We start from the raw sequence: 288,358 nt of genomic DNA, 5'->3' as shown, positions 1-288,358 counted from the left end.
TGCCAGTTAGTCCCATGCATTACCTAATTCAAAGCGATCCCTCAAAAATGTTTTTAACATGTTACTCAGTACCTAATCCTGATCATGTACATATAATTTCTGTGGCTGGCATTTATCATTGTAGGTGTAAGTGAAGTATTTTTCTACACCTTTTTTTTTGTGTGCTGGTAATATGTAGGAGCACCAAATTTATTAAATGGTGACAGAGCATTTGATAAATTTTGTGCAGGTCACATTTTCTGACATTTCTCTCTTCACATACACCAAGAAGCTAAGCTTAGTCTGGGCTGGTGTAGTTTTTTCATTGCTTTGCGCCTTTTTTGAGCCTTTTCACAAAAAGGCGCAGTTCATAAAACCCTTCCATATCATGTGTATTGCCAAAATCAGTGGATTGTAACTCAAAATCAGCAGAAATGTGTAAACCAAAAGGCGGAAAAAAGGCGCAAATAAACCCTGCTTGCGCCTTTTGTAGACACAAAAAACTGTCTAAAGACAATGATAAATGTCGGCTATGTCTCTAGCACCTTTATTTTTGTTTAAAAAAATCCTCTTTTCTTTAGCTCACTTGGTTTGAAATCCTCTCAAAAGGAGGAAGTGTGGCCTCACTGTGCATGCTTCCGCCTCCTCCCTGCAGCCAGACTTCTCCCGCTCACGTCCCCTAGCATAAGAAAAATTACAACTCCCAGCATGCCCTAAAAGTGAAGACAAGTGTGATGCTGCCAGAGGACTTGTTGGTATTATGGTAGGTATGGTGACCCCTAGTAGTGAGATTTTTAGGGGTCATTTTCTATATCATAAGAAAAAAATGTGATATGTCATATAGACATATTAAAAGTTTATTGGTCGGAGTACACTTTACATGACTGAATGAACAGTGTTATAATGGATGAACCAACAAGCAATGGAGAGCAGACTTAGTTCACAATGTTTTTGTGGTTATTTGCTTACTTTTTTTTTCTCTCTCCACTTTTTTTTTCAAATACTCTTTTCTTTATTACCCCCCTCCCCTTCCCTCTCCTACACACTTATTTATGCTCTGCCCATTGGAACGAGATGTACATCATTTTATCCGATGAACACATATCTTATCTTAAAGGGGTTATCCACCATAAGGTGTGTAACCCCTTTAAGATAAGATATGTGTTCATCTGATAAAATGATGTACATCTCGTTCCAATGGGCAGAGCATAAATAAGTGTGTAGGAGAGGGAAGGGGAGGGGGGTAATAAAGAAAAGGGTATTTGAAAAAAAAGTTCGCTTGCGGCATTCTGCTGACAGCAGCGCTCCGGTCTCTGACTCTGACCGCGAGCCCTGCTGAGTTCGTGCCGGCGGGGACGCGATCCGCGTGGCGGGTCATTTCAGCTCGCGGGTCGTGCCCCGTTCCACTCACCCTCCTCCTCCGGTGTTGGTCTTGTCCGGGCGCGTGCGGCCCCGCTCCCTAGGGCGCGCGCGCCGGCTTTCTAAGATTTAAAGGGCCAGTGCACCGCTAATTGGTGCCTGGCCCAATCAGTCTAATCACCTCCCTAACACATAAATACCCACTTCCCCTTCCTGTCCTTGCCGGATCTTATTGCCTTGTGCCCTGATAAAGCATTTAGTGTGTTCCCTTGCCTGTGTTTCCAGACCTTCTGCTGTTGCCCCTGACTACGAACCTTGCCGCCTGCCCTGACCTTCTGCTACGTCTGACCTTGCCTCTGTCTAGTCCTTGTGTACCGCGTCAGTCTCAGCTGCCAGAGAGGTCGAGTCGCTACTGGGGGAGACGACTTGGTAGTTACCGCCGCAGCAAGTCCATCCTGCTTTGCGGCGGGCTCTGGTGAACACCAGTAACTACTTAGAACCGATCCCCCAGTACGACCCGCGCCATCGCCTCTCTGGCACAGAGGATCCACCTCCTGTGTCCTCACTAGCCGCCAGTCCGGATCCTGACAAGGTGATTTTAGAACGTAGCTGGCAGACAGTAATGGACATGCTTAGAAAGGATCATTTCATATGCTGTTAAAAATGAACATCCAGAACAAAGATCACATAAGAATACTAGACCAGCCGTTAGAGACAGATACAGACACTATATTATGAACTACACTAACTTTACAGCCCCTGTAGCATAATCAAATAAAAGTGTTGCCCGTATTTACGTGGATTTATGTTTCAATTTGCTGGGTGCAACTCAGTTTGTTACCTATGCAAGCTTAAACAATTATTATTATTAATTTTTTTATTTATATGTTCATATAAATTTATATAACTAGTATACCATTCATTGAGCTAGTATAAACATGTTCTGTTTGCTCCCCCTAGTGGCAATATACAAGGCTGTTTATGCATGGAAACATTTTCTGTGAAAGACAAATGGTGATAGATTCCATGTATATCATGGTAGAGATTTATTAAAACCGGTGTGGATGAAAAGCAGTGCAGTTGTCCATATCAACCAGATTGACTTTCTAAAAAGGCCACTAAAAAATAAAAAAAGGCAATCTAATTGGCTTCTATGGGCAACTGCACCACTTTTTCTCTGCACAGGTCTTTATAAATTTCCCTATATGTGTAGAAAATCATTGTTACATAGCCTGAGATGAGAAATGGGATGGTAAACTACTGCCATGCTACTTTCCCCTTTTCCAGCACAGTGGCATTCTAGCCTTGAGCTAATCATCTTAGTCATATCTGCCAGTCTAGTTTTTATGCATAAAGTGTATAACATGCATATGTTTTTCCCAATAATGTTGCCAGGCAGCACATCACTGGCAACTGGTCTGTCTTATGTTACACACGTGTTTAGGGTTATTCCCATCTTAAGAAGTTATCCTCATGGGAGATTAGCTCCGTAGAGCCAGGCAAATAGTGGAAAATAGTAGTCAGAAACATTCAGGATATCAGGTGTAAATATACATGGGCTCCGACTGCTGATAGCAGCCGGGATCCGTAGTTAATGCCGAACAATGCAGATCAGGTCAATGTCCGACATTAATCCTTTGGACACCGCAATCATATTGATTACGGTGTCTAAAATTGATAGAAAAGCATTCCTGTCTAGCTCAGAGAGATTATCGGGACCACCGCAGGAAAATCAGGAGTCCCAATCAGCGGGTCCCCTGCGATCAGACATCTTATTCCCTATCCTTTGGATAGGGGATAAGATGTTTTTGCCCGGAATACCCCTTTAAACAGGGATTCTCCTATTTTTATTATTCAGCAAATAAAAATGCAGCCATATAAAATAAATTCCTGCTTCTCTAAAAGCTAACTATACAATAATCTTCTGTATCAATACAGGTTGCTTACTACAAGCCTCCCAACAAAACAGTCATCAAATAACTTATTCAATTATCAAAATGTTCATTTCAATTTTTAAGGCTGCAAATGTCAGGACTCCAACTCCCATAATAGGTACAGGTTCCTCACTGCCTCAGCCTGCAGAATTACACCTTGTTATAAAGCCCAGCTGTCTTCAGTACCTGTGCTGATTTTAGGCCACACAGAATATATGGATTGAATAGGAATAAAAGGCCCTACTACCAACATGCCTTTTATTCCATAAAAATCGGGGCCCATAAAACAGACTTTACCAAAGACCTCAGCAGTTATGGTGTGATTCAACTATTTCTAAATTTTTCATGTCTTTCAATGGATAAGATATGCGCTTCCTGAAAGCTGGTAGCCACATATGACAGGTACCTTGGTGAAATATACCAAACTCCCAACCATCATTTCGTTTGTGCCTGTCAGTGTACCGGCCGTTAGAAGATAGAGGGAGAAAAATCCTCAAAGATCCTCTTTGCTTGTTAAACTCCCGTTAGGCTCCGTTAAAATACAAGACGTTAATGGCACTAAAAGTGAAAAAAATTAAAAACAGCGTGAAAGAAGCTGTCTCACAAGCTGATCAGTGGAGTGGGTCTGACCTGTGGGGGACCCCCACCGATCAGAGGTGATGCAGAATCTGTTGGGGCTATATAAATAATTATTATTATAGGTGATATGTCTCCTTAAATAAACCAAATGCACTTATGCATAGCCAGTGCTCCATTCATTCTCTATGGAGCTTCTGAACATTGCAGAGTGCTTGGCAGTGCTTGAAAATGAATGGACCACTTACTGTACATGTGCAGTGTTCTCCATTTATACTGGGGACAATTTTCCAACAAGTTAAATTAGCATCGTATTTTAATAGTTTGGACATTTACGCACGTGGCAATACCACATAAGTTTATATATTTTTTTGATTACATAATTTTATTTTAACTGGTTGCTGTCTAAAAACTAGCCGGCTTGTCCTGAGACGGCAACTGTTGTATTACGCGGGCTCCCGACTCTAGCCCGCTCCATACTGGCCGGCCCCCAGCTGATTCCTGTAGCTGGGGGCCGGCAATAATAGCCGACACGCAGCGATTGCTGTGGCCGGCTATTAACCCTTTAGATCGCTGCTGTCCAAGTTGACAGCGGCATCTAGTCTAAAGGGACATTTAAAACATCCCTGGTGGTCCAGTGGGGTGGATAGCCCCTCTGCAGCACGATCGCGGGGCGGAGGGTGGGGGCATCGTCCACTGCTGAGGTAGCCGGAGGGCTTACCTCAAGTCCTGCGCTGGCTGCTGCGCTGTGAATGATAAAGCCTGGCAGGACCAGGCTTTATCAATCGAGTGCAGAGCACACAGATCAATGTGGTTCTATGAAACCACATTGATCTGTATGAAGAATCTAATGATTGTGAAAAAAAGTTGAATAAAAAGTAAAAAAAAAAACACTTTTCCCAAATTCCATATAAAAATATGTAACCATAATAAAAATAAACATATGTGGTATCACCGCGTGCGTAAATGTCCAAACTATAAAAATATATCATTAATTAAACCACATGGTCAATGGTATATGCGCAATAAAATTCCAAAGTGCATGTAGTTATGATTTTTTCCAGAAGACAAAATCAAACCTATAGAAGTAGGGTATCATTTTAATCGTATGGACATAAAGAATAAAGATAAGGTGTCATTTTTACCGAAAAATGGACTGCGTAGAAATGGAAGTCACCAAAAGTTACAAAATGGTGTTTTTTCTTCAATTTTGTCGCACAATGATTTTTTGGGGGGGGGGGTTTTGCCGTAGAATTTTGGGTAAAATGACTGATGTCATTACAAAGTAAAATTGATGGCACAAAAAATAAGCCATCATATGGATTTTTAGGTGCAAAATTGAGAGGGTTATGATTTTTAAAAGGTAAGGAGGAAAAAACGAAAGTGGAAAAATGCTCGGTCCTTAAGGGGTTACAAATGAGAAAAGGGGGTGATTCTAACTTTTAGAAGGGAAGAGGTTAAATCACATTAGTTAAATTTTTTAACACTTTTTTTTAACACTTTTTTAGTCCCCATAGGGGACTATTACATGCTGTCCTTGAATTGCACTGTTCAATGCTATGCCATAGCATAGCATTGATCAGTGTTATCGGTGCTCCATTGCTTCAGACTGCAATAGCTGGCTGCAGCATAGGAGTTCTGATCGGACCGCAGGGAAGGAGATAAGAGACTTCCCTCTGTCCGTACAGCTGATCGGGACATTGCGATTTCCCCGCGATGGTCCCGATCAACTCCACTGAGCTGCCGGGAACAGATTTCGGCACTTTTAGACGGCGTGATCAACTTTGATTGCGGCGTCTAAAGAGTTAATGCCAGACATCAGCCTGAATGGCGATGTTTGGCATTAGCCATGGGTCCTGGCTGCTGATAGCAGCCAGGACCGTGCAGGTATGATGCGGACTCAGCTCCTGCGCTCACTTCATACCCCTGCTGTGCTGCTGCCCCGTTTATAAACAGCGTTCTGTGGCAAGGAGTTAAAAACCATTACTTTAACATTTTTATCTACAGAATCATATAAGGCCTGTTTTTTTGTGGTGGAACCAATTATACTTTGTAACAACACCTTTTATTTTACCATAAAAGCACCATTTTGAAACTGGGGGTGCTTTAGTTTTATGCAGTGCACTTTACGCTATAACTGACAATGACAATCTTTATTCTGTAGGTGAGTACGATTATAGCGATACCCAATTTATGCTGAGTTTCCATTTGGTTTTTTTGGGGCAGAAAACGCCAAAAAAAAAATCAACAGTGGCCAAAAGTTGGGGAAATATAAAACAACAAACTCTCTTTGGGTTTGACCTTTTTATCTGCACTCGGCGTTATGCTGGTATTTGGGACACACTGGCAGTTTTTTTCAAATCATAGCATGCTGACACCATAGTTTCAGCATCCACGGAGTTAAGGAATGATGCAGAGCTTAAATTAATTAGGTTAGGGAGGGCAAATTAGGGCCGGTTCACACCACAATTTGGTAATAAGGGAACCAGATATGGCTGGGGGGAGCGAAAACCAGGCGCTCCTGTATCCCAGCCCGACCTGGCCCGTATATAATGCATTCCAATGAGCCGACCGGAGTCAAACACTGACTCCGGTCAGCTAATTTTTGCCCCTTATATGGTTCTCTTACCGCACCTAAAACCGTGGTGCACCATGATTTAAGGTCCGGGCAGAAAACTATATATGGGGTTAAAATGAGCCAACCAGAGTCAGCATTTGACCCCAGTGGGCTCTTTGAATTGAATGGGGTTCGGGCAAGATCCGGCTGGGATACAGGAGCGCCCGGTTTTCACTCTGCCCAGCCATATCTAGTTCCTGGTCATCCGCATACACATATCTGAAACTAGAAGAAAATAAAACCAGAAAAAACGGGTAGAGTGTCCATTAGGCTAAGTTTCTACTGTGGCCCAGAAAAAAAGCCACAGCATTTTCCTGTGTTTGGCGTTTTATTCTTGCGTTTTTTTCTGGCATTTTTTGCATTTGAGTGGAAATTGCATTTTTGGCCCCTTTGTGGGTTTTTTTGGTACCCAAAATTTGTAGGGTACCAAAAAAAAAGAAAAAAAAAAGGATGCAGTAGTGATGGAAAAAATTTATTTGACGAAATTTATATTTTTTATTACGGAATTTTAATTAATTTTTAATAGTGTGTGTGTGTGTTTCACTTTTTTTTCTCTATTTTTTACATTTTGAAGGTAGCGCTACTACTCCCAGCATGGAACACACTGTTTCATGATGGGAAAAGTAGTTCCTGTACTAATAGACAGATCGCCCCGGGTGTCAGTCGTGACACCCGATGCAATCGGCCATAATATAGCAGAAATGCGGAGCAGCTCAATACAGCGCTCGCATCTCTGCTCTGTACCCCTGCCAGTGATGTGAATAGAACATCACTCATTCATATTTTCCGCCCAGAGTGGGGATTGGCCGGATGGTTGCAACCAATCACAGCTCTCAGAGGGAAATATGAATGAGTGTTCTATTCACATCACTGGCCGGAGTATAGTGCAGAGATGCAGAGCACTGTATAGAGCTGCTCTACATCTCTGCAATAGACAGGACGATCGCATCGGGTGTCAGGAGTGACATCTGATGTGATCTGTTCTTAACTTCACGTACTACTACTCCCAACATGGAGCACACTCTGCTCAATGCTGGGAGCTGTAGTACCTGCATTAATAAACAGATTGCAGCAAGTGCAACTTCTGACACCTGTTGCGATCTGTCTATTCCTTTCAATAGTTTTTTATTGAAGTTTTTTTTTTTTTTTTTGTCAAAGCAAAAACATACAAACATTGGACCAAATGTGTCCAAAAATTATTAACAAGAAAACAGTGTCCTGGGGACAACAAATATGAATTTAGAAAGCATTAGTCCATCCTAATATAGCTTAGATTCCAAAATAAAGAAAAAGATATCTAATCTAGTACATAGTCTTACCCTATACTGATATTTCATCACAGTTAGCTGCATCCATAAGGAATATCAAGTGAAAAGGTCTCTGCACCACATGTTTGTAAGGGTAATTTCTAGGGAGAGGGGGGGTGGGGTGAGGGTGAGGTCAGAGGGGTAATATTATGGACTAAACATCTGAACAGTGTGGGGAGGTTATCCAATATTGCCATTTATGTATAAATGAGGAGTATTTGCCTGCTCCAGAAGCTATTATTTTTTCAAATGCATAAGTGGTATTTACTTTTTGTATTACTTGAGAGATGGATGGCACATTAGTAGTTTTCCAGTGACTAGTAAGTGAGGTTTTGGCTATGATACACATAATGCAGAATAAAGCACGCATAGAAGGAGGAATAAGATGTATATCTAGGAACAATAGTACCAGTTGTGCGGACCATAGTAGGGTGATATGGAAAACATCTTTTAGTAATGTATGGCATTCCCTCCAGAAAGATTGTATAATGGGGCATGTCCAGAGGACATGGTATAAGGTACCTCTCTGTCCACAGTCTCGCCAGCATTTGTCTGAAGAGTGTGGATAAGCTTTGGCAATTTTGTCTGGGGTAAAATACCAGCCAAGAATAGTTTTGAAGGCTGACTCTACATGGGAAGTGCATAATAACGATTTATTAATACATTTAAAGGCCATTTGCCAGTCAGGTGCATTATTGGATATGGCTAATTCCCGTTCCCATTTTCTCATAGGATATGAGCGGGAGCAGATATTTGATTGGGTATATAAGTTGTAAGGGAGTTTAAGACCAGGGGTTTTATTCTTTAGGTATCTAATGGTTGGTAAATCCGGCTTAAGTTTCGAGGCGGTAAGTGTTTGAACCAAATGGCGTACCTGGAGATATTTATAAAAATCCTCCCTTGGGATATGAAATGTTGAGCGTAGATGTTGGAATGTGACAAAAGAATGATCAATAAATAATTGTTTAACCTCAGTCAGCCCTGCAGACAGCCATGAATATATATTTAAATCAGGTATGGAGGCCTGAACAAAGGACATAGGGAGGTCAGTTACAGTCGCTACATTTGTAGATGCTATTTTGACTAAATATGTTTTCCAGATATGTAATGAGTTCATTATGAGTGGGTTATCTATTTTAGGTGTGGGAATGTTCCAGAATGGAAGATATAAAAGGTCTCTAGTAGTGTAGGGAGAAGAAAGACAATTTTCAATAATCGCCCAGGGAGCTTCCGAATCTGTATGCCACCAATGTTGGAGAGAGGATAACATTGTAGCAATATAATAGGCTTTTATATCAGGGGAACCCAAGCCTCCAGCCTGTTTAGATTTAGATAAAATAGAGGGGGAAAGTCGGGGTTTCCTCCCTGCCCATATGAAGTGTGTGAGAATACGTTGGGCGTTGGTGAAAAACGATTCTGGGAGATTGATCGGGAGTGTTCGGAAGTGGTATAATAGCTTGGGAAGTAAAAACATTTTGAATGTAGCAACTCGTCCAACCCAGGATATTTCATATTTTAAATAGTTTGAAGCATCTTGAGATAGGGATTTTAATAATGGTATATAATTGTTGGAGTATAAAGAATTCAGGGGATAGGATAGTGTAATGCCCAGATATTCTATGGTGGATGCCCTCCAATCAAAAGCATAGGTTGATTTAAAAGAAGTGAGTAAGGCATGTGGGAGATTCAATGGGAGGGCTTGGGTCTTAGTCTTATTGAGGGAGTAATAAGACAATGTGCCAAAATGGTCTATAATGTCCATCACTGTCGGTAAAGAGGTAGCCGGGTCAGACAGAGTCAAGATGACATCATCTGCATATAGGGAGATAATATGGGAGTGGTCACCAATGATTATGCCCGATGTCCTGGGATCTTGACGTATCGACTGTGCCAGGGGCTCAATTGATAAAATGTAGATCAGTGGGGATAATGGACAGCCTTGACGGGTGCCATTTGTGATCCCAAATGAGTCAGACAAGCATCCATTGGTCAGCACACGGGCCGAGGGTAGGGAATATAGGGCTGAGATAGCCTGAATTATGTTGCCCGTGAATCCCATAGCCCGTAGCGCCGAGAAGGCGTAGGACCAGCGTAGCCGGTCGAACGCCTTCTCGGCATCCAACGCCATAAACAAAGCAGGAATAGAGTGAGTGTCTATATGATGTAAAATATGTAATAATCGTCTTGTATTATCTGAAGTTTGTCTGCCGGGGACAAAACCGGATTGGTCTGCTTTAATGAGAGCTGGAAGCAGGGGGGCCAACCTATTAGCCAGCACTTTGGCATATATCTTGAGATCCTGGTTAAGGAGTGATATGGGGCGGAAGTGTTGTGGGGCATCAGAAGGTTTACCAGGTTTAGGGATAGTAGTTATCAATGCCTCTAAGTTTTCTTTGGGCAGTGATCCTTGAGTTACTGCGGAATTACAAAACGCCTGTAAATGAGGTGAGATAACGGGCAAGTACGTTTTAAAATATGCAGAAATAAAGCCGTCAGGACCAGGGGCTTTATTGCTGGGAAGAGATTGTATAACTTTTTGGACCTCTTCCAGGGTGATTGTTTTGTTTAAAATTTCCAGTTGGGGAGGGGAGATATGAGGAAGGGTGAGGGAGGACAGGTAAGTTTGGATTTTGGTGGCATGGTCTGGTGGTGTATGGACGGAGTTTTCCAAATTATATAGTTGGGAGTAAAATGCCTGGAAGCCATTAGCTATGTCCATAGGGGTATATAGTTTATCCCCAGTTAGTGGATGAATCAGTAGGGGTATGCGGGACTTTTGTTGTTGTGTTTTTAACCTATGGGCAAGTAGTTTCCCTGTTTTATTGTCTTGCGAATAATAAGTGGCACCAAGCTTCCTATGCGATTTCTCATAGGAAGACAGTAGGAGACATCTAAGGTCATTTCTCAGTGCAGCGACTGTTTGTGCTGTCTGTGTGGTAGGGGTTTGTTTGTTGTTATCTTCCGCTTTACGCAGTGAGGAAAGAACCTCCTGCAACTGCTTATCCCTATTTTTCTTAATGATAGAACTATATTTTATACATAGGCCACGTATGACCGCTTTGTGACAATTCCAAAGTACAATTGGGTCAGATACCGAGGGTGCATTTAGCGCAAAATATTCCTTAATATCCTCTCTTAGGCGTTGAGAATATTCCCGGTGTGACAGAAGAAATGGACTACATCTCCACATATGTGGGGAAGGTGAGGACACATCATCTATAAGAGATATAGTTATAGCTGCATGATCCGACCATTTTATCTCCTCTATGGAAGAGCTATTAATGCGGGTCAGCAGGGTTCTGTCCACCAAAAACATGTCAAGTCGTGAATATGAGTTATGGACTCCAGATAAAAATGTGAAGTCTCTCTCAGAGGGGTGATGTACCCGCCAAATATCATACATATCCTCAATATTGAGCCATTTTTCCAAGGTATTAGTAGAAAGACGGGTGCTAGAGGTAGTATCCATTTCACTATTAGCGACAACATTGAAGTCACCACACATAATGAGGGACCCCCAGGGGGACTTGCGTAATAGGCGCGTTATAGATTTCATAAACTTTAATTGACCATTGTTCGGGGCATACAAGGCGGCTATAGTCAATGGGATATTGTTTATGGTGCATTTGAGTAGGATATACCGGCCAGCAGAGTCAGAAGTGCAGCTGTGTAGGGAAAAGGCTACAGAATTACGTATGGCAATGGAAACCCCTCTAGATTTAGATGAATGAGTGGAATGAAATATGTGAGGGTATGCTGGGTGTTTAATCCGATGTGTATCACCAGAAAGGAGGTGTGTTTCCTGTATGCACAAAATATCACAATTCAAGGTTTTAGCCTCCTTCCATAGATAGGAGCGTCTATGTGGTGCATTGAGACCGTTAACATTAACACTTGCTAACTTAATAACCATAAGTTATAATTACATGAGATAGGAATAGTAGATAGAATAAAGAAGTAAGGGCGACCATGTGTGCCTCCCAGCCAGCACACACATAGTCTATTGGATTGGGTAAGACTTGAAGGTAGGATGGAGTAAAAGAGATAAAGCAGAGATAGCATTAAAACAGAAACAAAGCATAAAATTGCCGTAAAACAGAATAATGGAAAAGGCAGTAGACTCATCAGTTTAGAGCCGGTTGAATGGAGGGGGGGATAACTGTCCATCCTGAAGCCGAGGATCCAACCACACAGTCCGGGTCCATAACCTTAAAAAGAAAACTGGGTATGAGAAAGATAGCCGGAATAGTCCTTCATGCAGTGGACCAGTCCTTTCGGAGATGCTGAGGGGGGTGAGTATTCTTTGAGACACTAGGTGAGGGCATTGCAATGTTCCAGGCTTCTAGAAGCGATTGACCATCTTTCAGGGAGCGAACAACATGCATTTTATCTCCTTTGCGAATAAGCAGACGCGTCGGGAACCCCCAGCGATATGCAATTTTTGCAGTACGCAGAGCTTGTGTCACTGGCTGTAGTGCCCTGCGAGCTTGCATCGTGGCCACTGATAAGTCTGCATAAACAGAGATCCCATGGAAGGGTGCTGGGAGACCATTATTTTTGCGGGCAAATTCCATAAGACGCTCTTTCGTGGTAAAGAAATGCACTCTGGCTAACACATCTCTTGGCACAGTGTCAGATAGATGCTTAGGTAGTGGGAGACGGTGAGCTCTGTCAACTTCAATTTCAGTTGGTGAGCAGTCTGGCAAGGCTGCTTTTATCATGGAGCGCACATATTGTGGAATGTCTGCAGGAGGGATGGTTTCAGGAACTCCACGGAACTTTACATTATTGCGCCTGCTCCTGTCTTCAAGGTCAGCGACCTTTTCTCTCAAGGCTATGACCTCATCCTCTAAATCATGGTGAGAGTCTATAAGTAGATTATGTGAATCAGAGAATTCACCAAATTTTGTTTCAATATGATCAACTCTTTCTCCGAGATCATCTATATTCACTTGGATAGGAGATACTATAGCATGCATGTCTTTTAAGAAAGTCTTATGTAGCACCAGCAACATACTCTTCATAGCTGTGTCAGTCAAGTAGTCTCCAGAGACTGATAGCGCTCCCAAAGCATTATCACTGTTATCTAGCTTATTATCAGAGACTGTCCAGTCACTTGTGTCAGATATAGCGTTAACAGCATACCTGGGTCTCTGCTTGAGTGGGCTCTGAGAAGGAGACGCTGCAGGGGAGATGTTATCTGCGCCATGTGGAGGTGAAAGTTCTCTGTGCGAGCGCAGGTCCTCGTTGCTGTGAGAAGCTTCTGCAGCTACGGTCTCAGCTGCAGGAGGAGAGCCGTCAGGAGAGGTCTGATTCAGCGCTGGAACAGACAGTGACCGTCGGGTGAGTGTGGGAGATGAGCGCCGCTCAGTTCCCTCATCGGGTCCAGACAGTGGAGGAGAAGGCTTGCGTGCACGGTCGGCGCCATCTTGAGCCCTGCTCCCGCCGCGGGTAAAGCTGAATTTGGCAAGTGTTTCCTGCCGGGCAGGCTTCCTTCTGCGTGCCGGCATGATGTTCAGCTGTTCAGCCTCCTGTAGGGCCAGTGTAGGGTCAGAGATAACGGCTATCAAAGCTGTATTTAGTCGCTAGGTTAGGCAAAAGGCAGGAGCTCTCTTACAGTGCGGCCATTCACCTCGGCTGCCAGGCCACGCCCACCGCGATCTGTCTATTAATGCAGGTACTACAGCTCCCAGAATTGAGCAGAGAGTGCTCCATGTTTTAAGTAGTAGTACCTGCAGTTAAGGAAAGATCACAGCTAATGTCACTCCTGACACCCGCTGTGATCCTCCTGTATAATGTATAGATTCGGCCGGCCGCTCTTCTATGGTCCCCTGCACTGACGTATATATACACCTATTCATATTTCCCACAGAGAGTTGTGATTGACTGGTACCATCTGGCCAATCACAGCTCTCTGTGGGAAATATGTACAGTACTTTGAGGGGTGCAGGTTTTATAATGGGTTGATTTAGGGGGTATTTGTAGTATAAAAGCCCCTCAAATCCACTTCAAAACTGAACTGGTCCCTGAAAAATTCTGATTTTGAAACTTTTATTGGAAAATTGCTGAACTTTGAAGCCCTCTGATGTCTTCCAAAAGTGAAAACATGTCAACTTTATGATGCCAAACATAAAGTAGACATATTGTATATGTGAATCAATATATAATTTATTTGGAATATTCATTTTCCTTATAAGCAGAGAGCTTCAAAGTTAGAAAAATGCAAAATTTTCTAATTTTTCATGAATTTTTAAAAAAATTTTCACCAAGAAATGATGCACAAAAATTTACCACTATGTTAAAGTAGAATATGGCATGACAAAAATAATCTCGGAATCAAATTCATAAGTAAAAGCATCCCAGCTTTATTAACGCTTTAAGTGACAGTGGTCAGATGTGCAAAAAAATGTTCTGGTCCTTAAAGGGGTTCTCCGGTGCTTACACATTGTCACGATGCCGGCTGGCAGGTAGTGGATCCTCTGTGCCAGAGAGGGATTGGCGTGGACCGTGCTAGTGGATCGGTTCTAAGTCACTACTGGTTTTCACCAGAGCCCGCCGCAAAGCGGGATGGACTTGCTGCGGCGGTAGTGACCAGGTCGTATCCACTAGCAACGGCTCAACCTCTCTGGCTGCTGAAGATAGGCGCGGTACAAGGGAGTAGACAGAAGCAAGGTCGGACGTAGCAGAAGGTCGGGGGCAGGCGGCAAGGTTCGTAGTCAGGGTGGATAGCAGAAGTACTGGTACACAGGCTTAGGACACACAAAACGCTTTCACTGGCACAAGGCAACAAGATCCGGCAAGGGAGTGCATGGGAGGAGGTCAGATAAAGGCAGGGAGCAGATGGAAGCCAATTAAGCTAATTGGGCCAGGCACCAATCATTGGTGCACTGGCCCTTTAAGTCTCAGGGAGCTGGCGCGCGCGCGCCCTAGAGAGCGGAGCCGCGCGCGCCAGCACATGACAGCAGGGGACGGGAACGGGTAAGTGACCTGGGATGCGATTCGCGAGCGGGCGCGTCCCGCTGTGCGAATCGCATCCCCGACGGCCATGACAGTGCAGCGCTCCCGGTCAGCGGGACCGACCGGGGCGCTGCGGAGAGAGAGGCGCCGTATGCGCTCCGGGGAGGAGCGGGGACCCGGAGCGCTAGGCGTAACAGTACCCCCCCCCTTAGGTCTCCCCTTCTCTTTGTCCGGTAACTGCCTCCCCTGGGATGAGGACACCGGGAAAGGATGGAGGGATTCCTCAACGGCAGGCAGTACAGCAGGAGTGGGAATGGGGAGGGAGGGCAGAGGGCGAGGCCTGGCACGGGGCAGTGTGACACCAGGACGAGGGCCATGAGGAGGCACCGAGGCTTGCCTGACTGGACTGAGAGGGGGGGAGAGGCACTTCTTAAGGCGGGCAGAGTCCATAACGACCTTAGGGGGACCGGATACAGGAGGAACCACAGGGTCACGGCAGGGAGTACTGGTAACCGGTTTAAGGCAGTCCTTGAAGCAAGAGGTACCCCAGCTCTTGATCTCCTCTGTGGACCAATCCAGGGTTGGGGAATGGTGTAGAAGCCAGGGTAGTCCAAGGAGAACTTCGGAAGTGCAATTGGGGAGGACCAAAAATTCAATCTTCTCGTGATGAGGTCCGATGCACATTAGAAGGGGCTTCGTGCGGAAACGCACGGAGCAATCCAACCTGGCTCCGTTGACCGCGGAAATGTGGATAGGCTTGACAAGACGGGTCACTGGGATGCGGAATTTATTCACCAAGGACTCCCGAATAAAATTCCCAGAGGCACCAGAGTCCAGGCAGGCCACGGCTGAGAGGGAAGAGCTGGCTGAAGAAGAAATCCGTACAGGCACCGTGAGACGTGGAGAAGCCGACTTAGCATCAAGAGACGCCACACCCACGAGAGCTGGGTGCGAGCGTGCGTTTCCCAGACGTGGAGGACGGATGGGACAATCCACCAAAAAATGTTCGGTACTGGCACAGTACAGACAAAGATTCTCTTCCTTACGGCGATTCCTCTCTTCCAGGGTCAGGCGAGACCGATCCACTTGCATGGCCTCCTCGGCGGGAGGCCTAGGCGCAGATTGCAATGGAGACTGTGGGAGAGGTGTCCAGAGATCTAAGTCTTTTTCCTGGCGGAGCTCTTGATGCCTCTCAGAAAAATGCATGTCAATGCGAGTGGCTAGATGAATGAGTTCATGCAGGTTAGCAGGAGTCTCTCGTGCGGCCAGAACATCTTTAATGTTGCTGGATAGGCCTTTTTTAAAGGTCGCGCAGAGAGCCTCATTATTCCAGGATAGTTCAGAAGCAAGAGTACGGAATTGTATGGCGTACTCGCCAACGGAGGAATTACCCTGGACCAGGTTCAGCAGGGCAGTCTCAGCAGAAGAGGCTTGGGCAGGTTCCTCAAAGACACTTCGAATTTCCGAGAAGAAGGAGTGTACAGAGGCAGTGACGGGGTCATTGCGGTCCCAGAGCGGTGTGGCCCATGACAGGGCTTTTCCAGACAGAAGGCTGACTACGAAAGCCACCTTAGACCTTTCAGTAGGAAACTGATCCGACATCATCTCCAAATGCAGGGAACATTGCGAAAGAAAGCCACGGCAAAACTTAGAGTCCCCATTAAATTTGTCCGGCAAGGACAGGCGGAGGCTAGGAGTGGCCACTCGCTGCGGAAGAGGTGCAGGAGCTGGCGGAGGAGATGGTTGCTGCTGCTGTAGCTGAGACTGAATCTGCTGTAGCTGCGACTGGAGTTGCTGAGTCATGGTGGTCAAGTACGACAGCTGGTGATCTGTCGGGCTTGCTGGGCGACCAGTGTGGGGAGGTCGGCGACAACAGGCAGAGGAACTTCAGCGGGATCCATGGCCGGATCTACTGTCACGATGCCGGCTGGCAGGTAGTGGATCCTCTGTGCCAGAGAGGGATTGGCGTGGACCGTGCTAGTGGATCGGTTCTAAGTCACTACTGGTTTTCACCAGAGCCCGCCGCAAAGCGGGATGGACTTGCTGCGGCGGTAGTGACCAGGTCGTATCCACTAGCAACGGCTCAACCTCTCTGGCTGCTGAAGATAGGCGCGGTACAAGGGAGTAGACAGAAGCAAGGTCGGACGTAGCAGAAGGTCGGGGGCAGGCGGCAAGGTTCGTAGTCAGGGTGGATAGCAGAAGTACTGGTACACAGGCTTAGGACACACAAAACGCTTTCACTGGCACAAGGCAACAAGATCCGGCAAGGGAGTGCATGGGAGGAGGTCAGATAAAGGCAGGGAGCAGATGGAAGCCAATTAAGCTAATTGGGCCAGGCACCAATCATTGGTGCACTGGCCCTTTAAGTCTCAGGGAGCTGGCGCGCGCGCGCCCTAGAGAGCGGAGCCGCGCGCGCCAGCACATGACAGCAGGGGACGGGAACGGGTAAGTGACCTGGGATGCGATTCGCGAGCGGGCGCGTCCCGCTGTGCGAATCGCATCCCCGACGGCCATGACAGTGCAGCGCTCCCGGTCAGCGGGACCGACCGGGGCGCTGCGGAGAGAGAGGCGCCGTATGCGCTCCGGGGAGGAGCGGGGACCCGGAGCGCTAGGCGTAACACACATCTTATGCCCTATGTAAAGGATAGGGGATAAGATGCCTGATCGCGGGAGTCCCGCCGCTGGGGACCCCCGGGATCTTGCACACGGCACCCCGTTTGTAATCAGTCCCCGGAGTGTGTTCCCTCCGGGTCTGATTATGGACGACCACCGGGCCGGCGGCGTGTCCCGTCACGCCTCCGCCCCTGTTTGACGTCACGCTCCGCCCCTCAATGCAAGCCTACGGGATTGATATTCGGTGTGAATGAGCCCTTGATTATAAGGCTAAGCTTCTACCTGTTTTTTTGTGCTGCGTTTTCTGGTTTGAAAGAAAAAACGCAAGAAAAAACGCCTGATAAAACAGTGCAATTTCCTGCGTCTGGTGTTTTTTTTTTTTTTTTGCGATTTTTTTTATGTGTGTGTAAATTGCATTTTTGGCAATTTGGCAGGTTTTTTTTTGGTGCCCAAAATTTGTTGGTTACCAAAAAAAGTTACCAAAAAAAAAAAAAAAGGATGCAGTAGTGATGGAAAAAAATGCATTTAACAAAATTTCAATTTTTTATAACTAAATTTTAAATAATTTTTTATAAAGTGTGTGTGTTTCACTTCTTTTTCTCTCAATTTTTAGATATTTTTTTACATTTTTTTAGGTAGTACTACTACTCCCAACATGGAACGGACTGTTCCATGATGGGTAGTAGTACCTGTACTAATGGACATATTTCCCCATGTGTCAGTCGTGACACCCGATGCAATCGTCCATAATATAGCATATAGCAATATAGCATAATATAGTCCATAATATAGAGATGCGGAGCGGCTCTATACAGCGTTCACATCTCTGCTCCGTACTCCGGCCAGTGATGTGAATAGAACATCACTTATTCATATTTTCTGCCCAGAGTGAGGATTGGCCAGATGGTTGCAGCCAATCACAGCTCTCAGAGGGAAATATGAATGAGTGAGTGGCCGGCCGGAGTACAGTGCAGAGATGCGTGCGCTGTATAGAGCCGCTCCATCTCTGCAATAGACAGGACGATCGCATCGGGTGTCAGTGGTGATACCCACTGTGATCTGTTCTTAACTGCAGGTACTACTACTCCCAACATGGAGCACACTCTGCTCCATGCTGGGAGCTATAGTGCCTGCATTCATAGACAGATCGCAGCGAGTGTAACTTCTGACACCCGCTGCGATCTTTCTTTTAATGCAGGTACTACAGCTCCCAGCATGGAGCAGAGTGTGAACCAGGTTGGGAGCAGTAGTACCTGCAGTTAAGGAAAGATCACAGCGGATGTCACTCCTGACACCCGCTGTGATCCTCCTGTATAATGTATAGATGTGGCCGGCCTCTCTTCTATGGTCCCCTGCACTGCTGTATATATACACATATTCCTATTTCCCACAGAGAGTTGTGATTGGCTGGAACCATCTGGCCAATAACAGCTCTCTGCAGGAAATATGAATAGGTGTATATACGGCAGTGCAGGGGACCATAGAAGAGCGGCCGGCCACATCTATACATTATACAGGAAGATTGCAACGGCCGATCTGTCAATTAGTACAGGTACTACTACTCCCATCATGGAACAGTGTGCTCTATGCTAGGAGTAGTAGTACTACAAAAAAAATTGTAATTAAAAATAAATTAAAAACACACACACGCACTTCATTTTTATTATTGTCGGCCACATTTTTAGGTCCCTGCCTGCCCACATAAATTGATCCCTGTTTAAAAATTTATAAAAATTTTGTAATAAAAAAGATACATTTTGTTAAATACAATTTTTTCCATCACTACTGTATCTTTTTTATTATTATTTTTTTAAATGGTACCCTACGAAATTTTATAAAAAAATGTATCTCCATCCCTTTTTTGGATTGTTAAACTCCAAAAGAGAATAAAAACCGCCTGAAAAAACGCCAAAGTTAAAACCCACATGGCATTTTTCTTGGCGTTTTTTTTACTCCCATAGACTTAAATGGGAGAAAAACGCCACGATTTCAGGGGAAAAAAAAGCCAGTGGCTCAACATGCTGCAATTTTGCAAAACCGCCAAGGAGCTGAAAAACGCCAAAAATGAGTTAAAAAAAAAGACGCCAAAAGGATAAAAAAAACGCCAAACTGAAAAATGCCAAGTGGAAAAAGAATTTTGCGATCTCTCGTTGATTTACAGCTAACATCTGGCCGCAGCGTTTTTTGGCCAAAAAAACGGCCATGTGTCAGAATTGGCGTTTAAAAAAAAACAAACAAGTAGAAACTTAGCCTAATAGTGGTCTTCACCCTGTGACTCTTTTACAAAACTACAACGCCCATAGTACAGTGGTCCCTCAACAAACGATGGTAATCCGTTCCAAATGGACCATCGTTTGTTGAAACCATCTCATGTTAAGGGATCCGTGCAATGTAAAGTATAGGACAGTGATCTACAACCTGCGGACTTCCAGATGTTGCAAAACTACAACACCCAGCATGCCCGGACAGCCGTTGGCTGTCCTGGCATTCTGGGTGTTGTAGTTTTGCAACATCTGGAGGTCTGCAGGTTGTAGACCACTGTTAGAGGAAGTTGTAGTCAACTGTCCCCGCCGCTCTGGACCGTCACCGCTGCCCGGGATGTCGCCGTCCATCGCTGTCGCCCCGTCCCCGTGGTGTCCCCGACGCTCCGGCAAAGCCTCTGCTTCCCCGGCATCCTCGCTCTCCGTCGGCGCCATCACGTCGCTACGCACGCCACTCCTATTGGATGACGGGACGACGTGCGCAGCGACGTGATGATGACAATGGAGAGCGCCGACGATGCAGGGGATCCCGAAGAGGACGCGCCGGAGCCCCGAGGACAGGTGAGTGACCATCACCGGAGCTCACGGGGCACCGTAAACAGCTATCCGGTGGCAGCTGAAGCAGTCTGAGCTGCCGGATAGCAGTTTATGCGATGGTCCCGACATACAAAAGCATCGTATGTTGATGCTGCCTCTGAAAGGCCATCGCATGTTGAAATTATCGTATGTCGGGGCCATCGTAGGTCGGGGGGTCACTGTACTCTGATGGCTGGCTGGCAAGGAAAACATGGTGGGCAGGTCCCAATATTTGGGTGCTATGTGACAGTTCTTGCCCATATAGCTCAATGTTCATTTTAGCTCTGTAAAGCATCTGTAGACTATGAACTACATGTCCATCAAGCATAACTAGTGACATGCCATGGTGGAGCGGATGTGTGTGAGGTGGCACAGTGTGAAGGAACATTCTCATCCTGCCGTCACTCGCTATATTTACACTCAAACACCGGTTCCACATTCCTGCGCTGCGCCCACTGAAGGGGGAGGGGTGCGCGCTCCCGCCTCTTCTCCAGCACGCGCGTCCAGTGGAAGGGGCGTGTCCCGTGAGTGGGGGTGGCTGTAGTCCGTCAGTCAGTGGCTCCGGGCTGTGTAGCGCCGCTTAGTGTCGCTCAGCCCTACCCCCGGCTTTTGTGTCCCGGGACCGTAGCACTGTCGCTGTGAGCATCTCCACACGGAGTATTGGGCATCGCTCTTCAGAGCGGAAACGTGGGCCCGGGCCCTCGGCTCTCGCCATCATGTCTAAGCGGCTGAAGAGCCTGGAGGTCTGTGCAGACTGCAGCGTGCAGGGTAAGAGGACAGCTGTCATCTGACGGGTGATAGGGGGCTGCAGGGTCACCGCGCTTGGCATCTGTCTGGGACATCAAGGCCGGGTGGCGAGCAGAGGATCTCTAGCATCGAGGCTGCTGGGGGTGGAGATGGGGACATATTTGGAGATGATGTATTTCTGGGCTGTGCTGTGGAGGCCGGTGTGTGGCTCCATGTTGATGACACTGTTTGGGCTGCTTGTCTGGGTTTATCCTGCACTAGGAGGGCTGGGCTGACAATACTGTATGTGGGCACCCCTGCCAGGGAGGCTGCACTTTGTTGTGAATAAGTTTTCTGCTGCAATACAGCCCAGCTGTGCTTTGTTTACCAGGTCATCCCTGGCACAGTCTGATGCCCTGTGTGTCAGACCCCTACTATTAATATATGTGTTACAGATGAGATACTGCTCCATAACCAAGTCATCCCTGGCACAGTCTGATGCCCTGTGTGTCAGACCCCTACTATTTATATATGTGTTACAGATGAGATACTGCCCCATAACCAAGTCATCCCTGGCACAGTCTGATGCCCTGTGTGTCAGACCTCTACTATCTACATATGTGTTACAGATGAGATACTGCCCCATAACCAAGTCATCCCTGGCACAGTCTGATGCCCTGTGTGTCAGACCCCTTCTATTAATATATGTGTTACAGATGAGATACTGCTCCATCCCTGGCACAGTCTGATGCCCTGTGTGTCAGACCCCTACTATTTATATATGTGTTACAGATGAGATACTGCCCCATAACCAAGTCATCCCTGGCACAGTCTGATGCCCTGTGTGTCAGACCCCTTCTATTAATATATGTGTTACAGATGAGATACTGCCCCATAACCAAGTCATCTCTGGCACAGTCTGATGCCCTGTGTGTCAGACCCCTACTATCTACATATGTGTTACAGATGAGATACTGCCCCATAACCAAGTCATCCCTGGCACAGTCTGATGCCCTGGGTGTCAGACTCCTACTATCTACATATGTGTTACAGATGAGATACTGCCCCATAACCAAGTCATCCCTGGCACAGTCTGATGCCCTGTGTGTCAGACCCCTACTATCTACATATGTGTTACAGATGAGATACTGCCCCATAACCAAGTCACCCCTGGCACAGTCTGATGCCCTGGGTGTCAGACTCCTACTATCTACATATGTGTTACAGAGGAGATACTGCCCCATAACCAAGTCATCCCTGGCACAGTCTGATGCCCTGTGTGTCAGACCCCTACTATCTACATATGTGTTACAGATGAGATACTGCTCCATCCCTGGCACAGTCTGATGCCCTGTGTGTCAGACCCCTACTATCTACATATGTGTTACAGATGAGATACTGCCCCATAACCAAGTCATCCCTGGCACAGTCTGGTTCCCTGTGTGTCAGACCTCTACTATTTATATATGTGTTACAGATGAGATACTGCCCCATAACCAAGTCATCCCTGGCACAGTCTGATGCCCTGTGTGTCAGACCTCTACTATCTACATATGTGTTACAGATGAGATACTGCCCCATAACCAAGTCATCCCTGGCACAGGCTGGTGCCCTGTGTGTCAGACCTCTACTATCTACATATGTGTTACAGATGAGATACTGCCCCATAACCAAGTCATCCCTGGCACAGTCTGATGCCCTGTGTGTCAGACCTCTACTATTTATATATGTGTTACAGATGAGATACTGCCCCATAACCAAGTCATCCCTGGCACAGTCTGATGCCCTGTGTGTCAGACTCCTACTATTTACATATGTGTTACAGATGAGATACTGCCCCATAACCAAGTCATCCCTGGCACAGGCTGGTGCCCTGTGTGTCAGACCTCTACTATCTACATATGTGTTACAGATGAGATACTGCCCCATAACCAAGTCATCCCTGGCACAGTCTGATGCCCTGTGTGTCAGACCCCTACTATCTACATATGTGTTACAGATGAGATACTGCCCCATAACCAAGTCATCCCTGGCACAGTCTGATGCCCTGTGTGTCAGACTCCTACTATCTACATATGTGTTACAGATGAGATACTGCCCCATAACCAAGTCATCCCTGGCACAGTCTGATGCCCTGTGTGTCAGACCCCTACTATCTACATATGTGTTACAGAGGAGATACTGCCCCATAACCAAGTCATCCCTGGCACAGTCTGATGCCCTGTGTGTCAGACCCCTACTATCTACATATGTGTTACAGATGAGATACTGCCCCATAACCAAGTCATCCCTGGCACAGTCTGATGCCCTGTGTGTCAGACTCCTACTATCTACATATGTGTTACAGATGAGATACTGCCCCATAACCAAGTCATCCCTGGCACAGTCTGATGCCCTGTGTGTCAGACCCCTACTATCTACATATGTGTTACAGAGGAGATACTGCCCCATAACCAAGTCATCCCTGGCACAGTCTGATGCCCTGTGTGTCAGACCCCTTCTATTAATATATGTGTTACAGATGAGATACTGCCCCATAACCAAGTCATCTCTGGCACAGTCTGATGCCCTGTGTGTCAGACCCCTACTATCTACATATGTGTTACAGATGAGATACTGCCCCATAACCAAGTCATCCCTGGCACAGTCTGATGCCCTGGGTGTCAGACTCCTACTATCTACATATGTGTTACAGATGAGATACTGCCCCATAACCAAGTCATCCCTGGCACAGTCTGATGCCCTGTGTGTCAGACCCCTTCTATTAATATATGTGTTACAGATGAGATACTGCTCCATCCCTGGCACAGTCTGATGCCCTGTGTGTCAGACCCCTACTATTTATATATGTGTTACAGATGAGATACTGCCCCATAACCAAGTCATCCCTGGCACAGTCTGATGCCCTGTGTGTCAGACCTCTACTATCTACATATGTGTTACAGATGAGATACTGCCCCATAACCAAGTCATCCCTGGCACAGTCTGATGCCCTGTGTGTCAGACCCCTTCTATTAATATATGTGTTACAGATGAGATACTGCCCCATAACCAAGTCATCTCTGGCACAGTCTGATGCCCTGTGTGTCAGACCCCTACTATCTACATATGTGTTACAGATGAGATACTGCCCCATAACCAAGTCATCCCTGGCACAGTCTGATGCCCTGGGTGTCAGACTCCTACTATCTACATATGTGTTACAGATGAGATACTGCCCCATAACCAAGTCATCCCTGGCACAGTCTGATGCCCTGGGTGTCAGACCCCTAATATTAATATATGTGTTACAGATGAGATACTGCCCCATAACCAAGTCACCCCTGGCACAGTCTGATGCCCTGGGTGTCAGACTCCTACTATCTACATATGTGTTACAGAGGAGATACTGCCCCATAACCAAGTCATCCCTGGCACAGTCTGATGCCCTGTGTGTCAGACCCCTACTATCTACATATGTGTTACAGATGAGATACTGCTCCATCCCTGGCACAGTCTGATGCCCTGTGTGTCAGACCCCTACTATCTACATATGTGTTACAGATGAGATACTGCCCCATAACCAAGTCATCCCTGGCACAGTCTGATGCCCTGTGTGTCAGACCTCTACTATCTACATATGTGTTACAGATGAGATACTGCCCCATAACCAAGTCATCCCTGGCACAGTCTGGTTCCCTGTGTGTCAGACCTCTACTATTTATATATGTGTTACAGATGAGATACTGCCCCATAACCAAGTCATCCCTGGCACAGTCTGATGCCCTGTGTGTCAGACCTCTACTATCTACATATGTGTTACAGATGAGATACTGCCCCATAACCAAGTCATCCCTGGCACAGTCTGATGCCCTGTGTGTCAGACTCCTACTATTTACATATGTGTTACAGATGAGATACTGCCCCACAACCAAGTCATCCCTGGCACAGTCTGATGCCCTGTGTGTCAGGCCCCTACTATCTACATATGTGTTACAGAGGAGATACTGCCCCATAACCAAGTCATCCCTGGCACAGTCTGATGCCCTGTGTGTCAGACCCCTACTATCTACATATGTGTTACAGATGAGATACTGCCCCATAACCAAGTCATCCCTGGCACAGTCTGATGCCCTGTGTGTCAGATTCCTACTATCTACATATGTGTTACAGATGAGATACTGCCCCATAACCAAGTCATCCCTGGCACAGTCTGATGCCCTGTGTGTCAGACCCCTACTATCTACATATGTGTTACAGAGGAGATACTGCCCCATAACCAAGTCACCCCTGGCACAGTCTGATGCCCTGTGTGTCAGACCCCTACTATCTACATATGTGTTACAGAGGAGATACTGCTCCATCCCTGGCACAGTCTGATGCCCTGTGTGTCAGACCCCTACTATTTATATATGTGTTACAGATGAGATACTGCCCCATAACCAAGTCATCCCTGGCACAGTCTGATGCCCTGTGTGTCAGACCCCTACTATTTATATATGTGTTACAGATGAGATACTGACCCATAACCAAGTCATCCCTGGCACAGGCTGGTGCCCTGTGTGTCAGACCCCTACTATCTACATATGTGTTACAGAGGAGATACTGCCCCATAACCAAGTCATCCCTGGCACAGTCTGGTGCCCTGTGTGTCAGACCCCTACTATCTACATATGTGTTACAGATGAGATACTGCCCCATAACCAAGTCATCCCTGGCACAGTCTGATGCCCTGTGTGTCAGATTCCTACTATCTACATATGTGTTACAGATGAGATACTGCCCCATAACCAAGTCATCCCTGGCACAGTCTGATGCCCTGTGTGTCAGACCCCTACTATCTACATATGTGTTACAGAGGAGATACTGCCCCATAACCAAGTCATCCCTGGCACAGTCTGATGCCCTGTGTGTCAGACCCCTACTATCTACATATGTGTTACAGATGAGATACTGCCCCATAACCAAGTCACCCCTGGCACAGTCTGATGCCCTGTGTGTCAGACCCCTACTATTTACATATGTGTTACAGATGAGATACTGCCCCATAACCAAGTCATCCCTGGCACAGTCTGATGCCCTGTGTGTCAGACCCCTACTATTTATATATGTGTTACAGATGAGATACTGACCCATAACCAAGTCATCCCTGGCACAGGCTGGTGCCCTGTGTGTCAGACCCCTACTATCTACATATGTGTTACAGAGGAGATACTGCCCCATAACCAAGTCATCCCTGGCACAGTCTGGTGCCCTGTGTGTCAGACCCCTACTATCTACATATGTGTTACAGATGAGATACTGACCCATAACCAAGTCATCCCTGGCACAGGCTGGTGCCCTGTGTGTCAGACCCCTACTATCTACATATGTGTTACAGAGGAGATACTGCTCCATCCCTGGCACAGTCTGATGCCCTGTGTGTCAGACCCCTACTATCTACATATGTGTTACAGATGAGATACTGCTCCATCCCTGGCACAGTCTGATGCCCTGTGTGTCAGACTCCTACTATTTACATATGTGTTACAGATGAGATACTGCCCCATAACCAAGTCATCCCTGGCACAGGCTGGTGCCCTGTGTGTCAGACCTCTACTATCTACATATGTGTTACAGATGAGATACTGCCCCATAACCAAGTCATCCCTGGCACAGTCTGGTGCCCTGTGTGTCAGACCCCTACTATCTACATATGTGTTACAGATGAGATACTGACCCATAACCAAGTCATCCCTGGCACAGGCTGGTGCCCTGTGTGTCAGACCCCTACTATCTACATATGTGTTACAGATGAGATACTGCTCCATCCCTGGCACAGTCTGGTGCCCTGTGTGTCAGACTCCTACTATCTACAGATGTGTTACAGATGAGATACTGCCCCATAACCAAGTCATCCCTGGCACAGGCTGGTGCCCTGTGTGTCAGACTCCTACTATCTACATATGTGTTACAGATGAGATACTGCCCCATCCCTGGCACAGGCTGGTGCCCTGTGTGTCAGACTCCTACTATCTACATATGTGTTACAGATGAGATACTGTCCCATAACCAAGTCATCCCTGGCACAGGCTGGTGCCCTGTGTATCAGACCGGCACTGTGTACGTATGTGTAATAGCAGAGGCGCGTCTCCTTACTATGTTTTCTTCTCCTTGTCCCCCCTAGACTTGCCCAGAAATAATCCTCCAGTTATTAAAATTTCTCGGCACAGTGTTGGCTACAGAATAGACCACCGTAGGGTAAATCCTAAGCATCTTGATAGAAGAAATGTAATGTTTCACCTGGGTAGTGATGTTTTTCTTCTATCTTACAAGTAAAAAGTGCGGTGAGCTCATTCTTCTTACTTCACCTGTACGTAGGCATGTGCCCTTTAGCTGCCCATAAATCTTATAGTATTGACTGAAATGGGCAGAGTCCGGCCGGCAACTTTCTTGTAGTGATCAGTGGGGATGTCACCATTCACATCATCCAACGCTGGTTCACTGCAATAGTCACATTTTAACTTACTGGCCTTGATTTATCAATCAGCCTAAAACCCTTATTGTCTGTTTTTTCCCATAGCAGCCAATCACAGCTCAAATTTCATATCTTAACGAGCTCTTGAAAAGTGAAAGTTGAACTGTGATTGGTTACTGTGGGAAAGGCAGATAGATAAATCAGGGCCACTATAGGAAATCCCCTTAAAATAATAAAAACCACATCACCAGTGAGTGCCAATCTGTGAGCAGCCCTACCAACTTTTTATAATGTGTCTGTTTTTCCTTTTTTTTTTTTTTTTGGGAAGGCCCAGTGACCACCAATATGGCTACCACTACAGCTCATATAGGGTTGTCATCCAGGCTCCAGAACAATAACTTTGCATAGTTGTGCAAGGTTAGGATTTGCTGGCATTTCAGTTGTGCCCCCGACATTTCATATATATAACAGCAGCTTGCCGGAATGCAGTGCCAGCTTATATGTGGGCATACTGGCACAGGCCCATTGATTTTAATGGCCCTATCAAAGTCAACTGACCAAGTGACCAAGTTTAGGTCATTACATGTACCGTATTTTTCGTCCTATAGGACGCACCGGCGTATAAGACTCACCCAATTTTTAGGGGCAAAATCTAAAAAAAGTTAAGATTTTGAACCCAATAGTGGTCTTCAACCTGCGGACCTCCAGATGTTGCAAAACTACAACTCCCAGCATGCCCGGACAGCCAACGGCTGTCCGGGCATGCTGGGAGTTGTAGTTTTGCAACATCTGGAGGTCCGCAGATTGAAGACTACTGCAGGAGGAGGTAATACTCACGTGTCCCTGCCGCTCCAGACCTGTCACCGCTGCCCTGGATGTCGCTCCATCGCTGTCGCCGTGTCCCCGTCGCTGTGTCCCCGTCGCTCCAGAACGTCTCTGCTGCCGGCCGGGTATCCTCGCTTTCCGTCGCCGCCATCACGTCTTTACGCACGCCGACGCACGTACGCGACGACGTGATGACGAGGAAGGAGAGCGCCGGTCATACAGGGGATCCCTGAACGGAGAAGACACCGAGGAGGCAGGTAAGGTCCCCCCCGGTGTCCTGCAAGCACTAACCCGGCTGTTCAGTCGGGCTGTTCGGGACCGCTGCGGTGAAATTGCGGCGGTCCCGAACAGCCCGACTGAACAGCCAGGTTAGTTTCACTTTCCCTTCAGACGCGGCAGTCAGCTTTGATCGCCGCGTCTGAAGGGTTAATACAGGGCATCACCGCGATCGGTGATGTCCTGTATTAGCCGCGGGTCCTGGCCGTTGATGGCCGCACGGACCGTCGCGATAGGGGTGTATTCGCCGTATAAGACGCAATGACTTTTTCCCCCCAGTTTTGGGGAAGAAAAAGTGCGTCTTATACGGCGAAAAATACGGTAAATGTAAGTTGTAGCTGAAGTCTTCTCCAGCTCCTAACTGTGGAATTCTTTGTTAAAACGGCTTGTCCCTGCAGGTAGACAGAATATATATATATATATATATATATATATATATATATATATATATATATATATATATATATATATAATGTGTGTTATTTCACTATTACTGTGTTTGTATCTATCAACACTTATGAACATGAGAATAGTGGGCAACTAGTAAAGGACGTTTAGCCTGTAGCATTGTACGTGTAACCCCGCTCCCTGCTGAGAAAGGATGCATGTAAATGTCTGCACCAGAAACCTTGGTGAGATAACAACATCCTGTCTTCCTGTTGTAGTAAAGTGTCTTTTCTTCATGTTCTTAAAGCTCATGTCACAGGTATACCCTTTTTAGGTATGTCTTTTGTTCATAATGGAGCAGGGGCAAATTATTTGGTACGTTGGTTGGGAACAGAGTCGATAGTGCGGCTCCATTTAGCTCTGTTTGTCAGTTGCTTTGATAAGTTTCAGATAAAAGTGGCATATACAGCCCCATTGTTGCTCAAGACAGGAAGAAGATTGCAGAAGTCTTTACATATGAAGTTTTGCTGTTCACATATCCAATCCTGTTGCTCCATAAGCTTTTTGGGTAGTTTACTGTTCAAACACACATACACACATATATAGATATCTTTCATTTTTTTTTATATATTTATATTTTGCAAGAAAAAGTATATGAACCCTTTGGAATTAGATGGATTTCTGCACAAATGGGTCATAAAATGTGATCTTATCTTCATCTAAGTCACAACAATAGACAATCACACTAAATTTTGGTGGCTTTCGTTTCTATGCAGTACATTTTTCAGCAAAAATGACACCTTCTCTTTATTCTGTAGGTCCATACGATTAAAATGATACCCTACTTATATAGGTTTGATTTTGTATTGCGTATTTATACATTTAAAATTGTCCTCTTCTGACCCATATAACTTTTTTTTTTTTTTCCACGTATGGGGCGGTATGAGGGCTAATTTTTTGCTCCGTGATCTGAAGTTTTTAGCGGTACCATCTTTGTATTGATCTGACTTTTTGATCGCTTTTTATTCATTTTTTCATGATATAAAAAGTGACCAAAAATACACTATTTTGGACTTTGGAATTTTTTTGCGTGTACACCATTGACCGTGCAGTTTAATTAATTATATATTTTTATAATTTGGACATTTCCACACGCAGTGATACCACATACGTTTCTTTTTATTTACACTTTTTTTTTTTTTTTTTTATGGTAAAAGGGGGGTGATTAAAACTTTTATTAGGGAAGGGGTTAAATGATCTTTATTCACTTTTTTTTTTGCAATGTTATAGCTCCCATAGGGGGCTATAACACTGCACACACTGATCTTTTACATTGTTCAATGGTTTCTCATAGGGAACCATTGATCAAGGATTCTGCCGCTTGACTGCTAATGCCTGGATATCGGCAGTGAGCAGTCATTCGGCGATCGGACACCAGGAGGCAAGGTAAGCTGTGTCTCAGCTGTTCGGGATGCCACGGTGATCCCGAACAGCCCCCTGAGCTAAACTGCATTGTTTTACTTTCACTTTAGACGCACCATTCAACTTTGAACGCCGCTTCTAAAGGGTTAATAGCGCGCGGCACCGCGATCAGTGTCGCGCGCTATTAGCAATGGGTCCCGGACTTTGTTAGAGGCCGGGCCCGACCCGCTATGACGCGGGGCCATGCCGTGGCCCCCCTTATAGAACAGGAGCGGACTCATGACGTTCCGGTACGTCATGGGTCCTTAAGGGGTTAAGGTCATCTGTCCACCAGCTGAAGCTCAACAGAAGATGAATGTTGCAACTGGACAACAACCCAAAGCATAGAAGTAAATCAACAACAGAATGGCTTAAACAGAAGAAAATACGCAGTCTGGATATGGCACAGTCAGTCCTGACTTCAACTCGATTGAGATGCTGTGGCATGACCTCAAGAAAGCGATTCACACCAGACATTAGGGATCGACCGATATCTATATTTTAGGGCCGATACGATAATCTGTGGAGGTTAAGGCCGGTAGCCGATAACTTATACCGATATTCCGGTATAAGTTATCGGCTATTTCTCTCTCCCCCTGCCCTCACCCCGGCGATGTCGCTGCATATCATTGATTTTAAGCAGGGGCTTTAAATCAATTAACTGCAGCGGCTTTTGCGGTGCCAGAGACTGCCGCTGCCACCAGCTTCTCTCCCCCTGCCTGTCCTTAGTCCAACCACCGCCACTGCCCCATTGCCTCCCCCATCCCCGGTTTTATAATGATCTATCTGTTCCCGGGGCCCGTGCTACTTCTGGCTCCGGCGGCGTCTTGCACTGTCACTGTGGCGCTGTCACGTTGAGGACGTCACTCGGCATTGCGCAGCGGGACGCCGCTGGAGCCAGAAGTAGCGCATGACCCCGGGAACAGGTCATTATAAAACCGGGGAGGCGATGGGGCGGCGGCGGTCTCTGATCGGGGCAGTGAGTGATTTGTGGGGGGGCGATGCGGGGTTCAGGGGCATTGTTGGATTATCGGCAAGGTAATTGCCGATACCGATAACGTCCAAAATCGTGAATATCGGCCGATAATATCGGCCAAACCGATAATCGATCGATCCCTACCAGACATCCCAAGAATATTGCTGAACTGAAACTGTTCTGTAAAGAGAAATGGTCAAAAATTACAGTGCACGTCTGATCTGCAACTACAGGAAATGTTTGGTTGACGTTATTGCTGCCAAAGGAGGTTCAAGCAGTTATTAAATCCAAGGGTTCACATACTTTTTCCACCTGCACTGTGAATGTTTACCTGGTGTATTCAATAAAAACATGGTAACATTTAATTATTTGTGTGTTATTAGTTTAAGCAGACTGTGATTGTCTATTGTTGTGACTTAGATGAAGATCAGATCACATTTTATGACCAATTTGTGCAGAAATCCATATAATTCCAAAGGGTTCACATACTTTTTCTTGCAACTGTATATGCAGGCATGTGAAAAAAAATAAAAATAAATAAAATACTTCTCCAGGGACTAAAACGGGGGCACAATCTACTTGTTCCTCATGACAATCCACTTGTCCGGGCCAATTATCATTTTTGCACTTTCAGGGGTGTGGAAATTTAATGAAAAAAAAATAAATAAATACTTGTCCATGGGTCTAAAACGGAGCAAAATCTACTTGTCCCTCATGATGATCCACTTGTCCCGGCCAATTTTCGCTTTTACACAAATTTTTACCTCCTCGCCCTATAATAGCCATAACTTCCTACTATAATGATACCTTTTTAATTTTATTTTTCAATAACCTATTCTCCGAAGCTAAATTAAAAAATAAATAAATATATATATATATATATATATATATATATATATATATATATATATATACACACACGGTGAAGCGAAATTGAAATAGTAAAAGATAATTTTGCAGATTTGGTGGTTTTCTTTTCTACACCATTTACCTTGTGGTTGAGCTAACATGTTGTTTTGATACTTTAGGTCACCTGATTACAGCAGTACCAGATTTGTATAGTCAACGTCATGTTTTACTAATTTAAAAAAAATTCAGAACTTTAAAAAAAAAAATAAAAAAAAAAAAAAAATTTAATTGCTATATTTTTTACCCCTGTAGCTTTTTATTTTATTTTTCGTTCCGCATACCAGGCTGTATGAGGGCTCATTTTTTGCACCATGATCAATTTTGTGGGATATTATAAAAATTGCAATAATGTGGTTTGGTATTTTAATTTTTTTTTTTACATTTACGTCATTTACCATATGGGATACATAATGTTATATTTTAATAGTTCGTACAATTACGCACACAGCGATACCAAATATGTTTATTTTTATTATGTTTATATGTTTTATATAGGAAAAGTGGGTGATCTGAACTTTTAACATGGAAAGGGTTAATGTGTGTATTTTATTAAAAACTTTATGTATTTATTTTCCATTTTAGGAGGAATCATTAGATTCCTCATACAGATCTATAGAGAACTCCATTGATCTGTGTGCTCTGCGATAGAGCCTGGCTGGGCTAGGCTCTATCAACGAAGGAGCCACAGACACCAGGGAGCAGAGGTAGCTGGAGGGCTTACCTCTACAGTGGATCGCCACCCTGCGATCCACCCCACTAGCCCACCAGGGAGTATTCACATGTCCCATTAGACAGCAGCCGTGGCGATCGCTGCATGCTGGCTATTAGCGGCGGCCCCCGGCTACTGAGAACCGCCGGGGGCTGCAGAGTATGGAGATGAGCAGGAGTAAAGGAGCCACTCCATTCACCTGCCCGATGCCCAGAACTGCATGTCCCGTGCACCAGGCGATAGGAATGGGTTGGCCTGATTACAGCAATACCAAGTTTGTATAGTTTCTGTCACATTTTACAAATTTATTTATTTATTTTTATTGCTATTTTCTGACCCCTGTAACTTTATATTTTTTCGTATACCAGGCTGTATGAGGGCTCTTTTTTTTTTTTTGTGCCAAAATCTGATGTTTGTATCGGTGCCATTGTGGTATTGATCTGACTTTTTAATCGATTTTTACTTTTTTCTGGGATGTTATAAAAATTACAATTCTGGGGTTTGGTATTTGTTTCTTTTTCTATATTTACATCATTTACCGTACAGGATATATAATGTTATGGTTTATTAGTTTGGACAATTATGCACGCAGCGATACCAAATGTGTTTATTTCTATTATGCCTACATGTTTTATTTTTTAAATAGGAAAAGTGAGTGATTTCAACTTTTAATATGGAACTTCACTGATCTGTGTGCTCGGCACTTCATTGATAAAGCCTGGTCCAGCCACAGAGCCACGGACACCAGGGAACAAGAGGTAAACCCTCCGGCTACCTCCATAGTGGATCATTCCCCCCCCCCCCCCGTGATCGCGCTGCGGAGGGGGGTGGGTCCACCCCACTAGCACACCAGGGAGAATTTACAGGTCCCTTTAGATGCTGCTGTCAGCTTTGACAGCGGCGATCTAAAGGGTTAATAGCCAGCCACGACTGGCTGCATGCTGGCTACCAGCGTCAGGCCACAGCTACTGAAATCAGCTGGGGGCTGCCGGTTATGGAGCGGGTTCGAGTCAGGAGCGTGCTCCATACACCCTAAGCGCCGCCGTACTTGTCGGGGGCTTTCAAGTCTGGCCCTGCTTGCCTGAAGCATGGCTAGAGGCCTCCCATCATGGAACAGACTTGTTTCCATGATGGGAGTTATAGTTCCCCCGGCTGTTATTCTGCTTAATTCATTAATTCACCGCCGGTCCCCGACAGGTACGGGGATGAGCAGTGGGGAATAGACTGACATATCGGGAAGCGGCGGTGAATGAATGAATGAATCGGAATAACAGCGCACATTGGGGACATGTCCCTCCATTCCCAGCTGCTCATATCTGTCAGGTACGGAGATGAGCAGCGGGGAATGGACTGGCATGTCCCCGCTATGACTGTGATAGAAGATGACTGGGCAGCAGGAGAATCATTTATGAAATACATACATGGGGGAATAAAATAATTACACAAAAGTCGGCAGGGGGGGGGGGGGAATATGGTGATATTGGGGGAGATTTATCAAGACCTGTCCAGAGGAAATGTTGCTGAGTTGCCCATAGCAACCAATCAGATTGCTTGTTTCATTTTTTGAAAAGACCTATGAAAAAGGAAAGTGATCAGATTGGTTGCTAAGGGCAACTCCAACTTTTCCTCTGGACAGGTTTTGATAAATCTCCCTCGTTGTAATTAAGCACACTAGAAGTTTGAAAACCCTGAATGGCTCCTCGATGCCAGCCATCCAGGGCTCCTGGCAGGGTATTTAAAAATGAAAGTAAAAAACACAGTATCTACATCGCAGGGGAGCGGAGCATGCCGCCCGCTCCCCTGGTTTATAACTGCTGATCGCATCGGGTCTTAAAAGTGAGACCCGGTGCGATCAATCCCTCAGCCCCTGTACTACTACCCCAATCATGGGACAGACTCTGTTCCATGATGGGGGTAGTAGTACAAACACTAATTTAGCCTCCCTAGGTGCCGGCAGACTCATGCAGCCCGGGGAACTACTACTCACATCATGGAAACAAGTCTGTTCCATGATAGGAGTAGTAGTAGTTCCGGCTGTGGGAGTCTGTAGTCAGCTGACTTATCATACTAACGGATGAAAAACTGATGCAAAAGGATGCCACAGAATGGCAACCTTTTGCATAAGTTAGTAGTATAATCAGTTTAGGAGGCAGTGACGGGAGAAAAGCGGGACAGAAGACAACGACCGTGTAAACATAGCCTTACCCCTTCTTAGCAGAGGCACTTCCTACTTCTAATGGATAAATCCTCTTCCGCTACTGCAAAGTGGCTTGAAGAATGACAGCAGGTTCCAAATGTTCACTCTTCAAGCATGTGATGCTCCTTTTAAACTCACCTGGGGCAAGTAACAGGTGTGGGCAATATAAAAATCACACCTGAAAGCAGATAAAAAGGAGAGCAGTTCACTTAGTCTTTGCATTGTGTGTTTGTGTATGCCACACTAAGCATGGACAACAGAAAGAGGAGAAGAGAACTGTATGAGGACTTGAGAACCAAAATTGTGGAAAAATATCAACAATCTCAAGGTTACAAGTCCATCTCCAAAGATCTAGATTTGCCTTTGTCCACAGTGCGCAACATTATCAAGAAGTTTGCAACCCATGGCACTGTAGCTAATCTCCCTGGGTGTCGACAGAAGAGAAAAATTGATGAAAGGTGTCAATGCAGTATAGTCCGGATGGTGGATAAGCAGCCCCAAACAAGTTCCAAAGATATTCAAGCTTTCCTGCAGGCTCAGGGAGCATCAGTGTCAGCGCGAACTGTCAAATTATTATTTTTTTTATCAGAAATTTTTATTGATGACCTCAAACATACGTCAAAAAGCACCCAGAAATGGACGGCAACAAAGCGCTGGAGAGTTCTGAGAGTTCTCAGCAATGAGTCCAGATCTAAATCCCATTGAACAACTGTGGAGAGATCTTAAAATTGCTGTTGGGAAAAGGCGCCCTTCCAATAAGAGAATCCTGGAGCAGTTTGCTAAGGAGGAGTGGTCCAACATTCCGGCTGAGAGGTGTAAGAAGCTTATTGATGGTTATAGGAAGCGACTGATTTCAGTAATTTTTTCCAAAGGGTGTGCACTAAATATTTATTTAAGGGTGCCAATAGCTTTGTCCAGACCATTTTTGGAGTGACATTATGTCCATTTTGCTTTTTTTTTTTCTCCCCCTTTTGCTTCCCCCCCCCCCCCCCCCCCTTTTTGGTTTAGTTCCAATACACACAAAGGGAATAAACATGTATATATCAAAACCATGTGTTATTGCAATTCTTCGCTGTGAGAACTACATAATTTTCTTGACAAATTTCAGGGGTGCCAACATATATGGCCATGACACTAACTTATCTCTCTATCCAAAGGATAAGGGGATGTTTTAGATCGCGGGGGGTCCTGGACGGGGCGGTAGCAGTCTGCGGGAAGCGCAGTGTCGTCCCCAGCAGAAAGCCGTGGCAGACTCTATGGGGTACGTGGAGGGTGTGTGGCGGCCGCCGCATACTGTGGCGGCCCCGTCCTGGAGAGCGGACCACCGCGATGTAGAACTTTGCATAGGGGATAAGTTATATTACAATACAGATGTCCTTAAATGTATTGTCTGTTTGTCATCTGAAACACTAATACCCTAAACTAAATGCTTAAAGTGTACCTGTCATTAGCAAAAACTTTTGTAATATATATATTGGTTAAAAAATGTGTATATTTTTGTCCCTGCAGCTATTGCCTTCTGTGTGAAGACAAAATACAAGTGTTGGCAGACAAGCAGGGCTCTGTGTATTGAGGCTCTATGACATGCTCCTGGCTTACACAGCAGTATGATTGACAAGCCGGGAGCCTGCACAGAGCCCTGCTTTTCCCGCCCTCACTTTCTGTATTTAGTCTATGCACAGACACACACAGTCAATAACTGCAAGGACAGCATTTTTTTTCACGCAAAAATATACAAATTTTTTAACCAATGTATATTACAAATATACATATAATGGTATTATCTACATTTTATAAAAAGTTTTTGCTAACAGGTACACTTTAATCTTATTGTGGCGCTGGGTAAGTGGTTATGTAAGACATAATTGTGTATTTCGCCAGTGTACCTGTCGTGTGTAGCTACCAGGCTAAGGTAGTGTGGTGTACCACTGTTTTAGGTCCGGTGGGAAAACCGGATACGGGACAAAAATGAGTCAGCATTTCACTCCGGTCGGCTCATTGAAATACATTACATATGGGCCGCATACGGGCCGTAGCCGTATGTGGTCCCATATCGTGTAAAACGTGGTGTGAACCCAGCCTAAGTTAGATATGAAGAATTCAAGAAAAGTTGAATCCCTAGCAAATGATAGCTGCTGAAGACTTAGAAAAAGTCAACTTTCAGACCTGGATTTTTATGGAATGAACAGCAGGTTGTTTGGGGGGGCCTTCCATTCTCTTCTTGGCCAGCTTTTCAGTGTGGCCAAAACCACAGGTGCTAAAAACAGCTGGTTTATAGGCTTTAAGGCAATGTGCAAGTTGCTCTGCAAGTTAAAGGGGTACTCCACCCTAGACTTCTTATCTCCTATCTAATGGATCGGGGAAAAGATGTCTGATCGTGGGTTGTCCGGCAGCTGTGACCCCCCCCCCCCCCCACGATCTCCGGCCTGGCACCCCAGCATTCTAAACATTTATATTCAAAAGGCCGGTTTCAGACGGTCATGGTCTTGACGTCATGCCCTGCCCCCTCCATTTGTGTCTATGGGAGGGGACGTGACAGTTGTGGTCTGATTTGTTTGGTGGCTGGTAGTAAGCCACCTGTATAGATAAAGAAGATTATTGTATAAGTAGTACTTGGACAAGTAGGAATTTATTTTGGATTTTGTGTGAAGGTTGTATTTTTGTTTGCTAATTGATAAACATCAGAAACTCTACTTAAAGGGTACCTCTCATCAAAAAAACTTTTGATATATTATAGATTAATGTATGCAGAATAACTTTACAATTGCATGTTATTAAAAAATATGCTTCTTTCTATTTAATTTTCCATTTTGAAGAAATGACCACTAGGGGTCTCCCTACCAGTCCTGGCAGCAAGCATTTAAGACTTATGCTGGAGTCCTAAACACTACAAGCTGCCAGTCTGCTTTGTTCACAAAGGAGAACATTCAGAGCTGCCAGCCTGCTTTGTTCACAAAGCAGGCTGAGATTAATAATAGATTTATAGGGGTATCTACTAACCCGTATATGTGATCTCCCAAACTAAATATAGTAAAGAGGGGGGGGGGTGCCACTGCAAAGCGTGCCCCCATATGAGGAAAACAGAAAGCATTTCTATCAAAACTACAGGAAGAACCTTTAAGATCAAGGGGTTGATTAACTGTAGAACCAAGGCTGTCGTTTATGTGGCCATATGCTCCTGCTACCTACTCTATGTAGGAAAGACAATCAGAGAACTTCGCCGTAGGGTGCTGGAGCATTTGGGAGACATTCGCAACAAAAGAGACACTGCGATTGCCAAGCACATGAACGAAGTCCACGGGGGGGACCCATCACATATTCAGTTTTTTGGTCTTGAAAAAATGCGCCCGTCTCCAAGAGGGGGCAACCTTGACCAAATGCTCCTACAGCGGGAGACACGATGGATATACGTCTTAGATACAGTAGTCCCTAAGGGGCTTAACGAGCAGCTTATTTTTACCAGTTTTCTATAATGGATGGATACCGCTGGGGATACCCTTGGGGTGTAGGCTAGGTAGTCAGGGGGGGCTGTAGTCAGCCCACGAGTTAGTACACCCCCTAAATAGGGAGTAGAAGGGTTTATAGACTAGGTTCCAGTGCGGGACCGCCCTTATAAGGGCGGCCACCCCGCCTAGGTTTAGGGACTAGTGATAGGGCTTAATAGGGACAACATAGGCTCACTAGGCCCCTGCTATATTTCCCTCCTCTCCCATTAGAGTTGCGCCCCCTCTTCCCCGGCGGTATCCGTTACAATATGACTTAGACAGTGTGATCTTGTGAGTTGATTTCCCTTGATCGTATTGTTGTAGTCATATTTATACATTCATTAATATCTGGTTCTGTGTAGCCCCCATTAACTAACTAATATACTTTCCCGACCTCTGTTCCCAGGTCTGTGCCAGCTCTACGCTCCTGTCTTGGGTCCCTTTGGGTCTGGAGCAATAGGGGACCAAGTCCTGCTCTAGATGCCAATCAATTATATTTACTCAATATTTTGTTGTACAGAGTTAATCATGCGCACATCACTGCCCCATTAGTTCAGTCCCTAGGGTGCGATCCGGATTTAGTCAATAAAGCCATTATTACACTGTGGGTCAGATGTCCTTCTGACTCACAGCGTCTTTCCTTATCCACGGTGCGATTAGGGTTAATATTTCTCCGCTTACCTACTCGCTAGATTAGCGAGGCTGGGTTGACACCCTCCTACTTCGGCGTTGGTATGGAGATGGCGTCTGGGCGGAGTCTCCACCCACAGCCCCGGAAGCGGATAAGGCGTCAGACGCCGTCCGCTCAGGAGACGCGTGTGAGCAGCCGGCTAACAGTTCGGCTCCCCGCCACTGCGGGTAACACACGTCCCTGGAGCTTTCTATTCGCAATTAGGACGCCGCAACCGTGAGTGTTGTTCCTTTTGTTTACAGGTATGTGCACCGTGATTTAGGAGATAGCCAGAACAAATGGCATTTTCTTTCCTTTTCCTTCACAGGTGTCGTACTATGCCTCTGATAGAACCGTGAGTGCATGCATATATTTGTTACAGGCACCATACAGCCCGGACATGGTATACTGAACGGTATTTCTTTTTATGTGTTTATTTGCAGGTGGACCCGGTCTATTGGGTTAAGGAAGAACTCCATCTTCTGAGCCCCAATGTTTATGGGCTCAGATACTTTTATTGTCTACTATTATGAGATATGTACCACTTGTTTAGCCCCTGAGGAGGTCACATGTTACAGTGTGCTGAAACGCGTAGGGCATTGTGGTTTTTCCAAAACATAGAGAGGGACATTTATCAATGTTTGCTTATGTATTCTTTTTTTTAGTAATTTTTTCCTTACTTTTTTTTTGCTTATGTGCGACGTATTTATCAACTGCTTTCAGCCTGTTGATAATTTTCTTTCACGTAAGCAATTTTTCCTTTTTTACTTTGGTAGTAGCTTTTTCTGCTCCATGTTTGAGCTGGAGTAAATTTAGTCAATTTTTAACGCTGTTGCGACTTTTTTTTGCGCAGTTGCGACTGTCGCAGTTAATAAATACCTGACTACCCGTAGTCCATTTTAAAATTATTACTACATAGTAAATTTTAGGAAAACTTGCTTTTCTCGCTTTCCAGTCAAAATGTCGCACGAAAAATCGTGTAGTCGCAGTTGCGACAATTTTGCGACAATTATAGTAAAGAAAACCTGACTAAACCCGTTGATAAATGTCCATAAGAGAGCCTATTACGGGCATCTATGTACTGTTGTGTACATTATCCTAATATTGTGGGAGCCCTCTCCCCATCTGTTATATTTTAGCAGATTATATCAGGCGTCTATTTGGTTTGTGCACTTCTCATCTGAGTGCTACAAACAACAATACTGCATCACATGCATTATATTTCTTAATTACCATTATTAAAAGCTAAGTTTTATATGCACCTCCCCCCCCCCCCCCCCCCCCCCCTCTTTACTGAACAAAGCAGGCTGGCAGCTCTGAGTGTTTAGGACTCCAGCATGAGTCAGAAATGCTTGCTGACAGGACTGATCGGGAAAAATACAATAGAAAGAAGCATATTTTTCATTAACATGCTATTGGAAAGTTATTTAACATTCATACATCTAAAATATATCAAAAGTTTTTTTGATGAAAGGTACCCTTTAAACTTCTGTGTCCCTGACTTTACTTCTATTTTGCTTGATTCTACAGGACTAATCTCCCAAATTGCTATAAATCAAGTTAGTCTATGTCAATTCACATACTTAAAGGGTAGCTCCCACCATCACTTTTTTTCTTTTTTCTGTCCCTGCCTATTACCCATCTATCCCTAACCCCCTGCCTTTAATTTTTTTTTTTTACTTATTAAAAATGCCTTTTTGTCTGTGCCTGGTAGTGTGCTCACCACCAGGCAGACTTCCCCAGCAGGCACCACGTCACTGATGCCTGCTGGGGCCGACACTTACGCCCGTAGTTCACCTATACAGGGCGCCTCCAGCCGTTTCACCACTGCAACTCCCAGCTTGCCCTGACATCTATTGGCTGTCAGGGCATACTGGGAGTTGTAGTGGGGAAACAACTGGAGGCATACTGTATAGGTGAACACCGTGATGGCTGCACATCCCTCTCCCGCCGCGCAGCCCGCAACCCCCCTGGCCCCGCTGCGCCGCTAAACCCACTACCCCCCTCCCCTCCCCCAGCCAAAGCATAAGCATTTAGAACAGGAATTTTACCTGTTGCCGGGAGCCAGGGCCACCGTACGAGGCCAGGGAGCCTGCGCGCGTCCTCTTCCTTCAAAGCGCTCGCTCCCGCCTGTCTGATTGACAGGCGGGAGCGAGCACCGCAGTGAATGAATTCCGACTCGTTGCCAGGCTTCAACGAGTCGAAATTCATTAGTGACGTCACTGCCGAATGCATTTGGCCACTAGGAGGGCGACCCCTAGTGGCCGAATTTAAAAGTGATTTTAAACTGTTTTAAAATCACTTTTTTTAATTAAAGTATATTAGAGATATGTTGTAGTACTTAAGTACTACAACATATCAATTTTTAGATTTCATGACAGTGCCCATTTAAGGTTTTTCTGCCTCTATCCATAACTGCAAACTAACTTTGAAGAAGCTGTGATAAAAATCATATGGAATTGCTTAAATAGAAAAGCTTTTTAAGTTGCCTACCAGGGGCTTGGTTACTTATAATTGTGTCAATTTACTGTTACTAGAAGGGAATAGTGTTTGGGGTTGTAGATGAGGTTCCTGACCATTTTTCTTCCTAGCCTATCAACAAGATCTCAACAGACTGTCTTAAGAATGGGTCTCCATGGTGTATTTAGCTGTGACCGGGATTGTGAGTCCAACAATTGCTGTGTTGTACAGTGTGGATCGTGGTGCATTGTAAAGTAAGTAAATGGTGCGACCCTAAAATGGCAGCGACTGAAACCCAGCAATTGTGATAAATAAGTTCAAGATGGCTTTCCTGCCACTGTAGAGTCAAGCTTACTTTTGGGTTACAATTTAATATCCTTAGGTGCGATACAGTGTGAACCACACAGTTTGACATGGGATCTCTGGTTATGCGACCTCTGTCATGGCCAAAATTGCTATGTAACCCTAGTCTAAAGGGGTTATTAAGCATTGGAAAAATGTGTCTGCCTTCTTTTAAAACCAATGCCACACCTGTCTTCAGCTTGTGTGTGTGCACTGCTCCATTCACTTCAGTGGAACAGAGCTACAGTACTACACACAAACTAAGGACAAGAGTCTAACTGTTTCTGGAAGAAAGCAGCTATGATTTTTAACTCTGCATAACCCCATTAAAGGAGAACTCCAGCGAAAATCAACTTATCCCCAAGCCACAGGATAGGGAATAAGTAGCTGGTCTGACTCCTCGCGATCTTTGAGACGGGACCCCCGCCCTCTCAGTGAGGAGTGTGTGTCATCTACCAGCGGCATGTGCTCCATTCTTTTTTTATGGACGCACCAACAATGCCCGAGTGCTGTAGTCGGGTCTTTTCGACGCTTTTATAGAAATGAATGGAGTATGCGCTGCCTGCTGCACTCGCTCCTCACTTAGCGCTGGGGCCCGTTAAGGAGATCGTAGGAGGTCCCAGCGATCGGACCCCCTGCAATCAATTACTTATTCCCATCCTGTTTATAGGGGATACATTCATTTTCAATGGATATCTCCTTTAAGTTTGGATCCTAGTTGTAGAATATGTAATTTCATTAATAATCTGTAGTCTGTCTGAAATGTCAAAAGTTTTGCTAAAACCCTCACTGATCGCTAAGATCAGTAGGCAGAAGCACGAAGCGGAGTATTTTTGCCCCTTCGTCTTTGTGATTGGTTGGGGGTCTGGACTAAACTGATCAAAACTCTTGACATTTCTGTATACCTCCTTAAGATTTCTCTAAGTACTATTACTTTTTAAGTTATTAGTGTACCTCCTACTATAGCAAACTTCCCATGCGTCAAAGAAAAACATACTACAGCTATATCCGTTAAGTAGACTTTTTCTGATTTATAATGAAAACAGCAAACTAAGCTTCCTTTAGAAATGTATTGCTGTTCTTTTACTTTGGGTATTTGGACTTTATATCGTACGATTGGGCTTCATGGTTTAAATTTGTAGTTTCCAAAACTGAACCGATTTGATATCCCCATACTTAATGTATAAAGTTACTGTAATTTCTTTTCCCTATTGGTCAGAATGCATTATACATACTTCATAAGTACATGGAAAGACAGTAATGCGATGAGTACAAATTGACAACTTTTCAGGTGTGAACATTGCTGTTAGGAAAATAGTGTTTCTATCCTTCCTTACTATTACATGATTGACAGCTTGACTTTTACTGTCGGTGAGTTCACTTTCTATAGCCTAAAGTAGGAGGAAAAATATTTTAATATACGTGACAGAAAGCTCGACACTAAAATTTGCAGCTGATATAGCTTTACAATGGTGTGTTTTTGAGAACTGCATCTCTTAGCACATAGGGGGAGATTTATCAAAACCTGTGCAAAGGAAAAGTTGCCCAGTTGCCCATAGCAACCAATCAGATTGCTTCTTTCATTTTGCAGAGGCCTTGTTAACAATGAAAGGAGCAAGCTGATTGGTTTGCTATGGGCAACTGGGCAACTTTTCCTCTGGACAGGTTTTGATAAATCTCCCCCATAGACCCTACATCAGATGGCTATATATCTTGATCAAATTTACTCTGAAGAAAAGAGAAGACTGAAACCCCCTAAAAAAACTAAACTTTTGGCACGTATTACTAGGGTGCTGTAATATCCAAAAATAAGTAAATTGATAGCATTAGCAAAAATAGTCTCAAAAACTAACATTTTTAGTTTATGGTTGATAAAAACATCCCAAGAGTATATGTGCTACGTAGCACATACACTGCACTCTTGTGATGGTTTTTTATACCAAGAACTGAATAAAAATGTAAGTTCCTTTTTTCTTTTTTTTTCTTTTTTTTTTAGTTATTGACCAAAGTATATGATATCATTGGCTTGTTGACCTACATCTGATTACCCCAAGTTAAAGGGGTACTCTGCTTATATAAAACTGATCCCCCCCCCCCCCCCCACCCCGTGATCTCCAGAATGGTGCCCGTCTTTTACTTCATAGCGCTCTGACCCCCACCTTCTGAGATGAACTGATCTGCTAAGGCTGGTCATAACCATGTCCAGCCTTAGCCGATCCTTGTTAAGCAGGCTGTCGTTCCGAAGACAAATTTGTCTCAGACGATAATGTCCTGAGCGCTCCAAGGTAATAGACAGCCCTGTTCTGGAGACTGCGGGGGTACCAGAAGTCGGACCCCTTGCGATCATGCACTTATTCCCTATCCTGTAAATGGGTATTAGTTTTACATAACTGGTCAACCCCCTTTAACCCCTTAAGGACTCAGCCCATTTGGGCCTTAGGGACTCAGACAATTTTATTTTTACATTTTCGTTTTTTTCCTCCTTTCCTTCCAAAAAATCATACCGTATATACTCGAGTATAAGCCGAGTTTTTCAGCACGATTTTTCGTGCTGAAAACACCCCCCTCGGCTTATACTCGAGTGAACTCCCCCACCCGCAGTGGTCTTCAACCTGCGGACCTCCAGAGGTTTCAAAACTACAACTCCCAGCAAGCCCGGGCAGCCATCGGCTGTCCGGGCTTGCTGGGAGTTGTAGTTTTGAAACCTCCGGAGGTCCGCAGGTTGAAGACCACTGCGGCCTTCGACATCATCCAGTCCCCTCTCACCCCCCTTTTAGTTCTGTACAGTACTCACCTCCGCTCGGCGCTGGTCCGGTCCTGCAGGGCTGTCCGGAGAGGAGGTGGTCCGGTGGCATAGTGGTTCCGGGCTGCTATCTTCACCGGGGAGGCCTCTTCTAAGCGCTTCGGGCCCGGCCTCAGAATATTCACGTTGCCTTGACAACGACACAGAGGTGCGTTCATTGCCAACGTACTTCTGCGTCATTGTCAAGGCAACGCCTCTATTCCGGGCCGGAAGCGCGGAGAAGAGGCGCCCCCAGTGAAGATAGCAGCCCGGAACCACTATGCCACCGGACCACCTCCTCTCCGGACAGCCCTGCAGGACCGGACCAGCGCCGAGCGGAGGTGAGTACTCAAAACTAAAGGGGGTGAGAGGGGGCTGGATGATGTCGAAGGCCGCAGTGGTCTTCAACCTGCGGACCTCCGGAGGTTTCAAAACTACAACTCCCAGCAAGCCCGGACAGCCGATGGCTGCCCGGGCTTGCTGGGAGTTGTAGTTTTGAAACCTCTGGAGGTCCGCAGGTTGAAGACCACTGAGGGCGAATGATGAGAAGAGGATGATGAAGGGGGGGGGGGGGGGGGGTGTGGGATGATGACAAGAGGATGATGAAGGGGGGATGGTGGTATGATGAAGGGGGGATGTGTGGGATGATGACAAGGGGATGATGAAGGGGGGATGTGTGGGATGATGACAAGGGGATGATGAAGGGGGGATGTGTGGGATGATGACAAGGGGATGATGAAGGGGGGATGTGTGGGATAATAAGGGGATGATGAAGGGGGGATGTGTGGGATGATGAAAAGGGGATGATGATGAGGATGTTAATGACGGGTCTGGATGATGACAGGGGGGATGATGTATTTCCCACCCTAGGCTTATACTCGAGTCAATAACTTTTCCTGGGATTTTGGGTTGAAATTAGGGGTCTCGGCTTATACTCGGGTCGGCTTATACTCGAGTATATACGGTAACTCTTTTATATTTTCATCCACAGACTAGTATGAGCGCTTGTTTTTTGCGAGACCAGTTGTCTTTTGTAATGCCATCACTCATTTTACCATAAAATGTATGGCGCAACCAAAAAAATACTATTTGTGTGGGGAAATTACAAAGAAAACCGCAATTTTGCAAATTTTGGAAGGTTTCGTTTTCATGCTGTACACTTTACGGTAAAATAGACCTGTTTTCTTTATTCTGTGGGTCAATACGATTAAAATGATACCCATAATTACATAGTTTTTTATTATTATACCGCTTTAAAAAAATCACAAACTTTTTAACCAAATTAGTGCGTTTAAAATTCCTCTATTTTGCTGACCTATAACTCTTTCATTTTTCCGTATAAGCGGTGGTATGGGGGCTCATTTTTTTTGCTGTGATCTGTAATTTTTTTTCGATACCACATTTGCATATGTAAAACTTTAAATACATTTTTTATCAATTTTTTTAAAATAAAATCTTAAAAAAAAAAAGCAGCAATTTTGGACTTTAAAAAAAAGTTTTTTTTACGTTCACGCCGTTCACCATATGGGATAATTAACATTATATTTTAATAGTTTGGATATTTATGCACGCGGTGATACCCAATATGTTTATTTAAAAAAAAATGTTTTTGACTTTTTGGGGTAAAATGGGGAAAACTGACAATTTGCATTTTTTTTGGGGGGGGGGGGGGGGGGGGGGGTGGAGTCCGCAGGTTTGAGACCACTGCTGTACGCTGTATCCCTATGTCCGGGCTGCAAAACATAAAGAAAATTAACTTTAACTTACCTATGTCGGCCTCACACTGGGGACTGGAACGTCGGACAGCCGTCAGCCTATCACCGACCGGCTTCTTACAGGACAGTGGGCGCAGCCTATCACTGGCCGGGGCGGGGCATCGCTCCGGCCGGTGATAGGCTGACGGCTGTTCGACGTTCCAGTCCCCAGTGTGAGGCCGACATAGGTAAGTTAAAGTTTATTTTCTTTATCTTTTGCAGCCCGGGCATAGGGATACAGCGTACAGCAGTGGTCTCAAACCTGCGGACTTTCAGGTGTTGCAAAACAGCCGTTGGTTGTCGGGGCATGCTGGGAGTTGTAGTTTTGCTACATCTGGAGACCACTGGTGTACAGTGAGTTCCAGCTCCAGCGGCCCCCAACAAAGAGGAGGAGGGCAGTGTTTGACATATGTGAGTAGTACCCCGCTGGGCTGATAATTAATTGGGGGGAGCAGAACAGCGCTGGTGGGTCACATAATTTTTGGGGGGTGAAAGAAATACCGTGGAACCGCCATAAGTCACAAAAATACCGTGATACACATTTGGTCATACTCCTGACTATCATAACTGCACAGTAGTAAAGATGGTTGCTACAACCTCGCTGGAAATGACAAAAAAGACATGAGGAGCATGACATGGGAAGAAAATGTGAACGAATAAGAGTTCTCAGTACAGTATTGATATGCGAGTGCTTTAACCTCTTGTTGTCTTAGGGGAGGGCGGGAATGGTGGATCACGCATCCGTTGTCCTTGTCATTGTTTTTGTTGTCGACCTTGGACAGTCCAAAGCTATTATGTTTGTGTGTGTGTCTTACCTCATTGGCATCTTATATGTGACACTTTTCTGTCTGTCGGCCATATAGCATGAAACCACTCAATAAAATCCACTGGACCACTGTAATTTCCATCTTCCTATAGTCATTTTTATCTGTGTATATCTGATCATTAATATCAGGGCATGTCTGTGTGGAAAAACGGTCACATGGCAGGGTTACCACCGCAATAACTAGTACATTATTTATAGAGGTGCTAGACTTTATCAGCCCCAGTAGTGAAATAGTAGAACACGCTGAGATCTTGGTTTTCTAGAAATTCTAAACCTTATGTTTATGGCTTCCAATAGAGCTGGGCGGTATGACCAAATATTTGTATCACTTTTGTATATTTTTGTAACTTATGGCGGTTCCTCGGTATATAAGGGTATTTCTTTCACCCCCACCCAAAATCATGTGACCCGCCAGCGCCGTTCTGTTCCCCCCCCCCCAAATCATGTTACCCGCCAGCGCCGTTCTGTTCTCCCCAAATCATGTTACCCACCAGCGCTGTTCTGTTCACCCCTCCCCCAAATCATGTTGCCCGCCAGCGCCGTTCTGTTCCCCCCCCAAATCATGTTACCCACCAACGCTGTTCTGTTCCCCCCTCCCCCAAATCATGTTACCCGCCAGCACTGTTCTGCTCCCCCCCCCCCCCAATTAATGATCGGCCTAGTGGGGTACTACTCACATATGTCACCCACAAACACTACCCTCCTCCTCTTTGTTGGGGGCCGCTGGTGCTGGAACTCACTGTACGCCAGTGGTCTCCAACCTGCGGACCCCCAGATGTTGCAAAACTACAACTCCCAGCATGCCTGGACAGCCAACGGCTGGAGGTCTGCAGGTTGGAGACCACTGCTGTACGCTGTATTCAGATGCCCGGGCTGCAAAAGATAAAGAAAATAAACTTTAACTTACCTACGTCGGCCTCACGCTGGGGACTGGAACGTCGGACAGCCGTCAGCCTATCACCGGCCGCAGCGATGTCCCGCCCCAGCCAGTGATAGGCTGAGCCCACTGTCATGTAAGAAGCCGGCCAGAGCTCCTTACATGACGTGTAAGTGCTTGTAACCTATCAGTGTGTTTAACCTATCACTGGCCGGGGCGGGACATCGCTCCGGCCGGTGATAGGCTGACGGCTGTCCGACGTTCCAGTCCCCAGCGTGTGGCCGACGTAGGTAAGTTAAAGTTTATTTTCTTTATGTTTTGCAGCCCGGGCATAGGGATACAGCGTACAGCAATGGTCTCAAACCTGCGGACCTACAGCTGTTGCAAAACTACAACTCCCAGCATGCCCGGACAGCCGTTGGCTGTCCGGGCATGCTGGGAGTTGTAGTTTTGCAACAGCTGGAGGTCTGCAGGTTGGAGACCACTGGCGTACAGTGAGTTCCAGCGCCGGCGGCCCCCAACAAAGAGGAGGAGGGCAGTGTTTGCGGGTGACATATGTGAGTAGTATCCCGCTGGGCTGATCATTAATTGGGGTAGAGCAGAACAGCACTGGCGGGTCACATGATTTGGTGGGGGGAGTAGAACAGTGCTGGTCGGTCACGTATGATTAGTTCCCTGATGTGGGGAGAGCGCTGCGCTGGGCTGATAATTCATTCCCAAGGGGGAGGGGCCAAACCGTTATTGCGGTATGGGAAAAATTCATATCGTGCAGCCCAAAAATTTCGGTATTCGGTATGAACCGGTATACCGCCCAGCCCTAGCTTCCTATGTATACCTATGTTCCGCTGTGAAATTGATTTGTGAGCTTTGCATTGTGTAGTTCATGTTCAACTTTTATTTAATATCTCTATTTCTTCTTTTTCTTGGTTTTGTCTTTTTTTTTTTTTTTTTTTAGTGTCCTTGATTATGAACTTCCTCTTGTTCTTCACATCTTGCTACTTTATATTCTCAAGTATAAGGGGAAACACGTGCACACACAGTTGCTTATATGGGTTCATGATTTCCTGCTAGAAGCTATCTTGAAGGGATGTTTCACCTTATTTTTATCTTAAAACTGCAGAACTTTGGTTCAAGTTTTAAATATTGTAGCAAAGAAATGCATCTAAACTGTGCTGTGTGGCTGAACACTGGCTGCTCTGGAGCACAAGGAAATACAGCTTTGGAAGGCATTCAACATAAAATATCCATTGTGCCCTAAATTTCCTGTGTGTAGTGTACTTGGAAAAAATCTTTAGTATTTAAAGGGGTACTCCCCTGAAAAAAAAAAAAAAAAAAAAAAAAAATATATATATATATATATATATATATATATATATATATATATATATGATAAAATATATATATATATATATATATATATATATATATATATATATATATAAATATATAATATTTATTATTATTATTATTATTATTATTATTATATTATATTTATATTTTTTTTAATAAACTGGTGCCAGAAAGTTAAACAGATTTGTAAATGACTTCTAAAAAAAAAAATCTTAATCCTTCTAGTACTTATCAGCTGCTATATGTGCCACAGGAAGTTCTTTTCTTTTTGAATTTCCTTTCTGTCTGACCATAGTGCTATCTGCTGACACCTTTTTGTCCATTTTAGGAACTGTCCCGAGCAGGATAGGTTTGCTATGGGAATTTTCTCCTACTCTGGACAGTTTCTGAAATGGACAGAGGTGTCAGCAGAGAGCAGTGTGGTCAGACAGAAAGGAAATTCAAAAATAAAAGAACTTCCACTGGAACATACAGCAGCTGATAAGTACTGGAAGGATTACATTTTTTAATAGAAGTAGTTTACAAATCTGTTTAACTTTCTGGCACCAGTTGATTTAGAGTACCCCTTTAAAGGATTTTAAAGCGTTTATGAGTGGGTTTTGACATATCACTAGGATTTACTACCACTTTATGATTGGTGGGGGTACCAATTCTTTATGCAATGCCATATTCTACTAATATTTCATAACATTTTGATATGGAAAGCTTCATGTCACTACATGTTTTTATTTTTTCCTTTACAGATCCTCGCTGGGCATCTATTAATAGAGGTGTTCTGATATGTGATGAATGCTGTAGTGTACACCGGAGCCTGGGGCGTCATATCTCACAAGTGAGGCATCTTAAACACACACCGTGGCCTCCTACCCTGCTACAGGTAAAGGTTCAAGCTTTCTACGGAGTAGTGTTATGGTCTGGTCAGATAGGAGGAGATTTATAAAACCCTGTTCAAATAAATAGTGGAGCAGTTACCTATAGCAGCCTATCAGATACCAGCTTTCATTTGCAAATCTCCCTCAGTGCTTATGTGAGTGCTTAATAGTAAATGAGTGGCTGAAGTTCCCTATGGATAAGGGATACGTTTCGTTCCTCAGAGCACCCCTTTAGGCCATCTTCAAAAGACAGAATTTCCAAGTGGAATCTGCTCAGATATTCAGTTGCAACAGAGTCCTTTTACTTTCGGTGGGATTCTGCTGTACCGTGCATAAGATGGAAACATCTGCCATGGAAATCCTGACTCCGGCCTCCGCTGAAAGAATTAACATGTTAAATCTTTTGCCGGAATCCACTCTGAAATGCGTTGCTGTCTATGGAGACAAAGCATTTATGAGCAGTCTTAGCGCTACCATGTTCTACCCGCACCCACTGTTTGCGGAATGTCCACTCTTGTTTTTCGGGCGGACATTCTGCAAATATTCTACCGTGTGAGCATAGCCTTAAATGGAACCTATCAAGAGTTTCATTATGAGGGAACCATGGGCAGCTTAAAATTAGCAAATGCTTTCTTATAACAAGCATCTATAATTTTCAGAGAAATCATAGTCTGGGTAAGTTCACATGTGCATATTTTCTGCTGCAGATTTGCTGTAGCAGATTTTGCTACCCCTTGAAGTCAGTGAAGCAGATCTGCAGCAGAATGATGCACATGTGAACGTACCCTTTTTTCCCTACCCTGCCAGGCTTGATTTATAGATCTATCATTATCGCAAGGAATATTTCTAGTTCTACATTGCATGGTAGGTGATGTTTGATCCTTTCAAAGGAGTTGTCCAGCCCCAGAAATTTTCTTTTAAAACTGAATAAAAATAAAACAAAAACTAAAATGTATACTAACCTGATCCGTTTTCCTGCCTCTGCTGTTTAACCGCTTATGATCCCAGTGTGGTCATATAACAGGAGGGGACTGGGAGCTGTTGAATGACAGGTGAGTCAGTTAGTTTTTTGGGGGGCTGGACAACCCATTAAAGGTGTATTAATAATTTTTTCCTCTGTTTTGTAAAATTCTCAGTTTACATGCGAACAACCATCTGGGCTGGAGATTAGAGATGAGCGAACTTGCAGTAAATTTGATTCGTCGCGAACTTCTCAGCTCGGCGGTTGCTGACTTTTCCTGCATAAATGAGTTCAGCTTTCAGGTGCTCCCGTGGGCTGGAAAAGGTGGATACAGTCCTAGGAGACTCTTTCCTAGGACTGTATCCACTTTTTCCAGCCCACCGGAGCACCTGAAGGCTGAACTAATTTATGCAGGAAAAGCAGCAACCGCCGAGCTGAGAAGTTCGTGAGGAATTGAATTTACTGTAAGTTCGCTCATCTCTACTGGAGATCTTTGCCTTTATGTAATAACATGTTAGGAGCAAAGAAAATGAATATTTGGGTCTGCCTCAGGCCTGCTTGCTTTAGGAGTATAACCTTCACTGTGGAACTTACCATTCCTATGTACAAAGATTTATTTTTTATTGTGACTACAGCATTTGAGACAGACCCTTTTCAGGTTATAGGTGGCTATGTAGACCAGAAGATTTTTTTTGAGGATAAAGATGCCTTTCTATAAGGCAATAAGGCTGCATTGTATGAAGAAAGTGTTTGTTCCACTCCTGGTTCACAGCATATAGACACCTCAGAAGCTCAGTTGTGCCATCTCTGAGGCATATAAAGTAATTGTTTCTTTATCTCCAGCTACCAGGTTACCTCACAACTTATGTAACCCTAACAGTTCGCTGTAATAACAGGTAGTAGATATTCTACACCATAGGTTAGTTTCAATCACACAACTGCCTGTAGGGGGCAGTGAGTGATTAAAGAATAAAAAAAAAATCTATCAATCTTTTTATCTATAATACCAAGGTCCTGGGTGACCTACAAATCCAATAATGTGTTTACAAGAGTCACATTCTTCTGATTTGTTTAAAAAAAAAAGAAAATACAGTTAAATCCACTTTTAACAAAAGCAGTTCAACTGTTGTATTACATAAAAGTTAAACAGCAAAGTGATACAGCATAGATGTTACAATATAATGACCTTTATTTATTGAAAAATTCTAAAATCACAGAAAACAGACATAGAAAATGTACCCCACAAAGGATAAGTTCACACTGAGGAATTTGAGCGGAATTTCCATGCACGGAATTGCCTGTTGGAATTCCGCTGTGTGAACTCGCACCATTGGTGTGAATTGGTCTCCTGCTGACCCGTTCAGACTGCGGAATTCCACCGCTGAAATTCATCCGCCCAATGAATAAACCTGTTCATTCTTTGCACAGAATTCCGCGAGCACTGTATTGCTGCAGGGCTGCGCGGATTCCGACAGACTTTGTCGAAGGACTTTGGCAGCGGCCGCCAGATGGTATCTCTGCTCGCGAAATACCCCTAAAACTGAAACTATTTGGTACTAGTGTTGCACCCTTAGTCGTGACTATCTTCAAACAAACACACACTCTATTTTAGAACAAATGTTCTGAGGCATGTTTTTCCTATGGGTGTCAACATCTTAAAGCTGACTTGTTGCCACACCAAGGTAAGTATGCTTAATATGCAGAAGTTACAATAGTTTTGTCCCTTTAGAAAAGTTCTGAAGAAAGGCGCTGAGTGGGCAGTCTGTAAGGTTTTTCAGCATCTGAATGCAAACTAATATTAAAATGTTTGACATTGTCAACAGTAACCATTTAACACCTTAACCACCATGGACGTAAATGTACATCCTGGTGCGGAGGTATTTAGCGCACCAGGACCTACATTTACGTCCTGTGTATGACCGCTAGCATCGGAGCGGTGTTCGCGTCATACACTGCAGGTCCCGGCTGCTATCAGCAACCGGGGACCCACCGGAAATGGCTGACATCCGTGATCGTGCGTATGTCCGCCATTAACCTCTCGGATGCCGTGATCTATGTAGGTCACGGCATCTGTGGCAATGCGCATGTTAAAATAGATCATCGGATCGCCCGCAGCACTGCCGCGGGGGCCCGATCATATATAATGGCGGCTGGAGGTCCCCTCACCTGCCTCCGGCCATCTCTTCGGGTCTTCAAAAAAGTTGAAAAAGTAAAGAAAAAAAGTGAAAAATCCCCTCCCCAATAAAAAACGAAAATTGTCCCTTTTTCCCGTTTTACCCCCAAAAAGCGTAAAAAATTTTTTTAATAAACATATTTGGTATCACCGCATTCGTAAATGTCTGAATTATCAAAATATAATGTCAATGATCCCGTAAGGTGAAGGGCGTAAACGTAAAAAAGTCCAAAAATGCAGCTTTTGTCACATTTTATTCCCCCCCAAAAATGAATAAAAAGTGATCTAGAAGTGTTATATATGCAAATGTAGAATCAATAAAAAGTACAGATGACAGCGCAAAAAAGGAGCCCTCATACCACCCCATATACGGAAAAATGAAAAAGTTATAGGTGGTCAAAATAGGACAATTTTATATTACTGATTTTTTACAAAAAGTTTGATATTTTTTTTGAGCATTACAAAAATATAAAAGTATCTAGCCATGGGTATCATTTTATAGACCCACAGAATAAAGAACACATGTCATTTTTACCGTAAAGTGTAAAGTGTGAAAACGAAACCCTCCAAAATGTGCAAAATTTTGGTTTTTCATTTGTTTCCTTCCTAAAAAAATATTTTTTTGGGTTCGCTGTACATTTTTTGGTAAAATGAGGTTTTATTACAAAGTACAATTGGTCACGCAAAAAACAAGCCCTTATATGGGTCTGTAGTTGGAAATATAAAAGAGTTATGGATTTTAGAAGGCTTGGAGGAAAAAATGAAAACGCTAAAATAAAATTGGCCTGGTCCTTAAAGGGGTATTCCAGGCAAAAACTTTTTTTTATATATCCACTGGCTCCAGAAAGTTAAACAGATTTGTAAATTACTTCTATTAAAACATCTTAATCCTTCCAATAGTTATTAGCTTCTGAAGTTTTCTGTCTAACTGCTCAATGATGATGTCACGTCCTGGGAGCTGTGCATGATGGGAAAATATCCCCATAGGAGCTGCACAGCTCCCGGGACGTGAGTCATCAGAGAGCAGTTAGGCAGAAAACAACAACTCTACTTCAGAAGCGAATAACTATTGGAAGGATTAAGATTTTTTAATAGAAGTAATTTACAAATCGGCTTAACTTTCCGGAGCCAGTTGATATAAAAAACAGTTTTGGCCTGGAATACCCCTTTAGGGAAACATTCTCTCAGGAGCTGAGCTTTTTTTTGCCATTTTTTTTCTTTGAGATATATAGTGAATTAAGATGACAGGGTAATTTAAAGCTTTCTTCCTAGTATCTATCTTTAAGTTACATTATTTGTTTGTCCAGATCCAACAGCAATGTTATGTTGCACTAATGCAGTGTACTCTGTTGACGTTTAGATGGTGCAGACCTTATATAGCAACGGGGCAAATTCAATATGGGAACATTCTTTGCTGGACCCAGCATCCATAATGAGTGGAAAGCGAAAAGCCAATCCCCAGGATAAATTGCAGTAAGTCAAATCTATCTTCAGCTTTATTTTTGTTCCGCTCTCTTGTCTGCATTCTGTTACTCCCATGTCTTAATTTGTGTATCACTTGGTGATGAGCTCAGATATATGTTCGATTATTATTCCTAATTTTGCAAACAATTCAAATAGCTGAGGCTCTCTACATGGGCCACTGGATAGTTAAGGCCCCTATTGGGCCACTGGATTGCATTAAGCAGTTTCAGAAATCTGCTCCTGGTACCGGTGTCTGCCGCTTCAACTAAACATGTCTCTTTCAAGGGGTATTACAGGCATTCAAAATATTTTAGAGGGGGCCATGGGTGCATTCAGTATAAAAAAGGAACTATATAGGCACCTGTCCGTATTGCTCCATAGCTGCTGCTCTGATGGCTCCAGGTCCCCACTGCTTTTGGCTGCTTTGTGCTTTCTTTGATGTTTTGTTCCATAAAGAAGTGCCCACTCAGCGAATCACTGACTGCAGTGGTGACCTGCATCAACAGTAGTTAGCCAAGCAGTTGTTTCTTGCAGGAACTAAACTTCAGAGGAAGTAGGGAGCTGCAAGCCTGGGAGCCATTGGAACAGCTACTGCTGAGGATTGGGGGAGATGAGTATGGTTTTGTTTTTATTGTGACAACCCCCTTAGCCTACGTTAAAACATTTTGTATATCCATAATGCTCCAATTAATCATATATAGCTTTCCTTACTGTCATTTGAAAAAACTTTTGACATGTTCTTCTCTAACATAGTGGTAAATTTTTGTGGTAACTTGCATCCTTTCTTGGTGAAAAATCCCAAAATTTGATGAAAAAATTCTACATTTTTCACAAAATTTTCAAACTCGCTATTTTTCATGGACCAGTTGAGGTTTTAAGTGGATTTGAAGGGTCTTCATATTAGAAATGCCCCATAAATGACCCCATTATAAAAACTACACCCCCCAAAGTATTCAAAATGACATTTAGTAAGTGTTTTAACCCTTTAGGTGTTTCACAGGAAAAGCAGCACAGTGAAGGAGAAAATTCAAAATCTTCATTTTTTACACTTGCATGTTCTTGTAGACCCTATTTTTGAATTTGTACAAGGAGTAAAAGGATAAAATTTATACTTGAATTTGTAGCCCAATTTCTCTCGAGTAAGCACATACCTCATATGTCTATGTAAAGTGTTCGGCGGGCGCAGTAGAGGGCTCAGAAGCAAAGGAGCGACAAGGGGATTTTGGAGAGTACGTTTTTCTGAAATGGTTTTTGGGGGGCATGTTGCATTACAGGAAGCCCCTATGGTGCCAGGACAGCAAAAAAAAAAACCACATGGCATACCATTTTGGAAACTAGACCCCTTGAGGAATTTAACAAGGGATAAAGTGAACCTTAATACCCCACAGGTGTTTCACGACTTTTGCATATGTAAAAATAATTTTATTTATTTTTTTACCAAAAATGCTTGGTTTAGCAAACATTTTACATTTAAAAAAAAAGGTAATAGCAGAAAATTGCCCCCAAAATTTGAAGCCCAATTTCTCCTGATTCAGAAAAAAAGTGCTCTGCTGGCGCACTACAGGTCTCAGAAGAGAAGGAGTCACATTTGGCTTTTTGGAAGCAAATTTTGCTCTGGGGGCATGTCGCATTTAGGAAGCCCCTATGGTGCCAGGACAGCAAAAAAAAAAAACACATGGCATACAATTTTGGAAACTAGACCCCTTGGGGAACGTAGAAGTGAACCTTAATACCCCACAGGTGTTTCACGACTTTTGCATGTGTAAAAAAAAAAATATTTTTTTTTACACTAAAATGCTTGTTTTCCCCCAAATTTTACATTTAATAGCAGAAAATACCCCCCCAAAATTTGTAACCCCATCTCTTCTGAGTATGGAAATACCCCATAAGTGGACGTGAAGTGCACTTGGGGCAAACTACAATGCTCAGAACAGAAGGAGCATCATTGAGCTTTTGGAGAGAGAATTTGGCCATGTGCATTTCCAAAGCCCCCCGGTGGTGCCAGAACAGTGGATCCCCCCACATATGACCTCATTTTTAAAACTACACCCCTCACGGAATGTAATAAGGGGTGCAGTGAGAATTTACACCCCTCTGGCATTTGACGGATCTTTGGAACAGCGCACTGTGCAAATTTAAAACTTTATATTTCATTTTCATAGACCCCTGTTTCAAAGATTTGTCAGACACCTATGGGGTGTAAATGCTCACTATACTCCTTGTTACATTCCTTGAGGGGTGTAGTTTCCAAAATGGGGTCACATGTGGGTATTTATTGTTTTGCGCTTATGTCAGAACCGCTGTAAAATCAGCCACCCCTGTACAAATCAACAATTTAGACCTCAAATGTACATGGTGCACTCTCCCTTCTGAGCCTTGTTGTGCGCCCGCAGAGCACTTTGCACCCACATATGGGGTATCTCCGTACGCTGGAGAAATTGCGTTACAAATTTTTTTCTTTTACCACTTGTGAAAAGTATGGGGCAACACCAGTATGTTAGTGTACAAAAATGTTTTTTTTTAACACTAACATGCTGGTGTAGACCCCAGCTTTACCTTTTCACAAGGGGTAAAAGGAGAAAAAGCCCCCCAAAATTTGTTAGGCAATTTCTCCCGAGTACGGCGATACTCCATATGTGGCCCTAAACTGTTGCCTTGAAATAAGACAGGGCTCCAAAGTGAGAGCGCCATGCGCATTTGAGGCCTAAATTAGGGATTTGCATAGGGGTATTCTAAGCCAGTGATTCCCAAACAGGGTGCCTCCAGCTGTTGCAAAACTCCCAGCATGCTTGGACAGTCAATGGCTGTCCGGAAATGCTGGGAGTTTTTGTTTTGCAACAGCTGAAGGCTCAGTTTTGGAAACACTGCCGTAGGATACATTTTTCATTTTTATTGGGCGGAAGGGGGGGGGGCAGTGTATGTGTGTATATGTAGTGTTTTACTCTTTATTTTGTGTTAATGTAGTGTAGTGTAGTGTTTTTAGGCTACATTCACACTGGAGGCAGATTACACCGAGTCTCCCGCTAGGAGTTTGAGTTACGGCGGAAAATTTGTTGCAGCTCAAACTTGTAGCGGGGAACTCGCTGTAATCAGCCGCCAGTGTGAATGTAACCTGTACATTCACATGGGAGGGGGGGGGGGGGGGGCAAAACTACAACTCCCAGCATGCACTGACTGAACGTGCATGCTGGGAGTTGTAGTTTTGCAACAGCTGGAGGCACACTGGTTGGAAAATACTGAGTTAGGTAATAGAACCTATTACCTAACTTGGTATTTCCCAACCAGTGTGCCTCCAGCTGTTGCACAACTACAACTCTCGGCATGTACTGATTGCCAAAGGGAATGCTCGGAGATGTAGTTATGCAACAGCTGGAGGCAGGCAAGTACAACTCCCAGTATGCCGAGACAGCCTTTTGCGGTTCCTGAATGCTGGGAGTTGTAGTTTTGCAAGATTTAGAGGGGTTCAGGCTGGAGATCACTGACAGTGGTCTCTAAACTGTAGCCCTCCAGATGTTGCAAAACTACAAATCTCAGCATGCTAAGACAGCAAACTGCTGTCTGGGCATGCTAGGAGTTGTAGTTTTGTAACATCTGGAGGGCTACAGTTTAGAGACCACTGTCGGTGATCTCTAGCCTGAACCCCATCTTGCAAAACTACAAATCCCAGCATGCCAACACAGCAAACAGCTGTCAAGGCATGGTGGGAGTTGTAGTTTTGCAACATCTAGAGGGCCACCGTTTAGAGGCCACTCTCCAAACTGTCGCCCTGCAGATGTTGCTAGGCAACAGACTCCCAGACACGCCGCCGCCATACTCCCCTCCACCGCCACCATGATCACAGCCGCCGCCGTCATCTGGAGCTCCGCCGCCGGGTAAGTGACCGCCGCCGCTACTACACGGTTCCCCTCGCTGTGCTATTGGTCGGTCGCTCCGGCCGATCAATAGCAGGGATAGGAAGGGGTGGCACCCCTGCCACCCCACTCCTATCCCTTCAGGTGTTCGAGGGTGTCTTGGACACCCCCGATCCCCCTTATTTTATCGCGGCGCCGCCGTTGGTGGGCAGAGGGAGAGCTCTCCCCCTGCAAACACCATAGATGCCGTGATCAGAACGTGTAGTTCGCCTGGACGTATGCATACGTCCAATAGCGGGAAGGGGTTAAAGGCCGGCTTCACACAGGCGTATTACAGCTGCTTATACGTGTCTGTTTTATGGCCAGAAGTCCTGCCCTAACCTGGAGTCTGATGACCCAAACTGACAGGTGTTTGTTCTGATCTTCAGACTTGTGGTCAGGTGGGGAATTGTGGCCATAATACAGACACATATAAGCAGCTGTAAAATGCCCGTGTCAAGCCAAGCATAGTGTACTGAGTGTACAGGATTGTTGCAGCTGAAAGCAAGTAAGAATGTTAAATTGATGTATTACTGACACTGATCGGAGACCTGTTCCGGAGATACAGGGTGTATTAGCCTCTGCTGCCAATATGTAAATGTTGTCCTTTGTGCAGTGGAGACGGGACCTGATATATCCAGCATCCCTACCTCTGTCCCCTCTGCTCTGATATACCTGCCCACCTCATAAATATACATCTGATCCATTTGACCATGTGAATGCACGGTGGGTGGGCATATGGGAACGGAGAGGACAGAGGCATGGATTCTGAATATGCTGGGTCCCACCTCCGCAAAGGACGACATTTACATATTGCCAACAAAGGCTTATACACCTTGTTTTTCCGGAACGGTGGGCCGACCAGGGTGAGATAACCATCACTATAATTCTGTGTATTGGATCTACTGCGGGTAAACCAGCTGTCAGTTTTCCTTTACGGAGTTGAACTAGAAAGTATATTAGAAATCTTTAAAGGGGTACTCGGTGAAGAATTTTTTTTTTTTTTTTTTTATAAACTGGTGCCAGAAAGTTAAACAGATTTGTAAATTACTTCTATTTAAAAAATCTTAACCTTTCCAGTACTTATCAGCTGCTGTATGGTCCACAGGAAGTTCTTTTCTTTTTCAATTTTTTCTGTCAGACAGAGGTGTCAGCAGAGAGCACGGTGGTCAGACAGAAAAGCAATTTAAAAATAAAAGAACTTCCTGTGGAGCATATAACGGTTGATAAGTAGTGAACGGATTAAGATTTTTATACAGAAAAATTTACAAATCTGTTTAACTTTCTGGCACCAGTTGATTTAAACATTGTTTTTTTTTTTTCACCGGAATACCCCTTTTTAGGTTAATAACATTTATAAAAGACAAGCTTTCCAACTTTCTAATGATTTTGTTACAGTTTCTCACAATCTTCATGGTGTTAACTTAATGTCATTAAATGATAACACCATATTGTTTACAGGCTATATAAACCTAGTTTTGCTGTTAGCTGAGCGAAGATTCATTGTATCCAATCTCTGATGTAAATACACTGCTCTAAAAAATAAAGGGAACACTTAAACAACACAATGTAATTCCAAGTCAATCACACTTCTGTAAAATCACAATGTCCACTCAGGAAGCAACACTGATTGACAATCAATTTCACATGCTGTTGTGCAAATGGAACAGACAACAGGTGGAGATTATAGGCAATTAGCAAGACACCCCAATAAAGGAGTGGTTCTGCAGGTTGTGACCACAGACCACTGCTCAGTTCCTATGCTTCCTGGCAGATGTTTTGGTCACTTTTGAATGCTGGCAGTGCTTTCACTTTAGTGGTCGCATGATACGGAGTCTACAACCCACACAAGTGGCTCAGGTAGTGCAGCGCATCCAGGATGGCACATCAATGCGAGCTGTGGCAAGAGGAGGCGGAGAAGGAAAATATGACCCTTACAGAGGCGCTGCTAGTTCCAGAGTAATGTAGATGCCAACCAGAGGTATTGGTAAAAAAACACTGGAGTGGTTTATTAGAGCATAAGAGGACAATGAAGTACACAGATGACGCGTTTCGGGGGAGCAACCCCCTTCCTCAGATCAGTGTCCACTGATCTGAGGAAAGGGGTTGCTCCCCCGAAACGCGTCATCTGTGTACTTCATTGTCCTCTTATGCTCTAATAAACCACTCCGGTGTTTTTTTACAATACCTCTGGTTGGCATCTACATTACTCTGGAACCAGCAGCGCCTCTGTAAGGGTCATATTTTCCTTCTCCGCCTCCACTTCCATCAGGATCGGATCTCTTCCTTCCCTAGGACCCAGGCTCAGCAGCAGTTCCAGCCCTTCTGTCACCCACGGTGTGGGTTATATGCGAATACCTTATTCACATTCGCGGCCACTACCTAGGGGCAAGTGCTGCCCGTTCACTGTGACTTTGTTTTAATCTGTTATCCCTGTTTAGTGGTAACGCACAAGGCGCCTGTGTCGGTCTCTCCTTTTTTCTCTCCCACACTCAGCTGTGGCAAGAAGGTTTGCTGTGTCTGTCAGCTTAGTGTCCAGAGCATGGAGGTGCTACCAGGAGACAGGCCAGTAGATCAGGAGATGTGAGGGAGGGCAACAATACAGCAGCTACCTCTATCTTTGTACAAGGAGGAGCACTGCCAGAGCCCTGCAAAATGACCTCCAGCAGGCCACAAATGTGCATGTGAGGGCCCGACATCCACAGGTGGGGGTTGTGCTTACAGCCCAACACTGTGCAGGACGTTTGGCATTTGCCAGAGAACACAAAGATTGGCAAATTCGCCACTGGCGCCCTGTGCTCTTCACAGATGAAAGCAGGTTCACACTGAGCACATGTGACAGACGTGACAGAGTCTGGAGATGCCGTGGAGAACATTCTGCTGCCTGCTACATCGTCTAGCATGACCGGTTTGGCGGTGGGTCAGTAATGGTGTGGGGTGGCATTTCTTTGGGGGCCGCACAGCTCTCCATGTGCTTGTCAGATGTAGCCTGACTGCCATTAGGTATCGAGATGAGATCCTCAGACCCCTTGTGAGACGATAATGCAAGACAATGCTAGACCTCATGTGGCTGGAGTGTGTCTGCAGTTCCTGCAAGAGGAAGGCATTGATGCTATGGACTGGCCCGCCCGTTCCCCAGACCTGAATCCGATAGAGCACATCTGGGACATCATGTCTTGCTCCATCCACCAACACCACATTGCACCACAGACTGTCCAGGAGTTGGCGGTTGCTTTAGTCCAGGTCTGGGAGGACATCCCTCAGGAGATAATCTGCCACCTCATCAGGAGCATACCCAGGCGTTGTAGGGAGGTCATATGGGCACGTGGAGGCCACACACACTACTGAGCCTCATTTTGACTTGTTTTAAGGACGTTACATCAAAGTTGGATAAGCCTGTAGTGTGGTTTTCCACTTTGATTTTGAGTGTGACTCCATATCCAGACCTCCATGGGTTGATAAATTTGATTTCCATTGATAATTTTTGTGTGATTTTGTTGTCCGCACATTCAACTATGTAAAGATGAAAGTATTTCATACGATTAGTTAATTGAACAGTATTTTCAATATGCGAACACTATTTTCAATAACTTCCAGCTATTTATATTAGGAATATATACCTTGATAGTATCTAAAGAAAATGAGAGTAGATACTTGTTACATGCACTGGTTATTTAGTAGCTTTTGTGTTCAGTTTAATTTATTTTCTAGGCACATAGCTTATTGTAATTCCAGGAATGTATAGAAGTATTTGCCTTGGGGGTAATACAAGATATAAAGAAAAGCATTGAATGTGCATTAATACAGTTGCAGCAGTAGTCAGCGCAGCTCTAGTTCTTGCTGTTCTGTAATGCTGTAAACTATCTTTGCTGGATAAAAGAAGTCAACAATGTATTTCTTGTTTCAGGAAAAGTACCTAAACTTTTTTTTTTTTTTCTTTTTTAATTCTCCTTCTTACAGCCCAAATAAAGCTGAGTTTATAAGAGCGAAATATCAAATGCTGGCATTTGTTCACCGTTTACCATGTCGAGATGATGATAGTGTTACAGCCAAAGATCTTAGTAAGGTAAAACAGTTTCTCATAAATTACTGTCTTAAAAATCTGTTCTGTCTTGTTATAGCAAATATCGTGACTTCTGGGGCTCTGATCGGTAAAGAAGGAATATATTTAGTACAATATTGCTACATACCTGCTGCAGCTTCATGGCCTGAGCATATTCCGATTTTCCATAGGGCTGTGATTTCTTAGAGAAAAGTAAATTTTTGAACAGCAAGCCACACCATTCCACATTTTTAGAAACTTCAGAAATACTCTACATAACTATCTGAGAGTTCTGCCAGGCAGTTCATTGCAAAAGCTCAGCAGAGAGCTAAGGCCCTGCCTTTGTGCCTTGTTGGCAAACGTCCGTCAGGCACTTTTTTTTCTTTTTCTTTTTTTTGTGCCTTAACGGACATTCTTTTTTGATGGGACACAACTTAAACATTTACTATTAATGGGTCCATTGGGCTCCTTTGTTTTCTGACTAGAGTAACGGGAGGGAAAAAAGTTGCTTGATGTATTTCTCCTCCCGCTATTCTCCCTGGGTTCCCCAACTGACATCGCAACGACAGTGTGTAAGAAGCCTAAGTTGTCTGACAACAGAATGCAGTCAAACCTCTTTCTGTTTCCAAGTGCAACTTATAGAGTTGTCAGTCTCTATCAATCTGTCTTTTGAATTGTTGTCACAACCCTACAACAGCTGAAAAATTGCATTGCATTTATACAGTTAAAGGGGTATTCCAGTAAAAAAACATTTTTTTTTCATATCAATTTGCTCCAGAAAGTTAAACAGATTTGTAAATTATTTCTATTAAACATCTTAACCCTTCCAGTACTTATCAACTGCTTAAGTTGAGTTGTTCTTTTCTTTCTGACAACAGTGCTCTCTGCTGACACCTCCGTCTGTTTCAGGAACTGTCCAGAGTAGGTGCAAATCCTCATAGCAAACCTCTCCTGCTCTGGACGATTCCTGAGTCCAGACAGAGGTGTCAGCAGAGAGCACTGTGGTCAGACAGAAAAGAACAACTCAACTTCAGCAGCTGATGAGTACTGGGAGGATTAAGATTTTTAAATAAGTTATATACAAATCTGTTTAACTTTCTGGTACCAGATGATATATTGAGATATATATATATATATATATATAATATAATATAATATAATATAATATAATATAATATAATATTATTTTTTTTTTACTGAATATACCCCTTTAACACTTTTTAGAAATAGTGTTGCTGTTACAATACACTAGTCCACAAATTAACTGAGGTCATCTGAATTGTGGGGTATTTATTTGTGGTTGGAAACTTTTACTGGAAATTAGTCTTTTTATGTGATCACGTCCTTGCGACAATGGTAAGAACTGTGATTGTCAGAAAGAAAAAATGTTCAGATGAGATACATTATTCTCTGGACACATTCACATTATGAATACCATCCTTTTTCCCCTTAGATACAACTATTCCTGCTATGGACTTTATTTTACAAAAATATTAGCATAAGTCATTGTTTCACTCTACTTTCCAGGAGTAATCTTTTTATAATATACTATTTTTTTATTTGCTCTTGTCCTGATGTGGTAACCTAGTCGTGTCTATGTTGCACACTGCTCATAATAAAGAGGAGAAAATACAATGTTGGCTAATAGGCTTCCATATGCTCATGTGGGTCCTAGTGTATTAAATTTGTCACATCTGCATTGGCAGCGAGGCCCCATACTGCATAAGGGGTTACTCTGTTTCCTCTATTATTTGTGAATGCAGCATGGACATTGGTCATTATTTGCCTTATTAGAAGACAAATGCTAAGGAAATGCATTAAAATTGTGTGTAATTCCTAGATTTGTTAAGCCTAAACCCTTCAGGATAGTAACTTAAGGTATATGATTCAGTTTTGAGTGGAATATCATGGGCCAACTCCAAAAGTGTGTTGGTATTGGGTTGTGGTTTCTGGATGTCTTGCTCTAACACTTCTCTCTCCTGCCCTCCTTTTCTTTAGTTCTATGTGGTGAATTTACTTATGTTTTCAGGTTTGCTGTTACACACCATATTCTAAAAGAACATAATTTATGCAGTGATCATACAATTATTTATTGCAGTTGGTAGATTGGTATCTGAAGTCACTGGAGCAAAGCTCAGACCATAGCAGTTACTTCAGTGTCAGTCAGACTGCTGTCTCACTTTTAGGAGCAGAAGTTAAAGGGGTACTCCTGTGGAAAACTTTTTTTTTTTAAATCAACTGGTGCCAGAAAGTTAAACAGACTTGTAAATTACTTCTATTAAAAAATCTTTATCCTTCCAATACTTATTAGCTGCTGAATACTACAGAGGAAATTATTTTCTTTCTGGAACCCAGAGCTCTCTGAATTACGAGCACAGTGCTCTCTGCTGACATCTCTGTTCATTTTAAGAACTGTCCAGAGTAGGAGAAAATTCCCATAGTAAACATATGCTGCTCTGGTCAGTGCCTAAAATGGACAGAGATGTCAGCATAGAGCACTGTGCTCGTGATGTCAGCAGAGAGCTCTATGTTTCAAAAAGAAAATAATTTCCTCTGTAGTATTCAGCAGCTAATAAGTACTGGAAGGATTACAGAGGTAATTTACAAATCTGTCTAACTTTCTGGCATCAGTTGATTTAAAAAAATTTTAAATAAAATCAAGTTTTCCACCGGAGTACCCCTTTAACTGTGTTTAGAACAGATCATCATTGACTTAGAGATACCAGACTGCAGTGTGGGTCACCTGAGTGCGAATGACAGGTGATCATTCTACGGCATGCATGCTTTCTTTCTACTGCTTTTTTTTTACTTTTTAAGTGTTTTTCATCTGCAAGTTATGCACAAAAATCTAAAATAAAGAGTGGGTTGTTTATGTCAGTTATCCAAAAAGGAATACATCCAAAATCTAAAGTTTACTGTAGCTGAACAGCATAGCGTCTTATATTTCGAGTTTGACTGTCTACCTTGTCTACCACATTGATTGACTTTTCCTTTTCTTTTTTTTTCTTGGTATCTAGCAACTTCATTCAAGTGTTAGGACTGGTAATTTGGAGACTTGTTTGCGGCTGTTATCCCTAGGGGCACAAGCAAATTTTTTTAATCCGGTAAGTTGCTACTCATACATTATGGCCCATATTTATCAATCAGCCTGAAACCCTAATTGTTTTTTTCCAACAGCAACCAATCACAGCTCAACTTTCACTTTACCAGAGCTCTTAAAGATATGAAAGCTGAGCTGTGATTGGTTACTGTGGGAAAACCAGACAATTAGGGTTTCAGGCTGATTTATAAATCTGGGCATATGTGTTCAAGTCATTTGGACTGAAGCAAGTGCAAGCAGATAGGGTTTGAAGTTCTGGCATTGAATGCTTTAGTAATATGTGTGACAGATGTTAAAATGTTAAAGGGGTACTCCGGTGGACTTTTCCTCAGCAGCTGAAAGTAGAAGTCTTCTACTTTTAGCTGCTGAGGAAAAGTCCTACGGAGGACTTGAAACGCGTCCAGCTTTCCCTTCTAAGTGCCACTCCATACAGCCAAAATCCCAGAGGCAGAACCCTTCAATTTTCGGCGCATCAAACCTATGCGCAACGCTCCAGCCATGAGGATACGCCACACTGGGCTAATTATCAGAGCCATTACAAGGATCGGATCCTCTACAATTTGCTGTATCTTTTGAGACAAGCCGTGTCTTTAACAGCTGACCATCATCTGTACCAAGCCGGGACCACCAGCGTCACATCAGGTACTATGTATACAGCTATGCTGTACTTTTGAAGCGCTGCAGTCCCCTGTTTATTTGCCCACCAAAACCCACTGCATATTTTGAGACCGCAAAATCTCTAGCAGCAGGTGTTTCATTCAAGAGAACTAAACCCTTTACACAATTGTATGCATAAATAGTATCACTTGTCTAGCAACATTGTATCCTCCCTATAAGCTCACTTCAGACGTCGCTGTATATCGTTGAGACTGCCCAGTCTCTAGCAGCGGGCTCTTTGCACAAAGAGCCAGAATTTAGACATCGGATTACAAACGATTCACATACAAGGGGATTCATTTGAACAAAACTACTAAGAGATTAATATGCACTTTATTTTCATGGTACCCACCATCTGAACTATTAGATCAATTTCTCAAGAATATCTCTATTTTTTTGGCTGGCTTATCGGACACTGGATAATTTTGACTGATTTATTGGACACTGTGGATAATTTTGGATGTTCGGATACTGTGGACACTCTTATATTTTTTATAAATGTTTTACAATTTTATGAATTTTACTAATTCTGTTGATATTAGTTACAATTGGCATATTATATTTGTATATCTATTGTGAATTTTTGTGTATTTGCCGACCCACAAGGGCCCTGTGAGGTTCGGCACACACTTAAACTATCATAGATATTTTATTATAATAAACATATAATCATCCAATATTCATTGACCCTGAGCCTCAATTTCCATTTTTTATTTATTGCATTTTTTACACCCTGGGTATAGGTGTCATTTGAGTAGCTCGGGTCCCAGGAAACTAGTTGATAAGAGCCTCTCCTACTCTTTATACAGATTTGTAAATTACTTCTATTATTTTTTTTAAATCCTTCCAGTACTATCAGATGCTGTATGTTCCACAGGAAGTTCTTTTCTTTTTGAATTTCTTTTCTGTCTGACCACAGTGCACTCTGCTGACACCTCTGTCCATGTTAAGAACTGTGCAGAGCAGGAGCAAATCCCCATAGCAAACCTATCCTGCTCTTGACAGTTCCTGACATGGACAGAGGTGTCAGCAGAGAGCAAATGTGGTCAGACAGAAAAGGAATTAAAAAAAGAAAATAACTTTCCCTGTAGCAAACAGCAGCTGATAAGTACTGGAAGGATTAAAACCTTTAAATAGAAGTCATTTACAAATCTGTTTAACTTTCTGGCACCAGTTGATTTAAAAAAAAAAATGTTTTCCACTGGAGTACCTCTTTTAAGGAATGATTATTAGTTACTTGTCTAGTCCCTGCTACTCTAATGTTCCCATTGGTTATATTGGTGAGCCACAGTCTGGATGGCTTTTTTTTGACAGAGCTGCTGTGAAGTTACATGTCCAGCTGATGCCACTGTTCTTCTAACTTTCTGCTTTCAAGAAATTCTCTTGTGTCCTCACCTTGCCAGGTAGATATATGGCTATGTAGCGTGACCATCCCAAACACACAACAGATGAGAAAAATCATTACTGAAGCAAACGTCACACTTTTTATTTATTTATTTATTTTTAATACACTGTCATAGCTAAAGTTTAATACATTGTATTACAATAGATTTGGGCTAGAGACTGCATATTGCAGTTCTGTTATGAGGTTCTTTTAAAAAATAAAATCAGGACAAACCCACAAGTAAACAAGTGCAACAATGCTGTTATGTTTGGGCTCTTAAATGAACCAATATGGAACTTAAATGGACACTGTCAGATACAAAAACTCTTGATATGTTGTAAAGCATGCAAAACCAATAGGTTTTGCAATTGCTTTCATTTGAAAATTTTCAGTATTTCATACTGAAAAAGCCAAACAACTGCCCCCCCGGCCTGCTTGGGCACATACTAGTCCTGCTGTGTCCATGCGTCCATCACTTATGTCATGGACACACTTCCTTGATTGACAGCTGTGAGCGCAGGGCTCGCAGCTGGAGAAAAAATCCTCAGACTGTCAGCTTGTGTCCTGCTACTGTCAGTGAGGACAAGCTGGGCGTTGTAGTTTTGCTAATGCTAGGGGAGATGTGAGCACACAGCATACAGAGGGAGGGGGCATAGACCTGCACAGTGAGGCCACACCCCCTCCCTTTGAGAGGAATTCAGACTAGTGAGCTAAATTAAAAGTGTAATAAAAAAAAATAAAGGTGCTGGACATAAAAATTAGATGTACATGGTCAGGAATTTTTCTTTTATTGGAATGTTTTTTTTGTTGGATTTGACAGGTACGCTTTAAAGGAGATGTCCGGTATGCACTATTCTTATTCCCTCTTGCCCGGACTGCAAAAAAAAGAGAAAAAAAAACTTTCACTTACCTTCCAACGTTCCCCCGGAGTTCTGCAACAGCTGATCGATCGGCTGTTTACTTCTTACTTCCCTTAGCCTGAGACGTCACACGGCGCTTCAGCCTATCACCGGCCGAGGGGGGACATCGCTATGGCTGGTGATAGGCTGAAGAGCCGTGTGATGTCCTGGGCTAAAGAAAGTAGGAAGTAAACAGCCGACCGATCAGCTGTTGCAGAACTCCGGGGGAACGTAGGAAGGTAAGTGAAAGGTAACTTTCTCTTTTCTTGCAGCCCGAGCAGGATGGAATAGGAATAGTCCATACTGGACATCTCCTTTTAATGGATTTTATATACAGTGCGTGTGTGTATATGTGTGTATGTATATATATATATATATATATATATATATATATATATATATATATATATATAATATTACATTTTTTGTTTAAATTTAGGATGCTTTTTAAAACTTACATTTTGTTCTTCTACCACAATGATATCCTCTAAGGAGATATTTATTTTTATATCATGCAGCATAGGTTATTTTTAGATAATAATGTAGATGGTTTTTGTGTCTGCTGTATTAGTTGATGTAGCATGCTTGAGTTGTCTCCCATCTAATTCCCCTCTGATATGGCTTTCCTACTGCAGCCTACCTTTCCCAGGATGCATCTGGTTTTGCAGAGACAGAGGGGGCAGACCTGATCACTGCACTTGAGTTCTGAGTGCATTAAGTGATCACTGACAAAGAACTTCTGTACCCTTGTTCACACTAGAGAGCAGGAGTCTCAAACTCTAATTATCTGGGGGCCACTGGAGTTATAGGCTGGATGAGGCTGGGCCGCATGCACCCCTCACATATAATGGCCCCCATCATGCGCCCCTCACATATAATTCCCCCATCATGTGCCCCTCACATTTATAATGCCCCCATCATGCGCCCCTCACATATATAATTCCCCCACCATGCGCCCCTCACATTTATATTGCCCCCATCATGCGCCCATCATGTGCCCCTCACACATAATGCCCCCATCATGCTCCCAGACAGGCCCCCATATAGATATGACCCCCCATCTGGTAGGACTCCCCAGTAGGTACACAGGTCCCCATATAGATATGACCCCCATCTGGTAGGGCTCCCCAGTAGGTACATAGGCCCCATATAGATATGACCCCCATCAGGTAGGGCACCCACTGATGGGCGTCATATCTATCTTGGGGCCTGTCTGCCTACTGGGGAGCCCTACCTGATGATCAGGTAGAGGTTCCCAATAGGTGTAGAGACCTCCACATAGATATTACCCCCAGCAGGTCAGGCTCCTATTTAAACATAAGAAGATAGGTTACCCCCTGGTGATAAGCAGATCCTCCCTTATTAGGCAAGTAATTAGGCAAGTTAAGTTTCACAGCTACTGTACGTACATCTCCCTGCTGCAGCCTAAAACGAGTCTTCTTTGCACGGATGCGCGTTAGGTGACGTCATCACATGCACCGCGCAGGACGTCTGCGACCCAGAATCCTGAGCTGCGGATGCGGTCACCAATCACGCGCATCCCTCCAGGAAGGCTCGTTATAGGCTGCATCAGGGAGATATAAGTACAGTGTACATGTGTGAAGTCTTCCGGCATTTAGCTGCTTGCCTGAACCAGGGCTAAATGCCTGAAGAAATCGCACACAGGAGAGTCCATGTATAGACTTGTCTACTATATCACTGCAGTACATTTGTCCACTGGCTGGGTGTGGTTTTTCAGCTCTGGTCCATTGAATTGTATGGAGGCAAGTTGTAAGAACACACACAACCTGAGGATGAGCTGAGCATGATGCTGTTTTTGGAAGAAATTCACTTTGTTTTTCTATTCTTTGATAGTTCCTCAAATGACACACTGCAGGAATACTGGTTGTAAGTTTGCTTGGTATAGGCAAAAAAAAAAAATCTGGAATGCTATTTTAAAGCATAACTCCAGCATTGCTCTACCACCTGTTCTTCTAAGTTTGGTGTGGAGAGACACTAAACACGCTGGGCAGTCAGTTTGCCATACCACGTCAAGAGTTCCTTGCAAACGTGTTTTTTTTTTTATTTTTCGTTTTTTAAATGAATAGTGCTTGTGCATGGAACTCACTGTGCATGATATGGTTGCCTCTGCAACATAGCCTGCATCTCTCCATATCAAACTTTACAAAATGAGCAGGAAAGCAACGCTCGAGTTGCACTTTAATATGATTTAATGAATTCTTATAGCATAAGTGCGATCATTCCAGAATTAAGTTGTTGTTTTTTTTGGTTTTTTTTCCAGGAAAAGGGAAGTACACCTCTACATGTAGCAGCGAAAGCAGGGCAGATACTACAGGCTGAGCTGCTTACAGTTTATGGTGCAGATCCAGGCACACCTGATTCTGCCGGGAAAACACCCATCGACTATGCAAGGTCAGGGTTATATAGTTTTTGTTTCAGGTCAAAAGCTTCACCTTAACTTGTTATTGCTGTAGAAAGATGAAGTTTTTAACTCCAGACCTTCTCACTTGCTGCTTTTCTCCATTGTTTACTTTGCGCCTTCACATAAGAAATGATGGGTCACGTGAATATTTAGAGACAGTGGTGGACATTTACTAAGCTAAATGTGGCAGAACAAACTGACATACCGTATTTATCGGGGTATACCACGCACCGGCCTATAACACGCACCCTCATTTTACCAAGGATATTTGGATAAAAAAAGTTTTTTACCCGAATATCCATGGTAAAATGAGGGTGCGTGTGTGCGCGTGTATACCCCGATACACCCCCAGGAAAGGCAGGGGGATAGAGGCCGTCGCTGCCCGCTTCTCTCCCCCTGCCTTTCCTGGGGTCTAGAGCCCTGCTGCCGGCTCTTCTCTCCCCCTGGCTATCGGCGCCGCTGCCCGTTCTGTCCCCCTGACTATCGGTACCGGCGCCAGGGGGAGAGAAGGGGCAGCGGCACCGATTGCCGGCCCCGTTGCCCCCCCCCCCCATCCCCGGTGGCATAATTACCTGGGTCGGGTCCGCGCTGCTGCAGGCCTCCTGCGTGCGTACCCTGCGTCGTTGCCGCACCGTGCAGCGCATAGCTTCTCTCCCCCTGGCTATCGGCGCCGGTACCGATAGTCAGGGGGACAGAACGGGCAGCGGCGCCGATAGCCAGGGTGAGAGAAGGGCCGGCAGCAGGGCTCTAGACCCCAGGAAAGGCAGGGGGAGAGAAGCGGGCAGCGACGGCCTCTCTCCCCCTGCCTTTCCTGGGGGTGTATGGGCGTATAACACGCACATAGACTTTAGGCTAAAATTTTAGCCTAAAAAGTGCGTGTTATACGCCGATAAATACGGTACTTATTTAACATCACATATTTTATTTATTATGTGCTTCACTATACCAGGGGGGTGTGACTTAGTTTAAAGGGGGTTGGGCATAAAATGCAACTACACATGAGTATTGCGCCAGAGTTTCAATGCAAAATATGGCATAAATTAAGCCAATAGGGGGTGTAAAGTTAGAAAAAACTGTATTGCATGTGTTAAAGCAGGCATTCTGAAGGTTTGCCACATTTCTTACACTGTACGTTGTATGATAAATGTGGTGCAAAAAATGTCCCTCTTATTGGTTTGGTAAAAATAAATAGGAACACGCCATTATGTGTTTCTCCATGTCAAACATATCAGGTTCTACATTCTTCACATCCCTGTGTGTTGCATTGATGAAAATTGGATAAGTGCCAGAGCCATGTCCAAGATGAATGTAAGCCACATATAGTTGTAATTCATTTAGTTGAATTTTGAGCCCTTTAAGGTGGATGCCCTTTTATTTATATATGAGCTGTTGTCTTTTATTACATTTTAGTGTTATGCACATTATAGTTATGGTCATTTACTACTATTTAGCTGTAAGGATACATGCACACGTGGCATTTCTTACAATATCTTTTTACAATATCCAGTTGGCTGTTCGTGCAGAGACCTGATGAGTTCTAAGAGAAGCTCTATGTAGCCCTTTTCTGCTCAGTCTAGTAGACTTCAGATAAGCTAGCAATATTAGATTTTTTTAAATCCCACACGCAACTTTACTGATCAGCTGTTACTGCGGTGCTCACGTGCCACAGCTTCCTCATAATTTACTTGCTTTCCTCTTTGCAATCGCCATACTTTTAGTAGAGGCAGTGCAAGGAACTGCAGCTTTTCCCCATTCATTTGAATGGGACAATACTGCAGTCACCTGCACCACTAGTACTAAAAGTATGGCGAGTGCCGCGGTGTGGGAGTTGGTCCCTATTGAGCTTATATATATAGTTTGCTTATCCAGATGATAGGCCATACATTTTATGCACTTTAAGCTGGTGTCTCACACAGGAGTTTTTTGGTTTTTTTTGTTTGTTTTTTTGGAAGGCTGCCACTGAATATTTGAGCAGAAGCCAGGAAATTTAAAATAATAACTATAAAGAAAGAATGTATAATTTTCCTTTTTTTTTTCTATAAATTTTCCATTTATTTTGAGTCTTCTGGCTTTGGCTCAAAAACTACAATCGCAGTTTGCCCAAAAAAAAATAAAAAATGCAGTGATACCGGCCTTTAAGGTGTTTTCCTATAATGTCGACTTTTCACCTGTCCATGGGATAAGTCACATTATAGCTCCATCCGCTGAAATCCCCACCAATCATGAGAACAGGACAGTTTAGTATCCCTGTTAGAATAGAGGGGTTGTTTGCTCTTAATGCCATTCCATTTCAACTAAAAGAGGGTGCTGCATATGGCTGAGCCCTATGCTCTACCTGTTGCAGTCCTATGGACGTTGAATGAAGTGAAAGTACTCAACCGTTGAGCCATTCAACTGGAGTAGTTAGGCTCACCATTTTTGTGATATTTAACTCAACCTGTCTTTTAAGAGGTTTTCCAGGATCAAAGTAAACCTAGCTGCTTTCTTCCAGAAACAGCACCACACTTGTCCTCATGGTGTGTGTGTGTGTGTGTGTGTGTGGTGTTGCAGCTCGGTTCCATTGAAGGGAATGGTGCCAAGTTAAAATGCCACACACAACCGGAGGGCAGATTTGTTTTTTTATCCTGGACCAGATAGTTATGTATACATGTGTTCTTTTGTTGAATTCTTGTTAGGTAATCCTCTGTCATGTTAACAGAACAAGAGGGAGAAAGTTAAGGATACAACACAGGAACTAGTTTGCATGGCAACATGAATATCCAGAAAACCACCCATTTAAAAATAAATACTAGTAACAGTTAAATGAAGCTTGTTAATATTTGGGGTAAAGATTGATGGAATTGTCCTTTTTAAAAGCCTTGTTTTCCTTTCAATAGGCAAGGTGGCCATCATGAATTAGCAGATCGTCTAGTGGAAATTCAGCATGAATTGACAGACCGGTTAGCATTCTATCTGTGTGGGAGGAAGCCGGGTAAGCAGCAGTAACAATTGGGAACTTTGATAATGAAGTAAATAAAGATAACCAATTATGCATTTCCTTTTATTTCAGACCACAGAAACGGACAGCACTTTATTATACCCCACATGGCAGATAGGTAAGGAGGAGTCTTATATTTTACTTAATAACTATAATTGAGAATTGCATTTAATAAGGATTTGCGATATATATTATATCGACTCGCGATTTTTGCAAATTGCGATATGCTGGGAGTTTTGCTACAGCTGGACAACACTCTGCTTGGGAAGCACTGTCATAAGTAATAATAGAGGCACGGGTGAAAGATAAAAAACCTGATGCTCCCCTAACCCCAGCCCCAGTAGCTCTGCTGCAGATCCTGTTCTCTTCCGTGCGATCCTGTTATCTTCTCTGTCTGCAGCAGACCTATGGGGCACCAGGGCTAGGTGAACATGAGGTTTTTTTTATGTTTTTCCCACACCCCAACACAACATTAATGGGGGAGATGGGACATGGGGTTGTGGACATGAAACTGGGGTAGATGTGACATGGGGTGGGGGGGGGGGGGGTAGATATGACATGGGGGGATTGACATGAAATGGGGGTGTGGATGGTAAATGGTGGGGCGGGGGAAAGTGGAATGGGGAATGGATATAAAATGGGGGAGATTAGACATGAAATTGGGGTATTTTACAATTTAAATTACAATCGCATATCGAAATTGCCATATTTACCTCCCCAAAACGTGCAGCCTTAAAGGGGTACTCCGCCCCTAGACATCTTATCCCCTATCCAAAGGATAGGAGATAAGATGTCAGATCGCCGGGGTCCCGCTGCTGGGGACCCCGGGGATCGCTGCTGCAGCACCCCACTATCATTACTGCGCAGAGCGAGATCGCTCGGCACGTAATGACGGGCAATACAGGGGCCGGAGCATCTATACGTCACGGCCCCGCCCCTCGCGAAGTCACGGCCCGCCCCCGTCAACACAAGTCTATGGGAGGGGGCGTGGCGGTCGTCACGCCCCCTGCCATAGACTTGCATTAAGGGGACGGGCCGTGATGTCATGAGGGGCGGAGCCATGACGTCACGCTGCTCCGGCCCCTGTATCGCCCGTCATTACGTGCAGAGCGAACTCGCTCTGTGCTGTAATGTTAGCGGGGTGCCGCAGCGGCAATCCCCGGGGTCCCCAGCAGCGGGACCGCGGCGATCTAACATCTTATCCCCTATCCTTTGGATAGGGCATAAGATGCCAGGGGCGGAGTACCCCTTTAATAGGGTATCTAGTTGCAGAAAGCATGTACGTCTCTATGCATAAACTTTGTATCCCCAAAGATACATCCAATTAGATGTAACAAAAAATGTATAAGTAAATACATGTTTTGGATTTAGTTAATATGTATTATGAGTAAGGAAAAATTATTTTTACAGTGAATCCATTATCTTCCCCATTTGTTAGGTGTAACAATATACTTGGAAATAATATGCATAATTATGCGCAACCATTTAACATCAAAGTGCCTCAAGCGGCTGTCTTATAACTTCAGCTGTTCTGGAGGATCTTTCTTTTTTTAATATTATACAGGAGAGAGACAGCTGCGGGGCAGCTGCGGAAAGCCCTTGTAAATGGCATCTTTGTTGTGTAGACTGCTTTCATGGAAGGGTTTTTTTCCCTTTGCATTTTAAATCTGCATCCATAATGTTAATTTTCCTTTTTGTTCTGTGGCTGTTCATGTGGAAAAAGGAGGCTGTAAGTAAAGAATCTTATAAGGTTTATTTTTTTTTTTATTACTTATGAGGATGGCCATGTTAAGATATTGTTATTGCTGTAGCCACCTCTTATCATATTGGGGCTTGGTATGTTGTTTTCACAATTGAAATAAATTGCAGATCTCTGATAAAATTTTATTTTCCTGGTGATAGATATTAGTAAAGGTAATGATCATATTCCCACTGTGGGTAATAAAAATGATCCCTGTAAACACTGTTCCCTTACCTTATATTCAGCTGCCTTCATCAGTCCCATAGCCATTTAATGGTGGTGCGGTTGCATATGCATATTGCTGCTTTATTTACTCATACGACAAGGGATCCTCCATTCTTGTAATTGGTGGGGTGCCACTGGTCGGACCCCCACCAATCTACTCATTACTTGTCTTGTGGGTAGGTAATAAAATATCATCTGTAACCCATTTATATAGAGACATAACCCCAAAAGTTAACCACACTTAAACTCCCTACCCAGCAGTTTGAAAGAAGTGCCATCTAAATTATGTTTTGAAGATCATATTGGGGAAGATTGCAATCTTAAAGAGTACTCATGATCTTGTTACGTTTTCTAATCCTCCCAGTTCACTGCCCCCATCATAATAAACCACCCCCTGACTTTATTTTTTATTATTTGTTCGTTTTCTACCTTGATATTGCTCTGTATTTTCTGCTCAGTCTCAGACAGATTTACAGACTGGGAAGGGGCGTTACCCAGCAGGTGCGACAACATCCGAAGCCATACAGGGGAGAACTTCCTCCCTCACTCTGCTACACACAGCCCAGAGCAGTTCAGTGTGTGAGATGAGCTATGATTGGTTAAGGCTGAACACACACCCCTCAGCACTCCAGACTGCATTTCCTGATTTTGGTCTTCTGCTGGGCCAGCAGGAGTCCAAAGTCTGTGCAATAGTTTGGGGGGGGGTTGGGTGCTTTGGACAAATAGGGAGGCACCTAGTGGCAGCTTTTTTAAACACAAATAAAAAATAGAAATCTTAATTATTATTATATTTTTTTTTTTAAACAAAGGACATTAGAAAGATATTTTTCATTTACCATAAGGAGTGCAATAGCAAACATTTGCTTTAATGAGAGCGCCCATTTAAACCACCACTAAATGAAATGTCTCTGTGCAGAGCCCATAACCCTTTGACACCGCTCAAAAATGTGTATCACTGGACATCTGACAAAACATTCTACAATAACTACGCTAACTGAATGAGCCTTAGTTTACAGTCTCATAAGAGAGGTCTATGAGCGGTACCAAAATGGACCTTTCATTGTGAAAATCAGAAGGGGCCCAAGATAAGATGATCTTCCTATATGCATGTATGATATAGCACAAGATTGTTTTCACAAGATATCCTAGTTAATATATTTATTTTGCTTTGAATCATGTATTTAAGTCATGTATGACAGCTCTTTTTCTTGTTTTCAGCAGTCTAGACCTATCAGAACTGGCTAAAGCTGCAAAGAAAAAACTTCAGTCTGTGAGTATAAAGTAGCGTTCCCTAGCACTATCTAGGGTTTTTTGGGGGCATTTCTAAAGCCTCTTTTTTCTGCAGTTAAGCAATCACTTGTTTGAAGAATTGGCCATGGATGTTTATGATGAAGTTGACAGACGAGAAACAGATGCAGGTAAGTGTCTACTTGCTATATGCTTGTTTTACAGTAGAGTGCTGCAGTCAGATAATGTGAGTTTGGTTTACACCTTCAGCAGCCACATTATAAAATAAATGTACATGTGTAGCAGATAAAATGAAAGCATTGACTACATTTACTGAGCCAGACATATGTGGTGTGGTGGGACAAGACATAAGGTCAAAAGCTGTTTTGCTTTATTTTTAGCTTATCGCTTATTACCCTCTATGGTTCTCACAAGGTTCTGCACAAGACCTGCCATGCATGTTATAGCCCTTTTATACGTTCACCCTTAGCTTAGAAAGCCAGAGAGCCATTTCCATACTCCCTATTATGAAATTTTCAGTAGAGCGCAATTACAAGGGCATCTCTTTTTTTTTTCCTCTGGAGGATTTGTCCTGCATTACATGAGACCCGTTGATATGAATGGATGCTGTATCCAAAGTGACTGAAATCAAGTGCTTCATTCTTGACTATGTAGTGAACCAGATTTAATAACTGCGTCTTAAAAAATAAATAAATAAAAAAAGCGTTAAAACAAAAATGCAAATTCATACCACTTCTGCCTTTGACTTGAAAAGTGACATCCTACAGCAAGTTCTAAGGTGATTTTTCATTTGTACAAAGTTTATCAAAGCAAGATACGTCCTCAGCTCTCAGCACTGAACTCTAAGGTGTGTCAGCTCTGCCTAGTAGCTTGCAAAGGGAGCACGAATATTTAACACTATTTTGTAACACAATATTAAACACCATATCCATCACTATGCCCTGGAGGCATCATGACTTTACAGTCTAGATCATCTTTAAGGGAAAGGGAGCTGAAATATTTAGCTCTCTACACTGTGCTGAGGTCCCACCAACATTACCTGACTTTTGTCTCTGCCAGACTGCTGCAGGAGACAATCTGCAAGCAGGACTGCAGACAGGACCAGAAAAGGACCCCTGGAGACTAATCTATTTGGGGTTAATTTAACACAAAGTTACAAAATGTTATTAAGAAGTATATTAGAAAGGTAGTAGGCTAATCTATAACCTATTATTTTTTTTATTACTATTGACAGGTACCATTTAAAGAACAGAGACACTTTATTTATATGTTTTATTCATATCAAACAAAATAAAAATCGAATCGAACAAACGTGATGGCAGGATGTTATACCTGCTTCTTAGATTGAAAATTTTCTCATTTTGCTTACAGTTTGGCTGGCAACTCAGAACCATAGCACACTTGTTACAGAGACCACTGTAGTACCTTTCCTTCCTGTGAACCCTGAATATTCATCAACGCGTAACCAGGTAACTTGTGTGGCATGTCATTGCTTTAGGTTAAGTCTGTATAAGAGAATTTCCATCTTTTCTAATGCTTAAGTGGGCACTGTCATATATAAAAAAAAACTTCTTACATGTTGTACATCTTGGCAAAACAATAGTTTTTCTAATCTACTTCTGTAAAAAAAAATGTATTCAAGGAAAACTGCCTTTAAAAATCCCACCAATAGGGATCCCCATACCTCTTGGGACACTGATGAGTCCCACAGCAGCATAAGTGTGTGCAAGGGTCATGGACACGAGGGTGATTGACAAGGCTGCAGGAGGAACACAGTCTGCAGCTACACTGCTGTAACACGAGTTTTACCAAACATGTGGCTCCAGCTATTGCAAAACTGCAACTCCAAGCATACCTGGACAGTCAAAGGATGTCTGGGCATGCTGGGAATTATAGTTTTGCAAAAGCTGTAGGCACACAGCTGAAGGCAACACTGCTTCAACAAAAGTTATCCTAGTCCCAGCATTACAGGACTGGCAAAGGATGATACACATGAATGACATAGGAAACCACTGTACTTTTAGCACTAAACCTTTGCACTAATTTAGGAAGATGTAAGTTATACACTCTCTACACTCTATTGTCTTTGGTGGTAGAGTACAGGAAATCTCCAATAATTATTGTGTTTGCGTGTACAGCATAAAACCAGAGAGGAAAGGGTTACAGAGCAGGGCTGCCAGGCTCGCCCCCGAGAGCAGTGAGCAGAGGGAGGGAGGGGGAGGAGTCATCACAATGCAGACAAGAGATGGACACGCCCCATCCCTCTGGGAAGATGGAAAAGATATTGAGCAGCTGTAATATGCTATTTTAGTGAAGTATCAGTGATAGATAAATAAAAATTACATGTATATGATCAGAATTAGGTACTGAGTAACATATAACAGTTTTTGTGGAATCTGATAGGTATGCTGTAAAATATATTATTTGTACAGTTTCTAAACAGATGTATGCAACAAGTGATAAAATATTTTACTTTCCACATATATTGTGTTTTGTTTTTTTGTGTTGCAAATGTTAATAACAAGCTATTTGTAAAATTTCTACTTGGCCATTGCGCCTTTTACCACTATCGAACCCCCTTCTTCTATTTTAGGGAAGGCAGAAGTTGGCCCGTTTCAATGCCCATGAATTTGCCACTTTGGTTATAGATATTTTAAGTGATGCCAAAAGACGGCAACAGGGAAATTCAGTAGTTGCACCCAAAGGTAATTGAAAAAAACAACATGTATGATATGTGTCCTGTTTAGCCTTAACACTTAGATACAACTCTGTGCAAGCCCTTATTCACATAGACATACTTTGGTGAGTATATTGCCTTAAGCTAAACATAAGAGTGGAGTGTAAAGAGTGTAGTTGAATTGTTAGCTCCTCTACTATATTCTGGACCCTGGTTTTCGCTTAAAAATACTAATAAAAAATAGCGCCCAAAATACACAAGTGTGAAAGAGGCCTGAGGCTGTGTATAACCTCGCAGTGCACATAAGCTGGATGCTCCAAACAGCCAAGTAACCATTGCAACCATAATTACTTTTATTTTATTTTTGTGAATTGTGGAACACAGACTGTATGGCGCTCACATATGGAAAGAAAACTGTATGTCCTCTTTCTCCTAGACTCCTGCAGACAGACATGGTGCAACACTAATGTAAATCAATAAGTGTGAGGCTTCTATTGATTACAATAGAAGCTTTATGATTGTTGGTCCAGTATTGTCTATGGCAGCCTGAGAAATATAGACTATAGTTGAGATTTATCAAAACTTGTGCAGAGAAAAGTTGGCCAGTTGCCCATAACAACCAATCAGATCGCTTCTTTCATTTTTGAAAAGACCTGTAAAAAAAAAAAAAAAAAAAAAAAGTGATCTGATTGGTTGCTATGTGCAATTAGTCAACTTTTCCTCTGCACATGTTTTAAATCTCCCCCTATGTTCTTATCTGTCTTCTATGTTCAGTAGTACAGTACAGATGCTGAGCAATCCAAGCTGCAATATCTGCAGAAGATTAAAAAAAAATATGTAAAATGAAGTACATCATGAAAGTATGCAGTGTGATGTATTCTGTTTTGCCCTCTACTCGATCGAGTCCACTAAGTCTTTTTTTGTCATTGGTAGAAGCAAGGCAGGAAAAGGACCCTTTAAATTGGCGCTGCTGACTCAGGTATGAAGGATAAGGCGAAGCCAGAGGTGATGCAAAAGTCCTCAGCAGGACATTTTATGATTTTATTTTGCATCACCTCTGGCTTCACCTTATCCTTCATACCTGAGTCAGCAGCGCCAATTTAAAGGGTCCTTTTCCTGCCTTGCTTCTACCTTCTACTCCAGGACGACTTTGTCTACTCCTGCAACCCTTTGGCTCAGCATCGGCTCGTACCCCTAGCACCCCAACTGTGTGTGTGGGTTACGTGCGCTATTGATACTGTCACAAGGTGAGCAGCCATCTATAAGCTCCGCGGGGTTGCCCCCCACTCGCCACCCTCTTATCCCTGGGTAATACACGAGGTGCCGTCTGTCGGTCCTTTTTTTTTTCTCTTCACAGATTTTTTTGTCATTGACTGTCCCATAATCCATTGTTCAGTAATGTAGAGGATGCAGCACACACCCCAAAGTTCTATTGTTCATAGTCTTTACTGAACCAGTGATAATGATTGTGTGCTGCATTCTCTGTACACTGCCAGATGCTAGGTTTTTAAAACAGTTGAGTTATTCTCAGCTAGACTTGCACCTTTTAGCAAACCAGTTTGTTTCTGAAAGAAAACTGTTTTCCTAATCCTTGATAACCTCTTTAAGAATGCCTTTGTCTTTCATCTAGTAAAGTGAATATTTTCTACATATGTGTTCGTTGATTCTTACAATACATTGTGTGTCTCGTAGATAATGTGGAATTGGTTTTAAAAAGCATAAGCAATCAACATAGCAATGAAAGCCAAGACAACGACCAGCCTGACTACGATAGTGTCGCATCGGATGAAGAAACAGATTTTGAGAATGTTCCACCCAATTCAAATAGGGAAAAGGTATATTTATTTTAACATTGTACATCATTTGCATCTTAAAGAAGATGTCCAGTGCTAAGAAATGTATTCCTTATCCGCAGGGGGCCCCGTGATCGCCCGTACGGGGCCCCAACTCTTCCCCGGCAGTGCTGCTGTGTGTGACGTTTCATACACAGCAGGTCAGCTGGTCGAAACACTCCCCCTCAATTCATCTGTATGGGAGAGGCAGAGACACAGGAACGCTCCGCCTCACCCATAGAGATGAATCGAGGGGGCGTGTTTGTACCAGTTGACCTGCTGGGTCCGAAACATCAGCTCAGCCGGGGCAGAGTGGTGGTCCCAGCGGTCAGATCCCCCACGATCAGACATTTATCCCTGATTAGTACTAATTGTCATAATTCTAGCATACCTTTTATTTTAATAGTCTTCTCTAATGCTGAGATATAAGCCTGTTTGTTAATATGTAAATGACGGCTCAAGTGCTCCCCAGCACAGCACAGACCCATGGTTAGCCATTCCATCTTTTCTTATTCACTGCCTCTGTGGCTGCCCATATACCTACCCACCTTTGACTGACAGCAGCGGTGAATATGATTGACATGCTAACCCTTGGCTCTTGCCATGTTGAGGAATTCTCCCTAGGCACTTATTTACTTATTAACATTTTCATTATTTGCTTCCTAAAAATAGTTGTCTGTCAAATTTTTATGTTCTCTTTTAAACAATTCCTTCTATTTTATAACTTGATAACTAGGTATTCCTGTATATTTATTATGTTCCTAGAGTTTGGAGTCTGACTTATCTGATGAGACATTTACTGTACAAGAGTTTCTGGAGGTTAAAAAATCCCTGACTGCTTCAGAAGCAAAAATTCAACAGTTAATGAAAGTTAATAGCAATCTCAGTGATGAGCTTCGCATAATGCAAAAAAAGGTAACTAGTTTATTGTGTAGTACTCTTGCATACAAAGATTTTAGTCACTACAGCCCATCTTAAAGTGTACCTGTTGTTTCAACAAACTTTGAATAGATCAATAGTACAAGCAAATATAAGAACAATATATCTTATGAGACAAAAGTTCTTGTTTCTCCTGTTATCAAGTTTCTTCCCTCTCCCTTTGTATCCTCACTGAAAAATCTGATAAAATGCACCTTGTCCTGTAAACTCACTCAATTTACAGACGGGCAATACAAGCTGATGGAAGAGGTGGGAGGGGGAAGTGCACATAGCAACTGGACACAGAGAGATAATACAGACCGCTCTGTAAGTAAGAAACCTCAGCTTAGGGCTTTATAGACAGTTTTGGCAGCTCACTGCTGGTTTTTCATGTCTTCCAGGCTGTAAATGCACGGAGACATAGAAATGTAGACTACCCTCCTCTACACATGCATGTTAGGCTCCACCCACTAGCTCTGAGAGAACTGGAAATTACACATAATGCATGCAGAGCAAAAATCTGCTTAAAAATACCATAAGTGCAGAAAAAGTCCTGCTCCTCATATAAACACAGGGAAGCTTCCAATGAAAAGTCACCTGAAACGACAGGTATGCTTTAACATTGTTACCCTTGCATGCGCAGAGCACCATCTATTTCTTCTTTGTTACTTGACCATGGCTAGTGTGCATGGGTTTTATATTTCCATTAGCCTGGAATATGTATTCTCTGGAGAAAGTATTCTTGTATTTTTTTTTTTATGTCTACATAGAACTAGATGATTAAGGACACTTTCAGTAATGCAAGGCAATTACAATAGTATTGGATGCCCAATTCTATCACAAAGAGGCACAATTAAATGGGCGCCAAATAAATCAATGTTACCTGAATACTGCAAATTTTGAATAAGTTGGAAAATAGACCTTTTCTAGGAGGAAATGGTTCCGATCAACTCAATACAATTTGTATAAGCTATAGCAGGGGTGGCCAAACTGGCTCAACATAAGAGCCACATTTGAAGGAATTCAGATGTTTAAGAGCTACAAAGCTTGCGCATACATAAAAATGAAGAAAAAAAACATGTAGGTAGTAGTATTTATTTATATGCAGTATGGACCTACATATTAATAAACTAATATAAATGGTACAAAAAAGCTTCCACTTACCACCCTTGTAGCCCCCGAAATCGTCGCCCTTGTCTACATTGACACGTGGCTTCCCAGAGTTGCAGACGTGACGTTGTATCGCCACTCCGTCAATCACTGGCTTCAGCGGTGTCCCATCTAAGTCAGTGATTGGGGGAGCAGCGATGCAACGTGAAGGTGGGGTGTCAGTGGAGACCAGGGCTCCGATACCATATGCTGTCAGGTTGGTATGTAGAAGTTTTTTTGTATTTTTTTTTTTTTTTTTTACAGGCGGAGCACATTGCTGGACAACCCCACAGTAGTTAGTTCTCTTATTAGGTAGCCACCTCCCACCTATCCCCCGTGGGTAAATACATCTGAAGTTAGGTAGGGATAGTTGGTTGGATAGGTAGACTGGTGGGTGGGTGGGTGGGTGTGTGGTACCATATTAATCAGCCTGTCAAACATGCATTACAGTTCTGCTTGTGTGTCCATGCGTCCAGCAGTGGAGCACTGTGTGTGGCAGGCTGGGCAGGGAAAACTAGTTACCGTCTTGGTGCAAGTGTGACTTTTACGGACGTTTACGGAGGCAAACGGTCTGTTTACTGGAGACAGAAGCTGCCGCACACTCTACTTGCTCCTCTCTGGCAGGATCTCGTCCCATTTCACTGGGGAGTGAGTGTGAAGTCTGGTATTCTTTCCCAGGCAACCACTGCAGCACTCTTAAAGGCTTGTAAAGATTGTGCATGATTGTACTTTACTTAAGGGGGAGTTGCATGCGGGTCGTGAGTCATGGTTTGGTCACCCCTTACATATAGGATATGATAGATTAATAGATGAATCCTCAAAATAGAACTTGTTTGCTAATAGTTGATATAATTAGATAAAGACATTAATTCTATTTACAATTTGGTTAAAAACCTGAATAGTTTTTCCAGAGGTATGCTTAGTAACTGGCAGCATTAGCTATATCGTGTATTATTTTTATATTTACCAATTCACTAAAGGAATTGGATGTTATAGTACAAATTACTACTACTCTGCCTCTGCTTTGGTAGTTTTTAGTTTTTTGGCAATCCAATCTTTGCTAAGAGTATTGTGTTTTGACTAATATTACTGAACCGATATACTATTTATGTAAGTGCTACACTGCTTTTAGGGTACTCTGATGCTTGATTTAAATTCTGGCCTTACAATGTGTATATTGTAACCTAATTTGTTCAATATAATAGTGGTGGTGAAGCAAATATAAAAAAACTACAAAGTACTTGCTAAATGGAAAGTCCAGTTAACCTCTACATGTGCTTAAAATGTTTGTGACATTTCCAGTAAAGAATAAAATGACCAGCTCCAAATGGATTTAATCTCTCTTTAGAGCCTTTTCTTTCTGGAAATGAGCTATGTTGATCTGCTTGTGTACCTGTGAATTGACCGGTCCACGGCATGATGGACACCAACGGATCCCTAGAGACCCGATTGACTTAAATAGCATCCGTTGGGTTGTCATCTAGTCTTTCATTTTGCTGGATTCTAAATGGACAAAAAATACTGCATGCAGCTTTTTATTATTTTTTTTAATTTGTCCTGTTATTTCAATCTTGGAATTTGTGACAGCGGCACTAAACAAAGTGTCTGATGAACACAGATTTGAATGAAGTTTTAAAGGAAATATATCATGCCCAAAAACTTGCCCCACTTCATGATGCTCTGTTCCCAAAGAGATCGCGGGGGGTCCCACAGGTCGGCCCCCCCCCTTGATCTAAAACTTATCCCCTATCCTGCGGTGGGGGGCTATGTTTTTAGGCATGATACTTCTCCTTTGAGATCACTTTCAGTTTGCTTTTTTCATAAGCCACTTTTAGATAATAGAAGAATGCCAGGCAGAAGTACCACCAAATCGCCTAAACTATTGTCATCAGGAAGTAGGTTAAAACATGCCGAGGACGTGATATCCTCTAAAATATCAACTAGCATTTTCTACAGAAAGCTGCTTCTATGCCTAATCTGCTTTTCTTTTTTCTTGGCCACTCCATTTACTAACTATTAGTGCTATTAGTTTTGTACCCTAATATTTTAATAATCCGTTAGACTGTTAACTGGATGATCTCCACCATTAAGTAAATTCTTAAGGATGCAGACCATCCTGTTGATGCAGTCTGGAGGATCTCTAAAATATCTGTGCACAGAACTAATGGCACTCATAACTAGTAAATAGGGTGACCTTGTAGGCGGGGGGGTAGAAAACATCAATAGTACGCCAACTATCTGTGGGTGTCACAGGTCCTCTTTAAAACCTAGGTAAATAGCATCATATTCTGAATTTAAGGCAGTGAAAAAGCCAAAACTATTATGTGCTGTAAAAACTATTTTAAATGCTGCCAAGACTCATAGAGAGCCTGTGAATCCTGCATCCCCTACCTATAAGCAGTGTTTGACAGTATTTTCTGTTTTCTTAAAGGGGTTATCCAGGAAAAAAACTTTTTTTTTATATATCAATTGGTTCCAGAAACAGATTTGTAAATTACTTCTATTAAAAAATCTTAATCCTTTCAGTACTTATGAGCTGCTGAAGTTGAGTTGTTCTTTTCTGTCTAAGAGCTCTCTGATGACACTTGTCTCGGGAACTGTCCAGAGTAGAAGCAAATCCCTGTATCAAACCTATTCTACTCTGTGCAGTTCCCGAGACAAGCAGAGATGTCAGCAGAGAGCACTGTTGTCAGACAGAAAAGAACAACTCAACTTCAGCCGCTGACAATTATTGGAAGGATTAAGATTTTTTTTAAATAAAAGTAATTTACAAATCTGTTTAAATTTCTGGAGCCAGTTGAGATATATATATTTAAAAAAGTTTTTTTTCCTGGAATATCCCTTTTTAGTATACGGGAACAACTGTTAATCACTTTTGTATGTGCAAGGAGAAGCAAACTTTGGATGAAACCACATGAGTGGTCGACCACATTCAGGCATAGTGCTGCGGGCAATGACCGTGCAAGTTTGGTTTCACATTGGCTGCCACATTTTAGTTGCATGTGGCTGACCGCCTGTGTGTTCTCATCCTTAGAGACTTGGCAGCACATAAACAAGTTTATCACTGAGCTCAGTAACTATGCCTTTATCTACAGCTGCCCTTTCAGTTTGTAACCTGGGAGACCAATTAATTTTAAACAATCGCTTACCTGTCCAATTTCATGGCAGTCTAGGGCAGAAGCCTTGGTGGGCACCTCATTCTTCTTACTAGCCAGCCACATGTGGCTGTGGCAATCAATTTGTAGTTTCAGTGGTCTCCCTTGGTGTACTGCTGGCATCGTGGCTTCCATCGCTGAGTGATGATGCTACTAGTACTGCCCATGACCTCTGGGGCCATTGATTCTACACTGGATCACCCTGAAATCAGAGAGGTGAATAGAGGGTTTTATGTTATGTTATTTTATTACATTTCATCCTCATATATATATGCACCCCTGATAAACGACACATTAACAGAATAGCTTTGTATTCTGTGTTATTTTTTTTTTCTTGCATTTTTATTAATAAATAATAATAATTTATAAAGCACCAACAGATTCCACAGCACTTTACAATTTTGGGGGTACAAATAAAGACATACAGTATATTAGACTAAACAATATTACACTAGGAAATTTGTATGGACCCCAAAATAGTGGCTATAAGAATTTTAACTTGTTCTACAAACTAATCCTTGATGCAGCTTCATCAATAGAAAAATGTAAATATTGAAATGCATATAGGCTTCTGTAAATCTGTACACTGCTACAATGTCATAATCTATATTTAGAAGAAATCTTGCAGTTTTCATACTCTTCAAGGCCCAATGAGCAGTTTAAACAAGAGCCAATCTCCCAGATCATCATTCATTCAAACAGCCTATTACAAGGCTTATAGGTTTAAAAGAATATTTTTACTAAATCAAATCATAGATGACAATAAATACCCAAGCCCAGTGTCTCACTTGTATCCAATGCTTTCCCAAAATAGAGTTGCATAGGAGACCTTATAGAGCCACCTTAAGAGTGTGTTCACACAGGGCAGAATTGTGCACAGTTAAACTATATAGCATCAGTGTGGGTAAGGCTTTAAAGGGGTTATCCACCATAAGGTGATTTTAGTTCATACCTGTCAGACATGCTTAGGAAGGACCTGTGCTTGTCTTGGGCTAAATGGCTTTGTTTTCAGATTACCAGAACACTGTGGCTAGCTTTTTGTGAGCTGGTATTTCCTGTTTCAGTTTTTTTTTGCATACAAATCCCATAATTCCATTTTCCTCCCTCCCACACATCAGCCTATATGGGTGGGGTACCCATTGAAACATTAATGAGCTGCATCCATTCAAAAGACCTGTGGTTTTCAATCAGGGTGCCTACAGCTGTTGCATTAGTTGCAGATTGATCTCTCTCCCACCAAGCGATCCCTCCACCCATTGAAGCAGACAGGCTCCCTGTCATCAGCTGACTAGTGAGTCAGGTCTCGGCCACATTGCAACCTGGGAGAAATCTGAGACAACAGTCATTTTGTATGCTATTAAAATAATGGGGTGAAAATCACAGAAGAATTGTGAGAAAACCGTCACACACAGGTAGACACTATATTATGAACTACACTAACTTTACAGCCCCTGTAGCATAGTCAAATAAAAAAAATCCTGGAATACCCCTTTAACTTGTCATTTAAACACTCCTCAATGCTCAATAAATCTGCTGCAATCTACAGAATCTACAGATTTGAAATAAATGTCCTTTTTTTTTTTCCTTTTACAATTTACATATTCCACCCAAAAACATAAAGCAGTACATTTTCAACACATCTACATAAAAATTGTGTGATTTGGTATAGATTTATTGCTGCAGATTTACCTGTACAGAATTTGAAGCTTTTCCATCCCACATGTTCATCTCTTTTAGCCATTTATTACCCAATATTTAATGGAAATTAGTTTAAAGTGGTACTCCGGCGCTTAGACATCTTATCCCCTATCCAAAGGATAGGGGATAAGATGCCTGATCGCGGGGGTCCCGCCGCTGGGGACCCCCGTGATCTTGCACGCAGCACCCCAGTTAAAATCAGTCCCCGGAGCATGTTCGCTCCGGGTCTGATTGCCGGCGACCACGGGGCTGGCGGCGTGTGACGTTAATCAGACCCGGAGCGAACATGTTCCGGGGACTGATTTTAACTGGGGTGCTGCGTGCAAGATCACGGGGGTCCCCAGCGGCGGGACCCCCGCGATCAGGCATCTTATAATCAGGCATCTTATATAATCAGGCATCTTATAAGATGTCTAAGCGCCAGAGAACCCCTTTAAGACTCAATCACTTTGACAATAACATCTGTGATATTTATATAAATGTGTTCAGCCAAACACCACAGTTGTTCTGGTAGCATGATATGTATCTAATCTTTCACAGTTACTGGCAAAAGAGACTAAGTGAAGAAGATGATTCCTGCTGTCAAAATCATCTGCAATGGATGAGTCTTGTCAAATTTTTTAATGGTGGCCCCATTTGCGAAAAATATGGCTGAACCTTCACAAAGGAGTGTATAGAGCCTGGAGTTAGTGGCCAAAGTTCAAATTTTTTACACTTTTAACTTTGGATGGAAGAAGAAATGTCAAAGCAACTAACGTAGTTCAATTGTCACAAAAAAACTGAGAAAAAGAAAAAATAGTCCTTTATTTTCTAGGCCAGTCGATAATTTTTTTGACTGTAATTTAATATTTTTATTTGCTTATAAAGCATATGCTTGTGAAGCTATACTATGTTTTCTTACCTGGAAATATTTTTAAAGACACAGCATTGAAAGTCACAAGTGGACAATCTTGTATAATTTTACAGGACTATTTTTATTACATTATTTGGAAGCCTAAAATACATTTGTAGATGACCTTTTTTCTTTGCATGTGTCTTTGTAATCGTATAAACATTTCATCAGTTACCATTTGTGCGTGTAAAAATGTATACACTAATGGCTTCACATTCTCCATTATACTTGTGGATGAAAATCTAATGTAAATGCTAGATTCTAAGCCGAAATTTGTTTTTGTGTTGTAATTGTTTCTACCTGCTGCTCTTGGGTATAGTTTTGATGTTTAAAGAATACCAATTGTTACAGATATCAAATTGCCATTGCTAATGACAACTGTGAATGTAAATATAGCTATGGCAGGGCCCAATATTATTTAATGAAGACTCTCTTGACATCCAAATATAGGTTTGTTACTGCACCCCTCTACAGTGAATAATGTAGCACATACACCAAATGTAGTATTTAAACCTGATGTAAACACATCAGCTGCATACTCTGAATGCATCCCCTTTTATGTATTCAGTAAACTTTTGTATTACTATTGATTCTAATATGGGGTGAGCAGGCTACTGTATTCCTGCTGAGCTGTTTGTCCATGCTCTCTTGGAGTTTCCTGTTTGGACACACATCTCATAGTGCTGTACACTGCACCCTTTTCCAGTTGGATGTCTCACTTTATCTTTTCCCCTTCCATCTGACAACATAGAGTTTCACAAAAACAGAAAATGAAAAGTTGCAGCTGAAGTCTGTGTTAGGCTATATTCACGAAGCGGAAGGTCCCCCCAGAAAATTTCCAGGGGTACATTCCGCAGACAGCGGGCGCCAGCAGAACATGACAGCGCTAGAACTGCTCGGAAATGTGCCATCTTTGTAGATGGCAATGCATTTACTAGCATATTGCACAGAAAGAATTTGTGTCAATTCTTTCTGCAGAGGCTGGAATAAGAATGAAAACAAATGGGACTCTGCTGCAAAGGTATTTCTAAGGAAATTTTTTTTTTTAATGGATTCCACTCAGAAATTCTAAGGTGTTGACTCCTGACACCCCCACAGATCAGTTGTTTAAAGTTGCCACAAACTTTTCAATCTTTTCATTTGAATTGTACCTGTAGTTCCTGTACGATTAGTAGTGTTTGTGCTCACATAAGCAACATGGTCGCTTCAAACAGCTGATCTGTGGGACTACCAAGAGCCTGCCCCCCCAGAAAACCCTTTTATGGTCACATGATGTGGCTACACTTTTTTCACCTGCACAGTTTAAAACTCTTGCCTCCTGCATCCCTCAGTGTGTGAATGGGCTGTTAATACACACTTCCGAGCATTGAGCTGAGTTCTGCAGGAGAAAGAAGAATGTAGACATATTGCTCAGTTATTAATAATAAGAATAATGATATTTGTATAATTGTTAGTATGGCATCCCTATACGTTGTAATAAAAAACTGTAAAACTTTACTCTCACACAGTCCAGATGTTTTAGTGGCCATTTTCCCTTGACTTATGAGAACTTGATCTTAGATGTATATTTTGATAGATAATTGCCTTTAATTTTTTATCTTTTGTACAACCTGTATAAGTTTTAATAAAAACATGTTTAAAAGTATTTTTGCCTGCATTCCAGTTAAACATCCCTTTCCATTTGCTTCATCTTTTGTTGCTTTGCATGTTTGTTTCATGTTATCTTACAGAACAACTGTGTTGCCTTGATTCCTGGTACTTTAAGCAACAACTCATGTAGCATGATAACTTTTTCCATTCAGTAAGCATGCTTTGCTTGCTTAACCAGCACACTTGGTTATTAAGATTTGTCAATGACTGGGGTTGTTTATTTGGCTAGTTTTATATTATTGGGCTATTTAATTAATTTCCCAGATTAATTAGAAGAGCAACTACTAATGTGGAATTTTGTACAATCATAAATTTGCATCAGATTTCCACCTTTTCAAAGCTGCTAAAGCAAAAGATTAGTGTTGGGAAGTACAGCCATACTTTTTGACTAGCACTGTACTAGAGCTGATTGTTTGTTTGTCGCCCTACTTGCCCTGCAACCAAATTTCAAAGCAAAGTCCCACTACTAAACTTTCTTTCAGCTCCAAACACTGCAATGTGAGAACACCAACCTCAGGAGACAGGCCTCAACTAACCTATATCAGGTCCCAACTGGGCCAGAATACACAGACCTCGCCAACCCACCTTCATTAAAGAGACGGCCTTCAGGAAGAGGTAGCAGGCCCATGTCTATGTATGAGACGGGATCTGCCCAGAAGCCCTACCTCCCAATGGGAGAAGTTACTTACCCAGAAGAAAGTATTAAAAGACTACAGCCTTTCCCACCTCATGTAAGTAATATCATTGCTTCTCTTGCTCTATGCATGCCTTGGCTTTCTGCGCAAATGACCTAATACATGTCTGTATAAATGGAAATCTATAGCTATAACTATATAGTTTTTATTAAAGAATGATGTTGCATTTCAGAAGCAATGCAGGGTAAGCTACAGGCGTGCAAAGACGCGGCTCCATATACTGTAGCATACACGTGGACATCATACACCTAAAATGTACGCCCAGTCATCTGCAACTTTAAAACAGTGAAGATTTTTTTTAATCAAAATATAATCTACATAAAATTAATACATTTTTATTTTCAGTACTAAAATCTCTACGTTGTATAAGCAAAGGAATATAAACTGATAAACAGTTTTCGTATAAATGGTGGTAAATGAAAGGAACTTCTAAAACTTGCCTGAAGATCAGTTCCTTCATATACCTCTGAAATGTCAGTCTTTTTGAGGAGTTGTGATGATAGAACATGGTTGCAATTAGAAATTACATCTTGTGTAGCCTAGATGTAGAAGCTGTGGGAGGCTGACTTCCCGGTGGTTTGCTCTATTGTTGGATGCTATATAACGGTATACTATGTTTCAAATAGAAGTCCAATTTTTATCATAAATATTCTGTATGGCCCTAATCATATTTCTAGACATTTCACTGTGCCAAATACATTATGGAATAGAATTGTATGTGAATAGATTTTTCAGCCAACATGGCATATAACCATCAACATTATTCATATGAAATAAGAAAATATATATAATATACAGAGATATGTGAGTTGCCTATTCTACATTAACTTCCTCCAAGTCCCTATTTATTATTTCCATTGTCTATTCTGTGACTCACAGTGGTTGTCACAGAGACTTTCTCGACTCCTGAATGATTCCTTAGCGATATATCCCCTGATACTTGTGTAACTTGGAAAATTTTCCTTTCCGGAGTCTGACTCAGAACTATTTTAAATTAAAACTGAGAAACCATAAAAATAAATTTTAACTGTTTATTTACCGGTAAGTTTTTTTTCACATATATATTATATACACACAAATATACACTGTCATTCTTTTTTCAGTGTTTGCTTTACCGTCCATGCAACTTTATTGTTTTTATTTATATTATTTATTTTTGGGTATCTCGAGTGTTTTTCTTTTTCCCTTCAGATCGGGAGGAGTGCCTTTGTAACCTCCTCTTCATCCCTGCCTTCCTTCCCCTCCACGCTTTCCTGGTCAAGAGATGAAAGTACACGAAGGGTTAAGTACCTTCTAAGTTAGCTCTGCTCTATGGAGACTTTACTTTCTCCATGAGAGCCCCACATCTCTCTCCCTTTGCCATTTTTTGCTAACAGCCCTTTCTCTGCATGAAGCAACAATGCCTCATTGTAACCTCCTACAGTTCACAACCATTTAATGCTAGTGGCACGATGCTCTATTGAATTAATCCTCACACCAGAAGGTCTTGTATCCATTCACTCACTTGCAAAATGTATACACTATTTGATATTTTATATTGTAGAGGGGGCTGTACGGCTTCCTCCAGTTACTATGTTTAATCAGAATCTTCATTTACAGGTTTTTTTTTTTTCTCTCCTCCATCTTGTTATCCACGCCTCTTTTTCCTAAAAATACTGCTAAAGTTTTAGATATGTTTGGAAACATGGGGAGATGCATCAAAATAGGTGTGAAGGAAAAGTGGAGTAAAAGTCGTCCATAGTTACTTGTTGCCTATAGGCCTTTTAAGGCTACTGAAGGTTAAATCTGACTGTTTGGTCTGTTAACTAGTTACTTTTACCATGAACTAGTTTTGATACATCTCCCAAATGTGTTTACTCCATACCTTGCATATTGCCATTTGTTTTCTAAAGAGTTTTATTTTCTCAAGTGTTTAAAAATGTGGTGGAACCGTGGTGTTCTTGTAAGCGCCATGCCCCATATGTGGTTTACATAGCCACAGCAAGAACATCTCATTCAAGTGAACTTTTATAGTGCTGATCGGTTGGTTATCAAGCCAAACTTTGATAGCCTACCCTTTGGATAGGTCATCTATTTCTAGAAGTGTACAGCTTTGCACAATCTGATTTGTAGTAAGTATGGCTTTATATAGATTTCACAGTGAGCTCAGGATCTAAATTGTTCATCTGTGTTGGCTGTTTTCTTAAGTAATGATTGGTTCCATATCTTTACTTCCATATTTTCAGGTCCCTGTCTAGAAAGTACTCTGAGTCACGATGATGATTGTCAGACCATGTCTAAGTGGATCAGGATATAAATTTTTCTGAAATAATAATACTGAATACTGCTTACATATCCCTTATACCAGTGCAGTAAACAAAACAAAGTATGGCCCTGATTAGGTCTATGTAATGCAACATGGCTAAACATATTGCCAGACATGTGACCCACACGCATAGCTCCTGTGACCCCTGGCATTCAGATAACAATGTCCATTCTGTGTAGACATGGGTCCACTGCTACTGAACTGAATAATATGTTAATGGTCTATTCACATGTACAGTATTCTGCGCAGAATTGATGCACAGATTTGATGCGCAGGATTTTCTGTTGCAGGTTTCAATGGAAACTAAATGACTGAACACCGCTTCAAATCCTGCGCATCAAATCTGTGCAGAATACTGTACGTGTGAATAGACCTTAAAGGGGTATTTGTATCTCTTAAATTCACCCTCCTACGTCCCGGAAACTGAAAAATATCCGAAGCCAGTAACTTACAAAATTTGCGTACCTCACATTGACTTTAAAGGGAGTTGTGCAAACAGCATAGCCTCACAAGCTATGTTGTTTACACAAATTGTGTATCTTCACCTGCAAACAGGCCAAATGGGGGTCAGGAAACAGACTTTATGACGTGGGATAACGCTTATAAATGTATGTATGTAAGAAAATTCTAATATGGTGTTTAAAACAGGTAAAAGAATGTCAATGAAGGTGCCAGAGAACATTAAAGAAAAGTCTTACATACACACCACAATCTTTCAATGAGCCACGGCTAGAGGAGTCTGGCAAAGGCCTCTGAAAACATATGCAGTCTTTGTAGAGCTGAATGTTTTTAGGGGAGTCAGGAAGAATATAGTAATTTTGCTGACAACTATAATTAATATTGCACAAATCCAAATAGTTAGTAATGTTGGTGTTATCGGTTGTTATCCAGTTACTATTGATTAAACCATGGCATTGTTTGCCAGAGGTATACAAAATTACTTGTGGACCAAAAACCAGCATTTAAATATTTACATGCTGCTGTTTGGATGAACAGCAGGAACATCCTACGTTACTTTTTATCTAAACAAACCCACCTTAAGGCAAATTAGTCATAAAAGTATTCTTTGTTTTCCATTTAAATTATAACTGCCTCCAAACATACACATCTGTTAAGTCTTCAGACCATTTACTTTTTCACATTTCACATGGGTATGATGCAACAAGGTCTGCACACCTAGATTTGGGGATTTTCTACCATTCTCTTCTGCAGATCCTCTAATGCTCTGTAAGATTGGATGGGGATCTTTGGTGGTCAGCCATTTTTAGGGCTTTCCAGAGATGTTTGACTGAGTTCAAGTCAGGACTCTACTTGGGCCACTTTTGTAAAAGGAACCAAGCAGCAGATTTTACTATATTTAACGCTTGACAATTCATTATATATGGTAAAATCTTAATCTTCACCATCCCCAGGGGACGTTTTTGCCTCTAAGGAGGGTGAGGATATGATGTTATAAAGTACCCCCCCCCCCCCCCTTCACTGGCAACCACATGGCTTCCTCTATATCACTTCTGTAGACACAGGAGATCTCCATTTCCTGAACTATTATTTGTATTACTTGGTGGGTGGAGGAGCTCTGCCTAAACCAGAATTTTTACATTTTACTCTGGGTATTGTAAACAGTATAAAGAAAGGCATGTGACTGGTGTTAGTTTTTTAATGCCTTGTTCGAAAAAATTTAACTTCATAATTATGCATATGAAAAGTTATTGGGAAAAAGTATTTATTTAAACTGGTTGTTGCAATAAAATTATTTAGTTAAATCCAAATCCAGCCCCAAATTCTGAACATTTTTTGTATTTACACTTGCTCTTTCTTTTCAGTGAGGCTGCTTTCACACTGCCGTTATGACACAGCGGTGTGACGGGCATCAGGGGAGCTGGGGAGAATAGCGGGAGAAAAATTACTGCAAGAGCCGTCCTTTTCTTTCGCCGTTCCTGTCAAAAAAACAACGGGTCCCGGCGGCCCCCATAGTAGTAAATAGGAGCCACTTTTACCCGTTGCTGCCCGTTGCTCCCAGTCATGAGAACGTCCGTTAAAGTCACACACAAAAAAGCCATTCTAGACAGGGAGCAACGGCAGTGTAAAAGGGGCCTAACTTAACCATGTTCCTCTCAGTGAAGTGTTGAGGTCAATGTATGTGCTGTCTTTCTTCTCTCTGTTCTCCAACATCTTTATGGAGGGATTACTGGAGTTTTCAGAGGAATACCGCTGAGGCTGTGTTCTCACAAAGTATGTTGGTCAGTATTTGGTCTGTATTTTGGTCACTATTAGAAGACAACAGGAGTGGAACTGTCGCAGAGAAAAAAGTACTGACCAAACAAAGGGCCCTATTACACAGGGCCGAACAGGCCAATATTGTCATATGTAATAGGGCTAGTGATCAGCTGACAAGCTGATCAAACAAGCGCTCATTCGTCAACTGATTGGGTCTTCTTAAACTGCCGTGAAATTAGTGGCCGTTGGCCATACTTCTACCTATGTAATAGGGGATGAGAAGCTTATTGCAGCAAATGGGGCACACGGACGATCCAGCCATCATTTGTGCAGCTCTTTGGGCCCGACAGTTGAGCCTTGTGTCAGGCTTTGTAAACAAGTGCCAATCTACTAGACAGTTTAATAGGGCCCTTACACTCATAATAGATAGATAGATAGATAGATAGATAGAAGAAAAAGCAAATGGAGCGGCACATCAGTCCTTGAGTAGCAGGGGGTGCAAGCGGAGACAAGTCCAGTTCAGGAGCCCTTGTTAGATCCAGACAGCAAACAAAAGCCGCAGCACACCAAGTAAACGTCAAGTGGTTATTTATTCCAACTAACGGAGCAACGTTTCAGACACCCATGCGTCCTTTCTCAAGCACACTTTAGTGACAAACTGGTCAGTATATATGTGGTAACCAGTTTACAAATCAATTTACAAAATTAGTACAGAAAGTGCTTAAGGTTTCGCATACATGCAAACAACCTACTGCCTATATATAAACATAGTGTGTGTATGAAAGATGAGTATACAATCATCATACTCAATTTACAGTACCTCTCATAAAACACAGGTACACGTGTAAGTGAATAACAAGTGACAGGTGATATAATTATAATAATCATAATTACCGGGAGGGGGAGGAGCGGACATTCTACCTTGTATGTACACTTGTTCCATATCCAGGAAGTAAGCTCCGAAAAAGGAGCAACTGCGCCTACGTGGTGTCTAACCGCGAGGTGCCCGGCGCACAGTCTGTACGTCAGACGCCACGCATCACAATGACGTATGTCCAAACCGACATCAGTCAATCAGTATTGCCTCAGTCTCCTCATGTGAAATCACATGGCTGCTGGAGGTGCGCGCCTGCGCATAGGAATATCTTCCTCAACGGCAGCCATATTAGTAATGGGCAGAAAAATGGGCAATTCAATAATGAACTAACTGTGCATGTTATGTACCAAGCAAGTGACTGTACCTGCAGGCTCCAAAATACATAGACCTCTGTAAAGTAACAACATATCAATATATAGGGACCACCAGACGTATCAAGCACCCGTGCCGCAATGGGCCTCAGGGGCCTCCGTGGAACCCCCACTGCTAAGCGATCATACGCACAGGTCCATCGGTTACAGCAAAACTACATGCTGTGCCCCGCCGCATCCATGAAGGACTCAGAGGGGGACCACCCCTGGAGCTAACCACCTGGGAAGCAACACATCAATCGTGCCAATGATCAGTCATCTAGTCCCATGAAATATCTTTTATTGAAAAAAAATTTTTAGGCACATAATAGTCAACTTGCATTAATGTTAGAAAGTATCAACATGTATGGAGGCTGTGGATACTGTACAATGGCACATTATGTCAGGGACAACAAGATATTTTTATATATATATAAAGAGATTTTCAAACTGGATATGGAAAGAAAAGGAAGAAATATTTATTTTTCCTCCTACTGGACTTGTCCATCCATTCCCTGCTCCCTGTAAAAAAAAATAGAAAGAAAAAAATAATTGTTAAATTCTTTTTTTTTAAAGTTTCAGTATTAGATTTTTCACATAAGTCCACTTTGGGAAAGAAGTAGGTAATAAGTTGTATACTAGTGACCCCTTTCCCCCTTTTTTCTATAACCGCATTTCTGGGCTATGGACTGCTATCTAGAGTTATAGATTTGCGCCGACACGGTAAATTCAACATTGAGCCCTTTCGGGCGCAATGTTTCTAATTTGTGGATCCACTCCAGCTCTTTTCTTTTTAATTTGCTGACTCTGTCGCTGCCACGTTTCATAGGGGGCACGTGGTCAATCAGCACAAATTTAAGGTCTTTCACATGAGGAGACTGAGGCAATACTAATTGGCTGATGTCGGTTTGGACATACGTCATTGTGATGCGCGGTGTCTGACGTACAGATTGTGCACCGGGCGCCTCACGGTTAGACACCACGCAGGTGCAGTTGCTCCTTTTTCGGAGCTTACTTCCTGGATATGGAACAAGTGTACGTACAAGGTAGAATGTCCGCTCCTCCCCCTCCCGGTAATTATGATTATTATAATTATATCACCTGTCACGTGTACCTGTGTTTTATGAGAGGTACTGTAAATTTAGTATGATGATTGTATACTCATCTTTCATCCACACACTATGTTTATCTATAGGCTGTAGTTTGTTTGCATGTATGCGAAACCTTATGCACTTTCTGTACTAATTTTGTAAATTGATTTGTAAACTGGTTACCACATATATACTGACCAGTTTGTCACTAAAGTGTTCTTAAGAAAGGACGCATGGGCGTCTGAAACGTTGCTCCGTTAGTTGGAATAAATAACCACTTTACGTTTACTTGGTGTGCTGCGGCTTTTGTTTGCTGTCTAGATGGATAGATAGCTTAAAGCTTCTTTTTCTTCTGTTGGCAGAGAAAGAGATTGTAATTTAGCTTGCTTTACACTTCCTTCCGTTTACTGAATTGGACATAGTAAAGCTGCTAAAAAGAAAAAGCAGGTGATGCTAAACCAACACTCTTACCAGATATTCATTCTAGGAATAAACATTTTTTAACAGAATTTGGAACTGGATTTAATAACGTTCTTTATGGGACAACCGCTTTAACGTCAATGCTGCAGCATATTTGAATTCCATCCAGCTAAATTGGTCTGGTATTGAATAGTTCTAGAACATTTTAATAGATATGATAGGCCCCATATACATCATATTTTGGGTCCCTGCTGTCACTGTATCTCAGAAAACTGTCATAAGCATATTTTTATGAACCCTATTCAGCCTTAGGGACTATGCAAAAGAATGGTAACGCTGTACTCTAGTGTGGTCCAATATATGTACAAAATAGGGATAGAAGAAGGTAATATTGGAAATTGTAATGATGATACTGTACACAAAAGATTATAGTAATGTAACTACTGGAGTATATATAGAAGTGAACATGACCAGTCACTCTAGCATGTAATTAAACTGATAGAGATATTTAATAAAATAATAGAAATGCATACAAATAGATATGTAGAGCGAGCTGCAGGTCCCTTGCAGCTGCTTTGTATTAAATAAAGTAAAAACGATACAAATGCAATTTATTTATCTGTGACAATGACAAAACATGTTCCACCTTTTAAGAAGTGCAATTGTGTTTAATTTTAAAACTGCACATCATGCTATCATGACTATATATTGTTCCTAGTGATCTAGAAAGCAAGGTTAAAAGTCAGCTGTAAATGAAGACAAGTAGGGAACTAATATACTGTTCCTGCGCTGATAGCAATACAGTGATCCCTCAACTTACAATGGCCTCAACATACAATAGTTTCAACATACAATGGTCTTTTCTGGACCATTGTAAGTTGAAACCAGACTCAACATACAATGCTACAGACAGTCCAGATCTGTGAAATGTGTCAATGGCTGGAAGAACCGACCAATCAGAATGGGCATTTTACTGGTAAAACACCTGTATTACTGAAGCGTATGCACTGACTGATGTCTGGTAGCGCCCCCTACAGTACAGGGAGGTATTACATGTTCTGTACTACTCTTTACCTGTGCCAGGGTTACCTGCTCCTCTGGACACCAGGTAAGGGCGACTCCATGTTACTTTTTTAGGACACTACGTGTACTGGACAGGACCCTGAAGAAGCTCCTGTCCTCTACATAGACCAGTGTTTCCCAAGCAGGGTGCCCCCAGCTGTTACAAAACTACAACTCCCAGCATGCCCGGACAGCCTTTGGCTGACATAGACAGTGGTTTACAGCTCCCAGCAGATCTTTCTTACTTTTATATATAAGAACTTGCTTTATCTATATTAGTTATCTACTTATTTTTCTTTAATTCTCACTTTTTTCCTATTTTTGGATGACATTTTGGGGCTTTAGAACCAATTACCAGGTTTCCATAGAGTTCTGGTCTCAACATACAATGGTCGTCCCAGACCCAATTAATATTGTAACTTGAGGGACCACTGTATTGTCTTGTTCTGCAAAAAGAAATCTTTATGCCAGTTGCTGTAAAGAAGGTAATCTCCTGTAATAAAGTAACTTTTTTGGGGAAAGATTGTTTGTGTATGTGGTTATCTGTACTGTGTACCGCTTACTCTCTCTACTCCAGACATGTTGTGGTAAGTATCTCTGTAGTAAAAAGTATGGTGCTATGCACTTCTCCCCAGTTCAATGTATGTTTTCCCACATCGCTCTCACAATTAGTCTATGTGGCCGGCCAGCACATCAACAAGTCAAAAGAATCCTAAATAATCACTGACATCTACTACAAACAATCAAAACAATACGACCAGACTTACTACCCCAAGCACCAGTGGTGTTTTCACGAAATCTACCAATTTATGACTAAAAATTGCCCCTACTAATAAACTCAATAAGAAACACAATATAATAAACATCAATTATCCATTTCTAGCTCAAACTGCAAAATAACATCAACCTTTAACAATACAGTGCACTCATAATTTCTAACCTTTAACAGTAAAAAAAAATCATATATATTATACAATGTCAGTGTGGAAAACAATATATCTGATGTAAATCACGCACATTAAAGAAGTGAATTTCAGAACAGTTTTACAATATAATGTCTGCACATTATAAAGAACATCACAATACCCATATCGGAGATACCAGATTCAAGAGGCAGTAACTTTATTGTAAAAAAATATCCAGAACAGAGTCTAAGATGTTTTACAAAATGGATACTCTGGCACCTTAAGGCCCTAATGCAGAATTAGGTTTTATCTAGCAGGAGTCTGAACTCCTCTTGTTGCACATTGAGTCATGAGCCAGGCTGTTTACAATGTGCCCTATCTCCCCCTGCACGTAGGTCTACCCTCCCCTAGTATTTTGTATCCTTTGCTGACCGTCACCTACTGGTTGTCCTACATATTTTCAATATTATACCTAGAACTCTCTCATATTTATTCAATCCTGAAGAAATAGTTCTAATCTAGTAATACTGTTAAATCACATCAGTACACTATTTTATTCCTATTGAGAGTAATTTTTTATTTATCTCTCTTCATTTTACTGCATTTTTATTACCTTTTTATTTTTATATTCATACTATACCACCCGCAATTATAAACGCAAATAACATATTTCTTTATATCATCATTCTTGATTAATCTTGAACTCCTAAATCAGTTCAGTTTATTCTGAGGATCAGTAGTGAATGGCCATCAGTAATAACATCCTAATGAATCAGAATTCATCATTCACATTCTATTTTGTCATGCACCTGGATGCAGGCGGTCTGGAACAGGATGTGGATCCTCTACCTGTGTGGCTGATGACTCGGACCGTATCGGGGAGTGGAGTCTAAGGTGCCGCTGGTCTTCACCAGAGCCCACCGCAAGGCAAGATGGGCTTGCTGCGGCAGGCGACACCCAGGTCGCTACCCCCATTACAGCTCAACTACACAGGTAACTGGGCAAGGTGAGGTACAGGAGGATGAGGCAGAGGCGTAGTCGACGTAGCAGATGGTCAAGGCAGGCGGCAAAGGTTCGTAGTCATAAAACGTAGTGAGAAGGTCTGGGTACACGGGTATGGCTAACAGGCAATAGGGTGCGCTTTCTCTCAGGCAATAGGCACTGAAGATCCGGCAGGGGGTGTGGGAGGTGCAAGACTAATAATGGGCGCACTGGCCCTTTAAATTTCAGAGCTCCGCCGCGCGCGCCCTAGGAGATGGGGACGAGTGCGGCAAAGCTGCATTACAGTGGCAGCAGATGTGACGGGCTGGGATTCGCATGCGGGCGCGTCCCGCGATGCGAATCCCAGCCCCGCCGACAGACAGGGACCCCGGGACACTGCGCTCACGGCCGGAGCGCAGCATGTGACATATTTCATCTCTATTCCTATTATTATTATTACTACTACCAGTTTTCTTTTTATTTTCTGGTTTTCTTTTTATTTCCGGTTTCAGTCATATCACCCAATGACATAAAAGCGGTTATCATGCGCTCCCAATTTCAGTTTATCAATATTAGTCTGTTATTTATTTTTAAAGTTTATTTTTTATTTTAAAGTATCTCTTTTACTTCATATTTTATTATTTTGTTTACATGTAGTAAGCAAATAAACAAAAATCATATTTATCAAATCCAGTCCATCTTTTATCCAGAACCCCCATAACCGGTTCAAGACCCGATCACATTCATTCCTACCTTATAAATATCTGTTGTACCTGTTGTCACATAAAATATATGCAGCTATTGAAAACGAAGCCTACACTGCTTTGAGGGGCATATAGACTTGTGTTTTCTGCTTAAATGATATTTAGCACAGTTGTATTACAATTCAGCACTACCTGCCATTTACATTTGGCACACTCTTAGCACCAGGAGCACGCTACCATCGTCCATCCCAAATAGAAGGCGACAATCATCAAATCTCTCCCTCCCCGTGCTCACAAGTGTGAACAGCCCGCTAGCTGACAGCGGCCGTGTGCTTTGGTTGGAACTACAGAGGGTAATAGTGAGAGCGATGTAGGACAACTCACAATGAACTGGTGGGAGGTGCATAGCACTATACTTTCACTCCACAGGAGCTTACCCCAACCTCTCTGAAACACTTTTTAAAGGTGGAAAACGTTTTTGTCATATTTTACAGGTAAATTTATAGCATTTATTATTATTTTTTTATTCAATACAAAGCAGCAGCTAGGTCTATGTATCTATCTTTATCTATTTGTATTATTTTATTAAATATCTCTATTAGTTTTATTCCAGGCTAGAGTGATTGGTTACATGCTCACTGCTACAAGTAGCCCAGTAGTTACATTCTACCTGTCACTAATCTCACTACCATTTTCTTTCCCAATATTACCTTCTTATATCCCTATTTTGTACATTACCTAAATTATTTTCTATTGGACCACACTTGTTGACAGTATTACCGTCCTTTTGCATTAAACAGGAACTGTCTCATGTAATACAGCCAACTATGATTCACTCATTGTGGTGTTTCAGAAAAATGTATTCACCATCTGGAGACCCAAAATGTCATGTGAATTGGGCCCAATCGAAATGAATGTTACTCTTGGTAAACCAGCTCCTTAAAGGGGTATTGCTATCTCCATAAAGTAATAGCATATTTCAAGCATATCTCATCACTTTATGATTGTTGGGCGCCCAACTTCTGGGAACCTCTACTGATCTTGAGGCAGCAGTACATAGTTTCCCTTCCTCTCCCTTGCCAAGTAAATGCCACTGCCTGCAGTTCCCTGCACATGAGAGCACCATTGTGAAAGGAAAAACATTGAAGGGATAAAATGAAGAGACATCAGAACCTGCTAATCAGAAAGTGATTGCATAACCTAGTGATGTCATAATTTTATGAGGTGGTAAGACCCTTTTAACTCATCTTAGGTACCTAATATAGTAGTATTATTGTGTTCCTAATAAGGACAACAAAAAGGTGATACCCTATCATGAAGAGTATGTTCACAGTACACGTAACATGACGGCACTAACAGCAGTTGTGTGTGCAGTTAGGTTCAGTCATCTAGTTACACACAGATTATGTGTATATGTAGTATTGAAACTCCATTATACCATTTCTATTATTACTTGGGTTTTGGACTGAAATAGAAAAGGACAATTATATATATATATATATATATATATATATATATATATAGCCACCTGTTAGCGTTAAAATGTCCACTTGTGTATTTAGTTTAGCTAGGAATTGGCAGTTATGAAAATACAGTATCCTCCAATCTTTGCTCAGATGGTTGTCTAGGCGTTCTAGAGCAGATGGTAAGCTATTTTTGGACAACTGTTAAAATCCATTAAATATGTAAAGTATCTGCTCACTCACTTTAGGGGTCAAAAGTAGAAAAGCCAACCAGCGTACCAGAAAGCGACTATGATAATACTCTTCATGATGCCGAGCTGGAAGATACCAGGTATGTCCACAATGTGTTCATTATATGTTTTAAACATCATGTCCAACTTTGAAGCCTATTTTTTTATCTAGGGAATCCAGAATAAAAAAGGTAGATTTATATGCAGCTGCTGCTAAAGGGTTACAAGATCCAAGCACATCGTGTATGTAGTCTGATTCTGCAGTTGTGTTACTCCACTCTGCTTGTTGCGAACATATTTCTTAGCACTGTAATGATATCTGTGGTCAGATCAGGTTAGTTTTATATCTTCCAATGCTTTTTGGGTGTATTTTCTCAAAGAAATCACAGCTTGCACAGCCTTGTCCGTTTGATCAAGGGAGGCTGAAGGAAAGACTGGTTAGAACGTTGTGAAGCAGGAGTGGAACAGATAGACCAACAAGGGTCGCCACTATGCTCTGAATGTCTCCTTTGAAAGCAGGCATATTGTATAAAAAAAAAAAAAGTGGACATGTCTAATGTAAGTTCATCATATAATGGGGACAGGTACACTGTCCTGTTAGCCCAAATGGTTCAAAAAATTGCATTGCTTGGCTAATGTGTGATCAGATTATACATTGGACACATAACTTTATGAATGTCGTGTATTTATGAGGAGAATATACCAACCCCCCTCTCCTTTGCGGTGATTAAAGGCAGTCAGTCACTTTGAGAAGGCTGACAGGAGGACTCACCTGTCCCCATACAATGCTGCCTGTATATAAACTCAGCATAAGGAGAAAAAAGCAGTCCAACCAGCTCACCCCGCCCGGACAGATGGAGCACGGATTCCTGGCGCTGGACAACGCCGCAGAGAATGTAGAAAATGGAGGATGAAGTCCAGCTCAGTTGCAAGTAAAATCCAATTTATTAGCAGACAAATGCAGGAACACAAAGGTTACGCGTTTCAAGCGCTCTTAGTATGACTGCATACTTTGTGTTCCTGCATTTGTCTGCTAATAAATTGGATTTTACTTGCAACTGAGCTGGACTCCATCCCCCATTTTCTACATAAACTCAGCATAGTCTGATGACAGATCTAATTTAAAATATAAGAATCGATAAAGAAACCAGCCACTGGCATAGCAACCACATACTCACTTTTCACTATGGCATTGTTATATTGTGATGATTTTCTTGTGTATGTAAAAGCAGAGAGACTATTACAATTGTTCCTGGTTCTATTCCATCAGTTCTGATTCCATAACAAGCTGTTACTGCTGTGTACAGGAAATGAGTAATGTAATTTAAAAATCATTTTGATCCAAAATAGCCATTCTTCATTTAAAACAACAATCTAGCCTGAGTATTTGACCACTTTGTTATAATCTGATTTCTATGTAAGTAAAGTACAGCCATAAGCAATGTGGAAGGAAATGAGCACTTCAGACTGCATAATAATATAATGTACTGGAGTGTCATTATTATACAGTAATAACATCTGTCATTTATGCAGCTCGGGTAGGAAAGTGAGACAGAGAAGCATGCCCTGGCATGGAGAAGGCTCAATTCCTGAATTGGATGACCCTGATGTAGATGTTAGCTCCACTCTGCCCAGCACTGAGGATGTCATTCGTAAGACTGAACAGATCACCAAAAACATCCAAGAGCTGCTTAGGGCAGCACAAGAAAACAAACATGATAGGTATGTTATGTAAGATGGATTCTCATATATAGAAAACGAGTATCAATTGTATACAATATGGCCATTCCTGAGTTGATGATGGAAACATTTTAAACATATTTGTTTATAGCAACATATACATATTCATTATCTATTACTGGCCAGTGGCAGAATTGAGTGAGAACAAGTAGGGACACAAATAATGTTTCTAGTAGCTAGAAGTAATGGTTATTTTTCCTGATATACAGTGGTCCCTCAACATACGATGGTAATCCCTTCCAAATGTTGAGGGATCCATGCAATGTTAAATATAGGACGTTGTACTCACCTGTCACCACTGCCCTGGATGTCGCCGTCCATCGCTGCCGCCGTGTCACTGGGGTGTCCCCGCCGCTCCAGAACGTCTCTGTTGCCTGGGATCGTCGTTCATCATCGCCGCCATTACGTCACTACACACGCCGCTCCTATTGGATGACGGGACGGCGTGCGCGGCGACGGATGGAGAGCGACGGCTATGCAGGGGATCCCGAAGATGACGTCCTGGAGTGTGGCGGACAGGTGAGTGACCATCACCGGAGCTTACTGGGCAGCGTAATCGGCTATCCAGGGCCAGCTGAAGCAGTCTGCGCTGCCGAATAGCCGTTAATGCAATGGCCCCAACATACAAAAGCATCGTATGTTGACGCTGCCTTCAACATGCGATGGACTATGAGAGGCCATTGTATGTTGAAATGATCGTATGTCGGGGCCATCGTAGGTCGGGGTGTCACTGTACTGGAAAATGTGTGACCAGTTGAGCATGCATATTTAATGCCATATAAACAGGTGGATAAGCATGTGTCATGTGGAAACATGGGATTGTATTTTGAAATCCAGCATGCCTGATCCTTGATAAGATGGCCATACATTTGCAATAACTGTTGGCCTACCTCCTACACACAAATCTTTTGGCATAGCTGAACTTTCAAGTTTACTTTATGGGGAGGGTTAGAACAGCTTTGGTGCCAATGTATGCCTCCAAGAACAAAATGGTCAGCCAGTAAACATTCAACACACTCAACCCTTCTCTCCACCTACATTATGTGTTAGTGGAGATTCGGAAGACTGCCATAAACCTTGCACAGTCGGACGAACCTACCTTCGCCAGTGTATGTGCACCTTTAGACAAGCCAGCTTACAATCTAATGGGGCAGCAAGAATGTCCATGAAGTCAAATGTGTATGGACAGCTTACAATTTTGAGAGCTGCTTGAGCTTAAGCAGAAGTACCTGTTAATATTCAGTGGTCATAGTAAGCAAATGTGCAAAACCAAAAATTTGTGTCTGAAGCTTAAAGGAGTAGTCCAGTGGTGATTCAGTGGTGAGCAACTTATCCCCTATCCTAAGGATAGGGGATAAGTTGCAGATCGCGGGGGTCCGACCGCTGGGGCCCCCTGCGATCTCCTGTACGGAGCCCCGACAGCCCGCGGGAAGGGGGCGTGTCGACCTCCGCACGAGGCGGCGGCCGACACGCCCCCTCAATACAACTCTATGGCAGAGCCGAAGCGCTGCCTTCGGCAATCTCCGGCTCTGCCATAGAGATGTATTGAGGGGGCGTGTCGGCCGCCGCCTCGTGCGGGGGTCGACACCCGCTATCTCGGCGGAGAGCCGGGGCCCCGTACAGAGAGATCGCAGGGGGCCCCAGCGGTCGGACCCCCCGCGATCTCAAACTTATCCCCTATCCTTAGGATAGGGGATAAGTTTTTCACCACTGGACTACCCCTTTAATGGTGATAATTTGCATTGTGGTAAGTATTCTAAATGTGGCTGTTTTCACGGTTAGTTAAATGAAGGAAAACTAGTATCTATAGTTCAGTATAGTTCAGTTTATACAAATCTGGGCCTGTACATCTTTTAACCAGGTTTAGAGTTGTCTCTAAAAGCCAAGCAAAACAAAGCAGTGATGATAAAGTCTGGGTGTACACATCACTTGAGGTTCCTATTCAAAACACCTTCCTTCACACCAGTGTTCCCAAGAATTTACTTACTAGTTACAGTAATCCCCCAAACCCAAGGATGGTGCAGAAGGAGCACAAGACTGTCATTACATGACTTTAGTGCCTGGCACCAGAAGCATGCAGGGTTATTATAATATGACAACCATTTTGTGCTGTAATGATGGAGATTGATGAAGTTAGTGACAGCATTTATTCCATAAAATCAGGTCATTAGGGCAGATTTACTAGACATCATTAAAACAAGGTCATTGGGGTTTGTCCTCTGTTGCCCTAAAGTAAAACTTTGGTATCAAAGTCTGTGGACACTGGTGCTATGTAGGACTGAAGTGTATTGTTGACAAGTGGTTTAAATCTCAGTATTAATAGAAAAAGGTTTTGGTAGCCACCTGCTGTTGAATTTGCCATTTTCACACTTTATAACAGTGTTATCATTCCTATAGTATGATGCAGCGAGCAGAAAGAGAGACAGTGCAAAATTTACCAAGTTAAATATCGTTTAAATCATTTACACCCTCCACACATTTTATTCACAAGTAAAGAGCAGCTGCAAAAGTTCCCGATTTTATTTTTTTTATGGGATAAAAGGGAGCAAAATGGAGGCATTGTGACACCTTCACTTCTTGACAGCCAGTATAGTTGTCTGAGAGAGAATATGTCCCCAGTAAATGATTTGGGGTTAGCAAAATTTTTAGAAGTTTGAATTCTTAGAAATTCTTAGAAAATATGCAGCAAAACACTGCAAGTGACCCTATCCATAGGGTATATTCACACATGCAGTATCTACAGCATATTTTTCTGCATATTTTCTGCAGCGGTTTTTGCTACCCATTGAAGTGGGTAGCAAAAATCAGCAGCAGAATATATGCAGAATTTGATGCAACAGATCCTGTTCGTGTGAGCATACCCCTAGTGTAACTTTATTGGCAACACAATTGTAGGAAAAAAGACATGGACCACACATCCACATTTTATACAATGATCTATATCTTCTAAGCATGGGTCTGGTGTCGGCCATCTGTATTGACCGGTATGTGGGAAAGTGCCCTAATGCAGTCTACTGCTTATTAGAGATCGAATCATACATTCAGACTAGTTTACCCAGATGAAATAGGGTTAATGTATCTTTTATGCCATCCTCCTATCTAATAATTATAGATCAATGTATAATATGTGGATGCGGGATCTGCATCATTTTTCCTACAATTGCGGTAATTTTTCTTTTTTTACCTCCTTTCCATATTCTCAGAAGCTTTTCCCTATTGCAGCTGTTCTATAGTGACTGGATCTTATTACCACAGTGCATTGAATAAATAAAGTAGCGTCATTTAACATCCACATTAAAGGGTCGTTCTGGGGATAAAAAAATAATTTTGAATCTACTACCATAAAAGTATTATACTGTAATACAACTTTTTATAACAAACATGTACCCATTCCTTTGGATACGCAGAGCCAACACAATGCTCTCTGCTTCCACCAGCGTTTGTTTCGGGAACCTCTAGACCCCTTATGCCCTGGTTATCTGCTGTTTGCTCTGCTGGCACTACAGCGCACAAAAGTGAGCCTCTCCCTAGTGAATTGCAAATACATTTTAGCTGGGCATTAGAATATACAATAGACTGGAGGGAGGTTCTGGGTCACTAGAGCAGTATACACTGTAGCCTCTAGCGGTGCGAGCAGTGATAACTAGATGCTAAGGCAATCCCTGCTCGTTCTGCAGTGTACACGGTACTGCCCCAGTGCATTGTGCGTTCTAATTCCCAGCTAAAATGTATTTTCATATACTATTCACCAGGGCCCTGTCAGTTCTTATTGCTGACAGACAACACCTACAGCATATGCACCCGGAATACCCCTTTATTGGGCACTGATGGCCTGGAGAAATGCATAGAGCCTCATTAGCTCCCTCTTTGCCACAGTATCTAGAAACAGCTCATTGGGAGACACTTCTGCCAATTTGTTTACCATGTTCCTCTATCTGTTGGCAACTACAAAATGATGTGATGTGGCTAAAATATATTAAATATATAACAATGTTGAATAGAATGCTTTTTCATGTAATGATTTTGTATTCACCGGTGAATGTTTCATTGATAGGGCAGAAAGTCTTTTTAAGGGCTATAACAGCTAGGTTTATATGCTGCATTTTAAAACCATGTTATTATAGCAGTTTGCTTTCTTGTACTAACTCATCTTCATCCTAGAAGAATATTTTCAATGAGTATTTACTATATTGAACTTTTGTTTTTCTGTACTGTCCTCCGCTTATTCTGATACAGGCCCTTTGAACGTGAGAGTGTGCGCAGGCTGAGGCATAGCCTTGGTTGTTTTAGCACTTTGGTTCCTTGGGCAGAGAAAGCCCCACTGCAGCCATTGACCCTCCCGCAGCCAGACTCTACCTCCTGGTACTCCGGCCTCTGCCCCTGTTTCCCAGGCACAGTGACCTCTTTATTTCTTTATTTTTGCGTGTCTCTCTTTGCTGCAAGCTGTCATGCCCATTGGTGGAAGTAAATTATTAACATATAATGCACCTTACCCTCTAGCATATGAAAGTGTAATATGACAGTCATACTTTTTTCTGTTTAATGTCATAGCAGGCTTTCATCTTACTTTTCACACTGGCAGAATGAATGATAACATGTCCAGTGTTTTTCTTCTACCTCTGGTCTGAACACTCATTGCATGCCTATAACAGTATTTCCTGACTAGTGCATACTATTTGCCTTTTCCTATCTGCATTGTTTTGCTAAATATAGTAGTTAAGGGAAGTGTTCCGGTCTTGCATCGTTTGGAGTGATATACTAATTAGAAGCTTCGTATGTACCCATGTACAGGTACAAAGTGCACATACACACAGTACACAGACAGTCATGTAAGCTGTATTACAATACTGTATTATTTCTTTTTGGGTACATTTTTAAAATGATAAAATAACTGATGTTTACTGCTTGTAACCATTAAAACGTCAACCTTAAAGTAACCTTGTCATTTAAAAAAAAAAACAATGTCTGTTGGGTTTTTCAGAGAAGCTGAATGGAGATTGCTGGTATGTCTGCTTATTTTACTGATTGTTGGGAGCCTCAGCATTAATGATAGAGAGACTCTAAGTGTGACCCCTAGTATTTCACCCCAACTTCTTACACAGATGTCCAGGAAGCTGATAAAATGGAAATTGTTAGGCTGTGACCATAGAAGGGAGATCTAGTTATCAGTAATAATATTCATATTCTGATCACTCCTAAGCCTAAATACTCCCCCAATCAAGCCCTGAGCCTCTATAATTGTGATATGGAGCGCGGGGAACTGGGATTATGAGAGTCTTGTCAAAAATTCCTAATTTCTACCAGAATTAATAGTTAAAGGCTATATGAACACCATAGAAATAGAAAAAAAAAAAAGGTTTGCATCTGTTAGTGGCTACTTTAAAGGGGTATTCCAGGAAAAACCTTTTTTTATATCTATCAATTGGCTCCGGAAAGTTAAACAGATTTGTAAATTACTTCTATTAAAAAATCTTAATCCTTCCAATAGTTATTAGCTTCTGAAGTTTTCTGTCTAACTGATCAATGATGATGTCACGTCCTGGGAGCTGTGCATGATGGGAGAATATCCCCATAGGAACTGCACAGCTCCCGGGACGTGAGTCATCAGAGAGCAGTTAGACAGAAAACAACAACTCAACTTCAGAAGCTAATAACTATTGGAAGGATTAAGATTTTTTAATAGAAGCAATTTACAAACCTGTTTAACTTTCCGGAGCCAGTTGATATATAAAAAAAAAAGTTTTGGCCTGGAATACCCCTTTAACCCCTTAAGGACGCAGGACGTAAATGTACGTCCTGGTGAGGTGGTACTTAACGCACCAGGACGTACATTTACGTCCTAAGCATAACCGCGGGCATCGGACCGATGCCCGTGTCATGCGCGGCTGATCCCGGCTGCTGTTCGCAGCCAGGGACCCGCCGGCAATGGCCGACGCCCGCGATCTCGCGGGCGTCCGCCATTAACCCCTCAGGTGCCGGGATCAATACAGATCCCGGCATCTGCGGCAGTTCGCGATTAAAATGAACGATCGGATCGCCCGCAGCGCTGCTGCGGGGATCCGATCATTCATAACGCCGCACGGAGGTCCCCTCTCCTTCCTCCGTGCGGCTCCCGGCGTCTCCTGCTCTGGTCTGTGATCGAGCAGACCAGAGCAGGAGATGACCGATAATACTGATCTGTTCTATGTCCTATACATAGAACAGATCAGTATTAGCAATCATGGTATTGCTATGAATAGTCCCCTATGGGGACTATTCAAGTGTAAAAAAAAATGTAAAAAAATGTAAAAGTAAAAGTAAAAAAAAAGTGAAAAATCCCCTCCCCCAATAAAAAAGTAAAACGTCCGTTTTTTCCTATTTTACCCCCCAAAAGCGTAAAAAACATTTTTTATAGACATATTTGGTATCGCCGCGTGCGTAAATGTCCGAACTATTAAAATAAAATGTTAATGATCCCGTACGGTGAACGGCGTGAACGAAAAAAAATTAAAAAAGTCCAAAATTCCTACTTTTTAAATACATTTTATTAAAAAAAAAAATTATAAAAAATGTATTAAAAGTTTTTTATATACAAATGTGGTATCAAAAAAAATTACAGATCATGGCGCAAAAAATGAGCCCCCATACCGCCGCTTATACGGAAAAATAAAAAAGTTAGAGGTCATCAAAATAAAGGGATTATAAACGTACTAATTTGGTTAAAAAGTTTGTGATTTTTTTTAAGCGCAACAATAATATAAAAGTATATAATAATGGGTATCATTTTAATCGTATTGACCCTCAGAATAAAGAACACATGTCATTTTTACCATAAATTGTACGGCGTGAAAACAAAACCTTCCAAAATTAGCAAAATTGCGTTTTTCGTTTTAATTTCCCCACAAAAATAGTGTTTTTTGGTTGCGCCATACATTTTATGATGTAATGAGTGATGTCATTACAAAGGACAACTGGTCGCGCAAAAAACAAGCCCTCATACTAGTCTGTGGATGAAAATATAAAAGAGTTATGATTTTTAGAAGGCGAGGAGGAAAAAATGAAAACGTAAAAATTAAATTGTCTGAGTCCTTAAGGCCAAAATGGGCTGAGTCCTTAAGGGGTTAAGTAAAAAATGGTGCAATAAGTTTGTCTGCCATCTTCATTCCTTCACTGATTTTTAGAACCTCCAATATGCAGTTTGCAACCTTCTCCCAGACTTTATCATGCTGGTGTGTCCTCCTAGTTATATATGCAGAATGGGAGGTCTGCTCAGCTTTTAGTGTACACTTGTTCAAAGGCCATGTGAGTCTCCCCAACAAACTGCCTTTTGTGTGTTTTCCTCCCTATATACAGCCTTTTGAGTTGCTCTCCTTTCTGTCCCTATTAAGAAGGTTGATTTTATCTTCAGGAAGCAAATGAAAGGTCCATAGACTTCAACTAAAATTTCACTATCTTTACTAATAAGAACATAACTGTTATTGAATTAAGAACTGACTAATAAAAATGCAAGACAATCTTTCTCAGCATCGTAGCACGGGTGTTTTTTTTTTTATTAAGGAGCTTGTTATTTATACAAATTAATAGTATATATTTTTGGCCTTGCTTACTAATTATCCTTGTACAAATAATGTGTAACAGATGTCATCATGGAGTGTTGCTCTTCGCCTTGTGTTATTAATAGTTTGTGTGTGTCTTTGAGGTGTTTGCATCTTACGTTTTGCTCATTCAGTGCCTCTTATGTCTGTGAGGATCAAAATATGTTGCATTTTGTATATGACCATAACTTAAAGGAGGACTGCAGTGAAGTACAATCTATCCCCTATCCAAAGAATAGGGGATAAGTGTCCCATCGTAGAGGGGCTGACCGCTGGGAACACGGCAATCGCTTCTCGGCCTTTTGGCTAAGATCAAGTGTAGTATCTGTTCCTATCAGCTTCTTGACAATTTTGAGCTGATGGGGATGGGTGCTGCATGGCAGGGGCCAGGTGTACCGGGGCTGGTTCTGAGGAATCGGCTCGACGGCTGCCCTGATGTGACCTGTTTCCTCCAGGTCTCGCCATGAGGCTGAGAGGGTCTAGAGCTGAGGTACTTTATTGTCTCGGGGAGTGGTGACCCTGAGGTGCTGTATCTCACTGGGAGTATTGTCTCACTGAGTGGAAGCAAGGGCACCATGAACTCTTCACCTTATGGCACTCACCTCTTAAATCCAGGCCTTCTGGTTAGGATCAGAGAAATTTTTTATAGATCCGGCCGGATGTCCGGGCATTATACCTTCACTTATTTATTTCCTTTTTGTCACTGTGCCACTTTTTACATGTTGTGTGTTCACAGGATTGTTGGGATGCGGTAGCCCTTCTGGGTGTCCCTCCTAGCGGTCTAGGGGAGGTGTGTGTGGCCATTAGGTTCCGCACCTCCCTGCAAAAATCCTGGGTACTCCTGCATGGGCAGGGTGCCTGCTCTGCAGGCAGATACCTTGGCTAACGCCTAGGGGGATGCTGGGAGCATTTGTGGTCCCTTAGCAGCTTCAGCAAAAGGGACATCGAACCTGGAACCTCCCAGGTACCTTTTGGTCCGGAGTCGAAGGGTAAGGTTTGTTGGGGGGCCTCTCTCCTATCGGAGAAGGGCTTGCGATAGACTGCATCCTTTGTGCACTTTTTTTTTTTTTTTTTTATAGTGTAACATGTTTTTACATTTTTGTTTGGGTGAGTCGAAAGCACGTTCCTCAGCTCTTAAATAAATAAATAAAAAAAAAACTGCAATGTTCTTCCCAACGCTGTACTCTTATCTCAGACTCTCCCATAGAGATAAATGGAGGGTGCGTGCTGACCCCTGTTTCATGCACAAGGAGAGCTGAAGTGCTGGGCAGGAGAGGGCAGGGCGTCAAAGCGATTGCACCCCCCAGCGGTAAGACACGTATCCCCTATCCTTTGGATAAGGAATAAATTGTCCTACACTGCAGTAACCATTTAAGCCTACTATTTTAATGTTATAGTTGCACATATTAAATCTTGCTTTAATATTCAGTTTTGTTGTGCCCAGGTGCAACCCTGGTTAAAGGCTAAAGGATGTTGATAAATCATTGTTACAAAACACGTATATTTTTTTGAAGCAAGTAATGGGATTTTAGAAAATTTAGGCTGTCCCATCTTCAGTAATGTGGAATTACATGCAAAGCAGTATAGTGACATACTCCCATTCCGGTATTATGTTAAAAGATTAGTGTAGTGCATTTTTTTTCTTATTCCATTGTGCCCAGGCTGCAAAAAAAAATAAATCTAACTTTATCTCGCCTTCCGACCCTCCCCATTGCGCTGCTATAGCTCTTCGGTCTTCTTCCTGCTTCCATGTGCACGGATAGTCACACTGAGCACAGTTTCATGTAACACTCCCGGGCACCAGTGAGAAGGTAGGGCCCAGGCTCGTTACGTGACACTGTGCTCAGCCTATCACCGACCAAGGCAGGACATCGCTGCAGTCGGTGATACGCTGATCGCAGTGTGACGATCAGTGCACATGGAAGCAGGAAGAAGACTGGGACCAGAGGACCAAAGAGAGCTATATCAGTGCAACGGGGGGGACAACAGAATGTGAGTTAGTTTGTTTTTTGTAGCCCGGGAACAATGGCTTAAAAAAAAACAAAGCACTACACTACATCTTTAAGAGACACTGGCCTAGCAAAAAAAAAGAGAAAAATGATGGTGTCATATACAGAACCCAGGTGCCATTTTATAGTGCCTTTTCAGCCAGTATAAAAATAAAATGAGATGGCATGATCCCCAATCGGTTGTTGGGCATAGAGATTTGGCAGGGGCACTGTAGTGCTGGTTAGCAATCCAAGTTCTGGCTTACTCTGCAGATAGCATGTGTATGAAGACAATAATGGATATATACCATATAAATAAGACCTAGTTTTCATAGTTTCTGTTTTGTTTTTGTAGCTATTTACCATGTTCAGAAAGAATACACGTTGCAGTGACAGAAATGGCAGCGCTCTTCCCAAAGGTAAGCTTGGTGCTGTGAACTTTAAAATGTTATCAAGGCAGGAGCCGCTGATCATGAAAGTAAAAAATCTTGTTTTTGGCTGGAAATCCATATGCCTCTCTAGAATCATCCCACAGCAGTCAGATTATACCACTAGCTTACTCTTCATGAATTCAATACAACAGTAACGTCTGAAACGGACAATACCTTTACTAGTTTATTAAATATGTCTTTAAGTCAGTTTCTGACTGCCCCAAGACTAATAACCAGAAGATAGTGTTTCTGTTACTGTCTCTAGTTTCATGACCACACAAGGAGGCAGTACTATCTGTGCCTAGATCATCTTATAAGCGAAAGGATGTACTGCTCCCCCTAGCAAGGTCATATTACACTAAAAGCAGAGATGGAAACCTTGTATCCTCACTTGGACAGCAGGTGGATATAATGTAACCACTTCTAGACAAGGACCCTTATTATGACATTATTTATTACATTTTTTTTTTTTTAATAAACACGCAGATTTGAAAGCTATAGCTTCTTGGATTTTTTTTGCTCATTTGGTTATTCAAATAATTTGATACATCATGTCTTTTACATTAGATATTTTTTATTATTTGGGTATCTGCGAAAAATATAAAACATTTTTTTTTTTTATAATGTGTTCCCATCTTGTTGTGGTTTGGACAGTTTTGTTTATAATATGTTTATTTATGTTATTTTACATATAATACCCCTAAAAAAAGACCTTGGGGACATTTTAACATTATAACAGCTGATGATTTCCTTTCCTGAACATCCTTGCAAAGTCACTTTTTTTGGATGTTTTAAGTTGTCCATAAGTGGTTAAAAAACAAACAAACTAATAAAAGAAAGAAGGCAATTCTAGCCCAAAATATTCACTGCAGTGATTCTTTAAAGGGGTATTCCGGGCAAAAACATTTTATCCCCTATCCAAAGGATAGGGGATAAGATGTCTGATTGCGGGGGGCCAGCAGCTGGGACCCCCGCGATCTCCCTGCAGCACCCGCATTCTATGTGGCAGCTGCGTCTCCAGTTTCGGAAACCTACGTGAAGTCACACCACGCCCCCTGCATTCATGTCAATGGGAGGGGGCGTGACGGACGTTTTTTTTTCCCTCCGGAATACCCCTTTAAGTGGTGCTGCAGAGCACACTGGGGTAAATTTAGCAAAACCTGTGCAAAGGAAAAGTTGCCTAGTTGCCCATAGCAACCAATCAGCTCGCTTCTTTCATTTTTAACAAGGCGTCTTCAAAATGAAAGAAGCGAGCTGATTGGTTGCTATGGGCAACTGGGCAACTTTTCCTTTGCACAGGTTTTGATAAATCTCCCCCACTGAGTACACATGCATTCTCCTTGTATAAAAAAGATTCTTTCCAAGTCTTTGATCACTTGCTGTGACCTCATTCAATGAATACTCTGCAGAAAGAACAGGATGCAATGCTTCTGCATCCTGTTTCTCCATGAATGATCAGCGGCGTTACATAATCATAAGGGAATGAAACTGGCCAATGCATATGCACCACCCTCGTGAAAAACGTCAGTAAGGGCTGTATCGTACAGCCTGATCCTTGCCTAATATGAAAGACAATTTCCTTGATCGGTGGTCGTCTACTGATCCTACTACAAGGCTCGGTCAAGCTGGTGGGGCTGCACAAAAAAATAGCTGGATCGTTCATGCAGCCTTCATGTTATAAGCATACAACCAGCTGATAAATGAACAAATGCCAGCCGACCACTGGAGCATACAGAGGAGCACAATCCTAAATCATTTGGGAGTTTGCAACCATAAAAAAATTGCAGCTCAGCTCCTTTTTAAAAGGGTAAAATTAAATTAAACCAACTGGTGTTAAAACGTTATAGTGGGAGATTTATCAAAACCTGTCCAGAGGAAAAGTTGGCGAGTTGCCCATAGCAACCAATCAGTTTGCGTCTTTCTTTTTTGAAGAGGCCTCTAAAAAAATGAAAGACTCAATCTGATTGGTTGATATGGGCAACTCACCAACTTTTCCTCTGGACAGGTTATGATAAATCTCCCCATACAGATTTGTAAATGATGTCTATTTAAAAATCTTAATCCTTCCAGTACTTAGCTGCTGTATGCTCCAGAGGAAGAGGTTTACTTCTTTACAGTATGACCACAATGCTTTCCATCAGTGTCCAAATCAGGAGAAATTTGCTCTGGGGATTTGCTCCTGCTCTAGACAATTCCTGACATGGACAAATGTGTCATCAGAGAGCACTGTGGTCAGACTGGAAAGAACTACACAACTTTCTCTGTGGTATACAGCAGCTGATAAGTACTGGAAGATTTTTAAAATACAAATCTGTATAATTTTCTTGCACAAGTGGATTTATTTTTTCCTCCGGGGTACCCCTTAAAAGTAAATGGAACCGAACTGTATTAGAATCACTCACAACTGATAGATAGGTGTAACACTGTTTTTAGAAGAAGGCAGACAAATTTTCTTAACCTGAGCAACCCGTTTCATACCATAAACTCTGTTATGTCTTGTGTAAGGCTTGAGGGGGGGTAGTGCAGACACAGTGTTAGAAAGTTCAGTAATTTAACACCCCTCAGGCCCTGTACTAGGGATTATGTTATTACCATTGTGAGGGGATGTTAGAACAATTGAGCACAAGCTATTGGTTGAGTAGTAATGGGTACCCTTATAACATTTTGTGCTTCCTTCTGTCTTATTAGAAACCCAAGTCAGACATGGTGAGAACAGCGCTCCGGCTTCTTACGTGCAGTGCTTATCGGCTGCAAACAGAGTGCAAAAAGACCCTGCCAATAGAGCCCAGTCCAAGCACAGACATTCAACTTGTGACACAGCAAGTCATTCAGTGCGCCTATGACATCGCCAAGGCAGCTAAACAATTGGTCACCATTACAACCAAAGAAAACACAAACTAAGACATGGTGGTCACCTTTTGTTAACTGAAGGATACATGGAACATTTTTTCTTTTATAAGGTTTTATTTGATAATTAGGCAGGTTCATCTTAAAATTATCAGTATTACTATTTGCATGTTTTACTTCTAAGTGTTTCTCTGGACTATATTCATTTACCCCACTGCCTTATAGCTAAACTTTTCTGCCAGTTGAAAAAGTATTGTACTCCATCCATGATTCAGGGGTTTTCCTGGGACTACAAAATTCTTAGGACAGGCCATTACATTTCAGATTGGTGGAGGTCCAACACCCTGCACCCCGATGATTAAACGTTCCCCTCATTGTTTATCAGGCACAGCTTTTGTACTTCAGCTCAGTTACATTTACTGGAGTCAGCTGCAGTACCACGCACAGCCACATCCTGCATCTGGAAAACAAGAGTGCTGCGGACCCTCCAGTCAGCTGACCCTGACCAGTCTGATCCTGTAGGCCTATTCTAAGGATAGGTCAGCAATTCTCGAAGTCTGCAAAACCCTTCTAGTTCATTATTATTATTATTTTTTTTATATCACTGTGACAAACTTATGGCTCAGTTTGCACGCCATACAGAATATTGCTGGGACTTTACAATGTGATCCTTTTTATGGTGTGGGCTCTAACTTATAAAATATTTCCACACGTGTAACCTTGATAATATAATTTTTCTTTTGTCTAAAGGGTCCAGCATTGCTTGTCTGCACAGTTGCTGGCCCAGCTGTCACAAGTTTTTATCAGAATAATAATCTTCATCAAGGATACAGGATGTAACTTCCACTTTCACTGACTGGCTTCCACATATCTTGGTGTTTTACTAATACGATAGAACTCTGTTTTATGTCCCAAGCCTTCTTAAAGAGTACCTGTCAGCTTTCTTGACATGTCTTTAACTAAATAAAATAAAAAAAACTATTTTGGAGCAAATTTGCGCTATTTCTCCTGGAAATGTATGAATAAACAAAGCTAGGTGTTTCCATTCCCTCTGTCCTCAGTGTTACACTATCCAGTCAATGCTGACAGTATCAGAATGAGTAGAGACTTATTGACGAGGGGAATGGTAACACCTAGATGTCGATTTATTCAATTGTGTCCAGGCGAATAACACAATGAAGAACTCTAAGGCTAGGTTCACATTGTTGTTGTGCTCCGACCCGTTCAGCTTCTTTTTTTCTTTGTGCCGGGCGGCCCTAAAATGGGCCACTGGATCACCACAGAGTCCCAATGGCTCCCATCGACTTGAATGGGGTCCGTTAGAGATGGCAGTGCGAAAGTAGTTGCTCCAATGTTTTTATGGGGGCATATTTACTATTCGAGACATCTCAGAAGAGGTAACAGATTCTCTCTAAATATAAGTGCCTGTACAGATGACAAGTTGTTTCCATTATCTACATGCACAAGTCATTTCTTTACATAGGTAAAGCTTACAATCCATCTACTACCATGCTACCCGGATCCTCCGCCACATTGTCAAAGTGGTTGAACTGCAGACGGTAAACAAGTCGTTTTTTTTTTTTTTTTTTTTTTTACAGCCATCTTGTATGTGGACTTGAGGTTCAGTGTTATAAGAATCAACACAGTTAATGGAGGAGGAAAATGAAGCTTGTGCTTTGGGCCTTTGAACTATTTTAGACGGCATATCTAGAAAGGCATTGATAATACATATAAATGGTGCTAGAAAATAAAGGTGATGTATGTGAGTAATTATAAGTGTTGACTAAAGGTTTTTTTTTTTTTTAAGGACAATATTGGGCCTCATTTACCAAGTGTCGGGTTTTTACTAGTGTGAAATGTTGTTTCAGACTTGCAGGATTCCACCACATTGACTATGGGGATTCTCAGATTTACAAGTCGGGAACATTTTCTGACCAACTTTTTCTAGGTGGAAATTTCCAGCCATTTATTCACAGGATTTTCTGTGAATTCAATAGAAAATAGGTCGGGTTGTGAAACCATGCCCCTTTTTGGTCCGGCCATGCCCCCTTGCAACAGACCACGCCCCTTTTAGGCTTTTCACAATGCAATGTCGGGGTTGGTTGGATTTTCCTGTTGGACACCGTCTGAGACATGTCTCAGACACTGTGCACCAAAATAACTGGGAAAAACCCAACACAAACTAGTGGGTTTTATCTTAGTAAATGAGGGCCATTATCTTTGTGGACATTCAAAATAATAGGACTGCCAGAGACCGTCATTGTACCACTAATATTTGCAAGAATGCCAAAGTGACTAAGGGTACGTTCTAGGGATTGACAGATTATCGGTTTGGCCGATATTCACAATTTTCTAAGTTATCGGTATCAGAAATTACCATGATAATGCTGGTGCTTTAAATCAATGAACTGCAGCGGCTTTTGTGGGGCCAGAGACCACCGCCTGCTTCTCTCCCCCTGCCTGTCCTGAGTCCAACCACCGCCGCTGCCCGATTGCCTCCCCCTGCCTATCCTCTGGCCAGAGACCGCTGCTGCCCCATCCCTGGTTTTATAATCACCTGTTCCCTGGGTCCGTGCTACTTCTGGCTCTGGCGGCGTCCTGAGCCGTCACTGTGCGTCGGGCCACTGACTGTGACATAGCGTTGAGGACGTCACTCGTTATTGCGCAGCGCACAGCAACAGTGCAGGACGCCGCAGGAGCCAGAAGTAGCACCGCCCCCGGACACAGGTGATTATAAAACTGGGGATGGGGGAGGCAATTGAGCAGCGGTGGTTGGACTCAGGACAGGCAGGGGGAGAGAAGTGGGCGGCGGTTTCTGGCCCTACAAAAGCCGCTGTAGTTCATTGATTTAAAGCGCCCACTTTAAATCATTGAAATGCAGCGGCTTCTGCGGGGCTAGAAACAGTTTCAGGAAATACACACACCCTCACTTTAAAATGCGCGGAATATCGGTATAAGTTATCTGCTATCGGCCTGAAAGTTCACAGGCTCTAAAAAGTCAAGATCGGTCGATCCCTAGTAAGTTCACACAGGAGCGCATCCGCAGCGTATTTGACGCCGTGGATGCGCTGTAGGCACACACAGAGCTAAGGCAGAGCGAGCTCCCTGCTGTTGCTGCTGTAGCGGTGTGTATGGTGTGTATTTATTTTTATTTATATCTACTAATGTATTTGCAATGTTGACCACTGGAAAAAAAAAAAAAAAGCACGCAAGGCTTTTAAATTGGGTGTTTACTAATGTCCACAAAGACCAGTTCTAAAACACAGATAATACTGCTAACTTTTTCATCCTGAGGTCTGACATTTTACCATTTGCATTTGTCCTGTGACCTCTGTTCTGCTTTAGGTGGGCCATTGAGAAATAGTGAACTTTTTAACAAAATATTAGTCAAAAAAGTAACTGACTGGTAAGTGATAAAACTACAGGACGTGAGGTAAACAAATTGAAGATGTTGTAAGCTCACTTGACAATAAATTAAATCTACAAATAATGTATCACAATTCTAACTGGGGGGGTGCACAGCTCCCTGATGTGGAGCCTTGAGCTCAGTGTGCTGCTGTGCAGGCTCCACTGAATGCCGTATATATACAAAACTAATTCTGTGAATACACCAAGTACAGGTCCATGCATAGTAATTTATTTATATTTTTAAAAGTAGAAGCCTTGTCACTGCATTTGGAATGGTAATATGGTTGCATGCATAGGGCCTTAAGGAAACAGACATTTATCTGCAATACTGTTGTAAACTAACACCATGATTATGGATTGAATTCAACTTTACTATTTCTGAATTTAGTTTTTCTCTATTTAGAAGCATTAAAGGGGTACTCTGCCCCTAGACATCTTATCCCCTATCCAAAGGATGTCAGATCGCCGGGGTCCCGCTGCTGGGGGCCCCCGGGATCTCGGCTGCGGCACCCTGCTATCATTACTGCACAGAGCACACTCGCTCCGTGCATAATGACTGGCAATACAGGGGTCGGAGCATCGTTACCTCACGGCCTTCACGCCCCCTCCCACGGCGGAGCCGTGATGTCACGATGCTCCGGCCCCTGTATCGCTGGTAATTATGCACGGAGCGAGTCTGCTCTGTGCAGTAATGATAGCGGGGTGCCGCAGCCGTGATCCCGGGGGTCCCCAGCAGCGGGACCACGGCCATCTGACATCTTATCCCCTATCCTTAGGATAGGGGATTAGATGTCTAGGGGCAGAGTACCCCTTTAATGCGTATGGCTAACCAGAGGTGAAGAAATATGAACATTTTTAACTAGGTTGACTGACATGTAAAAATGTATTTAATAATCATGAACATAATTTTGTACCGATCATTCTGCTATATACCCTATGCATTAGCTTTGCTATACCTGCATCTGTTGTGGTCTAATGAAAAGATGTGGTTATGGCCACTTACATTCTAATATGGAAATAGTGTCATGAAAAACAACTTTTGACATGTCAAAAGTTGTTTATTGCACTGCTAAGACCCGCTGCAACCGTGTTATCAGCCGGGGAAACGGGTGGCATTGGGCGCTGCTCCCCGGCCAGAAGAGAGATCAGTCTATTTTTATGCACAGACTTCTATACAGAGAAATGTATAGATCTCTCAGCCAGAGAGTGAAGCACAATGCCATCCATTTCCCTTGCTAATAACACAATTGCAGAGGGTCTAAGCAGGGAGACCCTATGCAATAAACAACTTTTGACGTGTCAAAAGTTGATTTTAATGACAGTAACAAGAAAAAACGTGGTTTCAAATGGCAGGAAATGCTCAACCCCAAATGCAGTTGAAATTTGGGGTTGAGTGGCACGGGACCTAACACCAAACCTTACCTGTGCCGTGTGGGCAATACCAGGGGCCAGTGGGCAATTACTGTGGCATTGGGTCCGACTCACAGCCTGCTCCCAGTTCACTCCAGTGTGGCTAAAGCACACATACAGTGGGAGGAGGGAGAAAGACTATAAGCACCACCCGAATAGGGTGATATGTTGCCGGCTTCACAGGTGATTAAGGTGCATTATATGTGGAGTTTATACACCTCCAAGTATAAGATTTGAACAACAAGAAAAAAACGTGGTTTCAAATGGCAGGAAATGCTCAACCCCAAATACAGTTGTGCATTTATACTGGGGGAGCAGTTCCTGCCCTTGTAGTCCGTTGCTAGGGGCGATCCCCAGCATAAAAATGTATACAATGGAGGATGCCTGCAGCGGACTACAAGTGCCACAATAGAATCCTACACCAGCTAGACGGTGTGGATGTGTGACAATTAGAATAATACAATACAGGAAATTTAGGTGCACTATGTGGTAGATGTATACAATAACATTGGCTATCCCTCAACACTGATGTTAAAATTGAGACATTAGCCAGTGTATCCTTATATGTTGGACCTAATGCTGCTGTAATTTCCCACTGGCCCCTGGTATTGCCCATACGGCACAGGTAGGTTTAGTGTTAGGTCCCGTGCCACTTGAGAAACCTTGGTGTTGGTGTGCAGGCTCAGGTATGTCCTTCATACTGGCTAATGTCTAATATGTCACTGTCTACCACAGTAGTGCACCTAAATGTATGTATTAATGACAGTAAAAGCCACATGTCAATAGTTTAGCTGAACTCCAATTTACTTCAATAACTGTAAAGTGCCTGTTGAAAAGATTTTTTTTGTTGTTCATGCTGGGTAATTTCTGCTGTGGTAGAACTGTTAGTGCTTCTCTGCAGAGGACTAAGCCTGCATAGAGGAAGTAAAATGGTGTTCAAAGCTGAACATATGCTTTAGATCAAAACGGTCAAGAAGGATCTTGCTGTACCCTCCGCACCATGTGAAAATGATTTGCCTGGTAATTCACAATTTAAAACTGGGCTTTGTTTTTTTTGTCTTAGTTGTTGGGAGCTGTTCTTTATGTGAATGACCACATTAGACCACTTAGCTGTGTGGGGGCTTCTTGGATGCTGCTACGCAGTATGGCTCTTATATTCATTGGACTGGATACAAAAGAGAAGTATACTTTTGATCCATTCCTTTGTTGGCTTAAAAAACATCAGAATTGTACCTCAAACTGGATCAAATACTGCATGTGTGTCCTAGTCTAAAGGTAGGGTCTTGGATTGAAGAAGCCATGCAGGTGAGATGCCATTAAAAACTGCATAGATATGGGGGAGATTCATCAAAACCTGTCCAGAGTAAAAGTTGCTGAGTTGCCCATAACAACCAATTAGATCGCTTCTTTCATTTTTGAAAAGGCCTCTGAAAAATGAAAGAAGCGATCTGATTGGTTGCTATGGGCAATTCAGCAACTTTTCCTCTGGACAGGTTTTGATAAATCTCCCCCATGGTGTCCATTAATAATAACTGACAGATTTTGCAGGACTACGGCTTTAAAGTGGAAAACATTTTTTTTTAATCAACTGGTGCCAGAAAATTAAACAGATTTGTAAATTACTTCTGTTAAAAAAAATTAAAAAAAAATATTTTCCAGTACTTTTAGCAGCTGTATGCTACAGAGGAAATTTTTTTTTTTTTTACTTTCATCTTTAGTTGGCCACAGTGCTTTCTTCTGACACCTGATGTCCATATCAGGAACTGTCCAGAGTAGCATAGGTTGCAATGGGGATTTTCTCCTGCTCTGGACAGTTCCTTATACGGGCATCAGGTGTCAGTAGAGAGCACTGTGGACAAGACAAAAAAGAAATTAAAAAAGCAAATTCCTCTGTAGCATACAGCTGCTAAAATGTACTGGAAGGGTAAAGATTTTTAACAGAAGTCATTTATAAATCTGTTTCTTTTGGGCATTAGTTGATTTAAAAATAAAAAATAAAAGTTTTCCACCGGAGTAGCCCTTTAAAGGAAAACTGTCATCCTGTTCACCCACACTAAACCCAATACACCGTTATAGTGTGGGAGAACAGGAAAACCATGCTTGGTCTCCCCGCTCCCTCTGAAGATCCTCTATCTTCACTGAATTGCATGCTGGAGGTGGGCCTCTCGTCACATGAGCGCTCAGTAGGCAAAAGCCTACAGTGCACAATTCAGCGAAGATAGAAAAGGATCTTCAGAGGGAGCGGGCGCTGGACAGAAGGTATGTATATTAGTCAATGACCCCTCCCCCACCGGTCTCCCGTTGACCCACACTATAACCCCGTGTATTGGTTTTAGTGTGGGTGAACAGGATGACAGTTTTCTTTTAACAAACAGAATATAAAATGTTGCACACATTGGCATCAGCAAGGTTTTCAGCTGCAGCATGGCCATCCAGGCTCTGCACTGTGTGACCCTACTCTTAGGGTCACTGAAAGACTTTTATTTCAAGTTTTAATAGGAGAATGGGTTCACGTGTTTTCCATAAGCAACTTCTTTATCATGAAATTTTTGTGCAAAGCAAAATAAAATTTGTTGCATAAATATGTGGTTTATTATGCTGTGTATGTCACTTCATAAGTTTGCACAAATGATAAAAAGCTCCATGGTGCAAAAGAGGGTGAAAAGCTCACATTCCCATGCCAGCTAGTCACTGGAATGCATTGGCGCAAGTGATGAATTCATTGCACCTGCTAACGACACCACCAGGAAGTACACAACTTTGTGCATGCAATTTTCAGGTGCTAAATTATTCCTAAAGAAGGAGACATTACAAAAACAACAAAAAAGTCTCATACAATCCAATGAGTATACCTGAGTGCAGGGCAAGGCGAGTGACTGGTGGCGTTTAATTCCAGGCGAGTCTATGGCCATGTTAGCTCTTCTTTGGGTGATTATAATAAAGTTAAATAAAAGCAGAGCATTTTCTTTATTCACTCTAAACTGCTAGAAAGAATTGTAAACATTAAAATAATAGACCCATTATTTATCATCCAACAAACCAATGTAGATCCCATTTTGATTGGTGGAATCATCTGTTTGCCTTTGGTTAGACTAGGTAGTTTAGAGATAAAATGCTTTCACCTTTGCATGATGACAGCTGCATTCTTTGTTCTATTTACTTCTTCTGAGGTCAGAGTTCAGCATAGTATACATACGGTACGTGATATATGTAACCACTGTGGAAAAATATTAAACAAACCTCATTCTCTTCAGTTATCCTCTCGAAATCATATGCTTTGGAACGCCACCAGTTAGGCATTGTTTGCAGGTTTCTGTGCCACTATACAGTATTATTAGCACTTCCCCCCCCCCCCCTCTTCAATGCGTATGAATGGAAAAGCATTTTTTCTACTATAACCACTTGCATTGTTATTACCTCCAGTGCCAAACGATATGAAGCTTCGTACATGTCTAAATATTGAATTTATTTTTTTAGATGTGGGGTTGCCTTGGTTACTGATAAAAAGAAAATTCAGCTTACATTGTGAGGCTGAATTGGATTTCTCCTTTTTAAGGTTCTTCATAGTATTCTTAATGGCATAGGAATTGTAAAGGCTTTTATCAGCCAGTATTTATGTGGTATTATTAACCCATGCCTTTTGGATATTGTATACATTGTTTATTATTGTACAATTTACTTGTGAATTTTATCTTGGGTTTTTATTTTCAACTTTTAGTTGTGCAATAAACTGTTTCAATAGTGGCCTGTTTTTTTTTAGACTGTTGTTTCAGTGTTAAATTGTTGAAGTCAAACTTGTGAATGCATGTTTTGGCCGTAAATGTTGGCACCCCGGAAAATTTTCAAGAAAATGAAGTATTTCTCACAGAAAAGGATTGCAGTAACACATGTTTTTCTATACACATGTTTATTCCCTTTGTGTGTATTGGAACTAAACCAAAAAAGGAGGAAAAAAAGCAAATTGGACATAATGTCACACCAAACTCCAAAAATGGGCTGGAAAAAATGATTGGCACCTTTTCAATATTGTGGAAAAATAAGATTGTTTCAAGCATGTGATGCTCTTTTAACCCCTTAAGGACTCAGGGTTTTTCCGTTTTTGCACTTTCGTTTTTTCCTCCTTACCTTTTAAAAATCATAACCCTTTCAATTTTCCACCTAAAAATCCATATTATGGCTTATTTTTTGCGTCTCCAATTCTACTTTGCAGTGACATTAGTCATTTTACCCAAAAATGCACGGCGAAACAGAAAAAAAAATCATTGTGCGACAAAATCGAAGAAAAAACGCAATTTTGTAACTTTTGGGGGCTTCCGTTTCTATGCAGTGCATATTTCGGTAAAAATTACACCTTATCATTATTCTGTAGGTCCATATGGTTAAAATGATACCCTACTTATATAGGTTTGATTTTGTCGCACTTCTGGAAAAAATCATAACTACATGCAGGAAAATTTATACGTTTAAAAATGTCCTATTCTGACCCCTATAACTTTTTTATTTTTCCACGTACAGGGCGGTATGAGGACTCATTTTTTGCGCCGTGATCTGAAGTTTTTATCGGTATGATTTTTGTTTTGATCGGACTTTTTGATCACTTTTTATTCATTTTTTAAAAAGTGACCAAAATACGCTTTTTTGACTTTTATTTTTATTTTACACAATTTTTTTTTAAGGGAAAAGGGGGGTGATTCAAACTTTTATTAGGGAAGGGGTTAAATGACCTTTATTAACACTTTTTTTTACTTTTTTTTTTGCAGTGTTATAGGTCCCATAGGGACCTATAACACTGCAGACACTGATCTCCTATGCTGATCACTGGCGTGTATTAACACGCCTGTGATCAGTGTTATCGGCGCTTGACTGCTCCTGCCTGGATCTCAGGCACGGAGCAGTCATTCGCCGATCAGACACCGAGGAGGCAGGTAAGGGCCCTCCCGGTGTCCGGTCAGCTGTTCGGGACGCCGCGATTTCACCGCGGCGGTCCCGAACAGCCCGACTGAGTAGCCGGGTCACTTTCGCTTTAGAAGCGGCGGTCAGCTTTGACCGCCGCTTCTAAAGGGTTAATACCCCACATCGCCGTGATCGGCCATGTGTGGTATTAGCCGCGGGTCCCGGCCGTTGATGAGCGCCGGGACCGACGCGATCCCGCTTCATATCGCGGGAGTCGGTGCAGGACGTAAATATACGTCCTGCGTCGTTAAGGGGTTAAACTCACCTGGGGCAAGTAACAGGTGTGGGCAATATAAAAAGCACACCTGAAAGCAGATAAAAAGGAGAGAAGTTCACATTTTGCCAAAATGAACTTGAGTAAGCCAAAATCCTTCTGGGAAAATGTCTTGTGGACAGACGAGACCAAGATTGAGCTTTTTGGTAAAGCACATCATTCTACTGTTTACCCAAAATGGAATGAGGCCTACAAAGAAAAGAACACAGTACCTACAGTGAAATATGGTGGAGGTTCAATGATGTTTTGGGGATAGTTTGCTGTCTTTGGCTCTGGGCGTGCAAGCATCATGATATCTGAGGATTACCAATGGATTTTGGGTCACACTGTACAGCCCAGTGTCAGAAAGCTGGGTTTGCATCCGAGATCTTGGGTCTTCCAGCAGGACTATAACCCCAAACATACGTCAGAAAGCACCCAGAAACGGACGGCAACAAAGTGCTGGAGAGTTCTGAAGTGGCAGCAATGAGTCCAGATCTAAATCCCATTGAACACATGTGGAGAGATATTAAAATTGCTGTTGGGAAAAGGCGCCCTTCCAATAAGAGAGACCTGGAGCAGTTTACAAAGGAAGAGTGGTCCAACATTCCGGCTGAGAGGTGTAAGAAGCTTATTGATGGTTATAGGAAGCGACTGATTTCAGTTATTTTTTTCCAAAGGGTGTGCAACCAAATATTAAGTTAAGGGTGCCAATTTTGTTACAGCCCATTTTTGGAGTTTGGTGTGACATTATGTCCAATTTGCATTTTTTTCCTCCTTTTTGGTTTAGTTCCAATACACACAAAGGGAATAAACATGTGCATAGCAAAACATGTGTTACTGCAATCCTTTCCTGTGAGCAATACTTAATTTTCTTGAAACATTTCAGGGGAGCCAACATTTACGGCCATAACTGTATTACATTATAATGAAAAATTAACCTACATACCCAGATTGTAAAAGGGTAATTTCCACAAGGAAATTGTGTGCAGATTCTGCTTGCAGCAGCCTACTATTGCTCTCAACGGGAGGCTGCTGTCCAGTTCACACGTCGAAAGTTCTGAAGTGGAATTTGAGGAGGAATCGGGTTTTGCCGAAAGAATGCAAATGTTCATTCTATCAGTAGAATCGGCCTGGAAAAAGCTGAAAATCCTGTGAAAAAAAAGCACCGATTCTGGGCAGCATGGATCCAATAATAAAAACTCAGCCAACTATTTTCTTGCAGAATTCCCTCGTTGTGAACATACTCTTAGGCAGAGTTCACACGATAGAGTTTCTAGACTGAATTCGGCATGGAATTATGCACACATTCTGCATGAATTTATAGCCAATTCTCTTCAATGGAATTCCTGCAGAGGAAATTCTGCTGTGTGAATGGGACAGCTGAATCTAAATTCCTGCAGAATTTTCATGCATTTCTGCTGTGCGATTGCGGCATTAAAGGGGTACTCCGCCCCTAGACATCTTATCGTGGGGGTTCTGCCACTGGGAACCCACGTGATCCCTAATGCAGCACCTCGTCATCTGGTGAATGGAGCAAGCTTCACTCTGTGCCTAATGACTGGTGATGCAGGGGCCGGAGGATCGTGACAGCACGGCCCCGCCCCCTCAATGCAAGTCTATGGGAAGGGGCATGGTGGGCGTCCTGCCCCCTCCCATAGACTTTTACATTAAGGGGGTAGGCCGTGACATCACAATCCTCCAGCCCCTGCATCGCCAGTCATCAGGCACAGAGCAAAGCTCGCTCTGTGCACAAGACTGGTGTGCTGCAGGAGAGATTGCGGGGGTTCCCAGCGGCGGGACCCCCGTGATCAGACATCTTATCCCCTATCCTTTGGATAGGGGATAAGATAGATGTCTAGAGGCGGAGTACCCCTTTAATTGGAAATCTGTCCACTGCATACCAGGGACAGATGCCGACAGAGAAGTTACAAGGGGATTAAACAAATTATACCTTTAGTGCTGGTGAATACTTTTTATATTGTTAATCTACCTTTGCTCAGGCTGAAATATATATTTAAACCTCCTGGGCAATCTCATTTCACAAGAATTTCTCTTAGACTTGCGCGATCAGACAGATTCCCTGAACTCCGATGGAATGGAACTTACAGGAATCAGTCTGATCACGTGAGTGTCGGAGCAATTCCTGGGCTAAGAGCATGCCTTGGAAGTATAAAATGTATTCTGCCCACTGAGCAGCATGTGCTGGGAAACAGTTAAAGGGCTGGTGCCGCAGCGATAAGTCTCCTGATTTTTTATTTTATCCCATCCCTAGCACTTACTATTATATGCGCCTGCCTGCTGGACAGTCAACTGGATGATTAAAAGTCCAAAGCAATCTCTGCAACCTGAGAGTAATGCGATCAGAAGATGTACAGGAAGTCCCATAGACTTACATAAAACTTTTGAGAAAAACTCCCACTATTGCATAAGGGGGTGGGTTAGGGTTAATGTAACTCTACAAATTTTTTATTGTACCAAGTTCCATTGAAATATCTCCAGTTATTTGGAAGTTATGTTGGAACATATGTACGTTGAGTTTTCCATATAATATAGATTATTTGATTGCTTATACTGAGCAATGGTATATTACTGAACAGCATTGATCAATTAGATTGGTGCTCTGCTAGTACAGCCTGTCAGAAAGCCTCTGGCTGTAACTGATCAGACAACTGCAGCACCTGTCATTGACCCTTTAAAAGGCGGCAATCACTTGATTGTGACATTTAAGGGGTTAAATGAGCAGCAGCATCATAATTGTTGATGTAAGGCATTGACTGCACTCTTCATCAGTGAGGTAAACTCAGTTCATAATGCACTAGCTCCTGCATAGCATACAGTTATAGCATGAAGCACCAAAGCCCAAATGGTTGTGCTGTAACTGTACAGTATATATCCTTAAAGGAGTTCTCTAAGCTAAAACTTTTAACCCCCGCTGTGCCCGGGCTGTAAAACTATACATAATAAACTTTCACTTACCTGCCTACGATCCCCCGTTGTTCCGATATCGCCGTCCCGTTCTCCGGTCCCGGTCTCTTCCACTTCCTACGGGTCGGTGACTTCACTCTGCGCTCAGCCTATCAGCGGCCGCAGCAATGTCCCGTCGCGGTGGCTGATAGGCTGAGCGCAGAGTGAAGTCACCGACCCGCAGAAAGTGGAAGAGACCGGAGAACGGGATGGCGATATCGGAACAACGGGGGATCGTAGGCAGGTAAGTGAAAGTTTATTATGTATAGTTTTACAGCCCGGGCACAGCGGGGGATAAAATATTTCAGTTGGAGAACTCCTTTAAGGAATTTAAAGGCCTTCAGCAGCAGCACTACTTATAATATATTTAATCCATACCCTTGTAACTCCTTTATTGGTATCTGCAGCTCAACTTTGACATGGAAAGAAAACCTGATAGAGGCTGTGTATACATTTGACAACTACCAACAGTACAGGAAAGGTAGTGTGATTTGGTACCCTAACACCCCTCAGCAGCAAATAAAGCTGACAGATTCCTTTTACCTGAAACCTATATAAGTATTAGTATAGGGGTGATCAAAAGTTATGAATAAAATGTATTTATTCACTTCTGTGATTGTGATGATATAGATTACATTTACAAACACAATGGTGTGCAGCAACATATGAACAAAGAATCAAGTTTACTTTCCAAATCTGTGGCCTGACTCCAGGTTCCTCCTATCGATTTATGATAACGCCTATGGGAGGTGGCGTATTGGCTGTTGAGTGACCACGACGCAATCAGACATCTTATCCCCTATCCTTTGGATAGGGGATAAGATGTCTATGGGTGGAATCCCCATTTAAGATTTCTGACACTGAATATTGCAATGATGTGGGTGGATTTTGGAGGCAGATTCAATTCAACCCTATTCAATGAGGCAAAAGCACATTGTGTTGCCAGACTGTGAATTAAACACAGAAATGCATCAATTGACCGGTCACTCATTTTTTCCATGTGAAATTCTGCTTTGTAACCGGGGGCCCCAGGCCCCTTGCACACCATAGAATTCTTTTTCAGTTAAATTTCATGTCAAACTGCATTACCGTCAATAGGTACACTGCATGTCTGTGCAGTAATAATGGTGATCCATAGAGCCTGCTGCACATGGACACTCCCTAGTGTAAAATGGGTTTTGAGGGTCTTTTTCTGCTTAACCCCTTGGAGACCAAGGGCATACATGTACAGCCTTGTCCCGCTCTCCTATGATGCAGGGTCAGGAGCTGAGTGCACGTCATAGCGGGTCAGACCCGTGTCTAATGCCGGACATCACCAATCGCGGTGATGCCCGGCATTCACCTATTAGACACCGTGATCAAAGTTGATTGTGGCATCTAAAATACAAAATTAACCATCCTGGCAGCTCAAATACAAAATTAACTGTTCCTGATCAGCTGAGAGGACAACGAGAGTCCTCTGTGAGATGCTCAAGCAGCCTGGAGCAGCAGAGCACTGATAACACTGATCAATGCTTTGATATGGCATAGCATTGATCAGTGTATGCAATCCAGGGATTGCTTGTAATTGCTAAAAAATGGTGTTAAAGTAAAAAAAAAAAAAAAAAAATTCAAAGTAATTTAACCCCTTCCCTAATAAAAGTTTGAATCGCCCCCCTTTTCCCATTTAAAAATAAATATGTAAACAAAAATAAACTTAACCCCTTAACCCCTTAAGGACCCAGCCATTTTACACCTCAGGACCCGGCCTTTTTTTGCACATCTGACCACTGTCACTTTAAACATTAATAACTCTGGAATGCTTTTAGTTATCATTCTGATTCCGAGATTGTTTTTTCGTGACATATTCTACTTTAACATAGTGGTAAAATTTTGTGGTAACTTGCATCCTTTCTTGGTGAAAAATCCCCAAATTTTATGAAAAATGTGAAAATTTTGCATTTTTCTAACTTTGAAGCTCTCTGCTTGTAAGGAAAATGGATATTCCAAATAATTTATTTTTTTATTCACATATACAATATGTCTACTTTATGTTTGCATCATAAAATTGACGTGTTTTTACTTTTGGAAGACACCAGAGGGCTTCAAAGTTCAGCAGCAATTTTCCAATTTTTCACAAAATTTCCAAACTCACAATTTTTCATGGACCAGTTCAGGTTTGAAGTGGATTTGAAGGGTCTTCATTTTAGAAATACCCCACAAATGACCCCATTATAAAAACTGCACCCCCCCAAAGTATTCAAAATGACATTCAGTCCGCGTTTTAACCCTTTAGGTGTTTCACAGGAATAGCAGCAAAGTGAAGGAGAAAATTCACAATCTCCATTTTTTACACTCGCATGTTCTTGTAGACCCAATTTTTGAATTTGTACAAGGGGAAAAAGGAGAAAATGTATACTTATATTTGTAGCCCAATTTCTCTCGAGTAAGCACATACCTCATATGTCTATGTAAAGTGTTCGGAGGGCTCAGAAGCGAAGGAGCGACAAGGGGATTTTGGAGAGTACGTTTTTTTGAAATGGTTTTTGGGGGGCATGTTGCATTTAGGAAGCCCCTATGGTGCCAGAACAGCAAAAATCCCCCACATGGCATACCATTTTGGAAACTAGACCCCTTGAGGTATGTAACAAGGAATAAAGTGAGCCGTAATACCCCACAGGTGTTTCACGACTTTTGCATATGTAAAAATATTAAAATAAAATTTCACTAAAATGTGTGTTTCCCCCCAAATTTCACATTTTTGCAAGGGTTAATAGCAGAAAATACCCCCCAAACATTGTAACCCCATCTCTTCTGAGTATGAAGGTACCCCATAAGTTGACCTGAGGTGTACTATGGGTGAACTACAATGCTCAGAAGAGAAGGAGTCATATTTGGCTTTTTGAGAGCAAATTTTGCTCGGGGGCATGTCGCATTTAGGAAGCCCCTATGGTGCCAGGACAGCAAAAAAAAAACACATGTCATACCATTTTGGAAACTAGACCCCTCGGGGAACGTAACAAGAAATAAAGTGAGCCTTAATACCCCACAGGGGTTTCACGACTTTTGCATACGTAAAAAAAAAAATTTAAAAAAATCACTAAAAGGTGTGTTTCCCCCCCCAAATTTCACATTTTTGCAAGGGTTAATAGCAGAAAATACCCCCCAAAATTTGTAACCACATCTCTTCTGAGTATGGAGGTACCCCAAAAGTTGACCTGAAGTGCACTACGGGCGAACTACAATGCTCAGAAGAGAAGGAGTCATATTTGGCTTTTTGAGAGCAAATTTTGCTCGGGGGGCATGTCGCATTTAGGAAGCCCATATGGTGCCAGGACAGCAAAATAACCCCCACATGGCATACCATTTTGGAAACTAGACCCCTTGAGGAACGTAACAAGGGGTACAGTGAGCATTTACCCCCCACTGGTGTCTGTCATATCTTTGGAACAGTGGGCTGTACAACATTTTTAATTTGCACAGCCCACTCTTCCAAAGATCTGTCAGACACCAGTGGGGTGTAAATTCTCACTGCACCCCTCATTACATTCCGTGAGGGTGTAGTTTCCGAAATGGGGTCACATGTGGTTTTTTGTTTTTTTTGCGTTTGTCAAAACCGCTGTAACAATCAGCCACCCCTGTGCAAATCACCTCAAATGTACATGGCGCACTCTCCCTTCTGGGCCTTGTTGTGCGCCCCCAGAGCACTTTGCGCCCACATATGGGGTATCTCCATACTCGGGAGACATTGCGTTACAAATTTTGGGGGGCTTTTTTCCCCTTTACCTCTTGTCAAAATGAAAAGTATAGGGCAACACCAGCATGTTAGTGTAAAAAGTTTATTTTTTTTACACTAACATGCTGGTGTAGACCCCAACTTCACCTTTTCATAAGGGGTGAAAGGAGAAAAAGACCCCCAAGATTTGTTAGTCAATTTCTCCCGAGTACGGCGATACCCCATATGTGACCCTATTCTGTTGCCTTGAAATACGACAGGGCTCCAAAGTGAGAGCGCCCTGCGCATTTGAGGCCTGAATTAGGGATTTGCATAGGGGTGGACATAGGGGTATTCTACGCCAGTGATTCCCAAACAGGGTGCCTCCAGCTGTTGCAAAACTCCCAGCATGCCTGGACAGTCAACGGCTGTCCGGCAATACTGGGAGTTGTTGTTTTGCAACAGCTGGAGGCTCCATTTTGGAAAGAGTGGCGTACCAGGCGTTTTTCATTTTTATTGGGGAGGGAGGGGGGCTGTGTAGGGGTATGTGTATATGTAGTGTTTTTTACTTTTTATTTTATTATGTGGTAGTGTAGTGTTTTTAGGGTACAGTCGCACGGGCGGGGGGGTTACAGCGAGTTTGAGCTGCCGCGCAAAATTTGCTGCATTGCAAACTTGCAGCCCGATACTCACTGTAAGCCGCCTGCCCATGTGAGTGGACCCTGTACATTCACAGGGGGGACCTTCAGCTGTTGCAAAACTACTACTCTCAGCATGCCTGAGAATGTTTGGGAGTTGTGGTTTTGCAACAGCTGGAGGCACACGGGTTGGGAAACACTGAGTTAGGAAACAATGTTTACCAACCAGTGTGCCTCCAGCTGTTGCAAAACCACAACTCCCAAACATTCTCAGGCATGCTGGGAGTAGTAGTTCGGCAACATCTTTAGAGCCAGATGTTGACGAACTACAACTCCCAGCATGCTTGGAGTTGTAGTTTTGCAACATCTGGAGGACTAGTTTGCAGACCACTAATACAGTGGTTCCCAATCTGTGCCCTTCCAGATGTTGCAAAACTACAACCCCCAGTATGCCAAAACTGTCCAGGCATGCTGGGAGTTGTAGTTCTGCAACATCTGAAGGGCCAGATGTTACAGCACTACAACTCCCAGCATGCCTGGACAGTAAGGGCATGCTGAGGATGTGTAGTTTTGCAACATCTGGAAGGGCACAGTGGTCTCCAAACTGTGGACCTCCAGATGTTGCAAAACTGCAACTCCCAGCATGCCCAGACGCCAAGGGCTGTCTGGGCATGCTGGGAGTTGTAGTTTACAGGGTCCTATTACAGCAATGCATGTCGCTTTACGGCAACGTGCATTGCTGTAAAGGGCCCGACCGCGGCTGAAGAGGAACTCACCTGTCGCCGCCATCTTCCTCGTCTGGATCCGGGTCTTCAGGGACGAGGTAAGTACCGGGGCCGGTCCCCAGCACTCCCCCGTCCCCCGCCGCGTCCTCCGGTCTTCCTCCCGTCCTCTCCGGACTTTCAGGGGCCGGGCAGGACGGGAGGAAGTAACCGCCCCCCCTCCTGCGATTGGTCGGTTAACTAACCGACAGATTGCAGGGGATCGGAGGAGGTGGCAGGCTTGCCACCTCGCTCCTATACTCCAGCATGGTCCTGGCTGTCTGTGACAGCCGGGATCATGCGAAATTACCGGGCGGTCGGGTCCCAGAGACCCGATCAGCCCGGTATCGCCGCAGATCGCAAGGGCGATTTCCCTTGCGATTTGCGGCGATCGCCGACATGGGGGGCCTACATGGCCCCCCTTGGCGTTTGCCCTGGATGCCTGCTGAAGGATTTCAGCAGGCATCCAGTTCCGATCTCTGCCCGGCGAGCGGCAGAGACCGGAAAACGCCAGGACGTACGGGGACGTCCTGGGTCCTTAAGGCCCAGGGTGCGGGGACGTCCCCGTACGTCCTGGGTCCTTAAGAGGTTAAGGACTGAGCCCTTTTTCACCTTAAGGACTGAGCCCTTTTTCGCAATTCTGACCACCGTCACTTTAAGCGTTAATAACTCAAACGCTTTTACCGAATATTCTGATTCTGAGTGTTTTTTCGTGACATATTCTACTTTATTTTAGTGGTAAATTTTCGGTGTTACTTGCATCCTTTCTTGGTGAAAAATCCCCAAATTTCATGAAAAGTTTTCATTTTTCTAACTTTGAAGCTCTCTGCTTGTAAGGAAAATGGATATTCCAAATAAATTTAATTTTTATTCACAAATACAATATGTCCACTTTATGTTGTCATCATAAAATGGACATATTTTTACTTTTTGAAAAAATTTGAGGGCTTCAAAGTAGTGCAGCAATTTTCAAAAATGTCATGAAAATGTAATCTACAGGGACAGATGTTAAAGAACTACAACTCCCATCATGCCTGGGCGGTTTAGGCATGCTGAGAGGTGTAGTTTGGCAACATCTGGAGGGCTACCGTTTGGGCACCACTGTAACAGTGGTCACCAAACTGTGACCCTCCAGATGTTGCAAAACTACAACTCCCAGCATGCCCAGACAGCCTTTGGCTGTCTGAGCATGCTGGGAGTTGCAGTCCGGCCTTCCTAGTGGTTGCCACAGTAAAGATCACTTTCACTTTCATTTCTCCCCCCACCATCTATTCCCTACCTGAGCCGTGATCTCCGGTGGTTGTCTGCGATGATCGCCGGGTCCTCAGGTAAAGGCCTCCATCTTCTCCCCCCCGTTCTGCCCGACATCCAGGGGTGGGCAGAATGGGGGGTTTCCATGGCAACCCCCTGTCCTGCGCTGCCATTGGTCAGAACTCCGTTCTGACTAATGGCAGGGGATAGGAGGACATAGCAGCACTGCGACCTCACTCCTATCCCTTAGGATGATCGAGGCTGTCACTGACAACTCCGATCATCCCTATTTTCCGGGTGATCGGGTCACCAGAGTCACGATCAGCCCGGAATTGGAAAAATTTGCATGTCTGAATTGACATGCAATTTTCTACAATCACCGACATGGGGGGGCCTCAGGACCCCCCTCGGCGATGTGCCGGGATGCCTTCTGAATGATTTCAGCAGGCATCCCGATCCGGTCCCCAACTGGCTAGCGGCGGGGACCGGAATTCCCACGGGCGTATCCATACGCCCTCAGTCCTTAAGGACTTTAAAAAGGGGGGCTTATGGATACGCCCGCCGTCCTTAAAAAGTTAAACGTGTGTATCGCTCTGTGCGCAAATGTCCGAACAATAACAATATAATGTTAAACCACACGGTCATGGCGTATACGTAAAAGAAATACCAAAATTACATATTTTTGGTCATTTTGTATGCCCTAAAAAAAAATGTTTGAAAAGTGATCAAAAAGTCCCATGAAAACAAAAAATGGTACTGATAAAAAATGAGACCTCCCACATCCCCGTACACAGAAAACTAAAAAAGTTATAGGGGTAAGAAGAGGACAATTTTAAACATGCACATTTTCATACAAATAAATAAGTTTTTAAAAGAAGTAAAACAAAATCAAACCTATATAAGTTGGGTATCATTTTAATCATATAGACCTACAGAATATATATAAGGTGTCATTTCTACCAAAAAGTGCACTGCGTGGAATTGAACCCCCCCCCCCCCCCCGCCCAAAAGAAAAGGAATTTTATTTTGCCCCACACATTATTTTTTCTTGTTTTGCCATAGATTTTGTGGTGAAATGATTGACGTAATTACAAACTAAAATTGGTGGCGCAAAAAACTAGCCCTCATATAGGTCTGTAGGTGGAAAATTGAAAGCTTTATGATTTTTAGAAGGGAAAAAAAAAAGTGCAAATCGATTGCTACTCCACATGTTACACCTCAGTTCGGCTGGTTCTCATTTAAAAATACATTTACATTAATGGGAAGGCAATGTTTATTCCAACAGTGTTAGATAGATTATAAAACAAAAGACATCTAAACCACCAGTGGAAAAAAAAAACCTTAAAGAGAATCCGTTACCTGCATCGCTAGCACTAACCTATTGTGCTGGCTTGTAAAGTGGGCGACACTGATGACAATGATACTTACTGGTGTTAAATAACCTTGGTGCTAGGAGGGAGCGTCCCCAAGCTCCCTGTGAGTTATGTCCGAGCGGCATCTTCATGGTAATGCCTCCTACCCTGTGCTTTGTCTCTGCAAAGTGGAGCCCCATTCTGCAGCAGAGGGGGCTTTCCGTGCATCAAGCAGGTCATTTGCATGTACGGAAGAACAGAGATCGCGTAGGCATGGAGCTGGAACGGTTAGTATTATTATCACCCACAATAAAAGCATTTACAACAAGTTAGTGCTGGTGATATTGATGACAGATTTCCCTAAGAAATCAGCTAGGATTTCCACCTACCGTATATTAGAACAAATAAAGAAAGAAAAAAAAAAAAGTTTCAACTAAAGTAACTATACATTCAATTTCAAACAAAAACCAGCCTCAGCCATTGACTGTTTTCTAATCCTGGATTACCTCTTTAACAAAACAAAAAGTTTGCACTTTATGCTTTGCCATTAATAAGCACAAATATGCTCCACGCAAGAACATCTGCCCAAGTTTTATTGCCTTATCAGAAGTTCAAAACTAGCTTTCCTCCACTAGGTGGCAGCACATACAACCAGGCTAGATATGTTATAACATATATTCTTCTTAAAAATGTATCTATAATTTGGAATCATAAAAGGTGTGTGTATACACACACACACACACACTTTAAAATATAGTATTTACAAGTAAAAGTTATGTACATAAGAATGATATTAGAAACGAAATGCGCCTTTTGTGTTGTCAGCCAAAGCTTTGTCTTGTACTTGAACCAGTAATCTGTCATGACCAAGCAGGCCGGGGGCGACTGAACACCTGCACAAAAACAAAACAAAAGCAAGGAAAACATTGAGAGACCCATGAATGGCATCTTAAACCTAGATTACAAACATGGCATCCCTTTTTCCAATCTCTTTATCTGAAATGCTGTTTAGACATCACTTGTTATTTGCTTTGTTATATAAAACCGATTTTGAAATCTCTATTACTAAAATTCATGCATGGTTAAAAATGCATTCATTTCCTAAAATGTAAGTCTGGATGGTGTAAGTATCCCTTTAAAGCGCAACTGTCATGAAAATGTTGTGTAATAACCTGAAGACAGCCTTTGTACTGTGTGCAGGTGTTGTGTACAGCAATTATTTTACCTCATAGTTGGCAGCTTTTGCACTCTCCTCCAGTGAGCGCTCGCTCCCGCCGCCGCCGTCCTCCCCCCCCTCAGTGCGCCTGTGCAGGGCTATCAATCACACAGCGGTCCCATCACTGTGATACAAAGTGGGCGTGTGGGTGGGCATGGCGGCGGGGCATCGCGTACCTCGCACCACGCATGTCCGACCGTCAGTGGCTTTGATTAAAAGCACTTTTTAGCGTCATGAAAGCCTGAAAATATGAGGTAAAATAATTGCTGTACACAACACCTACACACAGTACAAAGGCTGTCTGCAGGTTATTACACTAAAATGTCATGACAGTTGCGCTTTAATGGAGGACAGAACATAGAAAACACAAAATCAACTAATATGCTTACATCGCCAGAAGAGCGGCTGCAGCTCAAACCACACCCAGTCCAGTGGGGTACATCATCTCCCCACTAAAACCAGAAGTGAAGCTTGAGGTACATATTTGCTTTATGTGATGTAGTTTTAGAATAATATACCTTTTTCTGATAACCTCTCTGGGTCAAGATTTCTGCCTCTTGTTCTGCCAAATAGTTTTCTTTTTCCTCAGCCAATTTTTCTTCTCTTTCCTCCTCTTCCAGACGAAGCATGGCCTCCCTTTCTTGCAGGCGCTGCTCAGAAATCTAAAAGATATATTTTTTTGGTATTCAAATAATTTACACCTATAATAATACAGGAGACTAAGACTTTGCCGGAAATAAAGGGTCTGAATTACAGCCACACGACGAGAAGTAAAACCACTGATTTACATTACTGCTTTCTTATAAAATGGAAGGACTGAAATCCAGCATTGTACCTGTGCCTCTAGTTCCAGCCTTCGTGCGGTCTTCACTTCTTCCTCCTCCTTTTTCTCTCTAGCAGTCAGTTGTTTAAAATCTTCAAGCTCCTGTATGAGCTGTTCCCGAGACTTTAGCGATTCCCTCTGTGCACGTTTATTCTGATCAATTTTTTCCTGGATCTGTAGCTGCCTACCTGTCAGCACCTGGATAAGGGGAAAATAAGGCAAAGCTAAATCTTTAAATGAAGAAAAAAAAAAAGAAATGTATATACACAGTGGTCCCTCAAGTTACATCAATCCAGGACGACCAATGTAAGTTTTATGTTTAGACCGTAACTCTACGGAAACCTGCTAATGGGTTCTAAAGCCTCCAAAATGTCTTCCAAAAATAGAAAAATGAGAGGATTAACCACTTAAGGACTTAGCCCTTTTTCACCTTAAGGACTCGGACTTTTTTTTGCAATTCTGACCACTGTCACTTTAAACATTAACCCCTTAAGGACTGAGGGGTTTTCGGTTTTTGCACTTTCGTTTTTTCCTCCCTACCTTTTAAAAATCATAACCCTTTCAATTTTGCACCTAAAAATCCATATGATGGCTTATTTTTTGCGCCATCAATTCTACTTTGCAGTGACAGTCATTTTACCCAAAAATCTATAGCGAAACAGATTTTATTGCGATGTCCCGATAAGCCCGACTGAACTGCCGGGAAACAACAGGCTCTCATGGGAAAAGGCACCGGACTCACCCCGGGGGATAGGAGTCTGCAGGGGATAGGAAGGAAGGCCTCTTTGATTCTTCCGGACTGTCCCACAAGCGACCGTGGATCTGGCGGCGAGGGATGTGAAGAGAGGGATACTAGTATAAAAGTTATCCACGTAAAGGTGGTAACCTTTATCTAGCAATGGGTGCAAAAGGCCCCAAACGATTTTCCCGCTAACACCCAGAGTGGGGGGACATTCTGGGGGTTCAATGCGGGAATCTCATCCTTCATACACTATAAACTTGCAAGTGTACCCGGAGGTACTCTCGCAAAGTTTATACATCTTCACGCCATACCGCGCCCACTTGGTAGGGATGTATTGCCGGAAGCTGAGTCTCCCCTTGAAGCTGATGAGCGACTCATCAATAGAGACCTCCCGCCCCGGGACATAGGCCTCCCAAAATCTGGCCCCGAAGTGATTGATGACTGGCCTGATTTTATACAGGCGGTCATATGCGGGATCAGTTCGGGGGGGACATGCCGCATTATCAGCATAATGCAAACATCTCCGAATGGCCTTAAACCGGGGACTGTAGAGCGAGGTCTGGTACAGGATGTCCCCACTCCAATATTGCCTGACATTGGGTTTTTTAACTAGACCCATATGCAGCGCAAGGCCCCAAAAGGTCCTCATTTTGGCTGCATCGACTGGAGTCCAGCCGCCGGGTCTAGCTAAAAGTGAGCCTGGGTTAGCGGCGACGAACTGTTGGGCATACAGATTCGTCTGTGTAACCATTAGATTAACAAAGTCGTCACTGAAAAAATGACCGAAAAAGTCCTTTTCAGTGAACCCAGCGATGTTAATCTTGATTCCTGAGTCGCCAACAAACTCAGGAATCACGGGCTCGTGGTCCGCTGGCTCAGCCCAGACAAGTTCTCCGGTACGAGGTACCAGTGACCTTGGCAGGGGGGCTTCACTAGTATGAGCGCCAGGGGGACTCATACTAGCATGGGGCAGGGGTCAAGGACAGAGGAGGTTTGCGGTGCCGCACGGCGGCGAGTTCGCCGCCTTGGTGGCTCATCATCAGAACTAGATGATGAGGACGACGATGAAATAAGGAAGGTGGGGTCTTCATCGTCCTCTGAGCCGCTCTCGGTGTCTGAGGCAATTATGGCATATGCCTCCTCCGCCGAAAACGCTCTGCGGGCCATTTCCCTACTCTAATGGGGATGGGTGTGTGTGTGTGTGGAGGGGAAAACTTTATTGTTGTGTGTGGTGTGGTGCGAGACTACCTCCCTAACCTGCCCTAACCCTCCCTAACCTAACTAAACTAACCCGCCCTAACAGAAAAAAAAAGGGAACTTTTTTTTTTTTTTAAAAGGGACTTCTAGCGCAAAAAAGCCTTGCGCCCAAAAAAAGTGTTTATATAATCAGTGGTGTGCGCACTGATTAGCGCTTGTGGCGGCAGGGGGCGCAGAAGTCAGTGGGGGGTCCGGCCACTCAGCCCAGGACAGTGGCTGGTGGCTTGTACACAGACCCCCCCACACAAAAAACCCGAAAAATAAAATAAAAAAACTCTTAACCCCGAAAAAATGCACCCACCTGAACCCCCAAAAAAACGCTGATCAGTGATAAATCACTGACAGCGGTGGGACAGGCTGCACAAACAGGTACGGTCCGTCCACACAGTACACGCCTGCTACTGGTGGAAAAAAAAAATATGCGTTAACCGAAAAAAGTGCCTTTACCACAAAAAACGCTGATCAGTGATAAATCACTGACAGCAGTGAGGCACGCCGCACACACAGGTACGGTCCGGCCACACAGTACACGCCTGCTACTGGTGGCACGGACCGCCTATGGGTGCAAAAAAACCGCTAAAAAACGCAAAAAAATACTTAACGGCGTCCTGCAGCGATCGCCGGTATAGGAGGTCCTCCGGGCCTCCTCCGGCACACTGCCGCGATGTCTGCTGAATGAAATCAGCAGACATCTGGCTCCGATCCCTGCCCAGCGAGCGGCGGGGAACAGAATCGCAGCACACTGCTGATTTGAATTGATCAGCGATGTGCTGCGATCGTGGACATGGGGGGTCATGATGACCCCCCCTGAGCGATATGCCGAGATGCCTGCTGAACGATTTCAGCAGGCATCCGGCTCCGGTCCCCAACCAGCTAGCGGTGGGGACCGGATTTCCCACGGGCGTATGGATACGCCCTGCGTCCTTAAGGACTCAGGATGCAGGTCGTATCCATACGCCCTGCGTCCTGAAGAGGTTAAAAAAAAAAAAAAGTAGTTAACTAATAAAGCCCAATTCCTTTTATATATATATTGGAGTCGCCCTTATCTGGTGTCCAAAGGAGCAGCTAATCCTGGCATAGTACAGAACATGTAGTACTTCCTTGTGCTGAAGGTAGGCGCTACCAGGGCCACACCACCCCACAGACAAAGCATCACAGTAACAATGGCCACCACAGAGCACCACACCAGTCTCTCCCCTCATTCATAGCCAGAACTCCACTCCACCCATTCGGCCCAGGCATTTTTAATTAGCAGGAGACTGCATAAGGGTTTCCTCCTAATATTGTCCCAGCCTTCTGGTAGGGAGAACATGGTAGGTGTTCACACAGGTGTGGTGCTCTGTGGCGGCCATTGTTTCTGTAGGGTGGTGTGGCCCGGAGCCTGGGGCTTGGTTGGGCAGCAGTGGGGCTGCCTGGCCACTGGGTCATTCCTTCTGTGGGCTTGATGTTGTTAAGTTAGGGACCCACTCTGACTAGGTGGCCTTGTACTTTTTGATCAAAATGTATACTAACAACCTGTTAGTTTTTGAAATTATGTTGAGAAGCGGATAGATGAAAGTACAAATTGTGGATGTGCGGCTGTGTTTCTGTTTCTCTATTCTTATTTTACATTTCAAATTCCATTCACTTCCGAATGGTCTGAAACCTATGGCAAAATCCATGTGTTATAAAAAAACATGAGATATAGTGCATTCTGCAGATTACAAAGTCTTCAGCATGACCTAAAACTAACAGATTTTTTTTTCTAACAGCATTTATTTAGAAGTTAAACCTCACCCATGTGCACTGTACTGTAAGTTTCATGAAATGTCTCTCTTTTTATAGGGCAAAATGTATATTACAAAGAACTGTTTCAACATGTTACAAAATATCTGTGTACAGTTTCAGATGCTTCCCATAATTGTAGGAGCTCACTCCCATGGCAATTATGGGAGGAAACGCATATGTGGCCAACTTTGAAGTTGGACATGTGTCAAAAATTCAGATAATGTGACAGTAAGGTAGTATAAATGTCTACGAGGCAGAAAACCATACACTAAACAGCGCAGCATTACCTCTCTCATCAGGCGATTCCGTGCATTCCTTTCTCGCTCCCATTCCACCTCTCTTTTCTCCCACACCTGTCTGGCTTCTTCCCTAGTAGGTAAATAGAAATTAAGCAAATTGCAAATAATTCATTGTACTTGGCCGGTTATTAGTTGAGTACCAGCGTGATGTGTCATGAACCAAAAACAGAAAGTAGACTGTGGCCGAGGGACAAGAGAGCAATTCCAGCAGCACCAGGGGAGCAGCAGAAGTTACATTTTTATTTTTTATTGTGGCTTTCTGCAAAATAAAACATTTTCCAGAGTCCTCCTTTAAGTAGGTCATGTCATTAGGTTTGGGTACCATTACCACTAGCAAATAGTTAAACATGACGTTAACATGTTTCTAAAGACCCCCATGAATAATGTTAGTGAAACACCAAAAGTACAATTCTGGCAGACCCACAATACAGAATAGTCAGGCAGTCTGCTCCTCCAGGCTTGATTGATATCCCCGAGTCCAGGCATATGGCTTTCTGCTTTACTCCTAGCGCCTCTGCAGTAACTTACAGTATCTCAGAATGGCACGTGCATAAGATTTAAACCTGGACTTCAAGACCATTGGGGCACTGTGCACAAAGTTAACGTTTCTGCCTCACGGTGATCTCAGGACTGCAGGTATTTAGGACACAGATCACAGCAAAATCAATAGTTTTTTTTTTTTATTAAAACTCACTCACATTGTACAACGGCATCTTAAGAACAAAACATATAATGATATGGTTGCAGTTAAGGATGCTTAAAACTAATGACAGGTTCCATTTAATCGCTGAGCAACATAAAAAATAAAAGGTTGTCATCCCAATAACCTGATCATCAAGGATATTCACATCCATTAATCTCTGACACTTACATGTTATTAGAGCTATATTTATCTGTGAGCAGGCTGCTAACGAGCACACGGGAGGACTAATCTATAATTATGTTAAGCTGTCATCTTTGGCTATTATTCAGGACAAGCACATGTGAATGACTACGTATGCATTCCATTCATTTGACTGTATTATCAGAGTCCTACAAATAGAGATTAAAACAGAATGCAATTCTAACCCCTAAGAGATGATATTTTGTCTTCATTAAAGGTAAAATACACAGATTTGGATTATCAGCAGTAGGAAGCAGAACATTACTTTGATTCATTTATAAACAGTAAGAAAAAAGACATATAATGAAATGCACCAATCAATGACAACAGACATACAATAGATGTGTCTACTTACATGGTTCCATACACTTCATATGTAGCATAGATGCATAGACTTTTTCTTAAAGGACAACTGTAGTGGTACACATTTATATATGCCCGTGCCTCAAAAATAAACAAAATAAACTCATACATACCTTCCTACGAGCCCCCGTTGATCCGGCACAGGCCTCACGGTCCGGCAGTGCTGACATCATTCCACTTCCTGGGGACGCCGCAGAGCCGTCGGCGTATCACCGGCCGTATCGATGTCCTGCCCCGGCCTGTGATAGGCTGAGCCCACTGTCATGTAAGAAGCCGGCCAGAGCTCCTTACATGACAGTGGGCTCAGCCTATCACAGGCCGGGGCGGGACATCGCTACGGCCGGTGATACACCGACGGCTCTGCGGCGTCCCCAAGAAGTGGAATGACGTCAGCACTGCCGGACCGTGAGGCCTGTGCCGGATAAACGGGGGCTCGTAGGAAGGTATGTATGAGTTTATTTTGTTTATTTTTGAGGCACGGGCATATATAAATGTGTACCACTACAGTTGTCCTTTAAGATACAAAGAACAAACAGTCTCCTGCACTCACCACACGGCTCAAGCCCGACAAAGCTGGAAGAAGCATGTAGCAGCGTGAAACCGCCGGCAGTTGCCTCTGAGCGCCCTGCGAAAGTCTGGAACCGGGTCTGCTGGAGGATGTGAAGTGGCGGAGTCGTCAGGCTTGAGCCTTGCGGTGAGTGCGGGAGACAGTTTGTTCTTTGTATCTAAATACTGCAGGGACTTGTATATATTTTTGGTTCCCAGCTCCGCCAGAACCTCGGACCCAGGACCAATATCTCCTTAAGTGTTCTAGTTATAAGGGCTGAGAGTAGTAGTGTCACTTCATATTTTTCTCTGATTGTTGAGACTTTTTATTAATCCTGCAAAAAAAATTCTAAAAAACACCCAGCACCAAATACCAGAGCAGTGTCTGGAAAGAATAGTCTATACCTGAAAAGTGTATCAAGCTCTGCTTCTCTCTGTCGCTCCAGATGTAGCTGCTCTTCAATGACACGTTTCATCCAGGCTGCGTCGGCAGCTGCCAGCTCCCTTCTAGCTGATCGTAAGCGTTGCTCCTCATCTTCTTTACTGATGAGTGCAGCCAATATCTTCATGTCCATTTCCTGAAACAATAAGACAGAAGCATTACAATTACATTGCCCATTCTCTGCTCTAAGTTAATATATCAGAATATTTAAATGGAATGTGTAATCAAAAAATGACTTGTTTGAATTAAGTTTTATGTTAAACATATTAAATTTTATTTCTAATTTAAAAATTTACAATAAGAAAATAGAAACATTTGTAAACAATGGACGTGTCAGTATCTGGCTCTAACCAGTAAAAATAAAAAATAAATCAAGGCGGTACATTATCAGCCAAATGAGCATTTTGAAGAAAGCTTGTCTCCAATAATTGGTCAGTGTAAAAGGGCCATTGATCAGTGATGAACTTTTTTCTTTGCTAGGCCTAAAAATCATTGGTATTGGCCACAAATGGCCCTTGTGCTGCTCAAAGCACAAGCCACAGGCTTCCTTTTTTGCAACAACTATGCCTCCCCAGCTTCCCCTCACCTGGCTCAGCTTGACACAAATAGGACAATAGATCAATCAAGCCTAGTGGGCAGAAGCCAAGGAGATCGCTTACAGGATAGGTTTACACACAGGTTTTTTTCTGCCAATTTTTGGAAAACTGCCACTGCAGTTTTTGATCCAAAGCCAGAAGTATATTCAGAAGGAATGGAAAATATAAAGGAAGGACTTAAACTTCTCCTTTCTTCTGGATCCACTTCTGGCTTTGGCTCAAAAACTGCAGTGGCAGTTTTCCCAAAAAACTCCAGAGAAAAACCTGTGTGAAAACCTAGCCTAACTGGTTGCCCAGCACAGTAAGTCTGTCAGGATGTTATTCTACTGTGTTCAAGCAACATAAATTTCCTGACACACTCTCGTTAAAAGACAGATTTATCAATGACTTTACAGCAGTTTTTAAATGTGGTTAAAAAAAAAAAAAAAAGAAAAAAAAAAGTGGTGGAGCCTCATTGTTGACTTGACTTATACGCTTTGCCAATATAAAAACATTAAAGACTGAGACATTTCTGGCATAGAGGACCAAACTAAATTTTAGGGTACGCCCTTGCGTCCTGGTATTTAAGGACCAGGAGCGTACCTGTATGCACTCCGCTTTTTCGATCACCGCCGCGCATTGGGCGGTGATCAGAACGGGATGCCTGCTGAAATCATACAGCAGGTATCCCATGGAAATGACACCCCCCATGTCAGCAATCGCCGCGGTTCAATGACTGGTGGTGACTCGAAGAAGGAGGGTGATCGGTTGTGTAATACACACCACCAATCACCCTCCGTACCTACGTGGGAGGTGGCGGGGGCGCCTTCTCCGGAGCGCTGTTATTGGTCGACTGGACCTTCCGACAATAACAGCTAGCAGTGGGAGGGTCCCTTTCCTCTGCTCTGTCCGCCCACCCACCGAATTGCTTGTTAGTGCAGGGACAGTCTTCAAATAATTAGGGAAAGGTAGGTGTTAAAAAAAAAAAAAGTGTAAAAAAAAAAAAAATATATATATATATATATATATATATATATATATATATATATGTGTTTTGGCACCTGACCCCACGGTAGGTGCCCGAGGGTCCGTAGCACCTTTAGCTGCGTGACCCAGGCCCAATTAGGGCACTGTGGTCTGTCACCCACATTTTTGGGGGCAAAGACCATTTTTTTTTTTGCCCGCTAACTGCGCACGCACACACACACACACACACACACACACACACACAAACACACACCCCTCTGGGTATGTTCGGTGGAGGAGGCATACGCCATGATGCTTTCAGACACCGAATCTGCCAATGAGGGCGAGGAAGACCCCACTTTCCTGTTGTCTTCCTCATCATCAAGTAGTGATGATGGGCGCCCTAGAAGGCAACTGAGATGCAGCCAGTGAGGCCACAAAGTGACCCAGTGACCCACACTAGTACGAGCGACCCTTTTGGCTAGGCTAAATGGATGGACCCCATCAGTGCAACTGAAATGAGGAAGTTTTAGGGCCTCGTGCTGCATATGGGCCTAGTGAAAAAAAACAGTGTCAGGCAATAATGGAGCAGGGACGTCCTCTACCAGACCCAACTCTACAGTATGACCATGACACGGGGACGTTAATAGGCCATACAGAAATGTTTGCATTATGCTGATAATGCAGAGTGTCCCCCCAAGGTGATCCTGTGCATGACCGCCTGTACAAAATCAGACCGATCATTGATCACTTTGGGGCCAAATTTTTGGAAGGCTACGTACCCCAAAGGGAAGTCTCTATTGATGAATGTCTCATTAGTTTTAAGGGGGAGCTCATTTTCCACCAATACATTCCCACTAAGCGTACTGTATAAGAATGAAAAAAAGACAGAGCTCTCATAGGACAGTACGTTTGATCAGATGTAAATATTTAGAGTGAGCGGTATATGCAATAACCACTCACCTTGCCTGGTTGCATTAGGCATGCAGCAACCTGGATTGTCTTGGTGTGGAAGTAACGGTGCAGCCGTCCAGAGATGTCGAGGAGGTGGCAGCCTCACTCGATAGTAGATAATCAGGATAGAAGGGGAAAAAAACTCTGGATCCTCGGCGCCACCCGTTGCAATAAACTTCAGAAGTCACTGGTACAATAAAAAATTTCTTTATTCACCTATGTCAGACGCGTTTCGAGGTTTAGGATACCTCTTTCTCAATTACCTTGGTGCTTATACAGACAATATAAAATAACAGCTTTATATAATAAAAGATGGACGCCTTAAACAGTGTCAGGTGGTACTTAAGATCTATCATAGACATGCGCTGATGTAGCACTGCTAACTGACATGTGTGGCTCTCACATCAGTAGTTCATTCATAAAAAAAATATAAAAAAATAAAAAATACTATAACATAGTCAAACATGCAATATTATTAAAAGATACTTTTAGTTTCAATTTCCAAGTGACTACCTACTCTTAGTTCCTAAGATCCAGGAGCAGCTTCTCTATATAACTTTGTTACACTGTTTCTGAATGTCGGCATCAACTGAGCTTCCATACCCAGAGCGGTGGCTCTGATTAGCTTGATGTGTTTAGAAAAAGAGGAGGAGGAGCCGGCTCCCGACGGAGCAATACCGATGGTAGCATGTTCTGAGTTACAGCTTTGCTGCACCCGTTTTCAAAGTACAATAGTCTTAGTCTTAATATTAGTGATCTACAGATGAAGATCTGAAATACTCCGTGGAGGGACGGCTAGTGTCAGAAGAGGAACGATATCGCTGTGTTTTGATGTCCTAAGCCATTGTGCTCTCTTGGAATACATTCTTTATACTTGTTGTATTTCAATGTTCTTAGACATGTTTTTTCCATGGGGAAGTTCCCCATTGCTGAGGGCTAACAGCGCTAAAAGGACTTAGTTATGGAGCTTTTATGTCGGGGGAGGTCACGGTTATTGATTGTATAGAGCTTTAGTGCGGTTTTCCTACTCTTGGGGACTGCAGCGTTGCTAAATGTTCAGTTAAAATATGAGTTTATTTGTATATTGTATGAATGTATGTGGTATAGTCATGAATAATATGGATGTATGTATATCTGAAATACCAAGTGTAATGAGATGCATTGTTGTGTTAGGTATATAGTAAGGGTTTCATTTTGGATATGTGTATCTGAGCTATTGAGTTTCTATGTTTGATGGGTGTTAGATGTAATTAACCCCTTAAGGACTCAGCCCATTTTGGCCTTAAGGACTCAGACAATTAAATTTTTACGTTTTCATTTTTTCCTCCTCGCCTTCTAAAAATCATAACTCTTTTATATTTTCATCCACAGACTAGTATGAGGGCTTATTTTTTGCGTGACCAGTTGTCCTTTGTAATGACATCACTCATTATATCATAAAATGTATGGCGCAACCAAAAAACACTATTTTTGTGGGGAAATTAAAACGAAAAACGCAATTTTGCTAATTTTGGAAGGTTTTGTTTTCACGCCGTACAATTTATGGTAAAAATGATGTGTGTTCTTTATTCTGAGGGTCAATACGATTAAAATGATACCCATTATTACATACTTTTATATTCTTGTTGCGCTTAAAAAAATCACAAACTTTTTAACCAAATTAGTACGTTTATAATCCCTTTATTTTGATGACCTCTAACTTTTTTATTTTTCCGTATAAGTGGCGGTATGGGGGCTCATTTTTTGCGCCATGATCTGTACTTTTTTTTGATACCACATTTGCATATAAAAAACTTTTAATACACTTTTTATAATTTTTTTTTAAATAAAATGTATTAAAAAAGTAGGAATTTTGGACTTTTTAAATTTTTTTTCGTTCACGCCGTTCACCGTACGGGATCATTAACATTTTATTTTAATAGTTCGGACATTTACGCACGCGGCGATACCAAATATGTCTATAAAAATTTTTTTTTACGCTTTTTGGGGGTAAAATAGGAAAAAACGGACGTTTTACTTTTTTATTGGGGGAGGGGATTTTTCACTTTTTTTTTACTTTTACTTTTACATTTTTTTACATTTTTTTTTACACTTGAATAGTCCCCATAGGGGACTATTCATAGCAATACCATGATTGCTAATACTGATCTGTTCTATGTATAGGACATAGAACAGATCAGTATTATCGGTCATCTCCTGCTCTGGTCTGCTCGATCACAGACCAGAGCAGGAGACGCCGGGAGCCGCACGGAGGAAGGAGAGGGGACCTCCGTGCGGCGTTATGAATGATCGGATCCCCGCAGCAGCGCTGCGGGCGATCCGATCGTTCATTTAAATCGCGAACTCCCGCAGATGCCGGGATCTGTATTGATCCCGGCACCTGAGGGGTTAATGGCGGACGCCCGCGAGATCGCGGGCGTCGGCCATTGCCGGCGGGTCCCTGGCTGCGATCAGCAGCCGGGATCAGCCGCGCATGACACGGGCATCGCTCCGATGCCCGCGGTTATGCTTAGGACGTAAATGTACGTCCTGGTGCGTTAAGTACCACCTCACCAGGACGTACATTTACGTCCTGCGTCCTTAAGGGGTTAAGAAATATAATGAATGTTCATGTGTACTATCATATTATATGCACATATAGGGTGTGGTTATATAAGATTAATGAATGTCAATCAATATGTAAATGAAATATAAAGATTGTCTGGCTATGTTGATGTTGCTACGTGGTGTATATGGTATGGGTTGTATTTATAGAGTGATGTGTATATATTATCAATTTATGTGTTTCTATGTTATATACATATATATATATATATATATATATATATGCATACATATATATATACACACACACACACACACACACATACACATAAACATACGTATATTAGTATATTGGAGTGTGTTTCCTAAAATTGAATTGGAGGAATTAAACGGATGTGTTGGCAATTTATTTATACAATATCGATGTTCTCATTTAATCCCAGAGGAGAGAGCGTGTTCATTTTGTAGATCCAAAATGATTCTCTTCTGCATAGGCTGCCAAGCCTATCATTGTGGTCCTCTGGTATCTGCTCAATTGCAGTGATCTTGAAGTCCTCAAACTCATTATTATGCTTTTCGGTTGCATGTTTGGATACACTATGTTTTAGGAACTTATGTGTAACATTAAATCGGTGACCGCTCATGCGGTTTCTCAGCGTTTGCGATGTCCGTCCAATATACTGCAACTGACATCCACACTCAATCAGATAGATTACATGCGTGGAATTACAATTGAGTCTATCCTTTATCGTGAATTTTTCACCTGTTTGGTTGCTTATGAAAGTTTTTGCGCCATGATTGATATTTTTGCAGAGTTTGCATGTTTTTCCTCCGCACTTGAAACATCCGTTTTGATGGGAGTCTACGTTGTTCTTTTTTTGTTTTTGTTTCTCTCCTCTGAGTTGGCTTGGGGCCACCATATTTTTTATTGTTTTTGCTCTTCTATATGTGTATTCTGTTTTTTTTTGGAAGTTGTTCCTTCAGAATTGGATCTTGTAACAGAATTTTCCAGTGTGTTTCCATAATTTTATTTATTTTTTGTTTGTCTGCGGAATAGTCAGTTATGAAGTTGAATTTATATTTTCCAGATTTTTTCTCTGTTTCTTGTGTCTCCGGGTTTATCAGATCTTGCAATTTTGGTCAATGCGTATGCTTTTCTATAAGCATCTTGGACTATTTTTTAAGATAGCCTTTCTCCATTAGCCTATTTTTTATAACTTTACTTTGGGACACGAAATCCGTTATTTTTGTGCAATTTCTCCTAAGTCTGTGGAACTGACCAAAAGGGATGTTCTTCTTCCACTTGTGATAGTGGCAGCTATTATACTCCAACAAACTGTTACAATCAACGCTTTTAAAATAGGTTTTCATGATAATTTCCGACCCTTCTGACATCAATTTCAGATCCAGATACTCTATAGATTTCGGATTGCATTTTCCTGATAGCGTTAGATGCCACTCATTCTGATTCAGGCAATTGGTGAAGGCCTCAAATGATTCCACAGTGCCTTCCCAGATGAACTGGCACAGCTATGGGGACACATTTTGCCCCATCTTTCGCGAATCTATATATGGGAGCATATGAAGAGGAATTTATATACCATGCACACGAATGGAGTGATAGTATAATCTTATACAAAATATATATAGATGATTTACTATTCATCTGGGAAGGCACTGTGGAATCATTTGAGGCCTTCACCAATTACCTGAATTCATTATATTTCTTAATTACATCTAACACCCATCAAACATAGAAACTCAATAGCTCAGATACACATATCCAAAATGAAACCCTTACTATATACCTAACACAACAATGCATCTCATTACACTTGGTATTTCAGATATACATAAATCCATATTATTCATGACTACACCACATACATTCATACAATATACAAATAAACTCATTTCAACTGAACATTTAGCAACGCTGCAGTCCCCAAGAGTAGGAAAACCGCACTAAAGCTCTATACAATCAATAACCGTGACCTCCCCTGACATAAAAACTCCATAACTAAGTCCTTTTAGCGCTGTTAGCCCTCAGTAATGGGGAACTTCCCCATGGAAAAAACATGTCTAAGAACATTGGAATACAAGTATAAAGAATGTATTCCAAGAGAGCACAATGGCTTAGGACATCAAAACACAGCGATATCGTTCCTCTTCTGACACTAGCCGTCCCTCCACGGAGTGTTTCAGATCTTCATCTGTAGATCACTAATAATAAGACTAAGACTATTGTACTTTGAAAACGGGTGCAGCAAAGCTGTAACTCAGAACATGCTACCATCGGTATTGCTCCGTCGGGAGCCGGATCCTCCTCCTCTTTTTCTAAACACATCAAGCTAATCAGAGCCGCCGCTCTGGGTATGGAAGCTCAGTTGATGCCGACATTCAGAAACAGTGTAACAAAGTTATATAGAGAAGCTGCTCCTGGATCTTAGGAACTAAGAGTAGGTAGTCACTTGGAAATTGAAACTAAAAGTATCTTTTAATAATATTGTATGTTTTACTATGTTAGAGTATTTATTTATTTATTTATTTTTTTTATTAATGAACTACTGATGTGAGAGCCACACGTCAGTTAGCAGTGCTACATCAGCGCATGTCTATGACAGATCTTAAGTACCACCTGACACTGTTTAAGGCGTCCATCTTTTATTATATAAAGCTGTTATTTTATATTGTCTGTATAAGCACCAAGGTCATTGAGAAAGAGGTATCCTAAACCTCGAAACGCGTCTGACATAGGTGAATAAAGAAAATTTTAATTGTACCAGTGACTTCTGAAGTTTATTGCAACGGGTGGCGCCGAGGATCCAGAGTTTTTTTCCCCTTCTATCCTGATTCCCACTAAGCGAGCGTGGTATGGGGCAAAACTCTATAAACTCTGTGAGAGTACCTTAGGGTATACTTACAAGTTTAGAGTGTAAGAGGGACGGGATTCCCGTATTGAACCCCCAGAATGTCCCCCCCATTCTGGATGTCAGTGGAAAGATTGTGTGGGATCTTTTGCACTCACTACTGGATAAGGGATACCACCTTTACATGGATAACTCTTCCAGTATCCCTCTTTTCAAATCCCTCGCCACCAGATCCACGTCCGCTTGTGGGACCGTGCAGAAGAATCAGAGAGGCCTCTCTTTTCTTAATTTTCCTCTAAATGCATGTAATCATCAGCTTCTGATATGCCATAGGCCTTAAATGCGAATATAGCTCTATGACTCTTGAGCCCTGTTGTGTGTCCACACCAGCACGTTATGTCCACATATAAGGTATTTCCATACTCAGAAGCAATAGGGTTACAAATTTTGGGGCGCATTTTCTTCTATTACCCCCTTGTGCAAATGAAAAATTTGGGTTAACGCCAGAATTTTTGTGAAAACAAAAAACTAATTTTTTTGGCCCACTGTTCCAAACACCTGTAAATACTCATTGTACCCTTTGTTACGTTCCTTGTGTAGTTTTCTAAAATGATGGCTCTTGAGGGGGGTTTCGCTGTTCTGGCACCATGGTAGCTGTGTAAATGCACATTGCCCCCTGACTTTAATTCCAGCAAAATTCTCTATCCAAAAGGCTAATGTGGCTCCTTCTCTTCTGAGCCATGTTGTGCTCCTGCAGAGCACTTTACATCCAAATATAAGGTATGTCAATACTCAAAAGAAATGGGTTTACAAATTTTAGAGGGCATTTTCTCCTATTACCCCTTGTGAAAATGTAACATTTGGGGCAACACCAGCATTTTAGTAAAAAAAAGTTAAAAACAAAAAAAAATATATATATATATATATATATATATATATATATATATATATATATATATATATATTTTTTTTTTTTTTTTTTTTTTTTTTTTCACGTCCAACTTTTGCAAAAATTTGTCAAACATCTGTGGGGTGTTAAGGCTCACTGTACCCCTTGTTACATTCCTTGAGGGGTGTAGTTTCCAAAATAGTATGCCATGTGAGGATTTTGTTGCTGTTCTGGCACCATAGGGGCTTCCTAAATGGGACATGCCCCCCAAAAAGCATCTCAGCAAAATTCACTCTCCAAAAGCCAAATGTCGCTCCTTTCCTTCTGAGCCCTCTAGTGCACCCACAGAACACTTTACATCCACATATGAGGTATTTTCTTACTTGAGAGAAATTGGGTTACACATTTTGGGGGGCCTTTCTCCTTTTAACCCTTGTAAAAATGAAAAAAAAAAAAAAAAAAGAACATCGGGGCTACATATTAGTGTAAAAAAATTGAGACTTTGAATTTTCTCCTCCACTTTGCTGCTATTCCTGTGAAAAACCTAAAAGTGATAAACTTTCTGAATGTCATTTTGAATACATTGAGGGGTGCAGATTTCATAATTAGGACCATTATGGGGGATTTCAAACATAAAGACCCTAAAATCCACTTAAAAAAATGTTCTTGTGAGAAATTAGAAAATTGCTGCTAAACTTTAAAGCCCTCTAATGTCTTCAAAAAGTAAAAACATGTCAACTTTATGATGCAAATACAAACTAGACATATTGTATATGTGAATCAATACATAATTTATTTGGAATGACCATTTTCCTTACAAGCAAAAATTTACCACTAACAGAAAGTACAGTAATGTCACGAAAAAACAATCTCAGAATCAGTATGATAAGTTAAAGCATCCCAGAGTTATTAATGCATAAAGTGACACAGGTCAGATTTGCACAAAATGCTCTGGTCCTTAAGGTCAAAATGGGCTTTGTCTATAAGGGATTAAATGTTCTGATAGCATGTTGTGATATTGTGTTGAACTGGTTTCATAAGAAATAAAAAACCTTAACTAAACTAAAATAGTAATAGAAAGAGGTGTCTCAGCTAATTGAGTGCCTTGATGTACTGTCAGGGTTCACTATGGGGTTAATAATTCTTTACAGTGGGAAATGTTTCTATTTAACCAATGTGTGCTTTTCCAAATATTCAGAGGAAATAAAACACACCTCAGCAGTACATAATACCTCACGAGAGGCACTGCACAGTTTACTTGTGTGGCAGAACTGCTATTTAAAAACTGCACGTGTGTAATGAACACTAATCAAGCTAATTTTATTACCGTGAAACTATTCATCCTATGATCGTATTATATGACTCATTATATTTTTTCATATACCGTATATCCCGGCGTATAAGACGACTTTTTAATCCAGAATTTTCTTCTGAAAAGTCGGGGGTCGTCTTATACGCCGGGTATTGAGGTCCGGGATAGGAAGGTGGGGACCGGCCAGAGCAGGTAAAAACTAATACTGTATACTAAAAACCAGGGGGCCTCCAGCTGTTGTGAAACTACAACTCCCAGCACAGCAAAGGCTGTCCGGGCATGCTGGGAGTGGTAGTTTTACAACAGCGGGGGGCCCCTGGTTTTTAGTATACAGTATTAGTTTTTACCTGCTCTGGCCGGCCCCCGCCTGCAGCCACACACGGGAGCCGGCCCGGGCAGATAATCATAGGTATTCCTATGCCGGACATAAGGATGTCCGCCGGTCACTTACCATTCCCCGGCAGTGCGTGTCGTCCTGCGATCCTCCTTCGGTCCTCCTGCGGTCCGGTCCTCCGTCCCTATGGTTGTACGCACGGGACGTCAGTGACGTCACGTGCGTACAACCATAGAGGCAGAGGAGTGCAGGACCAGGAGGACCGCAGGAGGACGTGTTCTCTTCTATCTTAAGTGATCCGGTCACCGCTCCACGGTCCAGGCACCTACTGCTATGGTCCATAGGCCATAGCAGTAGATGGTGACCCGGGCCGGAGGAGCGGTGATCGGAACACTGTGGGGGCAGACCAGTACAGACATACAGCCTGCAGCCATACACTGTATATGGCTGGAAGCTGTATGTCTGTTGGGGGGAGCTGCCAATCTAATGTGGGGGGAGCTGCCTACTATTGTGGGGGAACTGGTGACCTAATGTGGGGGGAGCTGCCTACAAATGTGGGGGGAGCTGCCTACAAATGTGGGGGGAGCCGCCTACAAATGTGGGGGGAGCCGCCTACTACTGTGGGGGGAGCCGCTTACTAATGTGGGGGGAACTGCCTACTAATGTGGGGGAACTCCCGACCTATTGTGGGGGAACTGGCAACCTAATGTGGGGGAACTGGCAACCTAATGTGGAGGGGGAACTGGCAACCTAATGTGGAGGGGGAACTGGCAACCTAATGTGGAGGGGGAACTGGCAACCTAATGTGGAGGGGGAACTGGCAACCTAATGTGGAGGGGGAACTGGCAACCTAATGTGGAGGGGGAAATGGCAACCTAATGTGGAGGGGGAACTGCCTACCTAATGTAGGGGGAACTATACTGCCTACCTAATGTAGGGGGAACTATACTGCCTACCTAATGTGGGGGGAACTATACTGCCTACCTAATGTGGGGGGAACTATACTGCCTAACTAATGTGGGGGAACATGATGCCTACCTAATGTGGGAGAACATGATGCCTACCTAATGTGGGGGGAACTACAAGGTACCGTACATCGCGGTAGGAGGGGTAGTCTTATATGGCGAGTATATCCCAAACTCTATATTTTAACTGTAAAAGTTGGGGGTCGTCTTATACGCCAAGTTGTCTTATAAGCCGGCATATACGGTATATATAGTAGGTGGCGACATATGGTTTTAAATATACAGTCTAAAATATTACCATTGTAGGGACAAAGGGAGGCAATCTTCCTTGAAAAATTAAAATGATCCTGCAATGTATGGAACACAACTCTTACCAGCTCCTCCTGTACCATTTGGGCTCTTCTCTTCATCTGTGCTGTGTACTGACGATTCAGGAAGTGACTATAAAGACCGAAAAAACTTTTAGTAATAGTTAAATACATTTGACTAACAAGTGTGCAACTGCTACTTCACTGCATTCCAGTAATTGCCATCAAATAAGTGTAATACAGATATTGGTTCCATTAAAAGGGGTACTCCGGTGGAAAACATTTTTTTTTTAAATATCAACTGGTGACAGAAAGTTAAACAGATTTGTAAATTACTTCTATATAAAAATCGTAATCCTTCCAGTACTTCTCAACTGCTGTATTCTCCACAGGAAGTTCTTTTCTTTTTGAAATAATGTTCCTTCTGACCACAGTGCTCTCTGCTGACACCTCTGTTCATGTCAGGAACTGTCCAGAGCTGGATAGGTTTGCTATAGATTTGACATGGACAGAGGTGTCGGCAGAGAGCACTGTGGTCAGACAAAAAATAAATTCAAAAAGAAAAGAACTTCCTGTGGATCATACAGCAGCTGATAAGTACTGGAAGGATTAAGATTTTTAAATAGAAGAAATTTACAAATCTGTTTAACTTTCTGGCACCAGTTGATTAAAAAAATTGCACCGGAGTACCCCTTTAAGAATAGTAATGACCCCTATTGACAAAAAAATTAATAAATAACACATCAAGGAGGAGTTATGTGGAGTCCAATGAAACTCTATGTGGGAATGCAATGATGATATATGTAAGTGACTACAATATTAGAAATAAAGGGTAGGTTTATTAGGGAAAACTGAAGAACTGAAAGGAGACTCTTGTACCCTGCTGGGCTTCCTCTAGCCTGGATACAAGGTGAAATACAGTTGGACATGGAGGCATACAGTTTCTGTAGGGCATCCTGCAGCAAATTTGCCCACAGATGTTACAACTGGACCTGAATATCCTGCACAATACATAGGTTGCCAAAGCTGGCTTGCTATAATTGTCAATAAATCTGGTGACCAGGCACGCTACGAAATGGTGACATTACTAGGAAACCCTTGTTGTTTGTGGGCAAGCATTATCCTGCTGAAAAATGCCAGTTGGGAGGCAACACAAGTGCCACAGGATGTCCTGCACAAATCGCTGAGCTATTAGAGGGAGATTTATCAAAAGTTGCGGAGTTGCCCATAGCAACCAATCAGATCGATTCTTTCATTTTTCAGAGGCCTTTTCAAAAAATAAAAGAAGTGATGTGATTGGTTGCTATGGGCAAAATGCTTAAAGTGCAGTAATGTGCCCTAAGATCTGTATGCATAATAATATGCACGTGTTAATATGTAAAATACCTTTCAATCTGTGTATTGCTGTGATGAATCCTTCTGAATTTCTCTGAGAGGCTTGGGGTGTTTCCTCTGGGAATATGATGAGATCCTCTGGCCCCCGTACAGAGAGATCGCAGGGGGCCCCAGCGGTCGGACCCCCCGCAATCTCAAACTTATCCCCTATCCTTAGGATAGGGGATAAGTTTTTCCACCACTGGACTACCCCTTTAAGCACCTTGTATTGCTTGTCACTGTGCATGGAAATGCTCTTCTTAAAAACTGCAAACTGTCTGCATCTTGTCTGTGCTCTGAAGCACAGAATGGAGATAAGCACCTCCCTCCCCCTCCCCTAAGATATTTTGGTCTTTTTTTTTGATTTTTTTAATTTTTTTATGGACCAAAAAGTCTGGATTTTCAGCGTTCGTTTGCAAAATTAAAAAGACAGAGACCATTTTTTAAACCCCTTTTTTCACATCTTTAGCAAATCAGATTTTTTTAATTAAGTATTTTAGATAAATGCTTAGTTTTTAAGGAATATCAAATGGAAAAAAGTTGTTTCTAACGTCAGTAAGGCTTTAAGTCTCATTTAATGACCCCCTAAATCCCAGATACTAAGGTTAGGACTGTATCAAATATTCTATCATCTGCACATGGGTTTTTATACCCAAGTTGCATTATCTTGCACTTATCCACATTTAAATTCAGTTGCCAGAGTTCTGAACATTCCTCTAGTTTACCTAAATTATTTTCCATTTGGCGTATCCCTCCAGGAACATCAGAAGAGCAGTCAAGGGATTGATAAATAGTGCGGCACTTACCCGTGTTCTGATTTTTTCCTTTGCTCCTCTATTTTCTTTCTCTTCTCTTGAAGCTCTTCCACTTCCCACTGTTGTTGCAATAACTCTTCCTGTTCCTTCTTTAACTTCTGAGCCTGAGTGGAAAATTATGTCTATTTTAGAGTTTACTTTTTCCCCATCTCATAAAGTTATGACATCGCTAGACTATCCCAAATCAGAGTCACAGTTCATAGTATAAACACATTAGACCAATGTTTCTGGGGCTACACCCTCTTTCTTAAAGGGGTATTCCCCTACAAAACTAGAAAGTTAAACAGATTTGTAAATTACTTCTATTTAAAAATTTTAATCCTTCCAGTACTTATCAGCTGCTGTGTACTACAGAGGAAATTATTTTCTTTTTGAATTTCCTTTTTTGTCTGACCACAGTGCTCTCTGCTGACACCTCTGTCCATTTTAGGAACTGTCCGGAGAAGGATAGGTTTGCTATGGGGATTTGCTTCTACTCTGGACAGTTCCTAAAATGGACAGATGTTTCAGCAGAGAGCACTGTGGTCAGACAGAAAGGAAATTCAAAAAGAAAATAACTTCCTCTGGAACATACAGCAGCTGATTTGTACTGGAAGGGTTAAGATTTTTAAACAGAAGTAATTTACAAATCAGTTTAATCTTTCTGGCACCAGTTCATCTAAAAAAAGAAATTTTTTTCCAGGGGATTACCCCTTTACGCATGGCCCTTGAAACTATATATAGCACTATGGGTCTCAACACCAGGTTCTCCATCATGGACAGGGCTGTGGAGTCAGACAAAATTTTGGGTACCTGGAGTCTGAGTCTGCAAACAATGCACCGACTCAGACTCCTACTAAATTTAGATTGGAATAAAAAAAAAAAAAGCAAGTTTAAATGTCCCAATTCACAAAAAGTTATAGTTATAATTATGACTTCTCTACTGTAAGAATAAAGACCAATGCATACAGTGCCTCACGTAACCACAAAACGAACACGTTAAGTGACCGTGAAGAAGCATGCTTTTCATGTGCTTCACTATGCACAATGGACAATTAGGAGCGGCAATACTTATACTTTCCATAGTGTTGTGTTCTGCTTTTACAGGGAACCCATGGGTAACCTAGCCTCTCACTGATAATGTTTTTTGCAGGACTAGAGACACTTTTATAAGTGAAGGGAATTGAGGGTCAATAGTTCAAGACTGAAGCTGTAAACCATTGGAAAAACTGCTGCCATTCAGCTAAGGCTATAAAAACTTGTAAACTCCGATTGTTAGCTTAAACTTTAAACATGACTATGGGATTCTACTAGGGAAATCCTGTTTTATAATAAATGCCCCTTCCTGGATCCTCCCAGTGCCCTATCTTCCGCAGCAGACCAGCACACAAAAAGGAGAAGGCAGCAGCTTCTGCCCAACTACCTCTCTCTGCTAGAAGAGCTTAGAAGAACTTGGTGGAACAGCTTCTTGGATTCAACTGTAAGTGTTTATAAATACATTCGCATATTAATATAGAGGAGTCGGGGAGTCGGATTAAGAGTCGGAAGTACAAAAAACTGCGGAGACTGAACATTTATCTACCTCCTCCACAGCCCTGATCATGGATGAAGTCTGCGAGCTATAGGCTTAATATGGTGTGAAGCTGACAGTGGAGGAACTATACTGTAATGAAAGCCTTCAGCTTTACAAACAACCATCCCGATTACCTACTTAATGTTTTATTATAATCAATATCACTAAGATATGCCATCACTTTATGATCAGTGGGAGGTCTCATAGATCTTGAGATTGAAGGTGATAAAGTGACAGTGCAGCAACTTATTCCTTTAAATTAAATTTTTTTATTACATATTTAAAATGGATCTGTCAGCAGAAAACAGAGTAAATGGTGCACATGGTTAGATAGGGCTAGTCATCAGGATTACATACATATCTTATTTTTTTATCTCTACAGTCCTTTCCAACACCGAGATATAAGCCTTTTTGTAAACGTTCAAATTAGGCTCAAACGCCCAGGAGGGGAGGTCCCTAGCACAGCAAGATCTCAGTTAATCCAGCGCATGTCCTCTTTATCACCGCCAATTGGCCTACTTGCTTCCATCTACCATTTTTGACTGCTGAGTGAAGTGCAGAGCAAGCTAAAAATTGCACATTGTCCTGAATGGATACACATTCACAGACTCCATCCTTATGATAATAATGCTAACCACTGCGTCCTCATTCATTTCATGATGAATTTAATATTTTTTTTATATATAAAGTAAAACAAAATGTAAGCCTTTAAGTGCATATCAAAACTGACAGATAAAATGGCTGATAAGATCACCTCCAAATCCCTCAACTTAAGCTCCTCCATTTGCTGCCGTAAGAACTCAGCGCGTTCCCTTTCTGCTTGGCGACGTCTCTTCTCGTCCTTTTTAATATTTTCCAAAGCCACTCTCCTGGCAAGCTCATACTGGTTTTCAAACCTCTTTTGCTCTTCCTCCTCAACTTTTTTTTCCTACAAGGAAAGACCATGAGGTAAAATCTCATTATATCCTTTGATTACTAGGAAGAAATGACATTAATCTATATATAAGAAATGTCTATTTGCCATGAACCATAACAAATGATAAAAAAAAACATACCTGATCCTTCTCTGTGACCTGCTCTACCCAGGCATCAACCACATGCATTTTGTGCAAATTAGATTCCACCTACATGAAAAAGAAATCAGAATTTAAAAGCTAGATATTTACATAAAAAATAGAGCAAGACAAGGACATATAAACACATGCAATTTGTATCTCTAGGAGTTACATAAACAGTGCAGCTTGTGGTGCTACATGTTTATTTAACTCCCATTGAAGTCAATGGGAGTTATGCCGTCACAACTGGTTTGGCTGTTTTTAGCTTCCTGATTACCGCGGAGAGGGATGGAAATTCTTAATGAGATGGTAATACACCTTTAAAAAAAATGTAAAGACAACTGTGCCATATGTAAAAGTGCATGAGACAATAAAGATGTTAATGGTACTAGATTAGTTTTGTGTTGGACTTAACTTTATCTGTGTCTGCACAGTATTGTATAGGAGGTCTTAAAATATATCAGTAAAACATTCAATGAGTTTTTTTTAAATGCACAATGGTTAATCCTACACTAAACACAATTGGGGGTGACCTCAAAAAATGGGCACCATCGGGACAGTGGGGATCGAGACAAGCTGGTCGAACTTCTTACTTTTTAGCCAGCTGACTCAATAACTAAAAACTGAGTGGGGTTGGACAAACCCATTAAACGTTCCCACAAAGCAGGGCATCTTTTTAACCCTACTAAATCAGGTACACTAACCAGTATTAGTTAGTTATGGAAATTAATTTTTTGACAGAAACACTAGTAACTTAACTGAAGAGGATATATTCCCATATTTTCTTGTATTTAGGCCATGCAAGCATGAACATTGCATTTAAAGTCAAAATCTGTTTCACATAGAAAATTTAATTTTAAGCTTCTACCTCTCGCAACTTCAAGTTGTTCATCTTCCACTGCTCATACAGTAAGTCATCGGCGAGCTAGACACAGAAGTTTTAACATTAATTCACCATTACATATTTTAATACTGTAGACTTATTTCAATAAGGGAAAGCAAATTAGGCAACCTTTTTCCTCCTCTCCTCCCTTGCAGACTTCAACCCCTCAGCTTTCTCTCTCATACTGGTAAGATCGGGGTCCCTGTTTCGAGACAGCTCCCGAAGTTCTTCCTCCAGTAAATCTCGTTCTTCCTGTAAGAGTTTGCGAAGCTCTTCTCTCCGTCGTTCCAAGTTCCTTTTTTTCTCCTCTTTCTGCTTCTCCCGGTGGTAAGCATTCATACTAAAAGCACATATTTATAATCATGTTTAGATTTTCACATACCCATAATACCTAATAATATTTTAAGTACACAAATATTCATTCTCACTATGTATCTAGTAGGCATTCAATACATTTTTGCAGCCGTTTATTTTGTTATTTACAACTACCTCAGTCTCATTTATTGCATACATCACTGTTCATTGATTGATTTATTCAACATTTTACTTATATTCAGTATATATTTTTTTATATTTTTATTATTTCTTTCATCATAGCATCTTGATTTATGTAGGCTTGCTGTTTGCACTTTTGGTTGCACTTGCACTTTTCTGTTTGGTTGTTACTTTGGTGTGCATCAATTTTTCTTGCGTTAACTGATTCTTGCACATCACTTTCACCAAGTTACTGGTGGTGACGTCAGCACGCTTTTGGAGCAATAGGCAGAGTTATAACTCCCGCATCCACTTACACACTTTTAGGTAGGTTCCATCAGGTGTTTCTCGATATGTGACTATATTTGGATGGGTCATTGGTATATCCATTATACAGGATCTGGTGTAATTGGTTTCCATTCCATATAAATATAAGTACCAGGTCAAAAGTTAGCCACCACCCCTGACGAAGGACCCAACAACGAAACGTGCGTTTATCTGCAGTTCTGTTTTTCCTCAGCATCACCTATTGTGTCATTTGTATTTTCAACAGATATACATCTTTAACCTTGAGCCCCAGTGTTTTTGTCATAGACTGCACAGGAATATGCAGAGATGTACTGGTCCTGCTAACCTCAACTTGATGAACCTTCTAGCAAAACAACAAACAAAACAAAAGCTAGAAGCACCCATGGCAGAAGGTGCTTTTTTATCTCATTTAAAATCTACACCATCTATAACCGTTTAAATCTATAGTGATGTATTCACGCATCAGAGTTGGCAGCCATCACTGGGTAGATCTCAGGTGGTCGTCTACTGCATAGACTGTGCATACTGTTTCCTATGTGTTCGTGTATGAACTTGTATTTCTATTGTGATTTTAGATTGCATTTCTGTTAATAAAGATTATTTAAGTTTAATCTCATTTGATGTTGTGTACATTTTGTTTATTTTTGGTATGCTCAAGTACACAAACAACTGTCTATTCTAAATGTAGAAACCGTATATATAATTATGTATTGTCCAAACATAGAGGAAAATACAGATATTATGTGGAGCAGGAGCAGAAATGATGCCATTGTCATGAACAATGTAAAGCAGGGAATTCATTTAAGAGCCTATCACCCTATCTGATCATGTGAGATATAATAATTATATTGTTGAAGATATGGAATTTTATATACATTATAAAGGGATAGTTTATTTATTTCATACACCATGCCCCTGTAAAAGATCCCATACATAAAAGAGAGAGAATGCAAAGTGTACCCCACCAAGAAAAAACTGCTTTAACTGTCACCTCTGTTCATACGAAAGCCGGGAACTCCATTGGGCTTGTTTACTGCTGCACACATCAGACTGTTTGAAATACCGGTTGGCTATATCCCACTCATGACGGAATCGTGCCTCTTGCTCCCGATGACGTACAATCTGTTTCTCTAGCAATCTACTGCGACAGTATGATGGAAGTGTAGGTAATGCCATCTAAAGACAAAAAGAAAGCAGTTTTTACAATAGATGAGAACACATGACAAAACAATATCATGAGAACCTGAGTCTCAGGTGAAACAGTGTCATCTTGTGAGCTCAGAAAGACACATTGGTTTCAAGCTTTCATAGTGTTTTACTGCAAGTTATAAAAATGTCTCAAAAGTGCACAACCTGGTCAACAGATCCTGTTTGGCCCATGTGTTATTTAGTTATTGTTATACAATGAGGCAGACTGCTCATCTAGTGTGCAACATAGCTAAAGCATGATTAAAGGATGTGAGATGACAAAGAACTCTAGCAGTGCGCTCTCCCCCTCGCCTTAATTGTGTGACTATTGCCTCAGCCCCCTGGTCTTCCCCTTTCCCTTGCCTCCTCCCTGGGCGACACTGGTGGCAGTCCCTCCTTTCCTCCTCCCCCTCTTTTCTCTCCTCTGTTTTGTGTTCCCTTTCATTGTCCCTTTTTGTTTTGTTTCCCCGCTGTTTTAATGTAACCCCTTGACTCTCTCATGTTTCCATGTTGGGCTTATTTTGGGCCTCCTTGTTGATACAGTCATTGCTGGTGGGGCGTAATGCAGTTGGGGGTCCCTTCTCCTAAGGAAATGTTCCCTAATTAGACTCTCCTGGGACCTGACAGGGCTTGCTGTGTATTCACCCCTTGAATCCATTGCCATCTTTTCATTTGTGAGATTGTCTTATTGATGTATTCATATTGTTTGATCCTTTCAAGCTTTGATCTGTGCACCCAACCAGCCCTTTTTGTTTTCTGTACCTTTTCCTTCAATAATGTTTGTTTTGAATAAGAAAAAAAGAACTCTAGTAAGAGTGACATCGAGCAATGACAATACTTTGACAGAGAAAAGGAACTGATAAATTCCAGGTTATAAATATATAGTCTGCTGATCCCCAGACCACAGTCAATCATTGTATCTGTGTGTTGCTCCTGTTTTATCTGTGTACTTGGATTTGTTCATGAAGGAGTCCTATGCGAGGAGTCCTAGAATTTTTGTAATGGTTGGAGAAATCAAACTATGGCTCCCCTGTGGAAACAAGGGGAATACAGGTTTATGCTAACATGATCAAAATTAATTTCTAAAAGCCTGTGAACTGTGTTAAATAAAACTCTGGCTTTAAAATTTTAGCTTTTGACAAGTCCCATGGAACGAATATTACTGACTCCACTACCTACCATGCTGCAGCTAAACACTGTACCAAGCATGACAATCCAGCAGGAAGGGAGGGCTACAGGAGTATTACCAACATTTAAGGTATATCCACTCCCTTAAGACCTGCACCTGAATGAAGAATTCGGGTCCCTTAAGAAACTCTGTAGGACAGACTCTAGCTGCCACATCCAAGGAAAGAACAAATGAAGAGGTGGTCAACATGTTTAGGGCACTCCCCATTAACTTCTATGGGAGCTACAGAAGAAGCCTTACAGCTGTGCCACCTCTCCATTCGTTCTTCACCTGGATTGTGTGTCTACTTTCTCAGGTGGGTCATAGGACCTCTTTACCTCCCATAGGTGAATCCTCATTGAAAATTAAGAACTAAAGAATAAAAAGTAGAAGAGCAGCACTCCATTCAAATATATGTGGTTTATTCACCTATTCATGTTACAGTGCAACGTTTCTCTCTTGAAAAAGGCCTCATGGTGAGGCTAAAATGTTGCACTCTGTAGCATGAATAGGTGAATAAACATTTATTTGAATGGAGTGCTGCTCTTCTACTTTTTATTCTTTGGATTTTAGTTTTTTTGAGTCAGAACCACGGGAAGGAGAGCACCCTCTATTGGACTTAAAGCCCAGTGTACAGTGCCAACCTTCGGGACAATTTTCTTTGAGATTAAGAACTGGTATTCATTAGACGTTTCAGTTGGAAATACTCCTTTACGGCTATGGCTACACCATAACTTAAGAATGCATGAAAAATAAATCTGTCCTAATTGTTGTACTGAAGACATACTGAATTCTATGATAGAAAATCACTTGCGATTTGCAACCAAAAATCCAGCTAATTTATATTTTTCATGATTGTTTCATAAAAATTGCTTGTAATCTTCATGCCGAGCAACCAAAGTGACCATGTAGCCCTAGCCTAAATTGCTTACCTCAAGATTTAAGTAATCCCCTATCCACAGGATAAGGGATAACTACCTGCTTGCTATGACCACTGGGAGAGAATGATGAGAATGGAAGGGGACAGCCCACATGCTCCTCTACCACTCCATTCAATCTCAATAGGTCTTCTGAACATTACCAGGCTTTCAGAACTTTTATAGAAAGATTGGACATTTTTACGCTGCAATAGTAAATATATTTATGTTGTTTTTTTTTGTTTGTTTTTTTTTTTTTACATTTTTATTTGAAAAATTGGAAAAGGGGATGGTTTGAGCTTTGATTTTTGGATTTTTTAAAATATTTTTAAAATCATTTTTTGGCTGTAAAAGCCGAATAGTCAGGGCAGTCACCAAGGCCTTTAGTTTTGACATCGGCAGAGGGAAGATCGCCGCTCTGTTCTATTACTAGAAGCCCTCGACTGCTAAAAACAGCATGGAGCAGCGAAGGACACCCTTAACTGCCTCATAACGAGAATACTTGTCATGGGCTATTAAAATGTAAATGGAGTAATTCCCACCTAGAGCCCCTTTGGAGGGAGGAGCTGCAGTAGAGTGGTTCATCATCTAGAGGATTATTACATACTAACCTATTCATTTGATGACTGCAATGTCATACTACATTTCTCCACCTGTAGTAGAATAAGAATTTTTACTACAAACACTCACACTTCAAAAAGCAGTTCTAAAAAATATTTATAGTATTTCATATACCCCCATCCCCCTCCCCTTATTATGATATGCCATGTGGACTTCAACACCTTGAATTGGGGGAGGGGGTCCCCATTTCCTCATCTTCTTATTTCCCATTCACTTTGGCAATGCTAATGTATATTTGGTCCTACCAATAAATCTTGACAGGATAAAGCATGACTAGAGGGGGTGCAAATGGTGCGGGTGCACCTGGGTCCCAGAGCCCATAAGGTCTCTTTTTCCTATAGGAGTAGACCTGTGCTATATATATATATATATATATATATATATATATATATATATATATATAGCATTACAGCTGGGGGACCTGTAACAATTTTTGCATAGGGGCTGAGTATCTTCCAGTTACAGAACTGAAGATAAGACCATCTTTATACACAGCACTGACTTTCACATCTTATGGGTACATTCACATATGCTGCTGCAGATTTCATGCTGTTAAAAGGGGTTATCACGGGTTAGAAAAGCAGAGCCGATTTCCACAGCATAAGGCGTCACACCTGTCCCTAGGTTGTGTGTGGTATTAAAGCCCAGTTCCATTGAAGTGAATAGAGCCAAATTGTAATGACACACAGAACCACACAACCTGAGAACAGGTACAGGGGGGCAATAAAAGTATTTAGTCAGCCACCAATTGTGCAAGTTTTCCCACTTAAAAAGATGAGAGAGACCTGTAATTTTCATCACAGATATACCTCAACTATGAGAGACAGAATGAGGAAAAAAAATCCATAAAATCACATTGTCTGATTTTTTAACAATTTATTTGCAAATTATGGTGGAAAATAAGTATTTGGTCACCTACAAACAAGCAAGATTTCTGGCTCTCACAGACCTGTAACTTCTTCTTTAAAGGGGTACTCCGCCCCTAGACATCTTATCCCCTATCCAAAGGATAGGGGATCAGATGTCAGATCGCCGCGGTCCCGCTGCTGGGGACCCCCCGGGGATCGCCGCTGCAGCAGCCCGCTGTCATTACAGCACAGAGCGAGTTCGCTCTGCACGCAATGACGGGCAATACAGGGGCCGTAGCATCGTTGCGTCACGGCTCCGTCCCTCGTGACGTCACAGCCCGCCCCTTTCAATACAAGTCTATGGGAGGGGCGTGGCGGTCGTCAGCTCTGTGCTGTAATGACAGCGGGCTGCCGCAGCGGCGATCCCCGGGGTCCCCAACGACAGCCCCAAAACATCACTGCTCTAGAGGAGATCTGCAATACCAGCAACAGTGTGTGAAAACCTTGTGAAGACTTACAGAAAACATTTGACCTCTGTCATTGCCAACAAAGGGTATATAACAAAGTATTGAGATGAACTTTTGTTATAGACCAAATACTTATTTTCCACCATTTGCAAATAAAATCTTAAAAAATCAGACAATGGGATTTTATAGATTTTTTTCTCATTCTGTCTCTCATAGTTAAGGTATACCTATGATGACATTTTTTTTAAAGGGTAGCACCCACCATCATGTTTTTTTTTTCTGTCTCTGCCTATTGCCCTTCTATCCCTAACACCCTCCCTGCCTTTAATTTTTTTTTTTTACTATTTTAAAAATGGCATTTAGTCTGCCTGGTAGCGTGCTCACTACCAGGCAGACTTCCCCAGCAGGCACCACGTCACTGATGCCGGCTGGGGGCCAACTTACGCCCTCAGTTCTCCTAACAGGGTGCCTCCAGCTGTTTCACCACTACAACTCCCAGCATGCCCTGACATCTATTGGCTGTCAGGGCATGCTGGGAGTTGTAGTGGTAAAACAACTGGAGGCACCCAGGACAGGAGCTTCATGGGGGAAGGAGTGAGCTGGGAGCCGATGCGGGAGGGACGGGTGCGGGGGAGCCTCTTCCTGCCGCTCGGTGAGTATCAACCAACCCCACGTACCTTGCAGCAGGGCCGTCAGCGAGTGCGGGGAGCCGATGCGCAGCCCTGGATGTTCCTGCGCCTGCGCAAAATTACGACTGATGCCCTGCCGGAATCATTCAGAATTTTCCAGTGACATCACTCCGCACTGCATTCGGCCACTAGGAGGGCGACCCCCTAGTGGACGAATTTCAAATTGCTTTTAAAATGTTTCAAAAGTATTTTTTTTTTTTTTTTTTTATAAAAGTATATTAGAGATATGTTGTAGTACTACAACATATCAAAAATAATTTTTCATGACAGCGCCCATTTAAGTGGAAGAACTTGCACAATTGGTGGCTGACTAAATACTTTTTGCCCCACTGTATGGTGCTATTCTTTAAAGAAACCAGTTCTGTTTTTCTAAGAGTGAATAACCACTTAATATCAATACAAATAATTGAACTCAGCTTAAAATCCGCAGTAGATATGGTATGTGTGAATGTACCCTGCATGGATTCTGCTTCAGATTTCACAGTGAAAATCATTGGCATTGCTGCGACACATAGTGCATGCTACAGATCTGAAAATCCACAAGTGGACTATGGTCGATTATTTTACACTTGGGGTAGCTACAAGGGAGTTGAAAGGGAGTTGCAAAAGCCTTATGCCCCTATGTTCAACTGTATCTGGCCTTAGCAAAGGAAGCCTAAAATGTTGCAGAAAAGAACTACACAAACAATGGCATACAGTACAGGTGGATCTGATGTGCTAGAAACCTGATCTACCTAATAACTGCACAATCATAGTGATGTATACAGATTACTACAGCACAATTGAACATATGTGCAGGACATACTGCATACACATTACACAGGTCAATACAACACAACAGAAAACATGTAAATATATATATATATATATATACACACACACACACACACACATCATACAGATAAGTACAACACAACAGAACACATGTATACGACATACCGCCTACACATCATACAGAACACATGTATACGCCTACACATCATGCAGAACACATGTATACCACATACCGCCTACACATCATGCAGAACACATGTATACCACATACCGCCTACACATCATGCAGAACACATGTATACGACATACCGCCTACACATCATACAGAACACATGTATACGACATACCGCCTACACATCATACAGAACACATGTATACGCCTACACATCATACAGAACACATGTATACGCCTACACATCATACAGAACACATGTATACCACATACCGCCTACACATCATACAGAACACATGTATACGACATACCGCCTACACATCATGCAGAACACATGTATACCACATACCGCCTACACATCATACAGAACACATGTATAAGACATACCGCCTACACATCATTCAGAACACATGTATACGACATACCGCCTACACATCATACAGAACACATGTATACGACATACCGCCTACACATCATGCAGAACACATGTATACGACATACCGCCTACACATCATGCAGAACACATGTATATGACATACCGCCTACACATCATGCAGAACACATGTATACGACATACCGCCTACACATCATGCAGAACACATGTATACCACATACCGCCTACACATCATGCAGAACACATGTATACCACATACCGCCTACACATCATGCAGAACACATGTATACGACATACCGCCTACACATCATGCAGAACACATGTATACGACATACCGCCTACACATCATGCAGAACACATGTATACGACATACCGCCTACACATCATACAGAACACATGTATACGACATACCGCCTACACATCATACAGAACACATGTATACGACATACCGCCTACACATCATGCAGAACACATGTATACGACATACCGCCTACACATCATGCAGAACACATGTATACGACATACCGCCTACACATCATGCAGAACACATGTATATAGAGGGAGCAGAAATCTATCAGTAAAAGCAGATGTCTCTGGTCATGGCTGGGAGGTGCAGACACTGCGATAGAACTCGTTACCTTCCCTCCAGTCCGGTGTACGTATAACGGCCAGCACGGCTTCTGCAGGGATAACTTCCTCTTCCGGTGTTTCGGGTAGCCATGGAGACGGCTGTGGCGCGGTTCTGACAGCTGAGGCGGGTAGAGAGAGGATCGTTGTGTCGCATTGTGAAGGGGGAGTCACTGCTCGTCCATCTATGTGAACGGTCAGCAGTACATAAGCCTATAGCTGATGTGCCAGGGGCGGGTCTGTCAGCCAACAGTGCACGGTACAATACACCACCCAGGTATGGCAGGTTACGCACCTTATTTGGCTAGTCTGTGTTTGCCTACCCGAATTATAAGAGCCAAATATTCTATTTAATACAGGGCTATGTAGTATATCTGTGTGTGTTTTCAGATTATTATTTTTTTAAATACAAACTTTTTCCTGTTTTATTTATTTATTCTTTAACAAATACTCTACATGACATCACCGTCATACATTATAAACCTTTATGGTGTTGGGGCATATCACACGTATATGGTGGAATACCATACCCATGTCCCCCAGAGTCTCTACTACCCAATGTATGACATCACAAGTTTCTAGAAATGACATTAAAGGGGTGTATAAATATAAATGTTCTTTTTTTTTAAATTTATTTTTTAAATCAACTGGTGCCAGAAAATTAGTCAGATTTGTAAATTATTTCTATTAAAAAATCTTAACCCTTCCACTTCAGCTGCTGTATACTACAGGGGAAGAAAGAACTTCCTCTGTATTATACAGCAGCTGATAAGTACTGGAAGGGTTAAGATTTTCAAATAGAAGTAATATACAAATGTTTAACTTTCTGGCTCCAGTTGATAAAAAAAAAAAAAAAAAAAAGTTTTCCAGTGGTGTACTACCCCTTTTAACCTGTTGGGGATGGATATGCCCTCGCGTCACGTTACTTAAGGACGGAGGACGTACCTGTACGCCCTCCGCATTTCAGATCTTCGCCGGGCGGTGATCGTACCGGGATGACTGCTGATATCTATCAGCAGGCATCCCATGGCAATGCCTAGGGGGACCTGAGACCCCCCCCCCCCCATGTCAATTCAGACCGGCAATTTGCCATGATCCGGGCCAATCGGGTCACTGGTGACCCGATCGCCTGGAAAATAAGAATGATCGGAGCTGTCAGAGACAGCCCCGACCATCCTAAAGGATAGGAGGGAGGTGGCAGTGTTGCCACCCCCTCCTATCCCCTGCCATTGGTCAGTCAGGCTGACGACCAATGCCAGTTGGGGGCGGGGGGTTAGAGTTAATTTCCCCCGCTCTGCCCACTGATCGGGGGGGGGGGAATAGGCGGCTTACCCGGACTGGCGGATGTGGCATTCTGGAGCAGCGATGGCAGCAGAAGGAATGCGGCCGGAGAAGGCTGCAGTGAAGATCGCGGTAAGTGATCTTCTCTGTGGCCTTCTAAAAGCTGCAAAACTACAACTCCCAGTATGCCCACACAACCAAAGGCTGTCTGCATGTTGCAAAACTTCAACTTTTAGCATGCACTGACTGTCTGGGCATGCTGGGAGTTGTAGTTTTGAAACATCTGAAGTGGCACAGTTTGGAGACCACTATACGGTGGTCTCCAAACTGTAGCCCTCCAGATGTTGCAAAAGTACAATTCCCAGCATGGCCAGACAGTCATGGATGCTGGGTGTGTAGTTCTGCAATATCTGGCCCTTCATATGTTGCAGAACTACAACTTGGAGTACATTCACACGGGCGGGTTTACAGTGGGTTTCCTTCTACAAGTTTGAGCTGTGGCAAATTTTCCGCTGCAGCTCAAACTCCCAGTGGAAATCTTACTGTGAACCCCCGCCTGTGTGAAAGTACCCTACAAACACTATACTACACTACACTAACAAATAATAAAAAGTTTAGCACAACATATACACCCCCTTACACGCCCGTCCACCCCCCCCCCCCCAATAAAAATGAAAAACGTCTCATACAGCAGTAATCCTAAAAAGAGCCTCCAGCTGTTGCAAAACCACAACTCACAGTATTGCCGGACAGCCATAGACTGTCCTGGCAGGCTGGTAGTCTTGCAACAGCTGGAGGCACCCTGTTTGGGAAACACTGCTGTAGGGTTTTGGTGGAGACAAGCCCCATCCTTGTAGCCGAGTCCGCCCCTATTGCAAATGGTGCTCCCCATGGCGCTCTCTCACTTCAGAGCTCTGTCGTATTTCAAGGCAACAGTTTAGGACCACATATGGGGTATTTCCGTACCCAGGAGAAATTGCGTTACAAATTTTGGGGGGATTTTTCGCCTTTTTCCCCCTTATGAAAAGGTAAAGTTGGGGGCTACACCAGCATGTTAGCGTAAAAAAATTTTACATTTTTACACTAACATGCTGGTGTTGCCCCATACTTTTCATTTTCACAAGAGGTAAAAGGAGAAAAAGACCCCCAAAATTTCTAACGCAATTTCTTCTGAGTACAGAAATACTCCATATGTGGGCGTAAAATGCCATGACTGCCATGACATCCATGACTGTCTGGCCATGCTGGGAATTGTACTTTTGCAACATCTGGAGGGCTACAGTTTGGACACCACCGTATAGTGGTCTCCAAACTGTGCCATGGGTCAGGAGTGAGAGAGCGCCATGTACATTTGAGGCCTGAATTGGTGATTTGCACAGGGGTGGCTGATCGTTACAGCGGTTCTGACCTGAACGCAAAAAAAATCCACCCACATGTGACCCTATTTTGGAAACTACACCCCTCACGGAATGTAAAAGGGGTATAGTGAGCCTTAACAACCCACAGGTCTTTGACAAATTTTCATTAAAGTTGGACTTGAAAATTTAAAATTAGTTTTTTTTCTCTGAAATGCTGGTGTTACCCCAAATTTTTCATTTTCTCAAGGGGTAATAGGAAAAAAGACCCCCAAAAATTGCAACCCCATTTCTTCTGAGTATATAAATACCCCATATGTGGATGTAAAGTGCTCTGCGGGCAAACTACAATGCTCAGAAGAGAAGGGGTGCCATTTGGCTTTTTGAGAGAAAATTAGGCTGGAATTGAAGGCTGTGTGTGTTTACAAAGCCCCCATGGTGCCAGAACAGTGGACCCCCTCCAAATGTGACCCCATTTTGGAAACTACACCCCTCACGGAATGTAATAAGGGGTGCAGTGAGCATTTATGCCCCACAGGTGTCTGACAGATTTTTTTGAACAGTCGTCCGTAAAAATGAAAAATTTAATTTTTCCTTTGCACAGCCCACTGTTCCAAAGATCAGTCAAATACCAGTGGGGTGTAAATACTCACTGCACCCCTTATTTAATTCTGTGACGGGTGTAATTTCCAAAATAGTATGCCTTTTTTTTTTTTTTTTTTTTTTTTTTTACCGTTCTGGCATCATGGGGGCTTCCTAAATGCAACATGCCCCCCCAAAACCATTTCAGCAAAATTCACTCTCCAAAAGCCCAATGTCGCGCCTTCCCTTCTGAGCCCTCTAGTGCACCCACAGAGCACTTTACATCCACCTATGCACCTATGAGGTATTTCCTTACTTGAGAGAAATGGGGTTACAAATTTTGTGGGGCATTTTCTCCTATTACTCCTTGTGAAAATGAAAAGTTTGGGGTATCACCAGCATTTTAGTGTTAATTTTTTCAAAGAAATGATGCAAGTATCGACAAAAAATTACCACTAACATAAAGAATAATATGTCATGAAATCAGAATGAAAAGTAAAAGCATCCCAGAGTTATTAATGGTTAAAGTGACAGTGGTCAGAATTGCAAAAAATGCTCCCATCCTTAGGGTTATAATGGGCTCCGTCCCCAAGGGGTTAACACTTTAACCTAGACAGTGGACTGGCTAGGAATGGTGTTTGTTAGACAGTGGACTGGCTAGGGGTGGTGTTTACGCTAGACAATAGACTGACTAGGGGTGGTGTTTACGCTAGACAATAGACTGACTAGGGGTGGCGTTTACACTAGAGAGTGGACTGACTAGGGGTGGTGTTTACACTAGACAATGGACTGACTAGGGGTGGTGTTTACACTAGACAATGGACTGACTAGGGGTGGTGTTTACACTAGACAATGGACTGACTAGGGGTGGTGTTTACACTAGACAATGGACTGACTAGGGGTGGTGTTTACACTAGACAATGGACTAACTAGGGGTGGTGTTTACGCTAGACAATGGACTGACTAGGGGTGGTGTTTACACTAGACAATGGACTGACTAGGGGTGGGGTTTACACTAGACAATGGACTGACTAGGGGTGGTGTTTACACTAGACAATGGACTGACTAGGGGTGGTGTTTACGCTAGACAATGGACTGACTAGGGGTGGTGTTTACGCTAGACAGTGGACTGACTAGGGGTGGTATTTATTAGACAGTGGACCGACTAGGTGTGGCGTTTATACTATACAGTAGACTGGCTATGGGTGGTGTTTGTTAGTCAGTGGACTGATAGGGGTGGTGTTTTGTTAGACAGTGGACTGACTAGGGGTGGTGTTTACAATATTCTGCGGACTGACATCTGGGAGGCGTTTACACTATACAGTGTTAATTATTATAAACCACAAATACTTTATTAAGCCAAAATAGAAAAACAAGGAAAGAGCACACTCTATTAACCGGGGTTTTTTCCGTTTTTGCATTTTTGTTTTTTGCTCCTTGCCTTTAAAAAATCATAACTCTTTCAATTTTGCACCTAAAAATCCATATGATGGCTTATTTTTTGCGCCACCAATTCTACTTTGTAATGACATCAGTCATTTTGCCCAAAAATCTATGGTGAAACGGAAAAAAAAAATCATTGTGCAACAAAATTGGAAAAAAAAATGCCGTTTTGTAACTTTTGGGGGCTTCCGTTTCTACGTAGTACATTTTTCGGTAAAAATGACACCTTATCTTTATTCTGTAGGTCCATACGATTAAAATGATACCCAACTTATATATGTTTGATTTTGTCGTACTTCTGGAAAAAATCATAACTTCATGCAGGAAAATTAATACGTTTAAAATTGTCATCTTCTGACCCCTATAACTTTTTTATTTTTCCGTGTATGGGGCGGTATGAGGGCTCATTTTTTGCACCGTGATCTGAAGTTTTTAACGGTACCATTGCATTGATAGGACTTATTGACTTTTTTAAATGATATAAAAAGTGACCAAAAATGCACTATTTTGAATTTTTTGCGCGCTCTGAGCGTGCGGCTAAAGGGTTAATAGCGCGCGGCGCCGCGATCAGTGCTGCGTGCTATTAGCGGCGGGTCCCGGCTTCACTATGACGCCGGGCCCGCCGTGATATGATGCGGGGTTATATCAGGGGAGCAGGACCAAGGACGTACCAGTACGTCCTTGGTCCTTAAGGGGTTAAAAATAAGCTGTGTGCATATGGTCTCTCCGAAATGCATTACTGATCAGTGAGGCTAATGTAGCTCAACATCCACGATTATGATTTATGTTAGGGATATCTCTGCAGTTGATGTCCCTCTACAAGGTAGAACTGTGCACAATGTTAAAAACAACACAATGCCCCCCTCATTGTTTCACCACTACTGTGGCTTTGCCAAGAGGCAACTGGACAATGAGGACAAAAGATGCCGACATGGGGTTTCATCACCTCTTTTAGTGACATAATTAAGTTAATTAGCCAATAAAGAGATGGACTACTGGGTGTACCTAAAATCAAAACCAATCCCATTATTGATATACACTGATTAACAAGTTCATCCACTGTTCTGATACAAGGTCACATAGAAACATAGAATGTGTTGGCAGATAAGAACCATTTGGCCCATCTAGTCTGCCCAATAATCTGAATCCTATCAATAGTCCCTGGCCCTATTTTAAATGAAGGATAGACTTATGCTTATCTCTATCTTTTCTATGAAGGATAGCCTTATACCTATCCCATGCATGTTTAAACTCCTTCACTGTATTTGCAGCTACCACTTCTGCAGGAAGGCTATTCCATGCATCCACTACTCTCTCTCAGTAAAGTAATACTTCCTGATATTACTGCAGAAACCTTTGCCCCCTAATTTAAAACTATGTCCTCTTGTGGTAGTTTTTCTTCTTTTAAATATGCTCTCCTACTTTATCGTGTTGATTCCCTTTATGTATTTAACCTCTTCAGGACGCAGGGCGTATGGATACGCCCTGAATCCTGAGTCCTTAAGGATGCAGGGCGTATCCATACGCCCGTGGGAAATCCGCTCCCCACCGCTAGCCGGTTGGGGACTGGAGCCGGATGCCTGCTGAAATCGTTCAGCAGGCATCTCGGCATATCGCTCAGGGGGGTCATCATGACCCCCCATGTCCACGATCGCAGCACATCGCTGATCAATTCAGATCAGCGATGTGCTGCGATTCCGTTCCCCGCCGCTCGCCGGGCGGGGATCGGAGCCGGATGTCTGCTGATTTCATTCAGCAGACATCGCGGCAGTGTGCCGGAGGAGGTCCGGAGGACCTCCTATACCGGCGTTCACTGCAGGACGCCGTTAAGTATTAGCCGGCGTTCTGCAGCGGTTCCGGGTCATCAGGGTCAGGTGTGACCCGGTGACCCGGATAAAGATGATGAATGGTGGTGTAATATACACCACCAATCATTATCCGTACTGTACCGGGGGCTGTCATTGTTGCCACCCCCCTCAGTACAGTTGTGATTGGGTGGCCAAAGTGGCCACACCAATCACAGTGTAATGGGATGGGATGGTGGGGGCTAGGAGCATGTTGCTCCGTTCTGCCCGCCATTCCACAGAGATCTGGCGAGCAGGACGGAGCCCCGTGCTGCCCACCATCCCCTCACTGTAAAAAAAAGTGCCCCTTGCCCCCTTTTTGAGGGCCCCTTGGCACAGAAATCCCCCAGGGTTAGCTTTAGATTTAGGTAGGGACAGGTTAGGGTTAAAATTATTTTTTTTTTTCCGGCGTACATCAGTGGGTGTCCGGGGGTCCGTAGCACCTTTAGCTGCGTTACCACGGCCCTGCTGGGTTGCTGCGGTCTGCCGCCAGCCTTTTTTTTTTTATTCTGGTGCAGATCTTTTTTTTTTTTTTTCCCCTAAGCGTGTGTGCGGACCCTCTTAGTTCTAAAACAGCGGTCCGCCACCGTTTGTTAAAGTCCACCCGCCGCTGATCAGTCCCGTAGTACTGATCAGCGGTTTTTTTTTGTGGTGTCGGCGCTTTTTTCCGCGTTTCCTAGCGTTTTTTTGCACCCATAGGCGGTCTGTGCCACCAGTAGCAGGCGTGTACTGTGTGGACGGTCCGTACCTGTTTGTGCAGCCTGTCCCACCGCTGTCAGTGATTTATCACTGATCAGCGTTTTTTGGGGGTTCAGGTGGGTGCATTTTTTCGGGGTTAAGCGGTTTTTTATTTTATTTTTCGGGTTTTTTGTGTGGGGGTCTGTGTAAAAGCCACCAGCCACTCTTCTTAGCTGAGTGGCCGGACCCCCCCACTGACTTCTGCGCCCCCTGCCGCCACAAGCGCTAATCAGTGCGCATTACTTTTTTGCGCTAGAAGTGCCTTTAAAAAGAAAAGTCCCCTTTTTATTTTTTTTCTGTTAGGGCGGGTTAGTTTAGTTAGGTTAGGGAGGTAGTCTCGCACCACACCACACACAGCACACACACCAATAAAGTTTTCCCCCCCCCACACACACACACACACACACACACACACACACACACACACACACCCATCCCCATTAGAGTAGGGAAATGGCCCTCAGAGCGTTTTCGGCGGAGGAGGCATATGCCATAATTGCCTCCGACACAGAGAGCAGCTCAGAGGACGATGAAGACCCCACCTTCCTTATTTCATTGTCCTCCTCATCATCTAGTTCTGATAATGAGCCACCAAGGCGGCGAACTCGCCGCCGTGCGGTTCCGCAAACCTCCTCTGTCCTTGACCCTGTGCCCCATGCTAGTATGAGTCCCCCTGGCGCTCACACTAGTGAAGCCCCCTGCCAAGGTCACTGGTACCTCGTACCGGAGAACTTGTCTGGGCTGAGCCAGCGGACCACGAGCCCGTGATTCCTGAGTTTGTTGGCGACTCAGGAATCAAGATTAACATCGCTGGGTTCACTGAAAAGGACTTTTTCGGTAATTTTTTCAGTGACGACTTTCTTAATCTAATAGTTACACAGACAAATTTGTATGCCCAACAGTTCGTCGCCGCTAACCCAGGCTCACTTTTAGCTAGACCCGGAGGCCGGACTCCAGTCGATGCAGCCGAAATGAGGACCTTTTGGGGCCTTGCGCTGCATATGGGTCTAGTTAAAAAACCCAGTGTCAGGCAATATTGGAGTGGGGACATCCTGTACCAGACCTCGCTCTACAGTCCCCGGTTCGAGGCCATTCGGAGATGTTTGCATTATGCTGATAATGCGGCATGTCCCCCCCAAACTGATCCCACGTATGACCGCCTGTATAAAATCAGGCCGTCATCAATCACTTCGGGGCCAGATTTTGGGAGGCCTATGTCCCTGGAAGGGTGGTCGCTATTGATGAGTCTCTCATCAGCTTTAAGGGGAGACTCAGCTTCCGGCAATACATCCCTACCAAGCGGGTGCGGTATGGCGTGAAGATGTATAAACTTTGCGAGAGTACCTCCGGGTACACTTGCAAGTTTATAGTGTATGAGGGACAAGATTCCCGTTTTGAACCCCCAGAATGTCCCCCCACTCTGGGTGTTAGCGAAAAAATCGTTTGGGGCCTTTTGCACCCATTGCTAGATAAAGGTTACCACCTTTATGTGGATAACTTTTATACTAGTATCCCTCTCTTTTCATCCCTCTCCGCCAGATCCACGGTCGCTTGTGGGACAGTCCGGAAGAATCAAAGAGGCCTTCCTTCCTATCCTCTGCAGACTCCTATCCCCCAGGGTGAGTACCGTGCCTTTTCCCATGAGAACCTGTTGTTGGTCCGGTATAAGAACAAGAGGGATGTCCTTATGCTCACCACTATTCATGGGAACGGCAGCACCCCTGTCCCTGTGCGAGGTACCGTGGGACTGGTCCTCAAGCCCGATTGTATTCTGGACTACAATCGGTATATGGGGGAAGCTGATCTTTCTGATCAAGTCCTCAAGCCATATAATGCCATGCGGAAAACACGGGTATGGTACAAAAAAGTTGCGGGCTACATAGTACAGGTTGCCATGCACAACTCTTTTGTACTGTACAAGTACGCTGGCAACACAGGGACATACCTGCAGTTCCAAGAGGAAGTTCTAAAGGCCCTCATCTTTGGTGACCGACAAAGAGCGGGTCAGAGCACCTCTGGAATTGTGGGCCCCCGGACCATCCCTGGCCAACACTTTCCGGGTGTGATCCCCCACACTGGAAAGAAGGGACGATCTCAGAAGAAATGCAGAGTGTGTCACAAGAGGGGGATTCGGAAGGACACCACCACTCAATGCAACACTTGCCCCGATCATCCGGGCCTCTGCATAGGCTGCTTCAGGGAGTATCACACTTCCATGCAGTTCTAAATTTTCCATCCTTTGCCCTAATTTTCATTCCCCAAAATTCGACTCCAAATGTACCAGTCCAGGATACATTGTCTTCCAAATTTTATACCAAACCCCCCCCCCCCCCCCCCCCAAAAAAAAAAAAACTTTTTCCCAATACCCCCAATATCTTTTTTTTTTTTTCTTCCCCCTAAAAAAATGAGTCATGGGACACAGAGTCAACAGCATTGGAGGTTTGCAGTTACCTCAAATGCGCAACGCTCTCTCCCCACCTGAGCGGGTTGCGCATTTGAGATAACAGAATAGGGACGGCCCCACACATCCCCTTCCCATAATGATGATTCAGAGTATAGGGTTTGGGGCGGGCATCATTTTTACTTTTGGCTGTACTCTGGGTCTTCATTCTGGGAAAATAATTGGCATATCAGTACTAAAATTGCAATTTTCTTTCCCCCCATAGTACACTTCATCCATTCCTGGAAAATAAATGAAGGGAACACCCGTCTGTTCCAAATCTCCACTTCACCCTATACACCTTCCCTAGGGGGTGTAGTTTGTAATAGGTTCACATGTGGGTGTTCCTTTCTTGTATTTTCCTCTGAATGTATGTAACTGTTAGGTCCGTAACAAACATCGGCCTCAAATGCGAAAAGTTTTCGCTCATGAGCTCATGTCGCATTTCCAGGCGACAATCCGGAGTCACATGTTAGTTGTTCCCAGAAAAATGAAGCAGAGCATAGGTTGAAAATTGCAATTTTCAAAAGCTACCCTTCATCCATTCCTGGAAAATAAATATAGGAAACACCTGTGCGTTCAAAATGTCCTCTTTACCCCTATACCCATTCCTCTGGGTGGGTACTTTCTGTAATGGTGTCACATGTGGGGGTTTCATTTTTGTATTTTCCTCGGAATGTATGTAACCGTCAGCTACTGATATGCCATAGGCCACAAATACAAAGTGACCTCTATGACTTCTGAGCCTTGTTGTGCGCCCGCCCAGCACGTTACCTCATATGTGGATGTATTTTTATAGTCAGGGGGAAAAGCCCTCCAAAATTTGTAACCCAATTCCTCATATTACCCCTTGTGAAAATGTTAATAATTGGGTAACCCCAGCATTTTACTGTAAAAAAATCAAATTTTTCAATTTATGGCCCACTTTTCAAAAAACCTGTGAGGGGTTATTTCCCACTGTACCCCTTGTTACGTTCATTGAGGGGTGTAGTTTCTAAAATGGTGTCACGTGTAATTTTTTGCTGCTATTGCACAATGGGGGCTTTATAAATGCACATGACCCCGACTTCAATTTCAACAAAATTTTCACTCCTTCTATTCTGAGCATTGCAGTGCGTCCACAGAGCAATTTACATCCACATATGGGGTATTTTTTTTTCTCAGGCAAAATTGTTCTACCAATTTTTGGGGGCCTTTTGCCCTATTACCCAATGTGAAAATGAAACATTTGGGATAACACTATCAATATAGTGGAAAAAAATCAAATTTTTCACTTTTACGGCCCACTGTTCAAAAAACCTGTGAGGTGTAAGTACTCACTGTAACATTGTTATGTTCACCGAGGGGTCTAGTTTCCAAAATGTAATGCCATGTGAGGTTGTTTTTTTTTTTTTTTTTTTCTGTTCTGGCACCATAGGGGCTTCCTAAATGCGGCATGCCCCCAGAGCAAAATTTGCTTCCAAAAAGCCAAAATGTGACTCCTTCTCTTCTGAGACCTGTAGTGCGCCAGCAGAGCACTTTCACCCCCATATGGGGTGTTTTCTGAATCGGGAGAAATTGGGCTTTAAATTTTGGGGGGTATTTTCTGCTTTAACTCTTTGTAAAAATGTAACATTTTTGGGAAACCAAGCATTTTAGGTAAAAAAAAAAATTTTATTTATTTTTTTTACATATGCAAAAGTCGTGAAACCCCTGTGGGGTATTAAGGTTCACTTTACCCCTTGTTACGTTCCCCAAGGGGTTTAGTTTCCAAAATGTAATGCCATGTGTTTTTTTTTTTTTTTTTTTGCTGTCCTGGCACCATAGGGGCTTCCTAAATGTGGCATGCCCCCAGAGCAAAATTTGCTTCCAAAAAGCCATATGTGACTCCTTCTCTTCTGAGACCTGTAGTGCGCCAGCAGAGCTCTTTTCACCCCCATTTTCTGAATCGGGAGAAATTGGGCTTCAAATTTTGGTGGGTATTTTCTGCTATAAACACCTGTGGGGTATTAAGGCTCACTTTATCCCATGTTAAATTCCCCGAGGGGTCTAGTTTCCAAAATGGTATGCCATGTGGGTTTTTTTTTTTTTTTTTTTGCTGTTTTGACACCCTAGGGGCTTCCTAAAGGTGACATGCCCCCCAAAAACCATTTCAGAAAAATGTTCTCTCCAAAATCCCCTTGTCGCTCCTTCCCTTCTGAGCCCTCTACTGCACCCGCCGAACAATTTACATAGACATATGAGGTATGTGCTTACTCGAGAGAAATTGGGCAACAAATACAAGTAAAAATTTTCTCCTTTTACCCCTTGCAAAAATTGGGTCTACAAGAACATGTGAGTGTAAAAAATGAAGATTTTGAATTTTCTCCTTCATTTTGCTGCTATTCCTGTGAAACACCTAAAGGGTTAAAACACTGACTGAATGTCATTTTGAATACTTAGGGAGGGGGGTGTAGTTTTTATAATGGGGTATTTCTTATATGAAGACCCTTCAAATCCACTTCAAAACTGAACTGGTCCCTGAAAAATATCAAGTTAGAAAATTTTGTGAAAAATTGGAAAATTGCTGCTGAACTTTGAAGCCCTCTGGTGTCTTCTAAAAGTAAAAACACGTCAATTTTATGATGCAAACATAAAGTAGACATATTATGTATGTGAACAAAAAAATAAAATTATTTTGAATATCCATTTTCCTTACAAGCAGAGAGCTTAAAAGTTAGAAAAATGCAAAATTTTCATTTTTTTCATCAAATTTGGGGATTTTTCACCAAGAAAGCATTCAAGTTACCAGAAAATGTTACCACTATGTTTTTTCGTGACATATTCTAGTTTAACAATCTCGGAATCAGAATGATAAGTAAAAGCATTCCAGAGTTATTAATGTTTAAAGTGATAGTGGTCAGAATTGCAAAAAACGGCCGAGTCCTTAAGGTGAAAAAGGGCTAAGTCCTTAAGGGGTTAAAGGGGCATTCCAGGAATTTTTTTGTTTGACTATGTTACAGGGGCTGTAAAGTTGGTGTAGTTCATAATGTAGTATCTGTACCTGTATGTGACTGTTTTCTCACAATTCTTCTGTGATTTTCACCCCAATATTTATTTTTACCAGCATACAAAATGACTGTTGTCTCAGATTTTTCCCAGCTTTAAACAACAACAAAGACGTGGTCTCAAATGGCAGGAGGTGCTCAACCCCAAATGCTGTTGTGCATATATATTGGGGGAGCAGATCCTGCCCTTGTAGTCCGTTGCTAAGGGCGATCCCCAGCATAAAAATGCATACAATGGAGGATGCCTGCAACAGACTACTAGTGCCACAATGGCATCCTCTACCAGATAAACGGTGTGGATGTGTAACAATTAGAATACAATACAGGAATTTAGGTGCACTACTGTGGTAGATGTATACAATGACATTGGCTATCCCTCAACACTGATGTTAAAATTGACATTTGCCAGTATATCCTTAGATGAATGACATACCAGAGCCCGCACACCAACACCAAGGTTTCTCAAGTGGCACGGGACCTAACACTAACGTACCTGTGCGTGATAAGCAAAAACCAGGGGCCAGTGGGCAATTACAGCAGCATTAGGCCGACTCGCAGCCTCCTCCCAGTTACCTCCAGTGTGACTGAGCACACATACAATGGGAGGAGGGAGAGACAGGCTACAAGCCCCACCTAAGTTGGCTGATATGTGTGCCGGACTCACAGGTGAACCTTAATGCTGCCTTAATAGTGATCAAGGCGCATTAAATGTGGAGTTTATACACCTCCAAGTTTAAAGTGGTACTCCGCCCCTAGACATTTTATCCCCTATCCAAAGGATAGGGGATAAGATGTCAGATCGTCGCGGTCCCACTGCTGGGGATCCCCGGGATCCCCGCTGAGGCACCGCGCTATCATTACAGCACAGAGCGAGTTCGCTCTGCACGTAATGACGGGCAATACAGGGGCCGAAGCATAGTTACGTCATGGCTCCGCCCCTCGTGATGTCACGGCCCACCCCCTTCAATACAAGTCTATGGGAGGGGCGTGGCGGTTGCCACGCCCCCTGTCATAGACTTGCATTAAGGGGACAGGCCGTGATGTCACGATGGGCGGAGCCATGACGTCACGCTGCTCCGTCCCCTGTATCGCCCGTCATTACGCACAGAACGATCCCGGGGCTCCCCAGCAGCGGGACCACGGCGATCTGACATCTTATCCCCTATCCTTTGCATAGGGGATAAGATGTCTAGGGGCGGAGTACCCCTTTAAGATTTAAACAACAACAAAGACGTGGTCTCAAATGGCAGGAGGTGCTCAACCCCAAATGCAGTTATGCATATATACTGGCTATCTCTCAACATCAGTGTTGAGGGATAGCCAATGTCATTGTATACAGCTACCACAGTAGTGCACCTAAATTCCTGTATTGTATTCTAATTGTTACACATCCACACTGTTTATCGAGTGGAGGATGCCATTGTGGCACTTGTAGTCTGTTGCAGGTATCCTCCATTGTATACATTTTTATGCTGGGGATCGCCCTTAGCAATGGACTACAAAAGCAGGATCTGCTCCCCCAGTATATATGCACAACTGCATTTGGGGTTGAGCACCTCCTGCCATTTGAGACCACGTCTTTGTTGTTGTTTAAATCTTAAACTTGGAGGTGTATAAACTCCACATTTAATGCGCCTTGATCACTATTAAGGCAGCATTAAGGTTCACCTGTGAGTCCGGCACACATATCAGCCAACTTAGGTGGGGCTTGTAGCCTGTCTCTCCCTCCTCCCATTGTATGTGTGCTCAGTCACACTGGAGGTAACTGGGAGCAGGCTGCAAGTCGGCCTAATGCTGCTGTAATTGCCCACTGGCCCCTGGTTTTTGCTTATCATGCACAGGTAGGTTAGTGTTAGGTCCCGTGCCACCTGAGAAACCTTGGCATTGATGTGCGGGCTCTGGTATGTCCTTCATCTAAGGATATACTGGCGAATGTTTCAATTTTAACATCAGTGTTGAGGGATAACCAATGTCATTGTATACATCTACCACAATAGTGCACCTAAATTCCTGTATTGTATTTTTTCCAGCTTGCAATGCAGCTGAGACCTGACTCACCAGTCAGCTGATGACAGGGAGCCCCTCTGCTTCAATGGGTGGAGGGATCGCTTGGTGGGAGAGAGATCAACTGCAACTAATGCCACAGCTGTAGGCACCCTGATTGAAAACCACAGGTCTTTTGAATGGATGCAGCTCATTTATGTTTCAATGGGTGGGGTGGCTGATGTGTGGGAGGGAGGAAAATGGAATTGTGGGATTTGTAGTAAAAAAAAAGAAAAGTCAAACAGAAAATACCAGTTCACAAAATCACTTTATGGTGGAGAACCCCTTTAAAAGTCTCTATCAAATCCCCTCTGTTTCTTTCTTTCTTCCAAGCTATACATATTAAGGTCCTTTAATCTTTCCAGGTAAGTTTTATCCTGCAATCCATGTACTAGTTTAGTAGCTCTTCTCTGAACTCTCTCTAGAGTATCTATATCCTTCTGGAGATACGGCAGGGATGTGGAATTCCTATCGCCCGACGCCCGGGACAAGCAGTTTCAGGCGCCGGGCAGGTGAATTTTTCCGGCTCTTAGCCCGACTTCGGGTAAGCAGGGCTGGACCTGACAAGCGCTGCGGTGCTCTGCAGTCTGTAGGGAGCAGGCTCTGGACTTGTGCCCGCTCCATACTCTGCAGCCCCCGGCTGTGGAAACTGGCATCCTCTGAAGGCAGAGCAGGGGGAGATGAGAGGCTGTGCACGTCCTCACTCCCCCTGCTCTGCCATCTTTCTGCAATGCAAGGGGGAGATGAGGGGGTGTGGCTTCTTGCTCCCCGTGCAGACCTGTGTCCTCTGCCTTTGCTCCCCCCAGCTCTAGCTTCAGAAACGTTCGGAGAGCTGAGGGGAGGATCGGTCACACGTCTGCACGGGGCGCAAGTTTCACACCGCTGCTAATAGGCAGCATGCGGCACACAGCAGTAAGTATGGAGCGGGCTCCGGACTCCTGCCCGCTCCATACTCTGCAGCCCCCAGCTGTTTTCTGTAAACGGGGACGCCGCTAATAGCCAGCGATCGCCACGGCTGGCTATTAACCCTTTAGATTGTCGCTGTCAAAGCTGACAGCGGCGTCTAAAGGGACAAGTGTATGCTCCCTGGTGGGCTAGTGGGGGGGGATCGCCCCCCCACAGTGCGATCTCGAGGGGGCGATCCACTATGGAGGTAGTCGAAGGGCTTACCTCTGCTTCCTGCTGTCCCGTGGCTCTGTCATTGATAGATCCTGGCTTGACTAGGCTCTATCAATGGATCACAGAGCACACAGATTAATTGAGTTCAATAGAACTCTATTCATCTGTATGAGGAATCTAATGATTCCTTCTATAAGTCTAATAAAGTGTATAAAAAAAAAAAAGTTTTAATAAAAGTAAAAAAAAACACATTAACCCATTTCATGTTAAAAGTTCAAATGACCCCCTTTTGCTATATAAAAATGCAAACATAATAAAAATAAGCATATTTGGTATTGCTTCGTGCGTAATTGTACGACCTATTAAAATATAACATTATGTATCCCGTACGATAAATGTAAAAAAAATAAATAAAAAACACAATTGCAATTTTTATAATATCTCCAGAAAAAAAGTAAAAAAGCGATTAAAAAGTCAGATCAATACCAAAATGGTACCGATACAAAAAACAGATTATGGTGCACATTTCGAATGATACAAATAATAAATCCCTATACATCAAATCAAAACATATTACAGTAATAGGTTAATATCAATCTCAATATAGGAGTTGGTATATAGGTTATCATGCACAGTACAGGTACTGAGAGTACTGTATATGTTACTTAGGTACAACATGAGGGTATCCAGATCTAACGTAGTGCTACCCCCTCCCATCATTCAATGGCTAATAATTCTGTACATCTCTAATAAAAACGAATATAAATCGCAATGCATTGTTGGCTGTGTAATTTCCTTTTGTATTAGGAGCTATAATTGATTTTATTAATACTATGTGACTCATTCGCATGGAAGATGTAAAAGGAAGGCAGAAAAAGTAAACCCCTCATTTAATCCCTTGGGACACAAACTCTGTAATTGATAAATCCACCTGGTCTCAGTGTGAAGAAACTGTTTATCCAAGTCTCCCTTCCTGGGGCCCAGAATTTCAGCTGAGTGAGGTCACCATTGTGGACATCCCACATATGTCTATCCAAAGCGGTATCCCCTCTAGTATTGATGGTACTCAAATGTTTCGAGATCCTTCTGCGAATCTGTTGAATGGTTTTTCCAATGTAGCTTTTAGGACATCCACATTGGGCTATGTATACAACACCAGCTGTCTGGCAATTAATTAAATCTTGGATGTCATAATTACTTTTATCAACCGGATTTGCGAAAGATTTGGTCCGTGGCATATATCTTCAGAAAGTTCATCTTCCACATGGAAAGGAGTCCATAACAGGCGATTTCAACCTGTAAGATTGCACATTTTCCACATTATGGCTTTTAACAAGATGTTCTTTCAAATTTTTTCCTCTTCTCTATGTAGCCGAGGGACTTTAGTAATGACATCTCTGATTTCAGGATCGGCTGGTAGAATAGGCCAATACTTGTTGATCACTTGCTGATTATTTTGATCAATTGCCTATTCACCTAATAGTTTTGGGTGTTGTTGAACAGGTCTTCTTAGTTAGTAAATCAGATCTCTTAGTCACCCTGGCATAAGCCCTGTGAAATACCTTTTTGGGGTATCCACATGCGGTAAACCTATGAGATAGTGTATCACTTCTCTTTTTTTTTCTCTTTTCAAAAAGAGAGTGAAACACAGATGTCATTACTGAACGTCCCTCGGTGACATATAGAAGAGGCAAGAAGATCTTGTTAAAAGCCATTATGTGGAAAATGTGCTAACTAATTGGTTAAAATCTCCTGTTGTGGATCCTCATGTAGTACCTAATTGACATATACAGTACTCTCAGTATCTGTACTGTGCATAATAACCTGTATACCAACTCCTATATTGAGATTGATATTAACCTATTACTGTAATATGTTTTGATTTGATGTATAGGGATTTACATGATACTCCTATTGATTATATTATTTGTATCATTCGGAATGTGGTTACTCATATCATAGATTGTACTTCTCACATCTTTAACCCCTTGGGGACGGAGCATTTTACAGTTTTTGCACTTTCGTTTTTTCCTCCTTACACTTTAAAAATCCTAACCCTTTCAATTTTGCAGCTAAAAATCCATATGATGGCTTATTTTTTGCGCCACCAATTCTACTTTTGTAATGACATCAGTCATTTTACCCAAAAATCTACGGTGAAACGGAAATAAATCATTGTGCGACAAAATTGAAGAAAAAAATGCAATTTTGTAGCTTTTGGGGGCTTCCGTTTCTACGCAGTAAATTTTTTCAGTAAAAATTACACCTTATCTTTATTCTGTAGGTCCATTCTATTAAAATGACGCCCTACTTATATAGGTTTGATTTTGTCGTACTTCAGGAAAACATCATAAACTACATGTAGAAAAATGTAAACGTTTAAAATTGTCATCTTCTGACCCCTATAACTTTTATTTTTCTGCGTACGGGGCGGTATGAGGGCTCATTTTTTGCGCCGTGATCTGAAGTTTTTAGCGGTACCATTTTTGTATTGATCGGACTTTTTGATCACTTTTTATTCATTTTTTCATGATATAAAAAGTGACCAGAAATGCGCTATTTTGTACTTTGGACTTTTTTGCGCGTACGGCATTGACCATTGAATATATTTTTATAATTCAGACATTTCCGCACCCGGCGATACCACATGTTTATTTTTATTTACACAGTTTTTTTTTAATTGGGGAAAAGGGGGGTAATTCAAACTTTCATTAGGGAAGGGGTTAAATGATCTTTATTCACTTTTTTTTGCAGTGTTATAGCTCAACACTGCACACACTGATCTTTTAAATTGATCAATGGTTTCTTATAGGAAACCATTGATCAATGATTCTGCCGCTTGACTGCTCATGCCTGGATCTCAGGCACTGAGCAGTCATTCGGCGATCGGACAGCATGGAGGAAGGTAAGGACCCTCCTGCTGTCTTTACAGCTGTCCGGGATGCCGCGATTTGGCAATCCCGAACAGCCCCCTGAGCTAACCAGCAGTGCTTTACTTTCACTTTAGACACGGCGTTCAATTTTAAACGCCACGTCTAAAGGGTTAATAGCATGCGGCACCGCGATCAATGGCTGGCCGTTGTTAGAAGCGGGGCCCTACCCACTATGATGCGGGGCCACGGCGTGGCAACACGTTATAGACAGGGAGCGAGCTGAGGGCGTAAGTAATTTGTCACAGTTTTCATCTGTATGAAACTAATTACATTTTTTGCTACTCACTGGAACGCGCATTCTTACGTAAATTGCGCATACGTGCGCATTCTTACGTATATTGCGCTCCTCCCCGGAGCGCTCGCAGCGTTTACCTGCTCGCAGCGCCCCGGTCAGGCCCGCTGACCGGGAGCGCTGCGATAGTCTCTCTAGCAGGGACGCGCCCGCTCGCGGTTCGCATCCCAGCCTGCTTGCCAGTCCTGTCCTCCGTCCGTCCAGTCCCGGCGCGCGCGTGGCCCCGCTCCCTAGGGCGCGTGCGCCGGCTCTCTGCGATTTAAAGGGCCAGTGTGTCGCTGATTGGCGCCTGGTCCAAATGAGTGTTTTCACCTGTGCACTGGTCTATATTACCTCACTTCTCCTTCCCTGTATTGCCGGATCTTGTTGCCATTGTGCCAGTGAAAGCGTTCCTTGTATGTCCCAAGCCAATGTTCCAGACCTCCTGCCGTTGCCCCTGACTACGATCCTTGCTGCCTGCCCTGACCTTCTGCTACGTCCGACCTTGCTCTTGCCTAATCCCTTGTACCGCGCCTATCTCAGCAGTCAGTCGGGGCTGAGTCGCTATCGGGTGGAACGACCTGGGGGTTACCTGCCGCAGCAAGTCCATCCCGCTTTGCGGCGGGCTCTGGTGAATACCAGTAACCCCTTAGACTCCGTTCCCCTGGTACGGCCCACGTCATCACCCCACTGACACAGAGGATCCACCACCAGTATCCTCTCAGTACCCGGATCCTGACATGTGTGCATCCTCTCCATGCGCCTGACATGTATTATCTTAGTTTTGGAAACTAAAAGCACATGCAGCCTAGTATGCACAGCCAGGACTATGAATGTAATCAGAAACCTTCTGTTTTGGAATACCAATAAGAGGGCAGTACGTATCTACTCCTTGGTTCTTTGTGACCTTGTATCGGAATAGTGGATGAACTTGTCAATCAATGTATATAATCAATAATGGGATTGGTTTTGATTTTAGGTACACCCAGTAATCTCTCTTCATTGGTTAAGTAACTTAAATGCAAGACAGTGGACTGACTAGGGGTGGTGGTTACGCTAGACAGTGGACTGACCAGGGGTGGTGTTTCCCTAGACAGTGGACTGAGCAACTGAAGGATTTCAATGAGACTGCAAATCAACCATTTGCTATGGGGGTTGCGGACTGCACCCAGGTGACACCCCCAACCAGGGGTGTTTCTAACATCGGGCCTTGGATCTCCAGGCGACTGCCTCCTCAACCGCCTTTTGACTCAAATGCAGTGACGTATAATGGTGGAGCTTGGGACATGATCTCTGCACTGACCGGTGTAATGATAATATGTCATCACACCTGCCTTAGGGTTTCTGTCTCTGTGGCTCACAGGCTGCAGGCCAGAATCGAGAGATGTGGGTTTCATTCATTGTGGAAACCAGGGCATTATTGTAGCATTATTAGTAGTCACAGGCATTATTACCAGGATGACCATTGAATGTTTAGACCATAACTTTATGGAAATCTGGTAATTGATTCTGAAGCCCAAAAATGTCATCCGGAAATAGGAAAAAGCGAAGATTAAAGAAAAATAAGTAGATAAATAATGCAGAAAAAGCAAGTCCTTACATATAAAAGTAATAAAGAACTGGTGGGAGCTGTAAATCACTGTCTATGTAGAGGACAGGAGCTTCTTCAGGGTCCTGTACAGTACACACAGTGTCCCAAAAAAGTTAAATGGAGCTGCTCTCGCCTAGAATCCAAATGAGCAGCTAACCATGGCATAGGTTAAGAATGGTACAGAACATGTAATACCTCCCTGTACTGTAGGGAGGCGCTACTAGACAGCCAGTCAGTGCATGCACTTCACTAATACTGGTGTTTTACCACTGAAATGCCCATTCTGATTGGTCAGTTCTTCCAGCTATTGACACTTTTCACAGATCTGGACTGTCCATAGCATTGTATGTTGAGTGGTCCATAAAACACCATTGTATGTTGAAAATATTGTATGTTGAGGCCCTTGTAAGTTGAGGGACTGCTGTACTATATGGGGCACAGGGAGCATCATAATATATGGGGGCACTATTAATATATATGGGTGGGGCATTATTACTATAAAGGCACTGTTACTATATGGGGGCACAGTAGGGCCATAACACAGGGCTCAGGGCCTTATTGAGTGGGGTTTACCTTTGGGGCATTATTTGTTAATGGGATCACAGCTGGGGCATTAGTAGTGAGTGAGGAGCATAGTGGGGGTATTATTATTGAGGACATTATTACCACCCACGGCTCCAAGTTTAATGTGGTTATTCAGTGTAATATGGGGAAAAAATATGGGGTCGGGGGGGTGTGACACCTTTTTTGTACCACACCAATATGCCTAGAAAGATTGACTCTGAGACCATTTTCTACATCAATAGGTGACGCCAACCAAGGGCATCAATTACACTAGACTGCTCACTGGCCAGGAAAAGTATTTACACTTGACTGCAGACTCATCTGGGGCACCAATTACACTAGACTGCTACATTCACTTTTCATATGGAAACTTCAATATTAAAATAGTCAATAAGGGGTTAGGAAATCTAGATATCCAACCAGCAACTTCTGTTATACAGTGAAGTACCTTTTACTTTTCACTGTCACATCAAACAACTTCCCTCCACTTGAAAAACAATAATGTGATTTTCTAACATATTTAGAAATCACTTATATTTATTAAAAATGAATCCTTGCCCCAGAAAAAAAGCTCTAGAGTCTTGGCCACAAAGTGTCTTTCTTCCCTTTAATCTGTTGTCTGCTGCATTTTGTTAGGGAAAATCTGTCAAGAAAGAATACAGGAAGTAAGGTGGGGCTTAGCAACTGCTATGTGCAGAATATGGGGCGAGAAGAATTTTGTATTATATCTGCAAGCTGTAAGCTTGTCTCTGTTCTCCAGAAGATCTACACTGTCCCTGAAAGGTAAATCAAGGCTTCCCTCTCCTCTCAACAGCAGTTCAGTGCTTATTTTACCCCATTCCTTGCTGTTGCTGTATGTACTGCCTCCAGTTCTCTTTACTTTCCCCATCACTATGTCATGGCATAACAGTAAGGACTAGGGGGGAGATTTATCAAAACCTGTCCAGAGGAAAAGTTGCCCAGTTGTCCATAGCAACCAAGCAATCAGATTGCTTCTTTCATTTTTCAGAGGCCTTTTTAAAAATAAAAGAAGCAATCTGATTGGTTGCTATGGGCAACTCAGTAACTTCTCCTCTGCACAGGTTTTGATAAATATCCCCCTGAGTTCTGTTCTGTAATTGACCAGACAATTAACTGTGTGTACTACTGGCAAACAAATCAGGTTGTCCTGCCCCCAGAAATGGAAAGAAAAATACCTCTGCATCATGGAGGGGACTATCAGGGGCACAATAACAGCACTGAGATCCCAGATTGGTCTGTGTTTGTGGCATAGTGCTGGAGGCTGGAAGCCTTTTTGATAGTGCTTACCGCCAATCAAAAAGGTCGCCCGGCTCCCACGCTATGTTAGAGGCATATAAAAAACCTGCCCCCTGTTGCTTACCCTTTTCTATATGCCAGCTCAGGTTCTCTGTTGGAAGGGCTGCCTTTTAAAAACTACAGATTTTTGCCGATTAATGTATTTACAAATATGCTTAATTTCCCATAATAGGTCAGTTTATACATATTGGTAATACCCCTTTAACCTTTTTACTGCCCTACAAATATTAATAATTCACTCAAAATTATGCCTTTACTGTCTTTTGAAATATAGATTTTGCTAATGCCTTAGAACAGATGAAAAAATATGCCCAAAATTCGTCCGACAAAACGTGTAAAAGGCTCAAAAAGGATCCAAGTGCAAAAAAAAATGCTGAAAGTGGTGCAGTTGCCCATAGCAACTGCATCATAGTTGCTTTGGGCATCTGCACCACTCTTCCTCTACACAGGTTTTGATAAATGTCCCCCATGATGCTTATCCCCTAGGGTACACGTTCTTGAGAACCTGGGCCTTGGACCACAAGGGAATTTATAATGAGTCCCTTGACAGTTTAAAATAACCAAAGACTTGACCATCAGCTCCTTCACTACCCTAGAACATCAAATACTTAAAGAAGAAGTCCCATGCCTAGAAGTACAGAAAAAGGTATCCCCTACCCACAGCATAGGGGATAAGTTTTAGATTGCGGGGGGTCCGACCACTGCAGCCCCCATGATCTCCTGTACGGAGCCCCAGCTCTCCCCGAGAGCAGCGCGTCACTATTCCCGCCCGAAGTGGGGGCCGTCACGTCCCCTCCACATATCTCTATGGGAGAGCCGTTCGGCTATCTTTGGCTCTCCTATAGAGATATATGGAGGGGGCAGCCCCCACTTTGAGCGGGAATAGTGACGCGCTGCTCTCGGGGAGAGGTGGGGGCTCCGTACAGGAGATCACGGGGGTTCCAACCACTGTGGCCCCTCCTGCAGATAGGGGATATGTTTTTCTGTACTTCTAGGCGTGGGACTTCTCCTTTTAACCATTAACCCTTTTATTGCCCTAAGAAACCAAGAGTTTAACCAGTAAACCTGTTCATTTCCTAGAGTGCAAGGGATATTGTAACCGTTTCTCTACTAAGGCCATTTAATCATTAACTCCTTCACCACCCTTGTCCTCTAAGGATGTTAAAAGTAAAAGATCATGAAATATCCCTTCGCTGCCCTAGACTTATAGGGATGTATCAATTAACCCTCTTCATCACTATGTATAGCCAGAAATGTCACCATTATTCACTTTTCATTCCCAACTATCAGGTAGTGATATAGTTTTCATCGTTATGAGAATCTTTTAGAGATACTGTGGAAAAATGCCTGTTGGGAGACCCTACAGGTATCTCTACAGAAGAGCCGTTTGGCAATCTTCGGCTCTCCCATAGAAATATATGGAAGGGGTGTGGCGGCCCCCGCTTCGGGCGGGGGGGCGTGGCACGCTGCTCTGGGGAAGAGCCTGGGCCCTGCAAGAAGATCGTGGGGGGCCCCAAAAGTTGGACACCCTGCGGTCTAAAACTTATCCCCTATCCTGTGGATAGGGGATACGTTTTTCTGTACTACCAGGTATGAGACTCCTCCTCCTTTTAAGAAGAAGAAACACATTGGCTCTTATTTACTAAGAGTGGAGTGTAGTTTTCTTTGTGGGTTTTGTTTTCCGACAGGTATTTTTCCACATGTTTCTCTACGTTTTACTCTTTTTCCCTACGTTTTGCTTTTTTTTTTTTTTTACACATGCTCTGAGCTGTGGGGGTTAAATGAAGTAAAATGAAGAGTTGGTCAGGTCTTTTTAATTCTGGCGCAGACACAATTTGTGGCACAATACGACACATTTTGGCGCGAAACCCGATAAAACAGTATAGTAAAGCAAAGCCAATATGTGGGGATGATGGTCTAATGGTATTTTGTGGAAATGGCTGGGCAGAGTGTGAAACAGCTGTGATCTGTAGTTTTTATCGGTACCATTTTTGTTTAGATGGGACTTTTTAATCCCTAAGCATTAATTACAGCATTCTACGGGTAATGGTGGACATCTACATGATTGCAGATGTCAGCCCCCAGCTCCTTTATAGTAGCAGTCACACACATTCCATGAAGCAAGTGCAGTTCCTGCATTTGCTTTATAGTTATTAAACACTTAACACTTTTTTTTTCTTAAAGGGGTATTCCAGGCAAAAACGTTTTTATATATATATCAACTGGCTCCAGAAAGTTAAGCAGATTTGTAAATTACTTCTATTAAAAAATCTTAATCCTTTCAGTACTTATGAGCTTCTGAAGTTAAGGTTGTTCTTTTCTGTTTAAGTCCTCTCTGATGACACGTGTCTTGGGAAACGCCCAGTTTAGAAGAGGTTTGCTATGGGGATTTGCTTCTAAACTGGGCGGTTCCCGAGACAGGTGTCATCAGAGAGGACTTAAACAGAAAAGAACAACCTTAACTTCAGAAGCTCATAAGTACTGAAAGGATTAAGATTTTTTAATAGAAGTAATTTACAAATCTGTTTAACTTTCTGGAGCCAGTTGATATATAAAAAAAATAAAAATAAGTTTTTTTCCTGTATAACCCCTTTAACCCCTTAAGGACTGAGCCCTTTTTCACCTTAAGGACTCAGCCATTTTTTGCAATTCTGACCACTGTCACTTTAAACATTAATAACTCTGGAATGCTTTTAGTTATCCTTCTGATTCCGAGATTGTTTTTTCGTGACATATTCTACTTTAACGTAGTGGTAAAATTTTGTGGTAACTTGCATCCTTTCTTGGTGAAAAATCCCAAAATTTGATGAAAAATTAGAAAATTTTGCATTTTTCTAACTTTGAAGCTCTCTGTTTGTAAGGAAAATGGATATTCAAAATAATTTTTTTTTTTTATTCACATATACAATATGTCTACATTATGTTTGCATCATAAAATTGACAAGTTTTTACTTTTGGAAGACACCAGAGGGCTTCAAAGTTCAGCAGCAATTTTCCAATTTTTCACAAAATTTTGAAACTCGCTTTTTTTCAGGGACCAGTTCAGGTTTGAAGTGGATTTGAAGGGTCTTCATATTAGAAATATCCCATAAAAGACCCCATTATAAAAACTGCACCCCCCAAAGTATTCAAAATGCCATTCAGTAAGTGTTTTAACCCTTTAGGTGTTTCACATGAATAGCAGCAAAGTGAAGGAGAAAATTCACATTCTTCATTTTTTACACTTACATGTTCTTGTAGACCCAATTTTTGAATTTTTGCAAGGGGTAAAAAGGAGAAAATGTATACTTATATTTGTAGCCCAATTTCTCTCGAGTAAGCACATACCTCATATGTCTATGTTAATTGTTCGGCGGGCGCAGTAGAGGGCTCAGAAGGGAAGGAGCGACAAATGGTTTTTGGGGGGCATGTCACATTTAGGAAGCCCCTATGGTGCCAGAACAGCAAAAAAAAACACATGGCATACCATTTTGGAAACTAGACCCCTCGGGGAACATAACAAGGGGTAAAGTAAACCTTAATACCCCACAGGTGATTCACGACTTTTGCATACGTAAAAAAAAAAAAAAAAAATTCCCTAAAATGCTTGGTTTCCCAAAAGTTTTACATTTTTAAAAAGGGTAATAGCAGAAAATACCCCCCAAAATTTGAAGCCATTTTGGAAACTAGACCCCTTGGGGAACGTAAAAAGGGGTAAAGTGAACCTTAATACCCCAAAGGGGTTTCACAACTTTTGCATATGTAAAAAAAAAAAAAATATTTACCTAAAATGCTTGGTTTCCCAAAAAATTTACATTTTTACAAAGGGTTAAAGCAGAAAATACCCCCCAAAATTTGAAGCCCAATTTCTCCCGATTCAGAAAACACCCCATATGGGGGTGAAAAGTGCTCTGCTGGCGCACTACAGGTCTCAGAAGAGAAGGAGTCACATTTGGCTTTTTTGAAGGAAATTTTGCTCTGGGGGCAATGCGCATTTAGGAAGCCCCTATGGTGCCAGGACAGCAAAAAACCCCACATGGCATACCATTTTGGAAACTAGACCCCTTGGGGAACGTAACAAGGGGTATAGTGAACCTTAATACCCCACAGGTGTTTCACGACTTTTGCATATGTAAAAAAAATAATTTTTTTTTACCTAAAATGCCTCTTTTCCCAAAAATTTTACATTTTTAAAAAGGGTAAAAGCAGAAAATACCCCCCAAAATTTGTAACACAATTTCTCCCGAGTACGGCGATACCCCATATGTGACCCTTAACTGTTGCCTTGAAATACGACAGGGTTCCAAAGTGAGAGCGCCATGCGCATTTGAGGCCTAAATTAGGGACTTGCATAGGGGTGGATATAGGGGTATTCTACGCCAGTGATTCCCAAACAGGGTGCCTCCAGCTGTTAAACTCCCAGCATGCCTGGACAGTCAGTGGCTATCTGGCAATACTGGGAGTAGTTGTTTTGCAACAGCTGGAGGCTCCGTTTTGGAAACAGTGGCGTACCAGACGTTTTTCATTTTTATTGGGGAGGGGGTCTGTGTAGGGGTATGTGTATATGTAGTGATTTTTACTTTTTATTTTATTGTGTGTTAGTGTAGTGTAGTGTTTTTAGGGTACAGTCGCACGGGCGGGGGTTCACAGTAGTTTCTCGCTGGCAGTTTGAGCTGCGACAGAAAATTTGCCGCAGCTCAAACTTGCAGCCGGATACTTGCTGTAATCCTCAGCCCATGTGAGTGTACCCTGTACGTTCACATTGGGGGGGGAGAAACATCCAGCTGTTGCAAAACTACAACTCCCAGCATGTACGGTCTATCAGTGCATGCTGGGAGTTGTAGTTTTGCAACAGCTGGAGGCACACTGGTTGTGAAACACAGAGTTTGGTAACAAACTCAGTGTTTTGCAACCAGTGTGCCTTCAGCTGTTGCAAAAGCTACAACCCCCAGCATGTACGGACAGCGGAAGGGCATGCTGGGTCTTGTAGTTATGCAACAGCTGGAGGCATACTACTTTGGCTGGGGATGCTGGGGACTGTAGTTATGCAACAGCTGGAGACACACTGGTTTGCTACATAACTCAGTGTGCCTTCAGCTGTTGCAAAACTACAACTCCCAGCAGTCACCGACAACGGGCATGCCAACGGGCATGCTGGGAGTTGTAGTTATGCAACCAGCAGATGCACTACTACTCCCAGCATGTACTTTAGCTGTTGGTGCAAGCTGGGAGTTGTAGTTACACAACAGCTGAAGGTACACTTTTCCATAGAAAAAATGTGCCTCCAGCTGTTGCAAAACTACAAGTCCCAGCATGCCCATAAGGGCATGCTGGGAGTTGTGGTGGTCTGCCTCCTGCTGTTGTATAACTACAGCTCCCAGCATGCCCTTTTAGCATGCTGGGAGCTGTTGCTAAGCAACAGCAGGAGGCTGTCACTCGCCTCCAACGATCCAGCCGCATGAGGTCAGTCCCTCGTCGTCGCCGCCGCGGCCGTCGCTCCTGGGGCCCCGATCCCAACATTGACGCCGGGGATCGGGGTACCCAGCACCTGGGGTGCACGTCCCGCACCCGCTCACGTCCTCCGGAAGAGGGGCGGAGCAGGTTGCGGGAGTGACACCCGCAGCAGGCGCCCTGATTGGTCGGCCGGTAATCCGGCCGACGAATCAGGGCGATCGTGAGGTGGCACCAGTGCCACCTCACCCCTGCAGGCTCTGGCTGTTCGGGGCCGTCGGAGACGGCCCCGAACAGCCTGTAATTCCGGGTCACTGGAGACCCGATTGACCCGGAATCTGCCGCAGATCGCTGGACTGAATTGTCCAGCGATCTGCGGCCATCGCCGACATGGGGGGGCATAATGACCCCCCCTGGGCGATATGCCCCGATGCCTGCTGAACGATTTCAGCAGGCATCGGGCACCGGCTCCCCTCCAGCTAGCGGCGGGGGGCCGGGATTTGACAGGACGTACTCAAACGTCCTGAGTCCTTAAGGACTCGGAAAAGGGGCCGTTTGAGTACGTCCTGCGTCCTTAAGGGGTTAACTAAAATACTGCTGTCTGTACGCAGCCGGACGGCTCGCTGTGACTGCTGTCCCTGAGTGGGTATGCATACGGGGGTAGGGAAAGACGTGGAGGCCAGCAACACCTCCTGGAAGGTATACTGAAGCAGGATGGACATGAGTCGCTGCTGCCTCCAACCTCTCTACATTGCTGGCACCTGTTATGGTGACTACAATCAGGGCAAAGACTACAAGCAGGTCAGGGGGCCAGGGAAGGTGAGGGTACTGGTAGGTGAGAAGATCGGGGATGTGGAGACTGGGCTGGGGACGCATGGCCATAGAGGCTTGATAATAACTGCTATACCTGGGGCCATACATGGATGTCAGTCATACACAGTCTGGGACTAATGTACAGGATAACTATGTATGATGTGTGTGTATGACTGATATTCAATATATGTGTGTATGTAGGATAGATAGGTATGCACTTATACGTATACACATCTATCATAAATACATGTATCATTCATAGAAACACACATCATTCATACATTTATTATTCATACACCAGTCAAATACACATCAATTATACATGCATATAGTGTACATCAGTTATACATACCTATGCCGTATATCAGTCATACATACATATACTGTACATCAATGCCAGAGGCCATTGGGTATGTGGTGGCCTAGGGAAGTACAAAACTCAAATACACCACTGATCACCACCCCCTGCATAATACAGACCCCAGTATCACCCCTCCTCCAGCATAAGGCTGGGTTCACACCACGTTTTGTTAAATACGGTTCCCGTATACGGCTGGGAGGAGGGGGCGGGGCTTAATCGCGGCGCCCGCACTCAGCCGTATTCGGGAACCGTATTTAATGTATGTCTATGAGCCGACCGGAGTGAACCGCAGCCTCTGGTCGGTTTCGTTTTCGGCTGTATGCGGTTTCCCGACTGTAGGCAAAAACGCGGTCGACCACGTTTTTGCCTGCGGTCGGGAAACCGCATACGTCCAAAAACGAAGCCGATCGGAGGCTGCGGTTCACTCCGGTCGGCTCATTGACATACATTAAATACGGTTCCCGAAAACGGCTGAGTGCGGGCGCCGCGATTAAGCCCCGCCCCCCCCTCCTCCCAGCCGTATACGGGAACCGTATTTAACAAAACGTGGTGTGCACCCAGCCTAAGGCTACGTTTCCACTTGTTTGTTTTCTGGCAGTTTTTGGAATACTGCCAATGCAGTTTTTGAGCCAAAGTCAGAAGTGGATCCATAAGGGAGGAGAAGTGTAAGTCCTTCCTTTATATGTCCTATTCCCATTTCTGGCTTTGGCACAAAAACAGCAGTGGCAGATCTCCAAAAACGTCCAGAAAAAAAAATAAATAAAGTGGAAACTTAGCCTAATACAGACTGGTATAGACCCCAGCATTGGGACCATTATAACCAATAATACCAGTATACCAGTACTGTATCTCCCCATACAGGGACTATATGGTGGTGGATATCTACACAGACTCTGCAGACCATGGAATTGACTACAGTGCAGTTGCATCAGGTGACGTCTTCAGTAACTACAGTCCTTCAGTTTCCTTTTTCTTCTTTATCCCGCTTCATGACAATTCGTCCAGCCACAACTCATTGCCACAGACAAGCTTTTTAGGCTTGCACTTATAGTGCCCCACTTGGTGTCCCATATGGTAGAGTAGGTAGGTAAGTGGGTTAGGGTAAAGTAGTTAGGTCTCCCCCTATTAGGTAGTTTGGTTACTCCATTAGGTAGACAGGTCTCCTGACATAGTTTCCCCCATGAGGTAGTTGCCCACTGTAGATAAGTCCCCCTATAGTAGTTCCTCCCCTTGTAGGCAATTTCCCCCCAGTAGATAGGTTCACCCCTCCTAAAAGAAAACCATACTCACCTTCCCTGTGGCTCAAATTCTGGCACCCATGGTACTGCTACTATTCTCCCTTCAGCCAAAGTCATCAGGAATACTTAGAAAACATATATATATATATATATATCTGTGTGTATGTTCTGTTCAACCTCAGCCACAACAAACACTTTATATAATACACCTCAGTCCCCGCCAAGGTTTCCCTAAAGCGGTGTCTCTAAACCAGGGTGCCTCCAGCTGTTGCAAAACTACAACTCCCAGCATGCCGAGTTGTAGTTTTGCAACAACTGGAGGCACCCTGGTTGGGAAACACTGCCCTAGAGGAAGTAGGCCACTATTGATGGACTATAGCAGTGGTCTCCAAACTGTGAACCTCCAGCTGTTTCAACACTAAAACTTCCAGCATGCCCAGACAGTTGAGAGATGTAGTTTTGCAACAGCTGGAGGTCCACAGTTTGGAGACCCTGGACTATAGGGTACCCATCAATATGTCTGCTGGCCTTCTCACAGCTCACGCCCCCTAGAGACTACTTCTGATATTTCTGTCAGTCCTTGTAACCTCACACTGGTGACAGCAGATAGGTGGAGCCTCTTCCGCCCCCTCACCTGACAGCTTGCAGTGTTTAGAGGAAAGTGCTCATTCCCTATTTATGAGTAAACCTCGCTTCCATCTTAGCTCGTATTATTTATTCACAGGAGTGAAAACGAGCGCCACTCTTCTCTATGACCAGGAGGCATTTGGCTGAGCTCCTGCAGGGCACACGGCGAACTTCCCGGTGTTGCTCACACGGGTGACGTCACCATCCAAAGCGGTATTTTCTGATTGGCTATCGATGTCCACGCTGATTGGACGCGGCGCATTCTGATAGCCCCGCCCTCTCAGTCAGCTGTATAGGAGAGGGCTGAGTAGTATAGTTCCGTGTTGGTCAGAGTCCCGAGCACGGAGGGGTAACATTGACAGGCGGCACTCAGCAGTTCTCTCGGGGCCTCAGCATGGCTCTCCTCCTTCTACACCAGTTCAAGCCATTACCTGCCGACAAGCAGATAGACACCGCTAGCTTCTTAGAGTCCGTCTCCCACCTACCTTCGTTTTTCGGTAAGTCCTGTCATGTTAGCCGTGACGTGACCCTTCATTTAAAAGTTGCATTACCCTTTAGTACAGTCTTCTTATTCAGTCATAAATTCTTTGGTAGGTTATTGCCTTAGATAGGTAATAGATATGTGCTAGGGTAACATCCTTCATAGGTTACAGGGGTTTAAATGTAAAAAAATAAATAAATAAAAAAAAATATATATATGTGTATACACACAATATTATTTTAATAAATGTGATGTATTCTGTCCTATCAGCCAACTCTCTCCATAGCAGTGTTTCCCAACCCAGTGTGACTCCAGCTGTTGAAAAACTACAACTCCCAGCAAGCCCGGACAGCCAAAGGCTGTCCGGGCTCGCTGGGAGTTGTAGTTTTGCAACAGCTGGAGACATCCCAATGGGGTAAACATAGTAATACCTAGGAAATGCAAAGGGATTCATAGTAAATTTATTAAGAATAAAATCTATAGCTTCTGCCCTATTATTATTATTATTTTGTGACATGGTATGAAACCATAGGCCAGTGTTTCCCAACCAGGGGGGCCTTCAGCTTATGCAAAACTACAACTTCAAGCATGCCCCGGACAGCCAAAGACTGAGCATGCTGGGAGTTGTAGTTTTACAGCAGCTAGAGGCACCCTGGTTGGGAAAGTCTGCCATAGCCACTCCACGTGCCGCTGTGCGCACTTACTTCTGACCTATATTCACGGAACGTCAGGACCTAGACATGCTGACATCATTTTGGCTTGTTTTGAGGACCATTCGTAATTCCATCAGATAAAAGAAGGAACTCAATCGTATATTTCTTGCTAAGACTGGGTTCACACTGCGTTAAGCAGGGTCAGTCCTAATTTAAGCACCTGGAAAGGTACTGGCATATTCGTTTCATGACTCCATAGACCCTCATTTACTGACAGAGGCCAAAAATTGGGTCATTTTGTCATTCCGGCCTCCATTTGGGACATATGCATTTAAGTTTGATGGATTGAATAGCACCGATGTACAAGCTATTCCATTCGGGTGGATCGTGTGTTAAAAATAAATAAAATTTAATAAATAAAAAAATAAATAAATATACGGTATATATACACATGTATGCTGTGGAAACCGGCATGTATGTATGTGTATATATATTTTATTTATTTATTTTTATTTTTAACACACATATATGTTTGGGCACTGGTCAGAGCCTCAAAACAGGGATCCCAAAGGAAAAGGTTTCCATTTTTTACTAAAGCCATTTTAGTTTTTGTTAAGAAATCTGTTCAGATTCTACAGCAACTGCTGTTATTGCTATTTGCAAAAGTGACTATTGTAGTGCGTTTTCATATATAGTGAAACAGGGAGCCAACTTGGTGTTGTAGTTGCTCCTTCATGTATTTTTTTTTTTTTTTTATTGTAAGCCTGATCTATTATGAGTACTATAGGAAACTGACCTTTCTCTTATATTACAGAAAAGCCAATACCTCACCCAGCCTTATCTCCTTACAATGTCAGCCTTGCTGAAAGGGCTAAGTAAATACCACATAATTGCATAATCGAAGAGCCGTCTGACTGGTTATAGGGCATTATGTACCACCCTGACTTGTATAAAACACTTTTTATATAAGCTGCACAAGGCTGCTGGCTACGTGTGTTTTCAGAAAAATTTGTTGTCATATAAGTATTGATAATGTTGAGCTGTACTGTCTTGCACAGTACATTATTTAGATAGCAGTACTTCCTACCACACTCTGATTGTATTGAGATAACTTGGTTTATATACTGTCATTTGCATAGCACAATAGTCCTGTTATAAATATTGATGATCTCCTCTATTAACTATTAGTAGGTTCCTTTTCCCAGCATTGTTCCTTCCTTCTATATATTCAGATGTGGACTGTCAATTCTAGGACATGTTTATAATGTGGAGCAATCTTTAGAAAAAAGCTAGACACTTTGATGGCACTGGATGCTTTCTAAAAAATCATGGCATATCCTAATGATATGCCACCAGTGTTTGTGCTGGGACAACCAATTTTCCACTTTATTATTTGTGTTTTTTAATATGCCTTTATGGCAAATAATATTATTTTAGCTTTTCCATATCAGCTGCTGTACAGACAGTTAGGCTCCTTTCACACTATATGTTGCTTCGTTTTTAAAAACCCATTACAATGTCCCGTTAAGAAAACCCTTAGAAACGGCCGTTAAGTCCCATTCAAGCCTATGGGATTTTTTGATTATCCGTCATCACCCGTTATGAATAACGGACGTTATTTGTGATGGGAGAAAAAACGTCACCTTCACTCATTTTTCTCCCGTCACAAATAACGTCCGTTATTTATAACGGGTGATAACGGATAATCAAAAAATCCCATAGGCTTGAATGGGATTTTTTATAATGGCTGTTTTTAAGGGTTTTCTTAACAGGACATTGTAACGAGCCTTTAAAAAGGAGCAACATATAGTGTGAAAGGAGCCTTACATAAACAACAATAAGGTTGTGAGACAACTCCGGTTGTCTCATTTTTTGCCCCGTATACAGTTTTCTGACCGGACCTAAAACCGTGGTATACCACGGTTCTAGGTCCGGTCAGAAAACCATATGGGGGGGGGGGGAGAGAAATGAGACAACCGGAGCAAGCGTTTGACTCCGGTCGGCTCATTGAAATGAATGGGGTTCGGGCCGGATCCGGCTGGGATACAGGAGCGGCTGGATTTTGCCCCTCCCAACCAGATCCAGCAACTGTACACTACAAAGTGTGAAATCACCCTAACCTATCCATACAGAGTGAACCCTCACTAGCTTGGCTTAGGAGCCATAATTCCATGTATATTACAGTTAATGCACTTTAAATAAATGTTTTTTAAACCTTCCAGTTGATAAAGTTTTAGAGGGTCCCTATATAGGGTTGTACTATACAATGTAACTAGACAGCTGGTGTACAGCCTCACCCTGAAACCTTTACAGTGATAATGTTATTGCTACTAATGTGCTGATTCTTTCAGGTCTATTGTTTTAGTTTTTTCCAGACCTCACCTCTCATTTGCTTGCCTGACATCACTTTTACAGCAGTCAAATGAGAGAAATGTAGATTTCTAGAATCCTGTACTCTATACTGTACACATGAGAACTTTCCTGGTACTTTACACCTCATTCTCCTCCTTTTTTTTTTTTTTTTTTTTTTTTTTTAACACTGACTTCTAAATGTTTGACTGATCTGACCGTCCTTTATAAATGTTGCCTTCATTGTCGGATGACAAGCCCTTCTATTGTCCGTGTTGGAGAGCTCAGCCAGAAATACATGTATATTACTCTTTGTGGGTAACAATGCTTTGCCACCGTGTAGGAATGAATGGCTGGTATGTATTTCATGCCTAAACATGGATATTTTCACACCCTGTCTGATTCCTTTCTCTTCCCTCACAATAGACTCTTCTCTATACACCTAAATCTAAAGTTTAGTATAATGAATTTTAATTGTCGAAAAGAATAAAAACAAGCGGACACAAACTTTTTCAAGATACATTGGGTGAGATTTATCAAAGCTCATGCAGAGGAACAGTTGCCCATAACAACCAATTAGATTGCTACATTCATTTTTAAAAGGCCACTGAATAATGAAAACTGTATTCTAATTGGCTGCTATAGACAACTAAAAACAATTGTACCAAGGTAATGGGGAAGTGCTCTTAAAACATTATATTTTTATTATTTTTCCATCTCGTATAAAATACACCAAAATATGTGAACCCATTTAAATCATGCATCCGAATATCATCAGAACCGATTAAATAGAAATTATTTGTATCAGAAAACATCTAATTGCCATCCCAACGTGTTTCTGCTGCGTATAACAGTTTTCTCAGGGGATAAATCAGTGGTATGGGGGAGATAACTAGGAGCCTATTTCACAATCGCTCACCAGTTCATCCCAACAGACAAGAACTAATGATGAGTTTGCAACACCTATTATAAAGTCCCTTCTGTAAATATGGTTATAGATGCCGATAAGGGAAACAGATGACCTATTACAGTTGAAAGTCATAGGTTCACAATAGATGCAAACCCTCATCCTGACAAAAAGTGCATCAAATAACCAAAGGGAAATACAATTAATACCGGGCACATCCAAATCCTGAGGGAAAACAGCAGCCCTTCAGGAGGAACAGGTCATGTCCGGAAGTTAGGCGAGAAGGCGAGACGGAGCGCTACCTGCAGTGGCAGGGAGCCATGACTTGTGGCTACTTGCTATAGGCAATTACTCTGCTTTTCCTCTATACAGGTTTTCATAAATCTCCCCCATACACCTTTGGGTCACCTAACTGCTAGTCAGTAGTCACTGGATGATTAATCTAAATTGATTATTTACTGTAGATGATGTATATAAAATGACATGCAGATTATAGCTAATACAGCATATTTAACTCTCCCTACACTGACAGAACCAGATGTTGTCAAACTAGTAGTACTAGAATTAAGTAATCATAGAGAAGCAATAAGTAACTTGAAATTGTTAAAATGCTGATCTAGCGCAACAGCCTTGATGTAGAAGGAGCTCTAATATAAAATGAATGCTTACTTCCAGTTATTCACTTGAAAAAAAATCTTTAGCGTGTAAATTAAAGGGAATCTGTCATCAGTATTGCCCGCACTGACCTTTTAGTACAGGCTTATAGTGTGGGTGAAAATGGTACTTACTGTTCTGCGCTCCATTGCTCTGTTCCTCCATTATGTGTTTTTATTTATTTTTTATATGCTAATTAGCAGGTTTGGTGCAGGCATCTGTCTTCTTCCGGCATCTACTGAGCATGTGCCAAAAGGAGGCAGAGGAAGGATTATTAAAGGGTACCTCTCATCAAATAAACTTTTGATATATTTTAGATTAATGAATGTTAAATAACTTTCCAATAGCACGTTAATGAAAAATATGCTTCTTTCTATTGTATTTTTCCCAATCAGTCCTGTCAGCAAGCATTTCTGACTCATGATGGAGTCCCAAACATGCTGTGAACAAAGCAGGCTGGCCGCTCGTAGTGTTTAGGACTCCAGCATGAGTCTGAAATGCTTGCTGCCAGGACTGGTAGGGAGACCCGTAGTGGTCATTTCTTCAAAGTGGAAAATTAAATAGAAAGAAGCATATTTTTTAATAACATGCAATTGTAAAGTTATTCTGCATACATTAATCGATAATATATAAAAAGTTTTTTTGATGAGAGGTACCCTTTAACCCCTTAACGACGCAGGACGTATATTTATGTCCTGCGCCGTCTCCCGCGATATGAAGCGGGATCGCGCCGCGATCCCGCATCATATCGCGTGGGTCCCGGCGCTAATCAACGGCCGGGACCCGCGGCTAATACCACACATCGCCGATCGCGGCGATGTGCGGTATTAACCCTTTAGAAGCGGCGGTCAAAGCTGACCGCCGCTTCTAAAGTGAAACTGAAAGTATCCCGGCTGTTCGGGACCGCCGCGGTGAAATCGCGGCGTCCCGAACAGCTGATCGGACACCGGGAGGGCTCTTACCTGCCTCCTCGGTGTCCGATCGACGAATGACTGCTCCGTGCCTGAGATCCAGGCAGGAGCAGTCAAGCGCCGATAATGCTGATCACAGGCGTGTTAATACACGCCTGTGATCAGGATGAGAGATCAGTGTGTGCAGTGTTATAGGTCCCTATGGGACCTATAACACTGCAAAAAAAAGTTAAAAAAAAAGTGTTAATAAAGGTCATTTAACCCCTTCCCTAATAAAAGTTTGAATCACCCCCCTTTTTCCATAAAAAAAATAAAACAGTGTAAAAAAAATAAATAAATAAACATATGTGGTATCGCCGCGTGCGTAAATGTCCGAACTATAAAAATATATCCTTAATTAAGCCGTACGGTCAATGGCGTACGCGCAAAAAAATTCCAAAGTCCAAAAAAGCGTATTTTGGTAACTTTTTATAACATTAAAAAATGAATAAAAAGTGATCAAAAAGTCCGATCAAAACAATCATACCAATAAAAACTTCAGATCACGGCGCAAAAAATGAGTCCTCATACCGCCCCGTACGTGGAAAAATAAAAGTTATAGGGGTCAGAAGATGACATTTTTAAACGTATAAATTTTCCTGCATGTAGTTATGATTTTTTCCAGAAGTGCGACAAAATCAAACCTATATAAGTAGGGTATCATTTTAACCGTATGGACCTACAGAATAATGATAAGGTGTCATTTTTACCGAAATATGCACTGCGTAGAAACGGAAGCCCCCAAAAGTTACAAAATGGCGTTTTTTTTTTCGATTTTGTCGCACAATGATTTTTTTTTTTTCCGTTTCGCCGTGCATTTTTGGGTAAAATGACTAATGTCACTGGAAAGTAGAATTGGTGATGCAAAAAATAAGCCATAATATGGATTTTTAGGTGGAAAATTGAAAGGGTTATGATTTTTAAAAGGTAAGGAGGAAAAAACGAAAGTGCAAAAACGGAAAAACCCTGAGTCCTTAAGGGGTTAAGGCAGGTTGGACAGAGGAACAATGTGCACTTTGAATTTGGGAACGAAACCAGCCTGTGCACCAAGCCTGCTAATTAGCATATAATGGACAAACTGCGCCACAGAGCACAGAATTATTTTCAGCCATGTTACCCGCACTACAAGCTTTTACCAACAGGTTTGTGTCTGATACTGATGACAGATTATCTTTTAAAGTTTCTAATCTAGAATTAGAAATAGCTCTATGCTGCATACTTTATTACCTCAATAGCAAGAGGTTGTCCTGAGATCTAAAAACAGATTGTCCCTCATTTACTAAGAGTGTCTGTCTGGATTTTACTAATGTGAAATGTTTTCTCAGACTTGCAGGATTCCACTTTATTTACTGTGGAGATTCACAGATTTAAAAGTTGAATTCAATAGTAAATAGGGTGGGTTGTGAAGCCACGCACCTTTTTGAGCCAGCCACGTCCCCTTTGCGGCAGACATTGCCCCTTTTTTGGCTTTTCACAATGCCATGTCGGGTTTGTCGGATTTTCATGTCGCAGACACTATGGGGGAGATTTATCAAAACCTGTGCAGAGGAAGAGTGGTGCAGTTGCCCATAGCAACCAATCAGCTTGTGTCTTTCATTTTTAGAGGCCTGATTGGTTGCTATGGGCAACTGCACCACTCTCTTCCTCTGCACATATTTTGATAAATCTCCCCCATATTTACCTATATAAATAAATATATTACCAAAAACACATGTAAAATGCATGTTACATGTCGATAAATGAGTGTGTTTGTTTTGTGTGGTCTTTTTATTTTATTTTTTTCACAAAAGCCTTGTTCTGATGTGGATATAAAGTTACAACTATAAAGCCTATAACTCCCACCAAGCTATAAATTTAGACCTGAATTGTTTGTGTACAGAGGAGTAAATTCTGTGCATATACTGAGAAACTGAATTGCTGGTGTGAATTTAAAGGGGAACTCCGGTGGAAAAAAATGTTTTCAAATCAACTGGTGCAAGAAAGTTTAAACAGATTTGTAAATTACTTCTATTTAAAAATCTTAACCCTTCTAGTACAGCTGCTGTATACTACAGATATACTACAGAGAAACTTCTGAAGTTCTTTCCAGCCTGACAACAGTCCTCTCTGCTGACACCTCTGTCCATGTCAGGAACTGTCCAGAGCAGGAGAGGTTTTCTATGGGGATTTGCTTCTAATATGGACAGTTCCTGACACTGAAAGAGGTGTCAGCAGAAAGCACTGTTGTCAGACAGAAAAGAAATTCAAAAATGTCTCTGTTTTATACAGCAGCTAATAAGTACTGGAAGGATCAAAAAAATGTAAAGGGTACCTCTCATCAAATAAACTTTTGATATATTTTAGATTAATGAATGTTAAATAACTTTCCAATAGCATGTTAATGAAAAATATGCTTCTTTCTATTGTATTTTTCCCAATCAGTCCTGTCAGCAAGCATTTCTGACTCATGATGGAGTCCTAAACACTCAGAGCTGCCAGCATGCTTTGTTCACAGCCAAACGGGCTGTGAACAAAGCCGGCTGGCAGCTCTGAGTGTTCTACTTTGTGAACAAAGCAGACTGGCAGCTCGTAGTGTTTAGGACTCCTGCATGAGTCTGAAATGCTTGCTGCCAGGACTGGTAGGGAGACCCCTAGTGGTCATTTCTTCAAAGTGGAAAATTAAATAGAAAGAAGCATATTTTTTAATAACATGCAATTGTAAAGTTATTCTGCATACATTAATCTATAATATATCAAAAGTTTTTTTGATGAGAGGTACCCTTTAATGGAAGTAATTTACAAATCTGTTTAACTTTCAGGCACCAGTTGATTTGAAAACATTTGTTTTCTACTTGTTTCCACCAGAGTTCACCTTTTTAAGACTGTTCTGTAACTCTGTACCAGGACTGGTGATCGGATGTTTCACTTCAGTCGTTTGTAATGAACCCTAATTACGTGTACGCCTAACAAAAGACTAGGAGTCCATATTAAATTCTTAATATCTCTTTGTTAGTGTAGTTTGTCTCCTGCAGATGTACTTGTTTTTCACAACTGTCCTGTCCACAGCTATGCCTCATTTTTTTTTTGTAAGTCTTGCCTAGTATATATGGAATGCATAATGTCAACCGATATAAGATTTTGTGGACATTGAGGGGAAGTTATCACTGCTTGCACATTTTTCTACAACACACTAATTCTTGTCTTAAACACTGGAATAAGTCACATCTTCTGTAGAAATAAGAAATGCAACATTTTTGTTTTAAACTAGTTTTCTAGTAACAAGCATTGATTAAATTCCTCTTTGTTTTAATGTATTTTCCTGTTTAAAAGGAATGTCATCAGAAAATGACCTATGTTTTAAATCAAGTTTTTACCTTAACCCCTTAAGGACGCAGGGTTTTTCCGTTTTTGCATTTTAATTTTTTTCCCATCACTTTCTAAAAATCATAACACTTTAAATTTTGCACATAAAATTCCATATGATGGCTTAATTTTTTTGCACCACCAATTCTACTTTGCAGTGACATTAGTCATTTTACCAAAAAATCCATGGGGTAACGGAAAAAAAATTCATTGTGCGACAAAATTGAACAAAAAATTTAATTTTGTAACTCTTGGGGGCTTCAGTTTTTACGCAGTGCATTTTTCGGTAAAAATGACACCTTATCTTTATTCTGTAAGTCCATACGGTTAAAATGATACCCTACTTATATAGGTTGGATATTGTCGTACTTCAGAAAAAAATCATAACTACATGCAGGAAAATTTATACCTTAAAAATTCTGATCTTCTAACCCCTATAACTTTTAAATTTTTCCGCGTACGGGCCGGTATGAGGACTCATTTTTTGTGCAGTGTTCTGAAGTTTTTATCTGTACCATTTTTGTATTGATCGGACTTTTCAATCGCTTTTTATTCATTTTTTTTTCATGACATAAAAAGTGACCAAAAATACGCTATGTTGGACTTTGGAATTTTTTTGCGCGTACGCCATTGACCGGCGGTTTAATTAACGATATATTCGGACATTTCTGCACACGGCGATACCACATATGTTTATTTTTATTTACAGTTTTTTTAATGGGAAAAGGGGGGTGATTCAAACTTTTATTAGGGAAGGGGTTAAATATCCTATTTACATTTTTTTTTTTTTTTGGCAGTGTAATAGCTCCCATATCTCCTATAACACTGCACACACTGATCTTTTACCCTGATCCCTGCAAAGCCATAGCTTTGCATTGATCAGCGAGATAGGGGCTCGATTGCTGAAAAATGGCAATCGGACGTGACTGAGCAAGGTAAGGGGGTCTCCGCTCGTGTCTCACAATGTCCCGATCAGCCCGACTGAGTTGCTGGGAAGCGTTTACTTTCATTTTTAGATGCAGCAATCAACTTTGATCACCACGTCTGAAGGGTTAATAGCGTGCGGCACAACGATCGGTGCCGCACGCTATTAGCCCAGGGTCCTGGCCATCGTTAGCAGCCGGGAACGACCCGGTGTGATGCAGGGTCACAGTGTGAACCCGTTTTAAACACCGGGACCGGGTGTAGGGCGTACAGGTATCCTTAAGGAGTTAAATGTATATATTTAACCTGTTAAAGGGGTATTCCAGGAAAAAAAAATTTTTATTTATTTTCATCAACTGGCTCCAGAAAGTTAAACAGATTTGTAAATTACTTCTATTAAAAAATCTTACGCCTTCCAATAATTATCAGCTGCTGAAGTTGAGTTGTTCTTTTCTGTCTGGCAACAGTGCTCTTTCTGACATCTCTGCTTGTCTCAGGAACTCCATGGACAGTTCCCGAGACAGGTGTCATCAGAGAGCACTTAGAAAAGAGCAACTCCACTTCAGCAGCTCATAAGTACTGAAAGGATTAAGATTTTTTAATAGAAGTAATTTACTAATCTGTTTAACTTCCTGGAACCAGATGATATATGAAATTTTTTTTTTCCTGGATAACCCCTTTTAGGATGAAGGGGGTACAGATACGCCCTTGCGTCCTGGTACATAGGGCCCAAGGGCGTACCTGTATGCCCTGAATCCTTAAGTGGCTTTGAAGCACACTCACTGCTTATGCATTCAACCCTTTAGATGCCGTGATCAATGCCGATCTCGGCATCTAAAGTGGAAGATGGCGGCAGCTCAGTGGAGCTCACAGAACCCACAACGTGATTGCGGGGGTTCTGTAAGCCAAAATGGTAGAGTAGGGTCCCCTTACCTGCCTCCTGCTGCCCGATCGCTGATTCAATGATTTAACCTGGCGCAGCTAGGCTGTAGAAGTGGATTGCCGATCTTGCTGTGTAATGCTATGCCATAGGCATAGCATTGTACAGTAAATGCAATCTAATGATTGCATATAAACATCCCCTATGTGGACTTAAAAAGTGTAAAATAAAAAGTTTCTAAAAGTATATAAAATGGCCTAATAAAAAATCCCACCTTTTATTTTCCCATTTGACAAAAAATGTAAAAATTTTTTACATATTTGGTATCACTGCGTGCATATACGGTATGTCCAAACTATTAAAATGTCATGTTTATGACCCCGCACTGTAAACAGCGTAAACATAAAAAAAATATACCAAACACCAAAAATACATTTTTTTGTTTTTTAATAGTCATATATTGTGGAAAAAAATTATAAAAAGCGATCAAAAAGTCCCATCAAAGTAATAGAAAAACTATATTCCCTTTTCGTGTATTGGAACTAAACCAAAAATGGAGTAACAAAAAGGCAAATAGGACATAATGTCACACCAAACTCCAAAAATGGGCTGGACAAAATTATTGGCACCCTTTCAAAATTGTGGAAAATAAGATTGGTTAAAGCCTTTTAACCCCTTAAGGACCAAGGGCGTACAGGTACGCCTTTGCTCCCTGGTACTTAAGGACCAAGGACGTACCTGTACGCCCGTGGGAATTTCGGTCCCCGCCGCGCGCCGGGCGGGGATCGCGCCGGGGTGACTGCTGATATCTATCAGCAGGCACCCCGCGCAAATGCCCAGGGGGGTCATTAGACCCCCCCATGTCGGCGATCGGCACAAATCGCAAGTGAATTCACACTTGCGATTTGCGCCGATTCCGGGTCATACGGGTCTATGGTGACCCGGTGACCCGGAATAGAAGGGGGATCGCAGGTGTCTTAGACACCCACGATCCCCCTGTAGCGATAGGAGTGAGGTGGCAGAGTTGCCACCCCTCCTATCTCTGCTATTGGTGGTCTAGACGCGACCACCAATAGCAGATCGGGGGCAGAGGGGTTTACTTTCGGTTTCCCCGTCCTGCCCTCCCACAATAGGCGGGGCAGAACGGGGAAACCGACAGGGACCGGCGCCGAAGATCCACTTACCCATCGGCGACGGCAGCGGCGACAATCAGCGGCGGCAGCGGGCGACGATCGGCGGAAGAAGAGGACCGCGACGCAGCTCCCTGGATCCAACGGAAGCCGGTGAGTTACTTAGCAACATCTGGAGGGCTACAGTCTGAGACCACTATAGTGGTCTCTAAACTGTAACCCTCCAGATGTTGCAAAACTACAACTCCCAGCATGCCCAGAGAGCTGTTTAGGCTTGCTGGGAGTTGCAGTTTTGCAACAGCTGGAGGTCTAAAGTTTGAGACCACTGCAAAGTGATCTCTATACTGTGCACCTCCAGATCTTGCAAAACTACAACTCCCAGCATGCCCAGACAGCAGTTTGCTGTCTGGGCATGCTGGGAGTTGTAGTTTTGCAACATCTGGAGGTCCACAGTTTGGAGACCACTATGCAGTGGTCTCTAAACTATAGCTCTACAGATGTTGCAAAACTGCAACTCCCAGCAAGCCTAAACAGCAAACAGCTGTCTCTGCATGCTGGGAGTTGTAGTTGCGATCCCTCCAGCTGTTGCATAACTACATCTCCCAGCATGCCTTTCGGCGATCAGTACATGCTGGGAGTTGAAGTTTTGCAACAGCTGGAGGCACACTGGTTGGAAAATACTGAGTTAGGTAACAGAACCTAACTGAAGGTTTTCCAACCAGTGTGCCTCCAGCTGTTGCAAAAGTACAACTCCCAGCATGCACGGTCTGTCAGTACATGCTAGGAGTTGTAGTTTTGAAACAACTGGAGGTTTGCCCCCCCATGTGAACGTACAGGGTACATTCACACTGGCGGGTTTACAGTAAGTTTTCCGCTTCAAGTTTGGGCTGTGGCAAATTTTTCACCGCAGAGCAAACTCCTAGCGGTAAATTCACTGTAAACCCGCCAGTGTGAATGTACCCTAAAAACACTACACTTACACATAATAAAGAGTAAAACACTACATATACACCCCCTTACACTGTCCCCCCTAATAAAAAACGTATTGTACGGCAGTGTTTCCAAAACAGAGCCTCCAGCTGTTGCAAAACAACAACTCCCAGCATTTCCGGACAGCCACTGACTGTCCAGGCATGCTGGGAGTTTAGCAACAGCTGGAGGCACCCTGTTTGGGAATCACTGGCGTAGAATACCCCTATGTCCACCCCTGTGCAATCCCTAATTTAGTCCTCAAATGCGCATGGCGCTCTCTCACTTCGGAGCCCTGTCGTATTTCAAGGAAACAGTTTAGGGCCACATATAGGGTATCGCCGTACTCGGGAGAAATTGCGTTACTAATTTTGGGGGCTTTTTTTCCTTTTACCCCTTATGAAAAAGAAAAGTTGGGGTCTACACCAGCCTGTTAGTGTAAAAAAAAAAAATTTTTTTTACACTAACATGCTGGTGTTGTCCTTTACTTTTTATTTTCACGGGAGGTAAAAGGAAAAAAAGACCCCCAAAATTTGTAACGCAATTTCTCCTGAGTACGGAGATACCCCATATGTAGGCGTAAAATGCTCTGCGGGCGCACAACAAGGCTCAGGAGTGAGAGCGCACTATGTACATTTGAGGCCTAAATTGGTGATTTGCACAGGGGTGGCTGATTTTACAGTGGTTCTGACATAAACACAAAACAATAAATACAGACATGTGACCCCATTTTGGAAACGACACCCCTCACGGATCGTAACAAGGGGTATAGTGAGCCTGAACACCCCACAGGTGTTTGACAAATTTTCATTAAAGTTGGATGGGAAAGTGAAGAAGAAAAAAATTTTTTTTCACTAAAATGCTGGTGTCACCCTAAATTTTTCATTTTCACAAGGGAAAATAAGCCCCCCCCCCAAAAAAAAAAAAAATTTGTAACCCAATTTCTTCTGAGTAAGAGCATACCCCATATGTGGATGTAAAGTGCTCTATGGGTGCACTACAATGCTCAGAAGAGAAGGAGCGCCATTGGGATTTTGAAGAGAAAATTTGTCCGGAATTGAAGGCCACTTGTGTTTACAAAGCCCCCATGGTACCAGAACAATGTACCCCCCCATATGTGACCCCATTTTGGAAACTACACCCCTCATGTAATGTAATAAGGGGTACAGTGAGCATTTACGCCCCACAGGTGTCTGACAGATTTTTGGAACAGTGATCCGTGAAAATGAAAAATGTAATTTTCCATTTGCACAGCCCACTCTCCCAAAGATCTGTCAAACGCCAGTGGGGTGTAAATGCTCACTGCACCACTTATTAAATTCTGTGAGGGGTGTAGTTTCCAAAATGGGGTCACATGTGGGGGGGGGGGTCCACTGTATTGGCACCACGGGGGGCTTTGTAAATGCACATGGCCCCTGACTACCATTCCAAACGAATTCTCTCCAAAAGCTCAATGGTGCTCCTCCTCTTCTGAGCATTGTAGTTCGCACGTAGTGCACTTCAGGTCCACTTATGGGGTACCTCCATACTCAGAAGAGATGGGGTTACAAATTTTGGGGGTATTTTCTGCTATTAACCCTTGCAAAAATGTGAAATTTGGGGGGAAACACACATTTTAGTGAAAATTTTTTTATTTTTTTTACATATGCAAAAGTCGTGAAACCCGTGTGGGGTATTAAGGCTCACTTTATTCCTTGTTACGTTCCTCAAGGGGTCTAGTTTCCAAAATGGTATGCCATGTGTTTTTTTTTTTTTTTTTTTTTTTTTGCTGTTCTGGCACCATAGGGGCTTCCTAAATGCGACATGCCCCCCGAGCAAAATTTGCTCTCAAAAAGTCAAATATCACTCCTTCTCTTCGGAGCATTGTAGTTCGCCCGTAATGCACTTCATGCCAACTTATGGGGTACCTCCATACTCAGAAGAGATGGGGTTACAAATTTTGGGGGGTATTTTCTGCTATTAACCCTTGCAAAAATGTGAAATTTGGGGGGAAACACACATTTTAGTGAAAAAAAATATATTTTTTTTACATATGCAAAAGTCGTGAAACACCTGTGGGGTATTAAGGCTCACTTTATTCCTTGTTACATTCCCCAAGGGGTCTAGTTTCCAAAATGGTATGCCATGTGGGTTATTTTTGCTGTTCTGGTACCATAGGGGCTTCCTAAATGCAACATGCCCCCCAAAAACCATTTCTGAAAAACGTACTCTCCAAAATCCCCTTGTCGCTTCTGAGCCCTCTACTGCGCCCGCCGAACACTTAACGTAGACATATGAGGTATGTGCTTACTCAAGAGAAATTGGGCTACAAATATAAGTATACATTTTCTCCTTTTACCCCTTGTAAAAATTCAAAAATTGGGTTTACAAGAACATGCGAGTGTAAAAAATAAAGATTGTGAATTTTCTCCTTCTCTTTGCTGCTATTCCTGTGAAACACCTAAAGGGTTAAAACACTTACTGATTGTCATTTTGAATACTTTGGGGGGTGTAGTTTTTATAATGGGGTCATTTGTGGGGCATTTCTAATGGGAAGACCCTTCAAATCCACTTCAAACCTGAACTGGTCTCTGAAAAAAGCGAGGTTCAAAATTTTGTGAAAAATTGGAAAATTGCTGCTGAACTTTGAAGCCCTCTGGTGTCTTCCAAAAGTAAAAACAAATTTTATGATGCAAACATAAAGTAGACATATTGGAAATGTGAATAAAAAAAAAATATTTTGAATATCCATTTTCCTTACAAGCAGAGAGCTTCAAAGTTAGAAAAATGCCAAATTTTCATTTTTTTTCATCAAATTTTGGGATTTTTCACCAAGAAAGGATGCAAGTTACCACAAAATTTTACCACTATGTTAAAGTAGAATATGTCACGAAAAAACAATCTCAGAATCAGATTGATAACTAAAAGCATTCCAGAGTTATTAATGTTTAAAGTGACAGTGGTCAGATGTGCAAAAAACGCTCTGGTCCTAAGGTGTAAAATAGCCTGGTCCTTAAGGGGTTAAACTCACCTGGGGCAAGTAACAGGTGTGAGCAATATAAAAATCATGCCTGAAAGCAGATAAAAAGGAGAGCATGTCACTTAGTCTTTGCATTGTGTGTCTGTGTGTGCCACACTAAGCATGGACAACAGAAAGAGGAGAAGAGAACTGTCTGAGGACTTGAGAACCAAAATTGTGGAAAAAATATCAACAATCTCAAGGTTACAAGTCCATCTCCAGAGATCTAGATTTCCCTTTGTCCACAGTGCGCAACATTATCAAGTAGTTTGCAACCTTTGGCACTGTAGCTAATCTCCCTGGGCGTGGACGGAAGAGAAAAATTGAAGTGTCAACGCAGGATAGTCCAGATGGTGGATAAGCAGCTCCAAATATATTTAACCCCTTAACGACGCAGGACGTATATTTACGTCCTGCGCCGGCTCCCGCGATATGAAGCGGGATCGCGCCGCGATCCCGCATCATATCGCGTCGGTCCCGGCGCTAATCAACGGCCGGGACCCGCGGCTAATACCACACATCGCCGATCGCGGCGATGTGCGGTATTAACCCTTTAGAAGCGGCGGTCAAAGCCGACCGCCGCTTCTAAAGTGAAAGTGCTCAGTCGGGCTGTTCGGGACCGCCGCGGTGAAATCGCGGCGTCCCGAACAGCTGATCGGACACCGGGAGGGCTCTTACCTGCCTCCTCGGTGTCCGATCGACGAATGACTGCTCCGTGCCTGAGATCCAGGCAGGAGCAGTCAAGCGCCGATAATGCTGATCACAGGCGTGTTAATGCACGCCAGTGATCAGCATTAGAGATCAGTGTGTGCAGTGTTATAGGTCCCTATGGGACCTATAACACTGCAAAAAAAATGTTAAAAAAAAGTGTTAATAAAGGTCATTTAACCCCTTCCCTAATAAAAGTTTGAATCACCCCCCTTTTCCCATAAAAAAAATAAAACGGTGTAAAAAAAATAAAAAATAAACATATGTGGTATCGCCGCGTGCGTAAATGTCCGAACTATAAAAATATATCATTAATTAAGCCGTACGGTCAATGGCGTACGCGCAAAAAAATTCCAAAGTCCAAAAAAGCGTATTTTGGTCACTTTTTAGATCATTAAAAAGTGATCAAAAAGTCCGATCAAAACAAAAATCACACCGATAAAAACTTCAGATCACGGCGCAAAAAATGAGTCCTCATACCACCCCATACGTGGAAAAATAAAAAAGTTATAGGGGTCAGAACATGACATTTTTAAACGTATAAATTTTCCTGCATGTAGTTATGATTTTTTCCAGAAGTGCGACAAAATCAAACCTATATAAGTAGGGTATCATTTTAACCGTATGGACCTACAGAATAATAAGGTGTAATTTTTACCGAAATATGCACTGCGTAGAAATGAAAGCCCCCAAAAGTTACAAAATGGCGTTTTTTTTTCGATTTTGTCGCACAATGATTTTTTTTTTCCGTTTCGCTGTGCATTTTTGGGTAAAATGACTAATGTCACTGCAAAGTAGAATTGGCGACGCAAAAAATAAGCCATATTATGGATTTTTAGGTGGAAAATTGAAAGGGTTATGATTTTTAAAAGGTAAGGAGGAAAAAACGAAAGTGCAAAAACGGAAAAACCCTGAGTCCTTAAGGGGGTAAAATATAAAAAAATATAAGGGGAAACCTTAGTAAACATAGTGGGAAAAAATTGTAGGGACAGGGGTGTGGAAATGTAAATAAAAACAAAAAAACCTACTTGTCCAAGGGACTAAAGTGGAACACAATCTACTTGTCCCTCAAGAAAATCCACTTGTCCTGGTAGATAAAATAATTTTCACCAAAATAGTACGATTTCCCCCCCCCCCCCACTAGACCACCAGGGATGGATTTAAGATCCCTTTAGACACTGCTGTCAACTTAGACAGCGGTGATCTAATGGTTTAATAGTGGCCACAGCGATCGCAGTATGCCAGGCTATTAGTGGCGGGAGGGAGAGCTGTAGCTGGCTCCTTTTTATGCCCGAGGCAAGCACCCCCCATCTGACCCCCTATAACTCCCAATTTTTCCATATACAGGGATGAGGGTAATCTTGTGTGACATGATCTGTAGTTTTTATCTGAACTTTTATTAGGAAAGGGGCTTATTCACATATATAAGCACTTCTTAAAATATTTTAATCCACTATTTTTCAGTCTTCATAGGGACTTATATATGGAGTCTTTTGATTGGATAACAGTGAACGCCGCTGTGTTGCTGCGGGGGCGGGGGGGGGGGGGGGGGGGTCTGCTTCTCCAGTGTATGTGCTGCATTTTATTTACTCTAATTTAAATGTCCGAAAATGCTGGGAGTTGCATTTAGTTATTTCCCAGCATGCCCTGATGCAGCCTACGGTTGTGTGGGTGTTGCAGCATGTTGCACTGTATAGTAGGACAGTTAAGGTTATTGTAGGACATGCTGGGAGTTGAAGTTTTGGTTTGTCAGCTGCAGAGCCATAGGCTGTGTCAAGGAATACTGGGAATTGCAGTTAGTAACTACAACACCCAGCATGCCCTGATACAGCCTATGGCTCTGCAACTGACCCGAACCAAAACTACAACTCCCAGCATGTTACACTTTATAGTTCTACAGTTTAGGTTACGGTGCAACATGCTGGGAGTTGTAGTTTTGGTTCGGGCGTGTTTGCGTGCATCCGTGGGGCTCTTGGTCGGCGGTTGAGTATGAAGGTGGTGGGATTCTGAGGGTGCAATTCAGTACGGGTGGCCAGAAGCCACTAAAAATTAAATAAAATTAGATATCACAACTGGCAGCAGCACTTATCAGTCCGCCCCTGTACAAAACATACATGCATACACATATCATACATACACCGGCCACTGCCCCCTATATTATACATTACATACATACATCATACATACACTCGCAGCTGCCCCATCATACATTGCATACACCATACACACATCATTTATACACATACACTCACACCATACATATGCACATATCATACATACACCTGCTGCTGCCCCCTATATCATACATTACATACAGACACCATACACACATCATATATATACACATGACACATACACCATACATATGCACACATCATACATACACCCGCCACTGATACACCCCCTCACCTAATCATACATTACATACATATACAACCAACCTTCCCGCCGCCTGCATGCTCGGCCTCCTCACCTGAGCCGGTGTGAGGTGAAATCCCCAGCCCGTGCAGTGCAGTCTCCTCACACACGTCCTCCCCCCCGCTCTGTATTTTCCCCCCGTGAATACTTGAAACCTCCCCGCGATAAATGAGGTCCTGTGTAGACAGAGCAGGGGGAAGGGAGAGGCTGTGTGTGGGGGAGGGAGGAGCTGTGGACATCCTCATTCTCCCCATCTTCTTCTATTATGCAGAGCCATCCTCCGGGAGGGGAGATGAGGGGGTGTGGCTTAATAATCTCCTGCAGACGGCGACCTCGAGCTCTGCCCTCGCTCCTGAGATCCCCTCACACCGGCTGGGGGGCTCTGAGCAGCGGCCCCCGGCTACTGAAATCAGCTGGGGGCCGCCACTGCCCCCTCCATACACTCTGAGCGCCGGTGTGAGGTGCAGACTTACATCGGCTCCTGTGCCTCACACCGGCATTAAAGAAAAATATGGGGGAAGTCTGTCCCTGCTTGCCCGATACAGGGCTAAATCTATAAACAATTTACCTGCCCGGCGCCCAAAACTACTTGTCCCGGGCGTCGGGCGATAGGATTTCCACATCCCTGAGGGATTTAAAACCCACAAAGAAAACTACACTCCACTCTTAGTAAATCATGGCCATTGTGTCTAATTTGCTTTTTTTTTTTCTTCCCTTTTTTTTGGTTGAGTTCAAATACACACAAAAGGAATAAACATGTGTATAGCAGTGTACAGGGTTGAGAAGGGGTAACAGAGGGGTGGAAAGGGTACGGTACCTTAAGCAAGCCGGCCCGCACAGCTTGCAGTTCCATGGCAGGCATGGGAGTCCGGCGCAGACGCAGCTTGTTCTGTCCCGAGGCACCATTTTCAGCTCACTGTGTCGCAAGGGAGAGGGGCAGAGGGACGCTGTGTGCGCAGTGCTCATGCCGACTTCCCTCTCCCCCCCCCCCCAGTCATAAGCGCGGAGGCCGGGCGGGATATTTAAAAAAATAAAAATCACGGCAAAATACCGCGGCGCCATGGGCAGTGCAAAACAGCACACACGTGTGCCGCGGCACCACAGTTGGTAATCACTGTTTTAATGTAATCTCTTGCTTAGAACATAGAACCTTTTCACCATTTTTGCTGAAACATTGCTATACAGCAAATAAATGTAACCCCATATGCATACCAACTACACGAAGGCCTAAATCCAAAATAACACTTTTGGCCTAAGTCAGGTAATGGGGACCTGGATAGTTACTATATATTCTGGGAGCTTTTCTGGCCCGTGTAGTAAACTTACACTACTATCTGTGTATAAAATCATCCTAAAAATAATTGTATGTATAAAATTATTTTTCAGTATATTCAGTACATCATAGATCAGTTAATCACTGTTTTTAGGGCGGGGGGGACTCCCAATGGGTACCTCTGATAAAAAAAATAAAAGTGAAACACCATAAGAAATGAGAAAACTGTTCGAACGGTAAGTGGCCTGCACTGCTTTCAGCTAAAGAGTGGATACAATAATATCCTGTCTTGGCAAAGATCTGTGAGCTAAATAGTCTGGACTTCATAAAGTATACAGGACAAGAAGGTAGTATTATGTTTAAAGGGAACCGGTCACTATGACAGCCCCCGGCACCTTGTATATGCAGAGATGTTTGTTTGGGTGTTGTATAATTATAATAGTTAATGTGCTTACTATCATAAAAAAAAGCAATAGATTTTAAGGATGTTTAGTTTTATCCTCCATCTATAGCATAGGGGATAACTTGCTAATAGGTGAGGGAGGTCATCTGTAGTAAATGGAGTGGCTCTGCATGCTCCACCTCTGCTCATTCATTCTTTATGGGACTTCCAACATTATAAAAGGGGTATTCCAGTTAAAAACTATTTTTTTTAAATATCAATTGGCTCCAGAAAGTTTAACAGGTTTGGAAATTACTTCTATTAAAACACATTAATCCTTCCAGTACTTATCAGCTGCTGAAGTTGAGTTGTTCTTTTCTGACAACAGTACTCTCTGCTGACACCTCTGTCTGTCTCGGGGACTGTCCAGAGTAGAAACAAATCCCCATAGCACAGTGTTTCTCAAGTGCCCCCAACATGTGATGTTTTCAGGATCTTCTTAGTCTTTCACTGGTGATATAATTATAACTGTTGTGATTCCCTATTCACTGACCATATCACCTGTGAAAGACTAAGGATATCCTGAAAAAAATCACCTGTTGGGGGTACATGAGGACTGGGGTTGAGAAACACTGCCATAGCGAACCTCTCATGCTCTGGACAGTTCCTGAGACAGACAGGGGTGACGGGTGAGAGCACTGTTTTCAGACAGAAAAGAACAACTCAACTACACTCAACTGATAATCCTTCCAATAATTAAGATTTTTTTTTAATAGAAGTAATTTACAAATAGGTTTAACTTTCTGGAGACAGTTGATATGAAGAAAAGATATTTTTTTTTTTTTTTTTTTTTTTTTTTACTGGAATACCCCTTTAAATGCTGAACCCAGCTATATTTGGGAGTCCTGTAGACAGTGAATGGAGATGTGTTTAAAGGGGTACTGCACCCCTAGACATCTTATCCCCTATCCGTTATCTTGGCTGCCATCACTGCACAGAGCAAACTCGCTCTGTGCGTAATGACAGGTGATACAGGGGCCGCAGCATTGTGACCTCATATCTCCGCCCCCTCGTGACTTCACATCCTGCCCCCTTAATTCAAGTCTACGGGAGGGGGTGTGCCTGATAGGGGATAAGATGTCTAGGGGCGGAGTAACCCTTTAAGCATGTGTTTTGCTACTCTATTCACTTAGGGAACACTTGTGGTCCATTCTTGTGATCATTGGTGTTCCCAAAAGTTGGACTCCCACTATTCAGCTAGTTATACCGTATCCTGTGGATATAGGATTGCTGCTTTATTTATCTCTCACACACACACACACACACACACACACACACACACACACACACACACACACACACACAGTTAAATATTTAGTATTAAATTATACTGTATAATTCCTATGTAAGTTATGGGTACTCTGATAGGCTCAAGACCTTGAAAAGTCAAGTTAGAAAGGAAGATGTCACTTACAAATAAAAATTTTATAACCTTTTGAAGTTATAACTCTTGAATTTACATTTATGATCAGGTATCAATTGATCATTTTTCCTTAGTTCCAAGCCTCAGGTCCTGAACTAAATATACAATATTGTGCCTTCTGATTTGTTTGCGGAGAATAATAAGCAGTGATTTGTGAAAAACCTATGAACAGAAAACCTAGAGTACATATGTCGCCTAAGAACTAATTGGGGATATACCAGCCCCACAGGGAACCATTAGGAAATGTCATTACGTATGGTATTCCTTTGTTTACTTGTATAGACTTATTTATATCGTGATGTCTTAATGTGGTGTTGTACATAATGCACATACCTACCAAAGATTTAACACTTTGGTGCACCATAAATGGTTTGCTTGGTTGCTTTGCCTTTATAGCATCATGACATGTATGTCAGGGTTATAATGCAGGCACAGAAGCTCTGAACACATATTGGACTTCTTTAGATAACTCAACCAATGCCCCTATAGGCCATATGATACAGAATCAGCGGCATGGTTTACGAATGGGTAACAATGTATTACAGTAAGTTGCAATGCATAATAGTTAAAACACTGTGTTAATACATTCATAGATGTAAATGTGGGCACCCTTGAAATTTTTCAAGAAAATTAAGTATTTCTGAAAGAAAAGGATTGAAGTAACACGTCTTGCTATACACATGTTTGTTCCTTTTGTGTGTATTGGAACTAAACCAAAAAAAAAGAGAGGGGGGGGGGGGCAAATTATACATAATGTCACACCAAACTCCAAAAATTGGTCTGGACAAAATTATTGGCACCCTTAAATTAATATTTGGTTGCACACCCTTTGGAAAAAATAACTGAAATCAGTGGCTTCCTATAACCATCAATAAGCTTCTTAGACCTCTCAGCCGGAATGTTGGACCACACTTCCTTTGCAAACTGCTCCTGTTCTCTCTTATTGGAAGGGCACCTTTTCCCAGCATTTTCCCAGTTATTTTTTACTGTAATTTTAATTTAAAGTTTTTACAGGAAAATAAATCCACAAAAAATGTAAAGCAAAAACAGGCAGACATGCAGTCAAATCAAGCCCATAGGCGATCATGAAAAAACTCCTAGCATACATTAACAAAAGAGTAGTTAGAGTAGTCGAATATCCAACTGCCAGTAGACATGGCTAAAAAGGCTCGGCAAGCCACAAACAAGGGAGGGGTGGATGAGACAAACAGAAAAAGGGAAGTCTGAAGGAAGGGAGGGAAAAGATGGGAGAGAGTGCAAGAAGTCAAGGCGGCTTTATATCGGAGAAGCGATCCCAGGACTCCCAGACCAATAGAAATGAGGGGACAGTGTTGTTCAGGGAAGCCATAAGAAACTCCAGTGACCAGATGTCACGGATCCGAGTGAGTAGATCAGATTCCGAGGGGGGGAAAAGTCTTCTTCCAACACCTGGCGATAAGGGTTTTAGCAGCCAAAACTATATGCATAAAGAGCTTTAAAAGGTTTCTTAGCCAGTGCAGGGTAAGAGAGGTGAAGTAGACAAGCGGGTCTAGAGGAACTAACACACCCAAAGCCTTTTGCACCAATCTCTGAACTATTGCACAGTATGTCCCTATGAGAGGACATGACAAGAATATATGTTCCACCATACCCAGACCTACCCCACAGCGCCAGCACTGAGGGATGTCGGGGTTCAATCTAGTCAATTCTGGAGTATATCAACCCATAAATAGCTTATACTGGACTTCCTTGTAAGCAGTACAAATAGAGGCGTTAGAAACCCTTTCCCAGATAACCCTCCACTGAGGGAAGGAAATAGTAGTGTTGAGAGCTGTCTCCCACTGCCCCATATAGCTATGTGACACTGGAACACCCACAGGTGGTTGGAGAAGGAGAGAGTAAATAGCAGAGAGAAGGCCCCTTGTCTGAGGCCCACTCCAGCAAAGTTGCTCAAATCCAGTCGGCAAAGATACCATTGCGGAGCCAATCATGGTCGACATGAAATGCCTCAATTGCAGGTAATGGAAGCGTTCAGACAAGGGGAGATCCCAACGAGACATCAACTGCTCAAAAGGCAAGAGAGAACGCGTAAGAGGATCCACAACATCCGCCCAACAAAAAAGACCCGAGACCCCCCACTCCTGTACCATCACAGATGTCAGACCAGAAGGAAAGTCAGGGTGATGGAGAAAGGATGTAAGAGGGGAGGGAAAAGAGGACAGGCGAAACTTCACAGAGCAGTAACCCAAAACGTACTTAGCGAAAGCCATGGGGCCTAGTAAAAGGAGATAAAATAGTAGTTGGTGCCGGAGGGGTCCACAGAAGCGTATTAGGGTGATAAGGCGCTAGCCAGAGTCGTTCAATTTGCATCCAACGGCTGTAAGCATAATAAGACCAGGCCGCAAGGTGTCTCAGGTGACCCGCCCAGTAATATTTGACTACAGCCGGGACTGCTAGTCCGCCCATCTCCCGACTGGGCATCATAACCGACATCGGGAGCCGATGCCTCCTACCATCCCATATGAAACCAAAAATAGCCGACTGAAAAGCGCGTAGGGCAGACAGCGGTACCTGCACCGGCAATTACTCAAAAAAAATTAGGATGGTAATTTTTACTGCCGCGATACGACCAAAGAAAGAAATATACTGCGAGCACCACTTATCTAACAGGGCCCGAATGTCTCAGAACAGAGGGAGATAGATAGTAGAGTAAAGGGAAGAGTAGTGAAAAGTAATATGAGTTCCTAAGGATTTAACAGCAGAGGGAGACCACCTAAAAGAGTAGTTAGAGCTTAGCTGATCAGAGATGACGGGAGATTAAGCGGAAGGGCTTCTGATTTGGAGAGGCTAACTTTATAGCCCGAGATCTCCCCATAAGCATATAAAGCTTTGTATAGATTAGGAAGGGAAATTAGAGCACGTTTGAGGGTAAGAAGAACATCATCAGCAAACAAGCAGATCTTAAAGTCCTTATCATGTAAAGAAACACCAGTCATGTCCAGGTCCTCACTGATCATGGCAGCCAAAGGCTCAATACACAAAGCAAAAACCAGAGGAGACAGCAGAAATCCCTGACGGGTCCCATTAGAAAGGGGAAAGACAGGAGAAGGAGTATGAGGAAGCTTAAGAGAGGCAGTGGGTGAGGAGAAGGCAAAAAAAAAAATTCTGAAGTAGCAAACGGGAATGGCCACCCCATATATACCAATCAAAAAATGTTGCAGTATCTTGTAAAACCTTTTTTATTGGACTAAATTACACGATACTGCAACATTTTTTGTGTGTGTGTAATATATCTCTCTATCTCTCTATCTCTCTCTATCTCTCTCTATCTCTCTCTATCTCTATCCTCATCTCTATCCTCATCCTCATCCCTCATCTCTACCCTCATCCCTCATCTCTACCCTCATCCCTCATCTCTACCCTCATCCCTCATCTCTACCCTCATCCCTCATCTCTACCCTCATCTCTATCCTCATCCCTCATCTCTATTCTCTATCCTCATCCCTCATCCCTATCCTCATCCCTCATCTCTATCCTCATCTCTCATCCCTCATCTCTCATTCCTCATCTCTATCCTCATCTCTCATCTCTTATCTCTATCCTCATCTCTCATCTCTTATCTCTATCCTCATCTCTCATCTCTTATCTCTATCCTCATCTCTCATCTCTTATCTCTATCCTCATCCCTCATCCAGATAGCAAGGAGGAGCAGCACACCAGGGATGCAGAGGTGTAGCGGGTGCAAGCGGGCCCAATCGCAGCCCGGGTCACTGGCAGCAGCAGTGATGTATAGTAGAATAAAGTGTCCCGCAGCACTCCAGTAGTGATCAAAATAGGTTTATTACCTCAAGGTAAGATACAACGTTTCGACCGTCACCACGGTCTTTTTCAAGCATAAGCAAGTGACACACTCCTCCCATATTTATATGGGGTACAATATCAAAAGGTGATTGTGCTCAATAAAGAGAAAACATGCAATACAATGGATGCTGTAACAATTGCGTGAAAAAACATGATGATACATAAAGAAAATGCATATTTTTAACAAGGCAGTGTAATCAGTGCTGTACAGTATATACAATCTGACATATATCGCATCATGTGTAAGTGACAATTAGTGTACAGGTGTGTGGACATTAAAAGTAATCAGGGAACATGCCACGAGGTCAAACACTCACCCATCTGTGGTAATGGCGGCCATTCCCTGACGCCGTGTGTGCACACGGCTCTAGGGAATTCCGCAGGCCAGCCGGAGTACAGCCAATCACAAGGGGGAGTCGCGCCTTGCTAGGCAACGACTGTAGCTCGCGGTCCGCACACACTCACTGTGCTTCCGGATGCCGCGAGCGCCATGACACTTCAGGGAAAGTAGTGTCCTGTTTGGCGCATGCGTATAGATGTGTACTGTTGTCAATGAAACCATGTGTAGTGCGGGCAACGTTGTATCTTACCTTGAGGCAATAAACCTATTTTGATCACTACTGGAGTGCTGCGGGACACTTTATTCTAATATATATATATATATATATATATATATATATATATATATATATATATATATATATATATATATATATATATATATATATATATATAATAAATTGGAGAGACATGCATGCAAATCACTGGGCTAATACGGCTACTCAAATTTTTACAAATATATATATATATATATATATATATATATATATATATATATAATATTATATTAGTGTTTAGTGCACATAAAATCAATATTCAGTTGTAGAAGCTTGCAGCTTGTCATTTTATATGCTGCAATGTGGACTTTTGGTTTGGGAGCAGATTTCAGGGAGCATGTCTTCTGCGCTGTTTGTACCATCAGCACATCTGAGAACAATATATGTGTACTTTGAACACAGCATATTGACCATACTGGCTGCTTTAAAAAGGGTTCCAGATTAATACATGGTGAAGTTTGGCATAAGCATATTCCAGTGTGTTTATTTTTTTTTTTTTAAAGGAGTAGTCCAGTGGTGATTCAGTGGTGAGCAACTTATCCCCTATCCTAAGGATAGGGGATAAGTTGCAGATCGCGGGGGGTCCGACCCCTGGGGCCCCCCGCGATCTCCTGTACGGAGCCCCGACAGCCCGCTGGAAGGGGGCGTGTCGACCTCCGCACGAGGCGGCGGCCGACACGCCCCCTCAATACAAGTCTATGGCAGAGCCGAAGCGCTGCCTTCGGCAATCTCCGGCTCTGCCATAGAGATGTATTGAGGGGGCGTGTCGGCCGCCGCCTCGTGCGGGGGTCGACACCCGCTATCTCGGCGGAGAGCCGGGGCCCGTACAGAGAGATCGCAGGGCGCCCCAGCGGTCGGACCCCCCGCGATCTCAAACTTATCCCCTATCTTTAGGATAGGGGATAAGTTTTCCACCACTGGACTACCCCTTTAAGCCTTGCTTCCATTTTGCTCGCCCTTCATAGCAACTATCTTGACCCATTTCAGCAGGCATCCTCTCCAGCACTTAATAGGCTGAAATGGGTACAGCACCTTAGGGCTGCAGCAAACGATTACTTTAATAATCGATTAGTTGTCGATTATTTTATCGTTCGGAAAAGATGTCAAAATTCCCAAAAAAGCGTTCAGCTGATTCTACTGAATGTACAATGGCCATATTAAAATTTGTAGCATGTGATGTGACCAAACAACAATTTTTTAACGTTTCTGCCGGTTGCCGTACAGGATCATTATTAAAGGAGATATCCAGTGGTGAAAAATGTATCCCCCTATCCTAAGGATAGGGGATACGTTTCAGATCGCGGGGGGTCCGAACCACTGGGGCCCCCGCAATCTCCTGTATGGGGCCCCGCCGCGGGAAGGGGGCATGTTAACCACCACATGAAGCGGCGGCGCGCCGCCTTCAGCAATCTCCAGCTCTGCCATAGCGATGTATTGAGGGGGCATGTCTGGCCAGCAAGCCGGGGCCCTGTACAGAGAGATCGCGGGGGGCCCCAGCGGTCAGACCCCCTGCGATCTGAAACTTATCCCCTATCCTTAGAATAGGGGATCCGTTTTTCACCACTGGACTACCCTTTTAATGATCCCGTACAAAAACTAGTGCAAATTTGATACTGCCGCATGGGTAGCTGTCTGAACTATTAAAATAAAATGTTAATGATTCACTAATATTTTAATAGTTCAGACAGTTAGCCATGCAGCAGTATGAAATATGTTTTTTTGTATAGCAATAGGAAAAGAGGGAGCTAATTATTATTGGGGGAGCAGTTACATTTTTTTTTTTTTTTTTTTTTTTTTTTTTTTTTTTATAGCACTCCTATACACATGGGTCAGGTGCAATGCTCTGCAGTCTGCACATACCCCCATGTCTGTAGTACAGACTCTGTAGTACAGTGGTCCCTCAACATATGATGGTTCTCCTGGAACCAATTAATATCATATGTTGAAACCATCATATGTCGAGTACATATGTCTATGTAAAAATGGTAATTGGTTCTGGGGCCTTGGAACCATTGCATGTTGAATACATATCTCTATGGGAAACTGCTAATTGGTTCTGGGATGACCATTGTATGTGGAGTGTATGGGGAGTGTTTAACAAACCAGGGTGCCTCCAGCTGTTGCACAACTACAACTCCCAGCATGCATGTACAGCCATTGACTGTCTGGGCATGCTGGGAGTTATAGTTTTGCAACAGCTGGAGGCACACTGATAGGGAAACATTGATGTATGGGGTGTATATGTATTGTATGTGATGTGTGACATCGCATACAGTACTGTACAGCTCTTTAAATACCTTCAGGGGGGACAGAATGTCCTCCATTATGATCCTGCCGACTACAGCTCCTTAATAAAGGAAGGGGAGGGCAGCCAGCAGCTCATTGGATGCCTGCAGCAAGATGTTGCAGGCTATTGGCTACGGCTGCACTGGGGGGGGGGGGGCTTACACGGAGCTCACAGTGGAAGCCTGTATGAGTTAGCAGGACAGCATGTGAATAACAGGAGGCAGAACGGGGCACACGGGGCACATTAAACAACTATCTGTCAGTTGCTGAAGTTGTCAGCGCTGTCAGATAGCTGTTTGTATGATGGCCCCGGCACACAGCAGCATCATATGTCGAGGCTGCCTTCAACATACGATGGGCTCTGAGAGGCCATCATATGTTGAAATGATCATATGTCGAGGCCATCCTAAGTCGAGGGGTCACTGTACTACAAATACTAGGGTGCAAATGCTCTGCACACATCCCCATGAGTATATTAGTGTATATGTACTACATGCACACCGCTATACCCATGGGGGTATGTGCAGAGCATTGCACCCTTGTGTCTGTAGTACAGACACTAGGATTCAATGCTCGCTCTGCACATACCCCCGTGTGTGTACTACATACACCCTGCTATACAAATGGGGGTATATGCAGAGCATTGCATCCTAGTGTCTGTACTACAAACACAAGGGTGCAATGCTCTGCTCATACCCCCCATGGGTAAAGCGGTGTGCACTGCACACTGTACTACAGACACAAGTGTGCAATGCTCTGCATATACTGCTATATACATAGGGGTATATGCAGAGCATTGTACCCTGGTGTCATTGTACCCCCCCCCCCCCCCCCCAAGGGGTATAGCAGTGCAGAGCAGACTGCAGACACACATGGACGGAGTGTGTGCTGTATTGGAACCTCATCCTACAGTACGGGGGCCCTGGAGGTGGGGGCGGCAGAAAATGTAGGGTCACTGATCCTCATGGGCTGAGTGGGGGAAATACAGGTAAAATGGCGGTAGGGGAGGAGACATTTAGGAGGAGCAGCAGCCTCCTAGCTGGTAACACTGATCAGAGGGTGGAGCTCAGTCTCAGCCTGAGACTGTCACTGCAGCACCTACTTAAAACAGTTCCTCATTAGATTATAGCAGCTTCATGTTTGGCGCGACTGGGCTGTATCATGTGTTTGAACTGGCATGTAGGTACTTTACAGATTTCCACCTGTTGAGTGCCATGGCTTCGTAAATAGAGCAGTAAAATTTGTCATTTTCTTACAATTTTAGGAAAACCATAGCAAAAGTGCAATGTGTGCACACTGCCTCAGAGGAGATATGCAACTACTGTGAAGGAGACTTATCATTCTTTTCTAACGTATGGCTTTTATATGACAGTTTTTAACTTGCTTTTGCTTACATGCGACCTATTTATCAAATAGTCACAAAACTTTGATAAATAAATCACACATAAGCAAAACCTGGAAAACCCGCTAACAAAAGCATTTTTTAAAGCGGAAACGTTTTCCCTTATGATAATAGCCAAAGTTCTTTACCCTTTATTACCAGTAGCGTTGCTAGAGAGTGACGGGGAGCGTACCACATCGGGTGACACCCTGACTGGCCTGCCTGGCACTAAATAGCTGCACTCCAACTATCCCGCAACAGCCCATCCACCCTCCTCAGAAGTATTAAAAACCTACTATGCCGCACCATGAATATCCAGACTCCTAAAGGTTTTTTTTTTTGTTTAATTTTGAGCCCGCATTTTGTCAAGTTGGTGTCTTGCTTTGCTGCGCTGAGGCCGGAGTTTACCTCAGGAAGGAAGACAGTGCAGCACCAACTGGCGCCCAAACAATAGCAAAACCACAAAAAAAGCTCAGTACGTTACCCACCCCAAAAATGTGCATGAAGCTGTATTACTATGAATGTTTTCTTTCTTTTTTTTTTTTTTTTTAAGGAAAAATTTTGTGCCTTATTCTATTTTAACACAACATCATACATTTTTACATTTTGTGGGTACGCCAGCATGTACGTGTCCTAAAATTAACAAAGTGTGTATTTTCAACCTTAAAATGAATAGTTATACTGGTATAGAATACATTTTTTGTATAATTAACATTAATGTAGTAGCTTTGTTTCATGTTGCAGAAGAACAGTTGTTAAAGTGGGTGTTAATGTCCTTTTCTGCAGATGTATGCACTTTCTGTAAGCCAGGTTGGACCTGGAATACATATGCGACTTTTAGATGGAGATGCAACTTTTTTTCTGCATAAATAACGACTATCGCATTTAATAAATACATGACCACTGCAAAATAAAAAAAATAAAAATTACAAGGTGAGCAGATTTCAGAAATGTGCTTTGGAATTAGGCCCCTTTCACACTATAAAATTCATCCGTAAAACGATCCGTTATAAACGTCCGTTAGAAAAGCTTTAAAAACGGATGTTAAACGTCTGTTTCAAAATCCCATTCAAGTCTGTGGGATTTTTTTCATTAGCCGTTATGACCCGTTATAGCCCATCATTAATAACAGACGTTAGTTGTGACGGAAGAAAAAACAGCACATGCACTAATTTTTCTTCCGTCACAAACGGGTAAATTAATGGCCGTTATTTTTAACATTGAATTCTATGGCAAACGGATGAGCCTTTATGTCATATGTTTGCACCTGGTTTATAATATCCGTTATTACTTCTGAGCATGCTCATAAGAGGTGACATCATCATACTCCTGCAGTGCTGAGGGACTACTACTCCCATCATGGAACAGACTTGTTTCCATGATTAGAGTAGTAATTCCTCAGCTGCCGGTGGCTGGGGAGGCAACATTAGTGTTTGTACTAAACCCCCATCATGGAACAGGCTGTTCCATGATGGGGGTTGTAGTACAGGGGCTGAGGGATTGATGGCACCGGGTCTCACTTCTGGGACCCGATGCGATTAGAAGTTATTAAACAAGAAAGCGGGCGGCATGCTCCACTCCCTTGTGATGTACGATGTATTTACTTTCATTTTTCAATCCCCTGCCAGGAGCCCTGAATGGCCGACACTGAGGAGCCATTCAGGGCTTCCGGCGGGGTTTTCAAATAGAAGCGCTGCGGTGGGGAAAGATATATAGAATGTCTGGGGAGGGGTGGTGTGTGTGTGTGTGTGTGTATATGTATGTATGTATGTATGTATGTGTATATATAATATACGCCCCCGCAGCGCATTTATATATGGTTTACCTCCCCGCAGCGCATATATAAGTATGTCCCCCCCCCCCCCCCGCAGCGCTATCATAAGCCCCCTGTGGCACTATGAATGAAAAGTATTCTACAGCAGTGCATCTGGCCAACGTGATGTGCTGCTGAAAGAATACTTCTCATTCGTAGAGCTGCAGCAGCATCTGTATATAGATGCGCTGCAAGGGTCAGACATATATCCAGATCTCTGGCCACCACAGCGCTTCTATAGCGCTGTAAAATGTATTCTAACAGCAACGCATCTGGCCTGCGTGATATGCTGCTGAAAGAATACTTTTCATTCATAGCGCTGTGATAGCATATGATTATAGAAGCGCTGTGGGGCCCAGACATATGGATATATGTCTGACCCCTGCAGTGCATCTATATACAGATGCCGATGCAGCGCTATGAATGACAAGTATTCTTTCAGCAGTACATCACGCCGGCCAGATGCGCTGCTGTAGAATACTTTTCAGTCATATCGCTGCCGGGGGCTCATGATAGCGATTCGGGGGGGAACATGTATAAATGCGCTGGGGGGGGCAAGATATACAGAAGTACTGGGAAGGCCAGATGTATAACTCCCTAGCGATTCTATATATCTTTTCTATTTGAAAACCCTGCCAGGAGCCCTGAAAGGCTCCTCAGTGCCGGCCATTCAAGGCTCCCGGCGGGGAATTTAAAAATGAAAGTAAATACATCGTACATCGCAGGGGAGTGGAGCATGCCGCCCACTCCCCTGTTTAATAACTTCTAATCGCATCGGGTCCCAGAAGTGAGACCTGGTGCGATCAATCCCCAAACACTAATGTAGCTTCTGCGGCCAAGGAACTACTACTCCAATCATGGAAACAAGTCTGTTTTCATGATGGGAATAGTAGTAGTCCCAGCTGTGGGAGTCTGTAGGCAGAGGTGTTCTAACGGTCTTAACGTTGTTTTGCCCGTTATTTTGACAGACATTATTCAGCCGTTGGCACCCATTATTTAATCCGTTATTATACATCCGTTTTTACACAGAAAACGGATGTTTAATAATGGATGAATTCTCCATAGTGTGAAAGAAGCCTAAGCAAAAATCAAAAAGTTGCAGCATGTATAGAAAAGTCACACGTGCGCAAGTACGTAAAACTTTTTTACGCAAAAAAAAAATCTGCATTGTCATCTTGTTGTTCACAGGATTAAACACTGATTTTATGTAGGGTCAGGCTGGTGATCACATGACCTATTTACTGTACTGAAACTCATGGATGCTACTGTCCTGGATTGAAACAGTAGACATTGTAGGACTATTAAAGGTGAGTGTGAATGAAATGGGACCCATATCTCTTTCCTCAGAGGTTGACGCTACGCGCATCAGCCGCTCACATAGATGTGGATAGGGGATAAGTTGTCTTTTGCTGCAGATGTCCTTTAATAGCCATAACTCTTTTATTTAACTTTTATTTTTTTCATACCAATATGAGGGCTTGTTTTTTTGTGGACCAATTGTAATGCCTTCATTCATTTCCATAACAATTTAACGGGCTATAGAAGGGCAATTTTTTGGGGGCCAGAATCTATCCAGCCTCTATCCTAAATCTCCCCCTACATCTGTCATCGGATTGTGTGTGGTATTACAACTTGGCTCCATTAATTTCAATGGAACTGAGCTGTAATACCACACACAACCTGAGGAAAAGTTTTTTTCCTAATCCTGGATAACCCCTTTTTTTAAGAGTTGTCTCAGCTTGCTTCTTCCACCTTTTAAAACTCCTCTGATCTGTTTACAATGGCCAAAGGTGGTGGGGAAACTTCATGTGGGGCATTTTATTGGTAGTATTGTTGTGCATTTCTGACACATTATGAAAAATTACTGAAATTGTGGTAAAAATGGCAGGTTTTGCCACAGTTTGCATGATTGGAGTAAATTTGCACAATATTTACCACTGGGGGTGGGGGGGGGGGGGGGAGAGGAGTCAGAGGAGAGAAAAAAAAATGCGGTGGTACTGCAACAGTACTGTCCAGAAAATGCCATGGATACAGTCTAAAAATACCACAGACAGGTATTGAGTGTCGCAACATTACTGACTGGGGGAGATTGGTCAACTTTTCCTCTGCACAGATTTTGATAAGTTGCCCATAGCAACCAATCAGATTGCTACTTTCTGTTTCCAGAGGCCTTTGAAAATTGAAAGAAGTAATCTGGTTGCTATGGACAACTGGTCAACTTTTCCTCTGCACAGGTTCTGAAAATCTCCCCTATTATGGGATAGTTTGCTACAAAATGTAACGTTTTAAAACTGCTCCAGGTGGGGAACTGGCGGAGTACTGTGGGAGGACTGTAAAGAGCTGAGGGAAAGCAATGCATTCTGGGATTTGTAATACTGAGCAACCGTTCAACCAGTATCAATACAACTAGAAAGTCTAAGACTAACACCCCCAAAACAAATGGATTTTTAGCAGACAGGTAAGCAATGCTTTATGCTTTTGCAGCATTTTTCTTCTCCTGATATCTATCTATGTACCTCTTTAGGGTCTATTCACATGTACAGTATAAACACAGGGAGGAGTTCTGTGGAAGAACTGCCGAAATTTACTGCCTATTGATTTTATTGGGATTCCGCAGTCCTGTTCAGACAGTGGAATTTTCGATGCATGCAGTTCCGAAGCCAAAATTCCATTGTGGAAAATTCGTTTTTGGCATTCCACAAAATTTAAGACAAGTTTTATAGTTTGCGGAATTTCGCGGTGGAATACCAATGAAGTCAATGGGGCATGAATTTCTGAAGAATTCTGTGTTCTGATAACACAGAAATTCTACCAGAATTCTGCATCTGTGTAGATGGCACAACCTAGGCACTTGTGGCAGCAGCTGAGAGCTTAAAGGAGTACTCCACCCCTAGACATCTTATCCCCTATTCAAAGGATGGGGATAAGATATCTGATCGCAGGGGTCCGGCCGCTGGGGACCCCACGCGATCTCTGCTGCGGTACCCCAGACATCCGGTGCACGGGTGACAGGTGACTGGCGATGCGGGGCGGAGGCTCGTGACATCACGCCACGCACGTGATGTCACGGCCATGCCCCCTCAATTCAAGTCTATGGGAGGGGACTTGCATTGAGGGGGCAAGGCCGTGACGAGCGGGGTGTGACCGTGACATCGTGCGCCTCTGGTGCTCTGGCGCTGCATTCAATGCTCTAAAAGGAATGCTGGGTGCAGCAGGGAGATCGCAGGGGTCTCCAGATGCGAGACCCCTGCGATCAGACATCTTATCCCCTATCCTTTTTGGTCAGAAGTTTTAATTACTCAAAACTGCTGACATGTCTTAATTAAGAATATGCATAAAAAAACACGGTCATACACATGGATTTTACAAGAGTAGGTAGGTTGATGCGTTTGAGTCTGTTTTAAAGCATGGAGTGTATGGATGGGCTTTCATGACTGTAGTCATCATTTTACAGTTCATAGTAAAGGCCCATTCACACTGCTGAATTTCCAGGCAATGACTCAGTGTACAGTGGGTGCTATGGCTGTACAGGCATGTGCTGTCCCCATTGATGGCAATGCAGTCTGCACCAATTTCCACCAAAAGAAAGAACATGTTCATGCTTTCAGTGGAGCCCAGGATACGGAAATTATGCAGTGTGTACGGTGTAGATAAATCCAATTGAAAGCATTAGGATGATGCAGCATCGGAATTTCCTAGCTGAATTCTACTGGAAAATTCCGTAGTGTGAATGGGACCTTAATGTTTGTGGTGATATTTTGTAATGTTTAATGCAACATAAAAAAAAAAAATTGTGGTATTGTACCAAGAAATCAAATAGTGGTGTCTTTAAAAAAAAAAAAAAATTTGTTTGAGCGCTGTTTGATGATAAATTGATGGATATGCGGTATGCCATCATGCTGAGATGGGAATAAACTTTCAAGGTTTTTTTTCTGTGGCATTATTGATTTAGATTGCTTATACCATATTTGGCAACCCTAAACAATAGTAACCTAATGACCCACCCCTCCATACCCCCTGCTTCAATGATCCCATATATGCTCTTGTGACAGCTGTAGCCAATCGCTGGCTTTGACAGTCTTCGAACTTTGCACCACTGAGGCCATTGATTTTCTGTATCCAGTGGTCACATGGTTATATGGAGACATCATTGTTGCAGCCAAGTTAGCGAAGGCCAGTGGGGTTCTTTTCTTAACATTACAAACTTTCATACGAGTAGGCAGTGCACGGTAGTAAATGTGTCCCAATTTTCCAAAGTTTAGTACACACTAGATTTTCTGTTTTGCATGACTCTCCTTTTAGGAAATCAAAGAACTGGATTTCAATGGGTTTTTAATATATTATTTAGTAATTCCATTCTCTTGATTTGTAAAGCTCCAGTAAAGTGTTGAAAATGACATAGCACTTGTTAGAAATACTCAAGTAGCAGTGTCATTCAATGGGAACATTAAAGTTTCACAAGGTACAAATAAGTAAAGCGCTTACTTTAAGGGTGACTGGCTTCCTTGGAAGATACCGTTACACCATTAGTGGATTGACAGCATCTGTACCTGGCAACTGAAGGTTGTGGTGCCCTCATTTTGAATACTAAAGTAGTATTTTTGATAAGTAGTAGAATACTTGTCATACAAATGGCATAAATTGTTTTAAAGGGGTAGTCCAGTGGGGAAAAACTTATCCCCTATCCTAAGGATAGGAGAAGAGTTTGAGATCGGCAGGCTCTCCGGCCAGATAGCGGGTGTCGACCACAGCACGAAGCGGCGGCCGACACTCCCCCTCAATACAGCGCTATGGCAGAGCCGGAGATTGCCGGAAAGGCAGCGCTCAGGCTCTGCCAGAGTTGTATTGAGGGGCATGTCGGCCGCCGCTTGGTGCGTTGGTCGGCACGCTCCCTTCGCGCAGGCTGTCGGGGCCCCTTTACAGGAGATCGTGGGGGCCTCAGTGGTCGGACCCCCTGCAATCTCAAACTTATCCCCTATCCTTAGCATAGGGGATAAGTTGTTCACCACTGGACTACTCCTTTAACTGCTCATTGGAATAGTACATCCGACTATTTTCTGGGTTTTCCCTACCATAGTAAGCAATATAATAGCACTAGGATTAGGGATTGACCGATTATCGGCCAATAGTCACGATTTTGGACAGTATCAGCAATTACCTTGCCGATAATGGCAATAGCTGATAACTTATACCGGAATATCAGTATAAGTTATCGGCTATCGGCCTCAAAGTTCACAGATTATTGGTATTGGCCCTAAAAAAAATCAATATATCGATCCCTAGCTAGGATATGCCCTTTTTGCTACAGAAATTGGTGGGGATCTGACTGCTAGGGCCCCACTATTGTAAGGCTGGGTTCACACACAGGATTTTGGTCAGTATTTTTAGCCCCCCAAAAAAAGTGGTTCCAAAATACAGAAAACATTGCAATCTTTATGTCTAACAAAAATAGAGAAACAGAAACACAGCCGCACATCCACAATTTGTACTTTCATCGATCTGCTACTCAGTTTTTTTTTTAAATTATGCTAACAGGTTGTTAGTATACATTGTGATCAAAAAGTTCAAGCCCACTCGCCACGTCAAGGCCGCCTAGTCAGAGTGGGTCCCTAACCTGACGCTGGCATAGCACCAGGCAGCGACCACTGCCTCTACGACACCGAGCCCTTAGCAGGAAGGTCCCAGTGGCCAGGCAGACCCTTTCTTAAGGTCTGTTCCACTTCTGGTTTTGGCTAAAAATATTGTCCAGAATGAGAATGATATACTGACAAAAATACGTGTAAAATCAGTCTGGTTAATTCACGTGTCAAAATCCACAGTGTTTTTTGTGTTGTACCAGACTGCAGATTTTTGGCATAGTCTGCATTAAATATTTGCCACATTGGAAAGCTGGTGTCCATTATTACCCCTGTCCAGGAGTAAGCCAAAGGGACTTGTGTCGGTATGGCATAAAGGTTATGGGGAGATTTATCAGAACCAGTGCAGAGGGAAATTGAAGCAGTTGCCCATAGCAAATAATCAGATTACTACTTTTTATTTTTTTTAAATAAAAGATGCAATCTGATTGCTATTGGCAACTGCTTCACTTTTCCACTGCACATGTTTTGCTAAATCTCCTCCATGTCCACATACTGTTGGTATTTTCCAATGCTGAAATGGGGACAGACAGAAAAGACTGGCTTTACTGGTGAGGCCCCTCCAGTTGCTGAAAATCCACAATAAGTTAATTATTCTGCTGCATTATACAGTGTGTCGTGTGTAATACTAAGGCTGGGTTCACATCACAATTTCTACATCCAACTAGTTAGAGTGGTGCAGCGATAAGCAGGGGATAAGTTATAGATCGCGGGGGGGCGGCAATCGCTGGATAATCCGTGTGGTCCTTTTCACAGAGGGGAAATGTATGTCCAACAGCAGGTCAAAACCAACATATCAGCCAACCGCTACTTCTATTACACAGGGCGATATTGGCCTATGCGGCCTGATAATCACCACTTGTAATGAGGCCCTTTAATTTAAGGAGCAACAACATTTAAAACACATTCTGTCAATTTTCTTGTACAGATTTTAATCGAATAAAAATACATTTGTCATGTATGTCATTTTGTTTTCCTTTAAATATGTTTTTTTTCTACTCTGTATGTATTGTAGTCTACATCTACCACAGTCATGATGCTTGCATTCCTGGAACGACTTACAGTAAAGAGGAAGTATGCATTTTTGAAAGAGTAGAAATAAGAATTTTTTTTTTTTTTTTTTTTTGCATGAGTACAGTTACCCTTACCATAAATTGAATTACAAAGTTACAGTATAGAAGCCACGGTTAAAGGAAAGCATCACAAGCACTAACCTAGTATTGAGTGATGCTGATCACTAGAGATGAGCGAAGTTACAGTGGCTCGATTCGTCACGAACTTCTCGGCTCGGCAGTTGCTGACTTTAGCCTGCATAAATTATTTCAGCTTTCAGGTGCTCCGGTGGGCTGAAAACTCTCTACTAGGACTGCACCAACCTTTTCCAGACCACCGGAGCACCTGAAAGCTGAACGAATTAATGCAGGATAAAGTCAGCAACTGCCGAGCCGAGAATTTTGTGACTAATCGAATCACTGTAACTTCGCTCCTCTGTAATCACAATAGTCTATACCTAATTTTCCTACATAGCGGTGTACTGGTACTCCTTCATAGATTATCCCTGATGCACTCTCTCTTACAATAAATATTGATAATCTTCCTCTCTTGCACATAGCTGCTACATGCTGTGAGATCATGAGCATGCATCCTCACATCTCCAGCATAGCCATCGTGGACTTCGACCGTGCATGCATGGAATGGGACCTCACAGCATGTAGCAGCTATGTGCAGAAGAGGGTGATTGTGAATATTTAAAGGGGTACTCTGGCCCTAAGACATCTTATCTCATATCCCCTCCAATAGACTTGCATTGAGGGGGCGGGGCATGATGTTACAAGGGTGCGGAGTCATGACGTCACAACTCTGGCCCCGTAGTCGTGACCCTTCAGACACTGAGCAAACATCTATCTGTGCAGCTGCCACAGGTGGGTGTCTGCATGAGAGATTGAGGGGGTCCCTTTGGAGAGAGGATAAGATGTCTTGGGGCCAGAGTACCCCTTTAATAGGGGTGTACATCAGGGACCCGCTGGGAAGAAGTATTAGTGTACTAAGGGGTTAGGGAAAGCCCGGAGTTCCCCCAAAGACCATCATTTACATATTAAGATTTTTAGTGCTATATCGGGAACCATGTAGCAAAATAAGTTATAGAACATTGTGATCAGACACTACCAGCAGGTTATTGCTGGTGACACTGCTGTCAGTTTTTCTTTTTTAAAGGCTGTGATCATGTATTTCTCTACATTCGGTAAGGACCTTTCTGTCTCACGGATTCAGACTACAAACAAATCTTGTGTGTATTCTAATTCTGCATTCTTACCTGTCCTCTTTCCAATCTATATAGTTAATAAGAGGGGAGAATCAGATGCCATGCAGTGTTTAACCAGTCACCAGGTTGTAACTATGAAGACCCATATCTCTTGCACAGCAGCTACGTGCACAAACCAACTAAATATGGTTACTTTAACCATTCATTGTTTTTTTTTTTTCTTTCCCAAATTCTAGAAACATTGAAGTAAAAAAGCCCAGAAATGTGTTTTGCCATTTAAAACCTTTTGTCCCAAGGAAACCAACAAAAAAAGTGAAAACTTTGATGCATGCAGATTTTTTTTTCCTTTTTTTTACAGCTAGATACACAGCACCCTCTTAGTATATCCTTTATTTGAAATCTGCTGCTTTCATGCTCAATGATTAGTTATCCGTATTGTGTTTGTTTTTTGTTCTGTAATCGTTGTGTATGGAGAAGATGAGCTGTGACATTAACCTATTGTAAAGGGTGTGGAACTTTATAATAGAGATGTTGTCTATCAATGGTATTTTGGAAACTACACCCTTCAAGGAACATAACAAGGGGTACAATGAGCCTTAACACCCCACAGGTGTTTGACAAATTTCCACTAAAGTTGGATGTGAAAATGAAAATGTGCAAAAATGCAGGTGTTACCCCAAATTTTTTCATTTGGAGAAAAAGCCTCTCAAAATTTGTAATCCCATTTCTTCTGAGTATGGAAATACCCCATATATGGATGTAAAGTGCTCTGCTGGCACACTACAAAAGCTCAATGGCGCTCCTTCTCTTCTGAGCATTGGAGACAGAATTTGGTTGGACTGGAAGTCGGGGGCCATGTGCTTTTACCAAGCCCCCCGTGGTGCCAGAACAGTGGACCCCCCCCACATGTGACCCCGTTTTGGAAACTACACCCCTCACAGAATGTAATAAGGGGTGCAGTGAGCATTTACACCCCACTGGTGTTTGACAGATCTTTGGAACAGTGGGCTGTGCAAATGAAAAATTGGGGGGGGGGGGGGGGGGTGTCTCAGGATTTGCACAGGGTGCCAGCTGAATGATTTCAGCAGGCATCCCAGTCCTGTCCCACTGGCATACAGGTTGTCTGCGGAGACAAAAATCAGGAAAGGCTGGGCAAGACCTGAGCTCAACACAGCACTCTCTCTGCCCTGTCACTTGAGAAGGACAGACCACCCAGTGATCAGACATCTTTCCCCCTATCCTTTGGATAGGGGAATAAGATGTCTAGGGGCAGAGTACCTAGTGCTGGGTGGTATACCGGTTCATACAGAAATTTTTGTCCGGCACGATATGAATTTTTCCGCATGCCGCAATACCGGTTTGGCCCCTCCCCCTCACGAATGAATGAATTATCAGCCCAGCGCTGCGCTGTCCCCATCGAGGAACTAATCGCGTCCCCCTGCAAGCGCTGCCCTCCTCGTCCTCCTGTTTGTTGCAGGCTTCTGGAAATCTGTACTGTAGGCTGTATCCCTATGCCCGGGCTGCAAAAGATAAACAAAATAAACTTTAACTCAGCTTGCCCAGTTGGTCAGGTACCAGCCTCACCTGCTTCTGGGGACAGGAACAGCGATGTTCCGCCTCGGCCGGTGATTGGCTGAGCTCACTGTCCTGTAAGGAGCTCTGGCCGGCTTCTTACATGACAGTGAGCTCAGCCTATCACCGGCCAAGGCGAAACATCGCTGCGGCCAGTGATAGGCTGGCGACTCTCCGACGTTCCCGTCTCCAGGAAGAGAGAATGAGACCGACATAGGAAGGTGAGTTAAAGTTTATTTTGTTTATCTTTTACAGCCCGAGCTTAGGGATACAGCGTACAGTACAGATTTCCTGCGCCAGCGGCCTGCAACAAACAGGAGGACAAGGAAGGCAGCGTTTGTGGGTGACGTGATTAGTTCCCCGATGGGGACAGCGCAAGCGCTGGGCTGATAATTAATTGGGGGGGGGGGGGGGAGAAGCAGAACCGCATTTGTTGGTCACATGATTTTGGAGGGGGGGGGGAGAGAAGCAGAACCGCGTTTGTGGGTCACATGATTTTGGGGGGGGAGAAATACCGTGGAACCGCCAGAAGTTACAAAAATACAGTGATACACATTTTTGGTCGTACCGCCCAGCTCTAAGAATACCCCTTTAAGTTTAATAGTTTGAAAGTCATTGGGGGAGATTTGGCAAAAACTGTGCAGAGGAAATGCTGATCAGTTGCTCATAGCAACCAATCAGATGGATTCTTTTATTTTTAAAAGGCTTTTTACAAATAAAAAAGCGATCTGGTTTGGTTGCTATGGGCAACTGGTCCAATTTTCCTCTGCACAGGTTTTATGAATCTCTACCTTTGTCTTTTTTATATTGTTTCTGGAAATCCTTTTAAGTGTTAACACGAAGTCATTTATGTTTCTAAAAACAAGAAAGTGTTGCATTTACACCCTATTATACAATTTATCTCAAAAACTCTAAAATATATAAGTGGCTATGCAATTTATAAAAAATAAATGATGAAAGGTTTGTAAAGACTTCCTTTTACATGCCTGAATTGTTTCCCATTGTGTGGAGTGTCAAGAAAGTAAAAAAAACATTAATTCAATGGTGAATAACTGTCTGTCTATATACAGTCCTGGCCGTAAATGTTGGCACCCCTGAAATTTTTCTAGAAAATGAAGTATTTCTCACAGAAAAGGATTGCAGTAACACATGTTTTGCTATTCACATGTTTATTCTCTTTGTGTGTATTGGAACTAAACCAAAAAAGGAAGGGAAAAAAAAAAGCTAATTGGACATAATGTCACACAAAACTCCAAAAATGGGCTGGACAAAATTATTGGCACCCTTAACTTAATATTTGGTTGCACACCCTTTGGAAAAAATAACTGAAATCAGTGGCTTCCTATAACCATCAATAAGCTTCTTACACCTCTCAGCCGGAATGTTGGACCACTCCTCCTTAGCAAACTGCTCCAAGTTTCTCTTATTGGAAGGGCGCCTTTTCCCAACAGCAATTTTAAGATCTCTCCACAGATTTTCAATGGGATTTAGATCTGGACTCATTGTTGGCCACTTCAGAACTCTACAGTGCTTTGTTGCCATCCATTGATGGATGTTTGGGGTCATTGTCCTGCTGGAAGATCCAAGATCTCGGATGCAAACCCGGCTTTCTGACACTGGGCTGTGCAGTGCGACCCAAAATCCATTGGTAATCCTCAGATTTCACGATGCTTTGCACACATTCAAGGCACCCAGTGCCAGAGGCAGCAAAACAACCCCAAAACATCATTGAACCTCCACCATATTTCACTGTAGGTACTGTGTTCTTTTGTTTGTAGGCCTCATTCAGTTTTCGGTAAACAGTAGAATAATGTGCTTTACCAAAAAGCTCTATCTTGGTCTCATCTGTTCACAAGAAGTTTTCCCAGAGGGATTTTGGCTTACTCAAGTTTATTTTGGCAAAATGTAGTCTTGCTTTTTTATGTCTCTGTGTCAGCAGTGGGGTCCTCCTGGTTCTCCTGCCATAGCATTTCATTTCATTTAAAGGGTACCTATCCTCATCAAATAAACTTTTGATATGTTAGAGCTGATTGTATATAGAACAACTTTGTAATTAGAATTAATTTAAAAAATGCTTCCTTTTTATGTGTATTTTGATTTTGAAAATGTGGCCGCTAGGGGTCTCCCTAGGAGTCCCTGGCCGCAAGCTTTTTCATTGATTTCAGACTCGCGCCAGCCTGGCAGGGAGTCAGAAATCACAGCGCTGGCTGAGCACATGACCAATCAGACAGGTGGGCACTAAATACTGAGGATAAGCGGTGCTCTGAGCACTGAGGTCAACCAGGCATCTGGGCAGTGAGGACAAGCAGGTACTATTTCCCACGCCCCCCCCCCCCCCCACCACCCCCGAAGTGAGGGCGGAATCAGTCGTCCCCCCCCAAAGCAGGCTTCAGTGATCCAGCTCTTGCTGGGGCACGCCCAAATCCTCCTGCCGGGTGCTCACACTAAGTGAGCAAGAAGATGGGTAAGTTACAGAGCTTTTTAAAGCTCTTAAAAAAAAAAAAAAAAAAATGTAAGGGCAGGGAAGGTGTTAGGTGTAGTTAGGGAAAATAGCTTACATTTGTTTAGAAAAGTTTATTTAGTGATAGGTACTCCTTAAATGTCAATGGATAGTTTGCACTGACACTGATGCTCCCTGAGCCTGCAGGACAGCTTGAATATCTTTGGAACTTGTTTGGGGCTGCTTATCCACTATCTGGACTATCTTGCATTGACAACTTTCATCAATTTTTCTCTTCTGTACACACCCAGGGAGATCAGCTACAGTGCCATGGGTTGCAAACTTCTTGATAATGTTGCGCACTGTGGACATAGGCAAATCTAGATCTCTGGAGATGGACTTGTAACCTTGAGATTGTTGATATTTTTCCACAAATTTGGTTCTCAAGTCCTCAGACAGTTCTCTTCTCTTTCTGTTGTCCATGCTTAGTGTGGCACACACAGACACACAATGCAAAGACTAAGTGAACTTCTCTCCTTTTTATCTGCTTTCAGGTATTATTTTTATATTGCCCACACCTGTTACTTGCCTCAGGTGAGTTTAAAGGAGCATCACATGCTTGGAACAATCTTATTTTTCCACAATTTTGAAAGGGTACCAATCATTTTGTCCAGACCATTTTTGGAGTTTGGTGTGACATTATGTCCAATTTGCTTTTTTCCTCCCTTTTTTGGTTTAGTTCCAATACACATAAAAGGGAATAAACGTGTATAGCAAAACATGTTACTGCAATCCTTTCTGTGAGAAATACTTCATTTTCTAGAAAAATTTCAGGGGTGCCAACAGACTATTTTCTGCTAAAGTCCAATATTATTCAGTATAACAATGGGACTGAAAAAGGTCAACTCAACCTGATGGTTTGTTCATTGACGTAGACAAATGCCTCGATTATTCCCTGATGTAACAAACATTCTATCCCTGGTTTTCATCAAAATGTTCATTGTTTGAATGCCTATACCACTCATCTCCACCCCCATCCCTTTTATTGACATGTTGCAAAGCACTGTTATTTTTGGTGTCAAATAATAATAAATGTCAGGAAACTAAAAGGCACCTAAATGACAGAAGCATAATAATCCTCCCTGCTGTCTTCATACCAGTGTTTCTTGAAATATGGTTGTTTATAGTGTAATATAAACAGATTTATAGTGTGATATAAACAGTCATGTCTCCTTTCTGAGGAAATAAGAGGGCTGTTCAATGCATTTTCTATTGGCTTTCACTCTAAGTCAACCTGTGCCTGTCACCAGCTAATCTCTCAAGTCCTATGCCAATACAACGGTCTCATTTACACTGAGTTATGCAAGTGCTTGGGTGTCCGGGGATCCTCATCTATAAAGCATGTGCTCCTTTGCAGATACATTTCTCTTACATTAAGTGCAGAAGTAAATGTAGTTGTACATCATGATTCTAATCAATTGAGCAAATATAAAATTCACAATTCTGTTTAAAAAATTATTTTAAAAACTAAAATAAAAAATCGGTGCAATACGTAAAATCTACTATAGTTATTACTCTATCCATATCAAATGCCTTTGCTTAGGCCATAAATAACTACCAGGAACTAGAAAGTTCCGGACTAGCATCATGGTTGGCTCTATCATTAGGCTCTAATAAATTCACTGTCCTTCTTATACTGCTATTAGTAATTCTAGGACAGCTGGGTGACAACCCTTGTGGGATCTGTAAGGGTGGCCTTGATGGTTGTCACCTAACTTTTCCAGAAACTGGCATTTTAACGAATATTTGAGCTAATATTTTTGAACAAGTTTGTATACACTTACGTGTAAATTTTTCTAATAATGAATTGGTAGAACAGATTTCCAGCCAGTGCCATGTGTTTATCGAAAGAGGTTATGAAGCTCTAGTGACAGGTTAACCGATGACATAAAACGATTACATTTGCATCAAGTGTCTATGAGGTACAGACTATCAGGCTGAGATAAGCAAGCCAAGCAAGCAGGTTACTTGATGCCCATCAACCTCTCTCTTTGTGAAGATGCCTGATCAAGTAACTATCTTTTGTTACAGACGCCACAAAAATAATTAAATAAATTTGATACAGTAGGCCCTTCAATTCTGACCCGAAGCAACAGAAAGTAGGATTCGACTTATTATTTATTCAGATGCCGACGGCTGCCCTTTTGTGACTCGACTCACTAGGTATTTTTCCACTGTTGTGCGACGTCAAGGCTTTCAGTCTCGAATATCATGGTAAAGATTAAGGGTGTGAAAGCAGCCAAGGGTTGGAAGTCTAGAAACTGCTGGATGATGACATGAGCTCAGGGTAATGTTTGTCTTTGCAGGTTTCACTTACTGCATTTAGCATATCAAAATATGGCATTTTAAAATTTTGTCTTTACCAATAGTTAATCCTAAAATTATAACTAGAAGGAAGAATAAAATGATAGGGCATATTGAACCCAGTTCGATGTTTATTTCTAGGCAACAATGCTAGTATTTTAACTGTCAGCTGGGCAAACTGGCCAAATATGATACCTACCAGAGCAACAAGAGATGGTATTGATGAAAAGAAAGTAGAAAGTGAATTATGGTATAGGACATAATGTTATATCGTGTTATGTATCTAACACTTGTTTATAATGGATTCATTCTGTGCAATAATATTAAGGAAATCTTTTATATCCTTGAGTTCTGCAACCATCTTAAGCATTAAAAACAAACCTAAATCAACAGCACATGCCCTGCTATATAAAATGAAACTTCTGGTCTTGTTAGTCCACCAGGGTGTGGTGGGATTGAGTTGGGTATATTTCTTGTGATTGTCCACTAACTTGTCAAATTCCAGAAGGAGACCTAGGATTGAAGTCTAACCATGAAAATAATTTGATCTATTTTTTTTTGTTGTTGTTTTTAGACTGCCTTGGATGCACTGTATTCTCTCCAATCAAATCTGATATAACAGGCAACATTACGGTAACTTTTGAATAAATATCATTGTTTATTTTTTTTTTTGTCTTTCCATTTCATTGGATTCGGTTACTAAAGGCTATTTAGTGTTTGTTATATGAAGTTTTATCGTGTTTTGACTCATGTACATTTCCACTGTGCTGCCATAATTCCAAATGGATTCTGTAGTAAGAACATACCATTAGGGTACGTTCACACGTACAGGATCCTGTGCAGATTTAATTTGATAGGGTTTGTTCCACATGTACACAATCATCAGCAGAAAATTTGAAGTAGATTTTGTTACTACCCATTGAACCATTGAATACCCGTTGTGTGGGTCTGCAATTCAACAACAGATTCAACAGCAGATTGTGTTTTCGTTAACGTACCCTTATGATGCGATGAAATGTGTGTGTTTCCTGTGGATTTTCTGCAGTGTATTTGCTGCAGAAAATCCACAACAGATTTTGCTACCATTGACTTTCCTTCAATGGGTCCATGGAAAATCCGCAATAGTGGCTTATTTGTTGACACACATATGTGAATGTACCCTTAGAGCTTGTTCACACCGGCATATTTTAGTCAATGGGGTCTGCAGCGGAAACTTCCATGCCAAAAATCTGCTGTGGAGAGCCCATCCCCATTGAAACTCGATCCAGGAAACGCACCTGCGATCTCGCAATAAAATCTGCCCATATGAATGAGCACTTAAGGTACGTTCCCATGTGCAGATTTGATCATTGACTGACTTACCATTAGTAATTCCGCCACAAAATATGAATGTGTGAGCGTATCCCAGGGTGTAAATTCCAGTGTAAATTCCAATTTTGTTCAGACTCTGAACACTTATATTTTGAAAGATGTTATAATACCTTCAAATCAAGAATCCTTAAAGAACTGTGCCAAAACATAGTAGCTGGTTAATGTGTTAGTGCTTTAGTAACATAAATAAATAAAAAGTTAACAAAGAAACCTCTCTTAACCCCTTAAGGACCAATGACGTACCGGTACGTCATTGGTCCTGCTCTTCTGATATAACGCGGGGTTACACAGTAACCCCGCGTCATATCATGGCGGGCCCGGCGTCATAGTGAAGCCGGGACCCGCCTCTAATAGCGCGCAGCGCCGATCGCGGCGCCGCGCGCTATTAACCCTTTAGCCGCGCGCTCAAAGCTGAGCCGCGCGGCTAAAAGTGAAAGTGAAAGTTCCCGGCTAGCTCAGTCGGGCTGTTCGGGATAGCCGCGGCTAATCGCGGCATCCCGAACAGCTGACAGGACAGCGGGAGGGCCCCTTCCTGCCTCCTCGCTGTCCGATCGCCAAATGACTGCTCAGTGCCTGAGATCCAGGCATGAGCAGTCATGCGGCAGAATCGTTGATCACTGGTTTCTTATGAGAAACCAGTGATCAATGATGAAGATCAGTGTGTTCAGTGTTATAGGTCCCTATGGGACCTATAACACTGCAAAAAAAAAGTGAAAAAAAAAAGTGAATAAAGATCATTTAACTCCTCCCCTATTAAAAGTTTGAATCACCCCCCTTTTCCAATAAAAAAAAAAACACAGTGTAAATAAAAATAAAAATAAACATATGTGGTATCACCGCGTGCGGAAATGTCCGAATTATAAAAATATATCATTAATTAAACCGCTCGGTCAATGGCGTGCGCGCAAAAAAATTCCAAAGTCCAAAATTGTGCATTTTTGGTCACTTTTTATATCATTTAAAAATGAATAAAAAGTGATCAATAAGTCCTATCAATGCAAAAATGGTACCGTTAAAAACTTCAGATCACGGCGCAAAAAATGAGCCCTCATACCGCCCCATACACGGAAAAATAAAAAAGTTATAGGGGTCAGAAGATGACAATTTTAAACGTATTAATTTTCCTGCATGTAGTTATGATTTTTTCCAAAAGTCCGACAAAATCAAACCTATATAAGTAGGGTATCATTTTAATCGTATGGACCTACAGAATACATATCAGGTGTCATTTTTACCGAAAAATGTACTACGTAGAAACGGAAGCCCCCAAAAGTTACAAAACAGCGTTTTTTTTTCAATTTTGTCGCACAATGATTTTTTTTCCCGCTTCACCATAGATTTTTGGGCAAAATGACTGACGTCATTACAAAGTAGAATTGGTGGCGCAAAAAATAAGCCATCATATGGATTTTTAGGTGTAAATTTGAAAGAGTTATGATTTTTTAAAGGCAAGGAGCAAAAAACGAAAATGCAAAAACGGAAAAACCTCCGGTCCTTAAGGGGTTAAAGACCTCCCCCTTATCCAGGCCAGATTATCTGTGATTGATTTTCAGCTATTTATTATACATTCTGTGAGGTGACTTAGATGGTGAATGTCTTAGAGGCTTCACTGTATTTTGGTGGATTCTAAACATACAGTTTTCCTATAATGCTAAGTGATCTCATATCACTATATGTCATGACTTCCGGTCAGTGAATGAGAGATAGAGAGATATAGAGAGATATATATATATATATATATATATATATATATATATATATATATATATATATATATATGTATATATATATATATGTATATATATATATAATGTATAATATATAATAGAGAGAGAGAGAGGAGTCCAGCGTCCAGAAACTCGGAGGATAATATTTATTCACCAGATGGTCATAACAGGAACACAGGGTACAGTGACGCGTTTCGGCTTTACAACAAAGCCTTAGTCATACACTATATATATATATATATATATATATATATATATATATATATATATATATATATATATATATATATATATATATATATATATATATATATATAAAATTATATTTTTATAATATTTGTGTCCAGAACAGTAGGTGGAACTGGTATACAGCTTTGCAGAGAAAACAAAAGCAGAGGTTAAAGCTCCACTGGCCACATGTAATGGTATATCCTAGTGATTTGCAATCACTTCTTAGGATCAGAAAATCTATTACCAGTGCATTGAAGTATAATGAAGTATAAATTATCGTGTGTTTTTTTTTATTTATTTTTAAAAAAAATTTTTTTTTTTTTTTTTTTTTTTTTTAGAAAATTAAAAATGTTTATGAATCAAACCCCACTAAGTTCAAAACATTGCAGCAAATGTTGGAAGGAGAGAAGGAAATGCATGGGGCTCAATGGCCAAAAGTTGGTGCAACTCTGGCTTTGATGTGGTTGAAAAGGTAAGATGTATACATTTGTTTTATAAAAGAAAATTTAAAATTACCTGTTATGCACTCTTCCCCCCCCCCCCCCCCCCCCTCAAAACAAAAATATAAAAACAAATAAATAAACAGGCTCACTTGTCTATGCTCAGCACTGTGGTCTGCATTTCTCCTGAAGGCAGTAGACATTCTCAGGCCAAAAATGACGTTTTCCTATACTTTTATAGGAATATAGTTTAAATGGAATATAAAAATTTTTTGAATTAAAATGGATTTCTTCTGTGAAAATGGAGAATGCATAACCCAGCATTAAGAAGATTAAATTATGTAAATTGACAGTGTTTTGTCCTTTGATGGAATAACGCTAGGAGTCTTGACATGACAAGAACCCCTAGTGTCCGTTTTAGTGTTTTTTAGTAAAAGGAATTTTACTTATGCATAGTTCATTCCAATTATTTGCTGTGTTGCAGTGCAAGTAAACTCCCAATGGCTTTCTTGTTCTGTACAGCAGTTTCAAGCAAATTGTTGCTAACCATTCTTCATTGTGAAAAGTGAAACTCACTAGACTTTAGTGAGGTACAGTACATGTTTATGTATTAATGGATCTGCTTTACATGCTGCAGTTTTAATGTTGATGGAAATCTAGAAGATCATGGAGTGCAAGGAAAACCTAAACCTCCCGATCCTATATGAGACGCATTCTACAGTATATTCAGTCACTGGATTGATCTTCAGAAATATCTTGCACATGAACAGATATCTGGTTCTAATAAGAAAACTGCCACAGAAACAAACATACAATGTAAAAAAGAATCATAAAAATTTAGCTTCATCCAAAAATTAATTTACCCAAAAATATTTATCTGTACTAACAATATAACCAAAAAAGATGCAAAACTTGATGTCCATGTTAATGTAAATACTGTCTAGTGTAGAGTACTTGTCATATCCCCCCCAAAAAAACAAAAAAAAAAAGTTAGGTTAGTCAGTTCCTGGTCATGTACATATCATTGTGTCTAGCACCTTTTATTTCTCTTACAAATATCTTCTATCTGCTCACTTGGTTTGTCATCCTGTGCTTTGGAGGGGGCACTGTGAAAAGCCGAAAAAGGGGCATGGTCTGTCACAACGGGGGCGTGGTTTCACAACCCGACCTATTTACCATTGAATTCACAGAAAATCCTGTGGATAAATGGCTGGAAATTTCCACCTAGAAAAAGCTGGTCAGAAAACTTTCCCGACTCTTCCCCATAGTAAATATTAGAGATGAGCAAACTTACAGTAAATTCGATTCGTCACGAACTTCTCAGCTCGGCAGTTGATGACTTTTCCTGCATAAATAAGTTCAGCTTTCAGGTGCTCCCGTAGGCTGGAAAAGGTGGATACAGTCCTAGGAGACTTTCCTAGGACTGTATCCACCTTTTCCAGCCCACCGGAGCACCTGAAGGCTGAACTAATTTACGCAGGAAAAGTCATCCACTGCCGAGCCGAAAAGTTCGTGACGAATCGAATTTACTGTAAGTTCGCTCATCTCTAGTAAATATATAGGAATCCTGTAAGTCTGAAACAACTTTTCCCACTAGTAAAAACTCGACATGGAAAAAATGTATTATGCCATAAAGTAATACATAAAATTATTTCATTGATGCATTAACTATAGGGGAGATTTATAAAAAGCTGTCCAGAGGAAAAGCTGCTGAGTTGTCCATAGCAACCAATCAGATCACTTCTTTCATTTTCCAGAGGCCTTTTCAAAAAATGAAAGAAGCAATATGATTGGTTGCTATGGGCAACTCAGCAACTTTTACTCTGGACAGGTTTTGCTAAAGCTCCCCCAATGTATAAAAAGAACCCACACAAGAGTTTTGAAAAAACTGATGGTCACTAAGGGAAGAAGGCTGTGGAAAAAAAATATACACAGTTGCATCCGTGACCAAATATACACACTGACTTAGACAATAGTGCAGATGATAAAGAGCTTTAACAGAACTAGAGTAAGGTCTACATACAATAGTATGCTACACAGTAACTGGACACGTCTAACAAAGTAACAAACAAAGAAAATTCAATAACAAATAAAAGAAATAACACACAGGGTACATACAGTGTAAATAATCCAAATCTTAGTGCCCTTCCACAAACTTGCTTTTATGACACATTTGACAGCATATTCGGTCACTGGATTAATCGTTAGAAATATCTGCAGTAGTACAGACATCTGGTAATAATAACCGAAAGAAATATACAATGTTAAAAACGATCATTCAAATATTGCTTTATCCTAAATGTTACTTTCCCAAAAATATTTATCTCTAACAACTTTGATACATTTTTGTAAAACTAGATTAGCAACAGTTTGAAACTATTAGTTTATCCTACATGTTATTCCATTTACTTGTTGGTCAACATTGTTGTAAACAGAAAAGTGTTTAACGTATACTGTTTGTTTCACAGGGGTCTAAGGTTTATTCAGCGATTATTACAAAGCATGGCTGATGGAGAAAGGGATGAACAAAACCCAAATCTCATGAAGGTTAATGTAACAAAGGCTTATGAGATTTCACTCAAAAAATACCATGGCTGGGTCGTACAAAAATTATTCCAGGTGAGTGTCCATCAAAGGTGTGTGTGTATATATATATATGTGTAAAATATATATATTTGGGTCATAATTTAATTATTAACAATAAACGAAGCAGTCTTACTAGGCTAGGGGAAAAAAGGTTATAGAAATCAGAACAATTGAAATAATAGAGAAAAAGATGTTTGGGTCAAATATTGGCCATTTATGTAAAATAACAATGATACTCTTGATGACTTAATGGTGATGTCCTTGGCAGGGCCCTTGCTTTGGACAACACACAACATAACACAAATGATATATAAAATGTAAAATACATAAAAACACAATTGCTAGCTAAAATTGCACTAATGAGGTGGCTGGGAAACAGGGTCTGTGCTATAGTAAGCACAGTGGGACAGTCTGGAAATTGCAAATGTCCTATTTGTTATAGGTGATGATTGGTGTGAATTATAGTCTCAGTGAGGGTATTTAGCGCAAATAGCACTGAAAGATTAAATCCACAGTGTTTACCATAGTTGCAGCGCTCGACAGCGCCGGAGACTCCCAGTGCTGAGCCCACTCTCGCTGTCTGAGCAGGGCTGTCTGTAGAATAGGTAGATGCGCATGGTAGCTGTGTATCTGTGTTGGAAGACCTCCGGGCTCTGCCTTCTATACCGCGGCGGCACGGCGAGGCTAAGCAAGAAGGACAGAGGTCCAAGGCTGAATGCCGGTGCTAGCTGTGGCTAGTTAGTAATGCAAGTCTCGGACTCTGCTGGGGTAGTGGAGTGTCCCTGTTAAGTCCCAATCTCTGTGCAGCGAAACAGTCTATGACCAGACGCGTTTCGGGGAGCCACGTCCCGACACTTCTTACCCTCACCATTGAAAAAGGGGATGTGGCTCCCCGAAACGCGTCTGGTCATAGACTGTTAAAAGTTAAACAGATTTGTAAATTACTTATTAAAAAAAATCTTAATCCTTCCAATAATTATCAGCTGCTGAAGTTGAGTTGTTGTTTTCTGTCTGACTACAGTGCTCTCTGCTGACATCTCTGCTTGTCTCGGGAACTGCACAGAGTAGAAGAGATTTTCTATGGGGATTTACTTCTAAACTGGGCAGTTCCGGAGACACGTGTCATCAGAGCACTTAGACAGAAAACAACTCAACTTCATCAGCTCAAGTACTGAAAGGATTAAGATTTTTTAATAGAAGTAATTTACAAATCTGTTTTTAACTTTCTGGAGCTAGTTGATATATATAAAAACATTTTTTTCCTGGAATACCACTTTTTAAGTCATCAAGAGTATCATTGTTATTTTAAATAAATGTCCAATATTTGACACAAACCTCTTTTTCTCTCCTATTTATTTCAGTTCTTCTGATTTCTATAACCTTTTTCCCCCTAGCCTAGTAGGACTGCTCCGTTTATTGTTAATTATTAGTATCTATAGGCACATTGGGTGTGTGCAACGCAGTATCCTCGGCCTGGGTCCTCGTTTATGTAGAGCTCCCATCTCTGTATCTTATAATTTAATTAGATCTGATACATTATTATAAGGGGGGGGGGGATGGTAGAATTTATATAAAAATAGAGAGGGAACTCCAGATCTAAACTAATACTCTACAATATGTTAGGATATCTGGGAATGGACATACGAGATCTCACATAAGTGAGTACACGCAAATATTTTTTATATCTTTTCATGTGACAACACTGAAGAAATGACATTCTTCTACAGTATAAAGTAGTTGTTGTCCCCTCAAAATAACTCAAAACACACCCATAAATGTCTAAACCTTGGCAACAAAAGTAAGTAAAGCCCTTAGTGGAAATGTCCAAATTGAGCCCAAAGTGTCAATATTGGTCGTCCTGTAGGTGTGTTTTGGGTCATTATCATTTTGGAATACAAGAAGGGATTCCAGCATGTGATCTTGGATAAAATTTCTTCTTTATTGACACATAATAAAATATATTTCCACAAGTTCAGTGGTACAGAGAGGCTCAGGATCTGTAGTGTTTCAAAGAGGACACCTTAGTTATTGATTAGTCAGACATTTTGGAATACTGCCCTGCATCACAGTCTCCAAAGGTAGGAAATCATGCTATACCTTAGTATGTCACAGTAAATGTTGGCATTCATTGTCCTTCATAACCCCTTAAGGACTCAGCCCATTTTGGCCTTTAGGACAATTAAATTTTTACGTTTTCATTTTTTCCTCCTCTCCTTCTAAAAATCATAACTCTTTTATATTTTCATCCACAGACTAGTATGAGGGCTTGTTTTTTGCGCGACCAGTTGTACTTTGTAATGACATCACTCATTATATCATAAAATGTATGGCGCACCCAAAAAACACTATTTTCGTGGGGAAATTAAAACGAAAAACGCAATTTTGCTAATTTTGGAAGGTTTCGTTTTCACGCCGTACAATTTATGGTAAAAATGACATGTGTTCTTTATTCTGAGGGTCAATACGATTAAAATGATACCCATTATTATATACTTTTATATTATTGTTGCACTTAAAAAAAATCACAAACTTTTTAACCAAATTAGTACGTTTATAATCCCTTTATTTTGATGACCTATAACTTTTTTATTTTTCCGTATAAGCGGCGGTATGGGGGCTCATTTTTTGCGCCATGATCTGTACTTTTTTTTTTTGATACCACATTTGCATATAAAAAACTTTTAATACATTTTTTATAATTTTTTTTTAATAAAATGTATTAAAAAAGTAGGAATTTTGGACTTTTTAAATTTTTTTTCGTTCACGCCGTTAACCGTACGGGATCATTAACATTTTATTTTAATAGTTCGGAACTTTACGCACGCGGCGATACCAAATATGTCTATAAAAAATGTTTTTTACGCTTTTTGGGGGTAAAATAGGAAAAAACGGACGTTTTACTTTTTTTTGGGGGGGAGGGGATTTTTCACTTTTTTTTACTTTTACATTTTTTTACATTTTTTTTTTTTACACTTGAATAGTCCCCATAGGGGACTATTCATAGCAATACCATGATTGCTAATACTGATCTGTTCTATGTATAGGACATAGAACAGATCAGTATTATCGGTCATCTCCTGCTCTGGTCTGCTCGATCACAGACCAGAGCAGGAGATGCCGGGAGCCGCACGGAGGAAGGAGAGGGGACCTCCGTGCGACGTTATGAATGATCGGATCCCCGCAGCAGCGCTGCGGGCGATCCGATCGTTCATTTAAATCGCGAACTGCCGCAGATGCCGGGATCTGTATTGATCCCGGCACCTGAGGGGTTAATGGCGGACGCCCGCGAGATCGCGGGCGTCGGCCATTGCCGGCGGGTCCCTGGCTGCCATCAGCAGCCGGGATCAGCCGCGCATGACACGGGCATCGCTCCGATGCCCGCGGTTATGCTTAGGACGTAAATGTACGTCCTGGTGCGTTAAGTACCACCGCACCAGGACGTACATTTACGTCCTGCGTCCTTAAGGGGTTAATGGACTGTAGCTTCCCAGTGCCAGAAGCACTCATTTAGGCCCAAACCACGACACTCCCAACACCATGCTTGACTGTAAACCAGATGCACTTGTCTTTGTACTCCTCACCCAGTTGCCATCACACACTCTTTACACCATCTGAACCAAAGTAGTTTATGTTTGTTTTATCGGACCACAGGACATGGTTCCAGTAATCCCTGTCCTTAATTCTTCCAATAAGACTACCAAAACCTATGTAGAGTAAAAGTAGTGCAGTTACCCATAGCAACCAATCAGATTTCTTCCTTCATTACCAAAAAGGCCTCTGAAAAATGAAAGAGCAATCTGATTGCTATGGGCAACTGCACCACTATTCCTCTACTCAGCTTTTGATAAATCTCCCCGATTTTCTTGAGAAAACTGTTTGAGGGATTTCTTTGATGTAGTGTGTGACGCATGGTCTGAGCACTGACAGGTTGACACCCACCCCACCCCTTCAACCTGTGCAGCAATGCTTGTAGCACTAATACATTACCACCCCTCTCCCCAAGGGCAACCTATGGATGACGCTGAGCATGTGCACTCAACTCCTTTGTTCGCCCATGGTGTGGCCTCTTTTTAGTGGAACCTGACGCTGAAGCTCCTTTTTAGGGTCTTGGAAATCTTCTCATAGCCTAGGCCATCTTTATGTGGAGTAACAATTATTTTATATATTTTTTTTTTGAATCCTTAGGGAGCTCTCTTTCCATGACCTTCCAAGTTTAACCAGGAATTAGAGAGTGTGAGAGCAATTGCACTGAATGTAAGACGCCTGCACCCCATTCACATCTGAGTGGTTGTAACAAAGAGTCACGTGATACAGAGGAGGGAAAATAGATTTTTTTCCTCCTCTGTGCCATGGCTTTTGTTGCCAAAGTTCAGATGTAATGACTATGTGTAAAATTTTCGTTTATGGGGACAGCAAAATTAAACACTGTTATACAGACTGTGCACTCAATACTTTACATTGTAGCAGAATGTTGTTTCTTCAATGATGTCCCATGAAAATATATAATACATTTACAAAAATGTGAGTGGTGTACTCACTTATGGGAGATACTGTATGATGCTTCAGCCCATTAGACCTGTTATTGGACCAAGATTTGTGTTTTTAATACACATACAGAAATATGTCCTTTATTATGCTAATCTGAAACTTCTAGAGGAAAAATGGTGGGGCATGTTAAACTCCAAAATGCCAATTCTTCTCCTCTCCCACATCTGCCTTTATTACTGTTGGGCTGTGCCACTACATGCTGTATCATTAACCCCTTAAAGACTCAGCCCATTTTGACCTTAACGACGAAGGATGTAAATGTACGTCCTGGTGATGCGGTACTTAACGCACCAGAACGTACATTTACGTCCTAAGCATAACCGTGGGCATCTGAGTGATGCCCGGATCATGTGCGGCAGGTCCCGGCTGTGGATCGCAGCCAGGGACCCGCCGGTAATGGCAGACATCCCCGATCCCGCGGATGTCCGCCATTAACCCCTCAGATGCCGTGATCAATACAGATCACGGCATCTGCAGCATCGCGGTCACTTAATTGGATGACCGGATCGCCCGCAGCGCTGCCGCGGCGATCTGGTCATCCAGCACGGCAGCCGGAGGTCCCCTCATCTGCCTCCGTTGTCTTCCGGGAGTCTTCTGCTCTGATCTGCCTTCCCGCAGACCAGAGCAGAAGATCACCGATAACCCTGATCAGTGCTGTGTCCTATACCTAGCACTGAACAGGGATAGCAATCGAATGATTGCTTTAAATAGTCCCCTATGGGGACTATTAAAGTGTAAAAAAATAAAAAAAAGTGAAAAAACCCCCTCCCCAATAAAAACGTAAATTGCCCCATTTTCCCAATTTCACCCCCAAAAAGTGTTAACATTTTTTTATATACATATTTGGTATCGCTGTGTGCGTAAATATCTGACCTATTAACCCCTTCAGGACCAAGCCCATTTTGGCCTTAAGGACCAGAGCGTTTTTTGCACATCTGACCACTGTCGCTTTAAACATTAATAACTCTGGAATGCTTTTAGTTATCATTCTGATTGCGAGATTGTTTTTTCGTGACATATTCTACTTTAACATGGTGGTAAATTTTTGTGGTAACTTGCATCCTTTCCTTATGAAAAATCCTAAAATTTGATGAAAAATTTGAAAATTTAGCATTTTTCTAACTTTGAAGCTCTCTGCTTGTAAGGAAAATGTATATTACAAATAAAAAAAATTTTTATTCACATGTACAATATGTCTACTTTATGTCTGCATCATTAAAGTGACGAGTTTTTACTTTTGGAAGACACCAGAGGGCTTCAAAGTTCAGCAGCAATTTTCCAATTTTTCACAAAATTTTCAAACTCACTATTTTTCAGGGACCAGTTCAGGTTTGAAGTGGATTTGAAGGGTCTTCATATTAGAAATACCCCACAAAATACCCCATTATAAAAACTGCACCCCCCCAAAGTATTCAAAATGACATTCAGTCATCATTTTAACCCTTTAGTTGTTTCACAGGAATAGAAGCAAAGTGAAGGAGAAAATTCAATCTTCATTTTTTACACTCGCATGTTCTTGTAGACCCAATTTTTGAATTTTTACAAAGGGTAAAAGGAGAAAATGTATACTTATATTTGTAGCCCAATTTCTCTCGAGTAAGGGCATACCTCATATGTCTATGTAAATTGTTCGGCGGGCGCAGTAGAGGGCTCAGAAGGGAAAAAGCGACAAGGGGATTTTGGAGAGTACGTTTTTCTGAAATGGTTTTTGGGGGGCATGTTGCATTTAGGAAGCCCCTATGGTGCCAGAACAGCAAAAAACCCTCACATGGCATACCATTTTGGAAACTAGACCCCTTGAGGAACATAATAAGGAATAAAGTGAGCCTTAATACCCCACAGGTGTTTCACGACTTTTGCATATGTAAAAAAAAATATATTTTTTTTCACTAAAATGTGTGTTTCCCCCCAAATTTCAAATTTTTCCAAGGGTTAATAGCAGGAAATACCCCCCAATATTTGTAACCCCTTCTCTTCTGAGTATGGAGGTACCCCATAAGTTGACCTGAAGTGCACTATGGGCGAACTACAATGCTCAGAAGAGAAGGAGTCATATTTGGCTTTTTGAGAGCAAATTTTGCTCGGGGGGCATATCGCATTTAGGAAGCCCCTATGGTGCCAGAACAGCAAAAAACCCCAACATGGCATACCATTTTGGAAACTAGACCCCTTGAGGAACGTAACAAGGGATACAGTGAGCATTTGCCCCCCACTGGTGTCTGACAGATCTTTGGAACAGTGGGCTGTACAAGTTTTCATTTTCACGGACCACTGTTCCAAAGATCCGTCAGACACCTGTGGGGGGTAAATTCTCACTGCACCCCTCATTACATTCCGTGAGGGGTGTCGTTTCCGAAATGGGGTCACATGTGGGGTTTTTTTTTTTTTGCGTTTGTCAAAACCGCTGTAACAATCAGCCACCCCTGTGCAAATCACCTCAAATGTACATGGTGCACTCTCCCTTCTGGGCCTTGTTGTGCGCCCCCAGAGGACTTTACGCCCACATATGGGGTATCTCCGTAGTCGGGAGAAATTGCGTTAAAAATTTTGGGGGGCTTTTTTCCCTTTTACCTCTTGTGAAAATGTAAAGTATAGGGCAACATCAGCATATGAGTGTAAACAATTTAATTTTTTTACACTAACATTCTGGTGTAGACCCCAACATTTCCTTTTCATGAAGGGTTAAAGAAGAAAAAGCCCCCCAAACCTTGTAACGCAATTTCTCCCGAGTACGGCGATACCCCATATGTCGCCCTAAACTGTTGCCTTGAAATACGACAGGGCTCCAAAGTGAGAGCGCTGTGCGCATTTGAGGCCTAAATTAGGGATTTGCATAGGGGTGGACATAGGGGTATTCTACGCCAGTGATTCCCAAACAGGGTGCCTCCAGCTGTTGCAAAACTCCCAGCATGCGTGGACAGTCAACGGCTGTCCGGCAATACTGGGAGTTGTTGTTTTTCAACAGCTGGAGGCTCTGCTTTGGAAACAGTGGCGTACCGGACGTTCTTATTGGGGGAGGGGGGCTGTGTAAGGGTATGTGTATATGTAGTGTTTTATACTTTTTATTTTATTTTGTGTTAGTGTAGTGTAGTGTTTTTAGGGTACAGTCACATGGGCGGGGGATTACAGCGAGTTTCCCGGCGCAAAATTTGCTGCATCTCAAGATGCGAGAAACCCACTGTAAAAGCCTCGCCCATGTGAATGTACATTCACGGGGGGGGGGGGGGGGTGCACCAGCTGATGCAAAACCACAACTCCCAGCATGCATGGTCTGTTAGTGCATGCTGGGAGTTATAGTTTTGCAACAGCTGGAGGCACACAGGTTAGGGAACACTGAGTTAGAAACAGACAATGTTTCCCAACCAGTGTGTCTCCAGTTGTTGCAAAACTACAGCTCCCAGCATGCCCAGACAGCTGAAGGGCATGCTGGGAGTTGTAGTTCGGCAACATCTGAAGGGCCAGATGTTGCTGAACTAAAACTCTCAGCATGCCTGGACAGTCAGTGCATACTGGGAGTTGTAGTTTTGCAACAGCTGGAAGAGCACAGATTGGAGACCATTATACAATGGTCTCCAAACTGGGGCCCTCCAGATGTTGCAAAACTACAACTCCCAGCATGCATGGTCTGTTAGTGCATGCTGGGAGTTATAGTTTTGCAACAGCTGGAGGCACACAGGTTAGGAAACACTGAGTTAGAAACAATGTTTCCCAACCAGTGTGTCTCCAGTTGTTGCAAAACTACAACTCCCAGCATGCCCAGACAGCTGAAGGGCATGCTGGGAGTTGTAGTTCGGCAACATCTGAAGGGCCAGATGTTGCTGAACTAAAACTCCCAGCATGCCTGCACAGTCAGTGCATGCTGGGAGTTGTAGTTTTGCAACAGCTGGAAGAGCACAGATTGGAGACCATTATACAATGGTCTCCAAACTGGGGCCCTCCAGATGTTGCAAAACTACAACTCCCAGCATGCCCAGACAGCCAAAGGCTGTCTAGGCATGCTGGGAGTTGTAGTTTTCAGACTCCTAGAAGCAGCAGTGAAGATCTTCACTGCTGCTTCTGAGGACCATATACTCACCTCCCGGTCCCGTCGCTCCTCGTCCTCGTGGCCGGTCCCGCGCTGCTCCTCGGTCCCACCGCTGGATCTGGTAAGGCTGCCGGTCCCCACGTGTTCCCCCCCTATGCTGCAGGTCCCGAGCGAGCCCCCGTTCTGCCCGACTTCCAGGGACGGGCAGTGCGGGGGATCTGAACTTTCACCCCAGATCACTGTGATTGGTCCACAGGGACCAATCACAGTGATCGCTGACCAGGACCATCAATGGATGGTCCTGGGGGTGAAGCAGAAGTTGTCCCCTGCTGAAAACAGCGGCACTTCTGCCAGTTAACCCGTGCGATGCTGCGCATCGCCGGGTTAACTGAATGTCATTTATAAACGCCGGGATGCGCGAACGCACTGCACAACCCGGCGTTTATATATGACATTCTGCGGGAAGGGGTTAAAATAAAATGTTAATGATACCGTACGGTGAACGGCGTGAACGTAAAAAAGCATCTCTTTTGGAATTTTTTTAAAACCTTTTATTCCGAAAAAATTTTAATAAAAAATGTATTAAGTTTTCTATAAGCAAATATGGTATCAATAAAAAGTACAGATCACGGCGCAAAAAATGAGCCCTCATACCGCCGCTTATACGGAAAAATGAAAAAGTAATAGGCCTTCAAAATAGGGGGATCTTAAACGTACTAACTTGGTTAAAAAGTTTTTTTTTTTTTTTTAGCACAACAGTAATAGAAAAGTATGTTATCATTGCTATCATTTTAATCGTATTGCCCCACAGAATAAAGTACACATGTCATTTTTACCGTAAATTGTACGGCGTGAAAACGAAACCTTCCAAAATTAGCAAAATTGCGGTTTTCTTTTTAATTTCCCCACACATAGTATTTTTTTGGTTGCGCCATACATTTTATGGTAAAGTGAGTGATGGCACTGCAACGGACAACTGGTCGCGCAAAAAATCAAGCCCTCATACTAGTCTGTGGATGAAAATATAAGAGTTATGATTTTTTTGAAGTGAAGGCGAGGAGGAAAAAATGAAAACGTAAAAATAAAGTTTTCTGCGTCCTTAAGGCCCAAATGGGCTGCGTCCTTAAGGGGTTAAAGGGGTACTCTGGTGAAATAATTTTTTATTTTTATTTAATTTTTTTTTTATTTTTTATAAACTGGTGCCAGAAAGTTACACAGATTTGTAAATTACTTCTATTAAAATCTTAATCCTTCATGTACTTATTATCTGCTGAATACAACAGCGGAAATTATTTTCTTTTTGAAACACAGAGCTGTCTGCTGACATCATGAACACAGTGCTCTCTGCTGACATCTCTGTCCATTTTAGGAACTGTCCAGAACAGCATATGTTTGCTATGGGGATTTCCTTTTACCCTGGACACTTCCTAAAATGGACAGAGAAGTCAGCAGAGAGCACTGTGCTCGTGATGTCAGCAGAGAGCTCTGTGTTTCAAACGGAAAAGAATTTCCACTGTAGTATTCAGCAGCTAATAAGTACATGAAGGATTAAGATTTTTTTTTAATAGAAGTAATTTACAAATCAGTTTAACTTTCTGGCACCAGTTGATTTAAAAAAAAAAAAAAAAAAAAAAAAAAAAAATTTCACCGGAGTCCCTTTAACCCCTTAAGGACCAAGGGCGTACAGGTACGCCTTTGCTCCCTGGTACTTAAGGACCAAGAGCGTACCTGTACGCCCGTGGGAATGTCGGTCCCCGCCGCCTGCTGTTATCTATCAGCAGGCACCCCGCGCAAATGCCCAGGGGGGTCATCAGACCCCCCCCCATGTCGGTGATCGCCGCAAATCGCGAATTCACACTTGCGATTTGCGGCTATTCCGGGTCATACGGGTCTATAGTGACCCGGAAAATAAAGGGGATCGCGGATGTCCTAGACACCCACGATCCCCCTGAAGCAATAGGAGTGAGGTGGCAGAGGTGCCACTCCTCCTATCTCTGCTATTGGTGGTCTAGACTCGACCACCAATAGCAGATGGGGGGCGTAGGGGTTTACTTTCGGTTTCCCCGTTCTGCCCACCCACAATAGGCGGGGCAGGACGGGGAAACCGACAGGGACCGGTGCCGAAGATCCACTTACCCATCGGCAGCGGGCGACGATCGGCGGAAGAAGAGGACGGCGACACAGCTCCCTGGAGCCGGTGAGTTACTTAGCAACATCTGGAGGGCTACAGTCTGAGACCACTATAGTGGTCTCTAAACTGTAACCCTCCAGATTGGGCATGCTGGGAGTTGTAGTTTTGCAACAGCTGGAGGTCTACAGTTTGAGACCACTGCACAGTGATCTCTATACTGTGCACCTCCAGATCTTGCAAAACTACAACTGATAGCATGCCCACATAGCAGTTTGCTGTCTGGGCATGCTGGGAGTTTTAGTTTTGCAACATCTGGAGGTCCACAGTTTGGAGACCACTGTGCAGTGGTCTCTAAACTATAGCTCTCCAGATGTTGCAAAAATGCAACTCCCAGCATGCCTAAACAGCAAACAGCTGTCTCTGCATGCTGGGAGTTGTAGTTGTGTACCTCCAGCTGTTGCATAACTAACTACATCTCCCAGCATGCCTTTCAGCGATCAGTACATGCTGGGAGTTGAAGTTTTGCAACAGCTGGAGGCACACTGGTTGGAAAATACTGAGTTAGGTAACAGAACCTAACTGAAGGTTTTCCAACCAGTGTGCCTCCAGCTGTTGCAAAAGTACAACTCCCAGCATGCACGGTCTGTCAGTACATGCTGGGAGTTGTAGTTTTAAAAACAGCTGGAGGTTTGCCCCCCCCATGTGAACGTACAGGGTACATTCACACGGGCAGGTTTACAGTAAGTTTACTACTTCAAGTATGAGCTGCGGCAAATTTTTCGCCGCAACGCAAACTCCTAGCGGTAAATTCACTGTAAACTCATCCCTTCCCCAATATCGCGCCACACCCCTACCCCTTAATTCCCTGGTTGAACTTGATGGACATATGTCTTTTTTCGACCGTACTAACTATGTAACTATGTAACCTCCGCCAGTGCGAATGTACCCTAAAAACACTACACTACCACATAATAAAGGGTAAAGCACTACATTTACACCCCCTTACACTGTCCCGTCCCCCCCCCCCCCCCCCCCAATAAAAATAAAAAACGTATTGTACGGCAGTGTTTCCAAAACGGAGCGTTGCAAAACAAAAACTCACAGCATTTCCGGACAGCCACTGACTGTCCAGGCATGCTAGGAGTTTAGCAACAGCTGGAGGCACCCTGTTTGGGAATCACTGGCGTAGAATACCCCTATGTCCACCCCTGTGCAATCCCTAATTTAGTCCTCAAATGCGCATGGTGCTCTCTCACTTCGGAGCCCTGTCGTATTTCAAGGAAACAGTTTAGTGCCACATATGGGGAATCGCCGTACTCAGGAGAAATTGCACTACAAATTTTGGGGGCTTTTTCTCCTTTTACCCCTTATGAAATGGAAAAGTTGGTGGTCTATACCAGCCTGTTAGTGTAAAAAAAAAAAAAAAAAAATGTTTTACACTAACATGCTGGTGTGGTCCTTTACTTTTTTATTTTCACGAGAGGTAAAAGGGAAAAAAAGACCCCCAAAATTTGTAACGCAATTTCTCCTGAGTACGGAGATACCCCATATGTGGGCATAAAATGTTCAGGGGATGCACAACAAGGCTCAGGAGTGAGAGCGCACCATGTACATTTGAGGCCTAGATTGATGATTTGCACAGGGGTGGCTGATATTACAGCGGTTCTGACATAAACCCAAAAAAATAAATACCCACATGTGACCCCATTTTGGAAACGACACCCCTCACGGAACGTAAAATGCTGGTGTCACCCTAAATTTTTCATTTTCACTAGGGAAAATAAAAAAAGGCCTCCAAAATTTGTTACCCCATTTCCTCTGAGTAAGAACATACCCCATATGTGGATGTAAAGTGCTCTATGGGTGCACTACAATGCTCAGAAGAGAAGGAGCGCCATTGGGATTTTGAAGAGAAAATTTGTCCGGAATTGAAGGCCACTTGTGTTTACAAAGCCCCCATGGTATCAGAACAATGGACCCCCCCCCACATGTGACCCCATTTTGGAAACTACACCCCTCATGTAATGTAATAAGGGGTACAGTGAGCATTTACGCCCCACAGGTGTCTGACAGATTTTTGGAACAGTGATCCGTGAAAATGAAAAATTAAATTTTCCATTTGCACAGCCCACTGTTCCAAAGATCTGTCAAACGCCAGTGGGGTGTAAATGCTCACTGCACCACTTATTAAATTCTGTGAGGGGTGTAGTTTCCAAAATAGGGTCACATGTGGGGGGGTCCACTGTTCTGGCACCACGGGGGGCTTTGTAAATGCACATGGCCCCTGACTACCATTCCAAACTAATTCTCTTTCCAAAAGCTCAATGGTGCTCCTCCTCTTCAGAGCATTGTAGTTCGCCTGTAGTGCACTTCAGGTCAACTTATGGGGGTACCTCCATACTCAGAAGAGATGGGGTTACAAATTTTGGGGGGTATTTTCTGCTATTAACCCTTGCAAAAATGTGAACTTTGGGGGGCAACACACATTTTAGTGAGAGAATTTTTTAAATTTTTTTTTACATATGCAAAAGTCGTGAAACCCCTGTGGGGTATTAAGGCTCACTTTATTCCTTGTTACGTTCCTCAAGGGGTCTAGTTTCCAAAATGGTATGCCATGTGTTTTTTTTTTTTTTTTTGCTGTTCTGGCACCATAGGGGCTTCCTAAATGCGACATGCCTCCCGAGCAAAATTTGCTCTCAAAAAGCCAAATATCACTCCTTCTCTTCTGAGCATTGTAGTTCGCCCGTAGTGCACTTCAGGTCAACTTATGGGGTACCTCCATACTCAGAAGAGATGGGGTTACAAATTTTGGGGGGTATTTTCTGCTATTAACCCTTGCAAAAATGTGAAATTTTAGTGAAAAAAAAATAATTTTTTACATATGCAAAAGTCGTGAAACACCTGTGGGGTATTAAGGCTCACTTTATTCCTTGTTACGTTCTCCAAGGGGTCTAGTTTCCAAAATGGTATGCCATCTGTTTTTTTTTTTTTTTTTTTTTTTTTGCTGTTCCTAAATGCAACATGCCCCCCAAAAACCATTTCTGAAAAACGTACTCTCCAAAATCCCCTTGTCGCTCCTTCGTTCTGAGCCCTCTACTGCGCCCGCCGAACAATTTACATAGACATATGAGGTATGTCCTTACTCGAGAGAAATTGGGCTACAAACATAAGTATACATTTTCTCCTTTTACCCCTTATAAAAATTCAAAAATTGGGTTGACAAGAACATGCGAGTGCAAAAAATGAAGATTTTGAATTTTCTCCTTCACTTTGCTGCTATTCCTGTGAAACCCCTAAAGGGTTAAAACACTTACTAAATGTCATTTTGAATACTTTGGGGGGTGCAGTTTTTATAATGGGGTCATTTGTGGGATATTTCTAAGATGAAGACCCTTCAAATCCACTTCAAACCTGAACTGGTCCCTGAAAAATAGTGAGTTTGAAAATGTTGTGAAAAATTAGAAAATTGCTGCTGAACTTTGAAGCCCTCTGATGTCTTCCAAAGGTAAAAACACGTCAATTTTATGATTCAAACATAAAGTAGACATATTGGAAATGGGAATGAAAAAAAAAAATTTTGAATATCCATTTTCCTTACAAGCAGAGAGCTTCAAAGTTAGAAAAATGCTAAATTTTCAAATTTTTCATCAAATTTTGGGATTTTTCACCAAGAAAGGATGCAAGTTACCACAAAATTTTACCACTATGTTAAAGTAGAATATGTCACGAAAAAACAGTCTTTGAATCAGAATAACTAAAAGCATTCCGGAGTTATTAATGTTTAAAGTGACAGTGGTCAGATAACGCAAAAAAACGCTCTGGTCCTAAGGTGTAAAATGGCCTGGTCCTTAAGGGGTTAAGAACGCAGCCAATTTTATTTTTAGCGTTTTTTTGTTTTTTTCCTCCTCGCCTTCTAAAATTCATAATTTTTTTTTTTCCATTCGCAGACCCATATGAGGGCTTGTTTTTTGCGTGACCAGTTGTACTTTGTTATGACATCACTCATTTTACCCTAAAATGTATGGTAAACCCCCCCCCCCCCCCCCCCCACCCACCCAGAAAAAAAAATTGTGTGAGAAAATTTAAACGAAAATCATAATTTTGCTAATTTGGTGGGTTTCGTTTTTGCGGTGTACACTTTATGGGAAAAATTACATGTTTTCTTTATTCTCTGGGGCAATACGATTAAAATGATACCCATGGTTGCATACATTTCTATTATTGTACTGCTTTTAAAAAATCTAACTTTTTTTTATTTTTTTATTTATTTTTTTTTTTTTATAAACAAAATCAGTATGCTTAAAAATGCCCTATTGTGACCACCTCTAACTTTCTTATTTTTCCGTATTCAGGGATGTGTGAGGGCTCATGTTTTGTGCCATGATCTGTAGTTTGTTTTGGTACCAGATTTGCATATATGACTCTTTGATCGCTTTTTATAAAAAAAAAAATAGCAGTTTGATGTGACAAAAAAATGTTGACTTTATTTTTTTTTTCACCGTAAGGCATCATTAACATAATATTTTTATAGTTCGGACATTTACAGACGCAACGATACCAAATATGTTTATCTTTTTTTACGCTTTTATGCATGAATATGGGGGGGGGGGGGGAAGGGTGATTTAAAACTTCATTGGGAGGGGATTTTTCACTTAAATTTTTTTTCCTTCTTACATTTATTTTACACTTTTTTTTTATTTTTTTATTCCCCGTAGGGGACTATTTATAGCAATCATTAGATTGCTAATACTGTTCAGTGCTATGCATAGGGCATTTTTGGTGATCTTGTGGTCTGCTGGAATGCAGATCAGTGCAGAAGACCCCAGGAGATGGATGGAGGCAGGTGAGGGGACCTCCTTCCGCCATCTTGGCTGATCTGATCCCTGCCGCAGTGCCGTGGGCAATCAGATCAGCCATTATAAATGGTGCACTGCCGCAGATGCTGTAATCTGTATTGATCACGGCACCTGAGGGGTTAATGACAGACATCAGCGCGATCGCTGATGTCTGCCATTACCAGCACCGGAACCCGCCGGGAATGAAGCGAGCGCAGCTCCTGCGCTCGTATCACAGCTGCGCCGTAAATGTACGGGGCTGTGCGCTAATAGGTGCTATGCAGTGCCGTACATTTACGGTGCATGTCCTTTAAGGGGTTAAAGGGAGGACTGGAACACAGAAATCCAGATTTTTTTATTTTTTTATTTTTTTAAAGTAAAAAGTAATATTTTGACAATTATTTATGTCTGACTTCCTAGCTATTGATTAGGTAATCCAACTACTTTAACACTACTGATACAGGGCATTTGACAAAAGGACTAATGCTAATAATCGGGACTTAAAACTTAAATAAAAAACATTTTAAATAAAATTTTAAATTACATATGTAATACTGTTTTCAATGTCACTCTCATTAACCAGTTGGTACAGGCTTGTAGTGCAGGTGACTCTGATAATGATACCTACCCTGATCGGTCACTCTGTTTGCCTGTTTTCTTCCTTTTTCGGACAGCAGGCTTGGTGCACGGGAGGTTCTCCAGGAACATTCTGACATCATGGCTGCTGGCTTCTTACTCCGCCCGGGTGATAGCAGGCTTGAAGAAGCAGCAGTCAGGATGTCAGTGTGCTCCTAGAGCTCCACCTGTGCACCAAGCCTTTTGCCAGAATAGGTAAGATAACTGGTCCACGGATCGGGGATAGGTTAGTATCATTGTCATCAGTGTCATGTGAACTACCAGCCTGTACCAACTGGTTAATGCATGTGACACTGAACAGTATTACACTTGAAACAATATTACATATCTCATTTTTTTATTTTATTTGAAAGGGAAAGTTTTAATTCACTAATCCCTGCATTAGTCCATATGTCAAATGCCCTGAATCGATCAGTAGTGTTTAAAGTAGTTGGATTACAGAATCAATCCTCACTTTAATTATTTAAGCATGTAGTGGAACAACCCAACAGGAACAGGTTAGTGTGTGGCTGACAAAGGTAAAGGTATGTTCACATATCTTAAGTGGCTACATTCACATTATACATTGGCGTGTACTTATCTTTCTAATGTGATACTTAATCCCCTTGTGCCATTATTCCCCCCCCCCCCCCTCAATCTTAATCCCCTTTTGCCATTATTCCCCACTCCATCTTAATCCCCTTTTGCCATAATCTGATGATGGCAAAAGGGAATTGGAGGAGGGGAGAATAATGGCACAAGGGGATTAAGATGGGGGGGGGGGGGGAATAATCCCCTTTTGCCATTATTCCCCCCTCCCATCCCCCTTGGCCAATATATGAGATGTATACAATAACACCCACCCATACGGCGTGTTACACTTAGTTCAACATGCTTACGAGGCTTGGGAGTCGGGGGGCTGCACAGGTGTCCTTCTGCACTGTGCTGCCACCTCCACAACATCGGGGACGTCATACGTCGGGCACAGCAGCCACAACAGCTCGCGTAAATTGTCCGCAGCTTCGGCCGCGGTACAATATAGTGAGCTGAGGCTGCGACTGCAGCGTCCAATCCCCGCTCTGCGCTGACAAATACTGACCAATGGGTGGGCGGTATTTGTCAGCGAATTGTCGTACCCCTGCATAACCCTTGGCGTTCCCCTGGGGTACACTTACCCCTGGTTAAGAACCCCTGTACTAGTGATAACATTTTGGCTCCTTTCTGAGCATATACTGTAATTTAGCAAGATTTAAAATCAAGGCTTTCCGTGATTTGGAGTTCTGCAAAATTGCAGTATATGTTCAGAAATGGACTAAACCTAGTCACCAGTTAACTACATTTGGTCTATTAAACCGTCTCTGTGCAGACTTGTACAGTAAAATGGTCTGATCTCTTGGCCTAGGAGTAAGTGGTGCACTGCCGCTCTCTCCCCCAGATGATAACTTGCTATCATAGCAGATCTCAGGAGTAAGACCGATGTGATCAAAATTTTTGGCATGTGTTGCAACAGGTGTTTTTTTTTTTTTTTTTTTCTAATGACCCTTAATTATTTCTTAATTATGGTCCAGTTTAGCTGAGATCTGTGTGTTCTGGACTACATCTGGGTTGGGAATGTCTGTTTTCATTTTGTATACACAGTAACATATGTTTTCCATTGTTTAGGCTGCACTGAGTGCTGCTCCATATAGAGATGACTTCCTTAAGGCCCTTTCTAAAGGACAAAATCTGAAAGAAGAAGAGTGCATAGAGAAAATCCGCCAATTTTTGGTCAACTACGCCCCCACAATTGATGCAATATATATTATGTACAACAAGATGGATGCAGAGCTGGATTATAAAGCCTAACTGACTGTCTTACAGACTTAAAGGAGTAGTCCGGCGCGCACTTTTCTCATTTTATCCCATCCGGGCTGCAAAATAAAATAAACTTTCTCTTACCTACCAACGAGCCCCTGGAGCTCCGGTACAGGTGTTCGGTCCCCGGGCTGTATTCTTCTTACTTCCTGTTAGCCCGGCACGTCACACGGAGCTTCAGCCTATCACCAGCCGAGGCAGGACATCGCTGCGGCCGGTGATGGGCTGAAGCTCCGTGTGACGTGCCGGGCTAACAGGAAGTAAGAATAATACAGCCCGGGGACCGAACACCTGTACCGGAGCTCCGGGGGCTCATTGGCAGGTAAGAGAAAATTTGTTTTCTTTTATTTTGCAGCCCGGACGGGATAAAATGAGAAAAGTGCGCGCCGGAGTACTCCTTTAACCCACTCATTGCTTTTAGATACAACTCAGGACATAATCTCTTTTCTACTTGGAATTTTCCAAACAAAAAATTCTAATGAAAGTAATATATTCAGCCCTATGCCTATACTATGCCTATACCGATTTGATGCCTCATTAACTTGTATTACAAAAAAAAAAATTTACACCCAAATTGTAAAACTGACCACACATTTAGTGTTTACTGTTTTACTTAAAGATATTTGCAGTTTCCTGTTTTGTCATGGCGGGCAGCAGGAAAGTACAGCTATATGGGTTGTCACCTATTTAACAGAGTAATACTTTTCCAGAGAAGCCAAGTCAAAGGAGACAACCTTTATGGCTGCACTTCCTTTTGTAACTTTTAGCAAAAACAGCTGCCGCATCTAAAGTGCCAGCATCTCGAAAAGAAATAGAACTATGAAACTTTGGCTATCTTTCTAAATTCTGACTTTCGTATAAGGTAAATGTTTACATTGTGGGTGTATCCTCTTGAAGTTATCAGGTGTGTAGGTAACAAACAAACATAGCATTGTCACACAAAGATATTTCTCTTTGTGGTTTTATGTCCTAGAATTTTTCATGCAAAGTGACAGTGTTAAATGGTGTGGTTTCAAAATGTTCCTGGCACATGTTCTGCTGTGTGAATGGGCCCTTAAATTCTTAAAATTTTCTTAGAATGTTGAATTGTTCTGTTTGGTCTGTTGTTCCTCCTGAACATAAACAAACTGATATCTAGGTGACGCACAACCCCTCCACTTGTCAAAGCTGCATGTCCCTATTCACTTTGAGACATTTCTTACTGACAGTGACATAGGACAATTCCCATTGACAACAGGAATGGTAATGCCCATATTTTAATTGTATTCTTATAATTCAGGAAGAATTTTAAAAGGTAAATTTAAATACTCCAGCAATATTATTTTTCAGGGAGTACATTCTTTTCTTTTTGCTGAACAGATGTGTCAGGAAAAGTGACAATTCCTCTTGAAGACACATGGTGTGTGTGTGATATTTTAAGAGAGGAAAATGTGTTTAAGGGTCTATTCACACGTACAGTATTCTGTGCTGATTTGATGCGCAGGATTTCAAGCTGTGTTCAGTCATTGAGTTTACATTGAAATCTGCAGCAGAAAATCCTGCTCATCAAATCTGCGCAGAATACTGTACGTGCGAATAGACCATTAACCTTTCAGAATCAGAACCTAGAGTCTGCTTTTATTTGGGAGGAATAATCTGCCAATTCAAAGGGGTTTTTTCAGGTTTTATAATCCATACATTATAAATAATTTGTTGGTTTTCCAGGCCTTTGCTTACTAGAATATAATATGCTTCTTATACTACTGTATGACTTGTGAATTTTCATAAATCCTGCTACAAAAATGTTGTGTAACCTTGATACAAAGATACCTTTTGGGCAAGTTTCCTTCTAGTTTCAGAATACAGCTTTGTAAATAAGCAAGGGAGTTTGACATTTACCTGGTGCGTTTGTTTATGCTTAGGCATTTATATGTGAGATAGATTGGGAATTTAAATTTCATGAAAAATATATTGGTACACTGTGGGGGGGGGGGGGGAGAGATTAACAGAGTCAAAAATCTGACACATTCTTAAACAGTAATTTGGGCTGTTTAATAATGTGGCATATATTAACACTATCTTGTCTTTCTCTACTAGTTGGTTTTACTCTTTACTCCAAAAATGGTACATTTGAGCCATGCTCCTTTTTTTTTTTACCAGCAAGGCCATGCTTTGTTTCAATAAGTAACACATATGAGCTTGTCAAGCACAGTGTAAAAGTTTTTTGTATTAAAAAGGGGACAATACACATTGAAAATGTGGTGCAGGTTACTTTTTTTTTTTCCTGCAAATTGCATTAGAGTTTTGGCACAAGCTATTTTGATTCTTTTCTTTTTGTGGTTTAAAAACCTCTGCTGGATATTCCTGAAGTATCCTTTTCAGTACACCTTGCTGCAGTTTTCACATTAACTTTAAAGCAACCATAGGGGCAGTTTCACAAAACCCCTGGAGAAAAATGGCATCCCTATGCATGTTTTTATTTTTATTTTTTTCCTCTATAAACAATAAGACGTGAAGAGAGTGCCTGAAAAAAAACACTTAAAATGAATGACAATATTAAAGGGGTTGTCAAGGGTAAAACCTTTTACGGGCATTGTCCATATCCTGCTTAATAAAATAATAAAAATGTTATCTCCCCTTCCTCCACTCCCTTATATCTCCGATATTGAGCCCCTCTGTCTGCGGCCAGTGACTCTGCTTCCCCGGCTGTAGACGCTATGCTCTGCAACTCCGGGGAAAGCAGACAGTGCCGCTCACCAATTACTGGCTGAGGCAGGACATCGCTGCTGCCAGCAATTGGTTAAGTGGCACTGCGATGTTGCGTCATTTGCTTCTCAATAGAAAATTGCTCTGAGGTTTAGTTCAGTTTGCTGCTTAAACCCACTGCTATAGCATACCATTAACTTTTTGGAACGTGGAATCTGCAACAAGAAGTGGCCTTGCACCATAGATTTCAAATCCTCCAGCACGTAATCTCATTAAAACTGTACTTTTTAAGTGCCTTTACATTTTTTAAGCGAGCAGTTAACATTTATCACAAACTGCCTTACCTTGCATGAATAATAAAATATTTTTCAGTAACCTCCTCCCATTAATCTGGCCATATACATAGTGGTTAGCTCAAAAAGGGCATTCACTCAAGAACTGACTACACCATAAATATGAATGCTCAGATCTCCTGAGCATGTAGGTTTGACTGACACAAATAATCAAGTAGAAGTCTCAGTTTGATGTTTCTGGGAGTTCTATAGATAGGTAAAATCCATCATGTTGGTTCATTGTTCTCCCTGACTGCAGAAATCATTATTTAGTTATAAAAGAGATCTCTATCAGAAAACTGAACACTGCTTACTGTAAATATATATAGATTAAAAATCAACTACATTATATAGAAAGGCTTTTACATTTAAGGGTGTAGCTGCCATAAGGTAAAGTTGTTTAACCTGTTGACTTCAATGACAAGTCTTTGAAGGGACTGAACACTGCTTACATTCTGAAGTCTGCTCAGCTAAAATATTTTTACTTCCAAAAATGTCCAGGCTTGCCCAAAAAAGTTAATAAGAAGCTCGCCACTTCCTGGTCTTCCATGCCACAGTGGTGACCCACCTCAGCCACTGATTGGCTTAACAGGTACTTTATAGTGTTGAGACATCACCTATAAAGTGTTGACCACTAAGCACTTTCTTTCTGACTGGCACCTGTGGGGATTGAAGCAAGTGAGCACAGTGGTGTGTTTTTTTTTTTTTTGCATATGGTTTTGTTTAAAAAAAAAAAAAAAAATTACAGATTTTAGTCCAGCCTAGCCATTTTTACAAGGAAAAAAATGTTGCTGAATAATACCTTAAGGAGGTTGTACAGAATTAGAAAACATGGTTCTATTCACTTCAGTTGAGCCAAACTGCACATCCAGACAAATCCTGTGCTGTGCTGTTTTTGAAGAAAAAAAAAAGCGGTTTGTTTTTCTTTATTTGTGATTATATAATGATTGGGCTCAGGTATCCAAACTATTGCCTTATTGCTAAAATTATCCAGTTGTCTATCTTTTTGTTTACATTTAAACATGGACAACACAGCCTTTTTTTCACCATGCGAGACCCAGGGGGAGATTCTCAAACGACTGTAATTTCTGTTCCAGCGATATTATTCAGACTTTTTTTTTTTTTCCTCACATTTTCAAAGGTCTCTTGTGCTGCTTTGAAAATATGTGAAAATTCTTTTTCGCGCCAATTTTGTTTTTGTTGCAGCCATATTGGATTTGCACCAAGATTGCCAAATTTTACATCCCAGAAAATACTGGTGTAAACATCTCACGAAATATTCCATGGTTACTAGTGCTCAGACAAGCGATAACTGTATAAGTAAAACATTTCTGAGCTTAAATATGAGTGCAGGTGCAGTGACCAAGGAAAAAAAATACATATTTTTTTAATAATTACTTAAATAACATCTTTTCCCCAAAAAACTAAGAAAAAATAAAACTACAACCATTTGCTGGTGTGAAATTTTTTATGTAAACTGGACTCTCACGTAAAGCAGACAATATACGTGGACACGCCCACTTTTAGAAAACTGACGTGAACAGTATAAACTGCGGCAAAAAAGCTCTTTGAAAATGTGGTGAATACTTTTTGCACCAAAATTTTGGCGCATAATTTAAAAAAAATGTTGGTGCAAAATTCTTTGAGAATCTCTTCCTCCCCCCCCCCCCCCCCCCAGTGTGCTATATTTATTTTTACAGCAGTCTAGGTTCTCTCGTTTGTATGTGCTTAAAATCTCTGTATCATATGACAAGGTATTTTGTTGTCTTGTATGTTCACCGGTGTTATAAAGCTGGAAAAAACAAAGTTATACAAGACCTCATATAACTAGACTGAAGAAAAATAAACCTTGTTGCTGTCACTTACTATATTGACCTACAAAAATAAATAAAATATGGATTGGTCATTGGAGGCTATCAATCTAAGGCTGGGTCCACACTACGTTTTGTCCCATACGGGAGCGCATACGGCAGGGGGGAGCTAAAAGCTCGCGCTCCCGTATGTGACCGTATGCGCTCCCGTATGTCATTCACTTCAATGAGCCGACCGGAGTGAAACGTTCGGTCCGGTCGGCTCATTTTTGCGCCGTATGCGCTTTTACAACCGGACCTAAAACCGTGGTCAACCACGGTTTTAGGTCCGGTTGTAAAAGCGCATACGGCGCAAAAATGAGCCGACCGGACCGAACGTTTCACTCCGGTCGGCTCATTGAAGTGAATGACATACGGGAGCGCATACGGTCACATACGGGAGCGCGAGCTTTTAGCTCCCTCCTGCCGTATGCGCTCCCGTATAGGACAAAACGTAGTGTGGACCCAGCCTAACCTGGACAATAGTCTTCAGCCCGACTATTATTTTGCAGGAAAACTAACCATTTACCTCCTACCGTGGAATCATTTAAATGTTATTGACAGTACTAAAAGTATCATAGAACCACTAGCATTGTAAAAATGTACTGAAAATGTGATTGTTGTTAATTCTTGTTATGTTGTAGGCTTGAAAGGGTTTCCCTAGTGTAGCCCTGGTCCAACTATCTCACTGATCTAGGGAATACACCGCCTATACTTATCCTAAATGTATGGAAAAACGTAGTTAAAGGGGTTATCCAGGAATAGAAAAACACAAGTAATTTCTTTACAAAACCGCTCCCTGTCAGTCTCCACTTTGGGTGTGGTATTACAACTTGGCTCCATTCACTTCAATGGAACTGAGCTACAGAACCACACCCAATCGGGAGACAGGGAGCTGTTTTGGAAATAAATTACCTGTATTTTTCTATTCCTGGATAACCCCTTTAATGGCAACACTTAACTCCTCTCAAGAACACTGAAAAAGTTACACAAAGTGTTATTGCTATTGAGCTCTATAGACTGCTATGATCACTAATGCTATGAAGTCTACTTCTTGTTCCATACATTAGAAGCTCCCACATTAGAGAGAACAATGCTATTTTGAAACAAGTACCAAACACAGGAGTTATTCAGTACATGTGTTGTCTCTTAAAAGTTCTTTTGACAGCAATTTTTTTTTAATTTCAGTTAGTGTTTGTTGGGGAAGCTGCTGCATGTATTTGTAACAATGAAAAGCTGCTCACAATGGAACTTGATACATTTCTGTAAAATTAAGACATTGTAAAGGATAATGCCCTAATGCTGCACTAAAAAGTAGAAGTTTGATGTCTCTAAACTGTGACCAAACAGGAAACTCTTTTCTTATGTGTCAGTTTATTCCTCAATCCTTATGTCCATCATGGCTAAAACCTCTGACCAAATATCTTGTTTTTAAAATAACTTTATTTAAACAATAAATACATTAAAACAATATTTTGATGGCAGTGTTGTGCTTTGTCTTTTTATTGGTCTGTTAGATGAGTAGTAATGGTAATCCCTTATTATACTTTTAAAGAGTGAATTTGAGTACTGTTTATAATACTTTAGGCACCCATGACAGGAGGATGACATGGTATGTATTTTTTTTTTTTTAAAAGGCATTTCCTGATGTCAGCAGTCTCCATCTAGTTGCTCACCTTATTATGTCAATTTGTGCTGATAGTGACATTATTGCAGTAATATAGTACCCATCAATCAATAGTTGCCAATATGGATGCTAGAATACTGTCAGATTTCACACTGAAAACTTTTGCTGATGAATATTTTATAGTGTCTTGTTTCTCCACATTTAAAGGGGTATTCCAGATACTCAAAGGGGACTTGTAAAACGGCCTTTCCCTGCCCACCAGCCTTGCCTGATAGGGAAAGCTCTATTTGGGTATAGGGAAAGATCTTTCACATAAGGCCAATAGAGCAAACAGAAGCCACTGGAGACCACCCTGATGACTTGCGGTTCAGGCAACATGACATTAATGGCAGTTTCCTTTTATTAAAACAATATATAGGATTGACAAAGTACAATCCAGAGATAGTGGAGGAAAATGTTCAATATATTCGCTTTCTCTTCATTGCCCTCCCACATTACTTTTTAAAGGGTCAAAATTACTTTATTTATATAACTAACCCCTTCATGACCAAGCCAATTTTTATTTCTGGCTCACATTTTTTTTCTCTTCCTCACCAAGACCCATAACTTTTTATTCATTGACAAAGTTGTTTTAGGGTTTATTTTGTAGTTGTACTTTTCATTAGTACACTTTATTTTATTATTTATTGTATAACAAAGCCAAAAAAAAATTTTTATATGTAGGGCCAAATTTAAATAAATATGGAATTGTGCAATTTTGTGGGGCAATAATTTTTTTTTCCAAATTTCACTATATGGGAAAACAACTGATATGCTAAATTTATTGCATGGGTCAGTGCGATTCCAATTATACCAAACTTGGATAATTTTTTTTCGTATTCAACGCCTTTATTAAACGGTTAAAAAAAACGGATACAGAATTAAAAGGACAGCGAAGAGCACATAGAGGGGAAACTAAAGAATACACCTCACGCAGGAGGAGAACAGTAATCAAATATTGAGAAAGATATTGAAACTACATCAGTGATACGGAAAAATTTTGTCATGTAGCAATAACGAGATAGGGACATACTCGCCAATAAATGCAAATAACCAACAGATGGGGGAAGGGAAAAGAACGAAAACTCGGAACAAATTCAAACAAGAAAGCAAGGAGGAGCAAGCCGGGTAAGGACAAAAAGAAGAGTCATGAAGAGAAGAGAGGAGGAAGATTAAGACAGAAAAAAGGAAAGGGAGAAAAGAATAGAGGGGGGTGCAGAGAAATAATGCAGCAGGTGGAAGAAGAAGAAGAAAAAAAAGAGGGTCAATTAAGAGGGCAAGAGGAGATGCCAAATTGTAGGAAACGGAGAAGACACAAAATCTATCCAAGGCCGCCAGCGCACAAGGTACTTCTCCGGCTGACCATTAAGATTTGCCAGACATTCCTCCAAGCCCTGGATATGAAGGACCTCCCGTAGCCAATCAGTGACTGTAGGGGGTGGGAGGTAACTTCCAGTGCCTAGGGACAACCCATCTAGCTGCCGCCAACAACAAACTAGAAAGACCTTTCCGTAGAGACACTTGGGTACCCAGGAGCACGGATAAGAGTAAAACCTGCGGGGAGGCAGCCAACTGGGTACCCGTAATATCAGCAATGTGTGCGCAAACATCCAGGCAAAAGGATACGATAGTGGGACAGGATAGCTAGATATGAGTGAGTTGCCCACACCTCAAGCACATATTCGGATTGGAGCGATAGAACCGATCGAGAAGGGCAGGAACCCTGTACCACTAGGAGAGCAACTTATAATTAGTCTTCTGGAGAGCCACAACCATAGAGGAATTGTGGCAAAGCAGTAAGGAGGTCTCCCATTCCGCAGTGCTGGGGGTGAATCCTGATTCCCCCGCCCAACCCCTCTGGTAGGGAAGGAGATCCCCAGAATCCCTAGTACGAAGCAGCGCATAAAGTTGGGACACTAGATGGGTATTCTTATCAGAGTGCAGACAGAAATCTTCAAAAACAGTTGTTTGCCTATGGAAATCCCCAGGAGTCTGCCATGTGGTATAGAAGTGCTTGAGCTGGGCACATTAAAAGGAACACAACAGGGCGGGAGTAGCCTCACCCAGAATGTCCGGTAGGGCCTTTAAGGAGGAGGACCTTGGTGACCGGGAAAGGGACTTCTGGGTCAGCCAACAGGAAGTTTTCATTGGCGGAGCCGGGGGGGGGGGGGGTTGAGTCAGATTACCTAGCAAAGGAGTCAAGCGGCTTCAACAGTCACGTCTTGACCAGAGGAAAGAAGGGTCCCGGCACTCAGAAGCTTTTTGAAATCTCAAAGGTTTTTATTTATGCAACATGCATAGCATACAGGGTAGGTACGCGTTACGGCTCAATAGCCTTTGTCAACCAGTACAGGTAACTGTTAGAATGCACCTTATATAATTACATCCGGTTCACAGGTACCACGTCATTAATTGCTATCATTCAAAGCACATGATGTACTGTGAAGATGTATACATATTGAAAACAATATAAAATGAAAAAAGTAAGAAGACAAATCATTAATAGAAAATTTTCATAGCGGAGATTTCCGTAGAGTGCAGATTCATTTCCCGCTCTGTAAAGAAATTAGCAAATATATACATTAACTAATGCCATTCAGGTCAACATATATCTATAATAATCGTGAAAGTTCATAATCGCGGTTCATACCGCGCGGCTCCAGAGTCCCTAAACGGTGTATCCAAAACGCTTCCTTCTGGATGAGTAATTTTTTAATATCACCACCTCTCCGTGGTTGCACGACCTCATCAATCACCTGATACTGTAATTGTGATATGGAATGGTTTTTATTGCTAAAATGTGCAGGGATGGGGAGAAGAAGATTTTGGCATCTGATACTCGATTTATGGCGATTGATGCGGTCTCCCACACGCTGGGTGGTCTCCCCCACGTATAGGAGACCGCACGGGCATTTTATTATGTATATGACATTACGAGATTGGCATGTGAAAAATTTGGTAATGGGGAATTTTTTTCCGGAATATGGATGTGTAATTTGATTACCTTTGATCACATTGCTACATTGGGCGCAGTTCAAACACGGATAAGTACCGGTGCGTTGTGTTCCTAAAAAACTTTGGCGACTTTTTTGTTTACCCCCTATGTCTGCTCTTATTAAAGTATCTTTGATATTTTTAGATCGTTTATTGCAGATCAACGGGGTTTTAAATTCTTCTATTTGGGGGTAAGATTTCTGAAGTATGTTCCAATAATTTTTTACAATCTTGTCTATTTTGAATGTAAGGGGATGGTATGTTCGAATAAATGGAATAATTTTGGTTTGCTTGTTACGTTTTTCTACATTATGAGGGTAGGAGGTAACGGTGGGTTGGAAAACTTTACTGGGGTAGCCCCTTCTGCTAAATTTGTCCTCCAATTCTTTACATCTCACAGCACGTAATTCGGGGTCCGTCACTATCCTCTCTATTCTTTTTTTCTGGGAAATGGGAATAGATTTTTTCATGGAAGGGGGGTGGGCACTGGTGTAATGAAGTAAGCTATTTTTATCAGTGGGCTTACGGTATAGGTCTGTACAAAGGCCTCCTTTTCCATCTTTCTGAATGAGTGTATCCAAAAAACTGACCTGTCGTTGGTCAGCCATCATGGTAAATTTTAATTCTGCTCTTATGTTGTTAATAAAAGAAAAAAACTCATCCAGTGTCGCACGTGGCCCCTCCCAAATGCATACAATGTCGCCAAATAATGGCATGTTTTTTTAAAAAGATCATGTGAGTACACATATAGATGTTCAAAATGCGACATGTATGCATTTGCATATGGAGGGGCCACGTTCGCTTCCATCGCCGAACCCCTGCATTGCAAATAGTATGTATCTTCAAACAAAAAGTAATTCTCTCTCAGAACAATATTCAACAGGTCAAGAAAAGTTTTTTTGTAACTCATTATAATCACTTTGATCAAGAATCCACTTAGTGGCCTCACAGCCCCTATCATGTTCAATTGCAGTGTACAAACCAACTACATCAATGGTAACTAGCCATGTTTCACCAATTATGTTTGTTACCCCTGACAACACATTCAAAAATCACCGGTATCCAATAAAAATGCAGGAGTTTTCTGGATCAAAGGAGTTAACATCTTCTCCAATAAAACAGAAAGTGGGGAAAGTACAGAGTCCATGGAGGAGACAATAGGGCGTCCCGGGGGATCGACCAAACTTTTATGAACCTTGGGCAAAATATAAAATACAGGTGTTATTGGATTCTGTATTTGTAAATAAGTGCACATCTTTTCATCGATCACCCCAAGGTCCCTATGTCTCTCTACCATGGACCTGATCTTTTTCTGAGTTTTACCCAGAGGGTTATTTTCAAGTGGTAAATAAGTACCTGTGTCTGACAGCTGCCGCATCACCTCTTTTTTGTATGAAGTGGTATCCATAATGACAATGGAACCTCCCTTGTCACCGGGTTTTATAGTAATGCTGCGGTCAGCTGCCAGATCAGATAAAGCTCGTCTCTCTAACACAGAAATGTTACCGTGGACTCTGTAGTCCCCTCTTTTTATTTCTTTTACCAAATTATCAATGTCAGTTTTCACCAACTTACAATAGGTCTCCGCGATTATGAACTTTCACGATTATTATAGATATATGTTGACCTGAATGGCATTAGTTAATGTATATATTTGCTAATTTCTTTACAGAGCGGGAAATGAATCTGCACTCTACGGAAATCTCCGCTATGAAAATTTTCTATTAATGATTTGTCTTCTTACTTTTTTCATTTTATATTGTTTTCAATATGTATACATCTTCACAGTACATCATGTGCTTTGAATGATAGCAATTAATGACGTGGTACCTGTGAACCGGATGTAATTATATAAGGTGCATTCTAACAGTTACCTGTACTGGTTGACAAAGGCTATTGAGCCGTAACGCGTACCTACCCTGTATGCTATGCATGTTGCATAAATAAAAACCTTTGAGATTTCAAAAAGCTTCTGAGTGCCGGGACCCTTCTTTCCACTGGATTATTGTTACATTGGTCCTCGGGCACCAACTATTGGTTGCAGTGCCGACCTTCTTGGGATTTGGCTTACGTCTTGACCAGATGCTGCTGACAAGTTTTAAGAAGGGTACGGAAAATATGGGGAAGGGAGGCCCATT

At 42.4% G+C, this 288,358-nt stretch overlaps 3 protein-coding genes and 1 pseudogene across 11 annotated transcripts; 3 read left to right on the top strand and 1 right to left on the bottom strand.

Annotated features, from left to right (window-relative positions):
* The first annotated feature begins 20,676 nt into the window (after nt 1-20,676).
* GIT2 (GIT ArfGAP 2) lies at nt 20,677-122,275 on the top strand. 5 transcript variants are annotated; one of them, XM_056528875.1, is made up of 20 exons: nt 20,677-20,947; nt 50,371-50,504; nt 54,994-55,106; nt 62,948-63,053; nt 66,047-66,133; nt 71,351-71,481; nt 74,368-74,462; nt 74,541-74,586; nt 77,656-77,704; nt 77,780-77,852; nt 79,054-79,151; nt 80,276-80,387; nt 82,052-82,194; nt 82,957-83,106; nt 92,136-92,384; nt 93,540-93,629; nt 104,972-105,054; nt 106,487-106,675; nt 116,611-116,674; nt 119,375-122,273. In XM_056528875.1, the coding sequence occupies exons 1-20, from the start codon at nt 20,896-20,898 to the stop codon at nt 119,585-119,587; spliced, it is 2,277 nt and encodes a 758-aa protein (XP_056384850.1). In that variant the 5' UTR covers nt 20,677-20,895; the 3' UTR covers nt 119,588-122,273. The 5 variants fall into 5 exon arrangements, with proteins under 5 accessions (XP_056384850.1, XP_056384846.1, XP_056384860.1 ...); XM_056528871.1 differs by having other exon boundaries at nt 20,678-20,947; nt 77,653-77,704; XM_056528893.1 differs by lacking the exon at nt 20,677-20,947 and adding an exon at nt 43,712-43,828 and having other exon boundaries at nt 77,653-77,704; nt 119,375-122,275.
* LOC130343863 (U2 spliceosomal RNA) lies at nt 114,554-114,628 on the top strand (annotated as a pseudogene).
* Nucleotides 122,276-139,873: 17,598 nt separating the features above from the next.
* Nucleotides 139,874-174,749, bottom strand: TCHP (trichoplein keratin filament binding). Of its 4 annotated transcripts, none has more exons than XM_056528865.1 (14): nt 174,614-174,720; nt 170,622-170,663; nt 167,729-167,913; nt 166,084-166,294; nt 165,940-165,996; nt 165,072-165,140; nt 164,771-164,944; nt 162,456-162,568; nt 160,342-160,408; nt 148,522-148,694; nt 146,313-146,394; nt 142,272-142,457; nt 141,955-142,098; nt 139,874-141,113 (listed from the first exon to the last, which is right to left on the bottom strand). In XM_056528865.1, the coding sequence occupies exons 3-14, from the start codon at nt 167,911-167,913 to the stop codon at nt 141,081-141,083; spliced, it is 1,494 nt and encodes a 497-aa protein (XP_056384840.1). In that variant the 5' UTR covers nt 170,622-170,663; nt 174,614-174,720; the 3' UTR covers nt 139,874-141,080. The 4 variants fall into 4 exon arrangements, with proteins under 4 accessions (XP_056384840.1, XP_056384839.1, XP_056384841.1 ...); XM_056528864.1 differs by lacking the exon at nt 174,614-174,720 and adding an exon at nt 174,501-174,610; XM_056528866.1 differs by lacking the exon at nt 170,622-170,663 and having other exon boundaries at nt 174,614-174,749.
* On the top strand, nt 174,740-276,764 carry GLTP (glycolipid transfer protein). Of its 2 annotated transcripts, none has more exons than XM_056528870.1 (5): nt 174,740-174,879; nt 252,906-252,964; nt 255,999-256,132; nt 258,569-258,719; nt 276,502-276,764. In XM_056528870.1, exons 1-5 carry the CDS (start codon nt 174,825-174,827, stop codon nt 276,682-276,684), a joined length of 582 nt encoding a protein of 193 aa, XP_056384845.1. In that variant the 5' UTR covers nt 174,740-174,824; the 3' UTR covers nt 276,685-276,764. The 2 variants fall into 2 exon arrangements, with proteins under 2 accessions (XP_056384845.1, XP_056384844.1); XM_056528869.1 differs by lacking the exon at nt 174,740-174,879 and adding an exon at nt 205,924-206,115.
* The last annotated feature ends 11,594 nt before the right edge of the window (nt 276,765-288,358 follow it).

This window comes from Hyla sarda, chromosome 1 (assembly GCF_029499605.1).
Source record: "Hyla sarda isolate aHylSar1 chromosome 1, aHylSar1.hap1, whole genome shotgun sequence".
Taxonomy (NCBI): domain Eukaryota; kingdom Metazoa; phylum Chordata; class Amphibia; order Anura; family Hylidae; genus Hyla; species Hyla sarda.
This window is presented reverse-complemented; position numbering and strand designations above follow the sequence as displayed.

Bases quoted from the DNA above. Each gene is read 5' to 3' on its own strand.
- GIT2 (XM_056528871.1), top strand. From the start codon at position 20,896: ATGTCTAAGCGGCTGAAGAGCCTGGAGGTCTGTGCAGACTGCAGCGTG. The intron at 74,587-77,652 runs GTAAGGAGGAGT...TCTTGTTTTCAG, and splicing joins ATACCCCACATGGCAGATAG to CAGTCTAGACCTATCAGAAC. The intron at 79,152-80,275 runs GTAACTTGTGTG...CTTCTATTTTAG, and splicing joins ATTCATCAACGCGTAACCAG to GGAAGGCAGAAGTTGGCCCG.
- TCHP (XM_056528866.1), bottom strand. From the start codon at position 167,913: ATGGCATTACCTACACTTCCATCATACTGTCGCAGTAGATTGCTAGAG. The intron at 160,409-162,455 runs GTAAGTGCCGCA...CGGTCTTTATAG, and splicing joins AGGAAAAAATCAGAACACGG to TCACTTCCTGAATCGTCAGT. The intron at 142,099-142,271 runs GTACAATGCTGG...TATATCTTTTAG, and splicing joins GGCTGGAACTAGAGGCACAG to ATTTCTGAGCAGCGCCTGCA.
- GLTP (XM_056528869.1), top strand. From the start codon at position 206,013: ATGGCTCTCCTCCTTCTACACCAGTTCAAGCCATTACCTGCCGACAAG. The intron at 206,116-252,905 runs GTAAGTCCTGTC...TGTTGTTTTTAG, and splicing joins CCACCTACCTTCGTTTTTCG to ACTGCCTTGGATGCACTGTA. The intron at 258,720-276,501 runs GTGAGTGTCCAT...TCCATTGTTTAG, and splicing joins TCGTACAAAAATTATTCCAG to GCTGCACTGAGTGCTGCTCC.